This window comes from Triturus cristatus, chromosome 2_1 (genome assembly GCF_964204655.1).
Source record: "Triturus cristatus chromosome 2_1, aTriCri1.1, whole genome shotgun sequence".
Classification (NCBI taxonomy): Eukaryota; Metazoa; Chordata; class Amphibia; order Caudata; family Salamandridae; genus Triturus; species Triturus cristatus.
The window spans coordinates 1,032,469,898-1,032,758,255 of NC_140581.1; the positions used below are offsets into that span (position 1 = coordinate 1,032,469,898).

The 288,358-nt window shown below is 47.5% G+C and overlaps 1 pseudogene; it reads right to left on the bottom strand.

Annotated features, from left to right (window-relative positions):
- Positions 1-64,457: 64,457 nt before the first annotated feature.
- LOC146866276 (alcohol dehydrogenase class-3-like) lies at positions 64,458-241,928 on the bottom strand (annotated as a pseudogene).
- Between the last annotated feature and the right edge of the window lie 46,430 nt (positions 241,929-288,358).

The following is a 288,358-nucleotide window of genomic DNA, read 5'->3' on the forward strand; positions in this document are numbered from 1 at the left end:
GGGGCCAGGACAAAACGTTACGGCCCCCTCAGGGCCAGGAATGTTGGAGAGAGTATTCTCCCTTCCCCTGCGTAGCAGCAACAGCCACAGCCATCTCCTGGGCAGAAAACAGCAAGGTTCCCACACTGTGGGACACCTCTGACAATTTCAAGGTGCTCCGTGGCCTGGACAAAACATTGCAGCCCCCTCCCGGCCAGGAATGCTGGGGAGTGGGGTATTCCTTCACCAGCGCAGCAGCAACAGCAGTAGCAATCTGCAGGTCAGAAAGAACAGCGAGGGTCCCACGCTGGAGGGACACCTGCCGATTTTAAGGCACTCCAGGGCCTGGAGAAAATTGCGGACCCCTACAGGCCAGAAATGCTGGGGAGTGTAGTGTCCCTTCCCCAGCGTAGCAGCAACAGCAGGAACCATCTCCTGGGCAGAAAACAGCAAGGTTCCCACGCTGTGGGACACCTCTGACAATTTTAAGGTGCTCCGGGGCCTGGACAAAACGCTGCCGCCTCCTCCGGGCCCGAAATGCTAGGGAGTGTAGTCTTCCTTCTCCAGCACAGCAGCAGCAATCTCCATGGCAGAAAGAAAAGCGAGGGCCCCATGCTGCGGGACACCTGCCGATTTTAAGGCGCTACAGGGCCTGGACAAAAGTGCGGAACCCTCCGGACCAGAAATGCTAGGGAGTGTAGTCTCCCTTCTCCAGTGCAGCAGCAGCAGACTCCCGGGCAGAAAGAACAGCAAGGGTCCCACGCTGTGGGACCCCTCTGATGATTTTAAGGCGCTATAGGGCCTGGACAAAACATTGTGGCCCACTCTGGGCCTGGAATGCTGTGGAATGTAGTCTCCCTTTGCCAGCGCAGTAGTAGCACACTGCCGGGCAGAAAAAACAGCCAGGGTCCCATGCTGCCGGACACCTCTGACGATTTTAAGGCACTACGGAGCCAGAAAAAAACGTTGCCACCCCCTCCAGGCCGGGAATCCTGGGGAGTGTAGTCTCCCTTCCCCTGGGTAGCAGCAGCAGCAAACTCCTGGGCAGAAAGAACAGCGAGGGTCCCACGCTGCGGAACACGTGATGATTTTAAGGCGCTCCGGGGCCAGGACAAAATGTTGCTGACCCCTCAGGGCCAGGAATGCTGGGGAGTGTAGTCTCCCTTCTCCAACGCAGCAGCAACAGCAGTAGCAAACTTCCAGGCAGAAAAAACAGCGAGGGTCCCATGCTGCGGAACACCTTTTACGACCGAGGTGCTCTGGGGCCTGAACAAAACATTGCAGCCCCCTCCGGGCCAGACATGCTGGGGAGTGTAGTCTCCCTACTCCAGCGCAGCAGCAAACTCCCGGGCAGAAAGAACAGCAAGGGTCCCACGCTGTGGAACACCTCCTACGATTTAAAAGAGCTCCGGGGCCTGGACAAAACGTTGCAAACCCTCCTGGCCAGGAATGCTGGGGAGTGTAGTCTTCCTTCTCCAGCACAGCAGCAGCAATCTCCATGGCAGAAAGAAAAGCGAGGGCCCCATGCTGCGGGACACCTGCCGATTTTAAGGCGCTTCAGGGCCTGGACAAAAGTGCGGACCCCTCCGGACCAGAAATGCTAGGGAGTGTAGTCTCCCTTCTCCAGTGCAGCAGCAGAAGACTCCCGGGCAGAAAGAACAGCAAGGGTCCCACTGATGATTTTAAGGCGCTATAGGGCCTGGACAAAACATTGTGGCCCCCTCTGGGCCTGGAATGCTGTGGAATGTAGTCTCCCTTTGCCAGCGCAGTAGTAGCACACTGCCGGGCAGAAAAAACAGCCAGGGTCCCATGCTGCCGGACACCTCCGACGATTTTAAGGCACTACCGAGCCAGAAAAAAACGTTGCCACCCCCTCCAGGCCAGGAATGCTGGTGAAAGTAGTCTCCCTTCTCCAGAGCAGCAGCAGCAAACTCCTGGGGAGAAAGAACAGCGAGGGTCCCACGCTGCGGGACACCTGCCGATTTTAAGGCGCTACAGGGCCCAAAAGTGCGGCCCCCTCCGGACCAGAAATGCTGGGGAGTGTAGTCTCACTTCTCCAGCGCAGCAGCAGACTCCCGGGCAGAAAGAAAAGCGAGGGTCCCACGCTGGGGACACCTGACGATTTTAAGGCGCTCCAGAGCCTGGACAAAATTGAGGACCCCTCCGGGCCAGAAATGCTAGGGAGTGTAGTCTCCCTTCTCCAGCGCAGCAACAAACTCCCGGACAGAAAGAACAGAGAGGGTCCCATGCTTCTGAACACCTGACGATTTTAAAGCACTCAGGGGACCGGACAAAACATTGTGGCCCCCTTCGGGCCAGGAATACTGGGGAGAGTAGTCTCTCTTCCCCGGCATAGCAGCACACTCCTGGGAAGAAAGAAAAGCGAGGGTCCCACGCTGCATTACACCTCTGACGATCTTAAGGCACTTCGGGGCCTGGATAAAAGTGCGACCCCCTCTGGGCCTGAAATGTTGGGACGTGTAGTCTCCCTTCTCCAGAGTAGCAGCAGCACACCCCTGGGCTGAATAAAAAGCGAGGGTCCCACGCTGCCGGACACCTATGACAATTTTAAGGCACTCCGGGACCTGGACAAAATGTTGCGGCCCCTTAGGGGCCAGGAATGCTGGGGAGTGTAGTCTCCCTTCTCCAGCGCAGCAACAGCAAACTCCCGGGCAGAAAGAACAGCGAGGGTCTCACGCTGTGGGACACCTGACGATTTTAAGGCGCTCCAGGGCCTGGAAAAAAGTGCGGCCCCCTCCGGGCCAGAGATGCTGGGGAGTGAAGTCTCCCTTCTCCAGCGCAGCAGCAGACTCCCGGGCAGAAGGAACAGCAAGGGTCCCAACGCTGCGGGACGCCTCTGACGATTTTAAGGCACTACGGAGCCAGAACAAAACATTGCCGCCCCCTCCAGGCCTGGAATGCTGGGGAGTGTAGTCTCCCTTCTCCAGAGCAGCAGCAAACTCCTGTGCAGAAAGAACAGCGAGACTCCCACGCTGCGGGACACGTGACGATTTTAAGGCACTGCAGGGCCTAGAAAAAAGGGCAGCCCCTCCGGGCCAGAAATGCTGGTGAGGGAAGTCTCCCTTCTCCAGCGCAGCAGCAACAAACTCCCGGGCAGAAAGAACAGCGAGCGTCCCATGCTTCTGAACACCTGACGATTTTAAAGCACTCAGGGGACCGGACAAAACATTGTGGCCCCCTTTGGGCCAGGAATACTGGGGAGAGTAGTCTCTCTTCCCCAGCATAGCAGCACACTCCTGGGAAGAAAGAAAAGCGAGGGTCCCACGCTGCATTACACCTCTGACGATCTTAAGGCACTTCGGGGCCTGGATAAAAGTGCGACCCCCTCTGGGCCTGAAATGTTGGGACGTGTAGTCTCCCTTCTCCAGAGTAGCAGCAGCACACCCCTGGGCTGAATAAAAAGCGAGACTCCCACGCTGCGGGACACGTGACGATTTTAAGGCGTTCCAGGGCCTGGAAAAAAGTGCGGCCCCCTCCGGGCCAAAAAAGCTGGGGAGTGTAATCTCCCTTCTACAGTGCAGCAGCAAACTCCCAGGCGGGAAAGATCAGCAAGGGTTCGACGCTGGCGAACACCTCTTACGATTTTAAAGCGCTACTGCGCCTGGACAAAAAATTGCGGCCCCTCCAGGCCAGGAATGCTGGGGAGTGTCGTCTCCCATCTCCAGCGCAGCAGCAGCAAACTCCTGGATAGAAAGAACAGCGAGGGTCCCACGCTGCGGGACACGTGACTATTTTAAGGCACTGCAGGGCCTAGAAAAAAGGGCAGCCCCTCCGGGCCAGAAATGCTGGTGAGGTAAGTCTCCCTTCTCCAGCGCAGCTGCAACAAACTCCCGGGAAGAAAGAACAGCGAGGGTCTCATGTTGCAGGACACCTCTGACAATTTTGAGATGCTCCGTGGCCTGGAGAAAACGTTGCAGCCCCCTGCCGGCCAGGATTGCTGGGGAGTGTAGTCACCCTTCTCCAGCACAGCAGCAGCAAACTACTGGGCAGAAAGAACAGGGAGGGCCCCACGCTGCGAGACACGTGCCGATTTTAAGGCACCCTGGGGCCTGGATAAATGTGCGGCCCCCTCCGGGCCTGAAATGTTGGGGCGTGTAGTCTCCCTTCTCCAGAGTCGCGGCAGCACACCCCTGGGCTGAATAAAAAGCGAGGGTCCCACGCTGCCGGACACCTATGACAATTTTAAGGCACTCCGGGACCTGGACAAAATGTTGCGGCCCCTCAGGGGCCAGGAATGCCGGGGAGTGTAGTGTCCCTTCTCCAGCGCAGCAACAGCAAACTCCCGGGCAGAAAGAACAGCAAGGGTGCCACGCTGCGGGACACCTGACGATTTTAATTAGCTCCAGGACCTGGATAAAAGTGCGGCCCCCTCCCGGCCAGAAATGCTGGTGAGGGAAGTCTCCCTTCTCCAGCGCAGCAGCAAACTCCCAGGCAGAAAGAACAGCGAGGGTCCCATGTTGCAGGACACCTCTGACAATTTGGAGGTGCTCCGTGGCCTGGAGAAAACGTTGCAGCCACCTGCCGGCCAGGAACGCTGGGGAGTGTAGTCTCCCTTCTACAGAGCAGCAAACTCCTGGGCAGAAAAAACAGCGTGGGTCCCACGCTGCGGGACACGTGACTATTTTAAGGCACTGCAGGCCTAGAAAAAAGTGCAGCCCCTACAGGCCAGAAATGCTGGAGAGTGTAGTCTCCCTTCTCCAGCGCAGCAGCAAACTCCTAGGCAGAAAGAACAGCAATGTTCCCACTCGGTGGAACACCACTTACGATTTTAAAGAGCTCCGGGGCCAGGACAAAACGTTGCAGCCCCCTCCCGGCCAGGAATGCTGGGGAGTGTAGTCTTCCTTCGCCAGCGCAGCAGACACAGCAGCAGCAACCTCCAGGGCAGAAAGAACAGCGAGGGTCTCACGCTGCAGAAAACCTGACTATTTTAAAGCACTCCGGAGACTGGGGAAAACATTGTGACCCCCTCCGGGCATGGAATGCTGGGAAGTGTAGTCTCCCTTCCCCAGCATAGCAGCAGCCATCTCCTTGGTAGAAAACAGCGAGGTTCCCACACTGTGGGACACCTCTGATGATTCTGAAGAGCTCCGGGGCCTAGACAAAATGTTGCAGCCCCCTCCAGCCCAGAAATGCTGGGGATTGTAGTCTCCCTTCCCCAGGGTAGCAGCAGCAGCAAACTCCTGGGCAGAAAGAACAGCAGGAGTTCCACGCTGTGGAACACCTCTTACGATTTTAAAGCGCTCCGGGGCCTGCAAAAAAGTACGGCCCCCTCCGGGCCAGGAATGCTGGGGAGTGTAGTCACCCTTCTCCAGCGCAGCAGCAGCAAACTACTGGGCAGAAAGAACAGGGAGGGCCCCACGCTGCGAGACACGTGCAGATTTTAAGGCGCTCCAGGGCTTTTAAAAAAAGGGCGGCCCCCTCCAGGCCTGGAATGCTGGGGAGTATAGGCTCCCTTTCCCAGGGTAGCAGCAGCAGCAAACTCCTGGGCAGAAAAAACAGCAGGGGTTCCACGCTGTGGAACACCTCTTACGATTTTAAAGCACTCCGGGGCCTGGACAAAATGTTGCGGCCACCTCCGGGCCAGGAATGCTGGGGAGTGTAGTCTCCCTTCTCCGGCGCAGCAGCAGAAAACTCCTGGGCAGAAAAAAAGAGCGAGGGTCCCACGCTGCAGAACACCTCATACGATTTTGAGGCACTCCAGGGCCTTAACTAAACGTTGCGGCCCCCTACAGGCCAGATATGCTGCGGAGTGTTGTGTCCCTTCCCCAGCGTAGCAGCAACAGTAGGAACCATCTCCTGGGCAGAAAACAGCAAGGTTCCCACGCTGTGGGACAACACAGATGATTCTAAAGAGCTCCGGGCCAGGACAAAACATTGCAGCATCCTCCCGGCAAGGAATGTTGGGGAGTGCAGTCTCCCTTCTCGAGTGCAGCAGCAGAAAACTGCCGGGCAGACAAAATAGCAAGGGTCCCACCCTACGGGACACCTCTGGTGATTTTAAGGCGCTCCGTGGCCTGGACAAAACGTTGCAGCCCCCTCCCGGCCAGAAAGAGCAGCAAGGTTCCCACGCTGCCGGACACCTATGACAATTTTAAGGCACTCCGGGACCTGGACAAAATGTTGCGGCCACTTAGGGGCCAGGAATGCTGGGGAGTGTAGTCTCCCTTCTCCAGCGCAGCAAGAAAAACGAGGGCCCCATGCTGAACACCTCTGACAATTTTTAGGTGCTCCGGGGCCTGGATAAAATGTGGCAGCCTCCTCCCGGCCAGGAATGCTGGGGAGTGCAGTCACCCTTCTCCAGTGCAGCAGCAGAAAAAAGAGCGAAGGTCCCACGCTGCTGAACACTTCATACGATTTTAAAGAGCTCCAGGGCCTGGACAAAAAGTTGCACCCCCTCCGGGCCAGGAATGCAGGGGAGTGTAGTCTCTCTTCCCCAGCGTAGCAGCAACAGCCGCAGCCACCTCCTGGGCAGAAAAAACAGCAAGGGTCCCACGCTGCGGGACACCTTTGATGATATTAAGGCGCTCAAGGGCCTGGAAAAAAGTGTGGCCCCCTCCGGGCCAGAAAAGCTGGGGAGTGTAATCTCCCTTCTCCAGCGCAGCAGCAAACTCCCAGGCAGAAAGAACAGCGAAGGCCCCATGCTGCGGGACACCTCTGACAATTTCCAGGTGCTGCGGGCCTGGACAAAACATTGCAGCCTCCTCCCGGCCAGGAATGCTGGGGAGTGCAGTCTCCCTTCTCCAGTGCAGCAGCAGCAAAATCCTGGACAGAAAGAAGAGCGACGGTCCCATGCTGCGGAAAACCTTTTACGATTTTGAGGCGCTCTGGGGCCAGGACAAAATGTTGCGGGCCCCTCAGGGCCAGGAATGTTGGAGAGAGTATTCTCCCTTCCCCAGCGTAGAAGCAACAGCCGCAGCCATCTCCTGGGCAGAAAACAGCAACGTTCCCACACTGTGGGACACCTCTGACAATTTCAAGGTGCTCCGTGGCCTGGACAAAACACTGCAGCCCCCTCCCGGCCAGGAATGCTGGGGAGTGGGGTATTCCTTCTTCAGCGCAGCAGCAACAGCAGTAGCAATCTGCAGGTCAGAAAGAACAGCGAGGGTCCCACGCTTGAGGGACACCTGCTGATTTTAGGGCGCTCCAGGGCCTGGACAAAATTGCAGACCCCTCTGAGCCAGAAATGCTAGGGAGTGTAGTCTCCCTTCTCCAGTGCAGCAGCAGAAAACTCCCGGGCAGAAAGAAGAGCGAGGGTCCCATTCTGCTGAACACCTCTTACGATTTTGAGGCGCTCTGTGGCCTGGAGAAAACATTGCAGCCCCCTGACTGCCAGGAATGCTGGGAAATGTAGTCTCCCTTCGCCAGAGCAGCAGCAGCAAACTCCTGGGGAGAAAGAACAGCGAGGGTCCCACGCTGCGGGACACCTGCCGATTTTAAGGCACTGCAGGGCCTGGAGAAAATTGCGGACCCCTACAGGCCAGAAATGCTGGGTAGTGTAGTGTCCCTTCCCCAGCGTAGCAGGAACCATCTCCTGGGCAGAAAACAGCAAGGTTCCCACGCTGTGGGACACCTGCCGATTTTAAGGCGCTCCGGGGCCTGGACAAAACGCTGCCGCCTCCTCTGGGCCAGAAATGCTAGGGAGTGTAGTCTCCCTACTCCAGCGCAGCAGCAAACTCCCGGGCAGAAAGAACAGCAAGGGTCCCATGCTGTGGAACACCTCCTACGATTTAAAAGAGCTCCGGGGCCTGGCCAAAACGTTGCAAACCCTCCTGGCCAGGAATGCTGGGCAGTGTAGTCTTCCTTCTCCAGCACAGCAGCAACAGCAGTAGCAATCTCCATGGCAGAAAGAAAAGCGAGGGCCCCATGCTGCGGGACACCTGCCGATTTTAAGGCGCTACAGGGCCTGGACAAAAGTGCGGACCCCTCCGGACCAGAAATGCTAGGGAGTGTAGTCTCCCTTCTCCAGTGCAGCAGCAGCAGACTCCCGGGCAGAAAGAACAGCAAGGGTCCCACGCTGTGGGACCCCTCTGATGATTTTAAGGCGCTATAGGGCCTGGACAAAACATTGTGGCCCCCTCTGGGCCTGGAATGCTGTGGAATGTAGTCTCCCTTTGCCAGCGCAGTAGCAGCACACTGCCGGGCAGAAAAAACAGCCAGGGTCCCATGCTGCCGGACACCTCTGACGATTTTAAGGCACTACGGAGCCAGAAAAAAAACGTTGCCACCCCCTCCAGGCCGGGAATCCTGGGGAGTGTAGTCTCCCTTCCCCTGGGTAGCAGCAAACTCCTGGGCAGAAAGAACAGCGAGGGTCCCACGCTGCCGAACACATGACGATTTTAAGGCGCTCCGGGGCCAGGACAAAATGTTGCTGACCCCTCAGGGCCAGGAATGCTGGGGAGTGTAGTCTCCCTTCTCCAACGCAGCAGCAACAGCAGTAGCAAACTTCCAGGCAGAAAAAACAGCGAGGGTCCCATGCGGCGGAACACCTGCCGATTTTAAGGTGCAAAAGGGACTGGACAAAATGTGCGGCTCCCTCCGGGCCAGGAATGCTTGGCAGCAGCAGAAAACTCCTGGACAGAAAGAAGAGCGAGGGTCCCATGCTGCTGAACACCTCTGATGATTTTAAGGTGCTCCTTGGCCTGGACAAAACGATGCAGCCCCCTCCCGGCCAGAAAGAGCAGCAAGGTTCCCACGCTGCCGGACACCTCTTACGATTTTAAAGCGCTCCGAGGCCTGGAGAAAACATTGCAGCCTCCTCCCGGCCAGGAATGCTGGGGAGTGCAGTCTCCCTTCTCTAGTGCAGCAGCAGAAAACTCCTGGACAGAAAGAAGAGCGAGGGTCCCATGCTGCGGAACACCTCTTACGATTGAGGCGCTCCAGGGCCAGGACAAAATGTTGCGGACCCCTCCCAGCCAGGAATGCTGGGGAGTGTGGTCTTCCTTCTCCAGCGCAGCTGCAACAGCAGTAGCAATCTGCAGGTCAGAAAGAACAGCGAGGGTCCCATGCTGCGGGCACCTCTGACAATTTTGAGGTGCTCCGGGCCTGGACAAAACGTTGCAGCCTCGTCCCGGCCAGGAATGCTGGTAAGTGCAGTCTCCCTTCTCCAGTGCAGCAGCAGAAAACTCCCGGGCAGAAAGAAGAGCGAGGGTCCCATTCTGCTGAACACCTCTTACGATTTTGAGGCGCTCTGTGGCCTGGAGAAAACATTGCAGCCCCCTGATGGCCAGGAATGCTGGGGAAATGTAGTCTCCCTTCTCCAGAGCAGCAGCAGCAAACTCCTGGGGAGAAAGAACAGCGAGGGTCCCACGCTGCGGGACACGTGAGGATTTTAAGGCACTGCAGGGCCTAGAAAAAAGGGCAGCCCCTCCGGGCCAAAAATACTAGGGAGTGTAGTCTCCCTTCTCCAGCACAGCAGCAAATTCCCGGGCAGAAAGAACAGCAAGGGTGCCACGCTGCGGGACACCTGACGATTTTAAGGCGCTACAGGGCCTGAATAAAAGTGCGGCCCCCTCCCGGCCAGAAATGCTGGTGAGGGAAGTCTCCCTTCTTCAGCGCAGCAGCAGCAAACTCCCGGGCAGAAAGAAGAGCGAGGGTCCCATTCTGCTGAACACCTCTTACAATTTTGAGGCGCTCTGTGGCCTGGAGAAAACATTGCAGCCCCCTGACGGCCAGGAATGCTGGGGAATGTAGTCTCCCTTCTCCAGAGCAGCAGCAGCAAACTCCTAGGCAGAAAGAACAGCAATGTACCCACTCGGTGGAACACCTCTTACGATTTGAAAGAGCTCCGGGGCCAGGACAAAACGTTGCAGCCCCCTCCCGGCCAGGAATGCTGGGGAGTGTCGTCTCCCTTTTCCAGCGCAACAGGAGCAGCAAACTCCCATGCAGAAAGAACAGCGAGGGCCCCATGCTGCGGGGCACCTCTGACAATTTAGACTGCTCCGGGCCGGGACAAAACATTGCAGCATCCTCCCTGCTAGGAATGCTGGGGAGTGTAGTCTCCCTCCTCCAGAGCAGCAGCAAACTTCAGGGCAGAAAGAACAGCGACAATCCCACACTGCAGGACACATGACGAGTTTATGGCGCTCCAGAGCCTGAAAAAAAGAGCGGCCCCCTCCGAGCCAGAAATGCTGGGGAGTGTAGTAACCCTTCTCCAGCGCAGCAGCACACTCCCTGACAGAAAGAACAGCCAGGGTCCGACGCTGCCGGGCACCTATGACAATTTTAAGGCACTCCGGGACCTGGACAAAATGTTGCGGCCTCCTCCCGGCCAGGAATGCTGGGCAGCAGCAGAAAACTCCTGGACAGAAAGAAGAGCGAGGGTCCCATGCTGCGGGACACCTCTGATGATTTTAAGGTACTCCAAGGCCTGGACAAAATTGCGTCCCTCTCCGGGCCAGAAATGCTAGGGAGTGTAGTCTCCCTTCTCCAACGCAGCAGAAACAGCAGTAGCAAACTCCCAGGCGGGAAAGATCAGCAAGGGTCCGACGCTGGCGAACACCTCTTACGATTTAAAAGCGCTACTGCGCCTGGACAAAAAATTGCGGCCCCTCCAGGCCTGGAATGCTGGGGAGTGTCATCTCCCTTCTCCAGCGTAGCAGCAGCAAACTCCTGGATAGAAAGAACAGCGAGGGTCCCACGCTGCGGGACACGTGACGATTTTAAGGCTCTGCAGGGCCTAGAAAAAAGGGCTGCACCTCCGGGCCAGAAATACTAGGGAGTGTCGTCCTCCTTCTCCAGCGCAGCAGCAAACTCCCGGGCAGAAAGAACAGCAAGGGTCCCACGCTGCGGGACACCTGACGATTTTAAGGCGCTCCAGGGCCTGGAAAAAAGTGCGGCCCACTCCAGGCCAGAGATGCTGGGGAGTGTAGTCTCCCTTCTCCAGCGCAGCAGCAAACTCCCAGACAGAAAGAAGGGTGAGGGTCCCATGCTGCGGAACACCTCTTACGACTGAGGTGCTCTGGGGCCTGAACAAAATATTGCAGCCCCCTCCGGGCCAGACATGCTGGGGAGTGCGGTCTCCCTTCTCCAGCGCAGCAGCAGAAAACTCCCGGGCAGAAAGAAGAGCGAGGGTCCCACGCTGCGGGCCACCTGCCGATTTTGAGGCGCTCTGTGGCCTGGAGAAAACGTTGCAGCCCCCTCCCGGCCAGGAATGCTGGGGAGTGTAGTCTCCCTTCTACAGAGCAGCAGCAGCAAACTCCGGGGCAGAAAGAACAGCGTGGGTCCCAGGCTGCGGGACACGTGACTATTTTAAGGCACTGCAGGGCCTAGAAAAAAGGGCAGCCCCTACAGGCCAGAAATGCTGGAGTGTAGAGTCTCCCTTCTACAGAGCAGCAGCAGAAAGCTACTGGGCAGAAAGAACAGGGAGGGCCCCACGCTGCGAGACACGTGCAGATTTTAAGGCACTCCAGGGCTTGGAAAAAAAGTGCGGCCCCCTCCGGGCCTGGAATGCTGTGGAGTGTAGTCTCCCTTCGCCAGCGCACCAGCAGAAAACTCCCAGGCAGAAAGAACAGCGAGGGTCCCACGCTGCCGGACACCTCTGACGATTTTAAGGCGCTATAGGGCCTGGACAAAACATTGTGGCCCCCTCTGGGCCTGGAATGCTGTGGAATGTAGTCTCCCTTTGCCAGCGCAGTAGCAGCACACTGCCGGGCAGAAAAAACAGCCAGGGTCCCATGCTGCCGGACACCTATGACGATTTTAAGGCACTACGGAGCCAGAAAAAAATGTTGCCACCTCCTCCAGGCCGGGAATGCTGGGGAGTGTAGTCTCCCTTCCCCTGGGTAGCAGCAGCAGTAAACTCCTGGGCAGAAAGAACAGCGAGGGTCCCACGCTGCGGAACACCTGACGATTTTAAGGCGCTCCAGGACCTGGATAAAAGTGCGGCCCCCTCCCGGCCAGAAATGCTGGTGAGGTTAGTCTCCCTTCTCCAGCGCAGCAGCAGCAAACTCCTAGGCAGAAAGAACAGCAATGTTCCCACTCGGTGGAACACCTCTTACGATTTTAAAGAGCTCCGGGGCCAGGACAAAACGTTGCAGCCCCCTCTCCGCCAGGAATGCTGGGGAGTGTAGTCTTCCTTCGCCAGCGCAGCAGACACAGCAGCAGCAACCTCCAGGGCAGAAAGAACAGCGAGGGTCTCACGCTGCAGAACACCTGACTATTTTAAAGCACTCCGGATACTGGGGAAAACATTGTGACCCCCTCCGGGCCTGGAATGCTGGGAAGTGTAGTCTCCCTTCCCCAGCATAGCAGCAGCCATCTCCTTGGTAGAAAACAGCGAGGTTCCCACACTGTGGGACACCTCTGATGATTCTGAAGAGCTCCGGGGCCTAGACAAAATGTTGCAGCCCTCCTCCAGCCCAGAAATGCTGGGGATTGTAGTCTCCCTTCCCCAGGGTAGCAGCAGCAGCAGCAAACTCCTGGGCAGAAAGAACAGCAGGAGTTCCACGCTGTGGAACACCTCTTACGATTTTAAAGCGCTCCGGGGCCTGCAAAAAAGTACGGCCCCCTATGGGCCATGAATGCTGGGGAGTGTAGTCACTCTCCAGCGCAGCAGCAAACTACTGGGCAGAAAGAACAGCGAAGGCCCCATGCTGCGGGACACCTGACAATTTTCAGGTGCTGCGGGCCTGGACAAAACATTGCAGCCTCCTCCCGGCCAGGAATGCTAGGGAGTGCAGTCTCCCTTCCCCAGGGTAGCAGCAGGCAGAAAGAACAGCGAGGGTCCCACGCTGCGGGACACCTTTGATGATTTAAAGGCGCTCCGGGGCCAGGACAAAACGTTACGGCCCCCTCAGGGCCAGGAATGTTGGAGAGAGTATTCTCCCTTCCCCTGCGTAGCAGCAACAGCCACAGCCATCTCCTGGGCAGAAAACAGCAAGGTTCCCACACTGTGGGACACCTCTGACAATTTCAAGGTGCTCCGTGGCCTGGACAAAACATTGCAGCCCCCTCCCGGCCAGGAATGCTGGGGAGTGGGGTATTCCTTCACCAGCGCAGCAGCAACAGCAGTAGCAATCTGCAGGTCAGAAAGAACAGCGAGGGTCCCACGCTGGAGGGACACCTGCCGATTTTAAGGCACTCCAGGGCCTGGAGAAAATTGCGGACCCCTACAGGCCAGAAATGCTGGGGAGTGTAGTGTCCCTTCCCCAGCGTAGCAGCAACAGCAGGAACCATCTCCTGGGCAGAAAACAGCAAGGTTCCCACGCTGTGGGACACCTCTGACAATTTTAAGGTGCTCCGGGGCCTGGACAAAACGCTGCCGCCTCCTCCGGGCCCGAAATGCTAGGGAGTGTAGTCTTCCTTCTCCAGCACAGCAGCAGCAATCTCCATGGCAGAAAGAAAAGCGAGGGCCCCATGCTGCGGGACACCTGCCGATTTTAAGGCGCTACAGGGCCTGGACAAAAGTGCGGAACCCTCCGGACCAGAAATGCTAGGGAGTGTAGTCTCCCTTCTCCAGTGCAGCAGCAGCAGACTCCCGGGCAGAAAGAACAGCAAGGGTCCCACGCTGTGGGACCCCTCTGATGATTTTAAGGCGCTATAGGGCCTGGACAAAACATTGTGGCCCACTCTGGGCCTGGAATGCTGTGGAATGTAGTCTCCCTTTGCCAGCGCAGTAGTAGCACACTGCCGGGCAGAAAAAACAGCCAGGGTCCCATGCTGCCGGACACCTCTGACGATTTTAAGGCACTACGGAGCCAGAAAAAAACGTTGCCACCCCCTCCAGGCCGGGAATCCTGGGGAGTGTAGTCTCCCTTCCCCTGGGTAGCAGCAGCAGCAAACTCCTGGGCAGAAAGAACAGCGAGGGTCCCACGCTGCGGAACACGTGATGATTTTAAGGCGCTCCGGGGCCAGGACAAAATGTTGCTGACCCCTCAGGGCCAGGAATGCTGGGGAGTGTAGTCTCCCTTCTCCAACGCAGCAGCAACAGCAGTAGCAAACTTCCAGGCAGAAAAAACAGCGAGGGTCCCATGCTGCGGAACACCTTTTACGACCGAGGTGCTCTGGGGCCTGAACAAAACATTGCAGCCCCCTCCGGGCCAGACATGCTGGGGAGTGTAGTCTCCCTACTCCAGCGCAGCAGCAAACTCCCGGGCAGAAAGAACAGCAAGGGTCCCACGCTGTGGAACACCTCCTACGATTTAAAAGAGCTCCGGGGCCTGGACAAAACGTTGCAAACCCTCCTGGCCAGGAATGCTGGGGAGTGTAGTCTTCCTTCTCCAGCACAGCAGCAGCAATCTCCATGGCAGAAAGAAAAGCGAGGGCCCCATGCTGCGGGACACCTGCCGATTTTAAGGCGCTTCAGGGCCTGGACAAAAGTGCGGACCCCTCCGGACCAGAAATGCTAGGGAGTGTAGTCTCCCTTCTCCAGTGCAGCAGCAGAAGACTCCCGGGCAGAAAGAACAGCAAGGGTCCCACTGATGATTTTAAGGCGCTATAGGGCCTGGACAAAACATTGTGGCCCCCTCTGGGCCTGGAATGCTGTGGAATGTAGTCTCCCTTTGCCAGCGCAGTAGTAGCACACTGCCGGGCAGAAAAAACAGCCAGGGTCCCATGCTGCCGGACACCTCCGACGATTTTAAGGCACTACCGAGCCAGAAAAAAACGTTGCCACCCCCTCCAGGCCAGGAATGCTGGTGAAAGTAGTCTCCCTTCTCCAGAGCAGCAGCAGCAAACTCCTGGGGAGAAAGAACAGCGAGGGTCCCACGCTGCGGGACACCTGCCGATTTTAAGGCGCTACAGGGCCCAAAAGTGCGGCCCCCTCCGGACCAGAAATGCTGGGGAGTGTAGTCTCACTTCTCCAGCGCAGCAGCAGACTCCCGGGCAGAAAGAAAAGCGAGGGTCCCACGCTGGGGACACCTGACGATTTTAAGGCGCTCCAGAGCCTGGACAAAATTGAGGACCCCTCCGGGCCAGAAATGCTAGGGAGTGTAGTCTCCCTTCTCCAGCGCAGCAACAAACTCCCGGACAGAAAGAACAGAGAGGGTCCCATGCTTCTGAACACCTGACGATTTTAAAGCACTCAGGGGACCGGACAAAACATTGTGGCCCCCTTCGGGCCAGGAATACTGGGGAGAGTAGTCTCTCTTCCCCGGCATAGCAGCACACTCCTGGGAAGAAAGAAAAGCGAGGGTCCCACGCTGCATTACACCTCTGACGATCTTAAGGCACTTCGGGGCCTGGATAAAAGTGCGACCCCCTCTGGGCCTGAAATGTTGGGACGTGTAGTCTCCCTTCTCCAGAGTAGCAGCAGCACACCCCTGGGCTGAATAAAAAGCGAGGGTCCCACGCTGCCGGACACCTATGACAATTTTAAGGCACTCCGGGACCTGGACAAAATGTTGCGGCCCCTTAGGGGCCAGGAATGCTGGGGAGTGTAGTCTCCCTTCTCCAGCGCAGCAACAGCAAACTCCCGGGCAGAAAGAACAGCGAGGGTCTCACGCTGTGGGACACCTGACGATTTTAAGGCGCTCCAGGGCCTGGAAAAAAGTGCGGCCCCCTCCGGGCCAGAGATGCTGGGGAGTGAAGTCTCCCTTCTCCAGCGCAGCAGCAGACTCCCGGGCAGAAGGAACAGCAAGGGTCCCAACGCTGCGGGACGCCTCTGACGATTTTAAGGCACTACGGAGCCAGAACAAAACATTGCCGCCCCCTCCAGGCCTGGAATGCTGGGGAGTGTAGTCTCCCTTCTCCAGAGCAGCAGCAAACTCCTGTGCAGAAAGAACAGCGAGACTCCCACGCTGCGGGACACGTGACGATTTTAAGGCACTGCAGGGCCTAGAAAAAAGGGCAGCCCCTCCGGGCCAGAAATGCTGGTGAGGGAAGTCTCCCTTCTCCAGCGCAGCAGCAACAAACTCCCGGGCAGAAAGAACAGCGAGCGTCCCATGCTTCTGAACACCTGACGATTTTAAAGCACTCAGGGGACCGGACAAAACATTGTGGCCCCCTTTGGGCCAGGAATACTGGGGAGAGTAGTCTCTCTTCCCCAGCATAGCAGCACACTCCTGGGAAGAAAGAAAAGCGAGGGTCCCACGCTGCATTACACCTCTGACGATCTTAAGGCACTTCGGGGCCTGGATAAAAGTGCGACCCCCTCTGGGCCTGAAATGTTGGGACGTGTAGTCTCCCTTCTCCAGAGTAGCAGCAGCACACCCCTGGGCTGAATAAAAAGCGAGACTCCCACGCTGCGGGACACGTGACGATTTTAAGGCGTTCCAGGGCCTGGAAAAAAGTGCGGCCCCCTCCGGGCCAAAAAAGCTGGGGAGTGTAATCTCCCTTCTACAGTGCAGCAGCAAACTCCCAGGCGGGAAAGATCAGCAAGGGTTCGACGCTGGCGAACACCTCTTACGATTTTAAAGCGCTACTGCGCCTGGACAAAAAATTGCGGCCCCTCCAGGCCAGGAATGCTGGGGAGTGTCGTCTCCCATCTCCAGCGCAGCAGCAGCAAACTCCTGGATAGAAAGAACAGCGAGGGTCCCACGCTGCGGGACACGTGACTATTTTAAGGCACTGCAGGGCCTAGAAAAAAGGGCAGCCCCTCCGGGCCAGAAATGCTGGTGAGGTAAGTCTCCCTTCTCCAGCGCAGCTGCAACAAACTCCCGGGAAGAAAGAACAGCGAGGGTCTCATGTTGCAGGACACCTCTGACAATTTTGAGATGCTCCGTGGCCTGGAGAAAACGTTGCAGCCCCCTGCCGGCCAGGATTGCTGGGGAGTGTAGTCACCCTTCTCCAGCACAGCAGCAGCAAACTACTGGGCAGAAAGAACAGGGAGGGCCCCACGCTGCGAGACACGTGCCGATTTTAAGGCACCCTGGGGCCTGGATAAATGTGCGGCCCCCTCCGGGCCTGAAATGTTGGGGCGTGTAGTCTCCCTTCTCCAGAGTCGCGGCAGCACACCCCTGGGCTGAATAAAAAGCGAGGGTCCCACGCTGCCGGACACCTATGACAATTTTAAGGCACTCCGGGACCTGGACAAAATGTTGCGGCCCCTCAGGGGCCAGGAATGCCGGGGAGTGTAGTGTCCCTTCTCCAGCGCAGCAACAGCAAACTCCCGGGCAGAAAGAACAGCAAGGGTGCCACGCTGCGGGACACCTGACGATTTTAATTAGCTCCAGGACCTGGATAAAAGTGCGGCCCCCTCCCGGCCAGAAATGCTGGTGAGGGAAGTCTCCCTTCTCCAGCGCAGCAGCAAACTCCCAGGCAGAAAGAACAGCGAGGGTCCCATGTTGCAGGACACCTCTGACAATTTGGAGGTGCTCCGTGGCCTGGAGAAAACGTTGCAGCCACCTGCCGGCCAGGAACGCTGGGGAGTGTAGTCTCCCTTCTACAGAGCAGCAAACTCCTGGGCAGAAAAAACAGCGTGGGTCCCACGCTGCGGGACACGTGACTATTTTAAGGCACTGCAGGCCTAGAAAAAAGTGCAGCCCCTACAGGCCAGAAATGCTGGAGAGTGTAGTCTCCCTTCTCCAGCGCAGCAGCAAACTCCTAGGCAGAAAGAACAGCAATGTTCCCACTCGGTGGAACACCACTTACGATTTTAAAGAGCTCCGGGGCCAGGACAAAACGTTGCAGCCCCCTCCCGGCCAGGAATGCTGGGGAGTGTAGTCTTCCTTCGCCAGCGCAGCAGACACAGCAGCAGCAACCTCCAGGGCAGAAAGAACAGCGAGGGTCTCACGCTGCAGAAAACCTGACTATTTTAAAGCACTCCGGAGACTGGGGAAAACATTGTGACCCCCTCCGGGCATGGAATGCTGGGAAGTGTAGTCTCCCTTCCCCAGCATAGCAGCAGCCATCTCCTTGGTAGAAAACAGCGAGGTTTCCACACTGTGGGACACCTCTGATGATTCTGAAGAGCTCCGGGGCCTAGACAAAATGTTGCAGCCCCCTCCAGCCCAGAAATGCTGGGGATTGTAGTCTCCCTTCCCCAGGGTAGCAGCAGCAGCAAACTCCTGGGCAGAAAGAACAGCAGGAGTTCCACGCTGTGGAACACCTCTTACGATTTTAAAGCGCTCCGGGGCCTGCAAAAAAGTACGGCCCCCTCCGGGCCAGGAATGCTGGGGAGTGTAGTCACCCTTCTCCAGCGCAGCAGCAGCAAACTACTGGGCAGAAAGAACAGGGAGGGCCCCACGCTGCGAGACACGTGCAGATTTTAAGGCGCTCCAGGGCTTTTAAAAAAAGGGCGGCCCCCTCCAGGCCTGGAATGCTGGGGAGTATAGGCTCCCTTTCCCAGGGTAGCAGCAGCAGCAAACTCCTGGGCAGAAAAAACAGCAGGGGTTCCACGCTGTGGAACACCTCTTACGATTTTAAAGCACTCCGGGGCCTGGACAAAATGTTGCGGCCACCTCCGGGCCAGGAATGCTGGGGAGTGTAGTCTCCCTTCTCCGGCGCAGCAGCAGAAAACTCCTGGGCAGAAAAAAAGAGCGAGGGTCCCACGCTGCAGAACACCTCATACGATTTTGAGGCACTCCAGGGCCTTAACTAAACGTTGCGGCCCCCTACAGGCCAGATATGCTGCGGAGTGTTGTGTCCCTTCCCCAGCGTAGCAGCAACAGTAGGAACCATCTCCTGGGCAGAAAACAGCAAGGTTCCCACGCTGTGGGACAACACAGATGATTCTAAAGAGCTCCGGGCCAGGACAAAACATTGCAGCATCCTCCCGGCAAGGAATGTTGGGGAGTGCAGTCTCCCTTCTCGAGTGCAGCAGCAGAAAACTGCCGGGCAGACAAAATAGCAAGGGTCCCACCCTACGGGACACCTCTGGTGATTTTAAGGCGCTCCGTGGCCTGGACAAAACGTTGCAGCCCCCTCCCGGCCAGAAAGAGCAGCAAGGTTCCCACGCTGCCGGACACCTATGACAATTTTAAGGCACTCCGGGACCTGGACAAAATGTTGCGGCCACTTAGGGGCCAGGAATGCTGGGGAGTGTAGTCTCCCTTCTCCAGCGCAGCAAGAAAAACGAGGGCCCCATGCTGAACACCTCTGACAATTTTTAGGTGCTCCGGGGCCTGGATAAAATGTGGCAGCCTCCTCCCGGCCAGGAATGCTGGGGAGTGCAGTCACCCTTCTCCAGTGCAGCAGCAGAAAAAAGAGCGAAGGTCCCACGCTGCTGAACACTTCATACGATTTTAAAGAGCTCCAGGGCCTGGACAAAAAGTTGCACCCCCTCCGGGCCAGGAATGCAGGGGAGTGTAGTCTCTCTTCCCCAGCGTAGCAGCAACAGCCGCAGCCACCTCCTGGGCAGAAAAAACAGCAAGGGTCCCACGCTGCGGGACACCTTTGATGATATTAAGGCGCTCAAGGGCCTGGAAAAAAGTGTGGCCCCCTCCGGGCCAGAAAAGCTGGGGAGTGTAATCTCCCTTCTCCAGCGCAGCAGCAAACTCCCAGGCAGAAAGAACAGCGAAGGCCCCATGCTGCGGGACACCTCTGACAATTTCCAGGTGCTGCGGGCCTGGACAAAACATTGCAGCCTCCTCCCGGCCAGGAATGCTGGGGAGTGCAGTCTCCCTTCTCCAGTGCAGCAGCAGCAAAATCCTGGACAGAAAGAAGAGCGACGGTCCCATGCTGCGGAAAACCTTTTACGATTTTGAGGCGCTCTGGGGCCAGGACAAAATGTTGCGGGCCCCTCAGGGCCAGGAATGTTGGAGAGAGTATTCTCCCTTCCCCAGCGTAGAAGCAACAGCCGCAGCCATCTCCTGGGCAGAAAACAGCAACGTTCCCACACTGTGGGACACCTCTGACAATTTCAAGGTGCTCCGTGGCCTGGACAAAACACTGCAGCCCCCTCCCGGCCAGGAATGCTGGGGAGTGGGGTATTCCTTCTTCAGCGCAGCAGCAACAGCAGTAGCAATCTGCAGGTCAGAAAGAACAGCGAGGGTCCCACGCTTGAGGGACACCTGCTGATTTTAGGGCGCTCCAGGGCCTGGACAAAATTGCAGACCCCTCTGAGCCAGAAATGCTAGGGAGTGTAGTCTCCCTTCTCCAGTGCAGCAGCAGAAAACTCCCGGGCAGAAAGAAGAGCGAGGGTCCCATTCTGCTGAACACCTCTTACGATTTTGAGGCGCTCTGTGGCCTGGAGAAAACATTGCAGCCCCCTGACTGCCAGGAATGCTGGGAAATGTAGTCTCCCTTCGCCAGAGCAGCAGCAGCAAACTCCTGGGGAGAAAGAACAGCGAGGGTCCCACGCTGCGGGACACCTGCCGATTTTAAGGCACTGCAGGGCCTGGAGAAAATTGCGGACCCCTACAGGCCAGAAATGCTGGGTAGTGTAGTGTCCCTTCCCCAGCGTAGCAGGAACCATCTCCTGGGCAGAAAACAGCAAGGTTCCCACGCTGTGGGACACCTGCCGATTTTAAGGCGCTCCGGGGCCTGGACAAAACGCTGCCGCCTCCTCTGGGCCAGAAATGCTAGGGAGTGTAGTCTCCCTACTCCAGCGCAGCAGCAAACTCCCGGGCAGAAAGAACAGCAAGGGTCCCATGCTGTGGAACACCTCCTACGATTTAAAAGAGCTCCGGGGCCTGGCCAAAACGTTGCAAACCCTCCTGGCCAGGAATGCTGGGCAGTGTAGTCTTCCTTCTCCAGCACAGCAGCAACAGCAGTAGCAATCTCCATGGCAGAAAGAAAAGCGAGGGCCCCATGCTGCGGGACACCTGCCGATTTTAAGGCGCTACAGGGCCTGGACAAAAGTGCGGACCCCTCCGGACCAGAAATGCTAGGGAGTGTAGTCTCCCTTCTCCAGTGCAGCAGCAGCAGACTCCCGGGCAGAAAGAACAGCAAGGGTCCCACGCTGTGGGACCCCTCTGATGATTTTAAGGCGCTATAGGGCCTGGACAAAACATTGTGGCCCCCTCTGGGCCTGGAATGCTGTGGAATGTAGTCTCCCTTTGCCAGCGCAGTAGCAGCACACTGCCGGGCAGAAAAAACAGCCAGGGTCCCATGCTGCCGGACACCTCTGACGATTTTAAGGCACTACGGAGCCAGAAAAAAAACGTTGCCACCCCCTCCAGGCCGGGAATCCTGGGGAGTGTAGTCTCCCTTCCCCTGGGTAGCAGCAAACTCCTGGGCAGAAAGAACAGCGAGGGTCCCACGCTGCCGAACACATGACGATTTTAAGGCGCTCCGGGGCCAGGACAAAATGTTGCTGACCCCTCAGGGCCAGGAATGCTGGGGAGTGTAGTCTCCCTTCTCCAACGCAGCAGCAACAGCAGTAGCAAACTTCCAGGCAGAAAAAACAGCGAGGGTCCCATGCGGCGGAACACCTGCCGATTTTAAGGTGCAAAAGGGACTGGACAAAATGTGCGGCTCCCTCCGGGCCAGGAATGCTTGGCAGCAGCAGAAAACTCCTGGACAGAAAGAAGAGCGAGGGTCCCATGCTGCTGAACACCTCTGATGATTTTAAGGTGCTCCTTGGCCTGGACAAAACGATGCAGCCCCCTCCCGGCCAGAAAGAGCAGCAAGGTTCCCACGCTGCCGGACACCTCTTACGATTTTAAAGCGCTCCGAGGCCTGGAGAAAACATTGCAGCCTCCTCCCGGCCAGGAATGCTGGGGAGTGCAGTCTCCCTTCTCTAGTGCAGCAGCAGAAAACTCCTGGACAGAAAGAAGAGCGAGGGTCCCATGCTGCGGAACACCTCTTACGATTGAGGCGCTCCAGGGCCAGGACAAAATGTTGCGGACCCCTCCCAGCCAGGAATGCTGGGGAGTGTGGTCTTCCTTCTCCAGCGCAGCTGCAACAGCAGTAGCAATCTGCAGGTCAGAAAGAACAGCGAGGGTCCCATGCTGCGGGCACCTCTGACAATTTTGAGGTGCTCCGGGCCTGGACAAAACGTTGCAGCCTCGTCCCGGCCAGGAATGCTGGTAAGTGCAGTCTCCCTTCTCCAGTGCAGCAGCAGAAAACTCCCGGGCAGAAAGAAGAGCGAGGGTCCCATTCTGCTGAACACCTCTTACGATTTTGAGGCGCTCTGTGGCCTGGAGAAAACATTGCAGCCCCCTGATGGCCAGGAATGCTGGGGAAATGTAGTCTCCCTTCTCCAGAGCAGCAGCAGCAAACTCCTGGGGAGAAAGAACAGCGAGGGTCCCACGCTGCGGGACACGTGAGGATTTTAAGGCACTGCAGGGCCTAGAAAAAAGGGCAGCCCCTCCGGGCCAAAAATACTAGGGAGTGTAGTCTCCCTTCTCCAGCACAGCAGCAAATTCCCGGGCAGAAAGAACAGCAAGGGTGCCACGCTGCGGGACACCTGACGATTTTAAGGCGCTACAGGGCCTGAATAAAAGTGCGGCCCCCTCCCGGCCAGAAATGCTGGTGAGGGAAGTCTCCCTTCTTCAGCGCAGCAGCAGCAAACTCCCGGGCAGAAAGAAGAGCGAGGGTCCCATTCTGCTGAACACCTCTTACAATTTTGAGGCGCTCTGTGGCCTGGAGAAAACATTGCAGCCCCCTGACGGCCAGGAATGCTGGGGAATGTAGTCTCCCTTCTCCAGAGCAGCAGCAGCAAACTCCTAGGCAGAAAGAACAGCAATGTACCCACTCGGTGGAACACCTCTTACGATTTGAAAGAGCTCCGGGGCCAGGACAAAACGTTGCAGCCCCCTCCCGGCCAGGAATGCTGGGGAGTGTCGTCTCCCTTTTCCAGCGCAACAGGAGCAGCAAACTCCCATGCAGAAAGAACAGCGAGGGCCCCATGCTGCGGGGCACCTCTGACAATTTAGACTGCTCCGGGCCGGGACAAAACATTGCAGCATCCTCCCTGCTAGGAATGCTGGGGAGTGTAGTCTCCCTCCTCCAGAGCAGCAGCAAACTTCAGGGCAGAAAGAACAGCGACAATCCCACACTGCAGGACACATGACGAGTTTATGGCGCTCCAGAGCCTGAAAAAAAGAGCGGCCCCCTCCGAGCCAGAAATGCTGGGGAGTGTAGTAACCCTTCTCCAGCGCAGCAGCACACTCCCTGACAGAAAGAACAGCCAGGGTCCGACGCTGCCGGGCACCTATGACAATTTTAAGGCACTCCGGGACCTGGACAAAATGTTGCGGCCTCCTCCCGGCCAGGAATGCTGGGCAGCAGCAGAAAACTCCTGGACAGAAAGAAGAGCGAGGGTCCCATGCTGCGGGACACCTCTGATGATTTTAAGGTACTCCAAGGCCTGGACAAAATTGCGTCCCTCTCCGGGCCAGAAATGCTAGGGAGTGTAGTCTCCCTTCTCCAACGCAGCAGAAACAGCAGTAGCAAACTCCCAGGCGGGAAAGATCAGCAAGGGTCCGACGCTGGCGAACACCTCTTACGATTTAAAAGCGCTACTGCGCCTGGACAAAAAATTGCGGCCCCTCCAGGCCTGGAATGCTGGGGAGTGTCATCTCCCTTCTCCAGCGTAGCAGCAGCAAACTCCTGGATAGAAAGAACAGCGAGGGTCCCACGCTGCGGGACACGTGACGATTTTAAGGCTCTGCAGGGCCTAGAAAAAAGGGCTGCACCTCCGGGCCAGAAATACTAGGGAGTGTCGTCCTCCTTCTCCAGCGCAGCAGCAAACTCCCGGGCAGAAAGAACAGCAAGGGTCCCACGCTGCGGGACACCTGACGATTTTAAGGCGCTCCAGGGCCTGGAAAAAAGTGCGGCCCACTCCAGGCCAGAGATGCTGGGGAGTGTAGTCTCCCTTCTCCAGCGCAGCAGCAAACTCCCAGACAGAAAGAAGGGTGAGGGTCCCATGCTGCGGAACACCTCTTACGACTGAGGTGCTCTGGGGCCTGAACAAAATATTGCAGCCCCCTCCGGGCCAGACATGCTGGGGAGTGCGGTCTCCCTTCTCCAGCGCAGCAGCAGAAAACTCCCGGGCAGAAAGAAGAGCGAGGGTCCCACGCTGCGGGCCACCTGCCGATTTTGAGGCGCTCTGTGGCCTGGAGAAAACGTTGCAGCCCCCTCCCGGCCAGGAATGCTGGGGAGTGTAGTCTCCCTTCTACAGAGCAGCAGCAGCAAACTCCGGGGCAGAAAGAACAGCGTGGGTCCCAGGCTGCGGGACACGTGACTATTTTAAGGCACTGCAGGGCCTAGAAAAAAGGGCAGCCCCTACAGGCCAGAAATGCTGGAGTGTAGAGTCTCCCTTCTACAGAGCAGCAGCAGAAAGCTACTGGGCAGAAAGAACAGGGAGGGCCCCACGCTGCGAGACACGTGCAGATTTTAAGGCACTCCAGGGCTTGGAAAAAAAGTGCGGCCCCCTCCGGGCCTGGAATGCTGTGGAGTGTAGTCTCCCTTCGCCAGCGCACCAGCAGAAAACTCCCAGGCAGAAAGAACAGCGAGGGTCCCACGCTGCCGGACACCTCTGACGATTTTAAGGCGCTATAGGGCCTGGACAAAACATTGTGGCCCCCTCTGGGCCTGGAATGCTGTGGAATGTAGTCTCCCTTTGCCAGCGCAGTAGCAGCACACTGCCGGGCAGAAAAAACAGCCAGGGTCCCATGCTGCCGGACACCTATGACGATTTTAAGGCACTACGGAGCCAGAAAAAAATGTTGCCACCTCCTCCAGGCCGGGAATGCTGGGGAGTGTAGTCTCCCTTCCCCTGGGTAGCAGCAGCAGTAAACTCCTGGGCAGAAAGAACAGCGAGGGTCCCACGCTGCGGAACACCTGACGATTTTAAGGCGCTCCAGGACCTGGATAAAAGTGCGGCCCCCTCCCGGCCAGAAATGCTGGTGAGGTTAGTCTCCCTTCTCCAGCGCAGCAGCAGCAAACTCCTAGGCAGAAAGAACAGCAATGTTCCCACTCGGTGGAACACCTCTTACGATTTTAAAGAGCTCCGGGGCCAGGACAAAACGTTGCAGCCCCCTCCCCGCCAGGAATGCTGGGGAGTGTAGTCTTCCTTCGCCAGCGCAGCAGACACAGCAGCAGCAACCTCCAGGGCAGAAAGAACAGCGAGGGTCTCACGCTGCAGAACACCTGACTATTTTAAAGCACTCCGGATACTGGGGAAAACATTGTGACCCCCTCCGGGCCTGGAATGCTGGGAAGTGTAGTCTCCCTTCCCCAGCATAGCAGCAGCCATCTCCTTGGTAGAAAACAGCGAGGTTCCCACACTGTGGGACACCTCTGATGATTCTGAAGAGCTCCGGGGCCTAGACAAAATGTTGCAGCCCTCCTCCAGCCCAGAAATGCTGGGGATTGTAGTCTCCCTTCCCCAGGGTAGCAGCAGCAGCAGCAAACTCCTGGGCAGAAAGAACAGCAGGAGTTCCACGCTGTGGAACACCTCTTACGATTTTAAAGCGCTCCGGGGCCTGCAAAAAAGTACGGCCCCCTATGGGCCATGAATGCTGGGGAGTGTAGTCACTCTCCAGCGCAGCAGCAAACTACTGGGCAGAAAGAACAGGGAGGGCCCCACGCTGCGAGACACGTGCAGATTTTAAGGCGCTCCAGGTCTTGGAAAAAAGTGCGGCCCCCTCCAGGCCTGGAATGCTGGGGAGTATAGGCTCCCTTTCCCAGGGTAGCAGCAGCAGCAAACTCCTGGGCAGAAAAAACAGCAGGGGTTCCACGCTGTGGAACACCTCTTACGATTTTAAAGCGCTCAGGGGCCTGGACAAAACGTTGCGGCCACCTCCGGGCCAGGAATGCTGGGGAGTGTAGTCTCCCTTCTCCGGCGCAGCAGCAGAAAACTCCTGGACAGAAAAAAAGAGCGAGGGTCCCACGCTGCAGAACACCTCATACGATTTTGAGGCGCTCCAGGGCCTTAACAAAACGTTGCGGCCCCCTACAGGCCAGAAATGCTGGGGAGTGTTGTGTCCCTTCCCCAGCGTAGCAGCAACAGCAGGAACCATCTCCTGGGCAGAATACAGCAAGGTTCCCACGCTGTGGGACAACACAGATGATTCTAAAGAGCTCCAGGCCGGGACAAAACATTGCAGCATCCTCCCGGCAAGGAATGTTGGGGAGTGCAGTCTCCCTTCTCGAGTGCAGCAGCAGAAAACTGCCGGGCAGAAAAAAAAGCAAGGGTCCCATGCTGCGGAACACCTCTTACGATTTTGAGGCGCTCCGGGGCCTGAACTAAACATTGCAGCCCCCTCCGGGCCAGGAATGCTGAGGAGTGTCCACCCTTCTCCAGTGCAGAAGCAAACTCCCGGGCAGAAAGAACAGAGAGGGTACCATGTTGCAGGACACCTCTGACAATAAGGCCTGGAGAAAACGTTGCATCCCCATCCCGGCCAGGAATGCTGGGGAGTGTAGTCGCCCTTCTCCAGAGCAGCAGCAAACTTCAGGGCAGAAAGAACAGCGACAGTCCCACACTGCAGGGCACATGACGAGTTTAAGGCGCTCCAGTGCATGAAAAAAAGAGCGGCCCCCTCCGGGCCAGAAATGCTAGGGAGTGTAGTCGCTCTTCTCCAACGCAGCAGCAACAGCAGTAACAAACTTCCAGGCAGAAAAAACTGCAAGGGTCCCACCCTACGGGACACCTCTGATGATTTTAAGGCGCTCCGTGGCCTGGACAAAACGTTGCAGCCCCCTCCCGGCCAGAAAGAGCAGCAAGGTTCCCACGCTGCCGGACACCTATGACAATTTTAAGGCACTCCGGGACCTGGACAAAATGTTGCGGCCACTTAGGGGCCAGGAATGCTGGGGAGTGTAGTCTCCCTTCTCCAGCGCAGCAAGAAAAATGAGGGCCCCATGCTGAAGAACACCTCTGACAATTTTTAGGTGCTCCGGGGCCTGGATAAAATGTGGCAGCCTCCTCCCGGCCAGGAATGCTGGGGAGTGTAGTCTCCCTTCCCCAGCGTAGCAGCAACAGCCGCAGCCATCTCCTGGGCAGAAAAAACAGCAAGGGTCCCACGCTGCGGGACACCTTTGATGATTTTAAGGCGCTCAAGGGCCTGGAAAAAAGTGTGGCCCCCTCCGGGCCAGAAAAGCTGGGGAGTGTAATCTCCCTTCTACAGCGCAGCAGTAGCACACTCCCGGGCAGAAAAAACAGAAAGGGTCTGACGCTGGCGAACAACTAACGATTTTAAAGCGCTCCGGGGCCTGGACAAACAGTTGCGGCTCCCTCCGGGCCAGAAATACTAGGGAGTGTAGTCTCCCTTCTCCAGCGCAGCAGCAAACTCCCAGGCAGAAAGAACAGCGAAGGCCCCATGCTGCGGGACACCTGACAATTTTCAGGTGCTGCGGGCCTGGACAAAACATTGCAGCCTCCTCCCGGCCAGGAATGCTAGGGAGTGCAGTCTCCCTTCCCCAGGGTAGCAGCAGGCAGAAAGAACAGCGAGGGTCCCACGCTGCGGGACACCTTTGATGATTTAAAGGCGCTCCGGGGCCAGGACAAAACGTTACGGCCCCCTCAGGGCCAGGAATGTTGGAGAGAGTATTCTCCCTTCCCCTGCGTAGCAGCAACAGCCACAGCCATCTCCTGGGCAGAAAACAGCAAGGTTCCCACACTGTGGGACACCTCTGACAATTTCAAGGTGCTCCGTGGCCTGGACAAAACATTGCAGCCCCCTCCCGGCCAGGAATGCTGGGGAGTGGGGTATTCCTTCTCCAGCGCAGCAGCAACAGCAGTAGCAATCTGCAGGTCAGAAAGAACAGCGAGGGTCCCACGCTGGAGGGACACCTGCCGATTTTAAGGCACTCCAGGGCCTGGAGAAAATTGCGGACCCCTACAGGCCAGAAATGCTGGGGAGTGTAGTGTCCCTTCCCCAGCGTAGCAGCAACAGCAGGAACCATCTCCTGGGCAGAAAACAGCAAGGTTCCCACGCTGTGGGACACCTCTGACAATTTTAAGGTGCTCCGGGGCCTGGACAAAACGCTGCCGCCTCCTCCGGGCCCGAAATGCTAGGGAGTGTAGTCTTCCTTCTCCAGCACAGCAGCAGCAATCTCCATGGCAGAAAGAAAAGCGAGGGCCCCATGCTGCGGGACACCTGCCGATTTTAAGGCGCTACAGGGCCTGGACAAAAGTGCGGAACCCTCCGGACCAGAAATGCTAGGGAGTGTAGTCTCCCTTCTCCAGTGCAGCAGCAGCAGACTCCCGGGCAGAAAGAACAGCAAGGGTCCCACGCTGTGGGACCCCTCTGATGATTTTAAGGCGCTATAGGGCCTGGACAAAACATTGTGGCCCACTCTGGGCCTGGAATGCTGTGGAATGTAGTCTCCCTTTGCCAGCGCAGTAGTAGCACACTGCCGGGCAGAAAAAACAGCCAGGGTCCCATGCTGCCGGACACCTCTGACGATTTTAAGGCACTACGGAGCCAGAAAAAAACGTTGCCACCCCCTCCAGGCCGGGAATCCTGGGGAGTGTAGTCTCCCTTCCCCTGGGTAGCAGCAGCAGCAAACTCCTGGGCAGAAAGAACAGTGAGGGTCCCACGCTGCGGAACACGTGATGATTTTAAGGCGCTCCGGGGCCAGGACAAAATGTTGCTGACCCCTCAGGGCCAGGAATGCTGGGGAGTGTAGTCTCCCTTCTCCAACGCAGCAGCAACAGCAGTAGCAAACTTCCAGGCAGAAAAAACAGCGAGGGTCCCATGCTGCGGAACACCTTTTACGACCGAGGTGCTCTGGGGCCTGAACAAAACATTGCAGCCCCCTCCGGGCCAGACATGCTGGGGAGTGTAGTCTCCCTACTCCAGCGCAGCAGCAAACTCCCGGGCAGAAAGAACAGCAAGGGTCCCACGCTGTGGAACACCTCCTACGATTTAAAAGAGCTCCGGGGCCTGGACAAAACGTTGCAAACCCTCCTGGCCAGGAATGCTGGGGAGTGTAGTCTTCCTTCTCCAGCACAGCAGCAGCAATCTCCATGGCAGAAAGAAAAGCGAGGGCCCCATGCTGCGGGACACCTGCCGATTTTAAGGCGCTTCAGGGCCTGGACAAAAGTGCGGACCCCTCCGGACCAGAAATGCTAGGGAGTGTAGTCTCCCTTCTCCAGTGCAGCAGCAGAAGACTCCCGGGCAGAAAGAACAGCAAGGGTCCCACTGATTATTTTAAGGCGCTATAGGGCCTGGACAAAACATTGTGGCCCCCTCTGGGCCTGGAATGCTGTGGAATGTAGTCTCCCTTTGCCAGCGCAGTAGTAGCACACTGCCGGGCAGAAAAAACAGCCAGGGTCCCATGCTGCCGGACACCTCCGACGATTTTAAGGCACTACCGAGCCAGAAAAAAACGTTGCCACCCCCTCCAGGCCAGGAATGCTGGTGAAAGTAGTCTCCCTTCTCCAGAGCAGCAGCAGCAAACTCCTGGGGAGAAAGAACAGCGAGGGTCCCACGCTGCGGGACACCTGCCGATTTTAAGGCGCTACAGGGCCCAAAAGTGCGGCCCCCTCCGGACCAGAAATGCTGGGGAGTGTAGTCTCACTTCTCCAGCGCAGCAGCAGACTCCCGGGCAGAAAGAAAAGCGAGGGTCCCACGCTGGGGACACCTGACGATTTTAAGGCGCTCCAGAGCCTGGACAAAATTGAGGACCCCTCCGGGCCAGAAATGCTAGGGAGTGTAGTCTCCCTTCTCCAGCGCAGCAACAAACTCCCGGACAGAAAGAACAGAGAGGGTCCCATGCTTCTGAACACCTGACGATTTTAAAGCACTCAGGGGACCGGACAAAACATTGTGGCCCCCTTCGGGCCAGGAATACTGGGGAGAGTAGTCTCTCTTCCCCGGCATAGCAGCACACTCCTGGGAAGAAAGAAAAGCGAGGGTCCCACGCTGCATTACACCTCTGACGATCTTAAGGCACTTCGGGGCCTGGATAAAAGTGCGACCCCCTCTGGGCCTGAAATGTTGGGACGTGTAGTCTCCCTTCTCCAGAGTAGCAGCAGCACACCCCTGGGCTGAATAAAAAGCGAGGGTCCCACGCTGCCGGACACCTATGACAATTTTAAGGCACTCCGGGACCTGGACAAAATGTTGCGGCCCCTTAGGGGCCAGGAATGCTGGGGAGTGTAGTCTCCCTTCTCCAGCGCAGCAACAGCAAACTCCCGGGCAGAAAGAACAGCGAGGGTCTCACGCTGTGGGACACCTGACGATTTTAAGGCGCTCCAGGGCCTGGAAAAAAGTGCGGCCCCCTCCGGGCCAGAGATGCTGGGGAGTGAAGTCTCCCTTCTCCAGCGCAGCAGCAGACTCCCGGGCAGAAGGAACAGCAAGGGTCCCAACGCTGCGGGACGCCTCTGACGATTTTAAGGCACTACGGAGCCAGAACAAAACATTGCCGCCCCCTCCAGGCCTGGAATGCTGGGGAGTGTAGTCTCCCTTCTCCAGAGCAGCAGCAAACTCCTGTGCAGAAAGAACAGCGAGACTCCCACGCTGCGGGACACGTGACGATTTTAAGGCACTGCAGGGCCTAGAAAAAAGGGCAGCCCCTCCGGGCCAGAAATGCTGGTGAGGGAAGTCTCCCTTCTCCAGCGCAGCAGCAACAAACTCCCGGGCAGAAAGAACAGCGAGCGTCCCATGCTTCTGAACACCTGACGATTTTAAAGCACTCAGGGGACCGGACAAAACATTGTGGCCCCCTTTGGGCCAGGAATACTGGGGAGAGTAGTCTCTCTTCCCCAGCATAGCAGCACACTCCTGGGAAGAAAGAAAAGCGAGGGTCCCACGCTGCATTACACCTCTGACGATCTTAAGGCACTTCGGGGCCTGGATAAAAGTGCGACCCCCTCTGGGCCTGAAATGTTGGGACGTGTAGTCTCCCTTCTCCAGAGTAGCAGCAGCACACCCCTGGGCTGAATAAAAAGCGAGACTCCCACGCTGCGGGACACGTGACGATTTTAAGGCGTTCCAGGGCCTGGAAAAAAGTGCGGCCCCCTCCGGGCCAAAAAAGCTGGGGAGTGTAATCTCCCTTCTACAGTGCAGCAGCAAACTCCCAGGCGGGAAAGATCAGCAAGGGTTCGACGCTGGCGAACACCTCTTACGATTTTAAAGCGCTACTGCGCCTGGACAAAAAATTGCGGCCCCTCCAGGCCAGGAATGCTGGGGAGTGTCGTCTCCCATCTCCAGCGCAGCAGCAGCAAACTCCTGGATAGAAAGAACAGCGAGGGTCCCACGCTGCGGGACACGTGACTATTTTAAGGCACTGCAGGGCCTAGAAAAAAGGGCAGCCCCTCCGGGCCAGAAATGCTAGTGAGGTAAGTCTCCCTTCTCCAGCGCAGCTGCAACAAACTCCCGGGAAGAAAGAACAGCGAGGGTCTCATGTTGCAGGACACCTCTGACAATTTTGAGATGCTCCGTGGCCTGGAGAAAACGTTGCAGCCCCCTGCCGGCCAGGATTGCTGGGGAGTGTAGTCACCCTTCTCCAGCACAGCAGCAGCAAACTACTGGGCAGAAAGAACAGGGAGGGCCCCACGCTGCGAGACACGTGCCGATTCTAAGGCACCCTGGGGCCTGGATAAATGTGCGGCCCCCTCCGGGCCTGAAATGTTGGGGCGTGTAGTCTCCCTTCTCCAGAGTCGCGGCAGCACACCCCTGGGCTGAATAAAAAGCGAGGGTCCCACGCTGCCGGACACCTATGACAATTTTAAGGCACTCCGGGACCTGGACAAAATGTTGCGGCCCCTCAGGGGCCAGGAATGCCGGGGAGTGTAGTGTCCCTTCTCCAGCGCAGCAACAGCAAACTCCCGGGCAGAAAGAACAGCAAGGGTGCCACGCTGCGGGACACCTGACGATTTTAATTAGCTCCAGGACCTGGATAAAAGTGCGGCCCCCTCCCGGCCAGAAATGCTGGTGAGGGAAGTCTCCCTTCTCCAGCGCAGCAGCAAACTCCCAGGCAGAAAGAACAGCGAGGGTCCCATGTTGCAGGACACCTCTGACAATTTGGAGGTGCTCCGTGGCCTGGAGAAAACGTTGCAGCCCCCTGCCGGCCAGGAACGCTGGGGAGTGTAGTCTCCCTTCTACAGAGCAGCAAACTCCTGGGCAGAAAAAACAGCGTGGGTCCCACGCTGCGGGACACGTGACTATTTTAAGGCACTGCAGGCCTAGAAAAAAGTGCAGCCCCTACAGGCCAGAAATGCTGGAGAGTGTAGTCTCCCTTCTCCAGCGCAGCAGCAAACTCCTAGGCAGAAAGAACAGCAATGTTCCCACTCGGTGGAACACCACTTACGATTTTAAAGAGCTCCGGGGCCAGGACAAAACGTTGCAGCCCCCTCCCGGCCAGGAATGCTGGGGAGTGTAGTCTTCCTTCGCCAGCGCAGCAGACACAGCAGCAGCAACCTCCAGGGCAGAAAGAACAGCGAGGGTCTCACGCTGCAGAAAACCTGACTATTTTAAAGCACTCCGGAGACTGGGGAAAACATTGTGACCCCCTCCGGGCATGGAATGCTGGGAAGTGTAGTCTCCCTTCCCCAGCATAGCAGCAGCCATCTCCTTGGTAGAAAACAGCGAGGTTCCCACACTGTGGGACACCTCTGATGATTCTGAAGAGCTCCGGGGCCTAGACAAAATGTTGCAGCCCCCTCCAGCCCAGAAATGCTGGGGATTGTAGTCTCCCTTCCCCAGGGTAGCAGCAGCAGCAAACTCCTGGGCAGAAAGAACAGCAGGAGTTCCACGCTGTGGAACACCTCTTACGATTTTAAAGCGCTCCGGGGCCTGCAAAAAAGTACGGCCCCCTCCGGGCCAGGAATGCTGGGGAGTGTAGTCACCCTTCTCCAGCGCAGCAGCAGCAAACTACTGGGCAGAAAGAACAGGGAAGGCCCCACGCTGCAAGACACGTGCAGATTTTAAGGCGCTCCAGGGCTTTTAAAAAAAGGGCGGCCCCCTCCAGGCCTGGAATGCTGGGGAGTATAGGCTCCCTTTCCCAGGGTAGCAGCAGCAGCAAACTCCTGGGCAGAAAAAACAGCAGGGGTTCCACGCTGTGGAACACCTCTTACGATTTTAAAGCGCTCCGGGGCCTGGACAAAATGTTGCGGCCACCTCCGGGCCAGGAATGCTGGGGAGTGTAGTCTCCCTTCTCCGGCGCAGCAGCAGAAAACTCCTGGGCAGAAAAAAAGAGCGAGGGTCCCACGCTGCAGAACACCTCATACGATTTTGAGGCACTCCAGGGCCTTAACTAAACGTTGCGGCCCCCTACAGGCCAGATATGCTGCGGAGTGTTGTGTCCCTTCCCCAGCGTAGCAGCAACAGTAGGAACCATCTCCTGGGCAGAAAACAGCAAGGTTCCCACGCTGTGGGACAACACAGATGATTCTAAAGAGCTCCGGGCCAGGACAAAACATTGCAGCATCCTCCCGGCAAGGAATGTTGGGGAGTGCAGTCTCCCTTCTCGAGTGCAGCAGCAGAAAACTGCCGGGCAGACAAAATAGCAAGGGTCCCACCCTACGGGACACCTCTGGTGATTTTAAGGCGCTCCGTGGCCTGGACAAAACGTTGCAGCCCCCTCCCGGCCAGAAAGAGCAGCAAGGTTCCCACGCTGCCGGACACCTATGACAATTTTAAGGCACTCCGGGACCTGGACAAAATGTTGCGGCCACTTAGGGGCCAGGAATGCTGGGGAGTGTAGTCTCCCTTCTCCAGCGCAGCAAGAAAAACGAGGGCCCCATGCTGAACACCTCTGACAATTTTTAGGTGCTCCGGGGCCTGGATAAAATGTGGCAGCCTCCTCCCGGCCAGGAATGCTGGGGAGTGCAGTCACCCTTCTCCAGTGCAGCAGCAGAAAAAAGAGCGAAGGTCCCACGCTGCTGAACACTTCATACGATTTTAAAGAGCTCCAGGGCCTGGACAAAAAGTTGCACCCCCTCCGGGCCAGGAATGCAGGGGAGTGTAGTCTCTCTTCCCCAGCGTAGCAGCAACAGCCGCAGCCATCTCCTGGGCAGAAAAAACAGCAAGGGTCCCACGCTGCGGGACACCTTTGATGATATTAAGGCGCTCAAGGGCCTGGAAAAAAGTGTGGCCCCCTCCGGGCCAGAAAAGCTGGGGAGTGTAATCTCCCTTCTCCAGCGCAGCAGCAAACTCCCAGGCAGAAAGAACAGCGAAGGCCCCATGCTGCGGGACACCTCTGACAATTTCCAGGTGCTGCGGGCCTGGACAAAACATTGCAGCCTCCTCCCGGCCAGGAATGCTGGGGAGTGCAGTCTCCCTTCTCCAGTGCAGCAGCAGCAAAATCCTGGACAGAAAGAAGAGCGACGGTCCCATGCTGCGGAAAACCTTTTACGATTTTGAGGCGCTCTGGGGCCAGGACAAAATGTTGCGGGCCCCTCAGGGCCAGGAATGTTGGAGAGAGTATTCTCCCTTCCCCAGCGTAGAAGCAACAGCCGCAGCCATCTCCTGGGCAGAAAACAGCAACGTTCCCACACTGTGGGACACCTCTGACAATTTCAAGGTGCTCCGTGGCCTGGACAAAACACTGCAGCCCCCTCCCGGCCAGGAATGCTGGGGAGTGGGGTATTCCTTCTTCAGCGCAGCAGCAACAGCAGTAGCAATCTGCAGGTCAGAAAGAACAGCGAGGGTCCCACGCTTGAGCGACACCTGCTGATTTTAAGGCGCTCCAGGGCCTGGACAAAATTGCAGACCCCTCTGAGCCAGAAATGCTAGGGAGTGTAGTCTCCCTTCTCCAGTGCAGCAGCAGAAAACTCCCGGGCAGAAAGAAGAGCGAGGGTCCCATTCTGCTGAACACCTCTTACGATTTTGAGGCGCTCTGTGGCCTGGAGAAAACATTGCAGCCCCCTGACTGCCAGGAATGCTGGGAAATGTAGTCTCCCTTCGCCAGAGCAGCAGCAGCAAACTCCTGGGGAGAAAGAACAGCGAGGGTCCCACGCTGCGGGACACCTGCCGATTTTAAGGCACTGCAGGGCCTGGAGAAAATTGCGGACCCCTACAGGCCAGAAATGCTGGGTAGTGTAGTGTCCCTTCCCCAGCGTAGCAGGAACCATCTCCTGGGCAGAAAACAGCAAGGTTCCCACGCTGTGGGACACCTGCCGATTTTAAGGCGCTCCGGGGCCTGGACAAAACGCTGCCGCCTCCTCTGGGCCAGAAATGCTAGGGAGTGTAGTCTCCCTACTCCAGCGCAGCAGCAAACTCCCGGGCAGAAAGAACAGCAAGGGTCCCATGCTGTGGAACACCTCCTACGATTTAAAAGAGCTCCGGGGCCTGGCCAAAACGTTGCAAACCCTCCTGGCCAGGAATGCTGGGCAGTGTAGTCTTCCTTCTCCAGCACAGCAGCAACAGCAGTAGCAATCTCCATGGCAGAAAGAAAAGCGAGGGCCCCATGCTGCGGGACACCTGCCGATTTTAAGGCGCTACAGGGCCTGGACAAAAGTGCGGACCCCTCCGGACCAGAAATGCTAGGGAGTGTAGTCTCCCTTCTCCAGTGCAGCAGCAGCAGACTCCCGGGCAGAAAGAACAGCAAGGGTCCCACGCTGTGGGACCCCTCTGATGATTTTAAGGCGCTATAGGGCCTGGACAAAACATTGTGGCCCCCTCTGGGCCTGGAATGCTGTGGAATGTAGTCTCCCTTTGCCAGCGCAGTAGCAGCACACTGCCGGGCAGAAAAAACAGCCAGGGTCCCATGCTGCCGGACACCTCTGACGATTTTAAGGCACTACGGAGCCAGAAAAAAAACGTTGCCACCCCCTCCAGGCCGGGAATCCTGGGGAGTGTAGTCTCCCTTCCCCTGGGTAGCAGCAAACTCCTGGGCAGAAAGAACAGCGAGGGTCCCACGCTGCCGAACACATGACGATTTTAAGGCGCTCCGGGGCCAGGACAAAATGTTGCTGACCCCTCAGGGCCAGGAATGCTGGGGAGTGTAGTCTCCCTTCTCCAACGCAGCAGCAACAGCAGTAGCAAACTTCCAGGCAGAAAAAACAGCGAGGGTCCCATGCGGCGGAACACCTGCCGATTTTAAGGTGCAAAAGGGACTGGACAAAATGTGCGGCTCCCTCCGGGCCAGGAATGCTGGGCAGCAGCAGAAAACTCCTGGACAGAAAGAAGAGCGAGGGTCCCATGCTGCTGAACACCTCTGATGATTTTAAGGTGCTCCTTGGCCTGGACAAAACGATGCAGCCCCCTCCCGGCCAGAAAGAGCAGCAAGGTTCCCACGCTGCCGGACACCTCTTACGATTTTAAAGCGCTCAGAGGCCTGGAGAAAACATTGCAGCCTCCTCCCGGCCAGGAATGCTGGGGAGTGCAGTCTCCCTTCTCTAGTGCAGCAGCAGAAAACTCCTGGACAGAAAGAAGAGCGAGGGTCCCATGCTGCGGGCACCTCTGACAATTTTGAGGTGCTCCGGGCCTGGACAAAACGTTGCAGCCTCGTCCCGGCCAGGAATGCTGGTAAGTGCAGTCTCCCTTCTCCAGTGCAGCAGCAGAAAACTCCCGGGCAGAAAGAAGAGCGAGGGTCCCATTCTGCTGAACACCTCTTACGATTTTGAGGCGCTCTGTGGCCTGGAGAAAACATTGCAGCCCCCTGATGGCCAGGAATGCTGGGGAAATGTAGTCTCCCTTCTCCAGAGCAGCAGCAGCAAACTCCTGGGGAGAAAGAACAGCGAGGGTCCCACGCTGCGGGACACGTGAGGATTTTAAGGCACTGCAGGGCCTAGAAAAAAGGGCAGCCCCTCCGGGCCAAAAATACTAGGGAGTGTAGTCTCCCTTCTCCAGCACAGCAGCAAATTCCCGGGCAGAAAGAACAGCAAGGGTGCCACGCTGCGGGACACCTGACGATTTTAAGGCGCTCCAGGGCCTGGATAAAAGTGCGGCCCCCTCCCGGCCAGAAATGCTGGTGAGGGAAGTCTCCCTTCTTCAGCGCAGCAGCAGCAAACTCCCGGGCAGAAAGAAGAGCGAGGGTCCCATTCTGCTGAACACCTCTTACAATTTTGAGGCGCTCTGTGGCCTGGAGAAAACATTGCAGCCCCCTGACGGCCAGGAATGCTGGGGAATGTAGTCTCCCTTCTCCAGAGCAGCAGCAGCAAACTCCTAGGCAGAAAGAACAGCAATGTACCCACTCGGTGGAACACCTCTTACGATTTGAAAGAGCTCCGGGGCCAGGACAAAACGTTGCAGCCCCCTCCCGGCCAGGAATGCTGGGGAGTGTCATCTCCCTTTTCCAGCGCAACAGGAGCAGCAAACTCCCATGCAGAAAGAACAGCGAGGGCCCCATGCTGCAGGGCACCTCTGATAATTTAGACTGCTCCGGGCCGGGACAAAACATTGCAGCATCCTCCCTGCTAGGAATGCTGGGGAGTGTAGTCTCCCTCCTCCAGAGCAGCAGCAAACTTCAGGGCAGAAAGAACAGCGACAATCCCACACTGCAGGACACATGACGAGTTTATGGCGCTCCAGAGCCTGAAAAAAAGAGCGGCCCCCTCCGAGCCAGAAATGCTGGGGAGTGTAGTAACCCTTCTCCAGCGCAGCAGCACACTCCCTGACAGAAAGAACAGCCAGGGTCCGACGCTGCCGGGCACCTATGACAATTTTAAGGCACTCCGGGACCTGGACAAAATGTTGCGGCCTCCTCCCGGCCAGGAATGCTGGGCAGCAGCAGAAAACTCCTGGACAGAAAGAAGAGCGAGGGTCCCATGCTGCGGGACACCTCTGATGATTTTAAGGTACTCCAAGGCCTGGACAAAATTGCGTCCCTCTCCGGGCCAGAAATGCTAGGGAGTGTAGTCTCCCTTCTCCAACGCAGCAGAAACAGCAGTAGCAAACTCCCAGGCGGGAAAGATCAGCAAGGGTCCGACGCTGGCGAACACCTCTTACGATTTAAAAGCGCTACTGCGCCTGGACAAAAAATTGCGGCCCCTCCAGGCCTGGAATGCTGGGGAGTGTCATCTCCCTTCTCCAGCGTAGCAGCAGCAAACTCCTGGATAGAAAGAACAGCGAGGGTCCCACGCTGCGGGACACGTGACGATTTTAAGGCTCTGCAGGGCCTAGAAAAAAGGGCTGCACCTCCGGGCCAGAAATACTAGGGAGTGTCGTCCTCCTTCTCCAGCGCAGCAGCAAACTCCCGGGCAGAAAGAACAGCAAGGGTCCCACGCTGCGGGACACCTGACGATTTTAAGGCGCTCCAGGGCCTGGAAAAAAGTGCGGCCCACTCCAGGCCAGAGATGCTGGGGAGTGTAGTCTCCCTTCTCCAGCGCAGCAGCAAACTCCCAGACAGAAAGAAGGGTGAGGGTCCCATGCTGCGGAACACCTCTTACGACTGAGGTGCTCTGGGGCCTGAACAAAATATTGCAGCCCCCTCCGGGCCAGACATGCTGGGGAGTGCGGTCTCCCTTCTCCAGCGCAGCAGCAGAAAACTCCCGGGCAGAAAGAAGAGCGAGGGTCCCACGCTGCGGGCCACCTGCCGATTTTGAGGCGCTCTGTGGCCTGGAGAAAACGTTGCAGCCCCCTCCCGGCCAGGAATGCTGGGGAGTGTAGTCTCCCTTCTACAGAGCAGCAGCAGCAAACTCCGGGGCAGAAAGAACAGCGTGGGTCCCAGGCTGCGGGACACGTGACTATTTTAAGGCACTGCAGGGCCTAGAAAAAAGGGCAGCCCCTACAGGCCAGAAATGCTGGAGTGTAGAGTCTCCCTTCTACAGAGCAGCAGCAGAAAGCTACTGGGCAGAAAGAACAGGGAGGGCCCCACGCTGCGAGACACGTGCAGATTTTAAGGCACTCCAGGGCTTGGAAAAAAAGTGCGGCCCCCTCCGGGCCTGGAATGCTGTGGAGTGTAGTCTCCCTTCGCCAGCGCACCAGCAGAAAACTCCCAGGCAGAAAGAACAGCGAGGGTCCCACGCTGCCGGACACCTCTGACGATTTTAAGGCGCTATAGGGCCTGGACAAAACATTGTGGCCCCCTCTGGGCCTGGAATGCTGTGGAATGTAGTCTCCCTTTGCCAGCGCAGTAGCAGCACACTGCCGGGCAGAAAAAACAGCCAGGGTCCCATGCTGCCGGACACCTATGACGATTTTAAGGCACTACGGAGCCAGAAAAAAATGTTGCCACCTCCTCCAGGCCGGGAATGCTGGGGAGTGTAGTCTCCCTTCCCCTGGGTAGCAGCAGCAGTAAACTCCTGGGCAGAAAGAACAGCGAGGGTCCCACGCTGCGGAACACCTGACTATTTTAAGGCGCTCCAGGACCTGGATAAAAGTGCGGCCCCCTCCCGGCCAGAAATGCTGGTGAGGTTAGTCTCCCTTCTCCAGCGCAGCAGCAGCAAACTCCTAGGCAGAAAGAACAGCAATGTTCCCACTCGGTGGAACACCTCTTACGATTTTAAAGAGCTCCGGGGCCAGGACAAAACGTTGCAGCCCCCTCCCCGCCAGGAATGCTGGGGAGTGTAGTCTTCCTTCGCCAGCGCAGCAGACACAGCAGCAGCAACCTCCAGGGCAGAAAGAACAGCGAGGGTCTCACGCTGCAGAACACCTGACTATTTTAAAGCACTCCGGATACTGGGGAAAACATTGTGACCCCCTCCGGGCCTGGAATGCTGGGAAGTGTAGTCTCCCTTCCCCAGCATAGCAGCAGCCATCTCCTTGGTAGAAAACAGCGAGGTTCCCACACTGTGGGACACCTCTGATGATTCTGAAGAGCTCCGGGGCCTAGACAAAATGTTGCAGCCCTCCTCCAGCCCAGAAATGCTGGGGATTGTAGTCTCCCTTCCCCAGGGTAGCAGCAGCAGCAGCAAACTCCTGGGCAGAAAGAACAGCAGGAGTTCCACGCTGTGGAACACCTCTTACGAATTTAAAGCGCTCCGGGGCCTGCAAAAAAGTACGGCCCCCTATGGGCCATGAATGCTGGGGAGTGTAGTCACTCTCCAGCGCAGCAGCAAACTACTGGGCAGAAAGAACAGGGAGGGCCCCACGCTGCGAGACACGTGCAGATTTTAAGGCGCTCCAGGTCTTGGAAAAAAGTGCGGCCCCCTCCAGGCCTGGAATGCTGGGGAGTATAGGCTCCCTTTCCCAGGGTAGCAGCAGCAGCAAACTCCTGGGCAGAAAAAACAGCAGGGGTTCCACGCTGTGGAACACCTCTTACGATTTTAAAGCGCTCAGGGGCCTGGACAAAACGTTGCGGCCACCTCCGGGCCAGGAATGCTGGGGAGTGTAGTCTCCCTTCTCCGGCGCAGCAGCAGAAAACTCCTGGACAGAAAAAAAGAGCGAGGGTCCCACGCTGCAGAACACCTCATACGATTTTGAGGCGCTCCAGGGCCTTAACAAAACGTTGCGGCCCCCTACAGGCCAGAAATGCTGGGGAGTGTTGTGTCCCTTCCCCAGCGTAGCAGCAACAGCAGGAACCATCTCCTGGGCAGAATACAGCAAGGTTCCCACGCTGTGGGACAACACAGATGATTCTAAAGAGCTCCAGGCCGGGACAAAACATTGCAGCATCCTCCCGGCAAGGAATGTTGGGGAGTGCAGTCTATCTTCTCGAGTGCAGCAGCAGAAAACTGCCGGGCAGAAAAAAAAGCAAGGGTCCCATGCTGCGGAACACCTCTTACGATTCTGAGGCGCTCCGGGGCCTGAACTAAACATTGCAGCCCCCTCCGGGCCAGGAATGCTGAGGAGTGTCCACCCTTCTCCAGTGCAGAAGCAAACTCCCGGGCAGAAAGAACAGAGAGGGTACCATGTTGCAGGACACCTCTGACAATAAGGCCTGGAGAAAACGTTGCATCCCCATCCCGGCCAGGAATGCTGGGGAGTGTAGTCGCCCTTCTCCAGAGCAGCAGCAAACTTCAGGGCAGAAAGAACAGCGACAGTCCCACACTGCAGGGCACATGACGAGTTTAAGGCGCTCCAGTGCATGAAAAAAAGAGCGGCCCACTCCGGGCCAGAAATGCTAGGGAGTGTAGTCGCTCTTCTCCAACGCAGCAGCAACAGCAGTAACAAACTTCCAGGCAGAAAAAACTGCAAGGGTCCCACCCTACGGGACACCTCTGATGATTTTAAGGCGCTCCGTGGCCTGGACAAAACGTTGCAGCCCCCTCCCGGCCAGAAAGAGCAGCAAGGTTCCCACGCTGCCGGACACCTATGACAATTTTAAGGCACTCCGGGACCTGGACAAAATGTTGCGGCCACTTAGGGGCCAGGAATGCTGGGGAGTGTAGTCTCCCTTCTCCAGCGCAGCAAGAAAAATGAGGGCCCCATGCTGAAGAACACCTCTGACAATTTTTAGGTGCTCCGGGGCCTGGATAAAATGTGGCAGCCTCCTCCCGGCCAGGAATGCTGGGGAGTGTAGTCTCCCTTCCCCAGCGTAGCAGCAACAGCCGCAGCCATCTCCTGGGCAGAAAAAACAGCAAGGGTCCCACGCTGCGGGACACCTTTGATGATTTTAAGGCGCTCAAGGGCCTGGAAAAAAGTGTGGCCCCCTCCGGGCCAGAAAAGCTGGGGAGTGTAATCTCCCTTCTACAGCGCAGCAGTAGCACACTCCCGGGCAGAAAAAACAGAAAGGGTCTGACGCTGGCGAACAACTCTAACGATTTTAAAGCGCTCCGGGGCCTGGACAAACAGTTGCGGCTCCCTCCGGGCCAGAAATACTAGGGAGTGTAGTCTCCCTTCTCCAGCGCAGCAGCAAACTCCCAGGCAGAAAGAACAGCGAAGGCCCCATGCTGCGGGACACCTGACAATTTTCAGGTGCTGCGGGCCTGGACAAAACATTGCAGCCTCCTCCCGGCCAGGAATGCTAGGGAGTGCAGTCTCCCTTCCCCAGGGTAGCAGCAGGCAGAAAGAACAGCGAGGGTCCCACGCTGCGGGACACCTTTGATGATTTAAAGGCGCTCCGGGGCCAGGACAAAACGTTACGGCCCCCTCAGGGCCAGGAATGTTGGAGAGAGTATTCTCCCTTCCCCTGCGTAGCAGCAACAGCCACAGCCATCTCCTGGGCAGAAAACAGCAAGGTTCCCACACTGTGGGACACCTCTGACAATTTCAAGGTGCTCCGTGGCCTGGACAAAACATTGCAGCCCCCTCCCGGCCAGGAATGCTGGGGAGTGGGGTATTCCTTCTCCAGCGCAGCAGCAACAGCAGTAGCAATCTGCAGGTCAGAAAGAACAGCGAGGGTCCCACGCTGGAGGGACACCTGCCGATTTTAAGGCACTCCAGGGCCTGGAGAAAATTGCGGACCCCTACAGGCCAGAAATGCTGGGGAGTGTAGTGTCCCTTCCCCAGTGTAGCAGCAACAGCAGGAACCATCTCCTGGGCAGAAAACAGCAAGGTTCCCACGCTGTGGGACACCTCTGACAATTTTAAGGTGCTCCGGGGCCTGGACAAAACGCTGCCGCCTCCTCCGGGCCCGAAATGCTAGGGAGTGTAGTCTTCCTTCTCCAGCACAGCAGCAGCAATCTCCATGGCAGAAAGAAAAGCGAGGGCCCCATGCTGCGGGACACCTGCCGATTTTAAGGCGCTACAGGGCCTGGACAAAAGTGCGGAACCCTCCGGACCAGAAATGCTAGGGAGTGTAGTCTCCCTTCTCCAGTGCAGCAGCAGCAGACTCCCGGGCAGAAAGAACAGCAAGGGTCCCACGCTGTGGGACCCCTCTGATGATTTTAAGGCGCTATAGGGCCTGGACAAAACATTGTGGCCCACTCTGGGCCTGGAATGCTGTGGAATGTAGTCTCCCTTTGCCAGCGCAGTAGTAGCACACTGCCGGGCAGAAAAAACAGCCAGGGTCCCATGCTGCCGGACACCTCTGACGATTTTAAGGCACTACGGAGCCAGAAAAAAACGTTGCCACCCCCTCCAGGCCGGGAATCCTGGGGAGTGTAGTCTCCCTTCCCCTGGGTAGCAGCAGCAGCAAACTCCTGGGCAGAAAGAACAGCGAGGGTCCCACGCTGCGGAACACGTGATGATTTTAAGGCGCTCCGGGGCCAGGACAAAATGTTGCTGACCCCTCAGGGCCAGGAATGCTGGGGAGTGTAGTCTCCCTTCTCCAACGCAGCAGCAACAGCAGTAGCAAACTTCCAGGCAGAAAAAACAGCGAGGGTCCCATGCTGCGGAACACCTTTTACGACCGAGGTGCTCTGGGGCCTGAACAAAACATTGCAGCCCCCTCCGGGCCAGACATGCTGGGGAGTGTAGTCTCCCTACTCCAGCGCAGCAGCAAACTCCCGGGCAGAAAGAACAGCAAGGGTCCCACGCTGTGGAACACCTCCTACAATTTAAAAGAGCTCCGGGGCCTGGACAAAACGTTGCAAACCCTCCTGGCCAGGAATGCTGGGGAGTGTAGTCTTCCTTCTCCAGCACAGCAGCAGCAATCTCCATGGCAGAAAGAAAAGCGAGGGCCCCATGCTGCGGGACACCTGCCGATTTTAAGGCGCTTCAGGGCCTGGACAAAAGTGCGGACCCCTCCGGACCAGAAATGCTAGGGAGTGTAGTCTCCCTTCTCCAGTGCAGCAGCAGAAGACTCCCGGGCAGAAAGAACAGCAAGGGTCCCACTGATGATTTTAAGGCGCTATAGGGCCTGGACAAAACATTGTGGCCCCCTCTGGGCCTGGAATGCTGTGGAATGTAGTCTCCCTTTGCCAGCGCAGTAGTAGCACACTGCCGGGCAGAAAAAACAGCCAGGGTCCCATGCTGCCGGACACCTCCGACGATTTTAAGGCACTACCGAGCCAGAAAAAAACGTTGCCACCCCCTCCAGGCCAGGAATGCTGGTGAAAGTAGTCTCCCTTCTCCAGAGCAGCAGCAGCAAACTCCTGGGGAGAAAGAACAGCGAGGGTCCCACGCTGCGGGACACCTGCCGATTTTAAGGCGCTACAGGGCCCAAAAGTGCGGCCCCCTCCGGACCAGAAATGCTGGGGAGTGTAGTCTCACTTCTCCAGCGCAGCAGCAGACTCCCGGGCAGAAAGAAAAGCGAGGGTCCCACGCTGGGGACACCTGACGATTTTAAGGCGCTCCAGAGCCTGGACAAAATTGAGGACCCCTCCGGGCCAGAAATGCTAGGGAGTGTAGTCTCCCTTCTCCAGCGCAGCAACAAACTCCCGGACAGAAAGAACAGAGAGGGTCCCATGCTTCTGAACACCTGACGATTTTAAAGCACTCAGGGGACCGGACAAAACATTGTGGCCCCCTTCGGGCCAGGAATACTGGGGAGAGTAGTCTCTCTTCCCCGGCATAGCAGCACACTCCTGGGAAGAAAGAAAAGCGAGGGTCCCACGCTGCATTACACCTCTGACGATCTTAAGGCACTTCGGGGCCTGGATAAAAGTGCGACCCCCTCTGGGCCTGAAATGTTGGGACGTGTAGTCTCCCTTCTCCAGAGTAGCAGCAGCACACCCCTGGGCTGAATAAAAAGCGAGGGTCCCACGCTGCCGGACACCTATGACAATTTTAAGGCACTCCGGGACCTGGACAAAATGTTGCGGCCCCTTAGGGGCCAGGAATGCTGGGGAGTGTAGTCTCCCTTCTCCAGCGCAGCAACAGCAAACTCCCGGGCAGAAAGAACAGCGAGGGTCTCACGCTGTGGGACACCTGACGATTTTAAGGCGCTCCAGGGCCTGGAAAAAAGTGCGGCCCCCTCCGGGCCAGAGATGCTGGGGAGTGAAGTCTCCCTTCTCCAGCGCAGCAGCAGACTCCCGGGCAGAAGGAACAGCAAGGGTCCCAACGCTGCGGGACGCCTCTGACGATTTTAAGGCACTACGGAGCCAGAACAAAACATTGCCGCCCCCTCCAGGCCTGGAATGCTGGGGAGTGTAGTCTCCCTTCTCCAGAGCAGCAGCAAACTCCTGTGCAGAAAGAACAGCGAGACTCCCACGCTGCGGGACACGTGACGATTTTAAGGCACTGCAGGGCCTAGAAAAAAGGGCAGCCCCTCCGGGCCAGAAATGCTGGTGAGGGAAGTCTCCCTTCTCCAGCGCAGCAGCAACAAACTCCCGGGCAGAAAGAACAGCGAGCGTCCCATGCTTCTGAACACCTGACGATTTTAAAGCACTCAGGGGACCGGACAAAACATTGTGGCCCCCTTTGGGCCAGGAATACTGGGGAGAGTAGTCTCTCTTCCCCAGCATAGCAGCACACTCCTGGGAAGAAAGAAAAGCGAGGGTCCCACGCTGCATTACACCTCTGACGATCTTAAGGCACTTCGGGGCCTGGATAAAAGTGCGACCCCCTCTGGGCCTGAAATGTTGGGACGTGTAGTCTCCCTTCTCCAGAGTAGCAGCAGCACACCCCTGGGCTGAATAAAAAGCGAGACTCCCACGCTGCGGGACACGTGACGATTTTAAGGCGTTCCAGGGCCTGGAAAAAAGTGCGGCCCCCTCCGGGCCAAAAAAGCTGGGGAGTGTAATCTCCCTTCTACAGTGCAGCAGCAAACTCCCAGGCGGGAAAGATCAGCAAGGGTTCGACGCTGGCGAACACCTCTTACGATTTTAAAGCGCTACTGCGCCTGGACAAAAAATTGCGGCCCCTCCAGGCCAGGAATGCTGGGGAGTGTCGTCTCCCATCTCCAGCGCAGCAGCAGCAAACTCCTGGATAGAAAGAACAGCGAGGGTCCCACGCTGCGGGACACGTGACTATTTTAAGGCACTGCAGGGCCTAGAAAAAAGGGCAGCCCCTCCGGGCCAGAAATGCTGGTGAGGTAAGTCTCCCTTCTCCAGCGCAGCTGCAACAAACTCCCGGGAAGAAAGAACAGCGAGGGTCTCATGTTGCAGGACACCTCTGACAATTTTGAGATGCTCCGTGGCCTGGAGAAAACGTTGCAGCCCCCTGCCGGCCAGGATTGCTGGGGAGTGTAGTCACCCTTCTCCAGCACAGCAGCAGCAAACTACTGGGCAGAAAGAACAGGGAGGGCCCCACGCTGCGAGACACGTGCCGATTTTAAGGCACCCTGGGGCCTGGATAAATGTGCGGCCCCCTCCGGGCCTGAAATGTTGGGGCGTGTAGTCTCCCTTCTCCAGAGTCGCGGCAGCACACCCCTGGGCTGAATAAAAAGCGAGGGTCCCACGCTGCCGGACACCTATGACAATTTTAAGGCACTCCGGGACCTGGACAAAATGTTGCGGCCCCTCAGGGGCCAGGAATGCCGGGGAGTGTAGTGTCCCTTCTCCAGCGCAGCAACAGCAAACTCCCGGGCAGAAAGAACAGCAAGGGTGCCACGCTGCGGGACTCCTGACAATTTTAATTAGCTCCAGGACCTGGATAAAAGTGCGGCCCCCTCCCGGCCAGAAATGCTGGTGAGGGAAGTCTCCCTTCTCCAGTGCAGCAGCAGAAGACTCCCGGGCAGAAAGAACAGCAAGGGTCCCACTGATGATTTTAAGGCGCTATAGGGCCTGGACAAAACATTGTGGCCCCCTCTGGGCCTGGAATGCTGTGGAATGTAGTCTCCCTTTGCCAGCGCAGTAGTAGCACACTGCCGGGCAGAAAAAACAGCCAGGGTCCCATGCTGCCGGACACCTCCGACGATTTTAAGGCACTACCGAGCCAGAAAAAAACGTTGCCACCCCTCCAGGCCGGGAATGCTGGGGAGTGTAGTCTTCCTTCCCCTGGGTAGCAGCAGCAGCAAACTCCTGGGCAGAAAGAACAGCGAGGGTCCCACGCTGCGGAACACGTGACTATTTTAAGGCGCTCCGGGGCCAGGACAAAATGTTGCGGACCCCTCAGGGCCAGGAATGCTGGGGAGTGTAGTCTCCCTTCTCCAACGCAGCAGCAACAGCAGTAGCAAACTTCCAGGCAGAAAAAACAGCGAGGGTCCCATGCTGCGGAACACCTGCCGATTTTAAAGCGCAAAAGCGACTGGACATAATGTGCGGCTGCCTCCGGGCCAGGAATGCTGGGGGGTGTAGTCACCCTTCTCCAGCACAGCAGCAGCAAACTACCTCGCCGAAAGAACAGAGAGGGTCCATTTTGCAGGACACATCTGACAATTTTGAGGCGCTCCGTGGCCTGGGGAAAACGTTGCAGCCCCATCACAGCCAGGAATGCTGGTGAAAGTAGTCTCCCTTCTCCAGCGCAGCAGCAGACTCCCGGGCAGAAAGAAAAGCGAGGGTCCCACGCTGCGGGACACCTGACGGCCTCCTCCCGGCCAGGAATGCTGGGGAGTGCAGTCTCCCTTCTCTAGTGCAGCAGCAGAAAACTCCTGGACAGAAAGAAGAGCGAGGGTCCCATGCTGCGCAACACCTCTTACGATTGAGGCGCTCCAGGGCCAGGACAAAATGTTGCGGACCCCTCCCAGCCAGGAATGCTGGGGAGTGTGGTCTTCCTTCTCCAGCGCAGCTGCAACAGCAGTAGCAATCTGCAGGTCAGAAAGAACAGCGAGGGTCCCATGCTGCGGAACACCTGCCGATTTTAAAGCGCTGACAATTTTGAGGTGCTCCGGGCCTGGACAAAACGTTGCAGCCTCGTCCCGGCCAGGAATGCTGGTAAGTGCAGTCTCCCTTCTCCAGTGCAGCAGCAGAAAACTCCCGGGCAGAAAGAAGAGCGAGGGTCCCATTCTGCTTAACACCTCTTACGATTTTGAGGCGCTCTGTGGCCTGGAGAAAACATTGCAGCCCCCTGATGGCCAGGAATGCTGGGGAAATGTAGTCTCCCTTCTCCAGAGCAGCAGCAGCAAACTCCTGGGGAGAAAGAACAGCGAGGGTCCCACGCTGCGGGACACGTGAGGATTTTAAGGCACTGCAGGGCCTAGAAAAAAGGGCAGCCCCTCCGGGCCAAAAATACTAGGGAGTGTAGTCTCCCTTCTCCAGCACAGCAGCAAATTCCCGGGCAGAAAGAACAGCAAGGGTGCCACGCTGCGGGACACCTGACGATTTTAAGGCGCTCCAGGGCCTGGATAAAAGTGCGGCCCCCTCCCGGCCAGAAATGCTGGTGAGGGAAGTCTCCCTTCTTCAGCGCAGCAGCAGCAAACTCCCGGGCAGAAAGAAGAGCGAGGGTCCCATTCTGCTGAACACCTCTTACAATTTTGAGGCGCTCTGTGGCCTGGAGAAAACATTGCAGCCCCCTGACGGCCAGGAATGCTGGGGAATGTAGTCTCCCTTCTCCAGAGCAGCAGCAGCAAACTCCTAGGCAGAAAGAACAGCAATGTACCCACTCGGTGGAACACCTCTTACGATTTGAAAGAGCTCCGGGGCCAGGACAAAACGTTGCAGCCCCCTCCCGGCCAGGAATGCTGGGGAGTGTCATCTCCCTTTTCCAGCGCAACAGGAGCAGCAAACTCCCATGCAGAAAGAACAGCGAGGGCCCCATGCTGCAGGGCACCTCTGATAATTTAGACTGCTCCGGGCCGGGACAAAACATTGCAGCATCCTCCCTGCTAGGAATGCTGGGGAGTGTAGTCTCCCTCCTCCAGAGCAGCAGCAAACTTCAGGGCAGAAAGAACAGCGACAATCCCACACTGCAGGACACATGACGAGTTTATGGCGCTCCAGAGCCTGAAAAAAAGAGCGGCCCCCTCCGAGCCAGAAATGCTGGGGAGTGTAGTAACCCTTCTCCAGCGCAGCAGCACACTCCCTGACAGAAAGAACAGCCAGGGTCCGACGCTGCCGGGCACCTATGACAATTTTAAGGCACTCCGGGACCTGGACAAAATGTTGCGGCCTCCTCCCGGCCAGGAATGCTGGGCAGCAGCAGAAAACTCCTGGACAGAAAGAAGAGCGAGGGTCCCATGCTGCGGGACACCTCTGATGATTTTAAGGTACTCCAAGGCCTGGACAAAATTGCGTCCCTCTCCGGGCCAGAAATGCTAGGGAGTGTAGTCTCCCTTCTCCAACGCAGCAGAAACAGCAGTAGCAAACTCCCAGGCGGGAAAGATCAGCAAGGGTCCGACGCTGGCGAACACCTCTTACGATTTAAAAGCGCTACTGCGCCTGGACAAAAAATTGCGGCCCCTCCAGGCCTGGAATGCTGGGGAGTGTCATCTCCCTTCTCCAGCGTAGCAGCAGCAAACTCCTGGATAGAAAGAACAGCGAGGGTCCCACGCTGCGGGACACGTGACGATTTTAAGGCTCTGCAGGGCCTAGAAAAAAGGGCTGCACCTCCGGGCCAGAAATACTAGGGAGTGTCGTCCTCCTTCTCCAGCGCAGCAGCAAACTCCCGGGCAGAAAGAACAGCAAGGGTCCCACGCTGCGGGACACCTGACGATTTTAAGGCGCTCCAGGGCCTGGAAAAAAGTGCGGCCCACTCCAGGCCAGAGATGCTGGGGAGTGTAGTCTCCCTTCTCCAGCGCAGCAGCAAACACCCAGACAGAAAGAAGGGTGAGGGTCCCATGCTGCGGAACACCTCTTACGACTGAGGTGCTCTGGGGCCTGAACAAAATATTGCAGCCCCCTCCGGGCCAGACATGCTGGGGAGTGCGGTCTCCCTTCTCCAGCGCAGCAGCAGAAAACTCCCGGGCAGAAAGAAGAGCGAGGGTCCCACGCTGCGGGCCACCTGCCGATTTTGAGGCGCTCCGTGGCCTGGAGAAAACGTTGCAGCCCCCTCCCGGCCAGGAATGCTGGGGAGTGTAGTCTCCCTTCTACAGAGCAGCAGCAGCAAACTCCGGGGCAGAAAGAACAGCGTGGGTCCCAGGCTGCGGGACACGTGACTATTTTAAGGCACTGCAGGGCCTAGAAAAAAGGGCAGCCCCTACAGGCCAGAAATGCTGGAGTGTAGAGTCTCCCTTCTACAGAGCAGCAGCAGAAAGCTACTGGGCAGAAAGAACAGGGAGGGCCCCACGCTGCGAGACACGTGCAGATTTTAAGGCACTCCAGGGCTTGGAAAAAAAGTGTGGCCCCCTCCGGGCCTGGAATGCTGTGGAGTGTAGTCTCCCTTCGCCAGCGCACCAGCAGAAAACTCCCAGGCAGAAAGAACAGCGAGGGTCCCACGCTGCCGGACACCTCTGACGATTTTAAGGCGCTATAGGGCCTGGACAAAACATTGTGGCCCCCTCTGGGCCTGGAATGCTGTGGAATGTAGTCTCCCTTTGCCAGCGCAGTAGCAGCACACTGCCGGGCAGAAAAAACAGCCAGGGTCCCATGCTGCCGGACACCTATGACGATTTTAAGGCACTACGGAGCCAGAAAAAAATGTTGCCACCTCCTCCAGGCCGGGAATGCTGGGGAGTGTAGTCTCCCTTCCCCTGGGTAGCAGCAGCAGTAAACTCCTGGGCAGAAAGAGCAGCGAGGGTCCCACGCTGCGGAACACCTGACGATTTTAAGGCGCTCCAGGACCTGGATAAAAGTGCGGCCCCCTCCCGGCCAGAAATGCTGGTGAGGTTAGTCTCCCTTCTCCAGCGCAGCAGCAGCAAACTCCTAGGCAGAAAGAACAGCAATGTTCCCACTCGGTGGAACACCTCTTACGATTTTAAAGAGCTCCGGGGCCAGGACAAAACGTTGCAGCCCCCTCCCCGCCAGGAATGCTGGGGAGTGTAGTCTTCCTTCGCCAGCGCAGCAGACACAGCAGCAGCAACCTCCAGGGCAGAAAGAACAGCGAGGGTCTCACGCTGCAGAACACCTGACTATTTTAAAGCACTCCGGATACTGGGGAAAACATTGTGACCCCCTCCGGGCCTGGAATGCTGGGAAGTGTAGTCTCCCTTCCCCAGCATAGCAGCAGCCATCTCCTTGGTAGAAAACAGCGAGGTTCCCACACTGTGGGACACCTCTGATGATTCTGAAGAGCTCCGGGGCCTAGACAAAATGTTGCAGCCCTCCTCCAGCCCAGAAATGCTGGGGATTGTAGTCTCCCTTCCCCAGGGTGGCAGCAGCAGCAAACTCCTGGGCAGAAAGAACAGCAGGAGTTCCACGCTGTGGAACACCTCTTACGATTTTAAAGCGCTCCGGGGCCTGCAAAAAAGTACGGCCCCCTCCGGGCCAGGAAATGCTGGGGAGTGTAGTCACCCTTCTGCAGCGCAGCAGCAGCAAACTACTGGGCAGAAAGAACAGGGAAGGCCCCACGCTGCAAGACACGTGCAGATTTTAAGGCGCTCCAGGGCTTGGAAAAAAGTGCGGCCCCCTCCAGGCCTGGAATGCTGGGGAGTATAGGCTCCCTTTCCCAGGGTAGCAGCAGCAGCAAACTCCTGGGCAGAAAAAACAGCAGGGGTTCCACGCTGTGGAACACCTCTTACGATTTTAAAGCGCTCCGGGGCCTGGGCAAAACGTTGCGGCCACCTCCGGGCCAGGAATGCTGGGGAGTGTAGTCTCCCTTCTCCGGCGCAGCAGCAGAAAACTCCTGGGCAGAAAAAAAGAGCGAGGGTCCCACGCTGCAGAACACCTCATACGATTTTGAGGCGCTCCAGGGCCTTAACTAAACGTTGCGGCCCCCTACAGGCCAGATATGCTGCGGAGTGTTGTGTCCCTTCCCCAGCGTAGCAGCAACAGTAGGAACCATCTCCTGGGCAGAATACAGCAAGGTTCCCACGCTGTGGGACAACACAGCTCCGGGCCTGAACTAAACATGGCAGCCCCCTGCGGGCCAGGAATGCTGGGGAGTGTCCACCCTTCTCCAGTGCAGCAGCAAACTCCCGGGCAGAAAGAACAGAGAGGGTACCATGTTGCAGGACACCTCTGACAATTTTGGCCTGGAGAAAACGTTGCATTCCCATCCCGGCCAGGAATGCTGGGGAGTGTAGTCTCTCTTCTCCAGAGCAGCAGCAAACTTCACGGCAGAAAGAACAGCCAGGGTCCGACGCTGCCGGACACCTATGACAATTTTAAGGCACTGCCGGACCTGGACAAAATGTTGCGGCCGCCTCCCGGCCAGGAATGCTGAGCAGCAGCAGAAAACTCCTGGACAGAAAGAAGAGCGAGGGTCCCATGCTGCGAAACACCTCTGATGATTTTAATGTACTCCAAGGCCTGGGCAAAATTGCGTCCCTCTCCGGGCCAGAATTGCTAGGGAGTGTAGTCTCCCTTCTCCAACGCAGCAGCAACAGCAGTAACAAACTTCCAGGCAGAAAAAACTGCAAGGGTCCCACCCTACGGGACACCTCTGGTGATTTTAAGGCGCTCCGTGGCCTGGACAAAACGTTGCAGCCCCCTCCCGGCCAGAAAGAGCAGCAAGGTTCCCACGCTGCCGGACACCTATGACAATTTTAAGGCACTCCGGGACCTGGACAAAATGTTGCGGCTCCCTCCGGGCCAGAAATACTAGGGAGTGTAGTCTCCCTTCTCCAGCGCAGCAGCAAACTCCCAGGCAGAAAGAACAGCGGATGCCCCATGCTGCGGGACACCTCTGACAATTTTCCGGTGCTGCGAGCCTGGACAAAACACTGCAGCCTCCTCCCGGCCAGGAATGCTGGGGAGTGCAGTCTCCCTTCTCCAGTGCAGCAGCAGAAAAATCCTGGACAGAAAGAAGAGTGAGGGTCCCATGCTGCGGAAAACCTTTTACGATTTTGGGGTGCTCTGGGGCCAGGACAAAATGTTGCGGCCCCCTCAGGGCCAGGAATGTTGGAGAGAGTATTCTCCCTTCCCCAGCGTAGAAGCAACAGCCGCAGCCATCTCCTGGGCAGAAAACAGCAACGTTCCCACACTGTGGGACACCTCTTTCAAGGTGCTCCGTGGCCTGGACAAAACATTGCAGCCTCCTCCCGGCCAGGAATGCTGGGGAGTACAGTCTCCCTTCTCCAGTGCAGCAGCAGAAAAATCCTGGACAGAAAGAAAAGTGAGGGTCCCATGCTGCGGAAAACCTTTTACGATTTTGGGGCGCTCTGGGGCCAGGACAAAATGTTGCGGCCCCCTCAGGGCCAGGAATGTTGGAGAGAGTATTCTCCCTTCCCCAGCGTAGAAGCAACAGCCGCAGCCATCTCCTGGGCAGAAAACAGCAACGTTCCCACACTGTGGGACACCTCTTTCAAGGTGCTCCGTGGCCTGGACAAAACATTGCAGCCCCCTCCCGGCCAGGAATGCTGGGGAGTGGGGTATTCCTTCTCCAGCGCAGTAGCAACAGCAGTAGCAATCTGCAGGTCAGAAAGAACAGCGAGGGTCCCACACTGGAGGGACACCTGCCGATTTTAAGGCGCTCCAGGGCCTGGACAAAATTTCAGACCCCTCTGGGCCAGAAATGCTAGGGAGTGTAGTCTCCCTTCTCCAGTGCAGCAGCAGAAAACTCCCGGGCAGAAAGTAGAGCGAGGGTCCCATTCTGCTGAACACCTCTTATGATTTGAAAGCACTCCGGGGACTGGACAAAACATTGTGACCCCCTCCGGGCCTGGAATGCTGGGAAGTGTAGTCTCCCTTCCCCAGCGAAGCAGCAGCCATCTCCTTGGTATAAAACAGAGAGGTTCCCACGCTGTGGGACACCTAGTTTTGTCCAGATCTCCGGGCCCTGGACAAAACGTTGCAGCCCTCTCCCGGCCAGGAATGCTGGGGAGTGTAGTCTCCCTTCTCCAGGGTAGCAGCAGCAGCAGCAAACTCCTGGGCAGAAAGAACAGCGAGGGTCAACGCTGCTGGACACCTCTGGGCCAGAGATGCTGGGGAGCGGAGTCTCCCTTCTCCAGCGCAGCAGCAGACTCCTGGGCAGAAAGAACAGCGAGGGTCCCATGCTGCGGGACACAGGACGATTTTAAGGCGCTCCAGGGCCTGGAAAAAAGTGCGGCCCCCTCTGGGCCAGAAAAGCTGGGGAGTGTAATCTCCCTTCTACAGTGCAGCAGCAAACTCCCAGGCAGAAAGATCAGCAAGGGAGCGACGCTGGCGAACACCTCTTACGATTTTAAAGTGCTACGGCGCCTAAACAAAAAATTGCAGCCCCTCCAGGCCAGGAATGCTGGGGAGTGTAGTCTTCCCTTCTCCAGCGCAGCAGCAGCAAACTCCTGGATAGAAAGAACAGCGAGGGTCCCACGCTGTGGGACACGTGACTATTTTAAGGCACTGCAGGGCCTAGAAAAAAGGGCAGCCCCTCTGGGCCAGAAATACTAGGGAGTGTAGTCTCCCTTCTCCAGCGCAGCAGCAAACTCCCGGGCAGAAAGAACAGCGGAGGCCCCATGCTGCGGGACACCTCTGACAATTCTATGGCGCTCCGGGGCCTGAACAAAACGCTGCGGTCTCCTACAGGCCAGAAATGCTGGGGAGTGAAGTCTTCCTTCTCCGGCGCAGCAGCAAACTCCCGGGCAGAAAGAACAGCAAGGGTCCCACTCGGTGGAACACCTCTTACGATTTTAAAGAGCTCCGGGGCCAGGACAAAACGCTGCAGCCCCCTCCCGGACAGGAATGCTGGGGAGTGTAGTCTTCCTTCGCCAGCGCAGCAGCAACAGCAGCAGCAACCTCCAGGGCAGAAAGAACAGCGAGGGTCTCACGCTGCAGAACACCTGACTATTTTAAAGCACTCCGCGGACTGTGGAAAACATTGTGACTCCCTCCGGGCCTGGAATGCTGTGGAGTGTAGTCTCCCTTCGCCACCGCACCAGCAGAAAACTCCAAGGCAGAAAGAACAGCGAGAGTCCCACGCTGCTGGACACCTCTTACTATTTTAAGGCACTCAGGGGCCAAAATAAAACATTGTCGGCCTGGAATGCTGGGGAGTATAGGCTCCCTTTCCCAGGGTAGCAGCAGCAGCAAACTCCTGGGCAGAAATAACAGCAAGGGTCCCACGCTGTGGAACACCTCCTACGATTTTAAAGCGCTCCGGGGCCTGGACAAAACATTGCGCGCCCCCCCCCCCCGTTCCAGGAATGCTAGGGAGTGTAGTCTCCCGTCCCAGAGCAGCAGCAGCAAACTCCTGGGCAGAAAGAACAGCGAGGGTCCCACGCTGCGGGACACCTGACGATTCTAAGGCGCTCCACGGCCTGTAAAAAAGTGCGGCCCCGTCCGGGCCAGAAATGGTGGGGAGAGTAGTCTTCCTTTTCCAGCGCAGCAGGAGCAGCAAATTCCCAGGCAGAAAGAACAGCGATGGCCCCATGCTGCGGGAAACCTCTGACTATTTTGAGCTGCTCCGGGCCTGGACAAAACATTGCAGCCCCCTCCCGGCCAGGAATGCTGGGGAGTGCAGTCTCCCTTCTCCGGCGCAGCAGTAGAAAACTCCTGGGAAGAAAAAAGAGCGAAGGTCCTAAGCTGCAGAACACCACATACCTTTCTAAGGCGCTCCACGGCCTGGAAAAAAGTTCGGCCACGTCCAGGCCAGAAATGCTGGGGAGTGTAGTCTCCCTTCTCCAGCGCAGCAGAAGAAAACTGTCAGGCGGAAAAAAAGAGCGAGGGTCCCATGCTGCAGAACTCTTTATACGATTTTAAAGAGCTCCAGGGCCTGGACAAACAGTTGCAGCCCCCTCCGGGCCAGGAATGCTGGGGAGTGTAGTCTCCTTTCCCCAGCGTAGCAGCAACAGCCGCAGCCATCTCCTGGGCAGAAAGAACAGCGAGGGTCCCACGCTGCGGGACACCTGACGATTTTATGGCGCTCCAGGGCCTGGAAAAAATTGCGGTCCACTCCGGGCCAGAGATGCTGGGGAGTGTAGTCTCCCTTCTCCAGCGCAGCAGCAAACTCCCGGACAGAAAGAAGAGCGAGGGTCCCACGCTGCGGGACAAGTGACTATTAAAAGACGCTCCAGGGCCTGGAAAAAAGGGCAGCCCCTACAGGCCACAAATGCTGGGGAGTGTAGTCTCCCTTCTCCAGCACAGCCGCAAACTCCCAGGCAGAAAGAACAGCAAGATTCCCACTCTGTGGAACACCTCTTTCGATTTTAAAGAGCTCCGGGGCCTGGACAAAATGTTGCAGCCCCCTCCAGGCCTGGAATGCTGGGGAGTAAAGGCTCCCTTTCCCAGGGTAGCAGCAGCAAACTCCTGGACAGAAAGAACAACGAGGGTCCCACGTTGCAGGAAACCTGCCGAATTTAAGGCGCTCCACGGCCTGGAGAAAATTGCGGACCCCTCCGGGCCAGAAATGCTAGGTAGTGTAGTCTCCCTTCTCCAGCACAGCCGCAAACTCCCAGGCAGAAAGAACAGCAAGGGTCCAACGTGGAACACCTCTTACAATTTTAAAGAGCTCGGGGGCCTGGACAAAACGTTGCAGCCCCCTCCCGGCCAGGAATGCTGGGGAGTGTAGTCTCCCTTCTCCAGCGCAGCAGCAGCAAACTCCCGGGCAGAAAGAACAGCGAGGGTCCCACGCTGCGGGACACCTGACGTTTTAAAGCACTCCAGGGGACGGGACAAAAGATTGCGGCCCCCTCCGGGCCAGGAATACTGGGGAGAGTAGTCTCTCTTTCCCAGCATAGCTGCACACTCCCGGGAAGAAAGAAAAGCGAGGGTCCCACGCTGCATTACACCTCTGACGATCTTAAGGCACTCGGGGGCCTGGAAAAAAGGGCAGCCCCTACAGGCCAGAATTGCTGGAGTGTGTAGTCTCCCGTCCCCAGTATAGCCGCAGCAGCAAACCCCCAGGCAGAAAGAACAGTGAGGCCCCAACGCTGTGGAACACCTCTTACGATTTTAAAGTGCTCCGGGGCCTGGATAAAATGTTACGGCCCAAACCTGGCCAGGAATGCTGGGGAGTGCGGTCTCCCTTCTCCAGCGCAGCAGCAGAAAACTCCTGGACAGAAAGAAGAGCAAGGGTCCCATGCTGCGGAACACCTGATGATTTTAAGGCACTCCAGGGCCTGGAGAAAATTGCGGCCTTCTACGAGCCAGAAATGCTAGGGAGTGTAGTCCCCTTCTCCAACGCAGCAGCAAACTTCTGGGCAGAAAGAACAGCAAGGGTCCCACGCTGCATAACACCTCATACGATTTTGAAGCGCTCCGGGCCTGGACAAAACGTTGCAGCCCCCTCCCAGCCAGGAATGCTGGGGAGTGTAGTTTCCCTTCCCCAGGGTAGCAGGAGCAGCAAACTCCCGGGCAGAAAAAAGAGCGAGGGCCCCACGCTGCAGAACACTTCATACGATTTTAAAGAGCTCCGGAACCTGGACATAAAGTTGCAGCCCCCTCCCAGACAGAAATGCTGGGGAGTGTAGTCTCCCTTCTCCAGCGTAGCAACAGCAAACTCCCGGACAGAAAGAACAGCAAGGGTGCCATGCTGCGAGACACCTGACTATTTTAAGGTGCTCCAGGGCCTGGATAAAAGTGCGGCCCCCTACGGGCCAGAGATGCTGGGGAGTGTAGTCTCCCTTCTCCAGCGCAGCAAGAAAAGCTAGGGCCCCATGCCGAAGAACGCATCTGACAATTTTTAGGTGCTTCAGGCCTGGACAAAACGTTGCTGCCCCCTCCCTGCCGGGAATACTGGGGAGTGTAGTCTCCCTACTCCAGCGCAGCAGCATACTCCCAGGCAGAAAGAACAGCGAGGGTCCCATGCTGCGGAACACCTCTTACGATTGAGGCACTCCGGGGCCAGGACAAAGTGTTGCGGACCCCTCAGGGCCAGGAATGCTGGGGAGTGTAGTCTCCCTTCTCCAACGCAGCAGCAACAGCAGTAGCAAACTTCCAGGCAGAAAAAACCGCAAGGGTCCTACTCTACGGGACACCTCTGATGATTTTAAGGCACTCCGGGGACTGGACAAAAAGTTGCAGCCCGCTTCAGGCGAGGAATGCTGGGGAGTGTTGTCTCCCTTCTCCAGCATAGCAGTACCACACTTCTGGGCAGAAAAAAACAGAGGGTCCTATGATGAACTCCTGATGATTAGGTCTCGCGAGCCAAAGGCTCAAAGAGACATTTTATATGTGGGATTTTCAAAGCGCTACCCACAGTCTTTTGGCTGGCCTAAACCTTGAGTGCACGATCACATGCACGTGCACAGCTGCTCCTCTGCTCATTGCATTTCCCCCTGCCTTCTCACCCAGCCCTTTGATGCTCTGCTCCATTACTTTCACTTTCGCCGCTTTGATGTTTGATCGCAAACACAATGTTTTTAATTACTTTAGTTTACTTCACTTGCAGGAAATGTTCTAATTTTGTGTTCTGTAAAAGCGGGTAACAGGTCTGGCAGCACCGGGCCCTCTACCAGCCGAGTTCTTTGATATGCGTTAAACATACCGACATTAATGTGTGGAATACTTCCGTGTTTACACAACTGCATTTCTCCCCCCTCCCCCCCACGTCCTCTAGCCATTCTCTCCTCCCTTTCCTGCTCGTTCTCCCTCTTGTATGTCCTTTGGTCCTTCTCTCCTCCCTTTCCTGCTGTTTCTCCTTCCCCGCTGTCCTACTGTCTACGCTTTCATACTCTCCTGTGTACTGTCTTCTGTACAGTTTCCTGACGATTGCCTAGTCCCTTCTAGTCTCTATTCTTTAACCTTTCCCCTATAATCTGTCACCCCCTATGTTCGTCGCTTGCTGCTCTGTTCCTCTCCCGTCACTCCTTTCTCTTTCAGTTGCAGCAACACTCTAGTGCCCGAAGTTACATATTACATAGCATAGCCTAATCCTTACACATGGCACTTTTGCACAGCATTCTGATCCCGTTCCCTTGACGCCGAATGCCTCCCTGTTCCTCTCAAATCTCATTCTCTGAAAACTGCATCTTATTTCCTCTGTTTTCTCTCCTGACTAGTTCTCATTCACGTATGCACTCAAGAGGATACACAACTTGCCGTCAGCCAGCTTTGCCTTTGACATAATAAAACATAGCCTAGCGTTGCATACCATTGCATAGCATACCATAACTTAACAAAACATAACATAACAAAACATAGCCTAGCCGAACATAACATAACAAATCATAACATAGCATAACATAACATAGTATAGCATAACAAAACAAAGCATAGCATAACAAAACAAAGCATAGCATAACAAAACAAAGCATAGCATAACAAAACAAAGCATAGCATAACAAAGCAAAGCATAGCATCACAAAGCATAGCATCACAAAACATAGCATCACAAAACATAGCATCACAAAACATAGCATCACAAAACATAGCATCACAAAACATAGCATCACAAAACATAGCATCACAAAACATAGCATCACAAAACATAGCATCACAAAACATAGCATCACAAAACATAGCATAGCATCACAAAACATAGCATAGCATCACAAAACATAGCATAGCATCACAAAACATAGCATAGCATCACAAAACACAACAAAGCATAGCATAACAAAACATAGTATAGCATAACAAAACAACAAAAAATAGCATAGCAACAAAAAATATCAACACAAAACATAGCATAACAAAGCATAACAAAACATAGCATAACAAAACATAGCATAACAAAACAAAACATACCATAGCATAACAAAACATACCATAGCATAACAAAACATACCATAGCATAACAAAACATAGCATAACAAAACATAGCATAACAAACCACAGCATAACACAACACAGCATAACACAACACAGCATAACACAACACAGCATAACACAACACAGCATAACACAACACAGCATAACACAACACAGCATAACACAACACAGCATAACAAAACATAGCATAACAAAACATAGCATAACAAAACATAGCATAACAAAACATAGCATAACAAAACATAGCATAACAAAACATAGCATAACAAAACATAGCATAACAAAACACAACAAAACAAAACAAACCATAGCAGAGCATAACAAACATAGCATAACAAAACACAACAAAGCATAGCACAACAAAACATAGCATAGCATAACAAAACAAAGCATAGCATAACAAAACAAAGCATAGCACAGCATAGCAAAACATAGCATAGCATACCAAAACATAGTATAACAAAACAAAACATAGCATAGCAAAACACAACGTAGCATAGCATAACATAGCATAGCATAGCATAACAAAACAAAAAATAGCATAGCAACAAAAAATATCAAAACAAAGCATAGCATAACAAAACCTAGCATAACAAAAAATAGCATAACAGCATAACAAAATAAAACATAGCATAGCATAAGAAAACACAAAACATAGCATAAGAAAACATAGTATAGCATAACAAAACATACCATAGCATAACAAAGCATAGCAAAACAAAACACAACAAAACATAGCATAACAAAACAAAGCACAGCATAGCAAAACACAACATAGCATAACAAAACACAACAAAACAAAACAAATCATAACATAACAAAACACAGCATAGCAAAACAAACCATAGCAGAGCATAACAAACATAGCATAGCATAACAAAACACAACAAAACATAGCATAGCATAACAAAACAAAGCATAGCTTAACAAAACAAAGCATAGCATAGCAAAACATAGCATAACAAAACGTAGCATAACATGACAAAACACAAAGCATAGCATAACAAAACAAAACATAGCATACCAAAACATAGTATAGCATAACACCAAAAAAAAACATAGCAACAAAAAATATCAAAACAAAACATAGCATAACATAACAAAACATAGTATAGCATAACAAAACATAGCATAACAAAAAATAGCATAACATAGCATAACAAAACATAGTATAGCATAACAAAACACAACAAAACATACCATAGCATAACAAAGCATAGCATAGCAAAACAAAACATAGCATAACAAAACAAAGCATAGCATAACAAAACATAGCATAACAAAACAAAACAAAGCACAGCATAGCAAAACAGAGCATAGCATAACAAAACGTAGCATAACATGACAAAACACAAAGCATAGCATAACAAGACATAACATAACAAAACATAGGTATAGCATAACAAAACAAAACATAGCATAGCATAACAAAACAAAACATAGCATAGCATAACAAAACAACGTAGCATAGCATAACAAAACATAGCATAACAAAATATAGCATAACAAAACACAAGAAAGCATAACAAAACATATCATAGCAAAACACAACAAAACATAGCATAGCATAACAAAACAGCATAGCAAAACACAACAAAACATAGCATGGCATAACAAAACATAGCATAGCATAACAAAACATAGCATAGCATAACAAAACATAGCATAGCATAACAAAATATAGCATAGCATAACAAAATATAGCATAGCATAACAAAATATAGCATAGCATAACAAAATATAGCATAGCAAAACAAAACATAGCATAACAAAACACAAGAAAACATATAGCAAAACACAACAAAACATAGCATAACAAAACATAGCATAGCATAACAAAACAGCATAGCAAAACACAACAAAACATAGCATAACAAAACATAGCATAGCATAACAAAACAGCATAGCAAAACACAACAAAACATAGCATAGCACAACAAAACATAGCATAGCATAACAAAACATAGCATAGCATAACAAAACATAGCATAACAAAAAATAGCATAACAAAATAAAACAGCATAAGAAAACACAAAACATAGCATAACAAAACATAGCATAGCATAACAAAACATAGCATAACAAAACAGCATAGCATAACAAAACAGCATAGCATAACACAACAAAACATAGCATAACAAAACATAGCATAACAAAACATAGCATAACACAACAGCATAGCAAAACACAACAAAACATAGCATAGCAAAACAAAACATAGCATAGCATAACAAAACATAGCATAGCATAACAAAACATAGCATAGCATAACAAAACATAGCATAACAAAACGTAGCATAACATGACAAAACACAAAACATAGCATAGCAAAACAAAACATAGTATAGCATAACAAAACACAACAAAACATAGCATAACAAAACAAAACATAGCATACCAAAACACAACGTAGCATAGCATAACAAAACACAACGTAGCATAGCATAACAAAACACAAGAAAACATAGCATAACAAAACATATCATAGCATAACATAACAAAACATAGCATAGCAACACACAACAAAACTTAGCATAACAAAACACAACAAAACAAAGCATAGCATAACAAAACATAGCATAGCAGTGCAAAACAAAACATAGCAAAACAAAACATAGCATAACAAAACCTAGCATACACAAAACATACCATAGCATACACAAAACATAGCATAGCATAACATAACATAAGAAAACATAGCATAAGAAATCATAGCATACCAAAACACAACAAAACATAGCATAAGAAAACATAGCATAGCATAACAAACACAACATAGCATAGCATAACAAAACATAGCATAGCAAAACACAACAAAACATAGCATAGCATAACAAAGCATAGCATAACAAAACACAACAAATCATAGCATAAAATCACAAAACACAGCATAGCAAAACAACAACATAGCAGAGCATAACAAAACACAAAACATAGCATAACAAAACATAGCATAGCATACCAAAACATAGCATAGCATACCAAGCATAGCATACCAAAACAAGCATAGCATAGCATAACATAGCAAAACGTAGCATAACATGACAAAACACAAAACATAGCATAACAAAACATAGTATAGCAAAACACAACACAACACAACATAGCATAACAAAACAAAACATAGCATAACAAAACACAACGTTGCATAGCATAACAAAACATAGCATAGCAACAAAAAATATCAAAACATAGCATAACAAAACATAGCATAGCATAACAAAACATAGCATAGCAAAACATAGCATAACAAAAAATAACATAGCATAGCATAACAAAATAAAACATAGCATAAGAAAACACAAAACATAGCATAGCAAAACATAGTATAGCATACAACAAAACATACCATAACAAAGCATAGCATAGCAAAACAAAACATAGCAAAACAAAACATAGCATAACAAAACATAGCATAACAAAACATAGCATAACAAAACATAGCATAACAAAACGTAGCATAACAAAACATAGCATAACAAAACATAGCATAACAAAACATAGCATAACAAAACAAATCACAGCATAGCAAAACACAACAAAACAGCATAGCATAACAAAACTTAGCATAGCATAAGAAAACAAAGCATAAGAAAACAAAGCATAGCATAACAAAGCATAGCATAACAAAGCATAGCATAACAAAGCATAGCATAACAAAGCATAGCATAACAAAGCATAGCATAACAAAGCATAGCATAACAAAGCATAGCATAACAAAGCATAGCATAACAAAGCATAGCATAACAAAGCATAGCATAACAAAGCATAGCATAACAAAACATAGCATAACAAAACATAGCATAACAAAACATAGCATTGCAGAGCATAACATAACATAAGAAAACATAGCATTAAGTTTGATTAACTCATAGTAGTGGGCTAGCTAGCTTTAACGGCCAGTGAGTGTAAGCAACTCCGTCAACCCAGAAGCAGTCACTCGGTCACCTTTGCTCTTGTATTGCAGTGGCTTCGTTTATTAAACAGTGCCCATATTTATACTGTTAGCACTTTACTTGTGCAAATTTCAGGGCTCACAAAACTTTAATGAATCGAAATTCACAACTGAGGCTGTTAAGTTCGTGCTATATAAAACCCTAAGGATAAATAAAAAACATTGCCATTTACAATGTGAATAGCTCCAACAAACACAAGACCTTTTTCAAAGTACAAAACATTGCCATTTACAATACCAATAGCTCCAGCTCCAACAAATGCGAGATGCTTCCCGGGACGCAAGAAATTACCATCGCCTATAAATAAAGCTTGGCGTTCGAGGACGGGCGGCAGAGAAGTAACAGGACTCTGTCTTTTCCTTCTTACCCAGAGAAGAAGAAGAAAAAGCATTTCCAATGCAACGGTCTCGGCATTGTTAAAGTTAGAGCTATTGGCATTGCTCATGACATTATTTTTGTATGTTTTTGTTTTTAAAACATGTAGAGAAACGGCATTGTTATTTACAATGTCAATAGCTTAATCAGTGTGTGTGTAGGTGGCTCTGTGTGTGGGTGCAAATGCAATAGGTCTCGCATTTGAGAGTGATTAAGCTATTGACATTGTAAATAACAATGCTGTTTCTTTAAATGTTTTAAAAACAAAAACAAACAAAAATAATGTCATGAGCAATGCCAATATCTCTAACTTTACCAATGCCGAGACCATTGCATTGTAAATGCTTGTATTTATGTGTTTTGAAAACCTGCAAGCAGTGCGTTAACACTCACTTTGTACTTGCTTTGAGAAGCAAGGCTGGCAGTAACTGCGCCTCTTTTACTGCCAGATGTTAGTACAAAGTGCGTGTTTACGGACCACTTACAGGTTCTCAAAACACGTAAATGAAAGGCATTGTCATTTACAATGACAATAGCTCAAACTCTCTTAAAGGCGAGACCTATTGCATTGCAAATGCTTGTTTTTAAGTGCTCCGGGGCCTGCATAAAATGTTACAGCCCAATCCTGGCCAGGAATGCTGGGGAGTGCGGTCTCACTTCTCCAGCGCAGCAGCAGCAAACTCCCGGGCATTTAGAAAGGGAAAGCGTGAGGAGGGGATGAGACTGGTGGTTTTAAGTCAATCAGGGCACTCTGGTAGACAAATGTCAATAATTTATGGAGCGTAGGCTAAAGATAGGTGACCTTCTCCATAAGTATGCCATATGATGCATAAACAGACTGGTTCCTGGTTCACCCACCGTGCCATAATGTTTTTTTTTGTTTTTTTAAACCAGATGCAGCAGGCAGACATCTGAGAACCAATGAGCAGTATGCAAATAATGTCTAGGGATATACGCACACATCAATCCTCACCTATTATCGAAACGTGCACATCACTTGTTTTCTGCCCTACTTTGCTTCAGATTGCTATTATTGGTAGTCAGCTTCACCAATTTACAGGAAAACAGCAGGTCCAGCAGTGCAAATATTCTGATCGTTGCTACAGGCAGACTGAAGAGGCCTTTCCCTCACATGCTTCTTCCCATCGCAATCAAGTCACCCTCAATCTGTGTTTGGCCTGTATGTGTGTGACTGCACCAGAGCGCAAGATGGCAGCAATTTCCTATATACGGCTGTACCCGCCTGAAAATAAAAGCAGAAGCATTTGGCTTTATCACTGCTAGGTTAGCTGACAACTGAACATACTGTGCTGTTCTGACCTTTACAACCTCAATTAAGTCCAAGGATGATTCGGATCCAGTTCTACAAAAAATAAAATGAAGCCCTCAAAAATATACATACTCGGAAGTGGAGGACACAAACAACTAAAGTTACCTCCGAAGGCAGTGCCTTTCCATGTGGGTCCAGTGACAAGTCGGAAGGGCCTGGTAGAAATCTCATTTCCGGATGCAGCTACTCCTACCACCACGCTGGTACCCCATCCTTTGTGGCAGGCCTCCAGAGCAGCTCGCTTTTGCATACAAACAAATAAAATACATTAACTGATCTTACGTTGATGCTGCAGTATACACATTTTATTGCAGTTTATTTAATTAAACTATATTGGTTTGTAAAGTGTCAATATGGCACAGGTGCATTTCGTAAGGGGCCGGCTCAAGGATCATGGCTTAGGAGGGATGGACCTGGAGCAAAAATTAGGGTTGACAGTGGAAATCTTGGATGGAAAAAGAGGGGACTGAGAAGCTTGCCGGTGAGAAAGGAAAAGTTGTTCGACATGAAGGAAGGTGTTCATGAGTGGGCTCCCCCGGGCCACCTCCTGTTACATTGTGCAGCAATAACGTCTATCATTTAACCTTGAGAAGCTCAATTCCAGAGGGACTAATCTTTGCATATGAGAACCACATAAAAGGCATACTTATTCCAAGACTTTGAGACAAGTTTAAAATCTTGTAAAATCAAAGTGTCAAAACAACGAAATGCATAACATTTTCCGCTTGAATCTGGAAGTTTAAAAAAATATATAGGAGAAGGTAAAACGCTGAAAAAAAATACCTGCTGAATTAGCAAATCAAGTTGATCGCAGAAAATTAGATTACAAGAACACAAGTCGTTCAAATGTATTTTTCAGCTCTTCCGGAGTTTGCCTTGCAGTAGCCTTTTCATAGGACGTGGGAATCTGATTAAGCTTATGCAGTAGGGACGGACTGAATTTTTTTTTTTCCATTTAACAGAGTATCGAAAAAACGTGCAACTGCATAAACAAGTGATGCGGTCATCCTTGCTGCTCAATACCGCAGGGAAAAACAGGGCAGACAGAACAAAAGAAGGCAGGTGCAAAGAATGAGTGAGGATAGCGGGAGGGATGGTGTTGGTAAGGATATGTGTAACTAACAAGGAAGAGGGATTTCCAACACAGGACTGCACTGCTCTAGGTCTTCTATTGGCCAGCCGTGGACACAAAATAGCCATATAAATTTCGGGCAATGCAAGTGTATGGACAGGAAATCTATTTTTCTCCAGATTGATGGGGTCGGATGCAGGAGGGGAGGGTGGGGGCTAGGAATTCAAATATAGAAAAAATAAACAGAGGAAAAAAGTTGTTCACTTAGACACACAACATACCACGACATGACAAACGGTAATCAAAAAGAAAAAAGGCAAGTGATGCATATCGTCTTTAACAATATGCTGAAGTATCCTGCACTGCCTTTGCAGTATGAGGCGAGAAGGGGGGGGGGGGAGCTGTAACACAATTACACATACCATGACAACCACGTTGCCGATGCACTCAAAGGAATAGTCCACTCCCCCATCTGTTAGGTCAATGAGCACCTCCTGGATGGGTTGATGCACTCAGTCGCTCCAAATTCTTTTGCTTTTTCAAATTTGTCTTTATGTCAACACCGATGAACCGAGCAGCACCGGCTACTTTACAGCTCATGATCACTGCAAGGCCGACCCCTCCCAATCCAAAGACAGCACAGTTTGAACTTGTCTCTACCTGTAAGCATGAAGGAAATGAAAAAAAAAAAATGTGAAAGTGAGGCAAGTGTGGGGGCACAACGATGACAAATTAAGAAAAATTGAAGTCAATGTACAAAATGAACGATTTCTTTCAACTAGTGTGCATCTTGCTAAATGCCTTCAAACAACCTCCTGTCCCGGCAACTCCAAATAAACATAAGCAGAATATTGCAGTTTGAGGAAGAGGATGGGATGTACGTTTGTTTTGTGCGGGAAATATCTTTCAAAGCTCAGATTTTATTTTGATCTTTTGGGCCAGTCTCTGGTTGGCCGTGGAGGACGCTGTTCACTCTGATAACCGGGTGCATAAAGTTTGGCGGTCTGGAGAATTATTCTTTAAAACAAAGGCCCAATATATCGCTCTATATCCATTTTTGCTTTCATGTGTTCTTGTGCTATATTAACGCCATGCTCCCCACCACCTTCCTCCAAAAAGATTTTACAATCCAAACTGTGTTCAGGATTTTTGTCAGTACTTTAGGTACAGAATGACAGACAAGACACTACTTTTTAGGTCGAGCCTAGAGCAGCGCATGTACTGCTTGCTCGACTTTTAGTAAGGGGTAAAAAAAAAGTGCTACCAGATGCTGCCATGGCCGGCCTAGAGCTTGAGTGCATGTGCGCGGGCACGTACTTTGCGTGCCTCTACGCGCTTCAATTCCCCCCCCTTGCATGCCTCTCTCTGTGCTTCAATTCCCTCCCCCACCACAGATCGAGTCACTCTGCTGGCCTCCACTCACCCGCCTCTCTATCCTGTAGCAGGCCGCGCGATCACTTTCATCAGTTTCACTTTTGCAGCCAATGCTCGTTTTCCGCGCGGCCAATGCTGGTTTCATTTATACCCTTTGAGTGGGTCAGTGGCGAAGGTGCTTGAACCCTGGTTAACTTTGGGGACGCGACTATTAGTCATTCTAGGCAGAACGTTCCTTCTCACACAGCTGCTGCTTGCAAAACCTTATTCATAGCGGAAATAGAATGGCAGTGTGGTAGTTGATAGTTCTTAAATAGGCTCAATTGTGATCTTCAGACTTTGCTGACCTCTGACGAACTTTACCTATCCTGCCTACACCGGATTTCATAGCCCTTTGCCTGCTTGTGCTGTACTCTTTAGTAGAGCTGAAGTGGATTTTTAAACATCCTCAAGCCCCTTTTTTCCACTTTCGCTTTCCGATTCTTAGAGAATCAAAATATATTGCCTTACAGTGAAATTGAACTGATTACCACGTTATGCTGTGCATTTCTTACTTTAAGCGGCGCAGTGATTGTTAAGGGCTAACATTTTCTGTCTTGTACGGCATCAGAAAGACGCATTTTAAACTTGTATGCTTTATGCTGTTATCAGTTTATTACTCTACAAGAAGTGATAGAAACTTTATGACTGAGGGGCTGCTGTCTTAAAATGTTATCTAAATTTGTTCAATTCTATGGAATGTGATGCTGATTTTATTCGCACGTGGCACTTTAAAGACTGGATTGTCTAAATAAAGTATTTCTGATTTATAGCACCACTATACTATCAGGGGTGAATGCTACCATCTTATCTACAAGAAATAAATTACAATCCGAACTCAGATTAAACAACCAAAGGAGAAAAAGCAGCTTGAGGTGGCCCGTCTATTGATAATTTATTCATAAAAAACAAAACAAAATAAGTGGAAGCTCCTTTTCACTACAGCATGTAAGCTTTGGAATGTACCTGCATAGTGAACATGGACCACCGAGAGAAAAACAAGAGAAATAAAGATCTGACTTTTCCCAAAATAAGGACCCATGTGACCATCTGACACAATCCTCAGTGGTTTGTACAAGCGTCTTGCAAACCTACCCTCAAATTAATCCACTTACAACCCACATCTGAGAGAGGTGCTTTGATGAGAAGAAATTCTTAAAAACAACTGAACCTGCCCAATAAACCTCCTGAAACCGGGACCAAATACATTCAGTAACAACGTTTCCTGAAGGAATAGTTCCATCAACAGACAAAACACACCAACATATACTTTGACAGTGTGCTCAATATGTGATTTTATACAACAGCATGCACAAAGCAATAATATTTATTGGCTTATATTGAATCAGCAACGGCAAATCATACAGATACATTTTATCTGGTTGATACGGTCAACAAATCAGATATATTTCAGACATTATCAGTGCTCAGAAAAGTGCTCACTGTGTGCAAAAAACAACAAGAATTGGCATAGGCAATAGGTCTCGCCTTTGGGATCTTACAAGTGTGTAGTTATCCAGCACAATATCCTTGGTGCAACAACATAAACTGTTGCATGGCTAAAAACACTTATAAGGTCCCAAAGGCGAGATCTATTGGCTATGCCAATGCTTGTTTTGAGGTCTGCAAACTATGCATGCCAAGCCATGGTCTAATCGTCTTAGTTGCTACCACATTTTTAAAGTTTTCATCTGGAACCATGGCCTGCTGCTGCTGCTTCCTCTTCCAGTAAAACCTTTGACAAGCCTAGTAAATAAAGCTGCGACTGTCAGTTTATCAACAGGTCAAAAGATGTACCGTCACTCCCGCCTCAAAAATATTGACAGCATCAATTACAAGTAGATATAAACCATGCTATCAAATTTATGGCACCCCCGTTAAAAGGGAATGCTCCTACATCCACCCAAACAATGAACTGCACGGCCCCAGCGCAGGCGATGGCCATGGGTAACTACACCCCATTCACACAGGATGTAGTTCAAGCATGAAGACACCCGGCAGACGAGGCTGTGCAAAAATCAGGGCTGCTGCATGTATAATGGAGCTGTAACACTGTGTAGAATGGAGAGCCAGGTTAATTAGGAAGGAACCTCTACATGTTTAGGTCATGCTGAATCAGACAGGCCATTTTCTTACCCCACCAAACCTTTATATTTCCTTTTGAAAATGTCTGCTTGATGCCGGTTTGCTCACCCACATTTTTACAGCAGTTTTGTAAAAGTGCTTGTTCTGGTCAGCAATTTTCAAAGACCAAAGAATGCCAGGACTACAATATAAAAAATAATCTACCCTCCCTTGGGATATGGCTGCCTCTCTTTGTTGCCGCTGATTTTATGCTGCTGAGAAGTCATGAGATAGACTGCTCTGAACTTATGCAAACGAACAGTGCTGTTCAGACCAAGAATCGGCCAAACAATGCAGAGACTGGACTGCAAAGGTAGATCTGTTGAAGGTATCCCCCCAGCCTTCCTGATGTGTATTCACCACAGGGGGCTAACATGGCAAAGACCCTGATGAAGCAGGCTCCAATCACTGATCGATAACTATCCCAATGGGAGGATCAGTGTACCTACAATGAGAAATACAGTATAAAAATAAGCTGCACGCCACAACAGATATTCCAGTTCATGTGATATTACAAGCAATTAAAAAAATATTCCTGCCAATTGTAAAAATATTACTTTTTGACTAAACACTTTAGGATTATACTACTGTAGAATTTAAAGGACTGCTCAAAATTCAGCACTGTTCAGATGTGTCCAACTGAAAAAAGTGTTCATTTAGAGGGTAAATTGCGGTAATAGAATACCCTTGTGAAGGCACAGGAGACCTGGAAGTTCTGGAACTGAAGTAAGCAGCATACCTGGTAGCCAAGAAACTACAGAGTGTGCCGGCAACTGCCAGTTGCCGCACCCTGCTCCGCATGCTATGTTCAGGCAGAGTAGATGTACACTTAGAACAACAATCTCTGGTCCAGTTATTCACAATATTTTGCAGCAACAGGCGCTAGGCAATCTGCATTGACGCTGAAGCCACTATTTTTGTCAACTTTCAACGCAACCCACGCGCTACAGAAATTAAAAGTGCTAGCGGGGGGGGGGGGGGGGGGGGGGGGGGGGGAGTTGACTTGCTTACACCCATTAAGACTCATGACAAAAAAGACAAACCGGACGTGAACATACTGATGTATTCAGCTGAAGAGACCTATAGTGGATTTGTATAACAGTTTGTGATTCAAGGACCACACCATGCACACGAGATCTGATAAACCTGACCTGGTGATGGAGGCAGAACTGTATCAAGCCCCATTTGTTAAGCAGCTCAAATGATTAGGCCTCAGTCATACTTAGATTTTTCCTAAATAATCCAATCACAATCTTTATTCTACACGAATTGCGGGAGGGGCTAGGGCATTCAGAGTCCTCCCTCAGTAGCAAATGCTGGAAATTGACTCATGCTGTCCAATTTAGAATTCAAGAAGAATGCTTAAATGATAAGATCAGTGGCAGTAGCGCTCAAATTTGTAGATTTTCGACCCCTTCACTCTGATGCTTACATTTTTACGATATTTTCTGAATGTTTTATAAATGATTATGCTTATCAGCGGTGCTAACCGTAACATTTGTGTACTTTGTTAATGGGGTGCCCGCCACAAGGTGAAAGCTTTCCCCCCCTTTTTTGCTATGGGAGCCTGTGCCTGCGTCCAGTATACAGGCTCCCATAGAGTTCAATGGGAGCTCGAGCGAACCAAGTCCGTAAGCATAAGAATGCATTGCATCACTCGTTCAGACTCCAGTTGCACGAATCGCTAGTAAAGCCCTACGGATCAGAGTAGTACGGAGGGCTTTACTAGCGAGATCCGAATCATGCCCCAAGTATTGACATTTGTACTTGAATCATAGGTACTTCCAGTACACATTCCTTTCACTATACACATTTGCAGACAGGCCTGCTCTCTCCTTGAGCACAGGAAAGTAAAACACCATACACAGCATAATGCCAACTTTTAGAAAAAAACAGGAATTTATTTTACTTGCATTGATTTGGAGGCAATTTTAGGGATGGGACAGCAAAAATAAAGCTGTATGTGGTTTAAAAAAATCATGAGTCACCCTGCTGAGACAGGCGTGTTGGCACTTATGACATGGATAGAAATGGAAGTGCATGCCAATATTCAAGAGCAGAAACACATTGGCAATGGGGCCTACATGCATAGGGGTGCTATCTAGCACTGTGGCCTACATGCATAGGGGTGCTATCTAGCACTGTAAGTGGGATAAACAAAGTTTGAGAGGGTACTCTAAAAAAGGCAGGGGCAAAGAAGTGTAATTAGGAATATTTTAGAGACTTAGTAATACCAAACATCCCAGTTATTTTCAGGGTGAAAAATGCAAGTACTCCAGAGGCCGGCCTTACACATACCCCTTCCAAAATGGGTCAAGGGAGCCAAGGGTTGAAAAATTTGGAAACCACTGCCATAAACCATCTTGCACTGGAAGATCCTTTGTCCCTCATTCTGCAGGCCTTAGAATGTCCTGATGGCAGATTGTCCTGCCATCAGGACAGAAGTATTCTTTCCCCAGCAAAGTTCCAATGGCTGCCTTTCAGGCTCTGAATTTGTTCACCTGAACACTCTAGTCCACCACTCACTGGTAAAAGACGATGCTTTTAAAATAGCAGGTTAGAGTATGTTGTCCATGAGGAAGATCCAAAATGAAAACAGCCACATGCTCATGCACACAGACTCTTCCGTGATTTTCTCACGAATGTGGAATTTTATAAAGTATCTACTGTTCAAGGTATGGGTGATCTATCTACTTATTCTGGATTTGTGTGTGTATATAATATAAATGTGTGTGTATATATTGTGTGTGTTACCCTGTAAACATCGGTTTGTGGCATGTGGTGCTGTACAATCACATGCTCTGCAAACACCTGCAATCTAATATTGGGTCCGGAGTTGTGCAAGTTGTTTTTCTTCAAAGAAGACTTTTGAGTCACAAGGTCGAGTGACTCCTCTCGGGGATATTGCACTTGGACATTAACTCCATTGTTAGATTGTTTTCTCTCTGCCGTCTGGGTTGGACGGGTGTGCCTTTGCTCCGGGATTCAACTTCATTCAGTTTGTTCAGTTCGATCTTTTGGTTTCTTGCTGTCTTAGACTGTATTGTTTATCGTTTGTGCTATCACTGCGTTCTTTAGACGCTTCAAATATGTTCGTTCAATCGCCCTTCGGGGCACCGCCTGTTCGGGCCTACCTTCAGCATCATAACCGCTCCATCCGAAAAGGTGTTACGGGTGAGATGGAAGGCATGCCTTTTAGATTCTGTCCACGTTGCCATGGACACGACTAACCCCTCATGTACAAACTGCGCCTTTCACCTGACCACACAGAAGCAGACAGTGATGCGTGTAAGTAATTTAGGTACAAAGGGCTCGTCGACTGGAAATGTCTCGCAAGACCCCAGAAGCTCCCAAATGATTTGGCGAAGAACACACCCAAGAGGAGCCGGCCCTCTAGGAAGATGAGGCTCTCTCGATCGACGAAAACCCTTGCGTGAAGGTAGATCTGGAGATGCAGGAACTCCCAGCTGTGGAGCGTGTGCAGTACTGTGACCTTAGTCCCTACTCCTCCAACCAAGCCGACCAAAACATTTTTCGGCACTTCCAATATTGACTAGATGACTAACTCGAAGTCGGCTGGTGCTGCATTTCTAGTGGAAAATCTGGTGAGACATTTGGAGAGATGAGCAACTTTTTACATTAGATTTGCATGAGCAAGTCTCCCAAGGATCCTGGACTTGTGCCCACTCTAGATGCTAATTTGTATTACCTTTTATTCAGACAATTTGCAAAGGTATCTGTATCTAGATTCCTTCAACAGTGCCTAGGACTTCCAGGTTGAACTACCAATCATATTGCTAGTTGAGAAACCTACTTAGGTTGTTGTTCGGAGATTTAGAACTCCTGTACAGAGACTGAGACCTTCACACCATACACGCAGCTGTGCTATCCTACACTTTTGTTCAACTTGTCAAACTATGGTATTTGTCAAAGAATGGTATCAACATTTAGCAGCTTACTGCAGGCATTCAACTTGGTTTTAAATTAATCCCTCCGCAAAGAACAAGGATGTGAAGGACTGGGGATGCCCCTAAAGTGAACACACAGGAATACTAGATAGTGACTTCATAAGGCCAAGGGAACAACGACTGCTCGTAGCAGCTGAGATTCCGGGAAGGGGCACAGACCCTTTTTTGTTTATATATGGCAGGTGAGTGGACAGGCTCTCCCAGAGTAAATTTCATTCACCCCCTACCCCTCGCCAAACTAAAGTCCTTCACTTTCAAGTAAATGTAGTGAGTCTAGCCCAGAGTTTTGTCTGCGTTTTAAATGGCTAAATGTACACATGCATGTGGATGGTGTCTTCCCTGAAGAAATGCAGACAATAGGGCAAGATGAAGGGTTATCTCCATTTGACTTTTGTGGACATGGCACCCTTCATCAACCATGCCTTTTGCCTAATGGCAAGTAGCCTGTCTGGAAAGGTTTATTGAAATACCATTGAGGCTGGAATTCCCATCGAGGCTGTCTGAATAAATAACTGTTCAAATGAGTCCTGCTGCTTGGCAGCTCTGCCTACACAACAGGTCCTCCATGCCAAGGATGTTGGGTCTGTCACCTTTTGACCAGTTTGGGCCTTCCCCACCCTTGCCTGTGGAAGTAACAGGGAAAACAGAGCCCAGCTGTGGTAGTCCTATCAATTGTAGGCACAGCATTCCTTTCAATGGATCAATACTATTGCTCCCTGACAGGATTATGAAGAAGCCCTTTCTAGGCAGTAACCCTTTCAACATGAACAGTGCATGCCTTCAACTGGCACAGGTTATTTCTTAGCGGTTCTGGGATATTTCAGCTATGAGATCTAATAGATCTACTTTCTTTTTTTAAAGAAATTGTATTTTTATTGTAATTTTACAAAAAAGAACACCACATTATAGACCGAGGTAGATCGCGATCACAATTATGCCTAAATTATCATGACCGGTGCATAACGACAGTACCAAAGTTTGTGGCCGGCTGTCTAATCTCTCGACTCTTCCCTTCATATTCCACTTGACCAGTGTAGCAGCAGTAGTAACGAAATTGATCCCAAGGAATTCACGAACCGTAAAGAGTCGGAAACCGCATACAATAACATTCCTCACCCTTAATGACTAGAGTTCCAATCCTATATACTCCCATCCTCAGGCACTCAACTGTGCTCATGATTCCCGTCTTGTCCTCTCGCCACCTCATGGCAGTGCACTGAAGTATATCCTCCATCGCTCTTTCATGGATTCTGATTTCTCGCATCTTAACTCCGTCCACTAATGACCACTTCCATCAGGTCGCATTCCCAAGTTTCTCATTTGGTTGCCAGTGATCTGTGTCAGTCTAGGCACTACCTGCGCCAGTACATATTATGCTCAGCGTAGTTCAAGGCCATGTGTGCGAATGTGGCCTCCCTCGTCCTCATCCAAGACACGCCAGGGCCCTAAGAGGATAGATTTTGTGCAGCTTAAGGAGGGGGTCATATATGTCTAGAGGAGAAATTTAAAATGTGCTACTTGGAAACATTCATCACCTCCGTCACCAGCGTGCAGGTCACCTCCATTTCACATCTGTCAACTGCTCCCCTAATTCAGTCTCATAATTATTGCGCTTTGGTGGAGGCCTTCACCCGATCCTTCAGAGCCCTGTACATAATTGTTACGAGCCTACGACACACATTCCCATCTCCAATAGCATGCTCATGGCAGCCGTGGCCGCAGGAGCACAAGGGAACTCTCCATATTCCTCCGGCTGCTTTTGCCAATTCGGCCTATTCAAATAATTGACAGGGCCTCACTCTACATTTTTCCTGTACGTCCATGAAGGAATTAAACTGATCAATGAGTTGTAGATCACCCAGTGTGCGAAAGCCACTGTCCTTCCATTAAGCTACTGTCATTTCTCTGCTCAGTTTTAGAAGGGGCTACAATTCGTTCATGTCAAGAGATCTACAGTCGCCGCCACTTCCCATGCCAGTGACGTCTGGCGCAGCACGTGCAGGATTGACTTGGGTAATTCCCGCCTTTCAGTGTTCCTAGCAGTGCTTTACCCACATCCTCCCACTTAACAGACGCTTTTACCATTTACCATTCTCATCGCACCACCGTACAGCATGCTGGAGCAGCGCAAGCGCAGGCAGGCAGCAAAGCTTATTGCCTGAAATTATTTTTGACCATTGTTACTATTTATTACAAATCTCCTTTTACACACCTCAGTTCAGCATCCAGAAGAATGTAAATAACTATCTAAGAGTTCAAGTATACAGCCATATATCTTTTTTACATTTTTATGAAAAGCAGACCTGAACGACTACCCAATCGCCCAAAAAAACATGTTCTAAATATTCACTGGCAAAAACTATCATTCTGGCAAATACTGGTTCCCCAATCAGTTCGAATGAGTTTATACCCTGAAGAGGGTCATTAAAGACACGTGCCCAGATATGGAGTATGGCACACAGGTTACGCCATTTCAAACGTGATGGATAAACCACCCACCTTAGTACATGTGGCATAGAATATAGTGCAGTTGTAATAAGGTGGGCCGAGTATCTGTCATGTTTGTGATTGAGTAACCCGTCTGACAATCTTTAGATTATATTAACCCCAAAAGACTAGGTTTTCATCATGTTCTTCGAAACGTTTAAGGAGTGATTTTATTAGAGTTGAAAACAGAGGATTCCGTAGGACAGGCACTTTCCTGTTGCCTACCTCTGAAATGTCAAGACCATGTTACTTTTGTGACTCAAATACAGGTAACAAATGGGTGCAAAAACTCACCCCCACAACTACCTCTCGAAGTATGAAAGAGGTTGTACATCGCCCTGCTTTTCTAAACCCAACAGTCCACTGTCAATGTGTGAATAAGTAATGAAACTCCATATAGTTAGCTACATCCATATTCTGGCACGATTCAAAATAGTTTGTGCAGCCAAGTGGAACATTAGCGTGCAAATCAGAAGTGTCAGTGCAAACATTTTGATTCACAGAACCACAATTTGAACCTTTACACCTGTAGATGAAACTTAGCAGTTCTGGTCAGGCAGGCTGTCTGCAGTACTAGGTTTGAGGTAGGAACCCGGGTGCGCTGGGTGGCCAGGTTGAATACTGTGAAACCTGTATTTTTGGGAGGCTTTTAAAACATTTTGCTGGTTGCTTCCCACAGTAGTTCCAGAATAGGAAGGAGCGAGGACCATGTCTAAACTTCTTACAGGCTTCCAGAGGTTTTTGCCATAGATAAAAGCCCATCACTGTATAGAAAATATAGCACACCAAACTACGTTTTTGGTTACATGCAGAAATCCACAGCACACTATTTTGACAGTGTAGAGCAACCCACAGGAGCAAGCAGAGTGGCAGAGGAGCCAGCATGGAGTTGTACAATGCTGGTAGCTTTCCAAGTGTACTAGGTGTTTTCTGGCATGCTCAAAAACATGAGCTGTAAGCCAATCATCGGTTTACTTATATGGTGGGAACATTTAGAATTTTCTTTCACTCCTTACAAACGGGACCCGTAAACAACCACTCAAAGTTTAGCCCTACTACTCATGTAAAACTTATCCAGATGCATAAGTGAGTACATTGATCACCTTCACTATCAACTACCAGGTTACAAGTTAAAAACGCTTCAATCACATTTACACTGGCATTCAATGATAATAGCCTTTTAGTTTTCATCCCGCAAATTTTTTAACCAGTCTAGGGCCCCTGACCCTGAAGAAAGCAAAAGGGTGAAAATAAGCAATGACTGATCTAACCCTCTTTTTGATGTAAAACTACACGGTTTTGAATGGACCATCCACGGCTAGGGCATCTTCTAAATGCCAACCTGTGCAAGAACGAATTATCATAATGTAGGAAAACATAATGAAAAAAGACTTCACCTTGGCTGTATTGTCAACAGCACCGTAGCCCGTGGAAATGCCACAGCCAAGCAGGCAAACTTTGTCAAAGCGAGCATAGTCGTCAATCTTTGCAACAGAAATGTCTGCCACCAGGGTGTACTCTGAGAAGGTGCTGGTTCCCATGAAGTGGTAAAGCTGTTTGCCTTTGCAAGTGAAGCGGCTGGTGTTATCTGGCATCATTCCTCTCCCTTGAGGCACCCTGTTATAGATATAAAGAACACTGAGATCATACTGGTTTCATGGCAGGGTCGCGGGTATTATTGTGGACCATCAAGAGGAGATTTAATTGCCTCTCTTGCTTTTACGCAGAAGCAAAGACATGCCTGGTTTACTGTAATGCATCATTCAATAAGTTAGGTTTATGGATAAAAGCAAGTACACAAAAACTGATCTGCGTTTAACTTCTGCACACAGCCAAAATAGAAACTTGAATTACAGTTATAGAATATGCTTAATACAGTGGCACCTATTGTAGGTTCTTTTTGCTTTCTACCAAAATAGGCAACATGTAAGAAACTGAATTGCAGCTTTAAAATGTATAGAAACTATAAAAATTACTTGCCTCTATAATAAATTATGTCCTCCATCTTTCAGCTGTGTACGAAATCTGTATTTTCTGTGTGGTCATCCCAGATTTTTCAGCTTTTGCAGGACGTTATTTTTGTTGGCTTTAGAACTCTGTACACCTTACCCCTATCAACCAGTACTAAAGAGCATGTGCTCCCCCTTTAAATATGGTAAAATTGGCTTACCCCTTTTTTAACCATGTTTAACTGGTTTAAAAGTCCCTAGTGTATGGAGTACCGAGTGTACAGAGGGCCTGGAACTTTAAGGCCACTTGTGACCTGCAGCACATTCTGTGCCGCCACATCAGTGACAGTGCAATCATGGCTCAGGTCTACCACGGTCTTCTGACTTTTGCAGTGTAAATCCTGTAATGTACCCTGTCAAAATATTTTTGACAGGTAAAAAAAGTCCTTTAAAATATTAGAGTCACCCCTATGTAAGCCTTGCTGTCTACAAGGGAGGATGCATAGTATTAAAAAGTAAGACATGTATAGTTATTACCACATCCACACAGTGACTAGGCCAAAAAGCTATTTTCACTGTGGTAGGCTTAGCTGTCCTATTGAGAAAGTCAAAGTACATATTAAAATACTAACACTGTATCTTGCGCTTGGGACAAACTAGAAAAATATTTAAATAACTTTTTAATAGTTATAAAAGAATTAGATTCAAAGCTGAAGTCGGATTTTGAAAAAATATTAAGGAAAAGTAATTTTACAAAAGTTTCCTTTTTCCTGCCTGAAGTTCCTGGAGACTGACTTGCATTGGCTTTCCAGCTTCACCCTGGCAGTGATCAGCATTGAATAGGTGTGAAATGCCTCGCAGGAGTAGACAATAGGCAGGCCTGAATGGGCAGAGAAGACTTTCACATATACTTAATGTACTGTTCCAATTGTTTTTATGACTGGCTTTGTACCCTGTTATTTAAGTTTTCACTTTTCCTCTTTGTAAATATTTTCAGTTTTGGGATGTTTTATTGGAATCTTACCCTTTTTTATAATATTATGGATCTTAAAGAACATATGATGAGTTTTGTATTATTGGACCGAAATTCCTCAGTTTCTTAAAATTGTTTTGCACAATGAAACTGCACGTTTTACTGCATTACCATTTCAAATGTTTATAATGTACCCTTTATGGTTTTATTTAACCGAAATAAAAGAAATAGGATGACTCCTCTGAGTTCAGCAGAACTGAATATGCTACTTACCAGTATGCATCTGTTCTTGGCATGTAGGGCTGCTGACATTCATATCTGTGCATAGATCGCCGCCTAGTGTTGAGTCCGGATGATTGCACATTGTTGTCCTGGACGAGTCTTCGAAGTATCACAAGATAGGTGACTCCTCCCCTGGACCACAGTGAGCATGGGCATCCTCTCCATCCTCAGATTGTTTTTCGCCATTGTGGCAGTGATGGAGTAGATACAGTAAGTGATGACCATGCTATACAGTAATTCTGAGTGCTGCAGCCGCTACAGGCGCCAGGGAGGAGGGTGGGCGATATGAAGGTCAGCAGCCCTACATGCCAAGAACAGATGCATACTGGTAAGTAGCATATTCAGTTCGAGGCATGTGGGCTGCTGAATTCATATCTGTGCATAGAATATATAGCAGTACCTCCATTAGCGGCGGCTACCCGTGCCAGCTGCAGCAGTCTGAAAAAGAGTTTTGAGAACAGCCTGTCCTACAGCTGCCTGCTGTTTTGAGTGTACATCTACACAGTAGTGTTTGGTAAATGTATGTATAGTGGACCATGTGGCTGCTCTACATATTTCCTGTAAAGGGATGTTTCCTAGGAAAGCCATGGACGCCCCTAACTTTCGTGTTGAGTGGGCTCGTGGGGGAATCGTTAATGTGCGTTTAGCTTTTTGATAGCAAATTTGAATACATTTAATGATCCATCTGGCTATACCTGCTTTGGAAATGGCGTTGCCCTTGTGTTGTGGAGAAAAGGCAACGAAAAGTTGTTTTGTTTTCCTAAAGTCCTTAGTTCTGTCTATATAGTACATGAAGGCCCTCTTTACATCTAGTGTATGGAGCATTCTCTCTGCGACATTTTGTGGATTTTGAAAGAAAACAGGCAGTTCAATAGTTTGATTCATGTGGAACTGCGATATCACTTTGGGCATGAATTTGGGGTTGGTACGTAGTACAACCCTGTTTGCGTGAACCTGTATGAATGGCTCTTGAATGGTTAGTGCCTGGAGTTCACTAACTCTTCTTAACGAAGCGATTGCCACTAGGAAAGCTACTTTCCAGGTGAGGAATTGAATCTCGCATGAATGGAGAGGTTCAAAGGGTGGACCCATTCATCTGGTGAGGACCAAATTGAGGTTCCACACTGGTGCCGGTGGGTGTCTTGGGGGGATTACTCGTTTGAGTCCCTCCAAGAAGGCTTTGATGGCAGGCACTCTGAATAAAGAGAGGTGCTGCCTGTTTTGGAGATATGCTGCTATCGCGGTTAAATGGATACGTATTGAGTTGTATGCGAGATTGCATCGGTATAGGTGTAGGAGGTAACAGATGATGTTTTGAATGGATGCGTCCAGCGGGGTAATGTCATTGTTGGTGCAGTAAATGACAAACCTCTTCCATTTAGCCGCATAGCAAGCTCTGGTAGTGGGTCTCCTGGCCTCCTTGATGATCTCCATACAGTCAGGTGGCAGGTTTAGGTAGCCAAACTAAGACCTCAGGAGCCAGATTGCCAGGTTCAGCTGTTGCGGATCTGGGTGCTGAATTTCGCCATGGTTCTGCGTCAAAAGTGCGGGTTTGATCCGCAGCCTTTGATGCGGCACCACGGAAAGTTCTAGAAAGGTGGTGTACCATGGTTGGCGCGCCCATGTGGGAGCAACTAGGATGAGTGTCCGTGACTGTTGTCGCAGTTTGCGTGCCACCAGCGGTATCAATGGCGCTGGGGGAAAAGTGTACGCAAATCTGCCGGACCAGTTCATCCATATCGCATTGCCCTGTGACTGTGGATGTGGGAACCTGGCGGCAAAGCTTTGGCATTTTGCGTTTTCGTTTGTGGCGAATATGTCTATCTCTGGATGACCCCACTGCTGGAAGTACGGTTGGAGAACTGACGGATGTAGCTCCCACTCGTGCATCTGGTGGCTGTGTCTGCTGAGCAGATCCGCCATCTGGTTGTCCTTGCCGGGGAGGTGTTCCGCCATGAGGAATATGTTCCTCTGAATGGCCCACTTCCACTTCCACATGCTCTGAGCCAGATGAGACAACTGTGGAGAGTGCGTTCCTCCCTGCTTCTGTATGTAGTACATGGCAGTCATGTTGTCCGTCCGGATCAACACGACTTTGTTGCACAAGTGTACTTTGAATGCCTTCATGGCTAGGAAGATCGCCATCAGTTCCAGAACGTTGATGTGCATCTTCTTTTGTTGCGTTGTCCATAGTCCCTGCACTGTGTAAGTGAGTACATGAGCTCCCCAACCTTGGAGACAGGCGTCCGCTGTCAGTATTATGTGTGGAACAGGCTCTTGGAACGATCGGCCCTTGCAAAGGTTTTGTGGATTCCACCAATGCAGAGAGTTGTATGCCCGACCGCTCACCAACACTAGGTCTTTTAATTGCCCGTGAGCTTGATTCCATGGACGTGCCAAGCACTCCTGAAGCGGGCGCATATGTAGTCTCGCGTGCGGGACCATGAAAATGCAGGAGGTCATCACGCCTATCAACTGCATGAACACTCACGCAGGAAGGCAGTGTTGAGGTTTGAACTTTTAGATCAGCAGTTGCATGCTGTTGATCCTCACTAAATTTGGCTGAGCTGTGGCTGCCAGAGTGTTTATGGTCGCGCCCAGGTACTGTCATACGTGTGCGGGATGGAGATGTGATTTTGGGTAATTTAGTGAGAATCCCAGACTGTGAAGAAGGTGAATGGTGAGGGACATGTGGCTGGCACATTGCTGGGCTGACTTTGCCTGAACAAGCCAGTCGTCCAGGTAAGGGAAGACGTGAATGTGTTGCCTCCGTAGATGTGCAGCCACTGTTGCTAGGCACTTGGTAAAGACCCTGGGTGCTGTTGTTACTCCGAAGGGGAGAGCTTTGAATTGATAGGGATGTCCCTGAATAGTGAACCTGAGAAATTTCCTGTGTGATGGGTGTATGGGTATGTGGAAATACGCATCTTTTAGGTCTAGTGTGGCTAGGAAGTCTCCTTGACTGAGTAGCGGGAGAACCTGCTGTAGGGTGAGCATATGGAAATGCTCTGAGAGAATGTATTGGTTGAGGGGTCTCAGGTCTAGTATAGGTCTGAGCGACCCGTCCTTTTTTGGGATTAGGAAGTATAGAGAGTACACCCCTGTCCCCTGCTGGTTGACGGGCACGACCTCTATTGCACCTTTTTGCAGCATATTTAGCACTTCCTGCTGCAATAATGCCAAGTGCTCTACGGACATAGGACGGTGCTTTGGCGGTATGTTGGGTGGAGTGGACGTTAATTCGAGACAGTAACCGTGCTGGATAATGTCCCTGACCCACCTGTCTGTGGTGATGGTTTTCCACGCTGACAGGAACCGTTGGAGTCTCCCCCCGACAGGTGTTATGTGGTCGGGGGGGCAGGGAGAGGGCTTCACTGTTTGTTTTTGGGGGGAGGACCTGGTGTTGCCGTAACCACGTCCTCTGCCCTTGGTGCTGGAGCCACGATAGCCACCTCTGTTGGTTTTATCATAGGTACTTTGTGTGCCCCCTTTAGTGTACTGCTGCTGTGACCCCTGACCTCTAGCTGCTCCTCTATTCCCGGGGCGACGAAAGGAGCCACTACGAAACTGCTGCGTCTGCAGAGCCCCCATTGATTTCGCAGTGTCAGTGTCTTTTTTAATTTTCGAGGGTAGTGTCAACTTCAGGGCCAAATAAATAGTCTGGGTTGACCGGTTGATTTAAGATATTGTTCTGGATCTCCGGCTTGAAGCCTGAGATTCTCAACCATGCATGCCTTCTCAATATGACGCTTGTGTTGATTGCCCTCGCCGCTGTGTCGGCTGCATCCAGTGCGCACTTGATGGATGCATTGGTAAGGAGTTGTCCCTCTCTGATGAGGAGCTCCGCTGACTCTTTATATTCATCTGGCAAGTGTTGGAGTAGTGCCTCTAGTGTGTCGTAGTGGGACCTATCATAACGGGCCAGGAGTGCCTGTGTGTTGGCAATGCGCCAGATGTTTGCTGCTTGCGCTGCAATCCGTTTGCCTGATGTCTCCAGCACTTTGGACTCCTTGTCTGGGGGAGGAGCATCACCTGTTTGTGAGTGGGCTCTTTTGCGAGCATTAGCAACCACCATGGAGTCCAAAGGTAACTGGCCCCTAATGTACATAGGGTCTCCGGGTGCAGGCTTGTATTTTTTTTTCAATCCTGGGGTTTAGCACCCGTGCCATGGTTGTTTCCTTAAAAATGTCTTTTGCAGGTTTGAGAACTCCTTTTAACATGGGCAGAGTCTTGACAGTTCTTTCGGAAGAGGCGAAAGTGTCCATCAAGAAGTCTTCTTCGACAGTGTCAGAATGGGGTTCTACTCCATGATTGGCAGCAGCCCGTTCTATGAGGGCATTAAAGGCAGCAGTGTCCTCTGTGGGAGATGTCTATGTTATAAAGCTGCGTGTCATGGGTATCTGGTGCGGTACCCTGGTCTGTGGGGTCATCCCATGCCTGATCTGGGTCTTGCATTTGATCATCAGGATGGATATCCCCAAGGTAGGTGGTATCATCCCCTACATAGTCCTCTACTGCGTCTGCCTCTGAAGGCGTAGGAGAAAAGGACGGTGGATCCTGATGGAAGGGTTGAAAGTGTTCATGAAGCACTGGCTCTGACCCTGCTGGCAATTTGTGTTTGAGAGGAATTTTGTAGGAGTCCAATCCCCTCTCTGGCGTGATTTTCCGCTTGCGGAGCATCAACCTACCAGTGTTGGCGTCGATAAATTGTGACTGTGAAGGCTCGAAATCTGTTTGTCCTGTGGATGGGGACTGTGTCTGGCGGACACGTGTCAGAATCTCGAATAGTTTCGACGCCGTGGGCGGCGGCAACCCAAACGTGATGTTGGCCGGCGCCAAGAGTGCTTTTGAAGCCTTGTGCGTGTCGGGACCCGACGTGGAGTGGAGGGCTGCCCGCTCTCTGATGCGTTGCAACGATGCCGAGACCTGTTGCACGGTAAACGCAGATGGCTCTTTGGAACCGGTCGGCACCTTGGAGGTAGGCGTCGAAGCGGCACCCGACTTCTTTGCAGTCATGGGGTCATCGATCCGAAGGGAGGTATCGACGCTCGTTGGAGTCGATGACTTGGCAGGCGCCGCCGTTTTAGACGTCGACGCAGACGGGGTGGCCACCTTGACTTTGGTGTTTGGGGCCGATGTCTTCGGTGCCAGAGGCCGAGGCGCCTTGTGGGGACCGAGGGCCTTTTTCTTCGGCTCGGCACCCGTATCCGCTGCGGTGAGCTCGGCACCGAAATCCCTTTTTGCGCGGTCGGAGCCTATGACCTTTGCCGGCGTTGAAGGAGTCGAGGGCTTCGAGGCCTTCGTGCCGATCACGACCAGTTTCACTTTTGGTTTCGATGGAACTGGTGCGATGGATGGTTTCGGTTTCGTTGAAGGGAATCCAGTCGCTTAGATAATAATGGCTCTTGCGAAATGTTCGAGGCCGGGCCTGAAGGCGGGGCCGAAGAACCGTGAGATTGATCTTGGGTAAGACCCGAAGGCGATCCCTCGACCTGAGCCTTATGACGACGTATTTTTTCGGCCTCCGTATCGACGGGTTGGCCTAGCTCCTCGCTGGAGCTATCTTCCTCTGCCCCAAAGGCCTCATCGTAGTCTCCTACCTCTTCGACGACGACTTCTCTCTGAAAGATCACCTCATCGTCGTCTTCCGATCGGGAGTCGTGTTCGGAAGCGGGGCTGGAGTCTACGTCCTCCACGCTCTCGGCGTCCTCGTCTTCGGTGCTAAAGATGTTGGCCGGGGCAGGCGCAGATTGCTGCGCCTCCAATCGCGCTGCCCGTCGATTCCGGAGAGTCTTCGAGCGGAATCGGGCACAGGCCATACATTGACTCATCGTGATCCGGTGAGAGACATTTGTTGCATACCGGGTGGACGTCGATGTGAGGGTATTTCGCGTGGCATAAAGGACATCTTTTGAATGGAGTCCTCTATTCCATTGTCGATCGAAGTTCGATGTTCGGACCAAGCGGATCCGAAAAGCTAGAAGAAGGTGCTAAAGCACTAAAGAAACTAGTCGATACCGAACGGGAACAGTACCGACGATAACTAAAGGCCTTTTGGCCTTAAACTGAATTTCTCACTTGAGCTAAGATAAGCACATCCGAACCCAATGGCGGAAAAAAAACAATCTAAGGATGGAGAGGATGCCCATGCGCACTGTGGTCCAGGGGAGGAGTCACCTATCTTGTGATACTTCGAAGACTCTTCCAGGACAACAATGTGCAATCATCCGGACCCAACACTAGGCGGCGATCTATGCACAGATATGAATTCAGCAGCCCACATGCCTCGAACATGCACGGTGGGAGCTGTGGGCCTCCTTTTGACAGCACATGTCTATTGAGCCACATATACCAATTGGAGCACACTTGAAAGGGAGAGAACATGATGCCATGACAATCCTTGTATATCACCTGTTTGGTGGATGAATAACCCTGCCTTTGACCTACCAGCCTGTGCTGTTGTGGGTATAGAGCATGCCTAAAACGGGATTTTAGAGTGAGGTATATGATAACACTGCGATTAACACAGTATACTTGCCCCTCCCACACTCACCCAGACCAAGTTTAGAGTACCCAAATATTTTTACCATCTTGTAAATGCAGACATGTGACATTTGAGTAGGTGCAATAAAGCAAACTGGAACTCCTGCAAAATATAGGTCAGGCCTGGGAACTTTAACAGCATTGGTAAGGGATGGATCAGGTGTCACCCCCACTCACTGGCTAGTGCTAGGAATATATGGGGCACCTCCAGGCACCCACTTCAGTCCACCTTTTGGACCCGTGGAAGATGATCCGAGGACTGTACCTGCTCCCCCTTATACCCAGGACAAAGAAATTGACTTAAGAGGCCAGTTTTCTGGCCTCCTGTGTGACTGGAGGAAAACAACAAGAAGCCTTTTCCTGAAGTACCCAGCAGCCCAGTGGCTACAGGACCTGAAATTGACCCAGCTGTTGACTTCTGTCCGACACCCTGTGAGCGCCTAAGTGCCTACCCTGAGGGCCTGGAGCCATACAAATTTAAAAGAATCATATTTCCTGTGTCCCTTATTGGATTGTCTTTTTGGGGGTCAATATTATAAAGGTTACTCTTTTTCTTATGTGGATTGTGTATCGTTTTGCATTTGACTTTAATACTGTTTCGGTACTGCATATATACTTCGAAATTACCTAAGGTTAAGCCTGTCTGGGGTTGAGATCAGATTAATTTAGTGACTGAGGTTTCGCATTGATAAGGGTTGGGACAGTTCCTAGAGGTGGGTAGTTATTCACCCCAATTCATAATCCAATTTCTTAAAAACGTCTTGTATGATTATGTGGATTGACTTCCTATTTGGCAAAAGGTAATTGTGTCCCCTATACTCTTCCATCTAAACGCTAATGGATCATTGTAGGTTGAAGTTTCAAAGGAGGGAATAGAACTGAGCAAACATGCCTTTAGTCTATGGTTTAATCTCTGGGTCCTACCGGGAAGATCACCGAGGCAGCACTTCACTGTTGCAGTTGGCAATTGTCCAATAAAAATGTGATCAGGCATAGACCCCTCCATTATTTTAAATGCAGAGTGTGCGCTATAAAATGACATCAAGAAGATGGAATCAATAGTATACTGGTAAAATGTACACATTGGTTAGCACAACGGGGAAAAACACCTTTTCCAAGGGGGGGGGGGGGGGGGCATGGGTTGTAGTAGAGTAGGATCTGCACTTCTGTTGCCCCCACTTTTTTTCTGATGTTTACACTGGTTTCTGGCTATAGTCTGGCTGGGACACTGCTAATCAGGGACCCTGCTAATCAGGGCCCCAGCCTCTCTGTTCGCTCTAACAACTTGGAGTGCATATTAGATGCACTAGTGATTGGATACTGTGGTACCTTATGAGCCCCTAGTATATGGTACCTTAGGTACCTAGGGCATTGGTACTTCACAGGCCTACCAGGGGCTGAAGCATGTATTATGCCACCCTTGGGAAGCAGACTCAATCTGACACCACAGGCCTGCTACTGCAGCCTGGGCAAGGTAGTGTTAGCACTCCTCACTGAGGTATAGGTTCCTATATCTCACCATACACACACATAAACCTATCAGTCACCCCTAAGGCAGGCCCTATCAATCTTGAGGGCAGGGTGCTTGGTTTCCATGTGAGGGGGTGCCTCTGCCTGAGCAAGGCCCCTCTGCAGCTCTCAGAGCCCATTCTCTGTAGCTGTTTGTGGATGCGGTTAAACCATATACTATTAAGTGCATTATAACCCAACGGCAAATGCTAACTTTGGAATGACTGCATCAAAATATGTCGTGTTTGGTGTCAAACGCTTTGGAATCATACCCCCACACCAGTAACTGGTGTGGGAGTATAATCCCATCCTTCTAGAGGGATAGACATGTACCCACTGTGGAAACACGGTAGAATCCTGAAGAGCCCTGGCATCACAAAATGAATGCCACCAGCACAGACACTGGGCTGCCCTCCTGCTGCTGACCGAAACTCGCAGTGGAGGAGGCCCGACAATAGGCATCCTGTCACAGGGAGGTGTAACCACCTTCCAGACAGGATTTAGTGTATTGGGGCTGGGTGGGTGCACTCCTAGAGTGCTTTGAAGTCCTGCACTGGGGGAGCAGTAGGCTCCTCTGTGCATATGCCAGCTCAAACAGGTTCAGGGGCTACCAGCCCCTGCTCTGGCACAAAACTGGACAAAGGGAAGTGGGTGTAGCCACCCACTCCCCTGACCCTCCCATAGGCGGGGTCATAAAGCTAGTCCCTCCCTTCCTTGTAGTATAACTTAGGGAACCCTTGCCATTGCAAACAAGATAACCCTGGACGACGCTCTGAAGAAGAATCCTGGACCTTTGACGTTCCACTACCTCTGGAAGACTGAATAATCTCCCTTGGAGTCAAGGAGTGACTCCCCTGCTTGGCAGGCACCAAAACTTTGAATCAACGGTTGCAAACTTTCCCGCTGGAGTCCGAAGTACCTGCAGCCCCGGAAGTGGATTTCCAGACTTCTCCAAGGCCATCGTGAGTCCCCAGCGACGCGGAGGCAAGTGGACCCCACGAGTGACGAGGAACTGCAATGCCTGGGTACCGGGCACTATTTGAGTGCAACCCCTTCACGACGTTCTACGAACTTGTGCATTGGACCACGTGTGGTCCAAGCCTCCAGCAGGATTTCCTCCGAAGATCAGAGGCCTAACTCGTCCCGAGTGACCGTGGGCTCCTGGTGAGTGAATCCTCCCGAGGCGCCTTCGCGATCCTTTGCCGGCTGGCTTGTGGGTCCCCAGAAGACTTTTACACAGAACCAAAGGGCTCACCTGGTTGCTCCAGGCCTGCACTGACTTACCCTCGCTGGGTGAGTCCCTCAGACCTTGCTGGTCTGCACCGCTGACTTTTTACACTTTCCAGGAGACTTGCTGTTGCCAAGGTTTGTTGGCTCCAATCTGGTCGCCGACAACACAGTAAGCTGCAGACTTGGTGTGACATGCCGAATCCAGCTCCTGGTCGTCGTTGACGCCTCCTGGACCAAGTGGCTGAACAGTCAAGACACCCGTGGTCACCTGAAATCACCAGACGACTGTGGGCATCCATCTTCCTTGCCCCGGGTCACTGCCAAGTGACTTTGAACACTGTCCCCTCTGCTTTCAGGTCTTCTTTCTTCTGAATCCAGCCTTGGATTCCACCGGACACTTCTCCTGTCTTCACAAGCAGCAAGTCTTCTTTGGCTCCCATTGAAAACGACGCCGCGACCCGACACCAACAGACACCTATGCACCCGCTTCCCTGGGTGAGGTGACTCCAGCACTACGGTGCTGCTGTGTGTGTTGGCTCTAGAACTACTTACCCTGTAAGTGACTTGCTTGTAGACTCTTCCGAAGTATCCTAAAACTTTAACATTCCAACCGCGACTTGCTCCATTGAAGTCTATTGGGATCCGTGGCTGTGTTCTCACACAGCATGTATCGCCCGTGGGTCCTTTACTTACCTGCCTTGGGTGGATCAGTGAGGCCCCAGCGCTTCTGAAGGCCCGAGGCCTTGTCCACTCGCAAGTCGATATTCTTAAGTCTTTTTTAGTATATGGTCTGGTACGCCCCAGCCATATTTGTTCTCAACTTGTTGTGAAATGTTGATTTGTGCATATGTCCTTGACTTTTCTCATAAAGAGATTAGTAGAGTGTGTTATATATATATATATATATATATATATATACATACACACACACACACATATATACATACACCTGTTTGGTGTCCTTTCATTTAGTGATTCAAGAGATTAGAAGGTAAAACAAGCTGCTTTACATTCCTCTAAAGACTTAGCCTGAAGGCTGCTCTCCACAGCTACCACTAGGATAGCTTTCTTTAAAAGGTGGTCTTAAACCTACTACCATATGAATCGAATTGTACTGGTGCAAGGTGGCCACTTTAACTAGTGACCAGCATATACCAGGCCAACTTCCCACAGGGATCATCACAATCATAAGTAGCAAAATGCATCTGAAACAGATGTTAAGTTAACTAGTTGCGCTTAATGCTGTAACAACTTTCCAGAGATGGTAAGCAAGAGAGAATCAGCCATCTTCTCCCTCTGTATGAAATGTCTAACAGCCTCACTAGAGCTGGGAAGAGCTGCACAATTTCATAATGGCTATTGTGTACATGATCAAGATATAGGTACACGGTTTGCATAGTAGTGATGAAGGTCCACTTGACAAAATGGGCTGGGTGAGATGAAACCTCGATAATTCGGAAAACAGTCTAGAAAGAAAACTATCCAGCATGCTCAAATAGGACAAAACAGGCTTCAGTCTGGGTGAAAATATAGAGTTTAACATTCTTCAAACTAGATAAGGAACAATTACATGGAGCTTGTAACTGGTGAGGATGTACTTTGCAAAGAAAGTTTATGGACAGCATTGCAAATTTGGAATCCCTGTTTAACAAGCATTTACAACGCAATAGGTCTCTCAGTGACATTGTTTTGAGCTATTAGCATTGTAAATTACATTGGTCTCATTCTACTGGGTTCTGGACATAGACTGCGTCACAAATATACACAAAATGCATTTGCACTGTCATCGTGCAAGTGATCTCGTGTTAGTTTACACATTTCACACCCCATGCCCTACCCACCACCAACCCAAGTCTGTCGGAAGAAACAGTATAGTTAGTTTTACATTCACAAAAGGATTGTATCAGACCATGGGCGCGAGCCTGCTCTGGCCAAGGGCTTTTCCGAGCATCAAACATTTTCAAACGCAGACAAAAAATTATTTGCCTCCGTTTCCCCTTTTTTCCTTTTCAACACTCCGCGACGAGCCCGTGCTCCTCAGACAGATTTGGTGCACACAATTAAGACACATTACCAAGGCCCGCTTTTAAAGGCTCCGCGGGCCTCTGATGCAATTGGAATCGCTTTTTGAAAACACAGTCCGTTACTATTAACCACAGCAGCAGAAAAAACAGGAGGGGCTAATTCTATATGGTGAAGTTATGCGGCATCCGTGTTATGTTACATTTAGAGTGATTGCCTGTAAATGTATGCCAGGTCACACAATATTTACATCCTGGTTTTCAGTCTGCCCTTCTAGTCACCACTTGCATCACCCTAAACCCTATAGCTCCCAGACTGGCTTGTTTCGAAACGTGAACTTCTGACAGGCCTGACATCTTTGTTCAATTGCATGCTGGTACTTGTAGTGTCACTTGTCCCATTATTTACCTATGCATGAAGGGCTGCCGCTACCAGCATATGGTGACATGAGTGGGTTTAGTAACTGTCACACCTGACAGGGGACACCTGGAGGGCCCTGGGGCCGCACAGGCCCTCAACATGACAAACCAAAATACAGCAGAAACGACACGAAAAGAGCGTGTGAGGCTGGCGGGTAAAGCCGGAGACAACACAACCCCACTCACAACCCCCAGACGAAACAAGCACACAACACAACCCCACTCACTTCATGACAACCCCCTGACGAGAATCACACAACACCACTCACCCCATGACTCAACTCCCAGACGAAATTAAAGCAAACAACCCCCATGCAAGAGAATTACACAGCCCCGCTCAACTCCTCACACAATCCCCAGAAACAATCACACAACACAACCCCACTCACCTCGTGACACCACCCCCAGACTAGGAAAGCACACAACCTCACTCACTTCATAAAACAAGCAAAACAGAACGTAGCACCACATAGTGGGAGGGCGAGGGCTGACCGCGCATGCGTGGTCTCTGTAACTTTCGCGTGTCCAGTGGCGACGCGTTTGGCCGGTGCAGGCAGCGCCTGTCCCCTTCCGGGGCTCCCGTGGTGAAGAGGGAGCCCCGGCGCCAGAGAGGAAGTGCGGGAGCTGAATTCCCGGGTCCCAGGTGAAGAGCGGCAGATAGCAGTGCGGGGCTCCCATGCCTAAGGAGAGAGCCCCGCGTCGTGCTGGCAGAAGTATAGAGGAGCTGGAGTGCTCCGGAAGCGCGCCGCAGCCAGCCACCGTTCAGGAGGATTCCCCCGCAGACCGGGTGAGTGGGGGATTCTCCATTTGTCCAGTGGTTGTGCCGAAGAAGGCACAGTGTCCATGTTTATTTCCAGAGCGGACCCGCCGTTGCGGGCCGCTCCAACGATGGGGCGAGTTTAAAAAAAAAAGAAAAAAGTGGAAGTGAAACTGCATGCTGGCTTGCGAGGACGGAAAGGGGATAGGGGATGTGCACACCGTGAGCCTGAAAGCGCGTCCACAGACTACAATCACCAAAAAGCATGCGCGTGCTCATCTCCTGTCCCACTTCCGAGGCAAGTCAGCAACAATACATCTCGCTGGCGACAGCGCTTCCGCGCTGTGTTCACCAGTCGAGACCTAAAAATGACTGGTAAAGGCTAACGCTCACCTCTAAAACATATTCCTCTGGAAACAGTGCTCTGTATAATAATCACACTGGTAAATTGGAGAAAATGGATTCATTCCAAAAGTTCGACAGAAAATCGGAGAGAAGCATCTGAGGACCACTCAGAAAAACATTGTAGAACATTGTTAACTGTAATTTGTAAAAGGTTAAAGGCCATTATTTTAACAGAGGACCAGAAAAAGGGAAACATGAGGAAAGGGAAAAAAAGGTAAAGAATACAACACATCTTTTCTCTCAGAACAGGAAAACAGCACAACAAATAAAGAGAATAATACAAAAATTATTCCTTGACAAGGCTCCATGATGGAGTATGCGTTCAAGAAATGCTCGATGTGATCTGCAATGCAGCCTTCTCCCAGCTGGTCCTTAAACATTAGGAGGAGCTTAAGGATCCAAAGTCAGAGGGTTCGTTGTTTCACCACAAACGTATTCCAATCTTTCATCAGTAGTTTTACTCTCATTACTCTCTTCGGTGACCAACAACAGAATATCAAAAGTGTTATACCCCTGTTCAGAAACAGAGTCTCCTTCACTTTGAAAGGGAAAGAACTTGAATGCATGCTTGGCAACATGGTCAATACTGCAACATCAATCATCTGAGTGATAATATTCCCTTTGGTAATTCTTACAACTTTCATGGGCCTATAAAACTTGGCGTAATACTGTTCCTACAAATTAAGTAGGCCTGTGTATCTGGACAGCAAACTTAAGAATATGGGGACTAAGTCCACATATTATCAGAAAATATTGGCCCAACACCTACTTCGCTCATAGTGCCCCATCTGAACCCCTAACATTACCAGGGTATCAGACCGCAACCTCGAACAGGACCACTTTTATTTCCCAAAGAAATTGTGGAAACAGATCTACCCTTTCGTTATTACTTTTGCATGCCCAAGGTAAATCCAAAAAAGATATGAATCTGGCTTTTCAAACATTTATTGAAACAATCTTAAACTTGTATAGAAAATGTGAGATGCAATTATTAGGCAGAGCGTGCCAACCAGCATTACAAGAATAGTGAAAAAGAAACAGTTTAACCATTATAACTTTACTATATGATTATCCTCCTACCTAATACTATCTATACTATCAAGAGCATAGTGGGAGTACCCATGGCCAGGTCCATTAGGAGAGCCTAACCCCCCTCTCCCCCAACCAGCGTATGCACAGCGTTCCAGGATAATCCAAGCCGAATTGCTCCTTTGCTGAATGTAGCGTAGAGGCAAAATAAAAGCACTGTTTCAATATCACTGTGTCAAAGGTGCAGAGTGGATGCGATGGTTTGTCTGAAGCCTTATAGCTGCCTCCAATTGGACAATCAACCACAACTGCATTGTGTTCTATGTGCTTAGCCTTAGACAGTAGACAAGCAACATGATGATGCTTACTAAGGAAGGAGTTGCACGTAAAATAGCTTCTGAGTATATTATCGCTTAAGTGTAAAACATGTAGAAAGTCACCATTAGAAAAAGAGGTCAGGCTAAACCGTAAAGCTAAAATGGAGAACCGGGGCGGGCCCTGGTGTTCCATACTACATTGGGAGCGTATCTTCTTTGACCAGAAGTTTTATCGCAACTACACCTCTCAGAGAGAATCCACAACTTGTAGCTCTGTGCAAGATATCCTGATGTAGCTCAGATTTAGCGCGACATTCCTCAACCGTTAATCATACTCGGACAATCATTCTCACATTCTTTTTTTCAAAAGAACTTATTCATGAAAAACATCGGACAGATTTTTATACCAGCAGTCTCCTTAGTGTAATGAAATGGGCTTACTCTAGAGCTACAGTGTAGGATGAAATACAGTAAGACCACAACCTCTTCCTGATGGTCTGACACAATGCTCTGTGGTTTGGATGGCTAAGAGTACACCATCTTCTAAGTAATGGCTAAAACATTCACCCAGACAATTGAAGTCAAATCATACAAGGTTAATTTCATGCCAACAAATGAGCTCAAACACGTCATTGGAATTAATGTGTACCCCATGGTTATTGACTATTGTCTCAAGGAATTCTTACTTGGGATATTCTAACACTTTCAAAGTTGTCACTCTTTCCACAAACTTAACTTCAGGCCATTTTGATCAGTAGTCTACAAGAAGACATTCATACTGTAACTGAGGTGGCATTTTCCTGAACAGACCAGAAAAATCCAATTCTAACTTTTGCCAAGCAAGCTCCAGCCATGGTACAGGGTGCAAAGGAAAAGTGGTCTTCCTTAGATTCTTATAACACACCGAACGTTCCCGATAACTTCACAATGCGATCCACTTCTGCATCCATTTCAGGCCACCAAAAATGTGTTCTTAAGAAGCTCTTAAGGGCTGAAATGCCCATGTGACTGGTACAGACAATTAGTTGATGGATGCCTTCAGCTGTAAACTTTCAAAACAAACCTCTGAACTACACTGACACCTGGACAAGAGTGCAAGGGCTATTCTTGATGGCCAACCCTTACAGGTGTAATCTCTCATGCGCTTAAGAACATCATCCATTAATTCCTCAACGTATGAGAACTCTTCAGTCACAGTTCCATTTTGTAGCGCGCACGCATCCTTCACGCTTGCCACCACATCAACCTCCTCATTCTGTTGATCTCCTGTGCTAGGACATAGCAACCCTTAGTCTACCTGTTGTTCCCTGGGACAAACAATATCAAGTAGCTTCACAAACCAAGGGAGGTGATAGTCTATAACCTACATAAAACTAATCATTCACAACATAGTACGGGGCCTAATAATGGCTAAACACTACTGTCTATGCCAGTAAGAGAAGACCCCTCATCCACCCACTGGTGTATCCCCTCATCCGGTTAAGTTATTAACTTTTCCAGATGGGCTCAAGCAACCCAGTGGTAGCTTGTAGATGTTCCTTTCTGGACAAATGCAAGGGTCCAGATATAAAGAAGTTTATGGGTATGCCCAGAATATCTTATTTACTGGGTACCCATACCATGGTTAAAAATTGATTAACGCAAATCAAATGAACATCCTATATTGCCGACATGTTTCTGCCAAAAATGTCTGTCCATATGGGTCACTGCGTTCAGGACTTTTCTATATCCATGCCTTATTCCTAATGTGAAAGACCATGTTAGAGAGGAAACAAAAGGCCTTATATTAATGACAGAGCCCACTTTAAGTTCCCTTTAGACCTCATTAGCTGAGAGGAAACAGGCAAATCCCTGTAGTCACACTTATGCCAATGCCGCCTGCGCGGCACCCATCGGGTTCTCCTCTGCCAGCGCGGAAGTGGATTCTCTCATTCTGTCGGAGGGATCAGTGTTCTAGGTACGAAGCGCTCAGGGTCACTATCACCATCTTCACCATCAACGCACTGAATGATGGGATTTAGAAGTGGTTCAAGGAGGGGACTAAGAGCGTGGCAGGGAAGCCCATTTGAGTTTTCTTGATACGATGAAGGCCATCTTATATATGGCTTATAGTAGTTAAAGAAACAGGAGAAATAGATTACCTAAGAAGGTGGGACCGTGCCACAGGTGTCTTCCACAGGCTCAAGGGCTAGTTTGTCTGTATCTCATAAAATAAGTGACTAGAATGGCTGAATATTAAACACAAAAAGATGGACGGAATGTTGTACATTGTCAAACGTTCACCCCCAGTCACAGATCTGGGTTTAATCCATCGTTATTTTGCTACTAGGATGCTTGATTCCAGTTCAGGGAAGACATGTCTTGGCAGTTCGGGATGGACTGTTCCCATGAGGCACACAGTGTCAAGACTGATTTGTATATGGCCATGTCTGAACTGGAGTGGTGTGGTGAGCAAAATAACAATGGATTAAACCCAGATCTGTGACTGCGGGTGAATGTTTTGCCAATGTGCAACATTCCGTCCATCATCTTGTGTGTTTTGCTAGAATGGCTGAATAAACACAAGAGGTTAGCCGTTAAGTCTGTGGCTATAAAATGAACATGTGGTTGGACGATGACCAGCAGCATAATGAACAAGTTACATCCAGAGTCTGGGTGTGAGGTTTTGTTCCGTGGGTTACTGTCCAACATGCAAAATACACATTATATGTTTAGTTGTGATTAAATTAAAAGCATACTTACCGCTTGGTGAATGAAGCGATCACACATAGTAGGTGGTCACATAACGGATTCAATTTGTATGGATAGTGCTCAAGCCTTTGAACTCTCACATCTGGAAGGTGCGAAAGCCCCACTCCATGGTCTCCAAGACGCCACACTGGCAAACCTTAGGGACATGCTACATGCCGCAACATGTATCATCCAGAGACTGAAGTAATCTGATCACATCACCCCCATCTTGATGGAACTCCATTGGCTCCTCTTGCCGGCCAGCACCACCCTCAAAACCTGCTGCATAGTTTACAAAACCATCACAACGAGCACCGCTGCTTATCTGGAAGGCCAGCTCACCATCTTGGCAGACCCGGAGCAAGAAAACCATCAGAGTGCAGACTAAGAAGTGTAAAAAAAAAAAAAAAACAAGACAACAGGCCTTTTCCATCTATGTCCAAGGATCTCGAGCCCATCCCAGTGTCCATCAGGACCAGCCTAGCAATAATTTTTTTTTGGGGGGGGGGGGGGGGGGGGGGGGCGAGGCATTTATATAGCGCCAGCTCGACCCAAAGGTATCAAAGCCCTTTACATGAGCACCAGTTACATTAGACATTCATTTTTGTTAGGCACGAGGAAATTGAGGGATTTGCCCAGATTCACAGGAAGTTTACAGTCCCTGCCGAGACTAACCCGGTTCCCCAGCTTCGAGGTCAACCGTCCTAGCAGTTAGGCCACATCCTCTCCCCTTCCTTCAATTTAGGAAAGAGTTGCAGACTCAACTGTTTAACGAACAGTAAATCACAATGCATTAACCGTCCACAACCAGAGTTCCACTCAGATTACTTGTTTACTTTAGGATTGCCTTTGGCCATTTACAGTGCTCCGCTGCCTGCTTGCTAGGTTTGTGCTATAGAATTACCATACACATACATAATATATTGTAGGATTGGGGGAAAACGAACAGGAGAAAAAGCAAAAACTACACGAGCTACTTGAAAAGATGGATAAAAGGTCATCTGGTTTGTGTACATGAAGCAAGATGCCACAGTTGTGATGATAAACACAATAAAAGACATGTCCGCTTGTGATTCAAAAACTTAACATATATACCTGATCTTTTGGCAGAGGTTGGTTTTCGGGTTTAACCAAAACTTACATTCTCCGCATTGTGGAATGTAAAGTGGAATAACATGATCGCCTAGAAAGGAAGCAATGAAGAGATTTACTACAAGACATTTGCATAATGTTGGCCAGAAAAAAGATACATCTATAAAGCTTTTCAGTGCTTAATTTAATTACACGCGCTATATTTTTTTTAAAGTGCCTCTAAACAAGAGTTAAAAAAGCCTCATTAAAAGTACTGCACCACTTGTGGCATTCTCACTTCATTTCTCACATCAAATCATGATTTTTGCTATACAAGGCCTCTCCTTGCACAGAAATCTGAAAACGTAATCAAACCGAGGAGAAACAGATACTTAATCAATGAATGCGGCCCAACATCCAAAAGTGATGATGCATTCAATCTAAATAAGCATCTTGTTGCAAATAGCACTGGGCCAAGGCTGATCGGCCAGTTCAGGTTTCGAAATAACCACAGAAAGTAAATTGAATCTACTACAAGAAGTAGTCTTCAGATGGATTCCAACCAACACCAGAAGAACGGTCACTGAAGTCCTCATCACCAGTCAACTTTACTACGGAAACGCCCTCTACGCCAGAACCACCACCCTCCTCCTCCTCCAGCACCTCCAAACAATCCAGAACGCAGCAGCAAGAATCATCCTGGACCTGCCCAGACAAGCCCACATCACCCACCACATCCGTAGACTGCACTGGGTACCAGTCAAAATTAGATGCCACTTTAAGCTGCTCACGCACGCCTACAAAGCCCTCCACAACATGGGACCCGAATACCTGAACAACCGCCTGACCTTCCACCAGACACCTGCAGTCTGCCGCAGTGGTCCTCGCCACAGTCCCCAGCATCCTTCGTACCTGAACCAGAGGACGCTACTTCTCCCACCTCGCAGCCAAAGCCTGGAACAACCTCCCTATCCACTTCCGAACGTCTACTTCCTCACCGACTTCAGGAGTAGACTTAAGACCTGGCTGTCCAAGTAGCTCCACCTCTCACAAGCACCTGGATACCCCTCTGGTTAATTAACGCACTCGACAAATCCGGTTGATAGTGTAGTCATGGCCAAGCCATTCACTGACCAAACCACCTGCAAGTCACCAAACAACCATCCATTCAAAACATGTGGAAAGTAGTACCACTGAACATGTATAAGCTGTAAAAAGACGGCCTCCCAGGTGCCTCTCGCGAGGACTCCATGGTGATGCTAGTCACTGAACAGCAGAATGATTGTACCAGTTGGTCTGGAGCTCTTAGGATACTGGTGGCATCCTGAATATATGGAAGAATGAGAGTACCAAGGATTCTCAGAGCCAAAATATCAAATGAAACCTTAAAATACCTGGGTACATGGTCTACTGGTGCACAGAAAAAACTAACAAGATTTCAACAATGAATCAAGTTGAGGTAATTCTACAACTGGAGTCCCCCAAATTCCTCTGATGGGACATGATGCGATTGCCACAAGGCAACCATCTTCTCAGTAGGTTTACAATTTAACTTTCAAGTGAGGTTGAGGCTATGGATTCACTCAAATCTAAATATTTAGGGAACAATAAGAAACAGAATACCCATGGCAAACTGAGGCTTCCAAAGTAGGAATGGGGTATGAATCTTGTAAATAATTTTTAATGTTCTAAGGAGGTCATTTGAAGACACTATAACAATAAATACAAAATGGCTGGTTACTGAAAACGTATTCACCAAGCCCCTTGCGCTCTAGTACGGTGTGAGAAGTTCATCATCCCATTCAAAAACAGCTACTGTCAGCCACATTCAAACCTCTATTGTAGTTAACCAAGATATAACCCAACAAAACTTTCCATTCCTTATGTTCACCAACGAAGATCTAAATGGATGGTTAAAAAAATAAACATCTAACCACAAGGCTGAAACTTTGCTGGCCAAGAGACATAGCGACCTAGTGGAAGAACCCTACCTCCACCCAATAGTGTTGCAATGGCAAAGAGGGATGGACTGGTGCGCACTGCAGGATAAGCCTTTATATGAGGCGAGAGGATGTCAGTATGATCGTGTATGTGGTAAATGGCTTGGCTTGTGGGTTAAAACGCGCAACTGGCTCGGTCTTCTCGCACCGGATTTTAAATTGTCATGATGTACAGAAAGAATTGTTGGCCGCATGGGGCTGCACAAACGTTCCACTACCGGCGCAAGCCCTCCTCAGAGCTTCGGCGGCCTCGGATCATGGACCCCAGACACGGCATTCCTAGCGGGCCACAATCTTGCGTGCAGGTCGGGTCTGATCATGTGGCCACAGGAGACAATAGCGGTGGCCGCCAGTAACAGGATTCCAGTAAGGCAATCACCAGAGTGTACAGGAGTGGTTTGGGGTATCCACTACTTCTGTGATCAGCGAGAATGCAAGCGGATGACAGAGTGGTCCAGAACACTCAGAGTGCGACAGTCATCTTGACGATCGTAGCTATGCCTCTCAGGCCGCTTTTTAAACTGCATTATTTGCCCCCACCATGTTCACCCAGCTAATCATGCCAAGTTCACCACAAATTTATGATTACAGGTGACAGGTTGTATGACAGGTCAATGGAGGGCAGGTGCAAGACCCACACCTATCACTGACTGAGAGCCTGCTAATGTGGGCACTAAACTGGCTTCCAAACTGCCAGGTCCAGATGCTTTAATAATTTAGTCCATCGCAGCTGCCCTTCCCTGTACCATTCATGGCATGCAACTATTTGGAACATATGTTTCGTATGAGCTTTATGCTTATGGCTACCTTCAGGTTGTTAGTTTGGAAAGGGAGTCCAGCAACTCCAAATCGCCAGAGCTACCAGGCCATTCACACTTACATGAAAGCTCCGTTATCCTAACCGTGACAAAACTGAAATTTGCACAGTGTACTTTTCCCCACCATTCCATCTCAGTTTCTAGGACATTGTGTACATAAATTTCCCGGGTCTGGATCAAGTCTCTCCAACAACAGGTTCAATAAAACATGGCTGAGGAGTGGTGGATAAATATCAACTACTCTCTCAACCACAAGAACAGCCTTCAAAATCAAAAGATTGTGACTGGGACACATAGGATGCCTATATGAACCTAGTTCTCCTTTAATAACTACACACCTTGTGCGTGACGGTGGTCTAAGATTGATCCTCTACCCACATCCAGTTGTCCAGTATTGGCTGAATCAACAGTGTCACTTTGCTCAAAAAAATGTTACCCTAGGTTGGTAAGCAATTATTTTTGTCTCCTTGCTCGTGAACTCACTAACCTTTTTCAGGACCAGTATTTCAGTCTGTTCAGCTCCGAAAACAATACTTTCATGGCTATTTGCTCAATTAAGTCTTATTTAAGCCTGAATGCGCAGCGCTTCCTAGGGCCAGTGGGATGCTATATGGATTCCCTTCTATTCTTCCCCTTTTCAAAGTTCTTTCACGATCCAGACTGAGTGGCATAACTGTACGTTTATAGCTCCTTCCATAATTTTTGGCATGCTTTCTGTCTTTCATGGCTAGTGAAGGGGTGTCTGAAAATTGTGGTGTTGCCTCACCCATCTCACTCAGTACCTTAAAGAACTCCAAATCCTTCACCTCAGGACATAAAGACTAGAAGGATAGGGCATCACAAGTTCTCCTAGGAGATAGCAATTTTTTATACAGGAAACTTGAGGACCCAAAACTTTGGCTGTCAGCGTCAACCACAGGTCACATTTTTTTTTTTTTTTTTTTTTTTTAATCAATTCATCTCACAATACGCCGACATTAAACTGCAAGCTAAAGCTGATTTTTTAAGTCCTGCAAAAATTTGCTGTTTGTTATTTTCCCCATCTGTGCTGATGAACCAGGAGGCAGCCACCAAAGCCTATTGAGACTTTTTTCTTTTTAAGAACCTTTGAAGCCATCAGATTCCTCCCTCCCGTAGCTTTGAATTGTGGCATTCAGCTGTTCTTTCAAGTTCCATTCTAGGTTCTCCTCTGGTGGTTACAGGCTGTTCAGGACCCTGCAATCTAGCCCTATCGAGATATATTTATTTATCAGCAAAAGTGGCATTTTAGATGCTGTTGCTTGAGAGCAGTGTCTAGGAACTGCATAACGGATAGGGGTGGATGTTAAATTCCACCCCACCAGCGGAGATTTGGCCACCTTACGTTACGCTAGTAACGCGAAGTTCCAGCCTTTTATAGCGAGCAGGCTCGCTAACAGTACGTTGGTGAACGCCAGTAAGAATTGGCATCCCCTAGTGTAATTTGTGGGTACAAGTAAGGCACCTGGTGAGATTATCAACGCACCACATGAAAAGGACAGAAGTGGACCGAGACTGAGCAGTAAGTAATATAGTGGGGTGTGGGTCACACAAATTAGTAATTTTAGCTGTAAAATCACATGCAGTTTTACAGTGATGTCAGTACTGTTAAACTCTAAATTAGGACCTATGTGGTAAATCCCGCCCCAGTACTATGAAATTACAAATCCAATCCCGCTCAAGACTGGGAATTATTGTGGGACTGACTTTTCTGATTATAAACTCACATGGTATTTCCAGTTCTGTGAGGTTTAACGCATAGATCACCTGCTTTGAGCAGATGGTAAATGTTGTGGGGACGTGTAGGAGGGGGTCAGAGGGACTGTGTTATCTGACAAAGGAGTATTGTATGCTTCCCCCATAAGAAAAAAATGCTGATACGGCATTGTTGTTGCAGCAGCTAGAGACTCATTCGAATTTACCTTGCAGAATTCCTGCACTGTAAATTTTGGTCTACTTATCCAACACTCGGGGGGCTCATACTCAGCTGACTCGTATTGAGGACCTTAGTCTTTTCATATGGAATAACCAGACGGGATGCACAAGCACATCTTACCCCCACCCAAAATTAATAGTTTTATCTCAGTTATGATAGAAGTGCATCTTGCTGCATGCTAGAGTACTTGGGTTATACCACAAAAAAAGCAAAACAGAGCCTATCCTTACTAAGCAACTTTACAGTAGTAGCAAACATTGCTCCAAAAATATAAACACACGATTCAATACTTTAGGAGCTGCAAAAGTAATTTTCAGACCTGCTTTTTACTAGAGTCACCAGAAAACAGTCTAGAGAGACCAAAGCTGCCTGAAAACTGATACGGGAGTGCTAACAAAGTCACTGATACTTTAAGACATCGCTATGCAAACAGAAAAATTCCCTCAAACGAATGGGAATTTTTTTTTAATTATTTCTAGTATTTCATCAGAATTCATAAAAGTGACATGTGACAGGATAACGTTTCAATGTACATAAATATACACAAGGTCCCACATTCACACACTCAATACATACTAACCACAAATGCAGCCATACGCATACACTCTCCACACAAGAGGAATTAACGATTTGTGATATGGTCAGGACTCAAATTGGTTCACATTCATGGTACAAGATAGGCATCAAGTAGTAAATGGTCGTTCATGTGTCTTGTTATAGAAGGTGGAAACAAACGGAGGCACAAGATTCTCAAGCGCCAACGCTCGTTTCAGTGTCTAACCCAATATGTGTCACACCTTCATCAGGGTAGTCAAATTAGTTGTGCGACACAAGAATAGATGCGCCTGAATATGGAGCATCTAAGTGAATCCGCAACAGTAAGAGGATCGGTTGAAAAAAAGGCTAAACAAAGAGTCGAGACATTCAAATAGATACAGCTGAGGGGTAGGCAAACAAGACGTCATCCAACTTCACTTGAATTGTAGTTCAGAATATGAAAGGATAATTTTTAGAGTTTTGTCCAATCTCCAAGGGAGTAGCGCTCAATGGCGCGTATTCAGGAGAAAAGAGAATACATCCTCACTTATATATCAAACGCGGCGGTCTTGGTCCTCCTGCAGCATGCGGGGAACAACATTTCCGTAGTGGGCCAAATCAGCCGAGTCACTCCTTCTCCAACACTCTCTACAATTCCAGCTCCTTCGTGACCCAGGATCACTGGAAAGCAGCCTTCAGGGTCAGCAGCCTTCAGGGTCAGCATCACTCAGAGTGTAGGCGCCAGTGTGGCATACAGTAGTGGCAACAATCTGCAAGAAATGGAAGTTACCTTAAGTTTTCGGCATGGTGAGTAAATAAAGTTCTAACAAGCAAAAAGGGAAAATAAGAAAGTTACTTCCACTCCCTAGAAATGCAAAAACTGGCAGAACACAAAGGATGTCACGCAGAGAAGAAGAACTCCACGACCATAAAATGAAGTACTTCTTTTATAACCGGCATGCAGACATTAATGTTTAACTTAACTAGAATGGGCTGGGCCGATTACATAATTCAGAGCTGAACAGTTCACTAAGAAAATGCAGCTGGTTTGGGCAAACAATATGGGGATGTAACCAGAGTTTAAACTTTATGCTAAACAGCAATAGACTATGCTAAAAAAAAGGGAAAGAAAATGACAATTCTAGGTACCTACAACAGCGACATTGTCGAATAAATGAATGAATGAATCTTGCATTTGTAAAGCGCAACTGTCTACGATTGGAGCATCCTGGCCCTGAGCGGCAATAAAAATAAAGTTCACAGCGGATAGAGCATAGATGAACATAAGCAAAGCTCCCTATACAAGAGAATAGCATAAAGAATCAGAAGCTGCAAAGATCCAGGTTTCCAGTTGTTTTCTTGAAGAGGTTCTGAATCAATGAACCTTAGATGTCTGGGAAGGAGATTCCACGCTCTAGTCCCCAGGTTCCTCAGGAGAATGGTATTCTGGGAAATAAGGACTGTTGATTATTAATCAGTAAGGATGGTAGAAAATATCAACTATCACAAAATGGTGACAGCAAATTAAGAGGCTGGTTTTCAGCTCAAACCAAAGGAAAAGTTAACAAAACCGAACGCTGCATCTTTTCAGTAGGAAAAAGGGAGTCATGTTTCACCAACATATCACACAGGCAGAGCGAGTCTCTGTACACATGTAAGACAGGCAGCAGCAGCAGAGCAAGCTACTCTTAGTGCTGAAGAGGACAGATAAGGGAGAGCTGACACAGATACTTTCAAAACAACCAGAGTTCTAGCCCACAAAGCGACAGTATTTAAAGAAAATTAAGTAATGTCATAATGGCTATGGGTTAGGCCTGGGACTAAAGACTTACAGTGTGGCAGGTTGAATTTAAAAGCAGTAATTTGTTAGTAGATACTTGTTTCTGCACTGTGTGTATTTATTTGGGAGCAAACACAGCAAAGGATTTTTTTTCCCTCTTTGTCCAGATATACGCCAAATAATTCTATTTTTAAATCCAAAATATTCTGCCTGTAAACGCTCAGCTCAGGAATCACATTTCTTGGCCAACTCTACTCAAAACTTACAACATACAGGACAGATGAACACTCCGTAGCCGCGATTGAGGGAGAAGTACAAGCTGCCACGCAAACCAAAGGTGAGGGCATCTCATGGCTGGGTTTTCGGTTGGCTCGTTTTGTGTGGCTATTACCGCTCTCATCTTCCTAACAAGTATGGCTGACACTCGGACATGAGCCTTCAGTCAAAAGGGGTGTCAAAGCTGAAAAATCTCTTGATGGGAAATGGGGGTTGATCGCAATGAAATTGTACTGAAGCACGCTTGCTTGCATATTCATCAACCAAAGAAGGCACTCTCGCTGCCTTGCGATGCAAGTTAAATGCTCGAGGGGTTGGGTTTAACCTCCTGTGGTATGGAATACCACCAAAGGAAATATGCAGATTGTGTGACTTGGCAGCTGCAACTTGGTAGCTATTTGACCAAATGACCAGAGATCTTCAGGTACTGGAGTCCCCCAAAGCAAGCAAGATTGGCCAAGTGGCACCACTTGTCCAAGGTTAATTTGGGAAGCAGGATGACCCAACTCTGGTACATACACTCTGGTACATACTTAAGTAGGTAGGCTGGGCTACATGGTAGGGCGCTACATTGGCTCATGGACTGCCTCGCCCATCGAACGCAACAAGTCTACTTGAATTCTTACAAGTCTAGACTGATGTATATGAACAAGGGAGTACCCCAGGGATCATGCCAGAGTCCTACTTTGTTTAACTTCTATGCGGTGCCATTAGCCAGAATCGTTAGAGCCTGTGGTGTGGAGATTGTCATATACACAGATGATACTCAAATACTATTCTCCTTTGGTAATGATTCACACAAAGAGAAGAGTAAATTTGCAAAATGCATGACGAAAGTCACTGCTTGGATGAGTAATAACTGTCTCCAAATAAACAGCGACAACACAGAGATCATGCTTTTTTGCAAAGCAACAGATTTAGTCAGCTGACTGGTGGTCCGTGCAACTCTGCTCAGCTCCTGCAGGTAGTAAAAAAATCTCAGTGTGAAGTTGGATTAAACTCTTTTCATGAAAGATCAAGTTAGCTCTACCTTTGGCATCTGTTTCGCCTCTATGAGGCTTTTTAAAAATTATTTTTAAATAAAGCCCTTCAGTGACTTGAATACAAAGGTAACAGTTGGTTCTGTCGGGTATGGATAATTTCTTTAAACTATTGAAGCATTCCTTGAATTGTTACCAAGGGAAAGCAATTTAATCACAAAAAATACACACAATGAGACCATAAAGGGTATTCAAGGTTTTATAAATTACTTCATTTATAAATACCCAAATTGAATTGCATGGCTGTCAAAATACGAAAACAAATAAAGAATTTTTTTGTGACAAAGTGACATATGGTGCTCAGTGACGTGGTGGTGGTGCGTAATATATACAAAGTGACTGTGAGAATTTCGACGATTCAAAAAGGCCAGAAAAACAGGTAATCGAATAGGTCTGCAGGTTGAGTGAATAAGTCTTTATGCAGAGTCTTTCAACTGATCCGGGGGGTGTTTGTCGACGTTTCAACCCTGGAAGCGCACTACTGTCTAGTCAATGCGGGTCTTCATCAGGACATAGAAAGGAGGTGACAGCCTGTAGAATGGTAAAGTGTATGGTCAGGTGTATGTAATGGGGATACTGGGACTATTCCAGCATACAAGGTGAAAACTCACCTAAGAAGGCCCAATGTTGCTTATAGGACGTGTTCAAAACTCTTCGTTTGGTAAATGTTCAAACAGGAGCAAGATTCTCCTGTACCACATTAATTCTATGAGAAAGGCGGGAGTGGAAAGTAATCACTAATTGCCCTTTGGTTGCTCTGTTGGATCAGGTAGGTGCTTAGCTATACGCTAATATGGACTCACCCAGTGTTGAAATGTGGTTGTATTCTAATTCTTCAGTCGGGTTTCTTAAAAGTCTCAGGATACTAATGGAGGGGCGCAGGCGTTAGTCCCTGTTAGAAATGGGGGTCTCTAGTTGGCAATGGCTGGCCACTGTCCAAGTAGGGACCCTTCTTCCTAAGTCAGAGTAAGCAGCCTACACCCTTTGACAACCCCTGCTCAACCCTGTGGTAACGTAGCACGAGCAGCTAGGCTTATCTCAGAGGCAGTGTGTGAAGCATTTATGACCATACACAGTAATACAATGAGGAACACTACAAATGGACACCACTCAAGTAGTTATGAAAAATAGGTATTTTTATATAGACTTAATCACAAGACCAGTAACAGTAAAAATCCACAATACTATAAAAATATAATTACTTTAGAAATGCTGCAAGGAAAAATAGTTCAGGATGCGCAAAATGATGTTTAGTTCAAGGCAGGGGTCTCTGCGACCCTTTTACTCACAAAGTATCTGGTTCCTGGAGCAAAGCAACAAAAATGTCGCTAAGGCGTTGTAGCGATCAATTTCCTCACGCTAACCAGCAATGCGTTGAATCCTTACCGCGAGGGAGGATGATGCGCTGGGTTGCGGGCAGGACAAAAGCGACAAACTTCCTCACGCTAAGCCGGTGATGCGATGAAATCCTTGCCGCGAAGGGAGGATGATGCACCGAGCCTGTTGCGTGTGCGATCTTGCTGCGTTGACAAAGATGGCGCTCCGCGAGGGAGCGACGATCCGGATTCGATGCGGGGAAACTGGCGAACGCTCGGCGTCCGCGCTGCGATGATCCGGTTGCGATGATTTCCAGATAGCGGGCGTTTTCAGGCCCGCAGACAGGTACTGCGATGATCTTCGGATAGCGGGCGTTTTCAGGCCCGCAGACAGGTGCTGCGACGATCTTCGGGGTTAGCGAGCACTCGGCGACAGCGGAGCGGCGATCTTTCTCACGCTCACCAGCTGCAGCGGCTCGCTAACGGAGGTTAGTGACGATTTTCAGCGCTCTTCTCAGCAGTAGAACTAGAGGCCCTGGAACACACAGGAGCCTCACCTGCAGATAGAAATCCTCGCTGGGAGGACACAGGAGGCTGATGGTGGAGTCTGATGTGCCTGAGACTCCAGCAGGAGGCTAGCTCTCTCCTAGCCCTTGGGTGATTGCTGTAGCACAAAAATAAAAGTCCAATCAAAGTTCTTTTCCTCTTCCTGAAGTCCAGTAGTAACAGCTGCAGGCCAGTGCCAGAAACAGCACACAAGGCACAAGGACAGTCCATCTCCTGCAGATTCTTGTAGTCCCACGGACAGAGGTTCTTCTTGTTATCCAGGAGCAATACCAATTGTAGGGGTTTGTGCACAAATATTTATACCCCCAAAGTCTTTGCTCTTAGGGGTCCCAAGTCTCTGAACCCAGCCAGAACCAGTTCTGCCCAGCCCTGGAGCACTTTGTTGATCAGGCTGCATCCTTCCTTTCAGAAAGAGGGGGTCTGCCTCAGACGCACAGTGGGAGGTGGAGCCAGCGTTCACCTTGCCAGGCACAGTCCTATTCAAGTGCAGGAGCTACCCCTCCCCTCACACCAAGGCAGGTCGCTCTATTCAACCCAGGTCTGACTCAGCCTGCCCTGTCCCTCCAAAACCAGACAGCCAATACACATCATAGCAGAGCAAACTGGAAGGCTTAGGCAAGAAAGTACCTATACTCTAAAAGTGGTAGTTTCAAACACAGAATATAAAAATAACCTTCACTAAAAGATGTATTTTAATATTCTGAGCTCAGGCATACTAGATTCGTTTTTCTACCATGTTCTGTGGGTCAGTTAGGACTATAGAATGTAATAGCCCAGACCTCCCATTCTGGCCTATGGAGAACAGGTAGCCTTACAGTAGTGAAAAACGAAATGGGGTGTAATTCACTACTAGGACATGCTACATACATCAGGGCATGTCCTACCTTACACATACAATGCGCCCTATTATAAGGGGGGCTTACAAGATGCCAAGGGAAGGTTTAGGGGCTGGGAAGTGGGTGCACTTCACAGCCAAGATGGCAGTTCTGGACTGCAAGCAGACACTGCAGTGGCAGGTCTGAAACACTTTACAAGCTGCTTCTGTGGGTGGCACAAACCAGTGCTGCAGGCCCACCCGCAGCATTCGGTTTACCAGCACTGGGCACACACAGGCCACGCTACTAGGGACTAACAGGTAAACCAAATAAGCCAATCATGGATGTACCAATTCATATGTCATCTTTACAAAGGGAGCATTCGCGCTGTGGCACTGAATGGCAGTGGCACAGCGCCCAGAGCATCTATAACCAGCAAAAACAGAGGAGACACAGCGAAAAAATGGAAGGGAGACTCTCGCCAATGGTGCCAGGTCTAACAGTCCCGTTTCCTCCAGACGTGTTAATCACTTCTCTGTCCGTGCACGGAGAAGGCTAACGAACCCCCGTGTTAACTATCCAACAGAGCAACCAAAGGGCAATTAGTGATTACTTTCCACTCCCTCCTTTCTCATAGAATTAATGTGGTACAGGAGAATCTTGCTCCTGTTTGAACATTTACCAAACGAAGAGTTTTGAACACGTCCTATAAGCAACATTGGGCCTTCTTAGGTGATTTTTCACCTTGTATGCTGGAATAGTCCCAGTATCCCCATTACATACACCTGACCATACACTTTACCATTCTACAGGCGGTCACCTCCTTTCTATGTCCTGATGAAGACCCGCATTGACTAGAAAGTAGTGCGCTTCCAGGGTTGAAACGTCAACAAACACCCCCCGGATCAGTTGAAAGACTCTGCATAAAGACTTATTCACTCAACCTGCAGACCTATTCGATTACCTGTTTTTCTGGCCTTTTTGAATCGTCGAAATTCTCACAGTCACTTTGTATATATTACGCACCACCACCACGTCACTGAGCACCATATGTCACTTTGTCACAAAAAAATTCTTTATTTGTTTTCGTATTTTGACAGCCATGCAATTCAATTTGGGTATTTATAAATGAAGTAATTTATAAAACCTTGAATACCCTTTATGGTCTCACTGTGTGTTTTTTTGTGATTAAATTGCTTTCCCTTGTAAACAATTCAAGGAATGCTTCAATAGTTTAAAGAAATTATCCATACCCGACAGAACCAACTGTTACCTTTGTATACAATTGCCCAGGTTCTGAGGGATACTGGGTTACCCCATTGCTATTTTAATTAGACTTCAGTGACTTGAAGGCACAGCTAGGAAGATTCTTGTCTAGGCTCTCAGTCGCCTGGACTATGGGAATGCCCCATTGACCTCAGTAAACAACTCTATTGCCCAAACTACGGGTGGTCCAGAACAGTGCCATACGGCTAATCTGTAACCTATCTTGCTTGCCTTCGTCTCCGATCCTTAGAAAACTTTATTTGCTGCCTATTAGGAAGTGTGTGGTCTTTAAACTTTGTTGTCTGACACAAAGCTCTTCTTAAGTCTCGGCCAGCTTATTAGTCTTAGACTATACTCAAGATATCCGAGATCTTCGGACAAAGTGCTTTTGGAAATCCCGCGTATCTGTACCTCAAGATTTGGGAGTTCTTGCTCTTACGCAGCCCCCCCACCCCCTCATCATTGGGAAAAACGTCCTCTTAGCCTTAGTGCTTGCCTAGATTTCCCCTCCTTTAAGAAACGGCTTAAAACTTTGTTGCTTTGGACTTCTCTCTTTTCTTCTCTTGTGCAGTGCAGAGATGAGATACTTCTTTGAAAGAGTCGTGCCTGATATCCAAAAACCAAATAATAATAATAAAGTATGTGCTATTTATATAGTGCACGCCTGGCTGAAAGGCAGTGCAGCACTGTACAGAACCAAAGGCAAATATATAGTAAACAAGCAAGTGGATGACTGGCTTGGTTGTGAGATTGGAAGTTAACAATTTCTGCTTTTTTAATAGTTATTTGAAGGGTGTGTGTAGCTCTATCCTAAATTGCAGCAGGGATGGGGGCAATACCTATGAAAAACAAAAGTTACTTACCTGTAATCTGTGGTTCCCCAGTATTGGTATCTTTCATAGGTTCACATGCTTGAATCATTCCCCATTGTCGGAGTGGGAGTCCCACGGTACATACAAACAGCAATATATATGCATATAGAAACCATATCATGGGTAACCTAGAACCAGGAAGTAAAGTAGCCAGAAAACAAAAGGGAAAAAATCCTCCACTTTCATGACTCGTACAAGTCATTATATATGGTCCAAACTACAGCCAATCGGGCGACACCACCACCCAGAATGTTCTCCTCAGAGGCTCAGGCTCTCAGATTTTCTAGCACAAGTGCGATCCAGAGCTAACAGAGAAGATCCTCTAAGGAGAGGTGGGTGGGTTGCATGTGAATCTATGAAAGATACCAATACTGGAGAACCACAGATTACAGGTAAGTAACTTTTGTTCTTCTCCAGTATTGGGGTATCTTTCATAGATTCACATGCCTGAATCAGAGTAGAGAGCAGTAACTCCATAACAATACTAGTGATATCATCATCACAAACATAACCATATGCACATCACAGGCAATATGTAATCACAAATGTACATAAATAATACCTACTGGCAGTCACCAGTAGGTAGATATAGTTAGGACCTATTTTCCATAGGAAATCTGCAACATTCTATTTAGAATAACGTTGGCGCCGATTGACGAATCTTCGCGAAATTTTCCAAACTATTGGCCAGCTCCGGTCCGCTCCTATCCTGAAAATTTCACGGTGATTCGTCAAGCGGGGGCCGAGAAAAAAGGGGGGTCCCAAAACACGTTTTCCCCATGCATTTTCCCATAGGACCTGTTGACGCAGCTACAGCCCGAACTGCTGAACGGAATTACACCAAATTTGGCAAAGAGGTAGTCCTCAGTTCAGACTCGTGCCTTTTGCTTAGATGGTGTAAATCCGTTCAGTAGTTCCTGAGAAAATTAGAGTTAAAAAGATAGATATATCTGGGCAGAGCCTAACCACACATCTCATCGTGAGATCTGTCAGTAGTGTTGGCAGCCATCTTGGGACCAATATACATGATGGCACCTCATTTAAAAGCATTGCAGTTAATTGAAGGTTTTAAGACTTTAGTTTAATTATAAATCATTTGTTGATGGTACCATACTCATTTTAGGAATTGTGGTGTGTTCTAAGCTGATTTTACCATGTGAAAAAGCCTTCTGCTGTGATATCATGAATCATGTTTGAGAGAAAACAATCTTCTCATGCTTTTCCCACAGAGGTTTGGAAAGTGATCTATAAGCTAAACAGAGCATATTTTCTGTAAATTCACATTATCTTTCTCAGTCATGTGAGAATGAAGTCTGACATTCTCAGTAAAACATGTACATCCACCAAGGGCAGAGACTGTCGATTCCTTTGTGTTCTACTGCAGCTTCCCAGAGTGTTCTAAAGAACAACTAGAGCGCTAACAGTCCTACTTATGACAAACATACTGCACACCTGAATCCATCTTGATTCGAATAAAGTGGCAACTCTTAAAACATTTAATTTAAAAAGAAGCAAAATGAGGGGGTTCATTTTGCCATAGAAATTATGATTAGTGCTGCATAAAGAAAAATTAGGGCACATGTTGACTTCTCAAATTCTCCATTTCATAAAAAAATTCTGACATGCAGACTGAAACATGCACTTTGAATACCAGCAGCAGACATCCCTGGTGAGCAGTGGCTTTACTAAAGTGATCTAATGAGCAACTAGAGTGCTAACATTCAGAATTTATGGCAAATGTGTGACATCTGAATGCCTTCTTGATGGAACCAAAGTAAAAAACTGAAAGTATTTCCTACTGAGGAGACAGCAGTAAATGAGGAAATTAGGAAACTTCAAAGCAAACAAATCTCCCAAGATGGCCACCAGAGACAAAAGAGCCCAAACGCAGCCCAAATATCACCCAAATGTAGCCCAATGACAGAAGTGTGCAAAACACTTATTTTTTGTGTATTTGCAGTTTTATATAGTGCAGACTTGTCAGGTATTGGAGTGCTTTACATGAGCATTGGTTACATCACACAAGATCAAATTCGTTTTGGTTGTAGACATGGGGAGATTAAATGATTTGACCAGAATCACAGAATGTTGAGCTGAAGCAGCAACTCCAACCTGGTTCCCCAGTTGCAAAGTCTGCAGCTCTGGAAGTAACACCACATCCTCTCCCCTAAGTGCAACATTTAATCAAGTGGTCAACTGGATAAAAAAAAACAAAGATTACAAATAATTTAAAAGTTCTTTGTCGCTATATGAAAACTCAGAAAATATGTCCTCATTTTAGTTTTTTAGAGCACTAACCATAATTTTGATGCAAATAAGACCCTCTCATATATGTAATTTCTAAAGGAAATGCTCTAGGTATTACAGTTTTGATTACATCAAGACGACGTCAGGCGTTCCACACTTTTGTAATAAATATAGACTGTTAGCAATCTAGTTGTTCATTAGGATACTGTTGAGAGGCAGAGGCCAGGGGCACGGACTCTGAAAATTGAAGGCAGGTAGGAGAGTGCAGAGGCAACAATTTGACCACACTAGGAGGGGGTCAGGGGCAGCTAGCTGACCACACAGGGAAGGTGGGAGGGGCCATGGCAGCACAGAAGTCCATGCATGGCAAGCGGGAGGGTTAGTGGCAGCACAATGGCTATGATGGGCAAGAAGGAGGGTGCAGGGGCATGCACAAACAACTATGGAGGATAGAAGGGAGGGTCAGGACCTGGGCACAGACAAGAGAGTTTAGGGGAAGGGGCCTCACAACAGACCGCGTGGGGCAGGCAGGAGGAGCAGTTGCAGCACAACAAACCAGGGAGGGCAGAAGGGTGTGGCAGTAAAATGGACCATGGAGGACAGGAGGAAGGGGATAGGGGCATGGCATGTGGACAGGCAGGGTGGAGGTGGCAGGGACAAGTTACAGTCATCTGACAATGCTAGGCAGGTGGGAGGGGAGTGGCAGCTCAACAGAACCCTCAGAATAGATAGGAGTGGCAGGTCCATGGAACAGGGGCATGCACAAAGACATCAGAGGGCAGGGGGAAGGAGAATAGGGGCAGCAAGCTAAGCACAGAGGCTAAGCAGGAGGTCAATGATGGGCCATTGAATTGGGCAATGGAGGGCAGGGGAAGTGGACTGGTACATCATGCGAAATGGAGGGCAGTGGCAGCACATCAGACCATGCATGGCAGGAGGGAGGAGGCTAGTCCATAGATTCAGACAACAGAAGATAGGGAGGAGATGGATGGGGCAGCAAGCTAACTGTTCAGAGAAGGTGGGTATTAGGAACTTTATTGTTTTTAAAATGTGTGTCTGTGCGAACTACTTAAAATATGAACAAGTATGCAGCATAATCTCACTTTTATTCAGGAAGAAGAGGACGTTTGTGACTGTGACTCCGGGCTCACTTGGCAGAAACACCCCCTGATCCTCCACCCCCCATCGCAAAATGTAATGACCGTGAAAAGGGTAGGTGGACGCAGTGTTATATAGAACATAGTCCCGAGAGCACGATTAAAAATGAAAACTAGATATAGTATATGGTATAAACTATGCACCAAAAAGTGTGATACAAGATGAACCGGGGCGTGAAATATAATATGCAATACATTGTGCGCAATGACAGATTCATTGGAGAGCGCGAGATAGCACAGGCACTAGCGCGTGATATGCGATATGCGCCTTGGAGTGTAATATGCACAGGACAGTGTTGTGTAACCTAACTAGTCTCTAAAGTTGTAATATAAAATATGTGCTGGGGAGTGTAACGTTGCATATGCACTGTGACAAAGATATGAATCCCAGATTGTAATATGTATGGCATAGCGCTGTGCGTTATAACAGGCATCAAGGAAGGCACGTTAGATGGGGCAATATAACCCGTGCGAAAGCAAGTGTGGCATGACATTCAAGGGGTGGTGTTACAGTGCACATGGGCCACAGAGTGTCATAGCATATGCACTAGCTGGTGGAATACAACACAGAGGTGTGTGGCACTCGGCGGGCACTGGTGGGTGTAACACAGCATTGGGCTCAGCCAGGAGCACGCTGTGACTCTCAAGTGAGGTTCGTCTCCTTTCCAGAGAGTAAAATAAAAAGTATTACACATCCGGCGGTGGATGTGTGTTTTATTAACCGTGAGGGGGGTTTCTTGCATAGTTTATTCGAATTTTTGTCGAATCCCCTTTGAATGGCTTGGTGTGCGTGTATATTAAATGTGCCCGTCAATAGCTACCATGTTAGTATAAATAAACGACAAGGGTGTCTACTTGGAGAGTACCCACCGGCGGGTGCGCCGGGATTAGGCACGGTAGGGCGTCAGACACGTCAGAGCTTCACTAGCGGTGTAAATACATTCCACGTGGATTCATTGTATGCATAGTCGCCTTTTAATGAATATCACACAAATCGTCATGGTGATGGGTACATACGGTTTGTCCAGCATGTACTACGTGATTCTATAAATACATATTTTTTTTAAATAAAAAACAAAGGCCAGCCCCGGCGGATGGGGATCCCGGGGCCGATTAAGGACTTGGGAGGGAGGCCACTCGGCCCCTTCCAAATACATTTTTTTAAACCAAAAATATTAGGGTGCAGGCCCTGGGGGATGGGGTCCCCAGGGCCAATAAATTAGAAAAAGGGGGGGCCACACAGCCCTCTTTCTTAAAAAAAATAAAATAAATAAAAGCCGGGCATCGCACCTGATGCCACGCCCCCTCCTTGCAGCACTCTGCAAACGCGCCCCCTGGCCAATTGTAAGTTGGGGAATTAATTCCCCTTCAATACTGAGAGTCCCTGAGGGCCAACTAGCCCAAAAGGTATCTCCAGTATGCACCAGGGAGCTGCGTGCAGCTCTGTGGCGCTTACTGGAGGTACCTAGTGGGCTAGTTTGACCCTAGGGACCCTTAGGATTCAAGGGGACTTAATCTCTCAACGTAGAACGGCCACAGGGCGTGTTTACACAGTGGTGAAGGGAGGGGACGGGGCCTGAGGTGACGTGTGCAAACACGCCCTGTGGTGCGTTTTAAGTTGGGGAAATAATTCCCTTTCAATCCGGAGGGACCCTGGGGGCCAACTAGCCCACCAGGTGCTTCCAGTAAGCGCCACTGCTCTGCGTTGCAGAGAGGTGGTGCAGGCCATGCCCCTTTATACACCTCTCTGCAATGGAGCTTACTGGACGTACCTAGTGGGCTATTTTGCCCCTAGAGACCCTCAGAATTCAAGGGGACTTAATCTCCCAACTTAAAAAACGGCCACAGGGCATGTTTACACAGTGGGGAAGGAAGAGGACGGGGCCTGAGGCGACGTGTGCAAACACGCCCTGTGGCGCATTTTAAGAGGTAGTTTTAATCCCCTGCCCTATTATATACTAGGGGCTTACAGAGGAGGTCATGCTAATCACTGGGGGACCCCAACGCATAATGTTCCCTAGTGTATGTAGGTGTTTTCACTGTATTCTGAGTGTCTTTTAGCATAGGACTGGTTAGTCAGACTCAGTTACCACCAGTATCCGTCTGAAAGAGTTGAGGGTACAGGATGATTTTGCAACAAGGCTTCTTTCTGCTCTTCGGTTTGTTCTTCCTGCACGTTATCCTTCCTCCTGCACTTTTCTTCGTCTTTGAGGACTTCTGTTGCTTCTTTCTGCATTTCTTTTTTTTCTTTTTGTGCGTTTTTTCTTCTTTCTTCACATGTCCTATCTCTGTAGGCATAGTTAGAAATGATTATTTAAAAAAACTTTGAAATTCACTGACAAAACCATAGGTTTCAGGGACCTTCTAGTTAGCTGGACTTTTCACTCGTACAAAACCATTGAAATTCCCCCATTATAGTTAGTTCAGCTAACTATAACTCGCGCGCCCGCAATGCACTGCTGAGGACGTAACATATTAGTGACATCACTGATGACATCTCAAATGACATCACTGATGACATCATCCTTCTGATAGAGTGGCAGACCTCCTCTCCCCGCAATATAACCTTTGATACACACATTCAAAAATAGAAACTACAATGTTCAAAACAATGGACATACCAATACCAGTTACAACAACCTATTCAGTAATTCTAAGATCCACATACACATCCACTCATTCACCAACAGTCCTATACAGTCACTCATACATGTACTCACTCATCATATGTACTCCTACACCTGTACTCACTCATCATATGTACTCATACACCTATACATCCTGTTACACAACGCCACTCATCCAGAGTTACTCACACACATAGTCACTCATGCTAATAAAGAATCAAACATCCATTTACTTGCATATACAGTTATACACACACCACCACACTTACTTCTACAGAAACTTGCACATACTTAGTCTTTTAAACAATCACTTATAGAAACACATATTTATTCATACAGGAACTCTTTCAATCTCTCACTCTCACATATACTCACATATATACACCAATAGTCACATATACTAGTTAAAAACATATGTAGTTACTCAAAGACACTATTAAGACAGTCATTCACTCACTAACACACCCATGCACACTCATCCACCCATACAGTCCTGCACACATGCTGTCTTCAACACATAAAAACAGTGAGTCACTCATTCATGCACCTATGCACTACGTAATACCCCCCACCGAACCATGCAGACACTCAGACATACTCAAAAAACAACTAATAACCTATATAGACACCCATGTAGCTACTCACCAACCCATGCAGCCAATTATACACCATGCGAGAGACTGATACAGATATTTACATATTTAAACATTACTCACTAAGCAATGTATTCACTAAGATACACTTAATCAGTCAGTTACACAATCAATTTTTCAAAAACAAATCATCCATTTAGACACTTATATACCCATTTATTCTAACATTGACCTTGAGATATACATATATAAAACATATTTAATTTTCAGAAAAACACACATTCACTGGATGATGTCATCAGTGATGCCATTTGAGATGTCACTGACTATGTCATGAGAGATGTAATAAGTGACTTCATCAGCAGTGCAGGCGTGCGAGTTATAGTTAGCTAACTATAACGCCCCTGAAACCTATGTTTTTTTCAGTGAGTGTATATACATATATACATATATATTACCTACTGGCGGTCGCCAGTAGGTAGTTATAGTTAGGACCACGTTTCCATAGGAAATCCACAACATTCTATTTTGAATAACTTTGGCGCCGGTCGACGAATCCTCGCGAATTTTTCAAAATAGGTGGGGCGCTACGCTCCGCTCCTACCCTGAAAGTCTCGGGGGGATTCGTCAAGCGGGGGCTGAGATAAAAGGGGGGTCCCAAAACGCGTTTTTCCCATGCATTTTTCCATAGGACCTTTAGACACAGCTACAGCCCGAACGGCTGAACAGAATTACTTGAAATTTGGCAGAGAGGTAGTCCCCAGGTCAAGGAAGTGCCATTTGTAGGTTTGGTGTAAATCTGTTCAGTAGATTCAGAGAAAATAGCCTTTAAATCAATATATATATCTGAGCCAGCTTACGGTGCGCTTACGGTGCGCTTACCGTACGCGTACGGTGGCGTGCGCGAGCGCGATTTTGATTGGCTGTTAGATCTTAGTAAACATTCGAATCGGTCGAAACCAGGAAGCGGCGGCCGCTATTTTCTCTCTCGCTCTCTGAGTTGGGCAGCAAAAACGATGCCAAAAAATGTCTAAAGAGGCAGTTTCTTGAGATCCTAACCACCCAGCATTGATATAGGGGTCCCCAAACAACCCCCAAGCCCAAAAATTTTTTTTTATTTTTTTCGGAAAATCGCCGATTACGCTTACCGTACACGTACGGTAAAAAAATTTTTTAAAAAAAATTATCCACACCCTCCCCACCCCATGTGGCTTAATTATCCACACCCTCCCCACCCCATGTGGCTTATTACAGATAAGAAATAACCAAAGAATAAATTTCACAAAGATGCGCATAATATGTCCCCCATGTGCGCACGGTGCGCGAAGCGCATCGTGCGTACATGGCCCATGCCGCATAACGTGGGCACGCGGTGCGCGCAGCGCACCGCGTGACCACCGTGCGTGCACGGCACTAACTGCGTAAAGTGGGCGCACCGTGCGCGCACGGAACGAACTGCGTTAACTGGGCGCGCACGCCACGAATGGCGTAAAGTAACTTAGCATTTAAAAAAACGTACAAATTCACTGAAAAAACCATAGGTTTCACACACATTATAGTTAGGAATTAGCATTTAAAAAACCTTGCAAATTCACTGAAAAAACCATAGGTTTCACACGTTATAGTTAGCTGTACATTTCACTCGTAAAAAACCAATGAAATTCCCCCGTTATAGTTAGTGCAGGCAACTATAACTCACGCGACCGCAATCTTCTGCTGATGACATATGTGTCTTTATGAAAAAAAAATATTTGTAATATATGTATAGCTAAAATTTAATGGAAGAAGACATGGGCAAATAAGTGTCTAAATACAGTATTAGCATCAGCAGAGGATTGCGGTCGCGTGAGTTATAGTTGCCTGCACTAACTATAACGGGGGAATTTCATTGGTTTTTTACGAGTGAAATGTACAGCTAACTATAACGTGTGAAACCTATGGTTTTTTCAGTGAATATATATATATATATATATATATATATATATATATATATATATATATATATATACATATACACACACACACACACACACACACCTACTGGCGGTCGCCAGTGGGTAGATATAGTTAGGACCCATTTTCCATAGGAAAATGGCAACATTCTATTTGGAATAACTTTGGCGCCGATTGACGAATCTTAGCGAACTTTTCCAAACTTTTGGCCAGCTCCGGTCCGCTCCCATCCTGAAAGTTTCGCGGTGATTAGTCAAGCGGGGGCCGAGAAAAAAGGGGGGTCCCAAAACACGTTTCCCCCATGCAATTTCCTTTAGGACCCTTAGCCGCAGCTACAGCCCAAACTGCTGAACGGAATTACACTAAATTTGGCAAAGAGGTAGTCCTTAGTTCAGACTCGTGCCTTTTGCTTAAATGGTGTAAATCCGTTCAGTAGTTCCTGAGAAAATGACATTTAAAAGTACATACATATCTATGGCCTCGGAGGATCTGCGCACCCAGCTGTGCGCGAGCTGTGTTCTAATTGGCTGTCAACACTCCAAATCAGGAAGTGTTGGCAGCCATCTTGTTGGGTTCCAGCGCTTCTTTGGTAATTGGCACCCGGGGGGGGCCAAATCCCGAGGGCAATGGTTATGTAAAGGGGGGCCCACCCCCGGGACAATAGTTTGCAATGATAAGGCGGGAGCCGCGAAGGCTCCCACCCTGTCATTGCAAACTGCTTTGCTTCATTGATGCGAGAGCAGGGAAACCTGCTCTCGCTTCAATGAAGCAAAGTAGATTGCTTTTCCACATGGGGAGCAGCAGGTTAGCTGCTCCCCATGTGGAAAAGCAATGCCGGCTCCCTCAGGACGCGGGGAGCCGGCTGGGACCGTGGGGGCATTGGGGACCCCCCCCCACAGCCCCCAACAAAGAGGGCCAGCCCCGGGGATGGGGTTACCGGAGCTAGTAGTAGCCCGGGAGAGGGGCTTTTTAGAAAGAAAATAAAAAATAAATAAATAATAATAAAAAAAAAAGATGACGGCCCTGGTGGATGGTGTCCCCGGGGCCATAAGTGGCCACAGGAGGTGGGCAAGGCAGCCCCCCTCCAAAAAAAAAAAAAAAAATTAAAAAAGGGCCATGCCCCGGGGGATGGGGTACCTGGGACAAATTAAGGCCTTGGGAGGGGTGCCACTCGGCCCCATTCGATTTAAAAAAAAAATAATAAATTGGGGGCAGGCCCTGGGAGATGGGGTCCCCAGGGCCAATACATTAGAAAAAGGGGGGCTACACAGCCCCCCCCCCCCCCAATCTAAAAAATAATATTAACATTTTTTTTTTTTAAAAGACTGGATCGGGCCGGAGGCCATGACCCTCCTTGCAACACTCTGCAAACGCGCCCCCTGGTGCGTTTGCAGAGGGGGAACTAATTCCCCTTGAATACTGGGGGTCCCTGGGGGCCAACTAGCCCACCAGGAACCTCCAGTATGCGCCAGGGGGCTGCGTTTCAGAGAGGTGTAATGAGGCCACGCCCCTTTTTACACCTCTGTAACGCAGCTCCGTGGCGCTTACTGGAGGTACCTGGTAGGCTAGCTGGCCCCTAGGGGACCTCTGGATTGAGGAGGAATTAATTCCCCAACTTAAAACACGCCACGGGGCACGTTTGCACAGTGGTGAAGATAGGGGGTGGGGCCTGAGGTGATGTGTGCAAACACGCCCTGTGGCGCGTTTTAAGTTGGGGAATTAATTCCTCTTCAATCCAGAGGTCCCCTAGGGGCCAGCTAGCCCACCAGGTACCTCTAGTAAGCGCCACGAAGCTGCGTGGCAGAATGTTGTAAAAAGGGGCGTCACCTCAGGCCTCGCACCCTTTCTTCACCATTGTACAAATATTCCTCTAAGATCTGCTGAACTACGAATTCCGATTTACTCACCTGTAATCAGGAGAGAGAACCCAGGGCTGCATCTTTTAGACCAGCACTGACCCTGAAAAGTAATTCTAAGCTTACTTACCAGTATCTTGTATTTCCTTCCATACGAATCCATTGTGTGGTTTTCAGCAGAAAAGTTTCTAAGTGTCTATTTTCACAAACTAAAAATATTCCTAAAAAATCGTCTGTATGACAAACACATTCTTTCAACTGTTTACAGGAGGTTGGCCAGTGCTGGATCCAGGATCCACCACGGAGTAAGAAAAAGTAACAATAACACTACTTACCTGCTAATTGAATTTTCTGCCATAGGATAACATTGGTGATTCTAAGTGACAACTTTGAAAATACAATAATATTCCTTAAAAATCACTACTGTAACCAAAACGCTTTTACTCAACTGTTTACAGGAGATGTCCAAGGACTGAATCTAGGATCCAGTCCTTTGGTTAGAAAGGTAATCCATTAAGTAACTAATTGAATTTGACTAGAAATTCACATTGAGCTCAATGTTGCATTGTGTTTGAAATGGTGTTGCCCATTGCAACAACTGTAACTACTGTACTTAAAAGTCTATTGCCTATTTGCAACGTATTTAAACTAAAGTAATTCATTCTGAGAAAGTATATTTTGTATTGTAATGTATCATTTATTTATAATGTAATTAAAAAAATCTAAAAATAAATAGTTTAAAAAATGTAGTAAATCGGTATAAAAAAAAAAATCAGAACAATTAATACATTAAAAGTTGTCATTTAATAAACCTTCGAAATTCACTGAAAAAAACCATAGGTTTCAGGCCTGATATAGTTAGGAATTAGCATTTAAAAAACCTTAGAAATTCACTGAAAAAACAATAGGTTTTAGGGGTGTTATAGTTAGGTGGATATTTCACTCGAACAAAATCAATGAAATTCCTCCGATATAGCTAGTTGTACTAACTACATCTCGAGCGCCCGCAATCCACTGCTAATGATGTCACATATTACATCATTCATGACATGGTCAGTGACATCACTGATGACATCTCAAATGACATCACTGATGACATCATCCACGTGACAATCAGATACACCTCATCATACACTAGTATAACCTTTCACTCACTGTAAAATACAGAGTGCCAGATAATACAAGTTTCTAAACACCCACTCAACGATTCCTAGATCTATACACACATCTAATCACTTACCTATAGATTGACTCATACATGCTGTCAATGATCAATAGAACACTATCAAACTTATACACCTATATCGACATTACATACCAGCAAACATCCTAATCACTTATGAAGTCATCCTACACACTTATGCAAACAATGGATCATACTTACTTTTACTTAGCTATACACTTATAAAAACACCACTTCATCTATTCATATAGATAATAGCTCATACTTAGTGTGTTATAAAAACACTATTACAAGTATAGTTATCCATACAGTCACTCATACAATCACTGAGTCTTATGTATACTTATTTATATACAACTAACACATACACTGGCTTTTATTTTTCTAGTTTCTTTGACAAGTACTATTGAGACATATATTGGCTCATCACACACCCATAAAGATATTCACTCACCCAAACAACTGTTATAACATGTAGTTTTAACTTCATACACCTACTGAAACAACTATTCACACATCTTTGGGCAGTCACACCCCCCCCCCCCACCAAACCACACACACATTCACTCTCCCATACAAATACTCAGTTAACTAATCAATAAATAATACTTTCACTTAGCCAGTAACCAACTGGTGCAGCAGTTTACACAACTGCAAAGTGATACAGGTATTCACAGTTTAGTCACTATCCAATATATTTAGAGAGACACTATAAATTGGTCAAGTAAACAGCTACTAAATCCTCCATCCAGATATTTATATATCCACTCATTCTTCAATGCAAATTGCTATATGTATATAACACATTAAAATAACGAACCAAACCACATTCACTGGATGATATCAGTGATGTCATTTGAGAGGTCATCAGTGATGTCACTGACCAGGTCATGAATGATGTAATATGTGACATCATCAGCAGTGGATTGCAGGCGCGCAAGATGTAGTTAGTACAACTAACTATATCAGAGGAATTTCAATGGTTTTGTTAGAGTGAAATGTCCAGCTAACTAGAACACCCCTAAAACCTATCCTTTCAGTGAATTTCTAAGGTTTTTTAAATGCTAATTCCTAACTATATCGGGCCTGAAACCCATGTTTTTTTCAGTGAATATATACACACACACCTAAGCATATATATATATATATATATATATATATATATATATATATATATATATATATATATATATATGGCGGTGAGTAATACGGCGTGTTGTGTAGGAAGGGAGGCAACAGCGTAAGGGCGAGAGGAGGAGATCGGCGGACGCCGATTTCCGTGATAAGATTCCACTCGCTCTGAGAAAATGTCTGCTGACAGTGAGAGAACGAGAAGCGTCGGTGGATGAATTGTTTAACAATCCGCCCAAAGTTAATTTCGAGTGTATAAGGCTCGCAAGGCAGTCAAGGTATCGTCAATCAAGATGTCAAACAATTATTAAAGATTTTGGAAAAAAAGTTAAAAAATGAAATCACCAAATGGTGGGAACATCGATCGCTCACCAAATACGAGGAAGTGAGGAGAGTACCTCGGGGCCTCAGTATCATGTTGGCTCCTAGTTTTGAGGAGCCCAACCCCGAAATGCTTAAAGAATGGGGAGAAAGTAATCTGTAAGCTTCCATGAACCTGGTGAAGATTTTAATCAAATATGCAGCGATAGATCGCCAACATTTATTAGAGTAAATTGATAAAATAAATGAAGAGCTAGCCAAATCGGATTTGAAAGTTTATATCAAAATCCCGCAAAGAAATGGATTGAAAGATTACGCAAACATGAAGACGGAATGAAAATACGCAAAGCACGCAAGTTTGCCCGAGACCAAGATGATTACGAACAGGGGCAAATATACACCTTTTCGTGGAAGTTTGAGCATGCTAAGAAATTGAAATAGGAGGACAAGAGAACAAACAAAAATTCTATTGTACCACAACAACAAAGCCATGTAGAGGAAGTATCTGATGGAGATACAGAGTCGCTTATAAGTACATTGGGCTCAGAGTATAGCAACTTAAGAGGTCAAAATTCTAAAATCGTATTAAGTCTGGGTGAAGAGATCGATTTTTTAGTGGAGGAGAGACGACAGATTCTTCGTCCGAGAAATCGGAACAAACGACAAGAAAAAAGAGAAATGCAAGGAGAAGAGCCAGGTGCAAAAAGCAAAAACAAACAACCAAAGAAAAGACAACAATGGTTCAGGAAACAGCGCTAAATGATCAAACTATCATAAATCTATCGGATGTCACATTCACCCAAGCAGAGAAGCAGCTTTTAATATTAGGACTCAATTACTGTTCTGAAAGAACATTCAACTACGCTAGCACGCGAATTGATATATTCTGCTTCATAAGAAAATTAAAATTAAAAAAAATTCTTCACAATCAAAGCAGGAGTCCAGGTTCCAAAACCAACCCCCGAATCCAGCAATGACAATTTGCAAGCATTGTTAGCATCAGATGCTTCAACCCTATTGACCCTTCACAAACTAAATATATCCGGAGATGACACGCAACAACCAAATGAGACAACTGAGTCTAGTACTCAATTAAGACTGCAGGCAATCGACATCGCACAAAAAGGTGCAGGTGAAAGCCCGTTTAAATGAAAAAGCACCTTTATTCCTATAATGCCGAAAGACGCAATAGACATTGTTCATGAATGTGTAACGGAAGACCTGAAACGACTGTCATGCAACAAAAAAGAAAGAACATTACAAGAAAAGACACAAGGACATACAATATGCTAGATTAATGAAAAAACTAGGGGACAATCAAGAAATAATCATCAACAAGTCAAACAAGGGAGGAAATATTGTCTTATGGCCCAAGAAAGAATACATTGCGGAAGCTATTAGACAATTAAATGATGAAAAATGTTACATGAGGTCCAACATGAAGGAATACAATAAGGCGAAAGAGGGCTTCAAAAAACAACTATTGCAATATAAACGAGAGGGATTAATTTCATCTACTGAATTCAACTTTTTGCACATTGAATGCCCGGTTATTCCTATCATGTACCTAATCCCTAAAGTGCATAAAATGGTCTCTCCAACACCAGGGAGACCCATCCTTTCTGCTATCAATAGTGTCAGTGAACATATTTCACAATATGTAGACTATTATTTGCAGGACTTTGAAATTACAGAGTTATGTCAAAGATACAAGAGATTTCTTGAACAAAATAAATGACACTAAGTGAGAAAATGGCCTCATTTTAATTACTTTAGACATTGAGTCGCTTTATACAAGCATCAATCATAAAACTGGACAAAATGCTGTTAATTTCTTTTTAGATAAGGGACCTGTTGAATATTATGGGCACAATAAAATGTTATTGGACTTGATTGCATGGTGTTTTAACAACAACTATTTCTTGTTTGGAAAAGAAACCCTAAAACAGGTTAGAGGTGTAGCGATGGGATCCTGTTTCTCCCCCAGCTATGCTGGTTTACATGTTGGCTGGTGGGAGGAACAGGTCCTGAAAAAGGTTCACAATGTGCATCATGTGCGACAGTGGCTACGTTACATAGATGATGTCTTTATTGTTTGGGATGGAGATGAGGAGGAAGCACAAGAGTTTATTTTACCTTTGAATATTAACTCTAGCAATCTCGTTTTTATCTCCAACATAAGCAGTACCAGGATAGAGTTTTTGAATGTACAACTCTAGGTTATTAATAACAAATTAGAGACATCATTACTTAGAAAAGCCACAGCAGGAAATAGCACATTACATCCGAGCAGCGGACACCCAAAACACCTCATAGACAGCATACCTTATGGTGAGCTACTTAGACTAAAACGCATTTGTAGTACACCACATGAATATGAAAGTTGCACACAAGATGCGCTTAATAGAATGCGTCTCAGAGGCTATAGTGAAAGAGTGCTGAAAAACGCTACAATGAAAGCACAAGAAAGGCCAAGAGAAACGTTACTTTTTCCCAAAGAGGCATTAGGGGACACAAGTAAAGAGGACGACAATCCCCGCCTAATTACGACTTGTAGCAAACAAGAAAGAAAGATAAAGTCGATTATTAGGAAAAATTGGCCTATTGTCCTTACTGATGGAGTACTAGGAAATAGACTCCCAGAATTACCAGTAATAACTTACGGGAAACCAAAATCCATGAGGAGCCAATTAGTCAAAATGAGCCCAGAATTGAGTTAATCAGGCACTTGGCTTAAACCAAGGCAGGGTTTCTATAAATGTTCTTCATGCCGTGCATGCAAGTTTGGCATTAATACTACGCATTATGCGGTCCCATTTTCAGATACTAAGGTGGCCATTAAAGGCAGCTACTGCTGCAGAACCGAGTATGCCGTTTATGTCTTGACGTGCACCTGTGGCTTACATTATGTGGGAAGCACTAAGCTGCAGGTCAGGATTTTACAGCATCTCAGGGCAATCGTGAACAATAGTACATATCCGGTCGCAAGACACTTTAAAGCCACTAAAGCAACACAACAATGATCTGCACTGCCTTACATATTACGTGATAAATGCTATTGCACCATTAAGGAGAGGGGGCAGTAGGGAAAAACTACTAAGAAAACGGGAGATACGCATCATTTTAGATCTAGACAGTAAGGCACCCAATGGTTTGACTCCCAGAGGACATGCATAACTTTTTATGAGTAGTAATGAACATCTTGATATTTTGGTTTTATAATTCAAATTTTCATTGATTGTCCAGTATGTATATTTGGTTCTATACAAGTCAAAAATAAGGGGTTTGTCTCATTTATTGTAATTGTATATTTAAATTGTATTAATTGGTGATTTTTTTGTACTATTTTTTGTGTAAATCTAATAGACAAATATTGATGCACTTTTTATGGGTGTTTTAGTAAAATGCTTTTTAGACACTTTTCTTATTAACATTAAGGTGTCAATTAGGTTTTGTAAGTCCACGGGTTTTATATTATACACAGCAATTTTTGGAGATTTTTTTAGTCGCACTAAGCACTTTTATTCGACATCACATGTTCAAATAAGAAGAAGTTAGGAAAAGCAGCACTGTAATTACAACTTTAGACAAAAGTCATTGTACCACAGAAACACATGAGACGTTATAACATTACCTAATGTAGGTGGAGGGTTAAAGACATATTGACAATGTTGTAAGGAGCATTCAAGCAGACATTTATCTATGTTATACATATAGGGCGAAATACATTGCATATGACGACATTTAAGGGCATGATATTAGAGTAACTTCTAATCAGCAAAATAATGAATAGGTCAATTTGACAAACAATCTCTTTGCTGCTACATTTATTGGTTTCTTATATTTGCAAATTTATGCACAGATACCGCAATGTTCTATTTTTTAAATATATATATATATATATTTTTTTATTGGTCTATATGCTTTTATCACTTTTTACCCATAAGTAAGCGTCAGTATATTTAGATAATGTCATTTGTGTCTTTTTAGTATTATGCTGATCATAATATGTATAACGCATGTAGTTTTTTAATGTGTTTTTTGAAGTGGGAATTGTTTGCTAAATTGCACAACAAACATGCCGGTTTGCAAATATATTTCCTCTATGTCTATGAACATGTGACTCACCAATGGGTGGACACCTAGCATTTAAAATCATGGCGGACGTTTGTTTTCTCGTGTGATCAAGGGCACAGGGTGCTCTAAACGCGTCGCAGAGGGAGACAAACAACAATTCTTGCCTTACATGTATATATATATATATATATATATATATATATATACACATATATACATATACACATATACACATATATTACCTACTGGCGGTCGCCAGTAGGTAGTTATAGTTAGAATGTTGCGGATTTCCTATGGAAACAGGGTCCTATTTGGAATAACTTTGGCGCCGGTCGACGAATCCTCGCGAAATTTTCAAAATAGGTGGGGCGCTACGCTCCGCTCCTACCCTCAAAGTCTCGGGGGGATTCGTCAAGCGGGGGCTGAGATAAAAGGGGGGTCCCAAAACGCATTTTTCCCATGCATTTTTCCATAGGACCTTTAGACACAGCTACAGCCCGAACGGCTGAACAGAGTTACTTGAAATTTGGCAGAGAGGTAGTCCTCAGGTCAAGGAAGTGCCTTTTGTAGGTCTGGTGTAAATCAGTTCAAGTATCCCTGAGAAAATAGCATTTAAATCAATATATATATCTGAGCCAGCTTACGGTGCGCTTACGGTAAGCTTACCGTACGCGCACGGTGACGTGCGCGATTCTGATTGGTTGTTAGATCTTAGTAAACATTCGAATCATTCGAAACCAGGAAGCGGCGGCCGCCATTTTCTCTCTCGCACTCTTAAGGGAGGAAGAATAATAAAGGCAAAAAACATGTAATGGGACTGTTTAGACCGCTCCTAACCACCTAGCCATGATTAATGGGTCCCCAAAGTTCCCCCAAGGTCAAAAATTCATTTTTATTTTTTTATGAAAAATCGCCGATTACGCTTACCGTACGCTAAAAAAAAAAAAAAATAATAACCACACTCTCCCCACCCCGTGTGAAAATGGTGCCCGTAGGGCACCATTAGTCCATGGCATTGTACACGTATTGAAAATTTAAAAGCTTACCTTTCACAACGAAGCGCATAATATGTCCTCCATGTGCGCACGGTGCGCGAAGCGCATCGTGCGTACATGGCCCATCCACGGCACTAACTGCGTAAAGTGGTCGCGCGGTGCGCGAAGCGCACCGCGTGCTCACTGTGCGCGCACGGTGTGCGAAGCGCACTGTGCGCGCACGGAACGAACTGCGTTAAGTGGGCGCGCACGCCACGAATGGCGTAAAGTAACTTAGCATTTAAAAAACCTTGCAAATTCACTGAAAAAACCATAGGTTTCACACATGTTATAGTTAGCTGGACATTTTACTGATAAAAAACCAATGAAATTCCCCCGTTATAGTTAGTGCAGGCAACTATAACTCACGCGACCGCAATCTTCTGCTGATGACATATGTGTCTTTATGAAAAAAAAATATTTGTAATATATGTATAGCTAAAATTTAATGGAAGAAGACATGGGCAAATAAGTGTCTAAATACAGTATTAGCATCAGCAGAGGATTGCGGTCGCGTGAGTTATAGTTGCCTGCACTAACTATAACGGGGGAATTTCATTGGTTTTTTATCAGTAAAATGTCCAGCTAACTATAACATGTGTGAAACCTATGGTTTTTTCAGTGAATTTGCAAGGTTTTTTAAATGCTAATTCCCAACTATAACGTGTGTGAAACCTATGGTTTTTTGTGAATATATATATATATACATATATACATATACATATTTATTTTTAGGCTCGAAAAATCATTAAAAATGCACTAGACCTACAGGTCTAGTAACCAACAAAATCTCCTCGACCCAACTGAAATGCACTTGACCTCTAATCTGAAAGCTGACCAAATGTGACAAGTTAACAAGATTTAAAAGCATTTTTATTGCTAATTTACTTTGTGAGCAATAAAGATGCCTTTAAATCATGCTATCTTGTCACATATACCCTGTTTCAAAAGCACACACAACAACAATAATAGAATATCTGTATGTCAGAAAATAGCAAGAGTAGGAGGGAAGAGCAGAGGCTCACCTTATTTAAAAAAGATTACGGAGAACCGCCTGTCCCACAGACGTGTCGGCATCGCTGGCAGCTTCCAAACAGTAGTGCTTGGTAAAGGTGTGCCTGCTGGACCACGTAGCAGCTCTGCAGATTTGATGAATAGGCACACCAGCAAAGAGAGCGGTAGAGGAAGAGATTGCTCTAGTAGAATGTGCTCTCGGAGTTCTCTGTAAAGGTCTGCCTGCATGCTGATAAAAACAAATTGCAGTAGAAATCCAACGAGCAATGGACTGTTCGGATATTGGGTATCCTGTATGCATCTTTCCATAAGCTATAAATAGCTGATCAGATTTCCGTATTGAAGATGTCCTCTGTAAATAGAATTTGAGACACCTCTTGACATCAAGAGTATGTAAAGCCCTTTCCGCAGGTGATTGAGGATTAGGAAAGCAAGTTTTTAAAATGATCGGTTCGTTGAGATGAAGTCCGAAGGTACTTTAGGCATAAAAGTGGGGTTTAGTGCGTTGTACTACCGAATCTCTGGTGAATTGATTGTAAGGCGGTTTTATAGTGAAGGCTTGAATGTCACTGATCTGCCTAGCAGATGTGAGGGCTAATAATAGAGGGACTTTCCATGAGAGATTTTAAATCTGCCTTATGAATAGGTTCAAAAGGATGGCGCATGAGGTGAGAGCACAACGTTCAGATGCCAGGATGGAGGTGGACGGTGAATGGGAGGAAACATACGAAACAATCCCTTGAAGAACTACTGAATGATCCTAGAAGAGTAAAGAGAGTTGGAACCATCCTGTCAGAATCTGGAGATAGCCGCTAAAACTACCTTAAGGGTAGAATGAGAAAGGCCTGATCTTGCCAAATGCAATAAGAAAGGCAAAATTTGTTCCGGTTTTGCATGAATTGGATGAACGTTGACAACAAATGTAAAATAGTTTCCATTTAAGCCTGTATGTCTTGATTGTGGAGGGAGCTCTAGCATTGGCCAAGCCTTCTCTACAGTCCGAAGGAATATCTAAGTGAACGAATGCAAAGTGCTCAGGTGCCAGGCCGCTAAGTGCAGGGATGCAGGATCCGGGTGGCAGATCTGATTATTCTGAATGGATACAAGGTTCGGTATTGGTCGCAACTGAATGGGATCACATTCGGAGAGGAGGAGGAGTTCAGTGAACCAGAACTAGCGAGGCCACCTGGGAGCTATGAGTATTAGGCGACAAGGCTCCTTCATTTTAAGGAGAACCCTGGGAACCAGCGGTATCGGTGGAAAAGCGTAGGCATAAATCCGCAACCAGTTAATCAAAAAAAGCATTCCCGCACGATCCCTTGTGGGGAAGCCAACTTGTGAAGAATGGGCATTTGCGGTTCAGACTGGTCGCGAACAAATCCAGATCGGGCTGACCCCAATCCTGAAAAATACGATTCAAGGTTTGTTGATGGAGCTCCCACTCGTGATTGGAAGTTGTCGATCCGCTGAGGGAATCCGTGAGAACGTTGGAAACTCCTGGCACATGGATTGCTGTCAAGACTGATCCGATGTTTGATCGCCCAATCCCAAATCTCCTGGGTTTGCTGAGAATAGAGCGAATCTTGTCCCTCCTCGTTTGTTCAAGTAGTGCATACTTGTTGTGTTGTCTGTCCAGCTCAATACTGATGCCCCGAGAATGATGGTGCGAAAAGATTTTAGGGCTAGGAAGATTGCCAGCAATTCCAAGAGGTTGATATGCCAAGTTCATTGCTGAGCATCCCATCTTCCGCTTACCATCAGTCCTTGCAGGTGAGCTCCCCATCCTTCTAGGGAGGCATCTGTGGCGATGAAGAAGATTGGAGCTTCTATTAGGAATGAGCAGCCTGCTGCAACATTTTTCTTGTAAGTCCACCATCGTAGAGCGTCCCTTATTTGTGGAGTGATGTGGATGAGATCGAAGGATCCCGAAACTTGTAGCCACTGTTTGTTGAGTTCCTCTTACAGAGGTCTCATTCTGAGACGGCAGTTGGGGACCGGATGAAAGCATCCCCAGAAGCAACTTGATCAGCCGGACATGAAACGCACTCTTGACCGCTGTAGCTGGGCAAGTTTGCAAAGTTACCGTTGCCTTTCCTTTGAGACAAAGGCTTGTGTTCGCAAAGTGTCTATGGTGGCTCCCAAGAACGTTCTGTTTTGCGATGGGACGAGGTGAGACTTGTCGAAATTGATGGAGACCCAGAGATTGGAAAAGAGATAGACATCTCTGAGTATGGACGTTTGCGATGTTGAAAGAATTCACCTTGATAAGGCAGTCGTCCAAATAAGGAAAAAATTGAATTCCCTCCAGCTGAAGGTGTGCAGCCACCGGTGCTAAGACCTTGGTAAAGATCCGGGGTGCGGAACGTAGTCCGAAAGGGAGGACTTTGAACTGAAAGTCCCTGCCAGCCACTCTGAACCTCAAGAACTTTGTGTCAGTGTAGGTGAAGAATTGGTAAATAAAAATAAGCGTCTTGGAGGTAGAGGGTGGTCATATGATCCCCCGCAGTGAGAAGTTGAGATTTCTTGCAGAGTTAGCATCTGGAAGGATAATTTGAGATATTTGTCGAGGGAGCGAAGATCTAGAATGGGACGCCATTCTCCTGATTTCTTCTTTATCAGAAAAAATCTGGAAAAGCCGGTTCCTCTTTGCAATCGAGGGACTACTTCGATAGCTCCTTTTCGCAGCATCAAATTTATTTGGGCAAAAAGCTCTGAGAGGTGAGCTGGAGGTGGTCCTTTGGGAGGAAAATTCGGAGGAAGTTTTACAAATTCTAGAACGTGGCCTCTGGCTACAATGTCCAAGACCCATTTGTCTGTTATTTTCGACAAGTTTGAGTAGTAACGGGAGATTCTTCCTCCAACTTTTAACAGGGCAAGTGGTAGAGCAGGTGGCAGTGGTCACTGCTTCTTGGACGCATCACATCCGCGGTAGGTAGACTTCCTTCGATTTTGCGAGTAGGAGGAAGATGGTTCCTGTCTGAATGATTGTTGGCGCTGGAAAGAGTAACGTTGGTTACTTTGATAGGACTGATATTGTCCTTGCTGATTATATCCTCCTCGATTAGCAAAGGATCCGCGGCCTCTCGCACCCCAAAAGGGCGGTTTACGAAACTGAAGCGTTCCGAGAGATCTTGCTGTCTCTGTATCCTTTTTAATGGCCTGTAGGGCCTAGTCAACATGCTGCCCAAAAAGAGACTCGCCATCAAAAGGCATTTCAATTATTTTAGCCTGAACCTCCTGACAAAAGGATGTTGATTTTAACCAGCCCTGCCTCCGCAGGACTGCGGAACCTGCCAGTTGTCGAAAACCTGTAGATGCAACATCCAACAATGAATCCATAATCTCAGCCGAGATTCGTTCCCCTTCCTGGAGGATCTTAAGCGCCTCTGGCTTACAGGGCACAGGCAACATGTCGATGTAGGCAGAAATGTCCGACCACATTTGTCTATCATATCATCCTAAGATAGCCAGTGAGTTAGCTGCACGAACTGTCGTCGCTGCCATAGTGGACACCTTCTTTCCAATAGCATCCAGACGTCTACCATCCCGATCCGGAGGAGCAGACAGCGGAGAGGAGGGATTCCACGCTCGTCGTTGAGCTGCTTGGGCAGTAACTGAATCTGCCTTTGGTTGGCCTATCAAGCATACAGGTGAATTGTCCAGTGCCGTGTAATTTTTAATCAAAGAGGGGCAGGACCGCAGGAACAGAAGCCGGAGCTTTCATAACTTTTAATCCTTCTTGCCAAATTAAATAAATAATCAGAATAGACCGTACTTGCTTTCTTGGTTGGTCTTTAAAATCATAAAGGAAACAATCATCCTTTTTTTACACACTGTTTAGCCCTCTCCATAAGAAGGTGAAAACCTCCAATGTCAACAGGAGGAGAATCGACAGGAGCAGGAGTTCAAGGTGACAGTTTGAATTTGGTAATCATCTCATTCCGTGAGGCGTGATCTGTCATCCAATTCTCTTCTTCCTCTCTATCGTCAGAGGTGTGAGCATCCTGAGAGTGAAGCGAAGGTACAGGAGAATGTAGCCTGGGAGACCGCTAAGCTGATTAAGATTGAGGCACAGGTGTGGGCGGTATAGAAGCCGCCGATTCAGATTAAGGGAAACGGCGATAGTAATCGTCCAACATGTACTATAGATTGTTTAAAAGAGCCAAAGGCATTTGGGCCGTTGGAACTAGATCTGGAGCTGAAGGAACCGTCTCCGGACAAAATTCGTCATCTTGATCCTATTCTTGGTACTTAATGAGGAGTTCAGAAGGGCTCTTGGCTGTACGAAACCTATCTCCCTCATCTGACTCTTCATCATCCTCTTCAGAATCCAGTAGTTGTTCAAGTAACCCAAGAGGAACCTTAGAAGGAGAGATTTTAATTGGAGAAAGCACCTCCAATGAAGATCCACATCTTTGTAGTAAAGTAGACGTCGCTGTCGACGGAGGCAATTGTAGAAATGGTGCCGTAGACGATGAAGATACTACAGGCGTAGACGAAGACCAAACCTGAAGAGCCGTACATGAAGATAAGTGGTAACGTCGAAGAGGCAACCGTCGACGAAGTAGTAGTCGACAAGGCGGGCGTCAATGGAATAATCGTCGACGTGACGGACTTCGTCGACGAGGCAGTCGTCGACGAGGCAGTCGTCCACGACACTCTTTTAATCTTCGTCGTTGGAGCGTCAACGGTAGATTTAATCTCTTTCGTCAACAGAACTGGTCTGACGGCGACAGATACCAGCGTCGGCGGCAAAGACATTATCATCTGTGGCATCGGCGACGAGAAGGTTGCAGTCGACGTAGTCGTAGCGGCGACGGAAGGCTTCGTCGACGAAGGCGTCATATTTTAGCTCGTCGACGAGGGACCCCGTTTCTGAGGTAAATCCTTGTCAGAAACCTGCTTTGAAGATTGAGACTTCGCAATCTTTCTCGGGGCGTAGAAGGCATAGTTTTACTCTTAGAAGGTGGAAGAGCCTTTTTTTTTTTTTTTTTTAAGTAGAAGGCAACGCAGCACTCTTGGAAGTATGCTGTTTCTTCGACACCTTAGCCCCAGGAGAAGATAAATCTGTGTCAGCACTCCTCTTTCTAGAGGATGTAGTCTGGACAGAGGCAACACTCAAAACTTCAGATAAGGGATTGTCCTGATCTTTAATCTTCTGTTGCCACAGAAGTAGACGCCCCCTCTGTCCCTCAGAGTCTTTTGTGGGAAAGTTCTGCAGATCTTGCAGTCTCTCACCTGGTGGTCAGGATACAAGCAGTAAATGCACTTCTTGTGAGGATCTTCTGAAAACAGCCAGAGCTTCGCATTAGATATACAAGGTCAAAAGAGATTTCTTTGAAGAAGACATCCTAACAGGAAAAGTTTCCAAAGAAAACGGAGAAGAACTGAGCAGAGCTCAGGGAGACTCCCTTCACAAAACGTGCGGTAGAAAATCTGAGAACCTGAGCCTCTGAGAAGAACATTCTGGGTAGTGCTGTCGCCTGATTGGCTATAGTTTGGAGCATATATAGTGACTTTGACGAGTCATGAAAGTGGAGGATTTTTTCCTTTCGATTTCTGCCTAGGTTACCCATGATATGGTTTCTATATGCATGTATATTGCTATTTATATGTACCGTGGGACTCCCACTCCGACGACGGGGAATGAATCAGGCATGTGAATCTATGAAAGATACCCCAATACTGGAGAATACAAAATTTCATCTTTGGTGCACATATTAAGAAAAAAGAAAAAGACTTGCTTACACTTCATCAACAGTCTAATGGTGTCCTGGTTACGGGCATACAGAATCTAGCCAGCGAAGGTGGTGAGATAGCTAGCTAGGCAGGGGTACCGGTTGGGATTGCTTTATAAATGTTGCAACCAGTTTGGACGACGGTGCGTGTCAGCAAGTGGAGTCTGTGGCATTCCATTAGAGTCAGGATAATGTCGTCTGACTTCAGGCCCTTCCTGGTGAGATTCCCAGCAAAGAAGAATAGGCTTCCTCATCTGTTTTCAGAAATCAGGAAGTGTATTCAGATTTAGGACTGCTACAGATTCAGCAGGCCTGAACCATTACGAGAAGGGGAATTCTAAACATGCAGAGAATTGCATTAAACCTCTGCATATTCTTCTCAATCCTGCAAAGAACAGCGCCCTCTGTGCCAGCGATTGCGGCGCTGTTGGACGCGGAGAAGGCCATCAAATCGCATGAGTGGCCCTTCCTGCAGGCCGTTCTGCGTAAGTTGGGGATATCAGAGGGGTGTACCTCGCTCATCACTCTGCTATACACCAAGCCAACGGCACGACTATGGGTAAATGGCAAAACAACCCAAGCGTTCGCTATAACACGGGGCACCAGACATTGTTGCCCAGTCACCATTATTGTTCATTGCCATGGACCCACTGGTGCGGCGCCTACAAGAAAACCACATGCCTAGGGGACTACAATTTAAAACTGGCCCAGTGTTGATGACTCTACGCGGACATTATACTATACATTAGGCACCCCGCTGAGAATTTAACACCACTGCTCCAAGAGATCTCCCATTTCGAGAAGCACTCCGGACTACATATTAATTGGTCTAAATTGGTAGCATTCCCATTGATGGACATACATAACCGTGAATGTGAAGGATACCCATTAACATGGTGGGACACCAAGACTAGGTATATCGATATTATTCTACACAAGCACAGGGAACAGCTAGTGCGACTCAATTATGGTCCAGCCCTGGAACTGTAAAAAACCCAAATTGACAGATTGATTGCTTTGCCAATCTCCATGGCTGGAAGGATAGCAATAATTAAAATGGTCACAATTAAAATGGTCACACTACCAAAGCTGCTATAGCTCTTGCACAATATTCCCATACCACTCTCTGCCCAGCTGCAAACTCACCTGTCTGGTATCCAGAGTGTACGAGGCTAGCCTAGCGCATATGCCGGCATGTGACAGCAAGTTTAGGTGCGTGGGAGGCAGATTTGGGACACCTTATTTCAGATGACGTATGGAAAGAGTGCTGTGAGGAAATGCTAAGGTCTCTGGAAATTATAGACCAAGCTGATACATTACAAATACCTGCGCAGGGTCTACAGGACACCGGTTAAGATGGGACGCGTTGGCCCCTCCCGCACAGCACTCCGCCTCCAGGGCCCGGCACTTGGGACAGACTAAATACAAGACATGGACTTGCGGAGGGTGGTGGAGTACTGGACACACCTATTCAAGAACTGCAGCAAATGACCAGTCTCACAATCAGGCCGACTCCACTGCTAGAATTACTGGGTTACGTGGCTGAGATTCCCCAAGGCAATGCGTAGGGTTGTTGGCATAGTACTCCTCCTAGCCAAAAGGGAGCGGGCTATCCATTGGGGGCACAGTAGTATGCCAACTATAGAACAATGGCTTTAAAGGTTAATGTACTATGATAACTACAGCGAGTTCTTAGCAGAACTACAACCGAGGACATCCAGGCCTATGGACATTTGGCAACCGCTGAGAGACTATTTGAGTGCATGGGCGCAGGATTACAGCCGCCAATGAGTATTGTGTACTAGATGGCTGGCTCGGGAGGGAGAGGAAAAGGACTATGATCTATTGGAAATGTTTTTAATCATGCGCCACAGGGGAAGAAATTGGACATGGCAATGGAAAAAGTACTGCATTTCGAGACTAATGAACAAATCTATATTTCAGCGCTTTTACTTATACAAAATGTTTGACGATGTTGTAAAGAACAATGTGACAATGGTACTGCTGCACTGATGCTTGTGACCCTACTGTTATAAAAACCGATAAATAAAGTTTAAAAAAAGAAGAGAAAAAAAGAAGTCTTACATGGTCAGCTTTCAGGCAAATAATGCTTCAACTGCTTAACGATGAAGTAGTAACATTGAGCAAGGTCAAAAAATGTCATGGGAGGTGCATCAGAGCAGAAATGCAACTATTAATCCCGTTCCGGGAGACCTACGTCTTCATAGTGTGATTGAGGGTTGCATTAGCTTAGATCAGGCTCCAACGAGTAACTGGTGAGGTACAGGCAGCCCTGCAGCTACCTACAAGTAGCTCTCTACTGTGCATGCAGCCCAACCTACTATCCTAGAAGCTGGAGACGAAATTTGTTTGCAGAAAAATGGAAAAAAATCCAGAACATTTTTAAAGCTCATATTTGAGTGAAAAACCTTGTGTGGTAGAAGAGACTTACTATGGATATAATTATGTTGGTACCAAGGACATTGCAGTGAGGCTTTTATTACCCATGTAGAGGCATTCAAATTTTACAAAGTAAATTTTTTTTTATTTTTAAACACACATTACTGCTGATTGCCGCCAGTAATCCTGCATATGGTGGACACTAATGTAATCTTGTCTGATAGGTGCAATAAAGCAGAAAAAGTGGTATACCAGTGTTGGGGCTGCTCGCAAAAGTGGGAGATGGATTGGGATCTGTGGTAAGCATACAGGGATTACTGAACATGCCCCTTGGAGAAGTGCAATTGCGTATATAAAGGGATTTTGTTAAGAGTAACCAGAAATGTATTGAGGTATACAGATGTCCTGTTCCTTTATTGAAGATTATTGAACACTGTAAATGCAGAATGCACTACTGTTTATATTATGTCAAAACTGTTTATGAAACGGTCCAACTGTCCTGAGAAAGAATAAATCTTGTCCGATAGGGTCTCTACTAAAAAAAGCTAACAATATTAGTATCGCAGGATAATTTTCACTAAATGCAAGTAGCTCTTATTAAAAGAAAAAGGATGGAGGGCCCCTGGCTTAGATGCAACAAAATAAAGATTCAAAAACACTTAACCCCTTTGGTGCTCATGACGGAACGGTTTCGTCATGATTCACAGTGGGCGTGTGCCCATGATGTTATGTTAATTGATTTGTAAAACGCAACGGTTACCCTGGGGTGTCCTGGCGCTAGTTACCTGGTTTGTCCTGGCGCAAGTTACCTATCTTTTCGGCCATCGCAAAAAGGAGTTCTGGTTATTAAACATCCGATAAGGAGTTCTAGTTATTAAACAACCACGTTTTCAGAGCCCTTCTGAAGGACAATAGATCAGGTATGTTTCTGAGCTGGGCCGGAAGATCATTCCAAGCCTTGGCAGCTCCAAAGACAAATCTTCGTCCTCCAAAAGAAACCTTTTTTGTGACCGGAACGGTCACCATTTTAGCTCCTGATGGAACGTAAATTTCTTGTGGGTGTGTACCATTTGAATTGTTTCTGCAGAAATTCTGGTCCAACACCATAAAGTGCCTTAAAAATGGTACTCAGATTTAAAGAGCACACGCTTTTTAACCAGGAGCCAATGTAACTTTTTGTTTTCATTTGAAATGGCCGCAAATTTAGGCACCCCAGTGAGTAATCTGGCGGCTGCGTTTTGTAGCCTTTGCAATTTGTTCAAGAAACGTTCCTGAATGTTTAGATAGAGGCCATTACAATAGTCAAGCCTTGACAACACAAGAGAAGTGACCACTGTTTTCTGATTCCCTGCTGGCAAGAAAGGCAGAATCTTTTTCACTATTTTTAAAACAAAGGCAGTTGATGAAGAGACAGAGTTGATTTGGTTGCCCAGGTTCAGTTTGTCATCGACAATTATTCTCAAATGTTTTACTTTCTTTACCGGGGCGTGGAAGAGTTCCCATAGTAGCTGGCCACCAATTTGGATTCCAGAAATTAGGAGCATTCCCAAAAATGATCACCTCCGTTTTATTAGAGTTGAGATTCAGGCAGTTTTTTGCCATCCAGCCAGTCACTGCCATCATGCATTCATGAAAACGATTGTCCATGCCCCCCTCTTGACTTGGCCAAAGAGTCACCACAATTTGGGTGTCGTCAGCATAGGATGTGAGATCAAAACCCAAGGTCTCAATAATAGGGGCCAAAGACGAAACAAACATTGAACAACGTCGGGCTCAATGATGACCCCTGTGGAACCCCGCAGGGTAGCACAAATGACCTTGAATGGACACCCATGGATACCACTTGAGATCTATCCGTGAGGAAGGATTTCATAAGACTCGGAGCCTTGCCCCGAAGTCCGCAAGACTTGAGCCGGTCCACCAAAAGATCATGATGGACCGTGTCAAAGGCCGCGGACAAGTCTAGAAAGATCAGGGCGGCCTTTCCACCTTGATCAACAACTTTCCTGATCTCATCAGTGGTTTTTATGAGGGCTGACTCCGTGCTGTGGCCACTACTGAAGCCATATTGGGTTGGATCCAGGGCCTGGGCTCTATGGAGAAATGCGCCCAATTGTGCATGTAGTGCCTTTTCTATCATTTTTGCTGGAAGAGGGAGCCTCGATATTGGGCGAAAATTGGAGGGATCAGCCGGGTCTAAATTAGGCTTTTTTAGAAGGGGTAGAATTGATGCCCTCTTCCAGAGCCTGGGAAAGAACCCGGTGTCGATCATGGCATTAAAAACTGATGAAAGTGCCATACTGAAAGGTTCTACTGCTAGCTTGGTAACAGCCACTGGACAGGGGTCATATGGTGATCCTGATCTGGCAGTTTCAAGAAGACACCGCGTTTGGTCTATGGACACGTTCTCGAAAAAAGGTGATAGCGGCGTTGATACACCCCAGATCGTCCTTCTCCTGGATGCTTCCAACTGCCGTTGATCCGCTGAGTGCCGAAAAGATCTCTTCTACTTTATCCAGGAATAATTTGGCAATCTGTTCGCAGAGTTCCTGACTAGGCTGAAATGAAACTGGACGTGGGGAGGAGAGGTCTAGGCCAGTTTTGAATAACACTTTGGCTGAATCTTTTGCCAGTTCAATTTTATTGACAAAAATGTTTTTCTTAGTGGCGAACAACAGTTGCTTGTAGTTCGCCAGGCCCTTTCTATAGACTAACTTTTCTACTTCCTTGTATTCTTTCCTCCAAGACCGCTCTAGGAGTTTACACTTGAGTTTTTCATTTTTTAATTCCTCTGAAAACCAGGGAGCGGAAGGAGTCAATCTCTTAGGCATAATACGCCTTACTGGGGCTAGTTTGTTACAGGCATTCTCTACACATTTAGTATACGCAATCGCCCCCCTCCTCTACTCCTAAATTTGAATGAGTAGATGTCGAACTAAGGAGTTCCTGGAAAGCTCCTCTATCCATTTTGTTCCAGGGTCGGTTATCAATCCGTTTCTTAGACCTTGTCCCCCCCCTAGATACTGTGCCTTAAAGGTTAATTCAAACAAAACGGCCAAGTGGTCTGTCCAGGCCATTGGTAGAACACCTGTAACCTGGAGGCCTGGATGGTTTGAAAAAATGCCATCTAGGGTGTGCCAGGCTGTATGCGTTGGACCAGTGACCTGCTGTTTAAGGTCTACACTGTTCATTGTATCAATAAGAGTGGCTATGTCTGGATTGAGAAGAACCTCCAGGTGGTAATTAAAATCTCCCAAGATAGTATAAGACTCCAGACAAATGCTGTCTTCCACATATTTCCAATGGATGCAATGAAGGGCTGTTTATTGCTTGGGGTCTATATATTAGAATACCTTTGATAGTGTGATGGAAGGACAGGTTGAAATTGAAGGCCAGAGCCTCACAACATGCATTAAGTATTGGGTGGAAGGCCGCTTTGAATGAACTTGGGTATATCAGGGCTAGCCCTCCCCCTTTTTTGCTGCCATTCCTGTTCAAGGTCTGGCAAACAAATCCTGGTGGAGTTGCTTTCAACAAATCGGTCCCCGACGATTCATCAGTCCATGACTCCGTGAAAATCAATTAATTGTGCACACTCAGTGCTGTGTTTGACCAAGGATCTTGCGTTAATCAGCATGCACTTACAGACCGAGGCCTTATGGCCCCCGGACTTAGGCCTAAGATCCCTCAGCTCATGGGGTGCTGAATAGAGAATTGTAGGTAGCGAGGTTTTACAAGTAGAACAGACCACTGGCTGGGGATTCAGCCGTGAGTAAAAGGCCAGACAGACGCAATTTGGATCTTTTTCTACCCCATTTAACCCCAACAGTGCTATTCTCGAGTACGGAAAGTTGTACCTGAGTTTAGAGGAGCAGGGGTTGTGGCGCTGAGCGTGGGCCAAGCGCGGACAGGCGCAGACGGGCTTGCCTTTGGCGCGCCGCTGGCACGCCCGCTGCGATCTCACGCCATTAGGTCCAAATATAGCGTGGGGAAGCCAGGCACTAGACTGCTCCCCTCGCTACCCCCAATATGGTGGTCGAGCTGAGACTACCAGAGGCTCAGCGACGTGAAAAGCAGAAAAGGCTCCTGTGCCAGACCCACTCAAACGAGGTAAGCCTCCAAAAGTGCCACGTATATTCAGAGGGTTAAAAGGATTAAAAAAGCAACTGACCTACGCAATTTAAAATCTTCCCTAAAATACCAAGAATAAACAGTGCAAATAATGCAAAATAGCTGTGCAAATTAGCAGAGTATTAGCAAATATACAGTACAACGTATAAACACACCTGTCTCCCGGCTCAAGCCTCAGGAGAGGTAACCTCATGGCACCCACCCACGGGTAGGGGTCAGGAAGGAGGGGGGGAGGGGGGGGGGGGCTGGCACTCCCCCCATGGGCAGTCCATCTACAACCCCAAGCAGGAATGGCAGCAGAAGAGTTTTGGCTGCCACCCCCGGCAATCCTGTAACGTCAGCGTGGGCCAACGTTATCAGGAGCAGTTGGACGCGCTGCAAGCCATTTGCTTCAAGGTGTCCGAGGGTGAAAGGTAGGTTTTCTTGCTAGAGGATTTTCCTCTACCTTGATGTCTCTTTGCAGGGCATTCCTGCTGCAGATCACGCATGGCGTCGCAACAGTGCAGCAGGAATGCCCCCACTAGGCACACCTTTTTTGTAATGGTAGCGACCCCTTAGGCAAGGGCCGCTTCCAATGGGGGGGGGGGGGGGGGGGTGCTTATTTTGTATTTTCTGCACAACCCCCCCGCCGCCCTAACAAATCTGCACGGTCTTTTGGCTGGTCTGTCGGGGGGGGGGGGGGGGGGGGGGGGGCGCAGAAAACCACACTAAGATTACTGCTCAGCAGGTTGTTGGTATGCTTTGAGTCTTTCGCTGACCATGGTTTAGAGACTGACTCTGCATATGAGGCAGAGGAGGGAGTGGAAAATTCTGGCAGTTTTCTGTCCACGAGGAATCATCAGATAATGAAGCCACTGTTAGTGCAGATGAAGTGCCGGTCTTAGAGTAGGAGAAGGACATTGAGTGGATACTGAAATCTTTTGCCTATAACTGTTTTTTCAGTTTTTTATGGACAATGTATTTTTGGCGGAGATAGTAGCAGACTAATTTGTATGCTGTTCAGTATTTCAGGGACAACAGTGCTAGCCTTAGGCCCCCTCTAGAGCTACTCGGTGGACTCCCACACATCTGGAAGAGATTAAGTTCTTGGGTTTAACTTTTTTTGATGGGCTTGATAAGGAAGCCATTGATGTCTTCATATTGGTCTACTAGTCAATTGATGGCAACGGCTATATTTCCGGCAATCATGAATAGTGATCGGTATTTGCTTCGGATGCTGCATTTTGTTGATAATGGTTTAGCATTGTCACAAGATCATCCGAATTGTGATAGTCTTTTTAAGATTCGGCCTGTCATTGATCACTTTGTGGATTGATTTTCTGAGATCTATGTTCCAGGGAAAGAAATCGCGGTGGATGAGTCTTTGGTCTTGTTCAAGGGCAGCTTGGTTTTAGGCAGTACATTCCTAGCAAGAGGGCACGCTATGGAATGAAGATGTATATGCTATGTTACAGTAGGACGGGATAGGTCTCAAATGTCAGGGTGTACAGCGGTAGGGATTCTAGGATTGACCCCACTGGATGTCCGTCCACTTTTGGAGTGAAAGAGAAAATTGTGTGGGAATTTGGTAGAGTACTTTTTAACAAAGGCCACCATTTATATGTAAATACGTTCTACACTGGTGTGCAGTTGTTCAGGGAAGTGGACACTGTTGCTCGTGGCACAATCCGCTCTAACTGTAAAGGTTGCCCAAAAGAACTTGTTTGCCAAAAGCTTGAGTGGGGACAGTGCATTGCATTGCGTAGTGAGGAACATTTAGCTGTGAGGTTTGCAGACAGGAGAGATGTCTACATGCTGACTACCATCCATGATGAAAGCACTTCCCCTGTGACTGTTTAGGGTCAGGTTGCTGAAGTGCGCAAACCTGTGTGCATTTTAGACTATAATAGGCACATGGGTGGAATTGATACAGTAGATCAGAGGTTGGAGCCTTACACTGCTCTTATTAAAGGCTTACATTTGGTATAAGAAGTTGGCTATCCATCTTTTCCACTTGGCAACCTTTAATGCTTTTGTTGTATTTAAGGATTGTTGTCCTGAGTCAACATTGACTTTTGTTAAGTTTCAGGAGTCTGTGATAGGCAGCCTTGTTGTAGGGAAACAGCCAAGTTTTCCTAGAGTTGGAGTGGCGGAGGATGTGGCTAGATAGAAAGATCACCACTTTCCTGATCACAATGCTACCACGCCCACAAAAGACTTTCCCAGTATGAGATGTAGAGTCTGTTGGCGAAGAGGTACGCGGAAAGAGACTTGTATGTACTGCCCCGAGTGTTCTAACCCGGCGCTGTGTGTGGATGCTCGTTTTAGACTGTACCACACACAAAATAATTTTTAGGAGCATCCACGAGTGGTAAAGTGAACTGCTTGGTCTGTATTGTTGTTCCGTTTCAAGGTTGGCATTAGTGCAATGTATTTCGTTTCAGATTGTGTTAGTAGATTTTCGTTTCAGATTGTGTTAGTAGATTTGTATCTATATACAATTTGTTTGGGTTTTCTTTTTTGTATAAAAAAACCCTAAATGGGATGGCGGTGTGAGTAGGCTGGCGCTTGGCTGGCCGTGTGCATGGACTGGCGCTTGGCTGGCCGTGTGTGAGTAGTGACTGGCTGCTGGTCATGACACAGGTAGCAAAACGCTAGTACACACAATCAGTCAATCGATGTGGTTCCAGTATCAGGCGTGTGAAAGTGATGGGCCCTTGAATGGAGCGGTCTGCTGATGCGAGTGATGTGATGGGCCCGCAGCTTGCTGTGTGAATGGTTTTGTACATGTCACACGTATGAAAGGTGTATGAATGGCCTGTAAACAGGTTGGTGCCTTGTTGTGGCTTTACAGCTCACAAGCTCAATGGTTCAGTTTCTTGTCCTTTCAATTAACAGCGCATTTCATTTTTGTGAAATCTCTTGTTAATAAAGTTGTATATACTGAACCATCACTCACCCTCATGCCAATTCCAACCAGTGTGTGTGTGTGTGCTTGAGGAACACATGGCTGTGCAGCAATATTTTGTCTTTTCTGTGTTTCTCTGCCATGGTGTACATTCCTTCTAAGAAAATCCTACCAACTCTAGATATTTTCGTAAACTAAACACCCGGGGGAGTACATGGTGATGTCTCACTCGTGGATACCAACAAGTTATCTTCCCCACAATGTCCAGCAAACCTCAAAATGTGACGGTCACATTTTCCTTGCATTACTGTGCCATCATTTTCATGCTTCAAAAAGCAACAACAAGTTTCCTACCACCCAGCATTTACCTAAGTTTCCCGATAAAAATGGTACCTCACTTGTGTGGGTAGGCCAAGTACCCGCGGCAGGGAAGGGCCCAAAACATATTGAGACGACATCAAAAGCGGAGAAGATGGTGATTATAGCAGCACAACCCCTTTAAGGGGGTGCTATTTGCAGGGAACAAACCAGACTCTTTCTGCAGCAATGTATGCCCATTTAAAAAAAATCCACAAACCTTGGGTACCTTTAAAATCCTCATGATGGAAGAAAAGGACGCAAATTTGTCGTGGATACCTTATGTGGACAAAAAGTTACAGGGGCCTAAGCGCGAACTACCCCAAATAGACAAAAAAAAGACTTTGCACAGGGAAGGGGAGAAGGCCTAGCAGTGAAGGGGTTAAATACTAAGCCTCCCAATATCTGGGTGCAGAAAGGCAAAATGTTTGGCCACTAACAGCAGGCAGATGAAAATGCCTACAGGAAGAGCTCTCTTACAAACAAATACTCATTAAAAAAGATTTGAGTAAATTTGTACAAACTACTTTCTTACTTTATAGAATGGCAAACCACATTAACGCAATTAAGTAAAACTCACCTTAATCCGAACTTCATAAGCCTTTGGTGGTGCGACCTCCACCTCTTCAATGGAAAGCGGTTTTCCTGCTTCCCAAGCAACAGCAGCCTTGCAGTGGATACCCTAGTGGGGATGAGAGATCTGTCAGTGGCTGCATTATCTCACTATAGATAAATCATCACAGGCATTATCCACCGTACAAGAGTAAGCTCACTTCCAATTTACACAAAATGAATATGACACTGTGAATTACACAAAAATTCAGGGAAGGAGAAAATTTGGCTCAGGAAACCTCTTTATAAAATGTGCATTCACTGGACAATTGAAGGTAGCCATCTATTTCATACCCAAAGCGGCACCCTTTTTGGGTCTCGTTTAACATTGCAGCCGTTGTTACCGGTTCTTCAAACTATACATACGGTGGATTTTGGCTCCACTCAGCGGAGTAATTCTCTCTAACCTCATGTTATTGGCTGTCTGGTGTGCTACTGCTCCTCCTATGGAGTGCCTGCATTGCATAAGGGCATATTTCACATCACACTTATACCATATATGCACAGTATACAGAAAGCAATCGCTTTTGTACTTGTCTATTTTTTTTATTCTTTTGTCAGCACTGAAGTGTTGGCTGTTTCATCTCCAATATCATTACAGTCCCCTCAAATGTTGTGAGAAAGTGGCTCTGTATATACTGTTCCCAAATAGGTACAGGGTGTACAGAGTCCACAGTCCCCAGAGGTTTGGCAGAGGCTAAAGTTAGATATAACCTTACTCTCTAAAGTGGTAGCTTGGTCGAGCAGTAAGGCAGTATCAGAAGACAGTGTAAAGCATGTTGTTGTACCCACTCAGTCAGCAAAGGGTTTCACACACTCAATAACTGAACTCTAGGCCAATGGTTTATATTAAAAAAATATGCTTGTTTTATATTAGAATCAATAGGTATCAAAATATACTTTCTCAGATTGAGATGCTTTAGATAGATACTTTTGCAATATGCAATTGACTTTTGTAGCAAGTTACAAGCGGTTGCAATAAGCAACACAAGTTTAAGCACAATAATGCATTGAGTTCAATGGAAGTTTCAAGTTATTTGCCACAGATTACTTTTAGGATTACTTTTGGAATTCCAGGACTGGATCCTAGATTCAGTCCTGGGTCAGTACTTAGAAACAAGTGATAAAAGTCAACTTAATTACTGTGATGATTTTTAGACAATATTTTGCCATTTTAAAAGTTGACACTTAGAAAATATTTCATAGAAAACAGTCAATGATTCCCTATGGAAGAAAATTCAAGTTGCAGGTATAGTATGTTCTCGTTACTTTTGTAATCCAGTACTGGGTGCCTAGACTCAGTACTGGGACCTTTATCCAAAACAGGCAAGTAATTACGTTTTCAAAAGTTATACGATTTGTAAAGAATATTTAAAGTTTGCAGAAATTGACAGAAGTAATTTCACAGAAAAACAGTCAATGATTTCCTATGGAGAAAATGGAGTTTTCGGTTTAAAGGTAAGTACCTGGACCGGGGTACTGTAGGGGCACAGGGCTCATGCTCCAGTGCCCACACCACTCGCATAGGGCACCCAGCTAGAGGGATGGCTGATGTATGCCAGGGCAGTGTAGGTGGTGGGCATGGCACACAGGAATGTGTGCCATGTAGACTTCTTGTTTTGTCATGTACCCAGACACCCAGCCTGCAAGGGCAGAGAGTGTGAGTGTGAGAGAGAGAGAGAGAGAGTGTGTAAGGGTACAGGGCCTCTAAGGGTGGCACAATGAGTACTGCAGCCCTTAGAGGTCTTCCCTGGTCACAAGACCCTGGGTACCTAGGGTACCATTTACCAGGGGCTGACATGTGGCATGGGTTTGCCAATTTGTGTTTTAGGGAAGGAACATAGGCCCTGGGCACCTGATTGGCAGGAGTCCAGGGCACACTCAAAGTACATTCAGCAATTCAGCAAAAAGTGGGGGCATACTATGCAAGAAAGATAGCACTTTCTCACAAATCTCCCTACTACCACCGCAGCATTCGTGCATGCATGTTTAACTACATAAAAGCCAGACCTATTCGATTCGCAAACGCTTGTTAAACACATTTGGCCTTTTCAACAAAGCAACAACTTCTAGAGCAGTGTTTCCCAAACTGGGGTCCGAGGACCCCCAGGGGTCCGTGGCACATTCCCAGGGGGTCCGCAGGCAGCAGTTTTAAAAGCACTGCAAAGTTCCTTGTAAAATTAGCAGTTTTTGAGCAACTGTAAAAGTGTCAAGAAAATGCCAGTGATTAATGTACCTACTGGAGAGAGATGAGAGTTTTGTCTAGTGGCAGCTTTGACTTATCTAATATGACACAGAGGGTTAATATGCCTACTGCAAAGAATGTGTACAATGCATTTTAAAAAACAGTATTTTATGTGCATATGTCAGTGGGCTATTGATTTTGTCACAGAGATTTTTTTCACTGTGCAATTCATAAGGGACAATCGTAATCTAGCACAGTGCCCTATAAACTGCCAAAGAGCTGCTTGCAAACTGCATGGTAAAAGTTAGCAACATATGTTTATTTCCAGTCTATCATTATCCTGATGCTGCTATGTTCGCACTTTCTGCACATGAACAATTTTGCCTAATGCAGTTACAAAACGTCATTTTTATTAAAGATTGTTTATGTGCAGGAAGGGTCACCATCCTGAACATAAACAATCAAAGGTGTTTTGCTTTTTCCGTTGGAAAAAGCAAAAACGAGGAGAAATAAGGCATTTCTCCTCATTTCGCCAACTTAAGACCAGGTTTTTCATGGTCTTCATTTTGGCGCTGTCTCCTATTTAAGCTGACCTTGTAAATGGAGGGCAGCGTCAAAATCAATGGGTGTTGGAGTGAAACGCCCACTGCAACTCCCACTGCCCACCTTTTTCACGCTAAGCATTGCGTGAAAGGGGGCCTTATTTACAAGGCATCGTTAAGCCACAATAAGTGGCTTAACGATGCCTTGTAAATAAGGCAAAGCCCCTATTGTCACAGAAACATCGCAAAAAGTGAAGTTCCCATGGCGATAGGGACTTGTAAATATGCCCCTAAAATCCTTAGTAATTTGAGTATTTGTTTTATGTGCACAGGTTTGTTTATTTTTTTTGATTTACTGTTTTAATGTTTGAAATTTAAATCCTACAAATTGCTTGGTGGTCCCCGGCTTCCAGTGGTGACTCAATGGGGGTCCTCAGGAGTCAAAAGTTTGGGAACCGTTGTTCTAGAGGAAGATGATGTACCAGACAGAGTTTTAAACATTAGGAACAAGATTTCCTTGATTAAATATGCCCTCCCCACCACCCTGAAACAAGAGAACATTTGAGTTGTGATATGCAAGCGGGATTCAAAAGCCTCCCGCAGCCTCCAATTAAGCAGTGGAAGTAACTAGAATCTTGGGACTGGAGCATCATCTTTACTGCAACATCTACAAACAAGCATTTGCAATGCAACGGTCTCGCCTTTGGGACCTTACAAGTATTTAGCTATGCACCATATTTTCCATGGGACCACCTGCACTCACTTTTTAGATAAAGCCCATTGCTATCGAACAGCCCGTCTTGTGAAGCACTAACTCCGGCCTTCAGGCCAACCTATCGCCCACTTTTGCTACTATTGTCCACCTCCCACAAAACATTAGGCCAACAGTCTCTCCTGCTGAAGTCACTTCCCTACCACCATCACCACTTACTACTCCAACACTGCAGTGATTTTTTTTACAAATATAAAGGGCTTTTATGCAGAGCATATCATGAACTCAGATATCTGAAACTGTTCGCATGTGTGATAATTAGGAAAAAGAAGGATTGGCTAAATTACATTTTTGCCTCGGATCACACAATTTGTAAATAAGGAGGCCATGTTCTTTTCACAGTTTTTTGTTGTTTCATATTGTACAGTTTGGCCACTATATAGGTATCTATTTCTGTCTTCCATCCTACATCAAAAGTCAATGTTTTGTTTTTAATTCTTGGGGCACAGGTTAGAACCACAGTAAAGCTAATCATGTTTTGGGCTCGAAAGCCCAAGAATACCCCGAGCTGAGCCACAGCCAGCTGGAGCTTTAAGTGGCTTGCCCACAATTCGAGAGAACCGAAGAGGTAATGTGTTTCGCAGAGTGCAAACAAATTAAGAAAACACGTTTTTAAAAAAATACACAACAGATGAGAGGACAAGGTAGAACAAAATACAGGAAAAGACGAAATAGCTTGAGAAGTACATCCAAGACAGAGTGGGACCTTGCAAACGAACACAGGACTTACAACCCGCACACACATGAGCAACCACACAAACAATTGAGTGCACACACACACACGAACACAGGCCCGTTACTACCCGAGCGCACAAATAAACAACCATGAATAATCACAGTAAACAACTGGGCGCACTCTCACCCACACGCACTCGCACACATACACGCACCCCGCTGCAGCCCCCACACACACTTATATACAGAAACACTAACGTACCCAAACAGACACATGCATTTACCACTACAGGCCACATGATGGATGTGGAAACAGGTAGAATGGACACTGATTCTGTGATGGAAACGGGACCTGCTGGCATGAGCATGTGACAATGGAAGGAAGACAGATGGTGAGATGCGTCTTGGAGACTTTGATAAGTGCAGGTGAGCAGGACAGACCGAGAGAGTCAGTTCTAACTAAAAGGGACTTTGATCCCAGGATGGAAATTGTAGTTCATGCTGGAGGCAGCCAGTGGCAAGAGTTGATCGCAGGAGAGGAGCCAGCTTGTAGTCTAACATAGGCTGGGGAATCTGCTTACCTTGGCTGGCTTTACTTACACCGGTGTCTCCAGAACTCAGCAGGATGAACAGGGTGGAGAAACCAGAGACACCAAGAGCCCCAATAGCAGCCGCAGCAAATCCCTCTCGCAGCAAAGACCTATTTGAAGGTGGTGGTGTTGAGTAATGATCATAATGAGTGCGACGAGCTCCATGCCGGGTCACACGGCTCCTGGGAGCTTCCTGCGTGCGCTGGCGCTTTGGAATAGCACAGATGCAGGCGCGGCACGGCTCCCGTGCTGCTGTCCCCAAGAACTGTGTTATTGCTGGACTGTCTCTCCAGTCTCCGGAGACGAGAACCCGCCTGCCTGCTCTCCGTTGAAAAAACAGAACAGATATAAAGTGAAACTAATCAAATAAAAGTACACAGCACAACGGCTTGGCCGTAACAAGACTACGAGCAACAGAGGGTTTTTTTTTGACACCCCAGGGACGTCACTTCCGGAATGCCTGTGCACTATTTTAAAACTAGCATTTGCAATGCAATACGATTCGCATTTACGTGAGTCGTATTGCATCAAAAGTGAGAGTGCAGGTGTGAAAAAAGGCCAGAACGGAAGTGGGGGGGGGGGGCTGGTGAAAAACCACGGACTGCGTGAGGGGGCACAGAAAAAAAATATGTTCAGTAAAGGGGCCAACAGCCTCGGATGTGCACAAATTACACTATAGACGTTAGGAGGGACTAACAAGGGAAAAACCAATCAGAAGGCACCATTTAGGATGCAAGCCAAATAAAAAGATGGGCGGAGAGTGGGTAGAGCTTACGCGAAGCTTCCCTGCTAAAGTATATACCATACCCCTCGCAAAGCAAGCAGCGCATGCGCTGCAACGCTAGGCGAGACCTGAAAAACTGAGTGCTCTGAATCGGGCAGACAGATTTTGGGAATTGAGAGGAAAAAAAAATAATGAAGCTAGAAATTCACTCCGATTCCAGCCCTCCTTGTTTCAAGTGAGTTCTGAATCAAATATTATGTGCATCTATGGCTTTAAGTGGGCCGGTCTCACCAGTGCTGAGCACCAGCAGTTTTTTAAAAGGGGCCTCGAAACGAGTCTCTATTGGGTTCTGTTTTGTGCTGCAGCACAGGCGGTGCGTGTTTTTTTCGGACTGCAATTACAGCAGGCACATCGATTTGCGCATGTTCACACTGGTCACTTCTCACTACTGGAGAAGTTACGGCATGACGTCATGCCAGGTGAGTGTTGCAGGGGAAGGGAAATCCTTTAAAGCAACGGTTCCCAAACTTTTGACTCCTGAGGACCCCCATTGAGTCACCACTGGAAGCCGGGGACCACCAAGCAATTTGTAGGATTTAAATTTCAAACATTAAAACAGTAAATCAAAAAAAATAAACAAACGTGTGCACATAAAACAAATACTCAAATTACTAAGGATTTTAGGGGCATATTTACAAGTCCCTATCGCCATGGGAACTTCACTTTTTGCGATGTTTGTGACAATAGGGGCTTTGCCTTATTTACAAGGCATCGTTAAGCCACTTATTGTGGCTTAACGCTGCCTTGTAAATAAGGCCCCCTTTCACGCAATGCTTAGCGTGAAAAAGATGGGCAGTGGGAGTTGCAGTGGGCGTTTCACTCCAACACCCATTGATTTTGACGCTGCCCTCCATTTACAAGGTCAGCTTAAATAGGAGACAGCACCAAAATGAAGACCATGAAAAACCTGGTCTTAAATTGGCGAAATGAGGAGAAATGCCTTATTTCTCCTAGTTTTTGCTTTTTCCAACGGAAAAAGCAAAACACCTTTGATTGTTTATGTTCAGGATGGTGACCCTTCCTGCACATAAACAATCTTTAATAAAAATGACGTTTTGTAACTGCATTAGGCAAAATTGTTCATGTGCAGAAAGTGCGAACATAGCAGCATTAGGATAATGATAGACTGGAAATAAACATATGTTGCTAACTTTTACCATGCAGTTTGCAAGCAGCTCTTTGGCAGTTTATAGGACACTGTTCTAGATTACGATTGTCCCTTATGAATTGCAAAGTGAAAAAAGAATCTCTGTGACAAAATCAATAGCCCACTGACATATGCACATAAAATACTGTTTTTTAAAATGCATTGTACACATTCTTTGCAGTAGGCATATTAACCCTCTGTGTCATATTAGATAAGTCAAAGCTGCCACTAGACAACACTCATCTCTCTCCAGTAGGTACATTAATCACTGGCATTTTCTTGACACTTTTACAGTTGCTCAAAAACTGCTAATTTTACAAGGAACTTTGCAGTGCTGTTAAAACTGCTGCCTGCGGACCCCCTGGGAATGTGCCACGGACCCCTGAGGGTCCTCGGACCCCAGTTTGTGAAACACTGCTTTAAAGAGTCATTTTCTCTCTGGGTTTCCCTTCTCTTTGTGAAACGCAGGAGCAGCAACATGGTCGTGGTGTCACCAGGGCTTTAAGTGGAAGCTTTTTCAAAATTATATGCAACAAGCCATAGTTGCTGCTTATTTATCTTATGCAACTAATAACCATTGACAGCCAATAGTCCCAACTTGTTGTAGGTATGATGTTACTGTATCACATCTGTGGGGACAGTTTATAGTTAAAACCTCTGAGTAGGACAAAGAGGTTGGGCGTTTTTATGATAGCGCTTTGATTAAATTCGTTCTTTGTGTTAATGAAACGTGTAATCTTAAGGCTGATCAATTTAAAGTGATGAAATGTGATTTGCATATGCATTTAACTGCTGATGTATGATGATTTGATGATTTTGTCGCTGCTTTCAATATCAATTAAAAAAAACATTTTTTTAAACTCAAACCACTTGGTGACACTGCAAGAGACCTTCACACTCATGCTTCCACACTGGCAAAAACTGGGGACTCTTTCTGCCAAGGAACATTACCAGACTGCTTCAAAACTGAACACCACACCCCTCTATCAAAAAAAAACCCTCTGCAGACACCAAAGAACTCAACAACTACCGCCAGATCTCCAACCTGCATTTCCTCTTGAAAATCATTGAAAGATGTATAGCGGAGAAAGGCACCAAACACAAAAACAACCTCCAAGACTAATTCCAATCTGGTTTCAATCAGGACTTCAGCACAGAAACCACTCTATTAAAGGTGGTCGACGGCACTCTTTGAATTGTAGATACAGACAACCTTTGCCTTCTGATCCTTTTCGACCCATCATCTGCCTTTGACACTGTCAACCACCATCACTCAACTAGACACTCAAAAATCGAATAGGCATTGATGGTATGGGCCTGAAATGGTTCGCTTCATTTCTCATGGGCTGATCACAGCGAGTAGAAACTGATGGGGGGGGGGGGGTCAATGAGTCTGTCCTTTCTTCAACCCTTTTCACCCTAAACATGGCACCACTCTGAGTCCTCCTTAAGTAGTCAGGGATCTTCCATCACCAATGCGTAGACGACAACTGCATCTAGAGGTCATCTCATAAAAAGATATCTCACAGCTTGCTCCCAGCCTAAATTCCGTTCACAACTGGATGACCTCTCATAACCTAAGGCTAAACCCTTTTAAAACTAAATTGTCCCATCTCCGCCTCGAATTCAACACCTCTGCTGCAATCCTGAATGGACACATACAACATCTTCAACAGTAAACCGACCATTGTGGACAGTGCCAATTTTCTGGGGGTGATCCTAGGCAAGACTCAAACTACATTCTCAAATAAGCACCAAGGAAAAAAACGCTTGTGTTGTATTCTCTCCCATTTATTTCCCTGCCTGCTCTTTTCCATTGGACCCTTCCGCCTCCCCCCTCCTTTCATTGTTCTGGACCTTTCCTTAAAATGTGGTCAGAGTTCTAATGTGCACTCCCGGAGCCCAACTGAGATTTCTGGGTTATGGATGTCGACGAAGGAACTTAAGCTTAATAAAGCTTTGAACCTTACTTTGTGCAGGTTTCTTCATTACACTGGTAACAATTTTAGTTGTGAGGAGGACATCGTATCAGCATTCCCTCTAGTGTTACCCAGTGGAGCAGTGCTCAATATTTTAAGTCTTTAGGAAAAGATGATGCGCAGATATTGACAAGAATTCAGACAACAGTCGAACCACATTGTGCCAGCTACCGTCGAATTGAAGTATCTTGGCAGTGGAACAGAATTATTAAAAAATCATCTTCATGCAATTTGCCTTGTGCGTTCGTCTCTGGGAGCTGTCTGACCTGGAAACTGAAACATGATTACCGGTCTTATCTTCGTTGGAGTGAAACCCAGTACGAGGAGGAATTTGCTCAATTTGTGGAAGAACTTCAAGGCGGTGGCGTAGCTACCTACAAATCATATCTGGTGGGTGTGCAACCCCGCCTGGGCGGAGTTCACTTCAAGACGTTCCGCACTTGCACCGCGAGGAGATTTCCTCAAGTGAGGCACTGAGAATATGTTTCGAGTGAGTGTGCGATCCCGCCTGGGTGAAGTTCATCGAAGGTAGCGCCGCACTTGCTACTTGAGAAGATTTCCTAACGGACGGACTGTGGAGTCACTAGCCTCTGCATGTTCACTATGAGACTGCAGCTTGCGGGATCATTCTCTTCAATTCTGAGATGAGATTGCCAACACTCCTGACGAGAGCGTGCCTACATCGACGTTCTGTGTGAGGTGTTTATCAGCAATAAAGTCTTTGACAAGACTTTCTTCTTATAGTTGATTTCTTTTTTCAATGTGTTAGCCTTTCCAATAGGCTAGCGTGCACTCCTGACTGGCTACTTGAATACTATTGGTTTACAGAGCAGGAGTATGTACTATATACTGGTGAAGAGAATTTCATGAGGTGAGCTTGTTAGTCCAGCAGCTTACAGCATCTCTCGTGTTTTGTTTAAGAACTCAGACTGTGACGAACTTCCCATAGAAGTATATCATTTAGCAGAAGGAACGTAGGGCAACCAATTGAATTGTGGAACTCACCTAAATTGCATCTACAATTTAAGCATTTTTAAATTACTTCCTCTTATTTCTTCACAGGAAAATACATTTTACTTTGGGAGAAGATAGATATTGATGTACTCAATTATATCTAGTTATTAACTTTCTTTTTTTCACATGATTATTCTTCTACTGTTTTTGTGCCTTTCAAATCACCTATACTTTTCATTAAGCTATATTACTGTAAGTAACCAGATATTATAATGGCAGCAGCTAGTATGAACCAACCCCCACCCTTCCTTTCAGTTGCTGGAGAACCAATTGTGGCTTGGAAAAACTGGATGAAAGGGTTTGAAATATATTTGATTGGTATTGGTGCCAGTGGGAGGGAGTGAGGGAGGAAGGGAGGGAGGGAGGGAGGGAGGAAGGAAGGAGAAAAGAGAGATTGATTTAAGCTAGTACCATTAAAAAATTTGAATTACAATTTGCTGATAAAATTAATGTTGTCTTAAAACGACAAATGTTTCAGAAGCAGCCATGGGAAGAATGAAAAAGTGGGAAATTACAGAGCCGTTTTAAGAGGTTTAGCAAATACTTGTGAATTTAACGAGTTGACAGATTCCCTCATTCATGACCAGTTAGTAGAATGCACTAATAAGAAAATAGAAGAAAGGTTATTAGTGGGTACTCCTGATCTAAAGAATGCTATTGATATCGCAAAAAGTATAGCACACTGTAGAATGTATTTGGGAAATTAATGTTACTACTGACCAAGAGGTGAATGAAATATGCGGAAAAATTAAAAATGTATGTGCCATTAAGAGTCAAAAGAATAATTATATGTTTGAAGAGCCTAACAAAGAAATGTTTAATTCAGAACACAGACTTAATTAAGTGCTTTATGTGTGGAAGAACAGGGCATCTAACTAATAATGTAAATTGTTTAGCAAGAACAGCCACGTGCAGGAAATGTAACCGTAAAGGACACTTTGCGCGTGTATGCAAAGACATGTCAGGCAGAACCGTTAATGCCATTGAAACCTGTGAAGATGACAGAGGTAAATACGTCCTCCAAGTAGATGTGGAAGGAAATAGAGAAGTACACATGGTTAATCTACCTACGTGTGAGATTGGATTGGATGGACAAAGGGTGTAGGTTTTTGCAGATTCATGTTCTCCTTTTACTTTCATCAATAGTAAAATGCACCATGCTAAATTTGGTAATGAAGCGTCTTCTTATATAACCACATGTGATTCCGGTAGGGTACAACAAAGACCCAATACCACTGGAAGGTGTAGCCATTATGAAGATCACATTTAAGGATACATGCATAGTTGGAAAAGAGTATATAACAAGACAAGGATCTAATCTTCTGGGATGGGCACGTCAAAAAGATTTGGGAATGTACTAGACCCTACAACAGAAGTCCCTGTCATGCTTGTTGAAATATCCGCATGTGGTATTGGGTTGCTTGAGTTCCCTGAAGTATTCACAGATAAGCTTGGGAGTTTGAGAGATCCAACATGGAATAAAATAATAAAATTAAAAAACTGTGCCAAACCTGTTGTACATAAATGCAGAAACATCCCATTAATGAGGGAACCCCTTACACAAGAACTGGATAAGCCGATCAGTCAAGGAGTAATTGAGCCCATCAAATGTGCTGAGTAGGTAGCACCCATAGTTATGTCCAAATGCAATACAAACGCCATCAGATTATTGATTGACCTGAGAGAAATAAATAATATTTGGGTTGACAGGTATCTCTTGCCTAACATTATTGAAAATGTTGAGTTAAGTTGGTAAAGCTGATTTTTTTCTCAGTAATTGATTTATCAGAGCATTAACATCATTCATTACACCGTTCGGCGCATTTAGATTTTGCAGGATGCCGTTCGGTTTAGCCTCCTCTGCCGCGGTTTTCCAATGAGCTATGCAAAAGATTCTGGATGGGGTAGATCACGTACTGTGCTTCAAGGAGAATTTGTTAGTTTTTGGAAAACATGAAGATGAGCACAAGACCTTCCGAATAGTTCTATCGAAGTTAAAAGAGGCTGGACTAAAGTTGAAGAGAGAAGTGTCAAATGGGGGTCGTTTCTGTCACTTATTTAGGACATGTTGTATCTAGAGAAGGTATTAAGCCAAAGGTTGACCTGGTAGAAGCGATCAAATCAGCCGCGGAACCTAAAACCAAGGAAGTAGTAACGTCTTTCCTTGGTTTATCAAAATATTATTCAAAGTTCGTAAAAAACTTTGTTGACATTACTCATTCTTTGCGGAATTTGTTAAAAAAGGGTGAAAAATTTGTTTGGAGTGAATAATTTATTGAAGCATTTCATAAATTGAAGTGCCTTATTGTGAATGTTCCTTTTTTAGGACAATTTGACACCAGCAAACACACTATACTTACCACCGATGTCAGAACTAAAGGCATAGGGGCGACCCTTAGCCAAGTTGTAGATGGTGAAGAAAGCACTGTAGCGTTAGCGTAAAGAGCATTGACTGATGCTGAATCCCGATACTCTGTAGTATAAAGAGAAGCTCTAGCCTGCTATTGGGCAGTGAAGCACTTCCGTGTGTAGACCACAAGCCTTTGGTTAGTGCATTTTCAGTGAAAAATATTGAAAGAACCACACCTAGAATCTCCAGGTAGTTCCTTGGTTTAGAAGGATTCAACTTCAAGATTGCGTACATACCAGGACCAAGAAATCAGGCATAAGATTCTTTGTCTCGACTTCCCTAACCAAATAATGAGTCGGAAAAAAAGGTTTTTGAAGAATTTGTGGTGGCAGCAATTACGGGGGGGATAAATAAACAAGAATGGGAAGACAGTATGAAAAGCGATCTTGTGATTCAAAATGTGAAAGAACATTTTGAAGGGATGACCTAAAAAGTGTTCTGATCTTAAGAATGATGAGAAAGGATTTTGGGAGATGAGAAACTAATTGTATATTTGTGACCAAAATTTGTATAGGGGAAACAAATTAGTACCTCCTGAAAGTTTGCGTGAAAAAAATAAAATCATAATCTTGGCACATGAAGGCCATTTAGGTTGCTGTTTGACCAAGAACAAGACCAACCTTCATTGTCGGTGGCCAGGCATAGACTCCATAATTGAGATGAGCATTAGACAATGTATCAGCTGTACATACAGCGATAAGAGCAAACAAGCGGTCAAAAGTTACATTTCTGCTGTTGATGTACCCCCTGTTCCTTGGAACAAGTTGGATCTGGACATTATTGGTCCCATAAATGCTAAGGGACTAGGAGGAAGGTTCATATTTACACTAGTAGATTATCATTCTCAATGGGTGGTCATCATAGTTGCGGACAACATCATTACCAATACTGTTATAACATTTGTACAAGAAGTGTTTTGCATTGAAGGTGTACCTCAAACTCTGGTAACGTAAAATGGTGCCCAATTTACTTCATCACGAATGAATGAATTTTTACATACATTTTCAGAAACTCACTTGCAAACCACACTATTGTTCAAGAGCAAATGGATTAGTTGAAAGAATCAACCGGTTGATCAAACATTGCATTCAACTCAACGTAGGCAGAGGACTGAACATGAAGAAAACAGATTAAATGATTTGTTCTCATCTCGTTACCCCTCACTCCATCACTGGTGTCCCTTAAAAGGTAGGGAACCAGGCACTAAACTAAGTCCCTTGTGGCTGGTTGGTAACAATAAGGAGGTAGATCGTGACAAAATAATGGAAAGAATTCAGGATCATCAAATGAAGTAGTGAGACACATACTTATTCTTATACTTCGTAGCATAGGCGTACTCGCCGTCGCTACTACATCGCCCATAGTTCCATGGGGCAACTTGCTGGTATGACGAGCAGTGTGCGGCCATTTATACCTAAATCAAATGAAGTACGTAAACAAGTACAACAGTAGAGTGCAAATAAAGATCAAAATTTGGAAGGAAGGAAGATGTTGTAAGAGTAAAATTGCCTAGATCTGTATACTCCGGTTCCTCTAAGTTTTCAGAGAGAAGGAAAGTATGTAAGGCTTTCAAAAACGTACTTCTAGAGGATGCCCAAATGTGGAGTCCTGACAGGATTGTCAAAGATAACAGTGAGGACTTCTCTAATACTTGCATAGAATACAGAGCACTAATAACCAATAAACCTGGCTCACAACAGGAAAAAGTTTCTAAGGAACCATCATAAGGAACTTTTGTGGCACAAGGATTACAAAATGTACTAACCTGTTCTCCTTATTTATCTTTTCTCTTCCTCCACAGCTATGCCATTATGTATCCCTCATCATTTCAGTGCTTGGTTATTGTATTTCCTAGGGGAGGGGATATGTTGTATTCTCCCCATGTATTTCCCTGCCTTCTCTTTTCCATTGGACCCTTCCGCCTCCCCCATTCTTTCATCTTTATGACCCTTTCCTTAGAATGTTGTCAGGGTTCTAATGTGCACTCCTGGAGCCCAACTGTGATTTCTGGGTTATGGATGTCGACGAAAGAACTTAAGCTGAATAAAAATTTGAACCCTACTTTGTGCATGTTTCTTCATTACAGCTTGCTACCAAGTACATCGTCTGTGGGGAATCCACTGTTTCATCCCAGAACTAGATCTTAAATCTCTTGCTCATACGCTGGTGCTCTCCAGAATAGACTATTAGAGATGGTAGAGCCTTCTCTTACTTCACAGCAAAGACATGAAACGAGCTCTGTCAGCATCAGACGCTCCCCCACCCTTCACACCTTCAGGAAGTGCCTCAAGACCCAGCTCTTCACCTGATCCGGAGCTCCATGCCCCCCTCCCCCAGCGCCTTGAGACCATCACAGGTGAGTAGCACGTTTTACAAACCGCTGATTAATTGATTTTAACTTTCTTCTGGCCGGTATCCCCAAAACCCATAACCACCCTCCACAAAATAATTCTGCACTCCCCAAAAATGACCATATTATCGCCATGCTGACCACCCTCTGAGGGTTCCCAATTGAACCAAGAGCTGCCTGCATCATCCATAAAGCCCCGCACAGATCAACTCCCCTTTACTTAGCGGAAAAACTCAAGCTATCAGGTGGCTCCAGACCGCAACAGAAAGCTGAAGCAATGTATCTTGAACCCCTGTCTTTTAAAAGGAAACGTCTGACGGCACAATCCTCCTCGGGAAGAGCAGCATGAATCTGGAATACACTACTTGCAAATCCGCGCACCTCTACCATGCGGCAAGTAAGCGCAGTGAGGCGAGGGGGGGGGGGGGGGGGGGGAGTAGACAGATGACGAGGTAAACTGATATTTAAAAAAACAAAACCCACTTACCTTTCGTTTTTTGAAAATGTAAGTTTACCTCGTTATCTTCTGTCGACCAGTCTCCCCGCTCTTACCTGCACGGGCCGCGCCCAACCACTACTTCAATGACGCCTTCCAAAAAGGACTTGAAAGCCCTTCTTTTCCAATGGCACTTTAGCTAAAACAATGTAATCAACTTTTGGCACAGACCCCTATACTACCTGAACCCTTTCTGCGGGTACATACTACCTAATCATTTTCACAGCCATACGTACCTTCGTACACTCTGCATATATTACTTAAAACTTTAAGGGTTTTGTACATTCTGTTTTTATGTAATGATGTACTTTCTTATATTACCAATCCTTAGTAATTATTTATAGTTGCATCGTCGATGTTAAACCATCAATAACTTACATGTAACGAAATATTTGCCCCGAAAAGCGCTCCGGCACCTTTGGGTAATGTCCGTGCTAAATATGCATATGCAAATAAATAAACCTATATCGGAGCAAAGTTGCTCAGAAAGTCTATTGCACCTCAAGCCCATGCAATACTTTTAGCTAAAAATATGTGGCGTGAATGTGTGTGCAGCGGAAAGTTTGGGTGGAGTTATACCTCTTAGTCGCAAATTACTCAATTAACAGATTATGGTTAATTACTTACTGAGCCGGAAAAAAAGTCCAGCTGGGCACACTAGGGACCTGCTGCGCAATACGCCGAATCTCAACCCCCTGCAATGGTTGTGGAAAACAAACCGTAATTTGAACATTTAACGGACCCCGTTTCAGCGGGGCACAGGTCAATGGGTACCACAAACAGACCCCCGCCCCTAGCCTCAGTAAAGTGGTACTTAAAACGTCGCGGTCACCTAGCCTCGTGTATAATTGTAACACATGCCTGCCTCGCATACTCCCCGCCGCGCCTCCCTTGCCTAGCCCTCCGCCCCCTTCCGTGCACTCGGCTCTTACTTTGCCCGCGGTGTCATTACTGCCTTTCGCTTGGTGACTGCGAGGAACTAAATGAGCCGTGGGGCCGGAGATAGACTTGAACTTTGAAGAAGGTAGGGTGCGCGCGCAGCTTTCGACATCCGCGCTTCCTATTGGCCGAAAGGAACACGCTACAGAACCTTCCCCCAGACTATGGTCTCTCCGCCTTGCGCAGTATATGTTCGTTTTAAACAGGGTTATGATGTCTTTCGCTCGGGCCCCGCTGCCAATTGATAATCCCATGTGTCTATCTCAGATATACCAGTCGTCTTCTGAAACGTTAGGAAGTTTTTCTTGTGGGTTTGAAACAGACATGCATTTCAGAATATTCTATGAGCCTATGTTGCTTAGCGGGTTGTTTAATGTTTTTGAATTTTAACCATAGGGCGCCATCTATTGACAGACATTGGGCTAACAAATGACTTCGATGGCAATTTTAGTGACGAGTGAAATCAGTCTGTAGTAGTGGGATTATATGTATATACTAAGGTTAGAAAATGTAGAGTGTAGAACTGTATAATGCAGTATTAGAATGTGTATTTATGCCTTGTCATGGAATGTCGCAGCATTGCGAAGTTTGACCTGCAGCTGGTAACATACTTGTCAGGGCACAAGTCCTAACAAGCATTTGCAATGCAATCTATCTCGCATTTGGGGAGAGTTAGAGCCAATGCTTTAAGTGGGCCAAGCCTGCCTACTAGCATAGTGTGTAAGTAGGATGGGGGTAGATTTATATAAACAACTCGTGTGGGGGCACAGTTCTGGCCTACGAGCCCAGTATCCAGCTAGCTACAGCCACCTCCAAGGGCTTCTTGTGCTCCAGCGCCAGCCGCGGCCCGTGGAGGGAGTTCCGTGGGGCGGTAAGGCGGGGCGGGGGAGGGGCAGGGTGGGGGGTTCTAAAAACCGGAATATGGATAATTGCAGGTAAGTAAACATTTAAATAAATAAAACAAATTTCGTAGCGCACGCTGCATCGCAAAATATTCCGCTTTTTAGAACCCCCCACCCTGCCCCTCCCCCGCCCCGCCTTACCGCCCCACGGAACTCCCTCCACGGGCCGCGGCTGTCCAGCGCGGAGTGCAAAAAGCGCGGAGTGCAAAATCCCTCTTTACCGTCGCGGACCAAATGATCTCACATACACACACTATCCATACATTCGCTGGTGGGGCCCATAACACCAACATTCACTCACCATCAGTCCGTGTGGGAGGCGATTATCCTTCCAAGCGCTGGAAATGGGAGAGGGGAAAATTACCACAATCCACCCTAATGAGCAACAAATCTACACAACCTTCTGATACTCATTAGGCCCTAAACTCCACTTATAGTATTCCTCTCATAAACGGGACGGATCAGTTAGTTGTAGGTTTAAGTGAATTTCTAATTCTCTAATTAACCTTTTCATTAACACATTTCAATGAATAAACAACCCAACTCATTTCTGTAGATGTTCAAAACCAAATTTATATTAATATTGCAAATTAAATCATTCATTTGATCAAGTTGCCATTCATATTTACCTATTCTGGCTAAAGTCGTCCTCTATGTCAAATCTGGCAGTCTCGCAAATCTATGCACATCAATTTTAGTAGGTTCAGTTCATCAGGAGTTTGGGCATTAATTCAGTCCGTCAAAGATTCAGGCTAACAGCTGTCCTGCAGTGTCACCGTCTTCTCCGTCAGCATAACGTCAGGAAATCGAGAAAGGCCAGAAACGAACCCACACCCACCTCTCTATTCTACCATAATTTATAGTAAAATCAATATCAAATGTATCAAAGTTTTAGACATCCAAGTTCGCTGATTGGACAATCAGGGATCATCCTTTTAAGTTCTCACAAAAGTGTCTTTTGGGTGTATGACCCTTGTCAGTTCCGGTTCACACAACAGTCTTTGTTCTGAATATTTGGACGACGTCCCAGGCTGTCCTTGGAAGGTACATGTTCATCTGGGGTCAGGTCCAGGCCACTGTGTATCTGTTGTCAGCGCAGGCACACTTCACCCAAGCCTTGTTCAGCATTGGCAGTCGGGTTAGGCACCAAAAGCAGCCATCTTTCGATAGGCCAAAATGGTCAACTTAAGCAAAGAAACACAAAAACGTAATTAATACATAAAAATTACTAATCAAATGTTATTCCCTCACTAATACCCATATGTGTATGTATTTATCTAGCAAAAAGCAACACTCAGTGTGGTTTATACTTACTAAATAAAGCACGCATCACAATTACATCACAAAAGCGACATGTATTATGCAATATTCTAATTGTCTATGATTAGTATGCGTACGAAATTTAGTTCACATATTAATTAAGCGATGCAGATGCAAATCCCACGTGTAATTTGTATATTAATAAGGTTGGTAAATAATTTCCACATCAGTCCAATCCATTAGTTCGATTATAATTAATTCATTAATCAAATTAATAAAACAACATGCAAAATGGGGTGGGTATACACATTTTTGCATAACCCGCTCCAGCAATCCCCCCTTTGGTGATTTTATCACCACATCACCCAAAATTTTGTTCTGTTTTACGGAATCTTTAAAATGTTTTCTTGCTCTTAATCATAATTCAGTTTCACCTACGTCTTCTCTTTTTACTGATTCGTACATACTTTCCTTCCACTCTTCCAATTCTATTTTCTCAATTTCTCTTTCTTGTTTCTTATCTTTTCTTTTTTAATTTTCACTTTTTATTCTTTTCTTATTTTTCTTATTTCTACAGCACATACAACATAATCTTATCACTAAAATTATGCAGATTACACATGTTAATGGAAACAATATTTTACCTATAAAAGTACTACCTATTTTTACTAAGAAATTCATAATAGCAGCTATTTTCTTTCCAATTCTTTCCCAAACACCTTCAACCTCCAGTGGTGCAAGTTCATCAAGCAATTCAGTAATATTCTTAATATAAGTTTTCAAATCTTTGCTTTCGTCAGGAATGTAAGTACAACAATGTTGAACTTTCAACATTCCACAGACTCCACCCTTTTTTGTCAATAAAATATCAAGGGCAAGTCGATTTAGCATTACCATAGAACGCATGGCAACCATTTCGGTGTTAACCAATAAAAATCCTCTAGCGGTGCTTGTTGACAAGCGATCCACTACTGTTGACAATTTTCTAATTTTGTTTGCATTCAGAGTTATTCCCACTGCTGGTATCAATGCCTGAAAAATGTCACCTACAATTTCTGCCCAAGATTCTCTCTTAGTCCTGCCTAAATGATTACTTAAGCTATGTACACCATCTTCTCCTCTATCCATATGAAAGATTTTCGGAAAGACCATGCCTACGTAACATGTGCCATACCAATGGTCTGGCAAACGATAATATGCCCTGTTCCCACAAATAAAATATAATCCAGGAAAGACTGGATCTCTTCCACCTTTAAATCCCCATCCACCCATGATTCGATATGTATCATGACACTCGCTATTACCTAGAAAATAATTATCATACACAGTTTGATTCCTTCGAATGCAAAATTTCCCTTTCTGAGGCCAATCTAAAGTTATGGTTGGACTAGCTTCTCCTTTCAAATGTTTTTCTTTCTCTATATCCCAGATTGTTTTCTCCACTTTCACTTCTGCTGCTTTTCTTTGCATTTTCAATCTTCTTTCCTCAACCATGTCTAGGAATGTCTTTTCCTCCTTCTTCAAACTGCATGTTAGATTGTTTCTAAAAATATACTCTAATGTTAGTTCCTTAGTTTCTAAGAAAAATTCACCTAATACCCTAGCAGGTTTTACTTTGTTTAACTCGACCTTCAGGTATTTCATTTTCACTCTCTTCAGACTCTGTCTCAACTTGCTTTGTCTTTTCAGCGACTTCTTCTTCCACCACTTGTTTTGTTTTTCCTACTTCTGTCCCTCCTCGGATCTCCAACACACAATCTTCCTGCTGGCTACTTGTCCCTTCACCTAACTGGATGTTGCAGTTCCCTACACCTCCTCGGGGGTCTTCCGCAGAAATCTGTCCCTCTCTCACTGTACCTGTCCCTTGTTCACTTAAATTTGTTACTTCAGGTGGAATTTCTCCCAGTCTCTCATCTGGTACTTCCTTTTCACGAATTTCTCTTGTGGTGTCTTCAGTACTCTTCCCTCTTTTCTTTCTGTGTTCTTTCTTAGAACCCTGCGCTTCTTGCTCGTTTCCAGAATCGCTGGATTCAGAAATCTGTAATCTTCTTCTCAGAGAACTACTTCTGGGGACTAAAGCTGAACTTGGTTCTGTTTCCCCCCTTTCAGAGTTTCCTCGTGTCTTTGACCCTTCGCCATCTGACTCAGTACTTGATTCTGATTCATCAAAGTATTCTTTTCCTGTGCTGTCCACTGGATTTGGAATTCTCAACGTATGACTGGCATGGATCCAGTTCTTCAGTCCAGCACACTTCACAGCTGTGGTTGTGGTCAGAATGACATGTCGTGGTTTTCCCCACCTTGGAACCAGACAATTTCTTCTTCTGTGGACCTTTATCCTTACCCAATCACCTGGGCTCAGATCATGGGCTTGCTTCTTTTCAAGTGTGGTGGCATCTGGTCCAACCAGATGAAACACAGAATGAACTGCGTCAGCCAGACCTTTACAGTATTCCAACACCATGTCATCAGTTTTTGTCATCAGATTGTTGACTGGTATAAACACATGTCTCATAGCACGTCCCATGATTATTTCATGAGGACTCAATCCTGTAGTTCGGTCTGGAATTGACCTTATTGTCATGAGTACTAGAGGCAAGACATCAGGCCATTTCATACCTGTAGCCAAACACATTTTCCCTATTCTATTTTTGATAGTACCATTCATCTGTTCAACCACACCAGAAGCCTCTGGTCGGTAGGCACAATGTAGTTTTTGTTGTACATTCAATGCTTCACAAATGAATCCTACAACCTCATTATGGAAATGTCCTCCTCGGTCTGACTCAATCGTCACTGGGAACCCGAACCTAGGGATGAACTCTCTCAGCAGTAGCTTAGCTATGGTCAACCCATCATTTCTTCTTGTTTGGAATGCTTCCACCCACCTGGAGAATAGGCAGACCACAACCAAAACATACCCCAGTCTGTTACAGGGAGGCATCTCAATGAAATCTACTTGCATTCTGGTAAAAGGCCCTCCTTCCCGACCTATTGTTACCAGACTCACTACTGTCTTCCTTCCAGGATTGTATTGCTGACATATTAAGCATCTCTGACAAAGACTTTCTGCTACAAGTCTGAATTTTGCATTGTACCAGGTCTGCTTAAATGACCTGATCATGGCATCTCTCCCAATATGTCCCTGGCCATGATACATCCGTGCCATGGTAGACATCATGCTATCAGGCATAACTGGTCTTCCATCTCGATAGACCCACACATGATCCTTTTCCCTTGGGGCACATCCTGCTTTTACCCACTGTCCCATTTCCTCATCTCCTGCCTCATCCTGCAATTGTCTTACCTCGTCCCAAGTTCCCACAATGTTAGTGAACATCAATGAGCAAGAAGACATTTCTTTTTCCTTAGCCCGATTGACCGAATTCTGATTTTGTGCACAATACTGTGCCATGTCATTGGCGTACCTGTTCCCGGTGGCAATATAATCACCACCATGACTATGTGCAGCACATTTTACAACAGCCAATTGTTTAGGCAGCTGTATCGCCTCAAGCAACTTTCCAACCCCCTCTGCATTCTTAATGGGAGTTTCACTCGAGGTCAGGAAACCTCTTTGTAGCCATAGTTGGCCGAAGTCGTGGACGACTCCAAAGCCATACTGGCTGTCAGTTATCACAGTCACTCTCACACTCTTTCCAATCTTGCATGCTCTAGTCAAAGCCACAAGTTCTGCTACCTGGGCTGATTTCACTCCTTTCAAATATGATGCTTCTATTACTGCTGCGACTGTGCATATTGCATACGCTGTACTCAGCACTCCTTCATCTGTTCTCAAACATGACCCATCAACGAACATCACAAAATCACTTTCTGGCAAAGGTACATCTTTTATGTCTGGTCGTGGTTTGGTACAAAAATCAAGTACATCCAGACAATCATGATCCACTTCATCTCTTACATCCACAATCTCAGCATCAGGCAACAAAGTTGCACGATTCACATTCACACATCTTGCAAGACTCACATTAGTTGCACCCAATATGACCTTTTCATACTTAGTCAGCCGACTGTGTGTCATATATTGAGTAAGACTCCTTGTCAACAGAATTGCTACATCATGGGGTACAAACACTTTCAATGGATATCCCATCACAATTCCTTCACTCTGCTCCAAACTTTGACATGTTGCAGCCACCGCTTTCAAACATCCAGGTAAACCTACAGCTACTGGATCTAGAATTGATGAATAATATGAAATTGGTCTTCTCATATTTCCATGTTTCTGGGTCAACACAGAAAGTGCACATCCATTCCTCTCACTCCAATACAACTCAAATTCTTTTTCATAGTCAGGCATACCTTATGCAGGTGCTTCACACAAACCATCTCTCAATTCTCTAAATGCTGCTAATTCTTCTTTGTTTAATTCAAGGGGATCTTTTACATCACTTCTCGCTAATCGCACCAAAGGCTTTGCGATCAAGGAAAAGTTACCTATCCACTGACGACAGTACCCAACTATTCCCAAAATCATTCTCACTTCTCTTTGAGTCATGGACGCTCTCATTCCTTTTATTATTCTAACTCTGTCTATTGTTATTTTCCTTAATCCTTTCTCAATGTTGTGTCCCAAATACTGTACTTCCGTCTTGCAAAACTGTAATTTTGCTGGTGACACTTTAAGTCCTCCATCTGCCAAATGATTCAGCAAGGCTATTGTATCTACCTCACAGGCTTCACGTGTTTTTGATGCTACCAAAAGGTCGTCAATATATTGGACCAAAACAGAACTTTCAGGCATTTCTAGATTCTCCAAAGACTTCTTTAATAACTGATTGAATATTGAGGGGCTTTCTGTATACCCCTGTGGGATTCGGCACCATGTCAAAATACGCTCACCAAAACGAAATGCAAAAATGTGCTGACTTTCATGGTGCAATGGGATGGAAAAGAAAGCATGACACAGATCAATTACTTTGTACCATTCTGCATCATGGGGAATCTGATATACAATCACTGATGGATTTGGTACAATGGGACAACATGATACCACAATTTTATTCACCTTTCTCAGATCTTGCACTATCCTGAATTTCCCATTAGGCTTTTTCAGTCCCATTATCGGTGAATTACATGGACTACTCATTATTTCTATCAAAATTCCTTGCCTGATCATTTTCTCTATCACAGGAGTTACACCTTCATTTATTTCAGGTGTCAATCTGTACTGTGGAACATTTGGATATGTTACTCCTTTTTTTATAGTTATTTTAACTGGATCTACATTTCTCATTAGTCCTACATCTTCTCCAGTGAAATCCCAAACCTCTGCCTTTACAGATTTTCTCAGTTCTTTTGGTAATTCATCAGGGTTGAATACAGCATATGTTTCAGTAACTTCACTTTCTCTGTTAGCTAGGGTCATCTTATACAATACATCATCATCTGGTGTTTCAAAAGCTATTCCATCCGGAGTACAAAATATAGTGCTATTCATTATGCACAACATGTCCCAGGCTAATAAATTCACAGGACTGGAGTCACACACCACAAAGCAGTGCATTTCTGAAAATTTCCCTATGCTGACTTTCACTGGTTCTGTAAGATATGTCTTAATTTGTCTGTTGGACACCCCAACTACTTGGATCGTTTCATCCGAGAGAAGAAGACTCTTAACATCAGCTGATCTAACAGTTGATCGAGTAGCACCAGTATCCACTAGGAAAGTAATATTTTCATCATTAAACCTCCCATCTACAAAAGGTCCTGTCTGGTCTACTTCTAGAGTTGCGCCAAGTACGCACTCTTCTTCCTCCCTTCGGCACCATCAATAGCTCTCTTCTGCATCACTCTCATCGCGTTGCAGCCAATACTGCGAGACAGCGCTAGCGCGTGGCAGCTTATTTACCTGTTCTTCATTGTAGAATCTCGATTCAATACTATACTTCTGTGTGTTTCTGCTCTGTGGAAAAGGCGGTTTTGGCACCTGATTCTGTGGGGGAACAACTTGCTGCTGTTGCTGCAGTTGACCACTCACCTCATGCTGCACCTGTGGGTTCAATGATGGATTTTCATTGTTAGTACTCGGGGGAAACTTACACTTGAATTTCCAATGCCCTATCCTGCCGCAATTATGACACGGGAACTTCTTTTTAGCTTCTTCAATATTCCCTTTGTACTTCCCATTACTAAATTTTGGCTTTGTCCCTACTTGTTCCACCAATTGTGCTTCCTGTCTCTCCGCTACCTTTACCTGTGCCCACATTGCCTTCTCCTTTAACTTCTGCTGTTTTGCTTCAATTTCATCACTGAAGTATTTAGCATGTCTTAATACTTCATCTATTTTCTTGTTTTGCCAATCTACTGTATGCTGTTTAATCATCTCACCAATTTTTGGTCGTAAACCATATACAAATCTGTATACAAAATGGCTCAAATCCTTTTCACTCAGATTCTCATCTCCACTAAACTGCTTAAAAGCTTGTATTAGCCTCTCGTAGTATGCATGCACTGATTCTTTACTTTCCTGGTGTGTTCGATCAATTTTTACCCAGTCTGTCTCTTTAGGGGGCACTTTATTTTTCAGAAATACCATAACCTGCTCATATTTCTTCATTACCTCGGGGTCTGGTTCTCCTGTTTTAGGATCCCTAGGATATTCCTTGGTTGGCAAATTTATCATTAGCTTACACTCTGACCATAGATCTGCTGGTACAATTATGTCAAATAGACTATTCAAATCAATCCATAGTACTTTAGACAATTTCACAAATCTGTCTACCTGCCTGTACCACTCAACAGGCTTTTCACGTAGTCGAGGGAAGTCATTCGTAAAAGACAAAATATCCTGTCTCGTCCATGGTACATGTACATATCCTCCTCCTGGAATCTCTCTCATAGGGCATTCTGTCACTACCTTCTCCTTTTCTCTTACAGGAAAAGCTGAAAATGTCTTATCTGAGGCATCATCTCGTTTTCTATACCACCTGCTTCTCCATTTATCCATGTCTCCCCATTTTCTCAGCACAATGATTATCTCCTTAATTTGACCTATTCGCCCTGTGGTGTTCATATTCTCAATGTCCTTTTCAGTAAATTCTACTCTATATGGTTTCTGTAAGGGTTTTACCTTTTCAATATCAATACCCATTTCACTTGCCACTTCTTCTAACCTTTCATGCACATTTTTCGCTCTCCAGGTCACACTTTTGCACAAAAATAATAGTTCTTCATCCTGATAGGTTTTCAATTTTTCTGTCGGGATAGTCCCTACGATCAATTCTTCCAATACCATTCGTAACTTGGCCACATCAATTGATTGGGATTCCTTGTCTTTCCTCTGCAAGCTTCTTAACCATTCACTTAACTCGTCTGTTGATGGTCCTACTGGTTTTTCTGTACTTCCGTGTCCAAAATCTTTTTGTGTTTCTGACACTGTTTCTATCATTGTCATACGTCTCTCTGCACAATTTTGATCTACAAATGGAATGGATTATTTGTAAAATTTGGTTCCATTACACTCATAGTCTGCCTCCATGGATTCTCATTCTGACTCACTTTTGGTTGTTCTACGGGTTTATTACTTCTGTAAGGGACTGTCAAACAATGCTCACTGTCCTTCTGTTTGTCAAAAATAGGCATTACTGGACCTATTGTTACTGGAACAGTTACCGCTTCTAGATTCTTAGTCAATTCTCTTATTTTCTCAGTTAATTTCAGGGTGGTTTTCGCTAATTCTGCAGAATTTTCTCCATCTGTTCTTTCTTCCAACCTCTTTTCTACTTCCCTGGTACCACTGTCTTTACTCAAACTTAGGGATTCTGGTTCCGATTTTATAATTTTGCATTGTTTCGCTCATTGGGGCACTTGGAGTTAACATTTCTGGTTCTGGTCGATACGGTGGTGGATTTTTATAGAACATATCATCAAGAACATCATCCTCAGACTCATTCGCTCCATACCCTCTCAACTCCAAATTATGCCTCTTTTCTGCACACTTTCGACCTTCATTCTCTCCTACAGTTTTTACAGGGAACACACCCTCAGTCATACTCGCATCTCGCCATCTTTTCATTCGATCGCTATGTGTTTCGTGTCCATATGGTCTTCCAAACCAGTACCTATATCCTCTACCACTTCTTCGTCTTTCTCGTTCATGCATTTCGTCTTCCCATTCCGTCAAAGCCTCAAACTGTGTCGGTCTAGGTCTTGGTTCCAAATTCATCATCCTTTCCCTCAAATTTCTTAAAACCGCCAAATTAAATGAACCATGCTCTGGAAAAGCTAATACTCCGTCGTCCTTGGTGTATCTCACCCAGTTATCTAACCAAATACAAGTATGATACCCATATTTCGCAATCATAAAGGATGCAGGGGTTTTCGGTGGAGGAAGTAACTGTCCTTCCCTAGTCTTAACTGGTTTGACCTTCTTAAACCACTTCTTAATTCTCTCTAACCAGGTCTTCTTTTCTTTCTCTGGTGGGTCGTAATACATGTTCTTGTCTTTCGCGCAACACTAGTCCCTCTTGACAACTGTACCGCTAATCTATCCAATCACAGCGCGGCTTCACACTAACGCACCAATTCAGAGCGTCCACGTCACTGTCACAGCCCTCAAATCCTAGCGCAATTTACACTAACGCACCAATAAGGAGCGTCTACATCACCCTGTTTCCTCAATCCTAGCGCGGCGTACACTGACACACCAATCTGGGGCGTTTCACAGTTCTGACCGACTGTCCAATCCCAGCGCGGTCGTTTTGACGTCAGCAGCTGCTGCGGCAGCTCCTGCTCCTGCTCCTGCTTCTGTCTACCCCTCCTTTACAAATCCGCTCAATAATTTTTTGTTTCAATTTCTACACTTCTGTTAGTAACAACATAGAAACATCTCCATTGTCCGCTTCGCTAACCAAAGAACAGCAAAAAGACCTTTCTCACGAGAATTCCGTCCTTCCCGAGAGCAGCGCTTACCTCTCCCCTACAACGGAATCATTACTTCCTTTGATAAAGTAGCACATCCCTCTACTTCACCCTACGAACCCGCACCCACCTCTCTATTCTACCATAATTTATAGTAAAATCAATATCAAATGTATCAAAGTTTTAGACATCCGAGTTCGCTGATTGGACAATCAGGGATCATCCTTTTAAGTTCTCACGAAAGTGTCTTTTGGGTGTATGACCCTTGTCAGTTCCGGTTCACACAACAGTCTTTGTTCGGAATATTTGGACGACGTCCCAGGCTGTCCTTGGAAGGTACATGTTCATCTGGGGTCAGGTCCAGGCCACTGTGTATCTGTTGTCAGCGCAGGCACACTTCACCCAAGCCTTGTTCAGCATTGGCAGTCGGGTTAGGCACCAAAAGCAGCCATCTTTCGATAGGCCAAAATGGTCAACTTAAGCAAAGAAACACAAAAACGTAATTAATACATAAAAATTACTAATCAAATGTTATTCCCTCGCTAATACCCATATGTGTATGTATTTATCTAGCAAAAAGCAACACTCAGTGCGGTTTATACTTACTAAATAAAGCACGAATCACAATTGCATCACAAAAGCGACATATATCATGCAATATTCTAATTGTCTATGATTAGTATGCGTACGAAATTTAGTTCACGTATTAATTAAGCCATGTAGATGCAAATCCCACATGTAATTTGTATATTAATAAGGTTGGTAAATAATTTCCACATCACTCCAATCCATTAGTTCGATTATAATTAATTAATCAAATTAATAAAACAACATGCAAAATGGGGTGGGTATACACATTTTTGCATAACCCGCTCCAGCACTTGCAGCACTTATGCACTTACCACCCTCTAAAGCAGAGTATTTTCACTCAGAGGACTGACAATACAAAACTCACTCTCATCTGTGTCCCTAGCCCCATTCAGCTGACCTTCATATAGAACCAGGATGTTCTGGTACAGCCGGGGCCTTGCATGTGTTACCAAAATGGATGGATTTAGGCGCTCCAGTGAATGTGACTCGCCTCGTGCACGATGATCACTTTAAGTACCTAGCCCGAAGTTTTGACATTTCTTCATGCTTACAGTATATGTGTAATTTATGCTGAAATACTTATTCTTTTTAATATGCCTGCTTTCATGATTTTAATGTCTAAAATCGAATAAAGCTCGTTTTGATTTGATCTTCATGTTTACAGTGTAGGAGAGTTCCCTGAAGCCGCCATAATATGTCATATTAGCACTATGTTGTAGGATGTTATATTAGCACTACACACTACCCCAAAGCAAATCAATAGACGTACTACAAAATAGTACAATATTGTGTGCCATATCAGCATCATAGCCACAGAAAAAATGGAGGGCGATGTAACAAATGCCACCTTTACAATAGGAATGCAGCAATACTGTATAGAGTGCCAAATCTGTAGGAACGCTCATAATAGTTTACCAAATTCAACGCATTAGTCAGATAATAGCTCAATATATGACGCGATGAATCAACAAACAGCGATATAATACTGCAAATTCTCATTACAATAATGAATACTGCTGTAGAATGCACTAAATCCTCGCCACTACCATGAAAATGCTTAAGTACAAAATACCACATTCACATTAAACACACAAAATACTGCAGTATATTGTGCCACAACTAAATTGTTTCAAAGTGGAAAATGCACTGAAATGTAACAGACTACAGCCCTACCACAGTAACACGGCACTGTAGTATACAAAATACATAATTGTACCGCACTAAAGAGTGGCAACGTTTTGTGACATGAATGCTGCACAATTGTATATCACATCCGTAGGATGAATACAGGAACACTGCCTAATTTTGTGATGAAGCGCTTCCGTGTTCTAACAATGGCTTTGTGACCAGAATGCTCCCTCTGTAATCACAGATGTGGGGACATGAATTATTTAGTAGGTACGTGATGGACCGGAAGGCAGAACGAGGAAAGAGACACAAAAAGAAAAAAAGAAAGAGAGAGAGGAAAGAAATAAAGAGAGAATAAAAAAAGAGAAAGTAAGAAAGAGAGTTAAGAGGGGTAGCTCCCAGCTAGTCAGATGACAGATCCTCGGTCCATTCATCCCATTTTCCATACACACTGGCCCCTGATACACTGCCCGCGCACTAGAGCACACACTGCCTTCCCCTATTCTCTGAGCCCTGGATCGCCTACCCGGAGTGCAGGGTGGAGGGTGGACGGGCTCCAGATTCCAATCCCACTGCGTCAGGCCTGGCCGCTGGGGCTGGTCGGAGGTCTTCATTATCACCAGGCTGCCTCCTCCAATGCGTGAGCCCCTACTTGTCGGACACCCTGACATCATCGGACCCCCAGACTGAGGGGGCGATGCAAACTGCCCGCGGGCACACTAATACTATGAAACCTTTCAGTCCCGACCGTCCAAGTCATTATTTGCCTTGCAAAGGGGAAACAGCAGTGAGGATGCAATGTTTGCTCTAACAAAGAAATGAAACCAGTGTCTCTAACGTAGGTCCCGAAGGCATCTACGGTTCCAGTGTTACAGTGCCCCAATTTTAGAGAAGTACGAAAACAGGCATCGAAAAGTTGAAAGCAACAACTGTTCTGTCGAGAGACCTCTCCAGAGGTACACTGAAGTTGATCCACATTTCATTTCTTAATACCTATGTGCTATGACTGACTTATGTCCCTCATTGCGTTGATTTGAAAAGAAAGTGAGATATATCAATTTCTGGATGATTGCGGAAGGGCTTTAACACTTCGTGAGGACACAGAAAGACATCCCCCACACATGCGTAAGAGAGACATTTGTATTGCGCATGTGATTAGGACAGGTCAGGCAAAATATGGTGCAAATTCACCTACCAATCGCACGACAAACAAGCATTGAAAATGCAATAGGGCTCGTATTTACGCGAGACCTATTGCATTTCCAATGGAAGTTCGGGCATTAAAGAAGGCACGAGCGGGACGGGGTGGGGGGGGGGTTGTGGTCCAAGTAGTTACGGACTGCGGGATGGAACGGGGAGAGGCAGGGGAACAAAACGGTTCTTAAAGTAAAGGGGCTGATAGCCTCGGAAGAATAAAAATGACGACATGGCCGTCAGGAGGCGGGACTAACAAACCAAAAACCAATCACAGGGCTCGAAAAATCCAAAATATTGTACTAGTCCTGCAGGACTAGTACCTTGAAAAATCTCCTCGACCTAACTGCAACCTACTTGACCTCCGTCTCTGAAAGCGGAGTAAATGTGACAAGATAACAAGATTTAAAGGCATCTTTATTGCTCATTACCTTTGTGAGCAATAAAAATGCCTTTAAATCTTGTTATCTTGTCACATTTACTCCGTTTTCACAGACAGAGGCCAAAAGGTAGTTTGTCTTCCTACTCGCCAGAAAGGGCGAGTAGGACCTAAAAACAGCTCGCCCTTGTTAAATTTAGCTCGCTTATGCGAGCGGTCGAGTGGATTTTTCGAGCCCTGAATCATAATGCGGAATTCATGATTGAAGCCAATCGAAAATATGGCTGTAAAGTGGGCGGAGCTTCCCCTCACTATAGTGTATACTGCATGTCTCGCAAAGCGAACAGCACGTTGCGCTGCAACGCTATGCGAGACCTAAAAAAGAAGTGGGGGACTAACCTAGTAAATCAGTATACAAGTGGCATCATGGCGCGTGACATCGTGGCACGTGACATCACGGCGCGTGACATCATAGGAAGTGGCATCATAAGAAGTTACATCAGATCTTAAGCCCTCACATATATGTTTAACATGTCTATCATGAGTACATTGGAGCAAATTTCGACTATATAGGGAAACACTTCTGATTTAGGCAGAAGATTCACACTTTTGTAAGCTACACAAAAAACAGTGTTGCCCTTTGTCAGCGTAAACTTCCTCTACCCATAGTGCTTTAAAAGAAAAAAGAGTGGTACTTAAATTATTTCAACACCTCCTCAGGGGTAGTAAGCACTATATAAATTACATTTATTTTGTGTAAATACAGAGTAAGACCAACACATCTGACGTTCTTACAGTGAATGCATATCTTGTAAACAGGGACTGAACAAAGTGAAAAGCTGCCTCTTTTAAGTATGTGTGAAGTGCTAACAAGGTGTGAGCCTTTGTTTACCCTCTGCTGCATTTGCATCTAGGTGTGTGGCTCCTGACTGTTCCCAGTCAGGAGACTCCAACAAAAGGAGGCCCGATGACCCCTCAGATTCGGCCTTTGTTATGGGCCCCTCAGGAGTCTGAACTAAGAAAGCCCTCTCCCTGCCTGCACGTTGTTGCGGATCAAAGCAGACAACAAAATGCAGGCGCTGCTGAATGTGTCCCGGTGTTTGCAAATTACACCAGGGCGATGTCAGCATATTTTTAAGTAGGGCCCAACTTCTTGGCATCGTGGACGGCGTCCACCAAGGTGAAAATAGTGGGTGGACGCCGTCCACCCACGTGTACCCCTGACTCGTGCCCTGCTTGTATGTACAGAGTTACTTACCAATAAGAGGAGTTATTCTACTACTTCCTGGTGTGTTGGATCACTACATCTTTTGGTGACGAGATGGGATTTTGAAGTTTACTTGATTTTGGCAATCTCTGCCAGGAATGTTCGCGTTGCACACGTTGCTCATTGCATTTGGAATTTGTGGATTCAACAAACGAAGCAAGGAAACCATTTGGATTCATTGTTCAGCTTTTGGCAAACATCATTTGACCTCTCTTGGGCACTGGTGCTGTAGTTACAGTTTATTTAATCCAAAATTAAGGGTCACTTAGTATTTAGACAGCTTCCAACTGAAGTATCCCAACCCCTGGCAGTACTCCGTATGGGACTCCAAGCACCTGGGGAATTTGAAGAACGCTACCTCGCTCTATGCTAATTCGAGCATGTTTCTCTGCAAATGTCATTATTTACTTGGGGCATCACGAACAGGTTGTTTACATTCAGAGGCAATGAACAATGTTCTCGTAAAAGTGACGTACATGCAGAAATGTTCTTATTTTTTTGGGAGTTCACCAGTGTAAATCAAGTGCCCGATTTTGAATGGTCAACACAATGAAGCGGTCATTATTTTGTTATGGAGGGGAAGGGAGATTCACCAAACTAATGGTAAATAAAGTGTTTATTACTTACGAATTTGTGCGTTTGGCTTAATGCAAGGATGTGTACAGCGTAAAACTACAGTGCAGACTTTTTACTTTGTGCATACAGTAGCAGTATTTATTTTTTTCATAAAGCAACCGTACTGTGAAAAGTTTGCAGTAATGTCTATGCCTGAAAGTGCTCCAGCATCAGGTGGCAGGAGAGGATCAGCTTTACATTTAAATTGCCCTAGAGCACTTTTACCAACACCCGGAGAACCTGCAGTTTTATGGAATGACTGTAAGGAATGTTTCCTCAATTTTATTGCCAATTTGGAAGATGTGGGTGATGCATTAATGGCTGATATGAAGGAAGAAATCCTTATGTATTGTCTAGGACCAGAAGAATTACGTATATACAGTGAATTGCAGACACCTGATAGATTAGGGGGTAAATGGACGTATTCAAAGCTGCTATTTTAGATCTTGATGATCACTGTTCGCCTTCAGTGTGCAATGCCGTCACCAGACATGCTTTCTTTCAAAGAAAGCAAGAGAAACATGAAAGTATCGAAGACTACGTTTCAGCCCTAAAAAAACCAGCAAGTGCTTGCAGATTTGGTTTGCTACATGATGAACTGGTACGTGACCAAATTGTTATGTATACCAAGATTAAAACTATGCAGAACAAACTATGGGTTGAAGGAGAAGGAAGTCTCAAGGACATCATTAAGGGAGAACTATAATGTTGTGTGTTACCAGTGTGGTAGTCTTCCACACTCGGCTAAGTATGAAAAATGCCCAGCAAAACTTGTAAAGTGTCTGGACTGTGGTATCATTGGGCATTATGCCAGGGTATGCAGAAAGGAATCCAAGTAGAAGTCCAGTACCAAGGTTGCCTGTGTGAAAGATAGCGAAGAGGAAAAATCCTCAGATGCAAGTGAAGAGGAAACAAGTGTGGGACATAATCGTTAGAAAGTGATTTTAAATATCACAGGAGAGGGATCTAGTAAAACCATGTGTTGGGTATCTTTAGGGGGAATCAGGTTACAGCTTGTAGCAGACTCGGGTTCTCCTTACACCATTATAGGGGAGAATGTGTGGGAAAAACATTTTTTTAAGAATATTGGTATCCTGCTGGAACCGCCGGATCTCTCATCTGAAAGCTACACGGATGAGAGGATAAATATCTTAGGCTTCAGAGAATTGGTATTTAGATACATAGATAGACATGCTGTTTGTAAGTTATATGTTGCCAAAGACAGGCATTCTGTCCTTGAATGTAGGGACAAAAAAAGGCTGCACATAATACTAGATCCCAACAGTGCGGAATAGGTATTGATAGCATGTGAGAGTGAAGACACTAAGAAATGGGTGTTACAAGAGTTTCCCACAGTGTTTATGGGGACAATGGGAAAACTCAAAGGATTTACACACCAAATACGACTCAAAACGGGATCCACACCCAAGGTGCACAAAGCCCATAATATACCACTCATTGTCAGAGATGAGGGGAAAACAGAATTGGAGAAGTCACTAATATCTGACATAATTGAACCTGTGAAAGCATCTGAATGTGTTTCTCCATTGGTCGTAGCCCGAACATCCATTGGAAATGTGCACCTATGTGTGGACTTAAGGTGGTTGAAAAATTATATTTTAGTAGATCAGTTTCGGGTTCCCAGAATTGATGAAATGCTTTCACTTCCATGACAGGCTAGCTGGTTTTCCACATTAGATTAGTCCACTGCATGTCACCAAGTTGTTTTGGAACCCAAAAGCAGACTTTAAGACAGAGAAAGCCCGCTCCCTGAACTCAATTCATTGCCCCTAAGAAGCCCCAACCCTATACTCCGAATTAACCCTCACTTACCTCTTTCTCCCCAGCATGACGGACGGCTCCAGCAAATCGTTCTCTGTAATAAAGAAGAATAAAGGGTTAACATCTTCAGTGAGGAGCCACTGACAAAGGAAGAAGGCACGACTAGATACGCTAACGGCCAACCGCAACGTAGGGCGGGGAGCCAGGAGAGGACAAACGGATTGGAGGAGAGGAAGAGGGGGCAGCACGCAGAAGACGCTGAGAAGAACAGCATGGAGCCAAGCCGCGTTTGGAGAGAGGAGAGCCAGACCAGTTCTACCGAGGTCGTCAGAGATGCCATGCTGGGAAATGAAGAAAGAAGACCAGCTCACGAAGACAACAGCACTCCAGAAACCTGGAGTGAAGAGTGGGGGTCGCCCTGGGAAGCGTGACTCCCCCACCGCACCGCAACTCAGGAAAGTTGCGGCTTTCCTGGTACATTGATGTGAAGGGAGGGGGAGACATAAGAGACGGTTCGAGAAAGAAGGAAAGGGGGTGGACCGAGACAGGCGGGAATTGAGGGGCCAAATGGAGGCACTGTCCTTATTACGGGAATGGTGGTGTCCAGAGAAAGCAACCTTGCCTAGTGAATTTCTTTTTAGGACCTTTTCTTTTTCTTTTGAGTTCTGGTTGAATTTCTTTTACTTTTCGTTATCCGTTGTGCATGTAGGGCATCATAAAAAAGGGAAAAGGGATGTCCTGATGAAAATGAAACCCGAAATTGGGAATGAAAGAAAGACCAATCAAGAGCATTTAAGAAGGCACATAGCAAGAGGGGCGCGGTTGGAAAATATTCCGTCATAGAGAGAGAGGTTCTAGCGTGTACAACACTTTCGTAAATTCATTTGGGTAGAAAATTCACCCTTTGATTAGATCACAAGCCATTAATTACTAACCACAGAGGGACTTTCAAGGGCTTCTGCGAGCAATGCAAGATTATCCACGATTCTCCAGGATTTTGTGTATGAAGTGCAGTATGCACCTGGGGTCAAAAATGTGACTACAGATTTTCTGAGCAGATTATCCTTACCGTTCAGAGAAGTGGATCAGGACTCTTGGAGTGATTATTGTTTGGCTAGGATATTTTCACGTACCGGCAGCTTGCAAAAAGAAGGATGGGATATGGCGTATAATGAAGATGAAATTTTAAGGAAGGTAGAAAACAAAATTGTCAATAGATGGAAGGAGGATCGAAAGAGAGAATGGGAAAGAGAATTACGGGCTTTTTGGGAAGTGAAAGATGAACTGAGTGTGGATGCAGAGTTCATTTACAGTGGAGAGAAAATTATACCACCCAAGAAAATGCATGAAAAAGGTATTCATAAGGGTCATGAAGGGCATCCTGGTATCACCCGTACCAAAAGAAACATAAAAGCACTATAGTGTTGGCCCAGAGTGTATTTAGACATTGAAAGATTTGTTAGAGCATGTGTAGAGTGTGACAATGCTGCCAAATCCCAAAAGTCATTGAATCCTCTCCTGTCTGCCTTAGGATGTCCTAGGTTGCCATGGGAAGAGATTGCATTGGACGTTATGGAACCAGAGGTATGGCATGATGGTTCATGCCAATACATTTTAGTCCTAGTTGACATGTTCACAAGATGGATGGAATTAGAGATTGTCAGTAAAGCAGATACTAGCACTGTCATTACATTTCTAGAAGAGGTTTTCATTAGAGAAGGTTTCCCAGCGTCTACTAAGGTGCCGATTCGGATCCTGGAGAAACCGGGTATGAACCGTCGGTCGGAGCGTATTCTCCGTCCGACTCATACCCAGGAAATAAACATTACAAACATGGAAGTACGATTCCCACGGAAACACCATTTCCGTACGATTCGTAAAAAACATCGACCGACGAAAATATACATACGATTGTGATCCGGGAATGCTCCGACGTGACGTCGGGACGCATGCAGGCTGCGGTTCACGAACCAGGAAGTACGATCCGCACCGACGTCACCCCGCACAGATTATATTTTCCGGCTGCCAAAAACTGCCGGGAAATCAGGACGACGCGCACACGGAGCACCTGTATGCGACGGACAGCCATGGACCCGAACCTACGTGTCATCCCAGCCCTCATAGCAGTCCACCTGGTCTACAGGCACCGACGCAGACGCCGCAGAAGGTCAGAATAACACCCAGGGGCAAAGGGGGGGGGCAGGGGCAGGACACATAACCCCCACACAAGTCACAAATCACACATGCCCTGGACATACCTGACCTGCAGGACCTGGTCACCTCGAGGGGGTGGGGGCGTGTCCAGCAACGCAAGCGTCCGCCACAACGGAAGTGGATGTTGACGCGAACCGGCAACACAACAATACCGGTACGTACCGTCCCCAGGCCTTAAGAGCATGGGTACGGGCCGTACCACGCCCACCACTACGTCACCCCAACAATGGCGGTACTGCCCGTACCCACGTACTAAAGGCCTGGGGACGGGCCGTACCAGCATTGTTGGGGTGATGTAGGGGTACGCGTGGTACGACCCGTACCCACGCTCTGAAGGGCTGGGGACGGTGCGTACCTCTACGGCACCCCATTGGGGGTGTGCACCGTACCCAGGCCCTCAGAGCGTTGGTACGGGTCGTACCACGCGTACCCCCACATCACCCCAACAATGCTGGTACCGCCATTGTTGGGGTGACGTAGTGGTGGGCGTGGTACGGCCCGTACCCACGCTCTTAAGGCCTGGGGACGGTACGTACCCAGGCTTGCAAACCGTGGGTACGGGAATGTACGGAGCGTACCCCCACCCCTGTATGAATGGAGCGTACCCCCACCCCACCAGTGTATGTACGGACCGTACCCCCACCCGTGTATGCATGCAGCATACCAACTCCCCACCCGTGTATGTACGGAGCGTACCCCCACCCGTGTATGAATGGAGCGTACCAACACACCACCAGTGTATGTACGGAGCGTACCCACACCCGTGTATGAATGGAGCGTACCCCCACCCGTGTATGAATGGAGCGTACCCCCACCCCACCAGTGTATGTACAGACCGTACCCCCACCCAACCAGTGTATGTACGGACCGTACCCCCACCTGTGTATGCATGCAGCGTACCAACTCCCCACCCATGTATGTACGGACCGTACCCCCACCCCACCAGTGTATGTACGGAGCGTACCCACAGCCGTGTATGAATGGAGCGTACCCACACCCGTGTATGAATGGAGCGTACCCACACCCGTGTATGTCCCGACCGTACATGCCCAGACATAGGAGGGGTGTGTGCCCATCACTCCCAGCAGTGCCCAGACATAGGAGGGGTGTGTGCAGAGTCCTCCCAGCAGTGCCCAGACACAGGAGGGGTGTGTGCAGAGTCCTCCCAGCAGTGCCCAGACACAGGAGGGGTGTGTGCCTATCACTCCCAGCAGTGCCCAGACATAGGAGGGGTGGGTGCCTATCACTCCCAGCAGTGCCCAGACATAGGAAGGGTGGGTGCAGAGTCCTCCCAGCAGTGCCCAGACACAGGAGGGGTGGGTGCCTATCACTCCCAGCAGTGCCCAGACATAGGAGGGGTGTGTGCAGAATCCTCCCAGCAGTGCCCAGACATAGGAGGGGTGGGTGCAGAGTCCTCCCAACAGTGCCCAGACACAGGAGGGGTGTGTGCAGAGTCCTCCCAGCAGTGCCCAGACACAGGAGGGGTGTGTGCCTATCACTCCCAGCAGTGCCCAGACATAGGAGGGGTGGGTGCAGAGTCCTCCCAGCAGTGCCCAGACACAGGAGGGGTGTGTGCAGAGTCCTCTAAGCAGTGCCCAGACACAGGAAGGGTGTGTGCCTATCACTCCCAGCAGTGCCCAGACATAGGAGGGGTGTGTGCAGAGTCCTCCCAGCAGTGCCCAGACATAGGAGGGGTGGGTGCAGAGTCCTCCCAGCAGTGCCCAGACACAGGAGGGGTGGGTGCCTATCACTCCCAGCAGTGCCCAGACACAGGAGAGGTGTGTGCCTATCACTCTCAGCAGTGCCCAGACATAGGAGGTGTGTGTGCAGAGTCCTCCCAGCAGTGCCCAGACATAGGAGGGGTGGGTGCAGAGTCCTCCCAGCAGTGCCCAGACACAGGAGGGGTGTGTGCAGAGTCCTCCCAGCAGTGCCCAGAGTTAGGAGGGGTGTGTGCAGAGTCCTCCCAGCAGTGCCCAGACACAGGAGGGGTGTGTGCAGAGTCCTCCCAGCAGTGCCCAGACATAGGAGGGGTGGGTGCAGAGTCCTCTCAGCAGTGCCCAGACATAGGAGGGGTGGGTGCAGAGTCCTCCCAGCAGTGCCCAGACACAGGAGGGGTGTGTGCAGAGTCCTCCCAGCAGTGCCCAGACATAGGAGGGGTGGGTGCAGAGTCCTCCCAGCAGTACCCAGACACAGGAGGGGTGTGTGCCTATCACTCCCAGCAGTGCCCAGACATAGGAGGGGTGTGTGCAGGCAGAGTCCTCCCAGCAGTGCCCAGACATAGGAGGGGTGGGTGCCTATCACTCCCAGCAGTGCCCAGACATAGGAGGGGTGGGTGCAGAGTCCTCCCAGCAGTGCCCAGACACAGGAGGGGTGGGTGCCTATCACTCCCAGCAGTGCCCAGACATAGGAGGGGTGGGTGCAGAGTCCTCCCAGCAGTGCCCAGACATAGGAGGGGTGTGTGCAGAGTCCTCCCAGCAGTGTGTCAGGGCCACGAGATTCTTCTTTCTGATGTCTTGCACAGGAACAGAGACGCTGATTCCCAACTCCCCTTCAAGGATATTTCTGCGGGCCAGTTAAATATCTAGACCCTCAAATCTACCCCCGGGGGGGAAAGGGGAGTGGATAAAATAATAAACAAGAAGACTGGTCCTGAAACGGTCTTCTCTCTCTTACGTCTGCTTCTTGGTTTCTTCCACAGACTGCGTGTCAACTGAGAGAATCTAAAAATCAAGCATCCAGTTATACATTTATCCTACATGTACTGTGTTCCAATTTTTATTCTGCTCCTATGATCTTAACCTACCCTTCGTTTCTGGCACTGTGCCTCTCCTCTATATTTCTTTTCTTTCTCTTGAAAAATAACACTCTGGAATTCACCTGTCAACAAGATATCACTGAAAGTAAGTATTTCCTTATTTACCCTTACGCTCTCCTATTCTCTGAATTAGCATATCTACTTACTTGAGTGTGTGTACTTATTTTCTGTAGATACTCTTCATAAATTGTTACTGAATTCCTTGCTAGTGGGAGTCTAAGACCTTTCTAGCTGCACCGTATTTCCCTCTCAGAAATGTTTTTACGTTCTTCCCTTGTCTTGCAGGAATTTCGACGTATTTCTTATCTTTCTGTACGTTCTATCCAAGTCTATATTATTTACAATATTCACATATGTCTTGACATCTTCTATCAATTCTATAGATCACTTAGCTTATAACTTCTTTTCTGCCCAGGATATTCTTCGACGAGTTTCTTACACCAGCCTTGGTTTATCACTTGGAAGAGGCGCCACCAACTGTCGCTTCAGCAACTTCTCCTTGTTGGCAATATACTCGGTATGAACTCTAACTGTTTTCTTTCCTAACTACTTCCGACGGAGGTAGCGGACGAAAACCGGACGAAAGCCCGACGAGATATTCTCTACACTAATTCTGTGGAGAGATAGATTAACCCTGCGTACTTCGTGAATTCTCTGGTGAAGTGCGCGTTTGTTCCAGCGCGCGCGCCTCAAACTGCCTCTGAGCACCTGTGGGGAAGAAATAAACTAGACCGCCGCGATGCTTAGAAGGCGGCGGCCATCTTTAGATTCCTTTTCCGATTCAACCTGGTCCAGCCATTGCCTCTGGCCCGTACTCTTTCTCCTGGTCCATGACCTCCGCCCAACACTGTGCCCGCTACTGTTAAGCCATCCTTTGGAGTCCTGACAGTACCCCCCAACAAAGGAGGTCCTCTCAATCGTGGCTTTGTAGGAAATCTTTGATGAAAGGATTTAACTAATCTTGGAGCATGGATATCTGACTCCAATTCCCAGGATCGCTCCTCTGGCCCATAGCCCTTCCAGTCAACCAAATAGTACAGTTTGTCTTTTACCTCCTTTGAATCTAAAATCTCCTTGACTTCAAATTCTACTCCAGATTCTAATGGAATGGGTTTCGGAGGCAAGTTTTTTCGCAGTTCCAGTGGAGCCTTTTTCAACAAGGACACATGAAAAACTGGATGAACCTTCAATTTGGTGGGCAGTTTTAACCGATAGGTAACGTGAGACATCTTTTCTTCTATCCGATAAGGCCCTATAAAGCTAGGTTGAAATTTTCTGTTACCTTTCAACCGAAGGTTCTTTGTACTTAACCAAACACAATCGCCTGCCTCTAAGGGAGGGCCCTCACGTCTCTTTTTATCTGCATAGATCTTATATTTTTTCTTAGCCTGTTCTAAATTTTGTATGACCGTCTGGTGGACTTGTTTTAAATGTGATACTAGGTCTTCTACAGCTGGAACTTGAATATCAGTCTGCCCTATAGTGAAATTTGGATGTCGGCCATAATTCAGGTAAAATGGGGAATAGCCTGTAGAGACATTCCTGGCATTGTTGTGTGCAAACTCAGCAGCCCATAAATAATCTGCCCACTCTCCTTCTTGTTTCAACAGGAACAATCTTAGGTACTGCTCTAGTTCTTGGTTCACCCTTTCTGTTTGCCCATCTGTCTCTGGGTGATAACTGGTTGAATACCTAGCTTCGATTCCCAACCCTTTCAGAAAAGCCTTCCAAAAATGAGATACGAATTGTGCACCCCTATCTGAAATAACAACCCTCGGGATGCCATGAATTTTCACAATCTGTGTACTGAAATATCTAGCAAGTTGTTTAGCTGTGGGAACCCCTTTTAGAGCCGTGAAATGTGTCATCTTAGTAAATGTGTCCACCACCACTAGGATGGTGTTGAAACCTTGACTAAGAGGCAAATCTACAATGAGGTCTAATGTAACTGTGTGCCATGGAAAAGGTGGTGTAGGCAAGGGTTGTAAAAACCCCTTAGGGGCTTGCCGTTCAGATTTTCCCTGAGCGCAGATTTCACAGGTCTTCACGTACTTTTCCACATCCCTGGTCATCTGAGGCCACCAATAAAGTCTTTTAACTAATTCTTCAGTCTTCGCTTCTCCTTTATGCCCCGCTAAAGGAGCATCGTGGCACTCGTACAGCGCTTGGTTTTGTAACTCTTTGGTAGGCAAATACAAGGCTCCTTTAAAATACGGCAATTGATGTTGGATCTCTCTTCCAGCACCCTCTTCAACCCATCCTTGCATTTCTTCTGGACTCATGATTTCGGTTATTTGTTCCTTCAGGTCAATTGAAGTGATGGCGCCAATGATTCTGGTACTTGGAATTATAGTTTGATTTTCTGTGTTACTCTTTTGGTTATTGGTTCCTAGTCTGGATAAGGCATCAGCCTTCCCGTTCTGAGCCCCAGGTCGGTAGGTGATTACAAAGTCATAATCGGCAAAGTACAATGACCATCGAAGTTGTCTTGGAGTTAGTGTCTTAGCTGATTTCAGAAATTTTAAATTTCGGTGATCCGTAAAAACTGTCACTAGATGCCTAGCTCCCATGAGGTAGTGTCGCCACTCCTTAAAGGCGTCTTTAATGGCCAATAACTCCTTTTCCGTTATAGTGTAATTCACTTCTGCTGACGTCAATTTTCTTGATCTGTAAGCAACTGGATGCAACTGGCCCGTTTCCTTGTGTCGTTGGGATAGCACTCCCCCGACTGCTAAATCGGAAGCATCTGTTTCAACATAGAATGGTTCCGAGGGATCAGCATGTAAAAGTATTGGTGCTGTGGTGAAGTCTTTCTTCAGGGATTTAAAGGCCTCTTCAGTTTCTTCTGTCCAATCAAAGTGAACTCCCTTCCGGAGTAGTTTTGTAAGAGGAAGTATCTTCCGTGAGAATTCACTTATAAACCTTCTGTAGAAATTTGCGAACCCTATGAAGCTCTGAACTTCCTTAACACTTTCGGGAGATTTCCAATCGACCACTGCCTTGATTTTCCGTTCGTCCATATTTATTCCGGTTGGTGAGAGGACAAAGCCCAAAAACTCCACCTGGGAAACGTTGAACACACATTTTTCTAGTTTCACAAACAGCTTGTTTTCTCGGAGCTTCAGTAGAACTCCTCTCACTTCCCCTCGATGCTTACTCTTGTCGGATGAGTAAATCAGAATATCATCAATGTACACAATTGCACACTGATCAATGTATTCATGGAGGATGTCATTTATAAAATGTTGAAAGGCAGCCGGAGCGTTGCAGAGCCCATACGGCATGACTTGGTATTCAAATAATCCAAATCTCGTTCTAAATGCCGTCTTCCACTCATCTCCTTCACGCATACGGACCAGATGGTAAGCTCCTCTAAGGTCGAGTTTGGTATATATCTGTGCTCCTTTTACCTGATCCAATAGGACGGAAATGAGTGGAAGTGGGTACCGATTTTTCTTGGTGATCCTGTTTATCGCGCGATAATCAATACAAGTTCTCAAATCGCCTTCCTTCTTTGGCACGAAAAATAAAGGCGAAGACACAGGAGATTGCGATGGCCTGATGAAACCATTTGCCAGATATTTATCTAAGTATTCTTTTAAATGACAATGTTCTTTTTCTGTTAAAGCATAAACTTGACTGCAAGGTAGATTAGAGCCTGGTTCCAGGTCTATCTTACAATCATACACCCGATGAGGTGGCAATTGCTCTGCTTCCGTTTCGTTGAACACATCCTCAAAATCTTGATACTCTGGTGGAATTTCTTGGGAATTAATCACGCAAACAGACGCTGCAGTCATGCATAAGGAATGAGCTGGATTACTCCCATTGGTTTTTTCTTTTGTCTCAAAACAATTCTTCTGGCAGTATTCCGAGTCCATTACTATTGTCCTGGAGCTCCAATTGATTGTTGGGTTGTGCTCTGTAAGCCAGTGTAGGCCTAAGATAAGTTGAAACTGGGGTGCGTCAATTAAATTGAACTGAATCACTTCTTGGTGTCCGTCGCTGGAAATTAGCTGCACTTGCTCTGTATGGCTCACTATGGGTCCGGAGGAGAGATTTGTTCCGTCCACAGCCCGGACGGGTTCGCTCCTAGATTTTAATATTGCTCGTAACCCTACCTTGGCTGCAAATTTCAAGTCACAGAAGTTTCCAGTGGCTCCGGAATCTATCATTACCGAAACCTCAGTCAACGTTACTTGCCGGAACTTAATCACCATAGATAAGATCAAGTGTGGGGCAGATGATTGCAGGGTATTCGCTACTTGATGTTCTGTCGGAGTTGATTTTTCATTAGCATCCACCGGTCCAACTCCCGCTACAGGTGGTGCTGCAAGTTTTCCTTCGGCTTGAAGGGAGTCTTTGGTTTCTTCGGACACCCCCTAACGAAGTGTCCACTGGAGCCGCAGTACATGCATAAATTGCCTGTTCTCCTCTTTTCCTTTTCTTCTTTGGTCAACGGACCCCTTATTGTTCCTATTTGCATTGGTTCTGAAATCATTTGTCCGTCCGCAATCTTGATACCTTCTGACCGAGCCCTGTCAAACCGTGGGGTCATTGTTTTAAAGTCTCTTCTCTTTTCTCCCTTTCTCTCTCCTTGACGGAAGTCTATTTCTAAAACCAGGTCTACCAGTTCCGAAATTTCGGTGGGTCGATTCGGAATTTGCGCCAACACATCTTTGATTTCGTCCTTCAAACCTCTGTAAAAGACTGCAGCTCTTTCACTCTCCGGCCAGTCAGTCTCCACAACCAGCTTATTAAACTGTGCTAAGTATGCCACTAGATCTCGGTTTCCTTGCCCCTTAAGTCTAGTAATTCATTATCAACCACTTGAGAGATTCTTCGTCTGTCAAAGATCCGAAGAAATTCTTGTTTGAATGTTTCGTAATTATGCAGCAGGGGATCATCTCGGGAAACCAAGGGCATAGACCAGGACGCCGCATCTCCACTTAAGTACGATAGCACGAAGGCCACTCTTGACTGCGCATCTGGGAAAATTGAAGGGCGACACATGAAGTGTAATGAACACTGTGTGATGAATATCTGCGCCTTTTGTGGGTCTCCACTAAATCGCTCTGGGGGGGCTAATGGTATAACCGGGGACAGAGAATGAATTACTTGTGTTGCTATCCTACTTGGGCCTTCAATAGGAGGGTCTAAAGTTTCTCGTCCTGTACTAAATGGTTGTCTCAATTTCTGAGCTAGTTCCGCTGTTTCCTTTCTTGAATTGACCACCTCCTGTCTAAGATTCTGATTTTCCTCTCTTACTGCCACCAACTCCTTCTGTATTGTTTCTAACACTACTCCTAAGGTTTGTAAATTTATTCCTTCAGCCATCTCTGCTCAGGTGCAAGTTTAAAAACGTGGGCACTTCACTCTGTCAGGGCCACGAGATTCTTCTTTCTGATGTCTTGCACAGGAACAGAGACGCTGATTCCCAACTCCCCTTCAAGGATATTTCTGCGGGCCAGTTAAATATCTAGACCCTCAAATCTACCCCCGGGGGGAAAAGGGGAGTGGATAAAATAATAAACAAGAAGAGACTGGTCCTGAAACGGTCTTCTCTCTCTTACGTCTGCTTCTTGGTTTCTTCCGCAGACTGCGTGTCAACTGAGAGAATCTAAAAATCAAGCATCCAGTTATACATTTATCCTACATGTACTGTGTTCCAATTTTTATTCTGCTCCTATGATCTTAACCTACCCTTCGTTTCTGGCACTGTGCCTCTCCTCTATATTTCTTTTCTTTCTCTTGAAAAATAACACCTGTCAACAAGATATCACTGAAAGTAAGTATTTCCTTATTTACCCTTACGCTCTCCTATTCTCTGAATTAGCATATCTACTTACTTGAGTGTGTGTACTTATTTTCTGTAGATACTCTTCATAAATTGTTACTGAATTCCTTGCTAGTGGGAGTCTAAGACCTTTCTAGCTGCACCGTATTTCCCTCTCAGAAATGTTTTTACGTTCTTCCCTTGTCTTGCAGGAATTTCGACGTATTTCTTATCTTTCTGTACGTTCTATCCAAGTCTATATTATTTACAATATTCACATATGTCTTGACATCTTCTATCAATTCTATAGATCACTTAGCTTATAGCTTCTTTTCTGCCCAGGATATTCTTCGACGAGTTTCTTACACCAGCCTTGGTTTATCACTTGGAAGAGGCGCCACCAACTGTCGCTTCAGCAACTTCTCCTTGTTGGCAATATACTCGGTATGAACTCTAACTGTTTTCTTTCCTAACTACTTCCGACGGAGGTAGCGGACGAAAACCGGACGAAAGCCCGACGAGATATTCTCTACACTAATTCTGTGGAGAGATAGATTAACCCTGCGTACTTCGTGAATTCTCTGGTGAAGTGCGCGTTTGTTCCAGCGCGCGCGCCTCAAACTGCCTCTGAGCACCTGTGGGGAAGAAATAAACTAGACCGCCGCGATGCTTAGAAGGCGGCGGCCATCTTTAGATTCCTTTTCCGATTCAACCTGGTCCAGCCATTGCCTCTGGCCCGTACTCTTTCTCCTGGTCCATGACCTCCGCCCAACACTGTGCCCGCTACTGTTAAGCCATCCTTTGGAGTCCTGACACAGTGCCCAGACATAGGAGGGGTGGGTGCAGAGTCCTCCCAGCAGTGCCCAGACACAGGAGGGGTGTGTGCAGAGTCCTCCCAGCAGTGCCCAGACACAGGAGGGGTGTGTGCCTATCACTCCCAGCAGTGCCCAGACATAGGATGGGTGGGTGCAGAGTCCTCCCAGCAGTGCCCAGACACAGGAGGGGTGTGTGAAGAGTCCTCCCAGCAGTGCCCAGACACAGGAGGGGTGTGTGCCTATCACTCCCAGCAGTACCCAGACATAGGAGGGGTGTGTGCAGAGTCCTCCCAGCAGTGCCCAGACATAGGAGGGGTGGGTGCAGAGTCCTCCCAGCAGTGCCCAGACACAGGATGGGTGGGTGCCTATCACTCCCAGCAGTGCCCAGCCACAGGAGGGGTGTGTGCCTATCACTCCCAGCAGTGCCCAGACATAGGAGGGGTGTGTGCAGAGTCCTCCCAGCAGTGCCCAGACATAGGAGGGGTGGGTGCAGAGTCCTCCCAGCAGTGCCCAGACACAGGAAGGGTGTGTGCAGAGTCCTCCCAGCAGTGCCCAGGCATAGGAGGGGTATGTGCAGAGTCCTCCCAGCAGTGCCCAGACACAAGAGGGGTGTGTGCAGAGTCCTCCCAGCAGTGCCCAGACATAGGAGGGGTGGGTGCAGAGTCCTCCCAGCAGTGCCCAGACATAGGAGGGGTGGGTGCAGAGTCCTCCCAGCAGTGCCCAGACACAGGAGGGGTGTGTGCAGAGTCCTCCCAGCAGTGCCCAGACATAGGAGGGGTGGGTGCAGAGTCCTCCCAGCAGTGCCCAGACACAGGAGGGATGTGTGCCTATCACTCCCAGCAGTGCCCAGACATAGGAGAGGTGTGTGCAGAGTCCTCCCAGTAGTGCCTAGACACAGGAGGGGTAGGTGCAGAGTCCCCCCAGCTGTGCCCATGGAAAGAAAGGGTTTGAGTACACACAGATACAATGCCCACAATTGTCAGTCAGGTGCTCAAAGACCGAGCAGAACACGAAACACATGTGTGCGAGGCTGGGAGTACACACATGCATAGTGCGGAAAAGGGAACATGTACACATGAAGTCCTGTCAATATACTCCAGTCACAAGTACAGTGACCCCCAAGGATGACACAAATGATGCAGGTGGAGACCTTGGCCAGCATGCATGGCCAAAGTTGAAGGGGTCCGTCGCACACCCAGCAAATGTAGACACAGCACTGCACAAATGTCTTCACAACACCCTGCAGGGAAGATGTCAGGGTCCACAGAGGAAGGTACACACCTTGGGACAATGTCCCCATGCAGTAACAGCTAACATGAGAAAAGTTTGATAGCAAATACCGTGTGATGGCACACAGATAACAGGGTCCACCCCACGAACAGCACACTACAACATATCCCAGACACCCAACACATTATCGCCACCCCAAATCATGGAGCAGCACCACCAACAGCAATGCCAGAAAAGCAGTAGTGTGCCAAGGAAAATAAAATAGCTTCATTCAGCAATGTTGTAAAATGAATTGTACGAAGAGTTCAAAATGCACAAGTCCCATAGGGCAGTCCATAGTTCCAATCCAGGTGGGGGACACATTGGGATGCGTGTCCCCTAGCTTGCCTGCACAGTTCAGACAACCTTGTCATCCACAGGGGTGGTGGTGGGGCATCATGTGGGGGGGAAGGACCAGGCACCGCAGGGACAGGAGGGGCAAGGGTAGGTGTTGTGGGTGCAGGGATGGACGACTCCAACACAGGGGGTGGGGCAGCGCCAAAGGTGGATTGGAGCACGGCGCTGCACACTACTGCCAGGTCGCCCAGCGTCTCCCCTGCACCCGAAGGAACCACAGGCCCCAAGGAGGGTGGGGGGGTCGCAGGGATGGGTCGCAGCGCTACCCGGGGAGGGTGTGGACGGGGGGGGGGAATCAACCACCCTGACCGGGGACTCCTTTGACCGCTTGCGGGGTGGTGTCACTGTGGGGCTCAGGGACAGAGCGGCCATGAAGGAGTCTTTGGTGGAATCCTGGCCAGGAGAGCTGAGGGGAGTGGATTTGGAGGGTGGTGGTCGTGAGGAATGTGGACTCCCACTCTGGCTGCGTGTCTTCCGTTTCCCCCCTGACCCAGTGGGTGTGCCTACTACACCCTGTGTGTGCGTGCCAGGAGGTGTGCGCTTTGCCTTCCCTGGTGGTGTGGTGCCTGTGTCTGGTGGTGTGCGTGCATAGCTACGTCTGGGTGTGCTGTGGACAGGCATGGGAGTGGGAAGTGTGGATGCTGCAGGGGTAGGGGGGGGACGTAGCGCTGCAGGAGACCCAATGCTGCAGTCAGTGTCGAGTCTATGGACCTCAGCAAGTTGCGTTGGTCAGACTGCGCAGCTGAAATGCCCTCCATGTATGCCTCCATCTGGTTGATCACTTGGCTGTGGCCATGGAGGACATTAAGGATCGCAGTCTGACCAACCTGCAACTGCCGCAGGATGTCCACAAACTCGGCATTGGTGGCAGCAGTGGAGACAGGGGCAGGGGGTGCGGTGCCTGGCAAGAAGGAGACACGTGGTGACCTAGCACGGTGGGAAGGGACACGAGCAAGTGGGAGGCCGGTGAGCGGAATGGAGGGGGCGGGTAGCGATGGAGTGCTGGTGTCAGCTGTGGGAGCAGCCTCCGCCCCCTCGGAGTTCTCAGCCTCGGACCCGTCTGCGTCATAGTCGGTGGTGGTTTGACTGGACAGGTCCTCCGCTGCACTCCCGTCGGCCTCCGTGCCACTCGATGTGCCAGACAACTCTGCACTGCTGGCACTGGTGCTCACTCCCTCCTCACGGTCCGTGCCCGTGTCTCCCTCGTAGTCCCCCGACGATGCTGTGGGCAAGGTGAAGAGACAGGAGAAATCAGACACCTGTATACATATGTCACATGAGTCAACTCTACATAGGTCACAGTGCATAGCCTGAAAAGCTACAAGAGTAACATATACAATACAAGGTACAAATGTAGTCCCTGCAACACACAGTTTGTTGACCCACCATGCCACTGTTAAAATATGGAGAGCATGACACAATAGCAAATAACTTGATATCAAATTGTACAGAGGAGCCAGGCTCTGGGGACAATCTAGCACAGCATCAGCGACACACAGCGTAGCCAAGAAAGGGATGGGCAGGAACCGTGTCTAGCAACTCTTGGGACATGCTGCAAAGGTAATACTGAAAACCATGGCCAACATGACTGGGGCACTGCACCTTGAGTGTTTGGCCACACAAACATCACACACTGGCCAGACCGAGCAAGGAGACTTCAGGTTTGGACATGTAGGCCTTGCCCGCACCAACCCCCCCCCCACCTGAGACAATGTGAGTGAGACAGAGGAAATACTTACACCTCTTAGTCTGGGATGAAAACACATGGCCTGCAATTAATCCTGATCGCACACAAAGTACCCCTGGTGCGCCTGTCCACACATATCACTGACAAACAACCATCATCAGATAGTTGTACCAAGACACACAGGCACTGGCCCCTGTGAGTATGCACCAGCTAATTTAGGTCACCCTGTACAGTGGACACATGTAGCACAGTATACGTGAATTCTAATGAGGCCATGGTACTATGCCACAGGGCCCAAACTATGCTGAAGACACAGAGAATGTCCACATTGTCTGATGACACACATGATACCTAGGAAAAGGTGCCCCAGGGGACTGTAGTGGCCACACTACTACATGGCCCTGGATGGATATGACTGGAACACAAGCCACCATCCCTGCACTATGCACATCTCACACTCAAGCACATCATGTCAGAGGGCACAGCATTCGACATGCAGGCAGTAAGGCAGTACACATGAAACACATACTCCCATGTCGGGACTCAGCATCAGTGCCAACTAACATGGACCCCACAATGACTGAACTGGCCAGGGCACAGGCAACGTGCAAAAACCTGTTACACACCACCCCCACACATGATGCTGTAAGCATTGGGCACTTTGAGTTACTGCCAGCCTAGATGACCTTGTGCAAGAGTGACTACACACAGACCAGGGAACACATGGCAAGGAGGGGAAGGGAGGAAGAACAGCACCGCTTCACCTTGGGGAACAGGATATGCACTGCACATTTAAACCCTGGCAGTGTATCCATGCAACTGCGCACTTCCAAAAGCTGGTCACACACAACAAACACACATGTACCTACCCCCTTCCTGCCGCTGCTTCTCCGCTAGGCACCTATCCAAGTCAGGGAAGACCACCGCCAGCACACGCTTATGGATGTGGGTCAGACGGCGGCGCCCACGGTTTTTGTGGCTCTCAGGTGAGTCCCCCAGCAGGACCCGTGCGATCCTCCGCGTCCAGCACCGGATGTCCTGCCAGCGTTTCCTCACCTGGGATAGGCGCCGCTTCCGACCATCCGTCCTCCTCACGGCACTGACGGCTTGCTTCCAGATCTCCCCCGTGGCACAGACGCCTACCTGTGAGGATGCAAAAGTGACAATACATCAATCCACCTTATCAATGATACAGAGACACACATATTACAAATCATGCATGTTTGAACTGGCCACAGTATGCAGCCAACTCATTGCACCTTTGTCATAGTGATATCATCCTCCTGGGAATGGGCAAATGCAGTAGGTGCCATTGAAAGTACACAGGTGGCATGAGGGGTGCAACACAATCAATGATGCAGGCTCACACTGTGCATCCCAAGCTACAACAGGAATCTGAACAGTACCCCTAAGCAGTCACATGCCCCAGCCCACTTACGCCACCTCAGCAGAGTACACAGACACACACAGGCACTGAACAATCACCTGGCATTGGCAACTGCCGCTACAAACCTCACTCTGCACATGTGCCACTAGACTGGGGGTGTCACAGATGTGGGGCTGTCTCAGCACGGCAGACATCCAGCACAGCTCCCTGCTCACATCAGATGGCCAGGGTGTATCCATCCCACATGCAGCTGGGGTGCAACACTCCACATATGCACACACCCACATGACAGGGGACTCACACACACACACCAATGTCCAGGGGACGGACACATCATTTGGACACTCTCACCACAGGTACACTGAACAGACACACATCTGTGGGTCCTGGCACCTGTCACCCTGGGGGGAGCACAGACTCACATCAGGACTGTAGGAACAACATTTCCAGGAGGATTAGGCAGTCCGAAAGCGTCATGCACCATGCAGTGATCGTCACAGTAAGCACCATGCTAGTGCGTTGTGCACACAGGAACTACAGCATGCTCTGCATGGGAGACATGAGCCCTTCCCCCCCCCTGGGAACCACTATGAAGAACCCTGCATGTCTGTCACACCTGGACACAATGCCAGAAGTCACAGTAAAAATGAGGGGCACAGTTTAAGCTAGTGGGGTCTGCACTCACCTGCTCCCCTGGTCGACCATACAGCATGGTGTACTGTGGGAGGATCACATCCAGCAACGCCATATTCTCCTCCATGGTGAATGGCTGGGACCTCTCCACAGACCTGGACATGGTGCCAGAGGAATGACAAGCAGCAGCAGTGTTGTGGAATGAAGGGATGTGCAGGCAAGTGCTCTCTCAAGGGACCTGGCTGCCTTATATCTTCCTTGCTGGCCTGTTTCATTTACAGGAGTACAGAGTGATTGGCTCAGTCACATTTGCATCCTACGTGTCCTCCAATCGATTTAAAACTACCCCAGTGACAGGCTATGCATGGTTTTCAAATTGAGCATGATGTAATGTCAACAACCACATTGCAACAAAGTTTATTGTCTCCAACCGACTTCTGCTGGCCACATGATGCTAAATTCAAACCTGAAACTCGGTCTCCATGACAACCAGCATGCATGTAGGCCCCTATACTTGTCCCTCATGTGTCCCCTATGGCAATCCTATGTCACAACACAGGTACGGTGTGTCCCACAGCCCTAGGGCACCCCAAATGCATTGCAACGGACCGTACACGCGTGTGTACGGTCCCTATCACTATGGTGGTGCTGGCGTACGTGTACGCCATAGTAGTCCGGACCGTACACACGCGTGTACGGTCCCTATCACTATGGGGTGCTCGCGTACGTGTACGCCATAGTAGTCCGGACCATACACACGCGTGTGTACGGCCCGGACTACTATGGGGGTGCTCGCGTACGTGTACGCCATAGTAGTCCGTACCGTACACACGCGTGTACGGTCCCTATCACTATGGGGGTGCTGGCATACGTGTACGCCATAGTAGTCCGGACCGTACACACGCGTGTACGGTCCCTATCACTATGGGGGTGCTGGCGTACGTGTACGCCATAGTAGTCCGGACCGTACACACGCGTGTACGGTCCGTATCACCATAGTGATAGGGACCCCACACACGCCCTCGGAGCGTATGTACGGTGGGATTCACACCTGATAGTGGTGACAGGCGGCACACAGGAATGAATTGAGCTGTCATACATGGCCAAGGCTGGACATCAAGGCATCGTCTGTGCAGTACTACATGTGTCGGGCACAGGTGGGTCAGACTGTGATGTGGCACCATACTCCTGAGGTGTGAAGCTAATTACAGTATGATGGGCTGTGTACATATGTCACGTGTGATGGTGCCCTATGTGCCACACATCCCCTTCACTCCTTTGACATGTGTGCATGTAGTACTGACTTGGTGGGCCATGCGTCACTGGCATGGCACAGTCATCGACACCCGCAAATGTCCCCTGATGCCAGGTACACGGAATGTTACCCCTGACAAGTCAATGCCCGCGTTGCACGCTGTAGCTATGTCATGTGTGTGTCATGTGTTCCCATAGGTTTGCTGTAGGTGTTTGGTCAAATGCATCTGCTGTTGCTGCAACCAACATGTGTCTGTGTGTAGATGGGCATGGCACACTGTTACGCACACCAGCACACATGTGTAATCCGACGTAAGGTGTGTATGTTTGCATCGACACGGAGTTTCAAAACAAGGACATATCTGCATACTCTCAATGTATGTGTGATCAGTCTTTACATGTAATCCTTCATGGCAAGGTGTGTGGTCTGTCCTTTTTCTATTACATGTGACCTGTGCCTCTAGTGTTCCGCAACCTGTCTGTACAATAAATATCCTTCTTCTGCACATATTTGGATGTCTGTAACTCCTGTAATGCGTCTGCCTGCTCACGTACACTGGCCCACAGCTAGTTTCATGGCATGGCATAATGAGGTTGAGAATCAACGTTTGTAGCTGGCTCTTGGTAGGAGTGTCACATGCCTGGCATACGTGTCCAGGGCATATTGCACAGACCTGACAATGTATGTGGCATATGTGTATTGCCTGTTGAGCATGTGCTCTGTACATTGACATTGGTGGCGTACTGTACTCACTTTTCGTTGTCCCTTCTAATTCACTGCAGGGCTCCGCCTCTCCTTCGACCAATTCCGGACTTGGCTGACATGCGGGAAAATTACTGTATACGCCGCTACCGCTTCCCCCAACGTTTGATTGAGGACTTGACGACACGGCTGGCAGCACACCTCCAACCGCTACACAGGTATCCTGGTGCACTGACACCCAAGATGAAGGTGATGGCAGCCCTACATTTCTTGGCCACGGGTACCTTTCAACATACCATTGCCCATGTCGGTGGGATGTCCCAAACCATGTTCAGCCGTGTTCTGCATGATTTTTTAGAGGCCATGTTGGAGCACCTTGATGAGTTCATTAAATTCCCAACTCCTGAGCAGGTGACAGCTGTCAAGCGTGAGTTCTATGCCCTGGGAGGGATGCCCCATGTCATTGGGTCCATAGATGGGACATATGTGGCTTTGGTACCACCACAGGCACAGGATGTAGCCTTCCGTAACCGCAAGCATTACCACTCCATTAATGCCCTTGCGGTGTGTCTTGCCAACATGGTGATTTCACATGTCTGTGCTCGTTTTCCAGGATCAGCACACGATGCGTACATCATGATGCATAGCAGGGTGCCTGAAATGATGCTGCAGCTGCGCAACGAACGAGCATGTATTGTTGGTGGGTATACTCTGGCAGTCCTGTATTTAACGTCATCTTCCTGTCTTACTGCTCCTCCTGACCCACTCTTGTCCATGATGTTTCCATGTAGGGGACGCTGGCTATCCCAACATGCCATGGCTGATCACGCCTCTCCGCAACCCCAGCACGGCTGCTGATCACCGCTACAACAACGCCCATGGGCGGACCAGGCGAGTGATAGAGAGGACGTTTGGCCTCCTGAAGAGCCGATTCCGTTGCCTCCACAAGACCGGTGGCGCACTCCCATATGCACCGGTGAAGGTCTGCAAGATATTCCTCGTGTGCTGCATGCTGCACAACATGGCAGTGGAGAAAGCTGTGCCACTCATCCTGGATCCAGATGAGCAGGACCATCCACCCATGGAGGATGAAGGGCTTGGGCACGAGGCAAGTGATGTGGAGGAGGAGGAGGCGGTAGAGGACATGCGGAGTCGGCTCATACGCGACTTCTTTGCTTAGTGGTGAGTTCCAGTGTCTGAGTGTGCACACATTTGGCCGTGTGTGGCATGTGTTGCAATGTGTGTGTCCATCTGCATGTCTTCCAAGTGAGTCAGAGGTGTGTTTGGATGTGTCACTCGAGTGATGGTGCAATAGAAGAATGTTTTTCCAGAGTCATCCTTGTCACCTCGCATGTTGACAACCTAATACGTGTCGAGTACATGCACATGCATGCGGATGTGCTTCTTTTGACTGACTTCTGGTGTGTCTCCCATCCACAGGTACTTGCGCATGCTGTCTGCTGGTGGCATTGTTGTGCTCCTGCTATTCCTCATGAACACAGCAACATGTGCTGAATCCGCGTTACATGCACGGACAAGTTTGAAAATCTCCTTCGGGTAAGGGATGCAGCACGGCTTTTTGGGAGTGGTATTTGTTTTGAATGTGTGTGCACTGCTCCTGTTCATGTTTGGATACTTTACATACATGTAGATTCACCATGGGGCACATGACCTGGAGCAGAATTCACCTGAATTGATGGTGAGACTTGGTGACAGTCATCTGTAATGGGATTGTGATGGAGCCATCAATGTGTGTAACACTGGCCTCGGAAACATACGGGTTGCACCGGGTTGACATGGTGTGTGAATTCCCCATTAGGGGCTCAATGGTGTATAGCAGGCTCTCCGTGAGCAGCAGGGGGTGTTTAGCTGTAACCCGTCACTTGTGTTCCAGTGCCATGGATTTCCAGTATCTGTGGTGGTAAGGGGGGTGCCAGTGTTGGTCCCACGTGTTCATCTACATGACCTGTGTATGTGTTGACAGAGTTGCATTAGCATTCCGACACACATGAGTAATAAAGGTGTCCCTCTGCCTCCAAGGTGCCTCATCTCTGTCAATGGTGGTCTGTTGCCACTGTGCATGCGGCATGTCTGGCATTGTTCTCAGAGATGGTGCATATGAGTCTATGTGTAGAGTAGCAAGATGCAAGCTGTTTGTCAGGGATTAGATTCTGTATTGTGCATGATGTCCATGGCTGTGTAGGTATTGTGACATGTCAGTCTCCACGACGGCCACTGTGCTGCATGTGAATCCATTGTGTGTGTGTGTGCCATGTTGAACCAGACATTCCTTCCTTGACATACACCTTTTGCATGGTTCCTTCCTGAGATCCTTGTCTTTGTGTGCTACTTGTGGCATTGTTTCCTTGACATGGCGCATGCTGCTGCAGGCCCTGCTGCAAGGGCACCCAGTGTCCACGCAAACGAGCTGGTGTTCATCATGGATTGCTTGCTGACATGTGCTATGCTGATCAGCAGCATCTGTGCCTCATGCGGCAGCACACTCTGCATTATGCACAAGATCCCCAGTTCCATCCACCTCAAGGCAAGAGGGAGACCATCCCCCAGGTCAACTACGACATCCGTGTCTAATCCTACCCTGCACTCTACGGACATGTGCGTTAGAAATCTCATGATACTTGTCCACATCCAGGGTGCATCTGCACAGCTCTGCTACTACATCCGGCGACCAGGCCACATCAACGTCCAACAGAGATGGGGGGAGTGGATCACTGCCAGCTGCAGGATGACCTTCTCAATCCACGCACACACTCAGGATGCAGCCCACAACCACAACACAACCTTGTGGCACTGTGATCCAACACCCAATTGTGCCATCTCCATGCATCCAACCTTGGCTGGCCCACCATTCTCCACATCCACCTGACTCAAGCATGCAGGACATGGTTCTGCCACGTGTCTACACATACCTGGGACTCCCACCCCAGGACACTCCACATGATCCCTGACCTCTGCGCATGACTGTTGCTCTTCTAAATAGGTCTGTAGGCACAGTTGTGCGGGCACCCCCTCAGCTGGTTGGGCCCATCACGGGTGAGTATGGTGCTCCATGTCTGTCTTGGATGGTACGTTGTGACCCATGTGTGTCCTGTGCCAGACTCAGACCCCAGGGTATGGAGGTTTGGAGTTAATTCAGAAATCAGGCATGGTTTGACTTTACAACACACACGTAGTGGAATAATGCAAAATGACGGCATCATCTTGTGATTGTGATGAATTTTATTAGTGCTGGGGTACGTGTTTGGGGGGGTGACAAGAGGTGCTTGGCGGGAGTGTAGAATCCAAAGTTCACAGGGGAAGTTGGTGTCCTTGCCATTGACAGTCCTCAGAGTCTGTGCCACAGTCTTTGTCAACATTGGTCAGACAGTGACCAGCAAGGCCATGTGGCAGAGAATGTCCTTTGCTGCTGTGCTGCTGTTGGGCCAGAGGGCCAGGTGCCAGGCCAGGTGACCTGGGAGATGGTGATGTTCCGCTGACTCTCACGGTCTTTTTCGTGGACGACCCACCTTCCTGCGGGGACCCTCAGACGCCTGCCTTGACAATGCAAGGGACGCTCCGTCAGATGAATCCTCCTCCTCCTCCCTCCCTGTGTCTGGTGCTGCTCTACGCCTGGTGGCACAGGGAGGGTTTGCCAGGCTTTGGGCGATCTGACGGAGGGATTGGCTCACGTCCCTGTGCACCGCCAAGAGCTCTGCCAGTCTTGCCTCCATCCTGGCATGATGCTCAACCTGCAGGGTCTTCATCTCATTGAGGGTCCCCACTGGGCGATGCCTCTGGAGTCACGCCGGTATGCATCCAGGATGGTTCTGACGTGTGCCATAGCCAGGTCCTGAGCCAACTGGGCAGGTTCGCGCCTCCGCCGTCCTCCACTCCCACCACCCCTGCCCACTTGCGCCTGGCCTGCCGTTGTGGGCACATCGGGTCTCCGGGACCCCTGAGGGATGGCATTTGCGGTGTCGCCTGCCTCCTCCTGGGTGCCTGGAGAACCTTGTCCCTCCTGGATAGACTGGCTGTGTTGTTGTGTGCGGGCAGGGCTCCTGGGTGTCTCCTGGGATGTGGCAGGAATGGGGGTGGTGGTTGGCACAGTTGTACCTGACGCAGGTGCTGCAGGTGGTTGGACACCAGAGGGGCCAGGTTGGTCTGGGTCATCCACGGAGTGGTGAGAGTCGTCGCTGCTGGTGGGGTCCTCTTCACGCAGAGCCTGGTCCTGTGAGTCTTCCCCCCAGTGTTGGGGAGAGATCGATGACGTTGACCTGTGTGTGAGAGAGACAGTGTTAATTGTGTTACATGCGACATCCATGTTTAATCCTTTTTTGATTTGGCACAGTTCCTCTGGGTGATTGGATTTGGCTAGCATTCCTCACACAGTGCACTTGTGCATGGGTATGTCCCTTGGCCACAGCTTTCGACACTTTACCTATGTGTGACACAATCTTAGTTGATGCATATTTTGGGAACGCAGTCAGCAGTGTAGTGAGCGGGCGTAGCAAGCCATGCAGAGCCGCCTTACGTGTTGCACTGTACGTGGCCAAATGGTGTTTATTCCATGCTATTTGAGAATGCAGGTAGGTAACTTAACAATTTGTGACAGGGTTCTGACGAACACAGTGGGTAGGTATACTGGGTGTAAGGTTCTGTTTGTGCCTGCAGCACGGATGTACTCGTGCACAGATTGACTCATGGCCCAGTGTTTATCAAAGGTTGAAGGGGGGGTTCACGCAGTGCCAAACCTTGTCTACATGCACACAGTCCACCTGCTGATGAGCGGACATGGCCACACCACCCAAGGGTGATCTGGTCTCCCTCTGTCTCCCTTTCTCCCTCCCTCTGTCAGCCTCCTCCCTCTGTCCATCTCCCTTTCTCCCTCCCTCTGTCAGCCTCCTCTCTCTGTCCGTCTCCCTCTGTCTCCCTTTCTCCCTCTCTCTGTCAGCCTCCTCCCTCTGTCCGTCTCCCTCTGTCTCCCTTTCTCCCTCCCTCTGTCAGCCTCCTCCCTCTGTCCGTCTCCCTTTCTCCCTCCCTCTGTCAGCCTCCTCCCTCTGTCCGTCTCCCTTTCTCCCTCCCTCTATCAGCCTCCTCCCTCTGTCCGTCTCCCTTTCTCCCTCCCTCTGTCAGCCTCCTCCCTCTGTCCGTCTCCCTCTGTCTCCCCTTCTCCCTCCCTCTGTCAGCCTCCTCCCTCCCTCTGTCTGTCTCCCTGTGTCCACCTCTGTCTCTGTCCCTCTCTCTGCCCCTCTCCCTCCGTCTGTGTGTCACCCTCTGTAACCTCAGCCCAGCTTCCTGGGCACACACAGTTTGCAGGTCTTGCAAAGGCCATTGGCTTGTTCATGTGGGTTTGTTTCTTCTCTGCGGGCACCCATTGGGCGGAGTGTCTGAGTCTGCGTTGCTGCTGTGGCGGTGTGTGCTGACACTCTTTCAGTGTGCTGCGTCTTCATTGGCTGCTGTTATATGCAAATTGTGCCTTCATACCCATGTCGTCCTGCAACGCGGCCACCATTATCAGGCAAAACAGTACTGTGTGGGGACACACTGTTGGTATGGCTGTGCCCTAAGCCATATGGGCTGAGGGCATTGTTGTGTGCTTCAGAGTTGCTCTATGTTAGTTTTGAGGCCCACCCTCCCAGCATCAGGGACATCCTGTCTTGTGTTGGTGTTTTGTGTGGCCTGTGACTTGGCATGGCCTTGCTTGGGGCATGGGGCATGGAGGCGCTAGTGGCATGTGTGTGTTTTTGGAGTGTGGTTGTGTCCGGTGTTGGCTTTGGGGGGGTTGCGTGCATGATTGGTATTTGGGTTGTATATGGCGTTCCCCCATGTGAGGTGAGTTGTTTGTGTACTCACCAGGCTCTCGGACTCCTTCTAGTCCGTCTACTACCAACGGCGGCAGCGTGGCCATCACCTTCTCCTCCCAAGGATGGTAGTGTACCGGTCTGCGGGGCGGCCCTCCTCCAGTGATGTTGGCCTGGTTGTGCTCGTCCGTCATTTTGCGGCGGACCGTCCTCCGCAGATCGTACCACCTGGCTTGGCACTCATGCCTGGTCCTTCTGGTGGCCCCAACAGCATTCACGGAATTGACTATCCTCTCCCACATGGCAGTTTTTTCTGATATGCTGGTCCGTCTGACCAATGTTCCAAAGAGCTGTGGCTCGACTCTGATGATTTCGTCGACAAGGGACTCCAGCTCGACCTTTGTGAACTTTGGATTCTTGTTGGTGGGCATGGTGTGGGGTGTGGGTGTGGATGGTTGTGGGGGTGTGGGTGTGGATGGTTGTGGGTGTGTGGGTGTGTGTGTGTGAATGTGATGAGGGTGTGTTTGTGATGGTGGTTGTGTGAAGGAGTGCAAGTGTAAGGTGTATTGATGGTTGAAGTATGGTGCAGCGCGTTGTCTCTGGGGTCTGGCAGCAGTGGATCTGTTGCAAAGGATCATGGTTTGTGTGTGCTAGGCCTTTTTATTGGTCCATTTGTGGGTGTGGCTGTGTTTGAACTTTGGGTGGGTGTGTTATAAGGAGTTGTAGTGGTTTGGGCCTCTGTTTATCTGTTTGTCAGTTGCAGGTCAGTGTCTAGGATGTATTTGGCCTTGTTGGATATGTTTTGTGGTGTTGTGTGCCTCGGATTGACTGTCCTTGTGTGTTTTTTGGTTTGTCCTGGTTCAGTAGGAGTGTTTTTAGCGTCTGTACGGTGCGTACATGGGCCATGTTGTTGTACAGTGCTGTCCTTTGCTATGGCTTAGTACGATTCGTACATGCCCGATGTTGGGTGAGGGTGCTGGTGTGTGGGCCTGGGGTAGGGTGCGTACGAACACGGGCAGGGTGTTGGTCCGCACCGTCCATCGGTGGTGGTGTTTCGCACCGTACATACAGGGGGGGCTGGGTGTAGGGTCCGTACATACACGGGTGGGGAGTTGGTTCGCTCCATGCATACACGGGTGGGGGTACGGTCCGTACATACACGGGTGGGGTGGGGGTACGGTCCGTACATACACTGGTGGGGTGGGGGTACGGTCCGTACATACAAGGGTGGGGAGTTGGTATGCTGCATGCATACACGGGTGGGGGTACGGTCTGTACATACACTGGTGGGGTGGGGGTATGGTCCGTACATACACGTGTGGGGCTACGGTCCGTACATACACTGGTGGGGTGGGGGTACGGTCCGTACATACACTGGTGGGGTGGGGGTACGGTCCGTACATACATGGGTGGGGGTACGGTCCGTACATACACTGGTGGGGTGGGGGTACGGTCCGTACATACACGGGTGGGGAGTTGGTACGCTGCATGCATACACGGGTGGGGGTACGGTCCGTACATACACGGGTGGGGGTACGGTCCGTACATACACGGGTGGGGTGGGGGTACGGTCCGTACATACACTGGTGGGGTGGGGGTACGGTCCGTACATACACTGGTGGGGTGGGGGTACGGTCCGTACATACACGGGTGGGGGTACGGTCCGTACATACACTGGTGGGGTGGGGGTACGGTCCGTACATACACGGGTGGGGTGTTGGTACGCTGCATGCATACACGGGTGGGGATACGGTCCGTACATACACGGGTGGGGGTACGGTCCGTACATACACGGGTGGGGGTACAGTCTGTACATACACTGGTGGGGTGGGGGTACGGTCCGTACATACACTGGTGGGGTGGGAGTACGGTCCGTACATACACGGGTGGGGAGTTGGTACGCTCCATGCATACATGGGTGGGGGTACGCTCCATGCATACAATGTTGGGGGTTCGGCACGTGCATCCGCGGCCGGGGGGCGTTTTGCGCGTACATGCGGGGTCTGTGTTGGGGTGTTCGGCTCGTGTGCGGGCACGTGTCTCCATGCTTGTTATGGGAGTTCGGTCCGTACGGTGTTATTTCCATACAGTTGTGAAATCGTAAGGATCGTACTTGCGTGGTCGGACTTCATATTTCCGATTCGTACGGTAAATCGTCCGGGGATGTGTCGGACACAATTTCCGACCCGAGGACGTGTGGGGAAGTTTTCCGGATGTGATTCGTATGGAGTTTTTCCCATGCGAATCGTACTTGGCAGTTTGAACGCTACTTGTACGATTCGGACGGAAAAAAGTCCAGATTCAAATCAGACGGGGGAAATTTTTCCAGGATCCGAATCGGCACCTAAGTGTTTTGTTATTGGTGTGGTGTTATGGGGTAGGAAATAAAATAAATACATTTATGTATTAATTAATTTTTTTGTTTGTAAATATTTTCTAGTTTAAAATAATTATTTTGTATTATTTTATTTTATATATTATTTGTAGGTTTTTGTTATATGTAATTAATATTATATTATTTTTATATATATTTAATATAGTTGATTGTTCATTTTTTAAATACAGTTTATTTATTTTTATGATTTTTAAAATTTTTAATATTTTTTTATTTTTGTTTTAACTGTTTGAGTGTGATTAGTATTTTTTGTCTCTCCGCTATCCAACACTTTCCCTAATGTTGCACTCACTGGAGTTGGAATAGTCATTTTTACCCCTCCTCTATCCAACGCCTTCCCTAATGTTGCACTTACTGGAGTGGAAATAGTAATTTTTACCTCTCTGCTAGCCAATATTTTCCCTACTGTTGCACTCACTGGAGTGGGAATAGTAATTTTTACCCCTCCGCTATCCAGCACTTTCCCTACTGTTGCACTCACCAGAGTGGGAATAGTAATTTTTGCCCCTCCGCTATCCAACACTTTTTCGACTGTTGCACTCACTGGAGTTGGAATAGTCATTTTTACCCCTCCGCTATCCAACACCTTCCCTAATGTTGCACTTACTGGAGTGGGAATAGTAATTCTTACCTCTCTGCTATCCAACATTTTCCCTACTGTTGCACTCACTGGAGTGGGAATAGTAATTTTTACCCCTCCGCTATCCAACACTTTCCCTACTGTTGCATTCACCGGAGTGGGAATAAAAATGTTTACCCCTCCGCTATCCAGCACTTTCCCTACTGTTGCACTCAATGGAGTAGGAATAGTAATTTTTACCCCTCTGCTATCCAACACTTATCTTACTGTTGCATTCACTGGAGTGGGTATAGTAATTGTTACCCCTCTGCCATTCAACACTTTCCCTACTGTTGCACTCTTTGGAGTGAGAAGAGTAATTTTTGCCCCTCCGCTATCCAACACTTTTCCTATTGTTGCACTCACTGGAGTTGGAATAGTAATTTTTGCCCCTCCGCTATCCAACACTTTTTCGACTGTTGCACTCACTGGAGTTGGAATAGTAATTTTTACTCCTCCGCTATCCAACGCCTTCCCTAATGTTGCACTTACTGGAGTGGGAATAGTAATTCTTACCTCTCTGCTATCCAACATTTTCCCTACTGTTGCACTCACTGGAGTGGGAATAGTAATTTTTACCCCTCCGCTATCCAACACTTTCCCTACTGTTGCATTCACCGGAGTGGGAATAAAAATGTTTACCCCTCCGCTATCCAGCACTTTCCCTACTGTTGCACTCAATGGAGTAGGAATAGTAATTTTTACCCCTCTGCTATCCAACACTTATCTTACTGTTGCATTCACTGGAGTGGGTATAGTAATTGGATCTCTGACAAAATTTCGAAAGACAGAAATTCGACGTACAAAAATATCGCAACAAAAATATCAATGTCAAGAATATCGACATCATATCTACAACATGGTAAGTACAAAAATATCGAAAATAGAATATCGATGTCAAAAATATCGTTTTTAAAAATATCATTTTTTTTATTACAAAAAATATGTAAAATAAACATAATAATACTTATAAATAAAATAAACATAATTAAATATATTTCATAATGTTAAAAATTAATAATTAATCAATATAATTTAATAAAAAAATTATTAAACATATACATATAATATATAATGTATATACTTCCTTAATAATGTTTTTATAATTATTTTAATAAATTATAAATTATTTAAAAATATTAAAAGTTGCAAAAACATTACACACATAAAACAATAACATAAATAAAAATTAAATAATTATATATAACAAATTAAAAAAATTACATTTAATTTAAATATTGTTAAAATTAATTATATACTACATTAGCTAAAATAATGACAAAAAAAATATTAAATAGCAGAGACAATAAAACTACTACTCCAACTCCAAAAAACAACAGAAAGAAAAATTTTGGATAGCGGAGGGCTAAAAATTACTATATCCACTCCAGATAGTGTAACAGTAGGGAAAGTGTTGGATAACGTAGAGGTATAAATTATCATTCCAACTCCAGGGAGTGCAACAGTAAGGAACGTGTTAGGAAGCGTAGGGGTAAAAATAACTATTCCAACTCCAAAGAGTGCAACAGTAGGGAAAGTGTTGGATGGCGTAGGGGTAAAAATTAGTATTCCCACTCCAGACAGGGCAACCGTAGGGAAAATGTTGGATGGCGTATGGGTAAAAATTACAATTCCCACTTCATACAGTGCAACAGTAGGGAAAGTGTTGGATAACGTAAGGGTAAAAATTACTATTCCAACTCCAGGGACTGCAACAGTAGAGAAAGTGTTGGATTGCGTAGGGATAAAAATTACTATTCCCACTCCAGACAGTGCAACAGTAGGGAAAGTGTTGGATAGCGTAGGGGTAAAAATTACTATTCCAACTCCAGAGAGTGCAACAGTAGGGAAAGTGTTGGATAGCGTAGGGGTAAAAATTACTATTCCAACTCCAGAGAGTGCAACAGTAGGGAAAGTGTTGGATAGCGTAGGAGTAAAAATTGCTATTCCAACTCCAGAGAGTGCAACAGTAGGGAAAGTGTTGGATAGCGTAAGGGTAAAAATTACTATTCCAACTCCTGAGAGTGCAACAGTAAGGAAAGTGTTGGATAGCGTAGGGGTAAAAATAACTATTCCAACTCCAAAGAGTGCAACAGTAGGGAAAGTGTTGGATGGCGTAGGGGTAAAAATTAGTATTCCCACTCCAGACAGTGCAACCGTACGGAAAATGTTGGATGGCGTAGGGGTAAAAATTCAATTCCCACTCCATACAGTGCAACAGTAGGGAAAGTGTTGGATAACGTAAGGGTAAAAATTACTATTCCCACTCCAGACAGTGCAACAGTAGGGAAAGTGTTGGATAGCGTAGGGGTAAAAATTACTATTCCCACTCCAGACAGTGCAACAGTAGGGAAACTGTTGGATAGCGTAGGGGTAAAAATTACTATTCCAACTCCAGAGAGTGCAACAGTAGGGAAACTGTTGGATAGCGTAGGGGTAAAAATTACTATTCCAACTCCAGAGAGTGCAACAGTAAGGAAAGTGTTGGATTGCGTAGGGGTAAAAATTGCTATTCCAACTCCAGAGAGTGCAACAGTAGGGAAAGTGTTGGATAGCGTAGGGGTAAAAATTACTATTCCAACTCCAGAGAGTGCAACAGTAGGGAAAGTGTTGGATAGCGTAGGGGTAAAAATTACTACTCCAACTCCAGAGAGTGCAACAGTAGGGAATGTGTTGGATAGCGTAGGGGTAAAAATTACTATTCCAACTCCAGAGAGTGCAACAGTAGGGAAAGTGTTGGATTTCGTAGGGGTAAAAATTGCTATTCCAACTCCAGAGAGTGCAACAGTAGGGAAAGTGTTGGATAGCGTAGGGGTAAAAATTACTATTCCAACTCCAGAGAGTGCAACAGTAGGGAAAGTGTTGGATAGCGTAGGGGTAAAAATTACTACTCCAACTCCAGAGAGTGCAACAGTAGGGAAAGTGTTGGATTGCGTAGGGGTAAAAATTACTATTCTAACTCCAGAGAGTGCAACAGTAGGGAAAGTGTTGGATAGCTTAGAAGTTAAATATAACATACTTATAAATACAATAATTCTTTAAAATAATTAATAATGTAATTATTAAATAACTCAAAATTACTTACAAATACCAATAGATATTTATTAAAAACATAACTACCAATAAATAATTATTTAGCAATACATTATTAATAAATACCAATAAATAATAATTACTGAATATTAATTACCAATTAAAAAATATTAAACTATTACTTTTTTATACCAAAAAAGAATTATCAAACTTTAATTACCAATTAAAAAATATTAAACTATTGCATATTTTTTATACCAAAAATAATAATTATTATACATTACTTACCAATTAATAATTACTTATTCATATAGTAATTAGAAATATCAATAAATAATATTTAAACATATCTAATTACCAATTGATTATTAATCAACAATAACCCAATTTTCATAACCAAAATATTATAATTTAAAATATTTACCAATTAATAATTAATCTCCAATTAATTAATTATCAATACCCAGCAACAAATTTAATAATTACTTAATTAGATTTCAATTACTTCCAACACTATTCCCCTATAAACGCACGAAACACTCAAATAATAAAATAATACAGTTAACATAATTATCAATTAATCAATTAATAAAAACTAATTACCAATTAATAAAAATTAATTACCAATTAATACTTAATTAACATAAATATAATTATCAATACCAATAAATAAATAAAAATATTACTTAATTACAATTAAATTACTTCCCACCCTATTTCCCTATAAACCCACAACCCGCTACAGAATTTAAACACAAAAATTATTTAAAATTAATTTATAATTTCTAAAAATGTATAATTAATTTCATATAATTAAATTACTTCCCACCCTAATCCCCTATAAACCCACAACCCGCTACAGAATTTAAACGTAAAAATTATTTAAAATTAATTTATAATTTCTAAAAATGTATAATTAATTTCATATAATTAAATTACTTCCCACCCTAATCCCCTATAAACCCACAACCCGCTACAGAATTTAAACACAAAAATTATTTAAAATTAATTTATAATTCCCAAAAATGTATAATTAAATCCATATAATTAAATTACTTCCCACCCTATTCCCCTATAAACCCACAACCCGCTATGGTACTAAAACACAAAATTAACTTAAAAAAAACATTAATAACATATAAAAATTGTATACATATATTTTAAAACCAGTTGAACACTTAACAAAAAATAATTAACACATACATATTAAATACATAATAAAATACATAGCAATATTATACATATAGATATTAGTGACATAGATATTAGTAACATCGATATATTTCATATAGATATTACTAACTTCGATATTACTAACATCGATATAAAATAAATTGATATTACTTACCTTAGGGTCGATATTCTGTCCATCGATATTCTTGACATCGATATTCTGTCCCTTCGATATTCTAGACTCGTTATTATTGTAGGTCGAAATTGAATTTTCGATATTTAGACTGCTCACCATAGTAATTGTTACCCCTCTGCCATTCAACACTTTCCCTACTGTTGCACTCTTTGGAGTGAGAAGAGTAATTTTTGCCCCTCCGCTATCCAACACTTTTCCTATTGTTGCACTCACTGGAGTTGGAATAGTATTTTTACCCCTATGAGATCCAACACTTTGGTGCCGATTACGATCCGGTAAAAAAATTCCCCTTGCAACTCGTATCCGGTCTTTTTACGTACGAATCGTACAAGTGCCGTACGAACTGGCAATCACGATTCGCATGCTAAAAAGTCCATACGAACCGCATTGGGAATATTTCCCCACACGTCCTCGGGTCGGAAAATGTGTCCGACACGTCCTCGTACGATTTACCGTACAAATGTGAAAGGTGAAGTCCGACCGAGGAATCACGATCCATCCCGTGCGTCCGAGGCTACAACCGTATGGAAAAAACACCGTCCGCACCGAACTCCCATAGCAACCATGGAGACATGTGCCCGCATATGCGCCAAACACTCCCCCCAGCCCCCGTACGTCCGACACGTACCCCCCGTGTATGTACACCCCCACCCGTGTATGTACACCCCTGTACGTTCGAGTCGTACCCTCACCCCTGTACGTGTCGTACCACCGTCTATGTACACCCCCCACCCCTGTACGTGTCGTACCACCGTCTATGTACACCCCCCCACCCCTGTACGTGTCGTACCACCGTGTACCCACACCCCAGTAAGTTCGAGTCGTACCCCCACCCCTGTACGTGTCATACCACCGTGTACGTACACCCCTGTACGTTCGAGTCGTACCCCCACCCCTGTACGTGTCGTACCACCGTCAATGTACACCCCAGTACGTTCGAGTCGTACCCCCACCCCTGTACGTGTCGTACCACCGTGTACCCACACCCCAGTACGTTCGAGTCGTACCGCCACCCCTGTACGTGTCGTACCACCGTGTACGTACACCCCAGTACGTTCGAGTCGTACCCCCACCCCTGTACGTGTCGTACCACCGTCAATGTACACCCCAGTACGTTCGAGTCGTACCCCCACCCCTGTACGTGTCGTACCACCGTGTACCCACACCCCAGTATGTTCCAGTCGTACCCCCACCCCTGTACGTGTCGTACCACCGTGTACCCACACTCCAGTACGTTCCAGTCGTACCCCCACCCCTGTACGTGTAATACCACCGTGTACGTACACCCCAGAACGTTCGAGTCATACCCCCACCCCTGTACGTGTCGTACCACCGTCAATGTACACCCCAGTACGTTCGAGTCGTACCCCCACCCCTGTACGTGTCGTACCACCGTGTACCCACACCCCAGTACGTTCCAGTCGTACCCCCACCCCTGTACGTGTCGTACCACCGTGTACCCACACCCCAGTACGTTCCAGTCATACCCCCACCCCTGTACGTGTCATACCACCGTGTACGTACACCCCAGTACGTTCGAGTCGTACCCCCACCCCTGTACGTGTCGTACCACCGTGTACCCACACCCCAGTACGTTCGAGTCCTACCCCCACCCCTGTACGTGTCGTACCACCGTGTACCCACACCCCAGTACGTTCCAGTCGTACCCCCACCCCTGTACGTGTCGTACCACCGTGTACCCACACCCCAGTACGTTCCAGTCGTACCCCCACCCCTGTACGTGTCGTACCACCGTGTACCCACACCCCAGTACGTTCGAGTCCTACCCCCACCCCTGTACGTGTCGTACCACCGTGTACCCACACCCCAGTACGTTCCAGTCGTACCCCCACCCCTGTACGTGTCGTACCACCGTGTACCCACACCCCAGTACGTTCCAGTCGTACCCCCACCCCTGTACGTGTCGTACCACCGTGTACCCACACCCCAGTACGTTCGAGTCGTACCCCCACCCCTGTACGTGTCGTACCACCGTGTACCCACACCCCAGTACGTTCCAGTCGTACCCCCACCCCTGTACGTGTCGTACCACCGTGTACCCACACCCCAGTATGTTCCAGTCGTACCCTCACCCCGTACGTGTCGTACCACCGTGTACCTACACCCCAGTAAGTTCGAGTCGTACCCCCACCCCTGTACGTGTCGTACCACCGTGTACCCACACCCCAGTACGTTCGAGTCGTACCCCCACCCCTGTACGTGTCGTACCACCGTCAATGTACACCCCAGTACGTTCGAGTCGTACCCCCACCCCTGTACGTGTCGTACCACCGTGTACCCACACCCCAGTACGTTCGAGTCGTACCCCCACCCCTGTACGTGTCGTACCACCGTGTACCCACACCCCAGTACGTTCCAGTCGTACCCCCCGTTCAATGTACACCCCCCCCCTGGATGTACTCCCGTGTACGTGTCGAACCCCCACCCGTGTATGTGTCGTTCCACCGTCAATGTACACCCCAGTACGTTCCGGTCCTACCCCCAACACAACCTCCTAAGTACGGAGCGCACCCTAGGCCCCAACATCACAACCGCATGTACGAGTCGTACCAACCCACACACAAGGACAGCACCGTACAACCAAATGGCCCATGTACACACCGTACACACGCTCAAAACGCACATACACAACCAGGACAAAACAAAACCACACAATAATACACTATACGAATGGCACAAAGCCACTAAACATGGCCAACAAACACTACAAAAACACCTTCACTGACCTGCAACTGCCAAAGACAAACAGAGGCCCAAAACACCACCACTACTTATAACACACCCACCCAAACTTCAAACACAGCCACACCCACCCATGGACCAATAAAAAGGGCCCACACACACAAACCATGAGCCTTTGCAACAGACTCACTGCTGCCAGACACCACAGCACCATACTACAAGCTTCATCACACCTTACACTTGCACACCTTCACACAACCACCTTCACAAACACACCCTCATCACATTCACACACACACACCCACAACCATCCACACACACCCCCCAACATCCACACCCCCCCCCACCATCCAAACCCACACCCCTCACCATGCCCACCACCAAGAATCCAAAGTTCAGTAACCGAGAGTTGGAGGTCCTTGTTGATGAAATCCTCAGAGTCGAGCCACAGATCTTTGGAACATTGGTCAGAAACACCAGCATGGCAGCAAAAACAGCCATGTGGCAGACCATCGTCGATGCTGTGAATGCTGTTGCGGACACCAGAAGGACCAGGCAGGAATGCCAGAACAGGTGGTACGATCTGCGGAGGAGGGTCCGAGCCAAGAGGCAGGAGGAACATGACCAGGCCAACGCCACAGGAGGAGGGCCCTCCCGCAGACCCGTACACTACCAGCCCTGGGAGGAGAGGGTGATGGCCATACTGCCGGTGGAGGCAGTCGAAGGATTAGAGGGACTCCGAGACCCGGGTGAGTACACAAACAACGCACCTCACATGGGGGAACGGCATCCACAACCAAAATCACTAACAGGCACGCAACCACCACAAGCCATCGCATGACTCAACCACACTCCATGAGCACGCACATGCCACTGCTGCCACCATGCCCCATGCACCCAGCTGGACAATGTCAAGTCACAGGCCACAGAAGACACCAACACATGACACGGTAACCCGGATGGCGGGAGGCTGGGCCACAAAAATCACTAAGTGCAACTCAGAAGCAGACAACAATGCCCTCTGCCCATATGGCCTAGGTCACAGCCAGACAAACAGTGTGTCCCAACACAGTAATGACTTGCCAGCAAATGCCGGACGCCTTGCATCAACACATGGGGGTGAAGGCACTGTTTTGCACATGACAGCAGCTAATGAACAGCCAACATTGTGAAAGAGTTGCAGCACACACCACCACAGCAGCAGCGCACAGACACACATCACACCCAATGGGTGCCTGGAGATCAGAAACAAACTCACATCAACAAGCCAAGGGCCACTCAAAGATCTGCTAACAGTGTGTGCCCAGGAAGCTGGGCTGAGGTGACAGAGGGTGACACACAGAGGGAGGGAGAGGGGGACAGAGAGGGAGGGAGACGGACAGAGGGAGGAGGCTGACACACGGAGGGAGGGAGAGGGGGACACAGAGGGAGGGAGAGGGGGACACAGAGGGAGGGAGAGGGGGACAGAGAGGGAGGGAGAGGGGGACAGAGAGGGAGGGAGACGGACAGAGGGAGGAGGCTGACACACGGAGGGAGGGAGAGGGGGACACAGAGGGAGGGAGAGGGGGACACAGAGGGAGGGAGAGGGGGACAGAGAGGGAGAGAGACGGACAGAGGGAGGAGGCTGACACACGGAGGGAGGGAGAGGGGGACACAGAGGGAGGGAGAGGGGGACAGAGAGGGAGGGAGAGGGGGACAGAGAGGGAGGGAGACGGACAGAGGGAGGAGGCTGACACACGGAGGGAGGGAGAGGGGGACACAGAGGGAGGGAGAGGGGGACACAGAGGGAGGGAGAGGGGGACAGAGAGGGGGGGAGACGGACAGAGGGAGGAGGCTGACACACGGAGGGAGGGAGAGGGGGACACAGAGGGAGGGAGAGGGGGACAGAGAGGGAGGGAGAGGGGGACAGAGAGGGAGGGAGACGGACAGAGGGAGGAGGCTGACACACGGAGGGAGGGAGAGGGGGACACAGAGGGAGGGAGAGGGGGACACAGAGGGAGGGAGAGGGGGACAGAGAGGGAGGGAGACGGACAGAGGGAGGAGGCTGACACACGGAGGGAGGGAGAGGGGGACACAGAGGGAGGGAGAGGGGGACACAGAGGGAGGGAGAGGGGGACAGAGAGGGAGGGAGACGGACAGAGGGAGGAGGCTGACACACGGAGGGAGGGAGAGGGGGACACAGAGGGAGGGAGAGGGGGACAGAGAGGGAGGGAGACGGACAGAGGGAGGAGGCTGACACACGGAGGGAGGGAGAGGGGGACACAGAGGGAGGGAGAGGGGGACAGAGAGGGAGGGAGAGGGGGACAGAGAGGGAGGGAGACGGACAGAGGGAGGAGGCTGACACACGGAGGGAGGGAGAGGGGGACACAGAGGGAGGGAGAGGGGGACACAGAGGGAGGGAGAGGGGGACAGAGAGGGAGGGAGACGGACAGAGGGAGGAGGCTGACACACGGAGGGAGGGAGAGGGGGACACAGAGGGAGCGAGACACAGGGAGAGCAAATCAGCCGTGTGGCGTGTGCGAATGTCTGCTCGTCAGCAGGTAGACTGCGTGCATGTAGACAAGGGTGGCCAGTCCCAGAACCCCCCCTCTTCCCCATGGCAAAACACAGGGCCATGTCACAACCTGTTCACGAGCACAACGACAGCTACCTGGATCATATAAGTGTGTGGATCCACTCCATGTGCACATGTACAGTGCTACACGGAAGGCGCCAATGCATGGCTCGCCACACCTGCCCACTCCACTGCTGACTGCAGTCACACTTGACGCAGCAAGTAAGACCGTGCCACACATAGTGAAAAGGGCAAAAGTGGTGCACAAGGGACACACCCATGCACAAGTGCACTGTGAGTGGAATGCAAGACAGATCTCAATTCCAAGAGGAAAAGTGCCAACTTTGACACTGATGAAACATGGATGTTGCATGGACCAAAATTAACATTGTCTCTCTCACACACAGGTCAACGTCGTGGTTCACCCCCCAACACTGGGGGGGAAGCCTCACAGGACCCGGATCTGCAGGAGCCCGATCCCACCGGCAGCGACCACTCTCACCACTCTGTGGACGACCCCGACCGACCTGGCCCCTCTGGTGTCCAACCACCTGCAGCACCTGCGTCAGGTACAACTGTGCCAACCACCACCCCCACTCCTGCCACATCCCAGGAGACACCCAGGATCCCTGCCCCAACACCACAATGCAGCCAGGCTCGCCAGGAGGGACACGGTGTCCCGGGCACCCAGGAGGAGGCAGGCGACAACGCCAATGCCACCCCTCAGGGGTCCCGGAGACCCGATGTGCCCACAAGGGCAGGCCAGGCGCAAGTGGGCAGGGGTGGTGGGAGTGGAGGACGGCGGAGGCGCGAGCCTGACCAGTTGGCTGGGGATCCGGTATTTTCCCATGTCCGTAACATCCTGGACTCATACCGGCAGGACACCACGGGCATGGCCCAGGTTGTGTCCGTACTCGAGGGGATCAAGGCCCAGCAGGCCCAGCAACATGCGGAGCTACATGCCTGTCTACTGCAACACCAACGGAGGATGGAGGACAGACAGGCTGAGCAAGTGACGGCATTCCGGGGGATTCACGCTACACTCCGTCGGATGGCTGACAACATGGCCGACCCTCCCTGTGCCAGAAGGCGGAGAACATCACCACCCACAGGGAGGGATCAGGAGGAGGAGGAGGAAACATCCAACGGAGCATCCCAGATGTCGTCACGGCCTGCTGCTGAGGGTCCCCGCAGGAGGCCGGGTCGTCCACGGAAAGGACCGTGAGGGTCGGCGCAACATCACCATCTCCCAGGACACCTGGCCTGGCACCTGGCCCACTGGAGCAACAGCATCACAGCATCAAGAGACATTCTCTGCCACATGGCCCTGCTGGTCACTGGCTGACCAATGTTGACAAAGACTGTGGCATGGACTATGAGGATTTCCAATGGCAAGGACACCAACTCCCCTACTGAACTTTGGATTCCAAAATCCCGGAAAGCCCCTCACTTTGTCCCCCCCCCCCCCCCAATAATAAATCACACTATGAAGAGTAGATGCCTGCTGGTAGCATTATTACCTAACATGTGTCTTGTAAAGTCTAAACATGCCTGAGTCATCTTTTGTCTTCAACCATCCACACCCTGGGGCCTGAGTCTGGCACAGGACACATGGGTCACAGTGTATTAGGCAAGACAGACATGGAGCACCATACACACCCGTGATGGGCCCAACCAGCTGAGGGGGTTGCCGAACAACCGTGCTGACAGACACATTGAGTACAGCAACAGTCATGCGCAGAGGTCAGGGATCCAGTCCAGTGTCCTGGGGGGCACCCAGGTATGTGTAGACAGGTGGCAGAACCATGTCCTGCAAGCTTGAGTCCGGTGGATGCAGAGAATGGGGGCCTGGCCAAAGTTGGATGCATGGGGATGGCACATGTCACAATACCCACACAGTCATGGACATCATGCCCAATACACAGTCTCAGCCCACACACAGCTTCCATCTTGCTACTCGACACATTGACACATAGCCACAATCAGGGAATACCATGCCAGACATGCTGGATGCACCGTGGCAACACACCAGCATTGACTGAGAAGAGGCACCTTGGAGGCATAGGGACACCTTTATTAGTCATGTATTCGGGATTGCAGAGGCAACTCGAAGTACACATGGAGACGTCATGTGGAGTAACATGTGGGTCCAACACTGGCACCCCCCTTCTGCAGCACAAATGCGTGTTCGCCATGGAACTGGCACACAAGCGTCGGCTAACAGCTAAATACCCACAGCTGCACACGGAGAGCCTGCCATACACCATAGATCCGCTGATGTCGAAGTCCCACACCATGTCAAGCCAATGCTAACCGTATTTGGCCGAGGGCAGTGTCACACACATTGATGCCATCATCACAATCCCCTATCCCATCACTGATGACGGTCAACCAGGCAGACCATCTATTCAGGTGTACACAGCTGCATGTCGTGTCCCATGGGGATGCGACATGGCTGCAGAGGAACCAAACATCGACAGGGGCAGTGTGCATACATCGTGAACAACTGCCACACCCAATACACCCCAGATGCATCCCTTACCCCATGGAGACTTCCAAACGTGTCCGTGCCTGTAACGCTGAGTCAGCCCACGATGTCATGTCCATGAGGAATAGCAGTGCCACAACAATGCAACCAGCAGACGGCATGCGCAAGTACCTGGGGAAGAGAGACACACAAGAAGTCAGCCACAAAAAGCACAGCCACTTGCATGTGCATTTACTCGACACATGTATGGATGACAACATGCTAGTTCACAATTATGACTGGGGAAGTACAACCATCACTGCCACCATCACTCCAGTGACACACCCACACACACCTCTGACTCACGTGCCATACATGCAGGTGGACACACACATCACAACACATGCCACACGGGGACCAATGCGTGCACACTCAGACACTGGTACTCACCACTAAGCAAAGAAGTCGCGTATGAGCCGAGTCCGGATGTCCTCTTGCGGCTCCACATCCTCCACATCACTAGCCCCATTGCCAAGCCCTTCGTCCTCCACGGGTGGATGGTCCTCGTCATGTTGATTCAGGATGAGTGGCACAGCTCTTTCAACTGCCATGTTGTGCAGCATGCAGCAGACCATGAAGATCTTGCAGACCTTCGCCGGGGCATATGGGAGTGCGCCGCCGGTCTTGTGGAGGCACCTGAATCGGCTCTTCAGCAGGCCAAACGTCCTCTCGATCACTCGCCTTGTCCGGCCATGGGCGGTGTTGTAGCGGAGCTGGGCCGGCGTGATGGGGTTGCGGAGAGGTGTGAGCAGCCAAGGCATGTTGGGATAGCCAGCGTCCCCTACATGGGAAGCACATGGACATCGTTAGAACTGGTGAAGCGGTCGTGCTGGTAGGTTTTGCAAAATACAGGACAGACAGACTGTACCCACCAACAACACATGCCCATTCGTTGCGCAGCTGCATCATCATTTCAGGCATCCTGCTACGCCTCATGATGTAGGCATCGTGTGCTGATCCTGGAAAACGAGCACAGACATGTGAAATCACCATGTTCGACAGACACACCACAAGGGCATTAATGGAGTGGTAGTGCTTTCGATTGCGGTACGCCACCTCCCGTGCGTGTGGTGGTACCAAAGCTACATGTGTCCCATCTAAGGACCCAATGACATGGGGCATCCCTCCCAGGGCATAGAATCCACGCTTGACCTCAGTCATCTGTTCAGGGGTTGGGAACTTGATGAAGTCATCCAGGTGAATGAACATGGCCTCTAAGAAATCATGCAGCACACGGCAGAACATGCTCTGGGACATGCCACCAACATGAGCTATGGTATTTTGAAAGGTACCCGTGGCAAGAAAATGTAGGGCAGCCATTACCTTCAGCTGGGGTGTCAGTGCCGTAGGATACCTGTGCTGCAGTTGCAGGTGTGGTGCCAGTCTCGCCGTCAACTCCAGAATCAACGGTTGGGTGAAGCGGTAGAGCCGGATGCTGTCATTCTCCTGCATGGCAGCCAAGTCCGGAATTGGTCGGGCAAGAGGCCGCGCTCTGCAGTAATTTGGAAGTGACAAGGAAGAGTGAGTGCACTACGACAACAAATCATGTGTACTGAGCACATGTTAATCTGTCAATACACACATGCTACATAGGGAGTCAGGTATGTGCTACATGGCCAGGACACGTATGGATGCAAGGTGACACTCCTACCAAGACCCAGCTACACACGGAGATTGAGAACCTCCCCATGTCACACCATGGGAATAGCTGTGTCCCAGTGCAAGTGAACAGCCAGACGCAAGACAGGAGTGACATACGCCCACACATCAGCAGCCGTAGGATGCCAATTGCAGAGACTGGTAGCGGAACACTGGAGCCACAGGTCACATGACATTACACTAGGACAGCCCACACACCTTGCCATGAAGGTGCACATGTCATGACTCACCACACATTCCTTGTGAGGATGCTGACATGTCCTTGTCACGCTACTCCGTGTCCCATGCATACATGTGCACCTCACATCCGATACCACATGTGGCATGGTGTGCGGAACAGTGTGCACTGACAATCTACACACAGACACATGTTGGTTGCTGCAACGGCTGCAGCTTTTGAGGGTGCTCCAACATCAACCTGATGGGAAGCACCCACACATACATGACATAGTCACATTGTGCACCGTGGGTAGTGACAAGTCAGGTGTCATGACCCCTGTACCGGGCATCAGGGGACACTTCCGTGTGTTGGTGTCCGTGCCATGCCAGTGCCGCTCACCCCAAGTGTGCAGTACGACATGCACACATGTCAAAGGAGTCAAGGGCATGCCTGGCACACATAGCACCATCACACAGTACATCTGTACACATCTCATCATACATCTGGTGCCTTCTCGACTCAGGAGTAATGTTCCACATCACAGGCCATCACACCTGTGCCCCACACATGTAGTGATGCACAGACGATGCCATGATGTCAATTAATGGACAAGTATGTCCATTCATGGACAAGTATGTCCATCCATGGACATGTATGTCCGCCCTATCCCTACCTGTGTGCCGCCTGTCACCACCGTGATGTGTGAAAACCGCTGTACTGCTGCGAAGAGGGCCTGTGTACGTTCCCATATCACTATGGGAGTGCTGCCGTATGTGTACCCATCGTGATGGCGAGCGTACAGGTGTGTGTACGGCACGTACCACTACGAGTACGCATACGCGTGGACACCCATAGTGGTACGGGCCGTACACACGCCTGTACGCTCCCTATCACTACGAGTACGCATACGCGTGGACACCCATAGTGATAGGGAGCGTACAGGCGTGTGTACGGCCCGTACCACTACGAGTACGCATACGCAAGCACACCCATAGTGATAGTGAACATAGGCACGCGTGTACGGGCCGTTGCAGTGCATTTGGGGTGCCCTAGGGCCCCGGAACGCACCGTACCTGTGTGTGAAACTCCAAATTACATAGGGGACACATGAGGGACAAGTATTAAGGCCTACATGCATGCTGGTTGTCATGGAGACCAAGTTCAAAATTCGATTTTCTTCTGGAAGGTGCACAGCAGAAGTCAGTTGGAATTAATCTACTTTGTTGCAATGTGTTTGTGGAGCTGACATCATGCAGGAGAATGAAACCGATAGAGTACACACAGACTGCTAGGTTTGAAGGGATTGGTGGAAACATAGGATGCAAATGTGAGTGACCAATCACTCTGTACTCCTGTGCATGAGACAGGGCAGGAAGGCACATATAAGGCAGCCAGGTCCCATGAGGGAGTACTTGCCTGCACATCTTTGAATTCGTCGACCCAGCTGCTGCTACTGATTCCCTGGAACCATGTCAAGGGCTGTGGAGAGGACACAGCCATTCACCCTGGAGGAGAACATGGCATTGCTGGATGTGATCCTCCCACAGTTCCCCATGCTGTATGGGCGACCAGGGTATCAGGTGAGTGCATAGGCCACTGGCACAGACTGTCCCTATGTTGTGACTGTGACTTCTGGCATTGTGTCCTGGTGTGACACACATGCCATGTACTGTAGGGGGGGGGATGCCTGATGTCTCCCAGCCAGAGCATGCTGTGGTGCATGTCTGCTCTCCTCACTTGCATTGTGTTTACTGTGACATTCACTGCATGTGGCATTACACATTGTGCCTGTCTAATCCTCCAGGGTATGGGGCTACTACAGTCCTCCTGTGATTCTGTGGTTACCCCAGTGTGACAGTTGACTGTGCCTACAGATGTGTGTTTGTCCACTGTACCTATGCTGAGAGTGTCCACATGATGTGTTCGTCCCCTGGACATCTGTGTGTGTAAGTCCAATGTCATTTGTGTGGGTGCATATGTGTAGTGGACCACCCCAGATGCATGAGGCCTGGATATGCCCTGCACATCTCATGTGAGCAGGGAGCAGTGCTGTGTGTCTGACGTGCAGAGACAGCCCCACACCTGTGAGCCCCCCCGATCTAGTGGCACATGTGCAGTGAGGTTTGTATCTGCATTTGGCAATGGCAGGTGAATGTCCTGTGCCTGTGTGTGTCTGTGTACTCTGCTGAGCTGGCGTCAGTGGCCTGTGGCATGTGACTGCTTTGAGGTGCTGGCCAGACACAGGAGGTGTGTGTGCAGAGTCCTCCCAGCAGTGCCCTGAGACAGGAGGGGTGGGTGCAGAGTCCTCCCAGCAGTGCCCTGAGACAGGAGGGGTGGGTGCAGAGTCCTCCCAGCAGTGCCCTGAGACAGGAGGGGTGGGTGCCTATCACTACCAGCAGTGCCCTGAGACAGGAGGGGTGGGTGCAGAGTCCTCCCAGCAGTGCCCTGAGACAGGAGGGGTGTGTGCCTATCACTACCAGCAGTGCCCTGAGACAGGAGGGGTGGGTGCCTATCACTACCAGCAGTGCCCTGAGACAGGAGGGGTGGGTGCAGAGTCCTCCCAGCAGTGCCCTGAGACAGGAGGGGTGGGTGCGATGCACAGTGTGAGCCTTGATCATTGATTGTGACATTGCCATCATTCCACCTGTGTACCCACAATGGCTCGTACTGCTTTTTCCCTCACCAGAGGATCATGTCCCTATGACAAAGGTGCAATGCGTTGGCTGCATGACATGCCTTGTAACCAGCTAATTTGTTCTCATATGTCTCTCTGTGGCATGTGGCTGGTGTATTGATGTGGTGTCACTTGTTCTTCCTCACAGGTAGGCGCCACTGCCAAGGAGCAGATCTGGCTGACCGCCGTCAGTGCCGTGACGGGTGTGGATGGTCGGAGGCGGAGCCTGTCCCAGGTGAGGAAACGCTGGCAGGATATCCGGTGCTGGACGCGGAGGATTGCACGGGTCCTGCTGGGGGACTCACCTGTGAGCCACAAGAACCGCGGGCGCCGCCGTCTGAGCCACCTCCACAGGCGTGTGCTGCCGGTGGTCTTTCCAGACTTGGAGAGGCGCTTACAGGAGATGCAGCAGCCGGAAGGGGGTAGGTACATGTGTGTTTGTTGTGTGTCACCGGCATTTGTAAGGGCACAGTAGCATGATTTCACTGCCAGGGTTTAAAGGTGCTGTGCAGATCCAGGTTGCCCCAGTATAGCGCTGCGCTCCTGCCACCCTTCCCCTCCTTGCAATGTGTTCCCTGGTCTGTGTGTAGTCACTCCTTCACAAGGTAATGTAGGCTGGCGCTTTGTCCACGAGAACTATGCCTGTAGCGTCATGTGTGGGGGTGGTGTGTAACAGGTTTTGGGACCTTGGCTGTGCCCTGTCCAGTTCACTGCATGTGGGTTCCATGTCAGTTGGCACTGATGCTGAGTCCAGACATGGGAGTTAGTCTCTCAAGTGTCATGCCTTACAGCGCGCATGTCCTATGTAGTGGCCTGTGACATGATGTGCATGAGTGTGCGATACGCATAGTGCAGGGATGGTGGCGTGTGTTGCAGTCATTACCATTCAGGAGCATGGAGTTGCGTGGCCACTACTGTCCCCTGGGGCACCTTTTCGTCAGTGTTGTATGTGTCATCACAAAACGTGGACACTCTCAGTGTCTACAGCGTAGGTTGTGCTCTGTGCCATTGTCCCCTGGCACCATGTATATAGACGTGCAATTTTGTACAGGTGTCCACTGTGCAGCCTGACCTGAATGTCCTTCTTCATACTCACAGTTGCCAGTGCCTGTGTGTCTTGTTATACTCATCTGAGGATGGGCACTGGTACCTCATTATTTGTACAGGCGCACCTTGGGTGTTTGGCGTCCAATCTTGCATTTTGGCTGCCCCTGTGTTTATCACCCAGACTATGAGATGTTGGTGCCACCTGTGTCTCAACAATTTGCCTCGTGTAGGGGGTGGTTGGGATGGGCAAAGCCTATATGTCAAATCCTGATTTCTACTTGCTGGGTCTGGGCAGTGTGTGATGTTTGTCTGGACACACACGCAAGGTGCAGTGACCCAGTCATGTTGGGCATGTTTTCAGCATTACCTATGCAGCATGTGTCTCAAGTTCAGGGATATGGTCCCTGGTCATCCCTATTTTCGCCAACGCTGTGTGGTGCAGATGCAGTGCTGGATTGTCCCCAGGGCCTGGGTGCTATGTCAGACTCCGTTTCCTGTCTTTTGCTATTGTCTCATGCTCTCCATGGTATTTCAGTGGCATGGTGGCTCAACCAACTGTGTGTTTCATGCCCTACATCGGTACCTTGTTTAGTAGATGTTAGGGATCTTCCTTTTCAGGCTATGCAATGTAACCTATGTAGATTGGACTCATGTGACAGATGTGTACAGGTGTCTGATTAATTTCTGTCTCTCCACCCTGCCCACAGCATCGTCGGGGGACACAGAGGGAGACATGGCCACAGACCAGGCGGAGGGACCGAGCACCAGTGCCAGCCGTGACATCGGGGCTGGCACATCGAGTGGGACAGAGGCGGAGGAGAGTGCGGGCGAGGACCTGTCGACTGGCACGTCAGAATACGAAGCTGACAGGTCCGAGGAGGATGTCTCCGAGTGGGCGGAGGCTGCACCAGCAATTGACAGCGGAACAACACCTCGCACCGCCCCCTCAGTTCCCATCAGCCGCCTCCCACTTGCTCGTGTCCCTTCCCAGCGTGCCCGGTCACCGCATGTCTCCTTCATGCCAGGCACCGCACCCCCTGCCCCTGTCTCCACTGCTGCCGCCAATGCCGAGTCTGTGGACATCCAGCGGCAGCTGCAGGTTGGTCAGGCTGCGATCCTTAATGTCCTCCATGCCCACGGGCAAACCCTCACCAACATCGAGGCATACTTGGAGGGCATTCATTCATCGCAGGCTGACCAACGCAACTTGCTGAGGTCCATAGACTGCACACTGACTGCAGCAGTGGGTCTCCTGCAGCGCGACCTCCCCCCACCTACCCCTGCCCCATCCACACTTCCCACTCCCATGCCTGTCCCACGTACACCCAGACATCGGCATGCACCCACATCAACAGACACAGGCACCACACCAGCAGGGAAGGTCCACCGCACTCCTCCTGACACGCACACACAGGGTGAGGTAGGCACACCCACTGGGTCGGGGGGCAAACATGTGACACGCAGCCATAGTGGGAGTCCGCATTCCACCCAGTCCACTCCCTCCAAATCCCCTCCCCTCAGCTCTCCTGGCCACATCTCCCCCAAGGACTCCTTCATGGGCGCTCTGTCCCTTAGCCCCACAGTGACAACACCACGCAAGCGGTCAAGGAAGTCCTCGGTCAGGGTGGTTGATTCTCCCCCCCTGTCTCCACCCTCCCCCGGTGGCGCTGCGACCCATCCCTCTGACCCCCCCCCCTCCTTGGGGCCTGTGGATCCTTCGGGTGCAGGGGACTCCCTTGAGGACCTTGCAAAGGTGTGTAGTGCCATCCTGGCCTCCGCCTTTGGCCCTGCCCCACCCCCTGTGGTGGAGTCCTCCATCCCTGCACCCACAACGCCTCCCCTTTGCCCTGATGTCCCTGCGGTGCCTGGTGCTTCCCCCCCCCATGATGCCCTCACCCCTGTGGAAGACGAAGGCATGTAACTGTGCAGGCAAGGTAGGGGACAGGCATCGCACAGTGTCCCCCATCCAGCTGAGACTCATTGACTGCCCTATGGGCTTTGTAAATATTGAACTGCCTGCAATCCACGGACATTGTGCTCATGCTGAATAAAGCTTCATTTTTTTTTCATTATAACACTACTGCTATGCTGGTATTGGTGTTGGTGGGGCTGCTACATGGTTTTGGGTGGTGTTTATGTGTTGGGTGTGTGGGAAATGTAGTAGTGTGAGGCTCATTGGGGGGACCCGGGGATCTGTGTGCCATCACAAGGTGTTAGCTCACTTTCTTTGTTCATGTAAGCAGTTACTGCATGGTGCAATTGTCCCAGGGTGTATTCTTTCCTCTGTGTACCCTGATATCTTCCCTGCAGGGTGTTCCCAATATTTAGCGCAGAGCTGTGTCTACATGAGCTGTGTGTGTGACGGAGCCCTTCTACTTTGGCCATGCATGCAGGGCCATGTCTCCACCTGCAACATTCGTGGCATCCTTGGTGATCACTGTACTTGTGTATGGAGTCTGTTGACATGAGTTCATGGGGACATGTTCCCTTGTAGGCAGTATGCATGTGTGTACTTCCAGCCTCACACACATGTGTTACACCCCTCCTGTCTCAGGGCACTGCTGTGAGGACTCCACACCCACCCCTCCTGTCTCAGGGCACTGCTGGTAGTGATAGGCACACACCCCTCCTGTCTCAGGGCACTGCTGTGAGGACTCCACACCCACCCCTCCTGTCTCAGGGCACTGCTGGTAGTGATAGGCACACACCCCTCCTGTCTCAGGGCACTGCTGGGAGGACTCTGCACACACACCTCCTATTTCTGGATATGTACGCATGGAACATACACGGTGGGGGTACGCTCCATGCATTCGAGGTGAGGTTACGAGTCGTACTTACACTGGTGGGGTGGGGGTACGCTCCATGCATACGGGGTGAGGGTACGAGTCGTACTTACACTGTTGGGGTGGGGGTACGCTCCATGCATACGCGGGTGAGGGTCCGAGTCGTACTTACACTGGTGGGGTGGGGGTACGGTCCGTACGTCCGCGGGTGAGGGTACGAGTCGTACTTACACTGTTGGGGTGGGGGTACGCTCCATGCATACGCGGGTGAGGGTCCGAGTCGTACTTACACTGGTGGGGTGGGGGTACGGTCCGTACGTCCGCGGGTGAGGGTACGAGTCGTACTTACACTGTTGGGGTGGGGGTAGGCTCCATGCATACGCGGGTGAGGGTACGAGTCGTACTTACACTGGTGGGGTGGGGGTACGCTCCATGCATACGGGGTGAGGGTACGAGTCATACTTACACTGTTGGGGTGGGGGTACGCTCCATGCATACGCGGGTGAGGGTCCGAGTCGTACTTACACTGGTGGGGTGGGGGTACGGTCCGTACGTCCGCGGGTGAGGGTACGAGTCGTACTTACACTGTTGGGGTGGGGGTACGCTCCATGCATACGCGGGTGAGGGTCCGAGTCGTACTTACACTGGTGGGGTGGGGGTACGGTCCGTACGTCCGCGGGTGAGGGTACGAGTCGTACTTACACTGTTGGGGTGGGGGTAGGCTCCATGCATACGCGGGTGAGGGTACGAGTCGTACTTACACTGGTGGGGTGGGGGTACGCTCCATGCATACGGGGTGAGGGTACGAGTCGTACTTACACTGTTGGGGTGGGGGTACGCTCCATGCATACGCGGGTGAGGGTCCGAGTCGTACTTACACTGGTGGGGTGGGGGTACGGTCCATACGTCTGCGGGTGAGGGTACGAGTCGTACTTACACTTTTGGGGTGGGGGTACGCTCCATGCATACGCGGGTGAGGGTCCGAGTCGTACTTACACTGGTAGGGTGGGGGTACGCTCCATGCATACGCGGGTGAGGGTCCGAGTCGTACTTACACTGGTGGGGTGGGGGTACGGTCCGTACGTCCACGGGTGAGGGTACGAGTCGTACTTACACTGTTGGGGTGGGGGTACGCTCCATGCATACGCGGGTGAGGGTCCGAGTCGTACTTACACTGGTGGGGTGGGGGTACGGTCCGTACGTCCGCGGGTGGGGGTAGGGTCCGTACATATCGGTCCCCACGCTATGTGATGCTTGTGCGTTCCGTACCCAGGCCTTTGCCACGTGGGTACGATCCGTCTCGCCATTGTTGGGGTGACGTGGGTGTGGGCGTGGTACGTCTCGTACCCACGCTCTTCAGGCGTGGGTACGGGACGTACCGGTCTGGTTGTGTTGCCGGTTCGCGTGGTGACGGACTTCCGTTGTGGCGGTCGCTGGCTTGGCTGGACACGCCCCCACCCCCTCATAGTGACCAGGGCATGGGTGTCAGGTATGTCCTGGGCATGTGTGGTGTGTGACTTTGGTGGGGGTTTTGTGGCCTGCCCTGGTCCTGCCACCCCCACCCCACCCCACTTTCCCCCCTCCCTTAGTTATTCTGACCTTCTGCGGCGTCTGCGTCGGAACCTGTAGAGGAGGTGGACTGCTATGAGGGCCGGGATGACACGTAGGTTCGGGTCCATGTCTGTCCGTTGCGTACGGGTCCTCCTTGTTTGCGTCGTCCTGTGTGTCCGTCGCGTACTGGTCCTCCTTGATCGCGTCGTCCTGTCTGTCCGTCGCGTACTGGTACTCCTTGATCGCGTCGTCCTGTCGCGTACTGGTCCTCCTTGTTCGCGTCGTCCTGTCTGTCCGTCGCGTACTGGTGGTCCTTGTTCGCGTCGTCCTGATTTCCCGGCAGTTTTTGGCAGCCGGAAAATATTCACCGTGCGGGATAACGTCGGTGCGAATCGTAATTCCTGGGTCATGAATGGCTGGCTGCGAGCGTACCGACGTCAGGTCGGCGCTTTCCCGGATCGCATTTGTAGGTTTATTTTGTTCGGTCGGGCTTTTTTACGATTCGTACGGAAATGGTGTTCCCGTGCGAATCGTAATTCCTTGTTTGTAAATTTTGACGACCGGGTACGCGTCGGACGGAGAATATGCTCCGTCCGACGGTTCGTACCCGGTTTTTACCGGATCGTGATCGGCACCTTTCCCTACTGCTGGACTCTTTGGAGTGGCAATAGTAATTTTTACCCCTCCTCTATCCAGCACTTTCCCTAATGTTCCACTCACTGGAGTGGGAATAGTAATTTTTACCTCTCCGCTATCCACACTTTCCCTACTGTTGCACTCACCAGAGTGGGAATAGTATTTTTTACCCCTCTGCCATTCAACACTTTCCCTACTGTTGCACTTTTTGGAGTGGGAAGAGGAATTTTTACCCCACCGCTATCCAACACTTTCGCTAATGTTCCACTCACTAGAGTTGGAATAGTAATTTTTACCCGTCCGCTATCCAACACTTTCCCTACTACTGGACTCTTTGGAATGGGAATAATAATTTTTACCCCTCCGCTAACCAGCACTTTCCCTACTGTTGTACTCACTGGAGTGGGAATAGTAATTTTTCCACTCCACTATCCAACACTTTCCCTACTATTGCTCTCACTGCAGTGGAAATAATAATTTTTCCCCCTCTGCTATCCAACACTTTCTCTACTGTTGCACTCACTGGAGTTTGAATAGTAAATGTAATTCCTCCGCTATCCAACACTTACCCTACTTTTGCACTCACTGGTTTGGGAATAGTTATTTTTACCCCTTTGCTATCCAACACTTTCTCTATTGTTGCACTGATTGTATTGTAAAATGTAAGTTTAATGTTTGAATTTTTATAGACTTGTGTTTTTTTCATATTTTAAAATATATATATAGTTATGTTTTATATTATTTTAAACTTTTAACATAAATTAAAAATAATAGTTTATTAATTGTTTTAAAGTAAATATATATGTATAAATTATTATGCTTGTGTGTTTTTACGTTTTTTGTTATATATTTTTTAAATGTATATTAAATGTATTTTATTTTGTTAAAACAATTTTTAATATTTGATATATTTCATATATATTATTTTATTTGATATTTATATAGAAGTCAATATTTTATACATCTATATTTTTCAAATTGATATTTTTTGTCAATCTTTTTGTTCTTACCTGTTTAAGTATAGGAGTTGATATTTTTGTTGTCTGTATTTTTTACATCGATATTTTTTACATCTATGTTGTCTCAATGAACCATACAGGGTAACTCACCACGAGACTGTTGGTGAGAGTCCTTTTGGATTGATGCAGGGCACAGTACGGTATTCAAGAATAAAGCTTGGATAGATGAAAAGAAGTAGAAAATTGGAGTGGGATGTTATAGATGTAAGGAAAAGCATCTTAAAAGCACAATAGAAGAATAAAAGTTAATTTGAAGCTGAACATAACACTAAGGATGTGTTGCTCAAATGACAATGGGTCCGAGTGAAATCGTACAGGAAAGATATTAAAGAGCAGAGTTGGTTCAGTGAACCCAAGGAAGTTGCAAGAGTCATGAAAAATACGGTTGAGTTAGAAGATGGGAGCATCATCACATGAGTGCCTTGCTGTGGCTAGTCATGAAATAAGTAAAAGTAGTAAAGATGAAAATGTTGATGCGATGGTGAATGGAGACGGTTCGAATAAATATTGGTGGTTGGAAACATCACCTACATTAGAACACGAAGGTCAGGAATCTCAGGTACCGGACAGTTGGATGTTCCTTGCACAAAAATGCAATGGTGGGCACCTTGCTGGTGATGAAGGGTGTGAAGATTTGAGAAATAATTTAGTGGATGGTGAAAAAAGAACTTCTGGCTTGGAAGTGGAAGAGAGGGGGATGGAGGTTAAAGTCCTGTACTAGAAAACCCAGCAGATGTGGGTGGGTTATCAGAGCACCCAAAGGTCTAGATTACTTTGTGTGTGAATGAGTGATGAGTATGTGCGTGTATTCCAGCTGCATTCGTTTGGCATCTCTTGCTCCATGGGTGTTCGGAGTTTTCCATTTTTTTTTTTTTTTTATTTGTAGAAAGTGGGATGTGTAGTAGTGTGATTATTTGTATACTAAGGTTAGAGAATGTAGAGTGTAGGTATTAGAATATGTATTTATGCCTTGTTATGGAATGTTACAGCATTGCGGAATTTGACTGCCAGTTATGAACATCATTGAATGTACGGAGTTACTTACGAATAAAAGGAATAATTCTACTACTTCCTGGTGTGTTGGATCACTGCACACTCCCAGCCTGCCTGGGCCGAACTGGCAACCAAAAGTAGCCCTGCCATAAATAGCAAAACAAGTCCCTCTCTTTTCCTTCCCCCTAGCTTTCCATTCATCTAACCATTACCCCCCTCTTTTGCTCTCTCTCCAGTTCTCTCTCTTTCTCTGCTGAAGCCTCTTCTGTGCCTGATGCAATGAACCTCGGGGAGATGAAAAAAGTGACATAGGTGCTAGAAAAACTAGCCTGCTATGGCTCGAGTTCTTGGGAACATTCCCAATTAAATTCTGCCCTGCTCCCTGCCTCCGGGTCTCCCTCAGCGTGAATCAGTGCCATCTTTTAGGCCCCTATTTGGAACAACTTAGAATATGTTACTCATGTCAGCTAATTGAAGGCCTTATAAATGCAAACAGTGTTGCATTGTATGTTAAACTTTCAGATACTGCACAGAAAAAGAGTAGAACGTTCAACCTGCTGCATTTGCACCAGCCAGATAAGTACCAAAAGAAAGCTTGAAATAACATTGATCCCACATTTCTTTTTGTGAGTGGAGGTAGATTTTTCTCCTTGTAGCAACATTTTTTACGTAGTATTTGGTGCCAAACCCGACTGTTCCTTATATTGTAGGAAAGAAAAGAAAATGGTGACTTAATGAATGTTGAGCAGACTACTGCATGATATTAAAATTAGTGCATTTAATTGTTGAGTATTCATAATTACAAAATAAATACAAATGAAACTTGATCATTTACTCCTTAGATCTCATCCCCTGCCTTGTCCCTCCTGGCCTCTTTATGTGTATACCACACCCTAGGTAATGTCCTCCACTTCTTAAGCGAAATGTGAGGAAGCAGGCGACAAGAGAAAGAAAGAGAGGCAAAGAGAATAGTTAAGAAAGAGCAGCTAAGTAAAAGAAGACGGAAGGTAGCGATAGAGATGAGGTACAGAGATAGTAAGGTAGGGAGTGACATATGGTGAGGAGAGAAATGTGAAGTAGTAAGATAGAATGATGCAAAGAGGTGTAATCTGGAAGTGGTTGGTGCAGAAAGAGAGGGACAGACATAGGTGACGATTTAGACTGAGGTTTGAGAGGTAAAGCGAGCTAGACAAAGGCAGTAAAGGCAAAGAGTAAACGTTGAGAAAGAGATGGGTGGGATACGTTTAGGAGTGAGTCAGAAAGAAATGTGAGGAATTAAGAGAGATGAGATAGAGTAAGTGTCAAAGAATGATAGAGGTAGACAGGTTGATAGTTGAGTTAGTGAGAGAAGTAGCGACAGATTCTAGGTAGAGAGATAGCAGTGAAGTCGCGATAGGGGCAAAAAGAAAAAAGGTATAGAACTCGTCAGGTGTAGAGTAGTTAAGCAGAGATAAAGGTAGAGAGAGTGAAGTGTTTAAGGAGAGAGCGAGGTGAGTGCACCCAGTGTGTGACCCCCCCACCACCACCTCTATGCGCTCATCTGATTCGCACTGGCTGGTGCGGGCGCGTCCGATCCGTATTGCTCCTGGAGGCCCTGTGGTGATAGGGACCGTGGGAGAACCTGTGAGGCAGCCTTCCAGCTGTTCAGATCAGCCTACGGGGAGGGGGCACTATTATCTGGGGTCGCACCGCCCGCTCTATGGGGTGGAATCATTCAGCATACTGGGCATGAGGGTTGCGATGTGGCACCAGCGGAACTGAGGCAGTCCCGAGGAATTGATCACCATGCATGGACACCCCTGGGCAATTCAGGAAGCTGGGCACTATATGAGACGGCAAGGGGGCTCTGGATCATAGCGCTGGGGGTCTACAAACTGTCCATACAGCTGGCTCAGGTGGATGATGATAGCCACAGCGCAATAACTCCTTACAGTGACCGGGACTGTGTTACTTTACAGAGCAGGGCCTTGATGCTCCTTTGTCGATCCCACACATATCGTGCTTGGGCCCCATGCAGCAGGCACTTAGCCACTCCAATCAGAGGCTTGTTGTAGATAGATGCTTCCATCCACCTGACATATGCAGGAAGATATGGGTCAGAAAGACCCCAAGCAATGGCTATTGTAGTCTGGGAAAGCTGCAGAGAAAGTGCAGGAAGCAGGTGGCAGTATGGCTGAAGGCGGACAAGATGCAGCCCCACAGGCGATCCTTCTACAAGCCTGACTTCCCTGTCACATGAGCTGAGAGCCGACTTCAGGGCGCTGGATGGTCGATGCAACACCCTGGAAAAGCGCCTGGACAATTTGGGTGCCAAAATAGAGGTTCATGATAAGCGGCTGGATACAGTGGAAGGGAGGGTTTCAGAGGACGGGACGGCCCATCAACGTAGCGCCTAGAACGCATGGAAAAGATCCTAAAGGAGGTTGCTATAAAAAACGACGATTTAGAGGTGCGTAGTAGGCGCAATAACATTCACATCCTTGGGGTCCCTGAGTCGGCCAATACCTGCCGAATGGATCTTTTTGTCGAAACTCTACTGGCTGACCTATTTGGCAAGGACGCTTTCACTCCCGTTTTTTTCGTTGAGCGTGCACATCACTCCCTGAGCCCTCGCCCCAATCCTGGCTGCTCTCCCAGACCTATAATTGTGTGCATCATGAACTTTCGAGGCAGGGACACTGCACTGCGCTTGGCAAGAGAGCGTGGTGCGATTACCTGGCAGGGATCGACATTGGCCCTGTACCTAACTTTACAGTAATGGTTCAGGAGGCGAGGCACAAATACAATGGTGTTAAGGCTACTCTTCGAAATCTGGGACTTAAGTACGGCATATTATACCCAGCATGCCTTTGCTTGGATATCGAGGGCAAATCCTGGATTTTCGACACCCCCACCGTGGTACAGGAGTTCTGCAGAAGCTACACAGGCTGCAGCTGTCATAGGAGCACAGTTGCAACTAGGGCTTCCCCCCTCACAGTGGCTCCGTGGCCAGCATGGAACTTTTGTCCTCCGAATAGTCCTGAGACTCCATGGCTCCGTTTCAAATGTTTTCTTCTTGTATTGGGATAGGAAAATCACTAGGTTAATTTAGTTTACTGCAATGTTGGTATTCTGACGATGCGTTGCTTCTCCCCTGTGTGTTTAGCACGGTAAAGGTGTTATTAGATTGTAATGTATCTTACTTAACTCCTGTTTATAAATCTAGGATGTTTACATGATGCATTTGGCTACCGATTACATGGGGAGGTTCCCTGCGAAGGGTGCCGCAGCAATGGGTGGGGATGGTGGGGGGGTTGTTCGTAGCTTTTGGTTAGTACTAACTGAATATCAGTATACTTACTGTTCAATGAAGAGATTTTGCTATGATGCAATACAGCATTCACTAAGATTTAGGCTAAATGACAACATTGAATAACCTGTCCGACTGCTCCAACCTGTCGCTTATCACCTGGAATGTCAAGGGCCTCAATAATGCTAGAATGCATTTCTTGCAGAGACATGGGATAGACGTTGCATTTTTACAAGAAACCCATTTACCCAAAACAAACGTTACCCATTTCGCGTCCAGCTGGGGGCCACATCGGTACTTTGCCAATTTTAGTACTTACGCGAAGGGCACGGCGATATTGTTACACAAGCGACAGAGAAGGTCGATATACAATTGTAGTAGGGCAGTTGTTGGGCCATTGCGTGGAATTTGTGTGCATATACGCCCCTAATACCGACATACCAGAGTTTTTCCATGATCTACATTCTCAAATCTTGCAGCTTGATGCAGAGCACATATGTATTGGGGGGGGGGGTTAATCTTTTATTAGATCCTTACCTTGATGACTCCTCTACCTCCCCAACACAAAACCATGTGCGCGCCATGCGCTGTTAGAGTTGTGCGACTCAGTTGGGTTGTTGGATATTTGGAGGCGGTGCAACCCGGTGGGTCCTGCTTATTCTCACTACTCTGCCAAGTATGATACATGGATCAGATTGGATTTCTGGTTGGTCTTCCCAAGTCTATTTACTTGGTATAGAAATACCCTGATACTCCCCAGAACATACTCGGATCACTCCCCAGTTATGTTGAAGGCTCGGGCTCCTAGACCAGAGGGGTGTGAGACGCAGTGGAGGTTTCCGGGGCGGGCCCTTATGGATGATAGGTTTCAATCGGAACTTCGCAAAGCATTAGTGAAATATTTTGAGTTAAATACCGGATCAGTCAACTCCTGGGCCACACTTTGGGATGCTTTTAAGGCCTACACAAGGGGTGTTTGTATTTCTGAGCATGCCGGAGTGTTGAGGAACCTCAGGGCCACACTTGCTCATATTGAGCAGAAATTAGAATTGATAGGGAGCATATTGATCGCCCGGATCCTGCTGGGCTTGGCCCACGTTTGACCCTCTTAGCAGAATTCAGGGAATCCGCGGAACGGGAAACCCATTTTTTAAGCAAACATGCCACTGCTTGCCGCTACGGAGAGGGCAAGAGACCGGGCCGCAAATTGTCAAAACCTCTGAGGCCCCCGGCCCCCATCTGGACCGTCATGCATCACCGGAATTAGATCTCCGAGAGGTCAGATTCTCACAGAAACCCCAGGAATTCGGGACAAATATTTAGCATACTATGACACACTATATACGTCCAGAGTATCTCACACGCATCAGACCAGGAGGAGTATCTGGCTGAGATAGCCTTGGTTAGCCCCGAGAACTTTATGCAAAAGTTCCTAGCGGAACCATTCTCCACAGATGAGATCATCAGTGACATGGATGCAATGAATGGCTCCACTGCCCCGGGGCTTGACGGCTTTACGGGTGACTTCTAGAAGTCCTACAAGGACCTATTGGCACAGCGCCTACTAGAGGTGTACAATGAGGCACTTGAGGAGAAGGAGTTGTCCCCCACTTTGAGAGAAGCAGTAATTATCCTACTTCCTAAACTGGGAAAAGACCCGCTGGCATGCGGGTCACACAGACCACTTTCCCTTTTATATCTAGATTATAAAATTTTGGCCAAAATGATTGCGTTAAGGCTAGCCTTGTTCACAACACAGAAGCAACAAGGATGACCGACCAAGGTCCAGCTCAAGCAATACACAATAAGTAAAGATAGTCCGTTAATTGGTGCAAAGCTACTTCCTACATCTGTCATCCAGAGATGTAACATGAGTCAAAACATATAGCCAAAGGTGTAAGGTGCACTCCTTGTGTTCGGACACATTAAATCAAATAGTCCAAACAGTATAAGTTCTCTCTTCTTTTAATTCTTGAGATTTTTTCACGATCATTCAAACACGAACAAAGTACAGCCAACGCGTTTCGTTCCGTACAGGAACTTCATCAGGGCTGCAATAATTACAAACATAAAAAATAACACTTAAAAAACATCTATATATGACAAATATAAAAACAAACAAATACTGCTCAAATTTTAGAGAGGATGGCACACAAAAGGAAAAAAGGGACATACATATAAACGACCCTAGGCATACAAATATCTACAAATACATAATATATACACGTAAAAAGAATGTTTTCATTATAATGACACATACTAAAAAACTTATAATTTGAACAACACGACAATGTTCACTATTTGAAAACAGAATAATTGTAAATAATGCACGTGACTTATATGACTAGCAAAAAACGTATAATGAAGAAAAAGGCAGGAAGAGTGGAAGAAAAGTAAAAAGGAAGAAAGAAATTTAAATGCATTAAGGTATACAAATAAGATAAAACAAAGTAAATAAGAAATAACATTCGAATAATCCAAAGTCACAGAGTACAAACATATATTAGGAAAAGATATACATGAATTAGTAAGTACTGTACCCATTAGATAGCAATTAATATTATGACCCTCATTGGAGCGCAATGAATAGTGCAGCGTCTCGGGTATCAAAGCGATAATTAGTATCAAACCCAATCTACAACAAGTCGATTGGCATCTCACCTATTTCAAAAAGAGTAGAATATAGATATGGTTGGATACTCCTAGGGCAGTATATGCTCCTGTGTGGCTCGTTACGTCGTAGATAGAATTAAAAGGACATATGGAAATTATTTCATTCCTATATAAAAATAAGACATATTATCAAAAGGTAGGTAGATAGATAATCACAAGGCAATAGTAATCCCTAGATAAAAATATATACACAGACGCACAGATAAGCTCACCTTGTGTTTGGTCATCCCATGTATAAATTAATACAATTGGACCCTCATACGGTTTCAATAATGGGACGCATTCGGAGTAGTGAGATTCCTATAGGGAGTGCCATAAGAACCTATATCAACACAATCATTGGTATCAATGTTTAAAAGATTATATAAATGATCACAGCATTAATAATGCCAATCATTCTATACCCCCAGTAATGCTCGTTAAGACACAAACAATCATAAGCCACATCGAATAATAAATTTATAAACAACTTTAAAAACCCCAACTTGGGTATGCGGGTCATATCTATAGTACCTTGATAATAGCAAATAATGCAAGAGGTTGGCGACGCTGCATTAACCACAGTAAAAAGCGGGCCTATATTCATAATTGTACAGGTAAATTAGACGAACCAACGAACGTAAAAAAGCTCTCCAAAGAAACACGCCCGTCCATAATTATATCTCCACCAACAATTAGTCCCCATATCAAGAAGCCACAGAGGAGCATGAGCATATGCAGGAAACAAGACCTCCTACCTTGTCTCCAGCATTCCGAAACAGCAGGGTAGCTGTCAAGTATCAACTGGCCAAGTGGCAAGACTCGCAATTTAAAGTCCTCCTCCGGTCTCCCGCGTTCCAACTCCGAGTACAGTCACGTGATAAACGTGTCACGTGAATTGGCAAAATCGTGCCCATAATAAAAGACGGGCATATGGTACTTAAATGGCGGCCATATTATAGTGGCTAATGGTCAATTGATAGAGCCAGGGCTTATATATTATTAATAAGCCCGCGCAATCACCCGTACCTCAATTCATAAATAAAACCGATTATTTTTAGAAAGTGGGCAGTCACAATTGGATTACAGCTTTAACGATCGTTTTAACGAACTGCCATATATCGCTGCTAATCAAAATCTAAAAAGTGGACGAAGGGCATCTAATTTCACGGTGATACTGGGCATGTAAGATAATATTTGTAATTTAAGTCTAGACTGCGACGGATGGTTGAGTAATCCGCCATATATTACAAACACCTAAGATCTAAGAAGTACAGAAGGGGCGTAACTTATCTATGGCGGCCATCTTGTAGTGTTGATACTAACAAAGACGAGATAGTGATATCACAAACTCTACAAGTAATAATGGCCATTGTGATCCAAATACAATTAAGATAAAATAGTGGCGCATGAGGTCTCACCGGAATTGTAATATTGAGCATCACCACGTTATGTGGAACCCATTGGTGGCACTCAACCAAAGTGTTCCACATATATTCCAATGGCGAAGTAGGATATGCGACCAGGGTAATCATGCGACGTATACACATATATTTCAGAGTAGAAGTCACATAGACATGAACCAGATAGTGTTTTGTTTCATATTTTTTCGTTTCATATTTTTAGATAATGGATCAGAAAAAGAAGAGTGAGGAGATAAAAAGAGAAAGGTATGAAGATGTCAGAGAATGTTTATGACAGTATAAGAATGTCAGTAAATAGCATTTATCACACTGAGTGAGTAACAACATATCTTGTAATGGCAGGCAATATGATAGGGTGGGGAGACCTCTCATGGATGGTTATAGGAAATAGTGTAATTCCCTATCCGTATTGTGCCCCCTCAGAGTTGCCTGGAGGCGACAAATCCATTTAGCCTCACGTTGTCTGACCAAGAGCTCCCGATTCCCATCCCTGTCTCCACAGGGAACATGGTCAATCCCATGGAACCAGAAGTCGTTGTTCTTTGGGTGTATCTCCCTGTAATGATCAGTGAGGGGATAACGACTATCATTATTGATAATGGCTCTCCTATGTTCCTGCAATCGCACCTTTAAGGGGCGGACAGTACTGCCCACATAAATTAGACCACAATCACACCGCAAAATATATATAACATGGGTTGTGTTGCAGTTTATAAAGTGGTCAATTTTAAAGGATTTGGAGTCATTATAAGAGAAAGTCCGTGTTTTATTTCGTCCAAAGGGGCATATGTTGCATGAGCCGCATATATAGAAGCCCATAGGTCTTGAGGGCAGCCAGGTTGTAATTCCCTGTTTGTTCTTCACATAGCTGGGACATAATGCTTCCCGTAACGTCCTTCCTTTGCGATACGTAAGCACGGGAGTGTCAGTAATGCTTTTTCTTAAGCCAGGTACCTCCAAGAGTAAGTCCCAGTTTTTTTTTAAGATGTTTCTGACTTTGCCACTATTCATATTGTATTTGGTGATGAAGCTGACTGGCCTTTCCCTGATATTTTCCTTCCTTTTCACCAATCTCTCTTTTAAGGTCTCTTCCCTCGTTAGGCGATTAGCCTTCTTTAGGGCTTTAGAGAGAACACCCTGTGTATATCCCCTTTTGAGGAACCTTTGCTCGCATTCATCAAGGTTCCTGTAGAATGTATCATCTTGACTGCAATTTCTACGGATTCTGGTCATTTCCCCAAAGGGGATGTTATTAATGACAGATCGGGAATGAGCAATCGTGGCATGAAGAACCCCATTACAGGCCGTTTCTTTCCTGTATAGGGTACTCTCCACCACCTGTTCATGAACATAAAAATGAATGTCCAAAAAGTTTATCTTCTCCTTGTTACATTCCATAATGAATCTAACATTAAAGTTATTAGAATTCAAATAGAGAAGATATTGCTGCAACTGTTCCTTGGTTCCAGACCAAAGACATATGATGTCATCTATGTACCTCCCCCAGTACACGATGTAGTTTGTCCAGGGGGAGGCACATTTGCCCCAGGCGAACTCCCTCTCAAACCAGCCCATAAAAAGGCAGGCATAAGAGGGAGCAAACCTGGAGCCCATCGCGGTACCAAGTATTTGTTGGTACCAGCATCTGTCATGTAAGAAAAAATTGTTGTTAAGAATCATGTTGATCATCTCAATGATCATTTCATTGAATTGATAGAGACTGGCACTCTCCTTGTCGAGGAAGGTCCTCACAGCCCGTACTCCAAGTTCATTTGCAATACAAGTGTATAAACCTACAACGTCCAGGGTCACAAACATCAGGTCTTCAGACCATTGGAAATCCTTAAGTTTAACAAGTATGTCCTTACTGTCCCTAATGAAGGACGGGAGATTCCCAACAAATTTTTGAAGTCTGATGTCTACAAATTCCGCAATCTTTTCAGTAGGTGACCCTACCCCTGAGATAATGGGACGGCCAGGGGGGAAAGAGCCCCCCTTATGTACTTTGGGTAGTACATAGATACATGGATATGTGGGACAAGAAACATTAAAATATTTAAATTCTTCCTCCGTTAGGAGTCCCATTTCCTTCCACTCACTCAGTTTGAGGTTTATAAATAGTTTTAGTCCTGGGATAGGATTTGACAATAGTTTGCGATAACATGATTTATCATTCAATTGACGATCTATTTCTGACTTGTAATCCCAAGTATTCATAACCACAACATTACCGCCCTTATCCGCCTCCCTTATTACGATGTTATCGTCCTCCCTCAACCTGGTTAGGGCTCTTCTCTCTTTGGCAGTAATGTTGTGGTTAGTAGGATTCAAATATCCCCTAGTGGATTCCATCTTATGAAGCTCTTTAGTGACCCTTTCGTAGAATATGTCAATGTTCCTATGATAATTGGTGGTTGGAACAAATTTGGACTTAACCATTAAGCCACTGTCAATTGACGAAATTTGATCTATATTTAGTTCATTTAAAAGTACAGGCATTTCAAAATCAACATCTTCCTCAATACTTAACAACATTTGGACATTACGTATCTCCCCAATTGTTTGCGATATGTCACGTTCTACCTTCTGTTGTTCACATGTCACATTTAAGTTTTGAGAAAAGAAGTCACGCAATTTGAGTAGTCTTACAAATTTGTACAGATCAATGTGTACGTCTGTAGGATCCCCACTCTGCGATGCACAAAAATTTAACCCTTTACTCAAGACTGATATTTCCTCTTTGTCAAGTGTTTTATTGGATAAGTTTACAATTTTTAAATCATTTTCCACAATCTTATTGTCAATTGTTACCATGCAGTTCATGGGGTCAGGGATCATCACTTGTTCATCTTGTTCCCTTGTCCTCTTCCTTTGCTTGTACCTCCCCTTGCCCCTCCTCCCTCCCCTGCGGGTTTTGGCTGTTCTCTTTTCTGTTGGAGTCTGCTGCTTATCCTCAATTTTGCGAGCTCCTTCTGAAAAGAAGAAGCTCCCTCTACTAAAGGGGTATCTGATGTAACATTAGATGCAATACTGCTAAGGGAGGAGGTGGAAACACTGTCTGTAGATCCTGTTTCATCATGACTTTCCTTTTCCTCTCTTGGTCTCTTTTTTTCTTCACTATTCTGAATGTTATCGAATTTCTTCACGAATGTGTATACTCGCCCATCCCGATAATCTCGGTCATCCCTCCTCACTTTCTTAAGTTTCTTATCTTTAAGGTATATCTGATATTCATCCATTACCTTCTTAAGAATTGCAAAGTTTTTAGTTATTAGATCCTTGCAATCCATTGAATTGATCTCCTTTTCAAGATTTTCTATCTCTTCCTGCAGTTTTTCTCCCTTATCCCTGGCATGACGAATTAGGATTTGCATCATTATTTGAGAGGCATTTTCAAGATTGTGTTCCCATTCATTGAGGAGATTATCCTGTAAATCCTCAAAAGTGGGAAAGATCAAAATTCTCAAACCGCGGGGGACTTTCTTATTACTGAGATATTGTTCTAGTGTTATTCCGTCCCACCAACGGGATAATTCTTGCTTCTTAAGTCTCTCTAGTCTTAGAAATAGTGTCTTAAGGCTATTAACGGTGGGTGGTGTTTCGGTACTTGTAATGTGACTTGAATCAATGTTGAAAAGATTTGAGGCCATTTCCTCTCTACCATCCTGGAATTTAGACATTTTTCTTCCTAGTTTAACAAGTAACAATTTGTGATGGGTGCTGGACAGTCAAAAATGAAAATTTACAACACAGAAGCAACAAGGATGACCGACCAAGGTCCAGCTCAACCAATACACAATAAGTAAAGATAGTCCGTTAGATTGGTGCAAAGCTACTTCCTACATCTGTCTTCCAGAGATGTAACATGAGTCAAAACATATAGCCAAAGTTATCTATGGCGGCCAACACTACAAGATGGCCGCCATAGATAAGTTACGCCCCTTCTGTACTTCTTAGATCTTAGGTGTTTGTAATATATGGCGGATTACTCAACCATCCGTCGCAGTCTAGACTTAAATTACAAATATTATCTTACATGCCCAGTATCACCGTGAAATTAGATGCCCTTCGTCCACTTTTTAGATTTTGATTAGCAGCGATATATGGCAGTTTGTTAAAATGATCGTTAAAGCTGTAATCCAATTGTGACTGCCCACTTTCTAAAAATAATCGGTTTTATTTATGAATTGAGGTACGGGTGATTGCGCGGGCTTATTAATAATATATAAGCCCTGGCTCTATCAATTGACCATTAGCCACTATAATATGGCCGCCATTTAAGTACCATATGCCCGTCTTTTATTATGGGCACGATTTTGCCGATTCACGTGACACGTTTATCACGTGACTGTACTCGGAGTTGGAACGCAGGAGACCGGAGGAGGACTTTAAATTGCGAGTCTTGCCACTTGGCCAGTTGATAATTGACAGCTACCCTGCTGTTTCGGAATGCTGGAGACAAGGTAGGAGGTCTTGTTTCCTGCATATGCTCACGCTCCTCTGTGGCTTCTTGATATGGGGACTAATTTTTGGTGGAGATATAATTATGGACGGGCGTGTTTCTTTGGAGAGCTTTTTTACGTTCGTTGGTTCGTCTAATTTACCTGTACAATTATGAATATAGGCCCGCTTTTTACTGTGGTTAATGCAGCGTCGCCAACCTCTTGCATTATTTGCTATTATCAAGGTACTATAGATATGACCCGCATACCCAAGTTGGGGTTTTTAAAGTTGTTTATAAATTTATTACTCGATGTGGCTTATGATTGTTTGTGTCTTAACGAGCATTACTGGGGGTATAGAATGATTGGCATTATTAATGCTGTGATCATTTATATAATCTTTTGAACATTGATACCAATGATTGTGTTGATATAGGTTCTTATGGCACTCCCTATAGGAATCTCACTACTCCGAATGCGTCCCATTATTGAAACCGTATGAGGGTCCAATTGTATTAATTTATACATGGGATGACCAAACACAAGGTGAGCTTATCTGTGCGTCTGTGTATATATTTTTATCTAGGGATTACTATTGCCTTGTGATTATCTATCTACCTACCTTTTGATAATATGTCTTATTTTTATATAGGAATGAAATAATTTCCATATGTCCTTTTAATTCTATCTACGACGTAACGAGCCACACAGGAGCATATACTGCCCTAGGAGTATCCAACCATATCTATATTCTACTCTTTTTGAAATAGGTGAGATGCCAATCGACTTGTTGTAGATTGGGTTTGATACTAATTATCGCTTTGATACCCGAGACGCTGCACTATTCATTGCGCTCCAATGAGGGTCATAATATTAATTGCTATCTAATGGGTACAGTACTTACTAATTCATGTATATCTTTTCCTAATATATGTTTGTACTCTGTGACTTTGGATTATTCTAATGTTATTTCTTATTTACTTTGTTTTATCTCATTTGCATACCTTAATGCATTTAAATTTCTTTCTTCCTTTTTACTTTTCTTCCACTCTTCCTGCCTTTTTCTTCATTATACGTTTTTTGCTAGTCATATAAGTCACGTGCATTATTTACAATTATTCTGTTTTCAAATAGTGAACATTGTCGTGTTGTTCAAATTATAAGTTTTTTAGTATGTGTCATTATAATGAAAACATTCTTTTTACGTGTATATATTATGTATTTGTAGATATTTGTATGCCTAGGGTCGTTTATATGTATGTCCCTTTTTTCCTTTTGTGTGCCATCCTCTCTCAAATTTGAGCAGTATTTGTTTGTTTTTATATTTGTCATATATAGATGTTTTTTAAGTGTTATTTTTTATGTTTGTAATTATTGCAGCCCTGATGAAGTTCCTGTACGGAACGAAACGCGTTGGCTGTACTTTGTTCGTGTTTGAATGATCGTGAAAAAATCTCAAGAATTAAAAGAAGAGAGAACTTATACTGTTTGGACTATTTGATTTAATGTGTCCGAACACAAGGAGTGCACCTTCCACCTTTGGCTATAAGGCTAGCCTTGTTGTTAGATAGAATAATTTCCCCGGCCCAGTCCGGCTTCGTCCCCCACAGATCAACGTCTCTAAATTTGAGAACTCTGATCGCTGTGCTGCTTAGGATTGCACTGGAGGTCTCAGCTGCGGCAATCCTCCTTGATACTGAAAAAGCCTTTGCCTCCTTGGAGTGGCCATTTGTTCTAGCAGTGATGAGGAGGATGGGTATGCCAAAAGGTTTTATTGACCTTACAGCGCTGTTATATGCCACCCTGACTGCTATACTACACTTAAACGGTACGCTATTGCGTTTGTTTAATGTCTCACGTGGCACCAGGCAGGGTAGCCCACTATCGCCTCTGCTTTTTATATTAGCTATGGATCCACTGGTCAGACATTTTCAGGAAAGACATATGCAAAGAGGACTCCAGTTCCGAACAGGCCCTCTTCTTCTATCTTTATATGCGGCGATATCATCCTCTACGTTCGGACCCCACAGGAGAACCTAGAACCTCTTATTAGAGAGATTATATGGTTTGGCCGGTTTTCAGGCTTGGGCATCAATTGGAGCAAGTCAGTGCTATTCCCCCTCACCAGTAGCACCAATAAATGGAGCTGTGAATATCCTGATGACACCACTTTGTGAACTATTCTCATTGGATATCGATAGAAGACTCCTTCAAAATTGTTATGATATTAGGAACCTATATTAATGAGAGTGCCTAACTAGTTACTACTCATTCATTCATTTCATGACCTCTTTGTTTCCTAGACTCTTCCGGTGGTCCTGCTGTTGGATCTTTCCCTACCCTGAGAGTCTTCTTATGAAGAGTTGACTTTCTTAGCTATTTCCTGAGGTGATTATTTCTGCTTTATTTCTGATTTAATTGGATTACTTGTGATCAACGCTACTGCAAGGATTGCACTCTCATTTACAGTTGGTACTGCAGCTGTAGAACTACTCTTATGAGAAGTTAATCTCTTAACTTGCTCTTTTTTAAAGGAACACTTTATCGGTTCTAATTAGAATAGGTTCCTTAGTTAGCACACTGGGTTTTTAATGGAACTCTGTGTATTTTCTAATACTGACTTCTAACATCTATTTTTTCACATGTTTGTAAACTTACTAAATTGAATAAAGGTAATTAAAGACCCTAAACTTAAAATAAATAAAGGTTTTGAAATTTTCACCAACCTCTCATCATTGACTAATGGTCAAAACTAAAAGTCTATGATATATTAATACTTTTTGAAAGAGCTGTATTTCGCCTTTGGTTGAAAAGGTCAGTCGATCTCTCCAAAGCTGCAAGGATTCTCTACGGCCAGATTTGTAAGCGGGTGCTTATAAAGATTGGACCATCTTGGTGAGTCCTTGGGCTCCCGCAGTGTCATGGAGGAAGTAGAGTGTCGTAGAGTGGAAGGGCACAGAGTGGAGTACAGTGTCAGATTGGAGTAGAGTGTCGTTGAGTGTAGTGGCATAGAGTGGCATAGAGTGGAGTAGATCGTCATAGAGTGGAGTAGTGTAGGAGAGTGGAATGGCATAGAGTGGAGTAGAGTGTTGTAGAGTCAATTGGCATAGAGCAGAGTGGACTGGCATAAAGTGTCATAGTGTGGAGTGGCATAGATTGGAGTAGCATAGAGTTAAGGAGTGGATTGGAATAGAGTGTAGTGGTGTACCGTAAAATAGAGTGAAATAAGGTGCCATGGAGTGACATTGAGGGAGTTACATAGAACTTCGTGGAGTGGAATTAGTGCTGTAGATTGGCATAGAGTGTTGGTGAGTGCAGTGACGTGAAGCAGAGTATAGTGTCATAGACTGGAGTACAGCTTAATGGAGTAGGGCATCATAGAGTATCGTAGAGTGTAGTGTCATAGAGTGAAGTGGAGTAAAGTGGCCTAGAGTGAAGTGGAATAAAGTTAAGAGGTGGTGAGTAGATTGGCATAAAGTGCAGTGGTGTAGAGTGCAGTGGTGCAGAGCAGAGTTCAGTGGTACAAAGTAGAGTGCAGTGGTAAATAGTGGAGTGGTTTAGAGTTGATTGTTTCGAAATAGAGTGGAGTGCTGCACAGTAGAGTTCAGAGGCATAGAGTGGTGTAGAGTATATTAGAGTGGATTGGCATAGAGTGCACTGGCATAGATTGGAGTGGTATAGAGTAGAGTGCAATGGTATAGGGTGCAGTGTTGCATAGTAGAGTGGCATAGAATGGAGGGGCACAGAGTGTAGAGTGCAGTGGCGAAGAGTGCAGTGGTGCATAGTAGGGGGGTAGATTGCAATGGCATAAAGTAGAGCGGTGTAGAGTAGAAAGGCGCAGAGTGAAGTGATTTAGAGTGGAGTGGTGCAGATTAGAGTGCCAGTGACGCAGGTTTGTGTAGTGTGGAGTGGTGCAGTGTAGAGTGGGGTGGCATAATGTGGAATATGCAGTGTCTGGTAGCACACTTTCATTATAAACACATCTTCAATTTAAATCACCATTACATTTGCACAGACATACAGCTTCACTGATAAAAGTATACACACACAAACAATAATGTGTAGATATTTCATCACCTGTATTGATATGTTTTGATCGTTTTAAAATATTTGTTCCCACCACACTTCAGAATCACTGAAAATGCACCTCATTTGGGCTTTTCTAATTCTGAAATATCTGCACGGTTCATTTATAGACACTTACATTTTGATGTGTGTCAGCATAATTTACACATAAATCCTCTCACTTTGAAGCAGAGAAAGAAAAGTAAACACTTAACTCTCTGTAAGACGGAGCTTGAAATCTGACCTCTGTCTTAGAATGCACAGCAAATGTGATAAGTTAAGAACAAAAGTTAAAGGTCTGTGTACAGAAATCGAGCATTGGTGGACAAATACAGTAAATAGGGATTAGGCAAGGAAAGGGACAAACTCGAGCTGGACAGCCTAAAACAAATAGAGCCAGCAAATAGAAAGCAAGCAAATGTGAGTTACAAACCACAAAGCCAATTATAAACAACAGGCAGAGTACATTCCCAGGGAAGCTTTTCAAATGTCCCCAATATGACATTAGAAAACAAGACAGCTGTACAAAAGAACAATTGATGGAGGGAATAATGAATAATGTCACACACTCACCGCCAGTACAGAGAACTGGGCCTAAATCCATTGTTTTCTTGCTCACCCTGCCACTAGGGCCGGACTGGCTACTGGGCCTTTCTAAGTAAAAAGTGGAAAACCAAATTGTTTTAAAACCATTTGTTTTGCTTTCTTTACTTAGAAGCAAATGCGGGTCCCCATCAACATTAATCAGCCCCCACGGCAGTAAAATCGGGCCCCAGCTTGGCAGCTGACCAAAATGCCCGGTGGCCATTCTGTCTCTGCTAACACCCCAGTTTGGACCTCGAAATATGCAAATCAGTCTTGACCCTGCTCCCCACTGGAACAGTCCAGCCCGAACTGCCTGGACTGGAAACAAGCATCCTAGGACCAGTTTCACTGTATCACCCCTCATCAGCCAGGATAGTTGAATCCAGTGGTATGGCGACCATGGGACCAAGGTCTGAAAAGCCCCATCCCACTCCAACCTAAAAATGTTTTCCATGCACACCACTAGTACAGGAACTTCTGACTGTACCAAAACATTTTTAAGGGAATCAAGTGTTTCATGGGCACCATGGACAATTGTCCACTTTGCCTATACCTTAAAATGCTCTGCAACTTTTGTTACAGCACTTCTTAGCGATGAGATAATTGTACATAAAATTAATGCTATTTTTTTTTAAATGCACATTTCTAAACAAAGTTACTGAATAACATCTGTGGTCCAAGTATATACACAAAGTATAGGATCTTTGACTCTCTCAGTGGTGGCTGGTCAATTTATAATGCAGTGGGGCTATCAATCAAATGAAATGTCATAAAACATTAGTAAGGACATACAAACAAACACACACACACGCTCACATAAATACACACACTGGTGCACGCTTGCAAACAGGCACATACACAACATAAACACGTTATCACTATAACGTGGAAACTTACCTGGGGTAGTCCTCAGCGCAGTTTCCTCTTCACATCGATTTCCGACTTTCAGCAAGCACAAGCAAGGCACCAGAATGAGGCTCCCAACCTTATGCCCAATCAGAAGCTCAGAAAGGACGGAAGGCTGTCTTTTTTCTTTTATCATGGCTTCTGGTAGGGCATAAGGGCACATGAGGTACAGGCCCCAGTTCACCATTCTCTGACATGCTGCACTGCCTGAGGCTAGTGCAGCATGTCAGATATGTATTGCATCTGTGAAAGGATGGGCTATAACAGCCCACGCCTGACACATGTGCAATACAGCCTTGGGAGCCTTCTTTGTGCAGGGTGATATTCCAGCTTTTACATGTAAGGAAATGATTGGTGAGATCATGTTGTTACATATAAAAGCTGTGAATATTTTGACAAATATAGCGCCAGTGCGAAATGATTGTCGGGGGGTCGCCGCCCTTTTGGGCCCTATGGAGAATCCGCCACTGGACTCTCTGCAGTGTGGAACTGAGTGTGGGGTCAGAGTAAGGCTAGAAAAAATATTATTTTGTTGGTATTTGACCTATGGGTACTGGCGTAAAAAATATTAAAACCACTTACACACTTATCTATTAGCTAGATGTGTTTTATTTGATTTTTATAGCACACATTTTTGTAATTTTAATACACATATACAATATTTAAAGCTTGAGAAGCTTGCCGCGTGCGCACACACCCATGCTGGAGCGGGTAATACAAAATTTTTGTATACCCCTCCATTCTGCATGTTTATATTAAAATGAATAATCAATTAATTGTAATATTATTAATAATTTGTTTGAAGTGATAACTCACCAACTATATTAACAAAAGAATTACACGTGGGATTTGCATCTTGCATGGCTATATTAATTGTAAACTAACTTCAGTACGCATATTAATAGTAGAAAACTAGAATATTGCATGTTATATGTTGCTTTGGTGATGTACTTGTGATTTGTGCTTTATTCAGTGAGTATGAACTGCTCTGAGTGTTGCTTCTGCTAGATAAATACACACACATATGGGTATTAGCAAGGGGATAAAATTTTATTAGCCATTTCTATGATTTTTAATTACGTTTTTGTGTTTCTTTTGCTTAAGTTGACCATTTTGGCCTATACAAGATGGCTGAACGAGACGGTAAACGTGACTGCCCTGACAACACGAGGTTCTGGGTGAAGTGCGCAGGCGTCACCGCCAGCAGCAGTGGCCTGGACCTGACCCCGGGAGAAAATGTACCCTCCAAGGACGCTCCGGGAACCCATCCAAGACAAAAGACAATGCTTGATTTAAAAAACGGAACCAGCAAGTGCGATTACTTCATTTTGCAGACTATGTGAGATCTTCACCTCGCGACCCCAAGTTGACCAATCCGGACTCTCTAAACCCCAATCTTGATACTTTTTGACATTATTTTCATTATAAAAGTAGGTAGGGAATTAGGCTAAAGGCTGACGCTGATCGCTTGCTCTTCTTTGACGAACTCGATTTCCTGACGTTATGCTGACGGAGAGGACGGTGACACTACTGGACAGCTGTTATCCTGAATCTTTGAGAGACTGAATTGCGGCCTAACTTTGCTGAATAAATTCTTCTTTGACTGATTGACTTAGAGGACGACTTTAGCCAGAATAGGTAAATATCATGCTCTGAAATGCTGATGATGACTTCTAATTTTCTTGCAATATAATTTAGATGAAGAAATATTTGATTAATTGACAAATGTGTTGTGTCGATTATTTGAATAAGAGAAATGCGGTAAAAGAAGTAATGTGTAGATAGACAAGCATTATTCATTAAAATCATAAATAACAACTAAATGATCCATCTCCTTATGAGAGGGATATTTTAGAAGTCTGAGGGCAATGTATTTAAGGATAAGGTAGAGGTATTCCTCTCATGTCAGCGTTTGGAAGCATATTTTCCCTCAGAGAAACAGATCAACGGAGAGTAAATATAATTGGTGCTATGGGCCCCACCAATGAATGTATTTGAGTGAATTGAATGGCGAGGTAGTTGGTCTGTGCCGAAGGGGAAATTTGACATTCTGCGCTGCAACACCCACACACACACGAACAAGCACACACCTACCTCATCTGTCTGTCTGGTATGTCTCTCTTCTCCTGGTCGTTAACTCTTCCTTTTCTCTCTCAACTGCCAGGCCCTTGTGGCCATTGTTGAGCCCCCAGTTCGGGAATGGTGGCAACGTTTTCTTTAACAGTAGGGTTCAGAGTTTCACTGCTGAATTTATTTATGATAGCCGACCGTCCCCATTTGGTGTGGAATAAAGGTTTTAAAGACTCATTAGAGCACAATTTATCTTCTGTTCCTGGCACTCCTTTAGAAACCTATTATGCCAAGGATCGCCAGGGCAGCACAAGGGGTCGCAATAGGGAAGCCAGGGGTCACAGTTGCGACCCTTAATTGAGGTACATAGATGAAACTGTTAGGCTATCCCTCTTCACTTCCTCCTTTTATACCAAAGATTTGCAGGTTGTTAGTCTTAGTCTTTTTTTCAGGTCTTCAAATTTATTTAGAATTTTTTTGATTTGAACAGAAAACATTTAAACACCAATGACTGCATGAGAGGTGGTAACTTCTGTTTCATTAAGTCTGTCTTCAAGTTCTGAGACACATTTTGGTGCCGATTACGATCCGGTAAAAACCGGGTACGAACCGTCGGTCGGAGAGTTTTCTCCGTCCGACTCGTACCCGGTCGGAAAACTTTACAAACATGGAATTACGATTCGCACGGAAACACCATTTCCGTACGAATCGTAAAAAACACCGACCAACGAAAATATACGTACGAATGTGATCCGGGAATGCTGCGACGTGACGTCGGGACGCTTTCAGGCAGCGTTCCACGACCCAGGAAGTACGATTCGAACCGACAGCAGTCCGGACGGCGATATTTTCACGGCACCCAAAAAGTGCCGGAAAAGCGAAGTACGGCGTGAAACGACCAGAGTAGGTGGCCCGGTACGCGCCGTACCCCCCCCCCAGCCCCCGTATGTACACGCCGACCCCCCCAGCCCCCGTATGTACACGCCGACCCCCCCAGTCCCCGTATGTACGCGCCGACCCCCCCAGCCCCCGTACGTACGCGCCGACCCCCCCAGCCCCCGTACGCACGTGTCAAACCCCCCCGTGTATGTACACCCGTGTACGTGTCGTACCCCCCGTGTATGTACACCTGTGTACGTGTCGTACCCCCGTGTATGTACACCCCTGTACGTTCGAGTCATACCCCCACCCGTGTATGTACACCCCTGTACGTGTCGAACCCCCGTGTATGTACACCCGTGTACGTTCGAGTCGTACCCCCACCCGTGTATGTACACCCGTGTACGTTCGAGTCGTACCCCCACCCGTGTATGTACACCCCTGTACGTGTCGAACCCCCCGTGTATGTACACCCCTGTACGTTCGAGTCGTACCCCCACCCGTGTATGTACGGTGCGTATGGGGGTACGCACCGTACATACACGGGTGGGGGTACGACTCGTATGTACAGGGGTGTACATACACGTGGGGTTCGACACGTACAGGGGTGTACATACACGGGGGGTTCGACACGTACAGGGGTGTACATACACGGGTGGGGGTACGACTCGAACATACACGGGTGTACATACACGGGTGGGGGTACGACTCGAACGTACACGGGTGTACATACACGGGGGGTTCGACACGTACAGGGGTGTACATACACGGGGGTTCGACACGTACAGGGGTGTACATACACGGGTGGGGGTACGACTCGAACGTACAGGGGTGTACATACACGGGGGTACGACACGTACACGGGTGTACATACACGAGGGGTACGACACGTACACGGGTGTACATACACGGGGGGGTTCGACACGTACGTACGGGGGCTGGGGGGGTCGGCGCATACGTACGGGGGCTGGGGGGGGTCAGTGCGTACATACGGGGGCTGGGGGGGTCGGCGTGTACATACGGGGGCTGGGGGGGGTCGGCGCGTACATACGGGGGCTGGGGGGGTCGGCGCGTATGCGGGCACATGTCTCCATGGTTGCTATGGGAGTTCGGGGCGGACGGTGTTTTTTCCATACGGTTGTAACATCGGACGCACGGGATGGATCGTGATTCCGCGGTCGGACTTCACTTTTCACATTTGTACGGTAAATCATCCGAGGACGTGTCGGACACATTTTCCGACCCGAGGACGTGTGGGGAATAATTCCCAATGCGATTCGTATGGACTTTTTCCCATGCGAATCGTAGTTGGCAGTTTGTACGGCACTTGTACGATTCGTACGGTAAAAAGACCGGATACGAGTCGTACGGGGAATTTTTTTACCGGATCGTAATCGCCACCTTTATGTTAGACCAAGCTCAGTGTTGTCTAAAATTCTACAATTGCGGTCATTACTTTTTAAAAATTTGCACTAGTTTCTTATTGATGACACTGTTTTAAAAACAAAGGGCCTGATTACGATGGCGGAAGGCCCGCCACCGACGGCCTGTCGGTGGCGGGCCCTCCGCCATCGTACTGCGGTTTTCCGCCTGCCAGATTACCATGGCGGGTGGAAACATGGCGGGTGGAAAGACCGACTGCCACGGTCCCGACAGGCGGTCATTTTCCGACCACCTGTCGGAGCTGCCACATTGGTCAGCATGGTGGTGGTACCTATCAGGCAACGCCATCAGGATTATGATATCCCTTTTCCGATAGTCGTTTTGTGGCGGACAACCCGCCACAAAACGGCAGGCAGAAAACAGATTTGGGGTCCTGTAGCGGGCCCCCCCTCAATCCCTGGGCCAGGGGAAAGAGCACTGGGGGGCACCTATGTGGCAGGTACCGCATGTTGCCTGTTACGTAGTGCAGGGAAATGTCCGAGGTGCATTTGTAACATTGGGCCAGGTGCTGCAGCTAGCAGCACCCGCCTCAATGTTCAATATAGCAGATGCGTCCACCATGGTGGCGGTCACATCGTAATTCCATATGTGGGACCGCCACCTCATAGGCGGGTGGTCCCCATCCCCGGACGTTGGCGAAAGGACAGAAGTTCGCCCGCCATTGTAATCACTCCCATAATCTCCAACACTGTTCTACACTAGTTGCTCTCTTTGTAGTGGTAGAGGTCTTTGTAAGATGTTCTTGTTGAGACTGCATATTCAATCCATATATTAAACTTTCGCAGCTTGGGGAGGCAGCATGAGTTGTTTCAATTGAGAATGATTGTGATATTCATCCTCTGAGTCACTAGATGAAGAGACTTTTTCTTCTTTGCTCTACATTAACGCTTCATTTTCATTCTGCTGAACTTTGCTTCTTGAGTGATGAGTGCTAGGATTTTGATTTTGGCTAGTGGTTGTTGGGTTACAATGAACCTCTGCTTGAATCTTTGGTCTACCTGCCTCTCATAGTCCGCCTTTGTGTGTCCTTTGCTGTCTTTATTAGGGGCTGACTCTTGTGAGAATTCTATTTGTTTTACCAAATTGTGCAGCTATATTGATTCAGCTATTGATGTAGGCACCAATGACCTTATACTGAGCAATTGATAGACCACATATAATCCTTCATTGTGGAGGAAAATTATGCCATCATTGGAGGTTGCTAGACTATATATCCTCTACTTTGAGGATTTTGAAGTACTGGTGTTCTTGTACCAGATACAGAGGAGGGTTTGCTTTCTCTGAAATAAGTTTTTTCTTCAAGATGAAGGCATGGGGAAAGGAGCACACTATAATGCAACGTTTCATTGAGGTGACTCATTTTTGTGAATTGTCAGGTTGAGTCTAAAGAGAGAGTAGTATCTATGTCAAGGGTGCTATGTTGTGATTATGGAGCAGGGAGACATCTATTGTCAGACTGATCATGATCATTCTGCTGCGCGATGTAACTTTGTCTAGCTGATACAGACTCATGAGCGGTCTCTTGCGGTGGACTTTCTGATGACTGGAGGAGCATAATAGAGAATTTTCTGCTGAAACAAGAGTAGACATATTCCCTTTTCCAAGGCTTAATACACAAATTATGTTCCTTAAGCTTGCATCATCTAGTGAGATGCGAATAGGCTGACATTGTAGAAGAGTAGAAGGAATGGCATGCATCTGTGATGATTGGTAGGGCTGTCCTATCTTTATATTGGCAGAGGCTTTGCAGTTGTAAAGATTCTACTAGTAAAATACCTTTGTGAATAGTAAACAATCGTAAACTTACCCAAAAGTGTACGTTTACCTTTGTGAATATGGCCTGTAGTGTCTCTCAAGCAACCTTAACTTCACTAATCACCCTATTTGGCACACCCATGTCTCTCTTTGAAAGCATACACCCTGGCAATCAAGGGATAAAAGGGCTTTCTTGCAGTTCTGGTTGCTTCTGTCTGCCTTAGCTCATGATGTTACCCCTTCATCCCCCTAATTTCTGGCCGGGACTACCCATTCTGTAAGATGATTTTTATAATATAAAAAGCTTGAGAACACTTTCCCCAGCAGCTCATGCACTGTTTCACCTCTGAATCTTTTGAAGATATCTGCAGGGCCATGCTAATATCAACATCAAGACAAATGCTTTAGTGTTGGGGCATGTGTATAGAGGAATATAGAAAAATAAAACCTACACCACCGTGGGTGAAGAATGCAAAGGGAATACAGTGTGAACTATGAGATGCCCAAACACAAACCCAAACCCATAAGGAATTTACATGTATTAATCACTTCATAGAAGTACACATGTCAAATTTTCCAATTTATGCATTAAATGGAAAATACCTTGTATGGAGTCGATATACAAAATATCTCTTGTGTAAAGGACATACTTAGTAGCCACATACCACACACAGCATTACTTGGCATCCACTATGGCTATTAAGTGCATAGATTAGAAAGCGATACGTTTACATTCACTTACTTTGTCTCTTTGAAGGCCAAAATGTGGTCTTTTCAGACACTGAAATACCAATGTGGTTCTTAATCCAATACCATGGAATGTTCATATTTGACCAATTAACAATTTCCCTTCGCTTTACGGCCACACCAAAGAAATCACTTCAAGTTGAGACCTGCAAAATCAAAAAGCTTTCATAGCTTGCGTACAAGCAGTATGACCTCGACATTGACAATCACACTAATCACCTGAATAATTCATTCCACTACAAATGTAATGCTAGTTTAAGGGTGTTTAATATCCAATTTTATTTTTTAAAGAAATGATATACCAAATAGGTTGTACACTGTCACACATATTTTAATATGCTGTAATATACCCAATATATGAGTGAATAGAAATGATTCTACTCCTACAAAGAAGTTTGTAGAAACATATTACACTACTATGTATGTATATTCTACGTGCAGCTGCTAAGCAATTGTTTCATTCCGATTCAAAGTGTTATACTGTATTATATTCGCTGACAGTTTTGCTAGGCCACGTTAGGCTCAGGTGCCATTATGCGTCATGTAATACTTTGCACGCTTTAGCAAATTTAGCCTCGTTTCACAAATGCCAAGGAAAGCAGGGTTTTGCAAGAAGAACAGAGACAGTATTCGTAACTATGAATAGAGAAGCAAGAGAGTGATTTGGAGGAGGACGTGATGGATGAGAACTGAGACTATTTTTACGTTGAGTCCACTATACCCCACAAGTTTCTATACCCTGAGGTTTATGCGGGATATAGAAGGTCTGATGAGCCCACACACTCCTGGTGCCACTGAACCTTCTGCACTAATGAAAGCTGATGACAAAAAGCTCAATTTTCTCTCCAAACCCCAACTAGGAATGTGATCTTGAATTGTGACCCCTCTCACAGTTCTTGCACCCTGATGTCGTACTGTGCAGAGTTCCATGGCTCTTTGAAATGTTTGCACTACACCTTGGTATTGTGACAGCTGACTGTAAACGAAAAGAAGTGCCAACTCAAGGTGCCATCTGTGACATATGTAAGGCCCCCCTTTTCCAACAAATGGATGAAACCAAAGAAGAGCTTGATGGACTATGTTTTGAAGGTGTTAGAGCCCACAGATAAGGACTAAGGGTCATATGTACGATCACATTTAGTGGTTGCAATCTATGCAATTTGGTAAATAGCAGGTTTTGAGGAACCAGAAATGTGATTTTCAGGTTTGGTCTGAACCCATTTAATGATCAGGTAACAGGTTACCGAATCAATAAATGGATTTAGGAAACCATACTGAATCATGTCTTAGGGACGTGTTAGGGCATACTTTCCAAAGAGCGATTCCCAATGGGATGTATTAATGTTTTACAACCAAAATTCAGTATTTTACCAACACTTCAAAGGAGGTGGTAACCCAATCGCAAATAGGAAGGGAATCCCAAGGGACCCTGTCCCATTTGTGAATATTTGAAAACGCAATTTTAAAGAGAAGGTAGTGGTCCTATTGACCTCTGCCTCGTCTTAAAAAAGTTAGCAAAACTTTTAAGAAAATGGGCTGCATAAAAAACTGTGATGGCTGTGAATCATAGTGGATCACACTCTGTGATGTACCTCATTAATGTTCATGTGGTAGGTCGAATTGTGAGCCACTGCAATTCAGTATTTTGCGAACAGACCTATCAGTAAATAGGCCGATTTGCAAAATATAATTTGACATGCTAAAAGTCAGTGCGCAAATTGCGACTACTTTTAGATAATTCGGTTTATGTACATCTGGCCCAAAGATTGTTTTGGGGTCTTGCAGGGATTTTGAAGGTTTTTATAGGAAGGTTGACCTGATGAGGCAATGTATTTTTTAATATCTGGGAAACCAACAGTAAAAAAGGGCTAGCATACTATAAAACAAGGCCATAAACCTGTCAGACCAGCCCATCGGTCACTGACTGATTGCCCTATAGGTTTGTCGGACCATGACCAGCGGGACATGAAGTGATTATTACATTTGCTTCACTGTTTCTTGGATGTGTTGTGGCAAATAACTTAGTTCTGGAAAGACAATTGTTTGTGTGTTGCTTGGCAATTCAGCATTTCTGTTTATACTTGTCCGGCATACCGTTTGTGGTTAGCTCTGCTCACAAGTGCTTGGTGCATTTATTTATGGCCAAGGCCCCAGCTATGAAGAGATAAGGGGCCTGTGAGAGAAAATAATGGGAATGAATGAATGTAAAGTTTGTGTTGGTGGGGACTCAACAGGTATTGCCCATGCTATTTTATGGAAATATAGGATCAAGTAATTGATACTGGGTGAATATTTACAAATATTCCACCAGCCATCTCATTTGATATAATACTCAGTAATGAGAACATCAATTAAGGCAATTAGAGAGTGTTATAAGCTTGTAACAAATAATTTATGTAATGGGGTTGCACTTATTTGAGTATAGTACACCTATTGAATATCATTACCCCAGATGGGGCATTTAGCGGTATTGTAAATACTTTCCAAGGATTAGACAGAAAAGGAGAGAATTAATAGTGTTGGAATTTGCCGCACGTTGTTCCTTATGTAAATTTCGGCAGGTTTGACTTCTTGAAATTTGTGTGGGGGTTATTGTGGGGGATGAGGTCTTTGGTATGAAACTCAAAACTCTGAGTTAATGCACATATCAAGAATCTACCCTATACTTTTAATCGAGATGCTATTCTGAGAAGTGATAGGTAAATACTGAGGGAGAGAAAATGTTATTCTGTCCCTTACTCATAAAACAGCAATTAAGAGTTTAGATGGTGCTTCCCTTTGGAGTGCTAAGTAAATACTGCATGCGAGGGAATTTATTTAGAGTGTTATGTTTATTGCAAAACATAGCAGCAGATGGCAATCAATCAATCAATCAATCACTCAATCAATCAAACATCATTTGTAAAGCACAACACGGTCACCCCTAGGGGCATCTGGGCGTTGTGTCTCCATCGAAGAACCAGGTCTTGAGTCCCTTTCTGAAGTCTGCCAGCGAGGGGATGTACAGGGGTGGAGGGGAAGGTCATATCAGGTTTCCGAAGCGATGTAGGAGAAGGAGCAGCTGCGATGGATGCAGGGAGTGTGTGCGAGGAGCGCAGGTGTCTAGCGGGTTGGTGGAAGTTCAGTCGGTGGTTGTGGTAGCAGGTCCTAGGTAATGATGGATCTTGAACTGGCATCTTTTCTGAATGGGGAGCCAGTGGAGGTCTCTCAAATGGGGAACGATGTGTGTTTGGGGAGGTCCAGGATGAGTCTGGCTACAGCATTCTGTATGGTCTGGAGACTTCTGAGGAGCTGGGTGGAGAAGCCGGTGTAGAGGGCATTGCCATAGTCAATAGCAGAAAGAGTAGGTGAGATGGATCAGCCAATAGGAGAGGAAAAATGGAAACAAGCTAGTAAAGGTTATTCAGGGATGGCTTAAAAAGAAGACGAATGTCAATAGTGGTTTTAAAGATGTTTGGAATGTTAGTGAGGCAAACATAAGGAGATGATGGATGGACCGCTGAAACTTTTAAGACACTACCCCCAGTCACAGATCTGGTTTAAATCCATCATCGTTCTTTAGCTCACTTCCCCACCTCAGTTCAGAGCCAGTCATATGCAAATCAGTCTTGACTCCTCATGGGAATAGTCAAACCCGAACTGCCAAGTCAGGTCTTCCCTGGACCGCAAACAGGCATCCTGGGTCCGGTTGCGTGGTAACATGTGTGAGAAATTGTGGATGGTAAGATGAAAAATGGTGAGGAGAGTATAATTGGCACTATAAGAGGCTTTAAAAGTCAGATGACAGGTCTTGTTTGTGGGGAAAATTTTGGAAAACTGATTTTGGGAGTCACCAAATGAACCTTTTGGCAAGCACATTGGTAGCCAGGTGTAGATACAACTTGTAAGACTTGCATTCCACGTGTAAAATGTGACAAGGTATAAGTGGTCAGTAAGCCCCCTTTACCTCTTACTCTGCTTCCGTCATAGAGGTGAGAAAAGTTTTATTGAATGTGTTTGACTTTGGAAATGTTAGAGTTTGTTTACTCTTACATCAGAGTAGAAGGACATAATGTTCAACGTTTTCAAATGGCTTGAGGTCGTTCTCCATATAAAATCATCTGATGTCCGTGTTAAATCTGCCACCAGCATACCTCCACCGTACTATAAGACAGCAGTGCTAATGCCACCAAGGGGCGGATTTACGATGGTTTCTAGATGACTTGCCAAATCCAAACCATGCCATGTTTTCCACAGAGCCTTTTTTGGCCGGTGTTTCTGCCATGGAAAGCCTTTGCGTGTAAATATCACACTTTTAAGTCTGTCTTGGCTTGTGGGAGAGCATTAACAATTAGTGGGATGTGACGTGCTCAGCCGGGATGCATTCTCTGATACGATTTTGTAGTTTGTGTGCTCTACTAGTGCCCTCGAAACAGAGAATGTTGGCTAGGGCAACGGCAGCAAAGATGATAGACAGGGTGGAGTCAGCAAAGATGATCATGTCACGGAAAGACGAGAAAAACAAACGCGCGTGCGCGTCTCGCGCTAATGGAGGAGGCAGCAGGGGGAGGGGAGACAGGAGGGGGCCTGCGCCTGTTTCCCTTGCGGGAGTGAGCAGGGGCACCATATGTTTACAAGTTAATTGCAAACATGTGTTGTCAAAGCTCGCTCCCGCAAGGGAATCGCCAGACGTGCATGCGTTGCCATTAAAAGCAATGCAAAGCGTGCCCGTTTTTGGCAGAAAAGGCGAATCGATGGCTAAAGGACCTTCTCCTATGCTGCGTAGGCGAGACCCAATGAATGTGTGTCCTAATGTAATGTAACTGGTACTATGTAAAGCGCTCTGATACCTGATTGGATTCGGGTCAAGTTTGCGCTATATAAAACTCTGCAAAAAAAAAAAAAAAAAAATTACAGCATTTGGCACATTGTGTCCCCTAGCCACCCTCTTCTATCTATCACAAACATAACCTGGTCCATTGCAGCCCATGTTGCAGTGTCTTCATTGCTCCAGACTACCACCCTTGTGTTGTATAAATTGAGATTTTGTGGGTCTCACCCGGTGTATTTCCTGAACCCCAAAAGGAAATTATGACCTTATTGGGGGAGGAAAAAACTGGCAGTCTCTCACTCCTCACACTGCGTTGTGTGCACATGTAGTAACGGAGGTCGGAGTCAGACAAAGCTGTCAGAGAATCTCTTACATCTGTAGGTGGCACAAGAGTGCTCCACCCTCAGCCTCAGAATTAGTGGGCACACAAACATTAGTATTTTGTAATGTATGTTAATTTATTATATACTATTGTAAAAATCATGTGAACGAGGATTATCATCATAACAACAAATATCTCGCTTATCAAAAATGAAATGAGTGAAACTACACTCCTGACTCAGCTCATCAGACACTCCTAACCTTTTAGTATACATCCTGAGTATTTTATGTACAACAGCTTCATGGCCAGATGTATTAATTTAGCATAATATTTGCGAGTCTTGTAATGCCACCCATCTCCAGGCATGTCAATAGGCCTCAAAGTGCAGTTCCGATAGTCAGCAACCCCTCATTCTGCCTGCCCCATTCCAAAACCGGGGTTTCTTTATACCGTTTTCATGCATTAGGGCCTACGAGGGCTTCTCCTACCTGGGCCTACACTTGCAGTACTGGATAGAAAACAATGCTTCTGTTTGTTTTTATAAAGAAAAACAGGAGCGACTGTGTTGTATATTTTAATTCCTCCAGCACTAAAACGTGTGCAAAGGCAAGGGGCGAGAAGATTTTTAGCCACTGTGAAGAAGAGAATCGAAACATCTATTGCTGCCTTTCATAGCTCGAACAGCAGAAAATGTATAGAAATAATGCGTGAGAATGTAGCACATACAAACTCTGTACACCTGCATCAGAAAGAGGCTTGCTTCAGGCCTTCCAGATTTATCAACTCAAAAATGTTTAGTGCACGAACAAGACAGGAGACAGGGCCTCCGACACATGTAATATTGTCAAACTTATAGAAAAAGTGTGCAGACATAAGACACTTGACAAGGGGCAAGAGCTAGCTAGGTTGTGTCCTAATCCTACTGGGGGCGGCTGCTGCGTGCTCTTTCAGGGTCTTGCACTGCCTCCTCTGTTGTCAGGTGAGAGCGCGATAGGAGGTTGGAGGGCTGGGGGTGGCATACAATATGGTTAGAGTTCAACCTAGACACCTCTGGGCCCCAACTTCTAGGGCAGGCTGAAATCCCAGATTCATCAGACGCTGGAGCAAACCTCTCCACAAACCTCTATGGTCTTTTGTACTTTCTGTAGGATGCCGGTCAGTGTGGCCCCATTCACGTACCAAACCTATGAACTAGCCTGCCTCTCTATCCATCCTGTCTCCAGTTCCTGATATGCTGAATTACTCGCAGCTGTTGCCAGCAGGGAACTATTGGCTTATTTTATATCCCATACTTCATTGTATGGGAGGCCAGTTGGCATGAATGGTACAGCGGCTATGAAATCTTCACTAGGTGGAATAGGCGTCTGCCCAAGGGACCCAAAAGGCAGGGTCCTTCTCTGTGGGACTATTTATTTGATTTTACGCTCGACGCAATAGGTTACACTGTCATTTTTCTAAGGCTACATACTGACAGCCAAGTGGCTGTGTTGCTTGGAGCCCCATTCCTTTGGTTGGCATGGACCACCATCAACCCGCTTTGCCATCCTCCTCATTTTCCATGTGACGGTCCTTGGTACTCTAACTACCCACCACCTTGCTTCCACTGCCTTTTTCACCATCACTCAGTGGATGGGTGGCTGCACAGGACAGGTATTGTTTCCGTCTGCAGCTCTCTGCTTCAGTACAGTGGTCCTGTCTGCATTTGCACTCCACTCAGTGGCAGCATCCTTTAAGCTGCAGTTTTGAGTAGTGCAGGAAATCAAACTCTTACATCTCATAGCCAGGCATGGATATCTGCGGTGTCGTCAGTCGTCAGCAATTAGCCGTGAGTTTTGCATGTGTGCACCACCAGCTGTTTTGAACCCATTTCTGGGTGCCCTCAGCGGAGGAGACTTGTGAACATTTCCAGGAACGTGAACATCCGAGCAAGCTCCATCCTGGTTACACATGTGTATATAAGTATCGCTAACCCTGTATTCCTACCAGTAGGAAACAAGATTGAACATATAGAACTCTACATGGGTCTTATATTTGTAGTACTTATTTCCTTACCCTATTTGTTGCTGATGTTATAGGTGTGCTAGATACGTCAGCTTGGTGTACCCAATTATGGAGACTCGTGCCTCCCACGATAGAGTTCAGCCACCAAGAGAAATATAGATGCCCACTTAACCACCCAGGATGGGCCACCCAGACTCCATTTGATCTCGTCATCCAGAGGTCAGCACAAACCCTGCGAGCCAATCACATCGAAAGAGTGTGGTGTAGAGGGTCTCCCGATTATTTCCTGGTAAGCGAACAGCACCAACCATCTGCTACACAAATCTTGGAATCTAGTTAAAGATTCATGCGTGCATTGGCAGACTACAACTCTAGGTTTTGATGTCTTGCAAGGCACGTTCCAGCGCTGTGCCAAAGGAAGGAGACACACACCCAATTAGTTAGTAGAACTTGAGTGTGGACGTGTGCACCTAATTTCCTGTTATCGGCCCAGTCACATGCCAGTAACGCGAGTAAGCGATGGGTGTGTCGGGAAGCGTGAGTGACGGCCCTCCGGAAGAGGAAGCTGCCCCAGGATGTGCCCCCATGGACAGTAGAGGTGTTTGTTTGTCAAAATGATAAGATAGGTAATCTTGGGACAGGTTTTCCGAAGAATGGGTGTCAGAGGCTTTGATTATGTAAGAGTTTTTGGTTACATATAATAATGTGCAATTTGAGTCGGAGGCATTGGAGTTACTCTTTTATCTGGTTGTAGCGTGAAGCATTTTATGACCGCTCACTACCTGCAGGTCAACAGGTATATTCTGAGGGTTAATAAAGTTGAGGATGGCTATAGGCAGTTTATAGTAAAAAGTCAGTTTTCACAGAGCAAGTACTATTTGGAGATGACCTGGTCATATTGCAGAATGATCTTTAATATCTTGATCATGTTGTTGTTCGTAGTGTAAAGGTCAGAAACCTTCCTTTGATGCCTGTAATATTGCATAGTTTTGTTAAAGTTAATTAAAAAATAAGGTCACAGAGCCAGTCACTGTCCTGTCCCCTTAAAGGTTAACTATGACGGGACTGAAGGGCCTAGCCAGCATGATGCTGGGCTAGACTAGTAGAGACATGAGACCATATCTGATAGGGGTGAGGCTAGTGGCAGGTCCTGCGTGCCGGGCTGCAGCCGGAGAGTGAAGTGCCCCTGGTGCGGTGCCCACAGAGAAGGCCACGTGAGGCTGGAATCTGGTGGTACTACATACTGAGGTAGATTGAGTTTGGCAGTGTTGGGGGCATAACCTGGGGCGAATTCTGCCGCCCCGTGCAGACTGCAGCAACTGTGTGCTATATCGTGGCCTGTGTCGAGGTGGGCTGTGGACACATAGATGGTGTCTGCAGATGTTGGACATGGCCAGGGCAAGCGGTAAGATCCCTCTGTTTATCGGGAGCACACCCCAGGGTGTGTGGTTCTTATTGTGCCCAGGAATCAGTCAGGCACTTATTGTGCTCGGACTGTAACCCCCCAACCCCCGCCCCCCCTCATTTTCCTCCTGTCCTGCCAGCTTATAGAGCATAGGACTGGGTTTGGGTGGAGAGCGGTGAGTGTTGGGGTCAGGGGGCTGAGACACAGCCGAAGAATGTAATGCACTTAGCGTGCCCTGTAAACCCCTGACAAGGCCGTATGAAGCCGGGCCGCGCATGAATGACCTTTTACAGCATCAGCTGTGCTGCTGGGTCGCCAATGGCGGCACAGGGGCCACTTGGAACTTTGATCTTAGGGGACAAATGAGTGGAGGCGGAGGAGCTGCGATTGTTGTTGCTGGTGATTGAGAGGACTAAGCTTACCTGACGTGGTGATTCCAGGAGAGTTGGTCAGAGGCCCTACCCTGGGGTACATGAAAACTGGAGTGCTGGTGTTGCGCACTGCGTTGGAACTGCTGAAATTAGAGAGGAGAGCCCATCCTCCTCCCCTCCTTCTCCCCGCCCCCCCTCCATCTTCCCCCATGTGGCCCTGGGATGCATATTTGGAGTGGGCCCCGGTGGATCATTTTATGGGGGGGCAGCTGTACAGCGACGGGGGTGCCTGACTTATTCCCTTCCCCCGCTTAATAGGGTGCTCAATCTGGAGACTTGTTGGGGGAAACTATTGACTTTTGTGAGGAGCTTTGGCTGACAACTTCTTGCCCTGCTCCTCTTGCCCCCGATGTGGGAGCCTTGGAATTCTAACGACCAAGGAAATACGAGCCCTTGTTGCTCTGGAGGTACGCTCCGCGAAGGACTGTCCTTTCCTCCTTCCAACATTACCCGCCGTTGTACACAGCAGTGGCAGCGGATGCTATAGTGACTGTCTTACTTTATTATTACAGTGGCAAAGAATAAGGACCCGAAACCACCTCGCCAAGGCAAAATTGACAGATATACCAAGGCAGATGACCCTCTCCCAGGTGACTCTGCTGCCCCTTCATTGCCTGTTACTGCAGCCCTACCAGCGGTGATTCAAACATCTAGGATTGCCCTAGAATCCAGGATTGGTGAAGTCCGGTCAAAGGTGTCACTTTTGGGGAAAGATCTCTGAGATGTCGCAGATCACGTGACAGCCGCAGAGGATAGGGTGGCTGAACATGAAGATACAATAAATTCCCTTTGGAAGGACCTGGTGGAGGTGAAAGCGATCACTAAGGACCTAGTGTGGGGGGTTGACGATGCTGAGAACTGGGCGCAGTGCAAGAATTTGAGCCCGGTGGTATTCCCGGAGGGTGTTGAGGGCACTAATATTGTTGACTTCCTGGGGAAGTGGTTTCATTCCACCTTCATGGCCAGAGGTGGCCACCTCAAAATGAAAGTGGGGTGATGGGGGAGGATGGGGAATTTAGGGGGAAAATAGTAATTAAAAAAACTAACCTATCACTGCTGCCGCTAGTGACGGGCGCCTCCATGCTTCTCTCCCGGCAGTTTCTGGTAAAACACAGGCTCCCCACCCAATCCCGGCGCTGCTCTTATGCTATGAGAGCAGCCCCAGGATTGGTCTGAACGGCCTGGTCTGCCGCTCAGACAGTGCCTGGGAGCCTGCGGTGTGTAAGACAGCTGGCCAAACTGACATGTGCACTCATAAGGCCTTGAGGGGTTTGTGTGATCTCTGTTGCTTGTTTGCCCATATTTGCTGCTACCGCTTTTTAAAAAGAAGAAACAGACATTTTTATTGTATTTTAAATGAATGTGAATTGAAAGGGGGAAACAGTTTTAACTGATTGGGTATTTGGAAGGGTAAGGGCTCTGAGCATTTCGATATTCTACTGACCGGGTTCGGGAGTCCGGGCCGGCAGTTACTTTCTTAGTTCCTCTCCTTGCCAACTAGAGGCGCTATCTTTGGGCAGTGCGCACTCTAGTCTTTCTGCGCCCGGGTCTGTTTAAATGCGCGCTGCATGGACACGCAGTGGATGCGCGCCAAAGGCGCTCCTAAGGCAAGCCCATCTGCGCCCGTCTGCGTCCGTCAGCGTCCCGGAAGCGGCCAGCGCCAGCCATGCTGCCTGACAGATCCCAGCAGAATATGCTACTCAGGGGATGTTCTGCGGAGTTGGAACTCCAACATCTGTCCCCTTCGAGGTAATTGGGATGTTTCCATTGGCAACAACAACGTATGCCCGATTTGTAGTTTCAGGATGGGATTGGGACTTGCTATTTCCGACCAAGTTAGTTCCCCTTCTCTCTGTCCGATGAGGCCTCCCCCCCCATTTCTGCAGCCCTGATTAATGTTTGGTCCCTTAGGAAACATTACGCGGAGGTTTTTGATCTCCTTGATGACAGTTCGTTAGACCTGTTGTTCATTACGGAGTCCTGTCTTGACTCTACATCAGACCCTGTAGTTACCCTTGCAACACCTGAGGGATATAAGATTGTTAGGGCCAACCGCCCAGAAGGAAGGGGTGGCAGGGTGGCCATTTTCTATAAGGAGCAGTGGGATCTACCCAGGGGGATGTGACCTTATGGGGAGGCTGCTAGGTCCTTGATTTTAGTATTCGTTTTTCAGACCATTTTACTTTGGGAGGTTCTTTGCTCCATAGGCCCCCTGGTCCGGTGGGACCTTTCATAAAGGCTTGTGGGGATACTATAGTTCCCAGGGCGCTGAGATTCTCCCATTACATTGTCTTAGGGGATCTCAATTTTCATCTTGACCAGGATGAGGCTAAGGACGTGTGTGATTTCCTGGACATTCTTCATTTGGCTCAGCTGGACCAGCGGGTTAGTTCCCCTACCCAACAGGCTGGCCATATACTAGACCCAATTTGTTCTAACTTCCCCATCTCGATCAGTAGCCCATGCCTGGTTTCCTGGTCTGACCACTTCATGACATACTTTTCATGGGACCTGATGAATGCTGAGTCGTTGACGCATTCATTTTGCAAACCTGCGTTCAATCAAGTCTTGTAAACCTCTAGACCTATCCTCTTGGGTGACCTTGAGGATCAACTTGATGGCCTTACCAGTTGGGTTTCTAATAGAGTTGACATACTCGCCCCACAGTGCTCGCCTAGGCTGTCTAGGGAATCTCCTTCTAAACCCTGGTTTAGCCAGGAACTTAAAGCACTCAAACACGAATGTAAGACTCTTGAGCGAGCATGGCGTCGCTGTGATTACTGCCCCGCAGCTAAGCTGAAGCTCAGAATCAAACAGAAGGTTTATTATGGGGACATTACTTCAGCCAAAAGGAAATTCTATTAAAACCGTATTGACTCTGCTAAAAACAATGCTATAGAAATCTTTGCGATTGTTCAGAGCTTTACATCTCCCTTGGCTCAAGCTAGCGTGTCATCCACCTCTGTCTCCTGGTGCGACACACTTTCGAATTTCTTCGTGGATAAGATTCGCACTATTCAGGCGGCTCTCTCATTTGGTGGCAATGGGACTGAGGCAATTGGTCTGTCTTCACGTGCCAGTGCTGAACATCGCTTGGATGTTTTTAAGCAGGTGGACTTATCTGACTCTCTTAAAATGCTCAAGAGTTAAAAATCTGGCTCACCTTCGGATCCTTGCCCTGCTAGACTGCTAACAGCAGCATCAGAGACGATCAATGCAGAGGTGAACAGCATTATCAACTTGTCTCTCCAGACAAGCAGTGTCCCAGCAGTGTGGAAACAAGCCAAGATTTTGCCACTTCTAAAATAAAAATCACTAGACCCTCTTAATCTGGGGAACTACCGGCCTATCTCTCTTCTGCCTGGCTTGACCAAGGTGTGCGAGAGGGTCGTCAACAAACAACTAACGTCATTTGTTGAGAGGGAGGGTATTCTGCATCCAGCACAGTCTGGGTTCCGGGCCGCCCATAGTACTGAATCGGTCCTGGTGGAGGTCGTTGAGGCTATTCGGGGGTGTCTGGACGCTGGGGGGAGGGCAGCATTGATTCTGCTGGACCTCTCGGCAGCGATCGACACAGTCCCACATTCTCTTCTTCTCACGAGACTTACCAGGATCGGTCTGTCAAGTATGGCCTGGAACTGGCTTAGATCCTTCTTGGAGGGGCGGGCCCAGCAGATTTGGCTTCCTCCATCCTCCTCCTCTCTACAGCCTGTGACCACAGGAGTCCCCCAGGGGTCCTCCCTTAGTCCCCTATTCTTTAACATCTATATGACTCCTTTAGTCTATCTGGCCGAGAGTCTATGGGCGAAGGTGATAGCTTATGCCGATGACACCCAGCTGCTATTTACTTGGGACGATAGTGATGAGTCAGTCTCTTTGGTTCACCACTGTCTATCATCCATTTTTAAATGGTTAGTGGCTGCGCATTTAAAATGTAATGAGGAGAAGTCAGAGATTCTCCTTTACCGTAAATGTCCTCCCAACTTTCGGGAATCTCTTTAGCCTCCTAAGTTTCCCTTGCCCACCTCTGCTGGGAAGGCGGCCAAGAACTTGGGGGTGTGGTTTGACGAGAGCCTTTCTTTCTCAAACCATATCAAAAAGTTGTCTGCCAACTATTTTGGTCTTCTCAAGACTCTGAGGACGTTTTTTCCTCTTCTTCTCCAGGCAGGGAGAGAAAAGGTCACCTGTGCACTCATTTTATCCCGATTAGACTATGCTAATGCTCTTTATATGGGCATTCTGGGCTACTTGTTGAAAAGGCTCCAGGTGGTCCAAAATGTGGCAGCCAGACTTCTGCTGGGCATTTCTGCCAGGAACAGCGTGCGACATCACCTGCGTTTTCTGCATTGGCTGCCTGTGGTGGAACGGGTGAAGTTTAAAGCACTGGTTTTGGCCCACTGAGCTCTACCCAGCCTCGGCCCATCCTACCTTCAAAAACGGTTCTCTTTGTATGTACCAGCCAGACAGTTGCGCTCTTCATTCCTCCGCCTTGCTCAGGTTCCCCGATTCAAATATCAGAGGCTGGGTGGCAGTTCGTTGGCAAGGAAGGCCGCTGTTGCCTGGAATGCGCTGCCCCTCGCCATCCATAAAATTCAAGACCCAGCAATATTGAAGAAAAACTTGAAAACACATCTTTTCGTTTAAACAGACACTCTCACCCTTCTTGTAGGCTTCGCGCCGGGACACTTGTGAGTATTCGTGCGTGCTACAAATTAAAATAACATTACATACCATAAGTGCCCACCACCTCTCCCTCTCATGGCCACACCCGGCTCTACACACGCATGCCTAAGCCAGAGCCAGTCACAGAAAAATAATGGATGTTAATTTTGTAGTGTGTTTAGGTGAGAGGGTGGGCGGGCGACATCACTCTCAGTGTTTGTTTGTGAGTATTTATGTTTGGTTTGCTGGAGATAGATGCTCGTGATGGCTGGTAGGAAGTAAGGAGGGAGGGTGGGGGGGTGTTGGAGTTTGTTATCCTTTTGATGTATTGTTGGTAGGGAGCGATGGTGCCAGTATTGTTGCGTGCAGTCCTAGAGTACGTCATCCATCAGGTTATAGACACAATTTCATCAATAATACAGGGTAGGCCCTTGGGTGACACACAGTTTTCTGTATTGTCCTGGAAGGTCAATGGTCTGGACAACAAGGTTAAGCGGGGATTAGTGACATAATACATACGTAGACTTAGGCCTGATTTGGTCTTACTTCAAGAAACACATTTGAGAGGGAATCACTGCCCAGTTCTTAGTTAAGGGGCAAACACCACTTTGGCACATGCAGAATTTCTTCTGGATCAAGAGGGGTGGCTGTTCTGATATGGAAGACCCCTCCGTTTTGGGTAACCTGGACGTGGACTGATCCCAATGGCACATATGTTGGGGTTCAGGGGGCGTGGGAAAGGACAGACTTTACCTTAGTTAGTGTTTATGTGCCCCCCAATTGCAAGTTCCCACACTGGATAAGGTGGCCGCACTTTATATGACATCTTGGTCCCCGACTTGGATCGTTCTAGGCAAGTGGTGATGAGGACCAGCGATACACTTTTGGCGCACTTTGCGGCTACATTGGGGCTCCCTTATCTTTGGCGACAATGCCACCCTGCCGTGAGGGACTATTCATACTTTTCAGGGGTGCATGTTTTTTTTTCTAGACTTGACTATGTCTTTGATCCAGCGGGCGAAGTGAGGATGGTAACTAGGACAATTTATTTAGCATGGGGATTATCTAATCATTCTTCACTCTGGGGTTCCTTAGGGAAGAGGAGTCGAGTAGGATCCGCGGGATAGAAGTTGAATAGCTGAGACCTGAGGTAGGTTACCACCGGTGACGCAGATGACGTTGGTAGTATGTCGAAGAGCATCCAAGACTATGGTGTCTAAGGTTACCAGGGAAACACCACAGTGGGAAGGGAGAATAATGAGAGAATTGGGGAAACTAGGAGGGTTCGAGCCCTGGGACTTGATCGGCATCTCCAAAATAGGTGATGTACTGGAAGTTGGGGCCCTCATGCCCTTTCCCTCTGAGGCTGGAATACCACCTTGACCAAAATCAGTACTTGAAATTTGGCCAACTCTGGCATGCATGGATAGCTGAGGGGTTAGATACAGTCGACATACCTTAATATGTTCCACTTGAGAGTAGGTTGCCAATGGAGGAGCTTGTGAATAAGACCATATCACACACTTACAAAACCATCGGCAGTAACATTCCTGACACACTAGGTCCACTGTGAGAGAAATGTATGACAGATAGTGGGGAGACTGTTGCCACTGATTGGGTCGTGGCATTGATGCATCCCTAGGAAAAAGCAATAAAGTCAAGGCTCCTACTAATACAGTTTAAGGTGCTCCATCTGGTCTATTATGACTATGCCAGGCTGCAAAGGATGGGGTGGGGGGCCTCCCCGGAATGTTTGAGATGCACAGGGACCAGAAGCGGCTTCTTGCATACACTTTGGAGCTGTCCCATCATCCAGATTTACTGGATTGAGGTTGTCTAAGACCTCCAGGCTATCTTAGAGGTAGATGTCCAACCTGGCCCGAAATATGCCCTTCTGGGTATACTGACGGAGATAGATGTCCGAGGGCTTAACTCCTGTTCTGCAATCAGGGTTTGATTGTGGCAAAAAGAGATGTAGCCAAATACTGAGGTGTACAGGAGGTCTGCACACTACATGAATGGAAGGCAGGTATGGAGAGGTACATGGCTGCAGACCGAGTCACACATAGGAGCTGGCGATGCCCCCTGCAAATTTAGTAAAGTATGGGACCCTGGCTACACTACAGTGATTTGGGGCCTGAGGTGGATGACAGTGGCGATTTGGAACTGGGAGGGACGGAGGTTGTGACCGTGCTGTCTGGTTAGAGATGCACCTCGGTATGAGCGCCCAGTGGCGCTTTATTTGCATTATCGTTTGGCGCTCTATGTTGTGGTCACTGATGAGATGGCTGTCTTGGGATAATTTCCTGCCTCCTTCTCATGTTATGGATATTGCACACTCGCTACTTTTAAATATGTATCCTTTGGATGCTCTATGATGTTTTCTTATTTTGTTGTTTATGAAATCCAAATAAATATATTTAAAAAATATATATGACTGGACTGGTAAGTATGAATTGGAAGAGAGCTGGTAAATGCAGTTGGGAGGAATCAGAAGCATTACAAATGCAAATATGATACTCAGCCGAGTGAAGAGATGTGAGTGAGTGTGACTGGATTGTCATTCTAAACATGTGATGAAATGAAGCAATGCACTTTTGAGGTACAAGAAGGGGGTCATGATGAACAGGAATGATGTTGTTCATGAGCGTGGGGGGTGTGAGTACAGCAAGATGTATCGAAGTCAATTGTGAGAAGAATTAAAACTGTTTACAGTTCAAGGATCCTTTAACAAAGATTTGGGCTCTGCATACAGTATGTCCAGAAGGTATCCCACAAAGGTGAATTGAGACAATGATCCCTCGACTTCCAAACATACCTGAAAATCTGTAGAGCAGAGGGACTCTATCTAATTTATTTTCTTTGCATTGAAGTTATGTTTCCTTATATTTTCTTCAAAATGAGTTTTCTTCATTGTGCATTGCATAAGGAGTGTTAGCATCTGTAGAGGGTTCAAATATAAGGTACGCTATGGAATGTGATGAAGAAGAATGTGGAAGTATTTTGTAGTATGAATTAAGTTTTGATGTGCAAAATGGACTGGTTAGTTTTATGTTGCTTTGTTGAGCCTGGAGTTAAGAGGCGGTGAATTGATTGTCTATGCTTATTGCCATCAAAGAAAACTTTCAAATACTTACCAATATCTCAGGTTCGTTCTGTGTTCATTGTTTACTCAGGTACTGAACTGACCCATAAAGAAAAATTTAAGGAGTCTTACTCTGCAGTAACTACCATATTTGAGTTATGAGAAATAGAATAACTTTTTTATTGAAGGGACGTTTAAGCAACTTATAATTTCAGCATTGAGTTGAAATATCCTACTTTACTTAAGTGGCTTTTCCCAAGTGAAAGACAGCTCTGCTGAAATTCCCCCTACTCTGCCTTTTTGCAAAAAGTCAGTATGTACGATTTTCCAGAAAAATACTAGTTTTACACATGCTCAAAAGGACCTTTGGTATTTTAAGACTGGTTACCAGCTGACAGAAAGCTAGTTTGCCACATTTTGACTCATCACAATGCACCTGCATAGTTGACTTTGGTATAAATGGGCTATGCAGCATGCAATTCATTGATTTGGTTTACGATGGTAAATTATGGGACGGATGTAAGATTACAAAGGGTTGCAAAAACTGGACACAATTTGCGACTGGCTTTTTATGACCATTGTGACATTTGGTGAACTGAACAATTACAAAATTTTGAGTCCAAGTGGGTCACAATCTGACCTACATAATATAAATTTATAAGTAGCTAACAAATTGCGCCTCTGATTGCACACAATCACAGGGATGGTGACTTGCAAGGATTATCAGACTGCCATGTCTATAATTTTCCTTAAATACAGATTGTTTTTAAATGCAGCCTTAAGAGAAACTGGACTATGTTTACAAACAAACGGTTTAAAAAAAAAAAAGACTCTCTGTCAGCTGGCAGTGATCCTAAGGACCTCTGCTAACCCTCTCTGAAACATTTTACCGTTTTCAACATTCACAAAGGAGGAGGGATCTAATTGAGACCTCTTCCATTTTGTAAATGGACTACCATCCCAACTGAGGGGTTGATAATTGTTCAATGATGGGAACCAGAATTATGGTTGCAAACAAACCATTGATACACTGCAAACAGATTTTGCATTTGAAAGGGATGTCCAGAGCATGCCACTTCCAATTTTGGATTTATTCCCATTTTGGGAGGTGGTAAAACTTTACAAAAGTCTAAAATGGGATTCGTAAATTGTAAAACACAAATTTGCCATCACAAAATCCGATTTGTGCTGTTTGCGCTCAAGAGCAAAACATATGCTACACTTGGCCCTTTCTTTTTTTTCTTGTTACACTGGCTATTTAAAAAAATACAGGAAGCAAACTATATTAAAACATATACACGCATTCATTTGCAGAAAGTTTGAATAGTTTATTGAAATGCACGTTCTACATCAAAAAGTGAAGTTATTACAAACCGTTTCGGATAAAAAATATCAACAAGGCAAGGAAATACCTGAATCATAATAAATCCATTACATATTTAAATTATTGACAGCAGGACACAGAGAAAAGCAGAGTAGTTGATTTGAGAAGTTTCTATTGAACAGTCAGCACTTCCGCAATTGATTAGAACACTAAAAACACAATTTCAAATGTCTCAAACAATTTAGAATCGTCTTCCAGGGTGCAAAATTTATCAATTTGTTGATCTTACTGGTGACGTTTTGAGGTGGAAGAAAGAATAATACATGTTTTGAGAAACTGAAGGTGCGTTCTCCTTTCAAAACCTCAGCAGTGCACATTGGTGACTCCAATCAGAAGTTGACCATAAGGCGTGTATTGAAGGATGGCCTTTGAAAAAGTCTTGTAAGCACAGTTACATCTCATTGAAGCTAGAAGTCTTTGCCCATAGCGCTAAACCTAAGAAGCAGTTCCACTATTTCATGGTTTCCATTTGGCAATAGAATAGAAAATGCAGAACAGAACTACAATGTGGACTTTCTAAAAGCTTTACAGGCACGTCTAGCTACTACTTTAACAATCTACACAAATTCTACTTATTACAAATGGCAGTTTCTGGCAAGTTGTGCATATGAAAATGTATTGGTAATTCGGGCTAGGGATAAGGAAAACAAGCATTGGCATAGCCAATAGGTCTCGCCTTTGGGACCTTATAAGTGTTTAGCCATGCAACAGTTGCATAACTAAACACTGGAGAACATCCAAGCGGCCGTGAAAGTGATCGCAATCGCGATCAAACATCAAAGCGGCCGCGAAAGTGAAAGTAATCGCGTTAAAAGGCGACGCGCGCGGCCGCGCACATGCACTGTAGCTCTAGGCTGACCTGGTAGCACTTTTTGGAGCCCTCACAAAATGTCTCGCCAGACCAGCGCATGCGCTGGGTCAGGCGAGACCTAAAAATCAGGGCATTGTTCCAGTGCCACGTCTGTGTTCTTTGAAGATCAGCACAGAGCGAATACTGTAAGGAAATACATAAAACATCCCATTAGCTGTTTTGCACAATTAGCCATGCACAAGTCCCAATATTCAATAGCATTGCTATATTTAAGGCTGCACATTTCTCTCCACTGCTTATCTCGGGCTGATCGCTGCATTCTATCACTTTTATTAGTATTTTCAACTCAATGTTGCTTTTTTGCAGTTTGTCCCTGAACAAAGAGTTTTAGACTATCCTTTATAAATACATATTCCAAACGTGCCTGCAAATGGCGGAAAGCTGAAGGGGGTGTGGGGGTAAGGATTGGTAGATAAAGGAGAATAAAGCAAGGAAAGAATGAAGGAGAGAAAGTATAGAAGATATTATATAAAATATTCGCGAGAATAAAAAAAATAAAAGAATGGCATGATTGCTATGAATGTAAGATTTCAGCCAACGGGAAGTCTATAAAAGAGTTTCTTAGCTCAATTTCCATTTCAGCAGTAAATAAGTCTTTAATCGCTTTAATCTCGTTAAATAATGAAAACATGATTTTTTATTTTATTACTCAATTTTATTTGCATTATTGAATAAACAGGACATAAAAAGTAACAATGGCAAGCAATGATGGATTTTAAAGTTGAATCAATACATTGTGCAGTTAGAAGTACTTACAGTCGCCTTTACATGCGCATGTCAACGTTATAGTTCTAAATGTGTTTCCTAGTCAATGATCCATCCTATGACAAGGTTTCTATCGATGTATACTATCGTCTCCGTACTACAATTTGCATGGCAAACTCTTAACAATAAATAACGTTGTTTCCTAGGAGGAATACCTCTTTAGCTTAGTGTCAGCATATACAGTGTCTTAAGCATTGATGCAGACAAGCGTGGGAGGGAGGGGAACCAGGAAGTCCATTTCTGTCATTAGGCGGTGTACAGGGGTCAGAAGTAAGCTGCCAGACATCAGACCATGCAGCGGGTCTTATAGGACATGACAGGGTACCATTACCATTGAAGCATACTGGGGTTCGGGGAGGGGGTTTGGTAGGGGGAAGATTATCATCTTTACCAAAATTTTGGACATTGAATAACATTACATCCCATTCCATGGAGATAGAGTGCTTTCAGAGATCTTTCATCTCCGCACGCCTGAGTGCTTTACTCTCTGCTACTGCCAATTGAGTTAGTGATTGTTGCCACAAGGTCAATGAGGGGGAAAATCTGCTCTCCATTTTGATGTGGGTGAACACTTTGCCACTAGTAATGCAAGCACTATGAAGCGGGTCTCCACCTTACTCCCCTTCGGCCACTTTAATAGGCCCAGAGCACCGGCCTCCCAGATATCAAAGCATCCACACTGGGTGACCAGGTATAAAGTGTCGGCACTAAAGCATGTTATTATTATTATTAACATTTATTGAGTGCATAGCTACCCTTAGGCATCCTAGCGCTAGCAGCAGAACGGGGGGAAGGTTTGATGGCTCACAGGGTGGTATTCTGAAACCGCCAGGGTTTGGGATGCTTTCGGAGCGGGAGATGGGGTGTCTCTGAGGGCATGTTTAGGGGAAGGGTGTTCCAAAGTCTAGCTATGTTGTAACAAAAGGAACTGCCCCCACTCCTCATCCTTTGGATTTTAGGGAAGGCGGCTAAACTCAGGTTAGCAGAGCGGAGGAGTTTCCTGGGACGGTAAAAAGTGATATGGGAGCCATTAATAGAAGGGCCTTTCCCCCAAAGAGTCTTGTGGGCTACATAGAGAGATTTACATTTTATTCTCTCCAGGATAGGCAGTCAGTGTAAGGTCTTCAGACCTGGCTTAGCCGATTGAGTTTTAGGAATGCCAAGCCAAACTGAGCGGCACAGTTCTGAACAACTTGAAGTTTACTTGTTGTGGATTTGGGTGCTCCCAGGTACATGGAGTTACTGTAGTCCAGGCGAGAGAGAGCCAGGGCCTGGACCATAATTCTCCTGGCCCCCACGGGAAGGAGGGGTAGAATTTTCCGCAGCATTCTAAAAATACCATAACAGACTTCTGTTACTTCCACTGCTTGCTGGTCAAATTTGAGTGATTTGTCCAGCCAGACTCCTAGGCTTTTAATCTTGGACTTAGGGGTCAGAGCAGGTTCAAGGCAGGTTGGCCATGCATGTTTGAGGTCAATGTTAGGTGAGTTGCCCAGGTGCATTATTTCAGTTTTTCTCCATTGAGCCTACAACATGAGTATTGCATCCATGTTGCTATTTTCTTCAGACCAGATTCCAGATCAGAGGGAGAATTTTGGGGATTGTTAGGGGATATTATCAACTGAGTATCATCCACATATGTGAAAATTGTTTTTTGCAGTACTTCATTATGGATCAGGGAAGGGCACTGTCACAATTAAGGTAATATTTTTTCCATATGTTAATGCTGTTAAAACTTGTATTTATTGTTCATTAATTGAAAGCCTTTATTATTAGGGTGAGCACTCTGAGTAAATGTTGTAAGCTCTGACTGCACTACTGACAGTGGTACCAGTATAAAAAAATGTATAAACACGTTTTCAAAATTTAGCAATATGAGGCTATGTATAATGCTCCCAGAATGCTCTCTGATTTGATGCAAATATTTGCAGAAGCTTGAAAGAAAGTTTGATAATTCTTTGCTTTCAAAATAAAATGTCCATAAAAAAATGAAAGCAGGGAAAAAATCAATTTCTCTAAACTACTGTAAAATCTTAGGTACCATTTCTTTGCAGCATCATTTAGTAACATGTGTTGATGCATGCTAGTATTTCCCAAAAATATTCATAATGGAAAATCAGTGTAACCAGTTTCAATAAGATTATGGGAAACAAAAATAAACAAGCATTGGCAAAGCCATTAGGTCTGAAATTTGTGGTCAGCTTTTTAGGTTTTGTCAATGTGTGAATTGTTTTGGCATGGGTTTTGTAAAACCTTATTGGTGTGTGAGCTGCCGGGCCCTCGCCATTATACAAACATTGGCAAAATTAGAAATAGTTTTTGTTCTCAAAAAGCACACACTGCCACAGTAGTTACTGGCACTGAACAAAACTACTTTGTGTGCTCCTTGTGAAAGAGCAGAATGCTGTTACTCACAGTGAAGTTAGCCAAAACAGAGAGAGAGACAGAATTTTAATAAACGCAAAAGGTCATGTTCAACGCCAGACCAAATTAGGGGCCCAATTAATAAAGAAAGCCTCAAACGTGCACTCATGGTATATGTCCTTGCATTAAATGCAACTATACGGCTTTCGTGAATTCCCATGAATTTATTCACAGAAGTAGAACAAGAAATAGCACTCCTTGAAAATATTTGTGAACTGCATTTTAGGATAAGCAAATATGTATCAGTCATTTACCTTTTTAATGCTTTATTAGTCACATGATCTACTTCTATGTCCCTGTCCTCCCTTTCTATGTCATGCGCATAATTCCTGCTTCCTGGTCTCACCACTCACTCATCCTGCTTCTCTAGACTCCCCCTGGCTAAGCCATCTCCTTTTTACACTTTAGGCAGCTGCCGAAGCCATCACTGCCTTCAGTGAAGACAGTTGTCACGCACTATGCCACTGCTCTCTGCACCACAGCGTGCCAAGCAGTCTTTCCACTGTTTCTATTGTATTTGTTAGGACTTTTTGTGCTTGTGTTTTTAGTATACTCTGTACATTAAAATCGGGCTGATTAACGAGAGCTAATGTGATTTCAGCTTTTCAGCTTCTTAACACCTTTTTCAAAGTAAGTAAACAATTTATTTTATAAAGTTATTTTGCTCAAAATTATAAGTGAATTTCATTTGCCAAGAATATGCATGTGGCATTCTGGATTCTCAGATATTTCAATATTCATGGGCCCATTGGAATGTCAAGTCCGCTGACACCAAGAGAAAGTACATGAATCATGTCCTTGTGCTTCTATTCACCACTGCCACAACAATGGCAATGTCACAGGAGGTGCGAACAGGGCCCTTTTTGCCAACCTGCACTTGTGTAACTTGTTCTGAAACTGCCCCTTCGTAATCCTGAAGCTCCAATGATGTGCATGCATCCAGGGTGGAAGGGGTGATGCCATTTAAATGCACCCACAATGCTAATAGCAAGTGGCACAGGGATTGATTTTGAAAGTAAAAACATACCATCTCCCCATAGTGTTAGCCCGGGTGGTAACCAAGCTGAGATTGGTTAGGAACAACTAAATACTTTGGAATAGCGAATTTAGAACCTTATTTATACGTGGCAGCCTAGAATCGCTGTATAAAAGCCAGTAATTTCCTTATGATTCATTGTAATCTGTAATTCCTGGATAAACGCCAGTATCTAATTTATAATTGGCGACTGGTGACGCACTCAGTCGCTGATTATAAAGAAAAGGTGTCAGAACATGACTATTATACAGTGTCGCAGTCGAGTTCTGATGTCACAATGCCTGCTGCCAGCGGCCAAAGTGACAGGCAGGCCAGGTCACAGAGCATAACTGAAGCAGTTGTTTAAAGCAACTAAAACAGAACATTGCTTTTCTGTCTTCTGCTCTCTTTTTGGTTTACAATGACGAGCAGAGAGAACATGTTTATTTTTTGCACTCCTTAGATAGAGAAAGCTAGAATCTTTCTGGATGTTTACACACATTCCAAGCAAATGCAGCTTTTTTCAAAACCTATCTTCTATTAAACTGTTTCTAACATCTGTTTGCAACAAATAATAAAGAAACAAGTTTCTGATGTGTTTAGTTTTGTACTAGAGGTTTTATTTTTATTCTTCATGTTTGTAAACATGCTCGCTTTTTCATATGAAAGAACTACGCACCAAGGTTTTAAGTGATTTGTGGGAAAGGTGATGGTGTGACAATGTATTATATGTTATAAAGTACTCCCTGGCATACATGATATGGATATTGCAAGTCACTTTGAAGTTCCTTCTGCCTCGTTCCTCTATATGGTTATGGAACTCCTCGTGACTTACAGTATCCTTGTAATGTGCAACAGGTGGTACTTTACCCCTTATATTACATGCACCTTGTGACATCTCTAGTAACCTGTAATAACAAATCTATGTAGCTTCTTATCTTCAAGAACGTATAACAGTTGAATCCTGACATCCAGGAGCTGCTCCTCCATGGCAGCAGAGGAGCGTCACCCCGCAAAAAAAATGCCCCCAGAGATGAAAAATACATTGGTAATAAAGTTTATTTATTACCATTTTATTTTTCAGCAACCCGTCTTGAATCGAGTGTCCAAACAGGGCGGGGCAATTGCAGCTGAATGGCAACAGGGAGCTGTGCACTTTTGTTTAAAGTGAGCATGTCCCTTTGGTCAACCGGCTTGCGATGGCCAGCCAAACATGCACATTTTAAACCTCTGTAACCCACCGGTCTAAAACAGCTGGGTTAGAGAAAGCACAGGCCTCTAGTGCTCTTAAGAGCTCTTAGAGAGGCCGCTGTCTCCAATTCTGATGCTTCTCTCATGCTGCTTAACAGCATGAGAGCATCGCCAGGATTGGTCAGTGCAGTTTCCTGGGTTCTACTTTGGAGCTTTGAGGAGAGACGAGTAGGATGTTGTGCAGCAAGTCTGGAAGGTATGTGCCAATTTTTAAATTTGATTATTGTACTACTCGTATTTTGCCCACCCAGCACTGTAAAATCATGGCAACCGCCACTGCTGACATCCCAATGCCTGTTGCCAGGGCCAGCAGCGAGGATGAAAGGCCCATCATGGAGCATAATTATAGCTAGGAAAGTGGGAACTGATCAGCAGAAAAAAGATATTTATGGTAACCGTTTTATTTTCTTTTATGCAATCTGTAGGTCACTGCTGGAAAGATAGAATTTGCATGCTTCTAAACAATCAACAAACTTTTTTAAATATGGCTTACAACGATTCCAATATGTTTGTGCAAAAATTACTAACTGCTTTTTTGTGTGTTCAATTTCACACTACTGATTATTTTTTTTTCTTGTCTGCAATGAACATGAAAGAACAAGAAACCAAGGATTTAAGCGGTTTGTGGGAAGGAATAAAATATCTTTTACTGGACATTTTGAAGGTGTTTCAAATCACCTAGAACTTAATTCCTCAATATGGTGACTAAATAGATATTTCCAATGTGTGGCAGGGAATAATTTAGCCCATTGATAAATACTTCAGCTCTTGTTATTTACCTACTGATATGATGCACTCATGTTACAGGCACATGGTAACATATCCTAGTCAAGAACATCAGAGTCAGCAGGCCAAACAAATGTCTTGTAATATATCTTTAGGTCAAAGTCCTGAAACGAAAGCAGACAGTGGCCAACATTACATGACAGTACTTAGGATGCATGGACAAGCAAGACCTTACCTTTTACCCTCACGCATATAGGTGAAAGATTCATTGATTTGATCAAAAGGTAAAGTGAAGATGATCAAGCCATCCAAGTCAAATTTGTTGGCCAAATATTCTGCTACCAGCTTTGGCACATAGGTTTTACTCTTCCAGCCTGTGATGAAAACAATAATATGAGAAAAACACATTAATATGTTGCTCCTGCCTTATTCACTTATCGGTCTTGCTCATTCCTGTTGATTACAAACCAAGGAGTGGAGACGCACAAAGAATACTGCGCACAAACACCTCAGCCCCCATTGTCATTGCAGTAGCAACATTTCTGGGATGGTCTTGGGCTATTAGATCGAAGGCACTCCATGCACTTTGAAGGGGTTAATAGTAAATTTTAACTGGAGTTGGTAGATACGTAAACATGTTTTTATTACCAGTGATTTTATTTTGTATCCTAGTATCAATTTACGTAATGAATTTTAATTGATTTTATGTCTTAGTATTTTATAGTTGTTTTAAACCGTTTTATCTCCTTCACCAACCTGTCCTAAGGCCTGAAGCATCAAATTATGGTTTTAAAAGGTGTATATGTATTGCGTTTTATGGAGTCTGTGCTGTATGTACCGTGCTTTTATGACTTGTATGTTGAACAAAGCTTGTTGGATTGGATTACAAACAATACTTAACAATATTTAATACTTATCACCATAGCTACAGTTTGCTCTCCATGTGATTCTTGTGTTGGATGTCTAGATTTTTGCTGACAGTCAGGTTTTTAATATAATCTTATATGATGCTGGACATGGAAAACATTTTTTCCGGAACACATTAGTTAGGGGGTTAAGGTGTGGCAGCAGAATGGGTCTGGTATCACGATGAGTGGAGTCATGAAAAGCAGTGTCTGAGTCAACCTATGCCTTTATTTTGTAAAACCTCTGCTGCAAAGTAACTGTCAACAAGGATAAATGGGCTGGTGCAAAGCACAAGTAACATGCAGATGATAGACATGCACTTTCTGTAGATAGCTTAGTTGGTTACTGCTTTTGTCACAGAGATTCGAATCCTTTTACTACAACACAGAGCTGTGAGAAGTTGGCCTGGCATATGCTGGTCACTAGTTATAGTGGCCACCTTGCACCAGTCCAATTCGACTCTTGGTAGATAGGTTTAAAGACAACCTTTTAAAGAAAGCTATCCTAGTGGTAGCTGTGGAGAGCAGCCTTCAGGCTAAGTCTCTGAGGAATGTAAAGCAGCTTGTTTTACCTTATAATCTCTTGAATTACCAAATGAAAAGACACCACACAGGTGTATATATCAAATATATATGTATTTATTTCTAAATATACTCTACTAATCTCTTTATGAGATTAGAGCCAGGTAAACATTCAAAAGATCAACAGTTCTCAATAAATTAAGCACAAATACGGCTGTAGCCCTAGGGGCGTACCAGACCATATACTAAAAAAATGGTGTAACAAACTCGACTTGCAAAATGAAGAGGCCTAGGGCCTTGGGAATCGCTGGGGCTTCACTTCTGCAGTGTTAGCAGGTAAGTCAGACCCTCCAGGATTTCGCGATTTCGCGGCTTGCCGCGAAATCGGCACTTTTGTAAAAATGCCGCGATTTTTACAAAAGTGCCCGCGAAATCGGCACTTTTGTAAAAATGCCGCAATTTTTACAAAAGTGCCTGCAAAATCAGCAATGTACAACCCCTGTCAGTAAGCTTCCTTTTCTGTCTTGCCACTGAAGTCTTCTTCTACGTCCTTTTCCACCGCGGCCGTTACACTACACACTGAGACAAACACACAGACAAACAGAGGCGCACAAACACAGAGACACACACACAGGCACAGATAGACACACATAGATAGAGTCACAAACACACAAGAGCCACACATAGGCAAACACAAACAGACCCACACACAGAGACAGAGATACAGGGACACACTAAAACAGACACACAATGATAGATAGACATAGACAGGAACACACACGAAGAGAGACACCCAAAGACAGAGACACACACACAGAGACAGACATACATAGACGCACATACAGAGACACATACACAGACAGAGATACCAATGAAATACACACAGACACACATCCAACACACAAAGGCACATACGGAGACAGAGCGCATACATTAAGACAGAGTGCACACAATGAGACAGAAACACCAACAGACCAAGAAACACATCCAAAGACCCACACACTAAGTCGTACATACAGAGATGCAGAGACAGAAATGAACACACAGAGACACACACAGAAACAGATGCCCAGTTGGAGACGTACAGACAGACGTACAGACACTGAGGTACAGACAGAGACGCACAGACAGAGGTGCACAAACAGAAACGCACTGACAAATGCAGAGTGGAGCTGCAGGGGCTCTTAGAAGGGGTGAAACAACAGCGAGGCCGCATTAACATGCAAATGGTCTTTAAAAGACCTGTGAAGTGCTCGGGTGCGGCTGTGTGTGTGTCCGGGAAGCTGTCTGGGCTGCCGCACACGACGGGGGGGGGGCTGAAGCCCTTTGCGTCCAATGGGTGTTGCGCGCCTGCCCACAGGGGTATCGAAAACAACTCCCCATAAAACTCTTCTCCCCTCAATCAGATCACCTGCTGTCCATACACTTCTGTGAGTTGGAGGCAGCATCTGATATACTCAAGACATCTGATGGCCCAGCAAACCGGGAGCGTGTTCTACTCTGCAGGATCCTGATCCAATATAAGTAAAGGACCTGATCCAAACGGCCTTGAAGGCATGTAAAGCACAAGGGCAAAGAGCAACTCTGTGTGGTGCAGACCTGTGGGCTATCGTCAGCGCCTCTGACCTATCGCAAGACCCTGATTAATCCCATTTAAAATATTAGGAGTGCCCCCGTACCTACTCATTTCCCGTTTCCTTGACATAATGTTAAAATTATAATCTTAATTTATTTATATAACATTAATTTAGAGGTTGACTTTTAAGTGCCATATTTATTTAGGTCTAGCATGTGTCCAGCCACCCTCAGACTTTCAGGCGAGAAAATGGTTAAGGATGTGCCAAACACCGGTCCCGCAATGTGTCAAAAGGTGTGATAACTGCTACCAACCTATACTAAAGCAAATGGAGAATTGCATTTCCAAAGGATAACAGCCTTCACCTGTGGGCTGCTTCATCTGTTCCATATTCCAGGTTCCCTATTCAAAGTGGAATACTCTGCTAAAAGAGTTTCCATTGACTTACAGTTGAAAATGAATGATTATGAGTAAAATAAAGTGCCGCAAAAATGCCGCTAAATTTCCATAATTGTGCCGCTAAATTTCCATATTTGTGCCGCTAAATTTGCGAATCCATGCCGCTATATCCTGGGGGGTCTGGTAAGTAATCAGCCCACAGGAGACGCGTGCAGTGTCTAAACACACACGCGGGTTTCCTATACGTTTCAATGGCAAATGTCGCGGTTTGTAAATTACAGTTTTAGGGCACTTCGCAAAAGTCAACAAGCAAGCAACTTACAGGGTAAGTATTTCGAGGGCCAACACACACTTGGGCACCGGAGTGCACGAGTTACCTCACCCAGGGAAGCCGGGTGCATAGGTGTCCTTTGGTGTCAGGTCGCGATGCTGTTTTCAACGAAGATCACTGAAGACTTGCTGCTTGTGACGACTGGAGAGGTGTCCGTTCGAATCCGAAGATGGATTGGAGTTGCAGAAGACCTAGAAATTGAGGGGACAGAGTCACTTGCCAGTGACCGGTGGCCAGCAAGATGGATGACCACAGCTGTCGCGTCTCTTCAGGTCGATGATGGTGTTTTGTCTCTTCGCTCACGAGGTCCAGGAGAGATCGACGATGACCAGCAGCCAAACTCGGAGGTTCCCACAACGTCTGCAGCTGATGACGGTGTCGGCACCCGGATTGGAGCCAACAAGCCTTGGCAACTGCAAGTCTCGTGTAGAGTGAAGATTGGCAATGGTGCAGACCAGCAAGGTCTGATGGACGTACCCAGTGAGGGTAAGTGAGGGCAGGCCCAGAGCAACCAGGCGAGCCCTTGAAGTTGATGTGGAAGTCTTCAGGTGAGTTACTAGCCAATGGGCAAGCAACCGCGAAGACGCCTTTGCAGAAAAAGTTTAACAACAGCCCACGGTCACTCGGGACGGGGCAGGCCGCTGGTTTTTGGTACTAGACCTGCTAGGGACTTGGACAACAAATGGTCCAAAGCACAAGTTCGTAGCACGTAGATTAGGGCTTGCACTCGAAATCAGTGCACGGTTCCCTGGGATTGCTGTTCCTCGTCACTCGTGGGGTCCCGATGCCACAGCTTCGATGGGGACTCAAAATGGCCGTCGAGAGGTCAGGAAATCCGCTTCAGGGGACGCAGGGACTTCGGGCTCCGGCGGGAGCGGTAAAGTTTGCAACCGTTGTCGAAGAGTTTTGGTGCCTGCCAAGTAGGGGAGTCACTCCTTGACTCCAAGGGAGATTCTTCCGTCTTCCAGAGATAGTGGAACGTCGAAGGGCCAGGATTCTTCTTTGTAGAGCGTCGTCCAGGTGTAATCTAAGTTGCATTGGCAATGCTTGGTATCTTATAGTGAAAAGATGGGAGGGACTAGCTCTATGACCACTCCTCTAGGAGGGTCAGGGTAGTGGGTGGTTACACCGACTTCCCTTTGTCCAGTTTTGCACCAGAGCAGGGGCAGGTAGCCCCTGAACCGGTTTGAGCTGGCATATGCACAGAGGAGCCTACTGCTCCCCCAGTGCAGGACTTCAAAGCACTCTAAGAGTGCACCCACCCAGCTCCAATACACTACATCCTGTCTGGGAGGTGGTGACACCTCCCTGTGACAGGAAACCCTTTGTTGGGCTCCCTCCACTGCGAGTTTCGTCAGCAGCAGGAGGGCAGCCCGGTGTCTGTGCTGGTGGCATCCATTTTGTGATGCCAGGGCTCTAAAAGATTTCTACCGTGTAGTACAGTGGGTACATGTCGTCCCCTCTAGAAGGGTGGGATCCTACTCTGGTGTGGGGGTAGGATTCCAAGTTGTTTGACACCAAACACGACATGTTTTGATGCAGTCATTCCAAAGTTAGCATTTACCGCGAGGTTATAATGCACTTAAGAGTATATGGTTTAACCGCATCCACAAACAGCAGTAGAGAATAGACTCTGCTAGCTGCAGAGGGGTCCTGCTCAGGCAGAAGCACCCCCTCACATAGTAAACCAAGCACCCTGCCCTCAGGATTGTTAGGGCCTGCTAGAGGGGTGACTGATAGGTTTATATGTGTGTGTATGGTGAGATATAGGAGCCTATACCTCAGTGAGGAGTGCTAACACTACCTCACACAGGCTGCAGTAGCAGGCCTGTGGTGTCAGATTGTGAATGCTTCCCAGGGGTGGCATAATACATGCTGCAGCCCCTGGTAGGCCTGTGAAGTACCAATGCCCTAGGTACCTAAGGTACCATATGCTAGGGGCTCACAAGGCACCACAGTATCCAATCACTAGTGCATCTAATATGCACACAAAGTTGTTTAGAGAGATCAGTGAGACTGGGGCCCTGATTAGCAGGAACCCAGCCAGACTATAGCCAGAAACCAGTGTATACATCAGAAAAAAAGTGGGGGCAACATAAGTGCAGATCCTACTCTCCTACAAGAGCTATGAACCAACCGTCCTCAAGAAACTGCATGCAAACTGCAAAGCATGGGTTTAGGGCATGTCGTTTTATCCTCGATAGTTTGTAATTCTAGGGCAGCTAAAAAGAGCTCAATTAGGTAGTAATACATTTTTATTTGTACAGACAACTCCAAGTATTACTTTACGTCATAAATCCTATTGATGTGTTTCTCTAGACAAAGCATTCCTAACTCTGATTGTGATGATATGGGATCACTACACATTGAGACCCTCATTCTTATCTAACATTTCCAGTACATTGATTTACACTTTTGAATTATTGTTTTTGTGTAATCTGTGTGTGATATAAAACACTCCGACACCCTACATTAGGATGAGTAGTTCTATAAAAGAACATTTTAAATTATTGTTGACATTTAAGTTAATATTAGTATAATTACACATACAGACAGATATATCTGACATTCTTACAGTGCATGTCTATGTCTTATATACTGGGGTTGAACTTGTCTGCCTCCAAATCATAGTTTCTCTTAAGCACTTGTGAAGTGATAACAAGCGAGTACCTTTGTTTCCTTCCATTCCACTGGTATCAAGGTGTTAAGCACCAGATAGCTTGGAGCCAGGATGAGACACCAACAAAAGGAGGGCTTATTGTTTTTCAAGTGAGACCTCTGTGTAGGGCCAGCTGGAATGGAAAATAAGAAGCCTTCCTCACTCCAGATAGGTTGCTGCCCAAAATGTAAAGTAGACAACATGGGGAGCTGCTGAATGTGTGGTGGTGCTGGCTCAGTTATACCCGCTGGATCCGGGATCTGGCTGGATCCACCTCATTTCCTTCACTGGTCTTAGAGTACACCATAGCAGGCTAATGAGGTTATTAGATGTCAGGAGCTGGATGGCAAGCCAGATCTGTCAGTGGCATTTTTACATTCTAAGAAGGTGAACAAATCCTGGTACAAGTGTTACATTAACTTCCACCAAGGTTATCTTTAAAGGGTGGAGCTATAAGGACAATTTCAACCCGTTTCCCGTATGGGAGAAAAGGACACAGGATTTAAGAACTGTGCTGTAGTATATGATATAATGTAACACAACAAAGTCTGCCAGAGTACCTGAAAGCATTCCTCCACTGCCACCCATGACTGTGGGGCCGATTCACAGAACTAATTGACAATGTTCACCCACAGGTTTGCATCTTCGCATGGGTGCCTGTTTCTGACTTGTGGAATTCACCAGGGTTTCATGGGTGCATTGACTGGAAACCTGTGACAGTCGCATGTTTCGGGGCATACTCCTGTGAACCTTTTGGGAGTTCTACATGTGGAAATATACATCATTTACAAGTGAATGATGGAGAATGCTTTCCTGT